The sequence below is a fragment of the Chlamydotis macqueenii genome, chromosome 1 (genome assembly GCF_036417535.1).
Source record: "Chlamydotis macqueenii isolate bChlMac1 chromosome 1, bChlMac1.mat, whole genome shotgun sequence".
NCBI classification, from domain to species: domain Eukaryota; kingdom Metazoa; phylum Chordata; class Aves; order Otidiformes; family Otididae; genus Chlamydotis; species Chlamydotis macqueenii.
Genome location: NC_141556.1, coordinates 47,634,523 through 47,922,880, shown reverse-complemented (window position 1 = coordinate 47,922,880; position 288,358 = coordinate 47,634,523). Strand labels below are relative to the sequence as shown.

Genomic DNA, 288,358 nt, shown 5'->3' with positions numbered 1-288,358 from the left:
GATTAAATTTCCCAGACATAAATGGAGTGAGGCAGCTGTGGACTATACGTGGTTTCCCGAACCGCAGAGGCAACTCCAGAAGTCCTGGAGTAATGCATTCATTGTAAATGCAGTACTGGTCAGTGTGATTTAAGTTGTTTTCTAGTCCCCTTAGAGAAATCAGCCTGTATATAAAGGTTGACATTACAAATTTGATTTCCTATTTCCAGGAATTATTTCATCATACAGTGCTTTCCATTAAACTTTTTGAAGGGAAGAAACAGTGAAAAAAAAGGAAAAAACTACACACTCCGTCACTGTCTTGGCCTTACGACAGTTGCAGCTGTGAATCTTTCCCTTCGCATTAATTTAGAAAATAGAAAAATCAGGAAAGAATATCTTGACATTTTTTAATCTTAAAATATACTTTCATTTCACTTCCAAAAGTTATGAAGTATTTCCATGTGCAGCATATGCTTTTTAAAAGTGAGGCCGGAGTCTGAAAGTCGAAAGAATATTACTATGTGGGAAGCCTTAGAGCCAATTTGTTTAGCAGATCTCCATATCCAAAATGCTACTGAAGTCTCATTTTTGCTTCTAGAAAAGGAACACATTATAAATATAACACTTTAGAACTTGATACCATCCATGGTATATGTCAAAAGGAAGTTCAAGACATAAGTTAATTAAGCAGATTACTTTCTCTCCTGGTAATTAATATATAATTCTTTTTCCATTTTACTTACATAGCATAGGATCATATTAAATATTTTATAAAATACGGTACATTCTTAAAGAAGGACATAACTCCTTTCATTGCACATCATTGAAAATATATTCAAAGTTCTGTTGTGAATAGGCACTGAAAAAGCTCAAGCTCATGGTTGATTTAAGAGCGTTGCTTTCATTATGATGACTTACTTACTTTCAGGTCACCTGTTTTCTGAAAAGCCTGGAGAAATATTCTATGTCTGATGTTTGGAAAACTATGTTTCTGGGTAAATTGCCTCAGAAAACTCCAAGGGTCTTTAATATAGTCCAATGTTTCTTTCTCTGTGCAATGATTATTCTTTCTCTCTTCCCCCACGAAGAGAAAGAAAGCTTTTTAAATTAGATTTCTGAAAACTGAAGTAATTCTTCTAGGCCACTTTATGGAGAGTATGCTCTCAGTTATATTAATGTTTGTTTTTTGTCTCGTAGGACAGAGATCTCAGATTTGGAAGCACAGATGACATATATGAGGGGAACCTGCCACTTTTCTCACACAGTAGTAACACAACAGGCATAAAAAGGAATTCTTTTTGTTAAATGCTTATAGCAGTGTCTAATTTGTGAAGATATTATTTTCCATGTTTAACTGTTCTCCAGCAAGATAAGGTACAAACCTTGGGGATTTTTATTCCTTTGTTTTACTGATCAGAATGCTGCTGCTTTGCACGGAACAGGAACTATTCTGAATTATTAGCATTATACTAGCTAATTCAGATACAAATGACAGAGGAAATATTAGGCTCAATGAGAGGTTAAAAGCTGAAAAAGCAACGTAAATAGCTAAGAAGTTAGTTTGTGGCTGAGCCCCATACTGCTGCCATCCGAATAATCGCAGGCGGTATAAGCTTTAAATTAACTTGGCTATATCTGTGGTATATTCACATTATAGCATAAAAAAACATAAGTAACTGTTGTTTAGAATTACATTCTGGGTCAAGGAAAAGTAAATCCATTCTTTTAATAGGGGATACAATGTCACCATATGTTCAGGGCTAAGATAATGCAGACCACTACAAAGTTTTTATCCCTTGTCAAGGCGAGAATGGGAAATTGTAATGGATTTTTTTTCAGAGCTGATTTTATAACCTATCCCATTAAATGGCATTACATTCACATGACCTGACTTTACATAACAGAGTTATCATAGCACAACTGACTGAACACAAAACCTGCATTTTGTGGTAGCAGATGATGTTTAGAATAATTCATTATTAACTATTTTGTGCAGGTTTTGACTTTTACTGTTTCAGTGAAATTAAATGTATTCTTCTTTCCTTTTAAATCACATTAAAAGGAACCGATTGCTTTGATTGTATGTGCTATGCACCAAAGTGACCCCTTAATTAAGATCATGCTGAAACTGTCACCTAGAACATTGTTATAATCCTTCTATTTTTAACTGGATTTTCCAGTAAACAAGGTCTTTGAATTCATCTGTCAATATCACCTAACAACTATCTAATTAGTTAGCCAGTTATAACAAGATATGACAAAAAGTACAGTTCTCAAAGATATCATGTTCCTGTATATTTCATAAAGACTGGTGGCTTGAAAGGAGAGAGAGATTAAGATCGGTACCAGCGAGGCTTAGAGACGGACATGCCAGTCAGCTTTCCATCAGCCAGTTCAGGGGTAGGTCTAAACCTGCCATGGCAAGTGCTGCTCTGGTCTAATGTGACAGGTAGAGGACACGACAAGGAATTGTTATGTTTAGGATATTATTTCTCAGTTAGTCTTATTTCAAGGATTGTTTAGCCATTTCAAAAAATACCTTCCTTTTGTGCAGGACAGCCAAAGAGCATTTTTTTACTTCTTATCATTTATCACCAAGCTAATACTAGTGTCAGCTCTGAATTTTAAATAACAGCTTCGGTTTCCTCAATTTTGTGTGACCATTTTCTTGCACATGTAAGAGTCCCTGGGTATTTTTTAGGGAATTTTATTGACAGCCATCTGGATTTTTGTGAACTACTAGTGGCCCAAGGATCATCAGTTGCAAAACACTGGTTCAGGAGCCATGGGACATGGAAGAAGGGGACGTATCAGAAAAGAGGCCTGCAGATATGGAGAAAGACCTAAGGAAATTGCAGCACATAGAATATAGAAGACAGGGATAAAGAAGTGGCTGAGTAGGAGATGAACATCAGAGAACACAGATCCATCGGAAGCCAGACTTCTTCCACCCTGCCAGACTAACAGAATAGTTATAGTCTTTTAACATAGTTTCTCCTATTAAGGTTCAGTTTAGCGAGGAATAGATTTTACTACTTTTGTCAAACAAGCTTCTAATCTTTTTTTTTTTTTTTTTTGCACATAAATTTCTCATTAGATTTTGAAGTGGCCAGAGCTCCACGAACTCTGCTCCAACTGGTACCAGTCACACAATGTCTCTTGATGTCCATAGGAGCTGCACTAGATCAGCCCCATATCCTTTCCACATGCTTACTGTTTTTCAGGTTTCCCTGGCCAAAAACACTGCATCACTCTGCACATCTTTATTCTGTTACTATGGCAAGTAAATACCTATGACTATTAAAATTAAAGGTAAGTATAAAAGATTTTTCCTATCTTACTTTTTCTAGGAAATGCCAAGGCTAAGTTTTCGTTATGAATGTCTAAACAGTTGTGTGCATGATCCATACAGTAGATTGGACAGTACATGACATTAAGTTCTTATCAGTGAACCATAACATTATTAATATGTGTTGAATATGACATCTGACAGAGAACCCTGGCCACAGCCAGAGAGTATGGGAGTCCTTTCAAAGAGAAAACATTTTAGCAAATGCACTTACTGAATATGAAAGTAGGCTGAAGTGAAATAGGGTTTGTGCTGTGGAGACAGTGGGAAAGGGATATTTTGGTGCAAAATAAGACCAGGTCTACAGTTTTCCTCACATTCTATGCCTAAACATGTATCAGTTTGACATTTTGCTTATTCTGAATGTTAACAATAGTTGCCAATAGCCGCACGGATCAGGTAAAATGCTTTTGCTTCTCATAGTTGGTCTTGGATTAACATCCACTGCCAATAATAACCACACCTAAAGCCTTGGAAAGAGCAGATCAGAAAAAGAATTGCATTCATGTACATCAGAAGTACTTCTCCCTACGGCTTAAAAAAACCCTACTGGGCAACAAATTATAAATAAATAAATAAATAAATAAATAAAAATAAAGAAGGGCCTCGTAAGATATGGTCAGGTCATTTGATGCTGCGTGCTACGGTTTCTTTCTTTTCTGACCATGCATGAATAATCTTCTGAATTTGGAGTTTAGGTAGCACAAGTTGTTTAACAAAAGTACAGTTACTCATGAATAACTTGGATTTCAATGTGTATGTGAAGAAAATGGCTCAACACAAGGCTTTTTGTGTTAAAGCCATCTGTGACTCACAGTATCATCATGCATGATATGGGGTCATTGTGTGAAAGCAGTAGTCCGTGAAGGGCCATGGAAATCGCATATGAAAAGCCACTTCAGGATGCCATACACAGTTCCTGGAAATGGTAATGATACGGAGTTTGAGGAACAGTGATGTGCTTACAAATCGCACTGGTGCTGAAATCAGCTGTCTTTTCCCTACTTAATATAGTTGTACATGAGGTTTTGGTGCATTGTAATGATGTTATTAGCACGAGTTTTTTACTTGGGTATGAGAAAAATGTGAGTCATGCAGCTTCTCCAAAAGAAAGCAGATGAAATGTTGATAGCACTCTAACGTGTATTCTGTATGTGCGATAAATATCCCACAAAAAAAAATGTTGCTTTGAGGCATGGTAGAGTGCCCTTAAGAATTATGTTATACAGTTTTTTGCTAATCTGTGTCTGCCCCTCAGGTTTTTCTGGGTGAATTCTGGAGTCCATTAAAATCACATATAAAACTCACTGATTTCAGCACCTCCAATTTTTTTTTTGTGTAAGTTCCCAAGGATTGCAAAGAGGAAATATAAACACATTGGGAGCCTGAAATAGATTTTCTGCACAAAAAGAATAATTTACATATAAATAAATATTGTCTTCTACTCCCCTAGCCTTTTACATATGAATTTGAAGAACTCTGCAAGTCTGCATAAAGATATTCATGAAAGTTTGACTGTAGATTATATAAAGATTCCTCCATTTTGACATAAATCAAATTAATCCTCTTTCAATCTTCACTGAAACGATGATGCTAGGCTAAATAAATCTCTTTGAATTCTCATTAACTGTTAGTACAGCTGATTCTTTGACTGGTTCATTAGTATGCTTGGTGGCATATGCTCAAAAAGAGGAGAAAAAAAAAAAGAACCCTACAATTTAATGCAAAATAGAACAAAGCCATAGATTTCAGCCTTTGTCTTGTACACACTGTAAGGTACATGGAGCAATGATCTAACTTAAGCATTGCATGAGATTCTTCTGAATTGCCATTAAAATTGTTTCCAAATTTTGACAAAGGATAAATTAATTACTCATCTGCATGTGGATTTTCACCTGTAAAACTGAGTTAAAATTATGGAGGAAAAAATGTTAAAATATCCACAGTATAATATTAACAAATAGATATCAACAACTCAATTTGCTACTTTGCAATAGCAAAACATGTTAATTCAGCTTTACTGATTCTTAAAAAGAAAAGAAGTCATGTCTTTATCTCACGAACATCTCGGTGAGATAATTTTACATTACGACATTCCAGAATGGGAAATTCTGATCCAATTCCCTGTCAGTTGTACAGATATGCTAGCGCTATTATCTACTAAAAAAAAAATATATCATCTGGATAAAACACTACTATATTTAATAATCAGTTATCCACTGAGAAGCAACGTAATTTGGACGAAGTGCCACTCTATTTAGCAGAACTCAGAAGAAAGAAATGTACAAGATCTCAAAGGAAATGGAGCAATCAGCAGCCATTTTCCGTGCTATGTCTCAGCAACAGCAAAGCTGCACAAAGCTTTTTGCATTCCATTTCCATGATGTAGCATTGCTCCACGGAACGAGTTCAGCTTCTTGGCTTGTGTGGGTGGGGTTTCCAAGAGGTCTCCATTTCCATAAAGGCCCTGCACAGCCGAGCTGAGTATTTGTGATTGAATGTGATGGGGTGCACCACATCAGGCATAGCCACAGGCATCAAACTGCCTGGCTAGTCTTTGAGGAGAACAGGATACTGTATTATTTAATCTATCATTAATACGTTCAAAGTTAAGCATAATGCCTGCTGTCATGTTTCTTGACTTTCACAAGCTAACCCAAGTTGCTGCTTCTTATTACATAACTGCACTGCAGTGCAATCCTACAGGCCGCTCCAGGATGTCTCTTACAGCTTCCCATTATTTATGCAATGTCCCAAAAAAACACTCTGAAGACACACCTAGAGATAGGGAAGACTTATCAGCTTCTCCCAGCCCAAATAAAGGAAAAATGCTTGTAGTAGGTATATTTCCACTATAAAGGTAAATCCCTAAAATTCACACAGCAAATAAACTTGTGTTATTCGTGTTAATAGTATCTCAGAAAACAGCTACTGCTTTATGTTATTTTCCTTTTGTAACAATCAAAAGACTCCTTGTCCTCCCAGTTTACGGAGCAATGCCTGGAGCCATCTCTGACAGGGATGGAGTCCAGCTGCCTTTCCTTCTGGGTGCCCACATTCTTGCCCGGCTCCCTCTGTCTGCTCAGATCAGTGCTCATACTTCAAATACTTTCATGCTTGCTACATTACTAGCAGAAACAGAAAGCCTAGGATAATTGGACAAAAACTTTATTTCACGGACTTTTCCAATCACAACATATTCTGAAAGTTATCCGTAGGGGAGTTGACTTTCTTCTTCTCTTTCCTTTTTATCCCTGCCTCAGGGAGAAGTGAGGAACAGCAGCCTCATCTAAGGGAAGTGAGAGCAGTGTACCGAGGCCTGTGGAAACAGAAAGGAAGCAGTAGATCATTTCAGCGAGAGCAGTATGTCTTGGCGTCGTTCCTTGACACCACCCCCGCTATCCCTGCCTCCTCTGCCCCTCCCACACTCACACATCTAAAAAGCAGATGGAAAATATTCTGCTAGAAGACATTGAAATACAGTGTTAGAAAGTTATTCTCTTAAGGCTGGAGAAAGTGATGGAGAAGTCTGGCAGGCGGATTAAACTATTCATAGTCAGTGGCATTTTGGAAGGAAAAGCGGGAAGGGAATAGGAGATTGAAAGAAGTTATAGGGATAGTACAAGAACCATCTGGGATATTGGAAACAGATGCACTTCAGCTTACTACACTTCAGAGAGAGATCTGTGTGGCTAATACTGGGTTAATACTGGTCCTCACAGTTAGTTTCCAGAGTTGAGTATACTCTGATACTGCCATGACATTATGCTTATAACAGAGCCAACGCTGCCAAATCTGGCTCTCTCTAATGGGTTCTGCTCTCTTTAACAGCACTAAGCAATGATGCGTGGATCCTGAAGTCACTAATTCACTCATCTGCTGTGTCACTTTGTACACTTAGTAGTCCCATTTGGATTTTAAAGGTATGACACGGAGAAGAGACAACGATTGATGTCATTCTCAATGCTTCAGTAATGAAACTTTTCTTAAGAAAAGTTCTTCTTTTTTCCCAGTTTCATGTTTCCTTATATGTCTCTGAAAGACTACAGGGCCTGTTCTCACAAGAACTAAGCTATTCTATATTCAAAATAAAAGGTGGCTTTTCTTGATATGATTCACTAAGAAAACTGCATTGCACGTTATAAAGCAATGACATTTAGAAATGAATCCAATTCCACCCCCTAACTCTTGCATGGGGAGAGAAGGAAGGAGAACTACATGAAAAAAAACCCACATGTGAGAGACAGCAGACACCACAATCAGTGGTATTGAGATACGATGGTGATGAGCACAGGAGGTCAACCTGGAAAGGTTATTTTCCTCTCTGTTATTTCTTCAGAGTTTTAGGCATATGTTGTTGGCAAATGTCTAATGCATTTTCCATTAGATCCATTAGATCTATCTCACCATATATGCTTTTGTACCAAAGAGAATAGAAACCAGATGGAATTTGTCCTCCTGAATATATAGATGTGCACAGTACATAGATGTATACATACAGACAGATACTAAAAAAGATAAATTTGGTGAAAGCATGTCTTCTTTCCCTCTCACCATCAGCATCTCCAATAACAACAATCTTGTCAACTTCCAAAATTACATCAAGATAGCATTGTATTTAGATTTGAAGACATATACAATCAACTGCATAGCAAACCCTTCAGCAGTGTTTGCAAGCACTTTCTCCTCTCTTTTCCCTAAAACAGTACAGTATAGTCTGCTACGGGTTCTTCACATTCTTGTCCAACCTGTGGAATTGAAGAAGCTGACATATGCTGCAGAAATATTCCAGGCATTGTAATTTTCCCGTCCTCACAATCTCATGTTGCAGGAAACCAGCTTTTTTGTCAGAATTTGCAGATAAAAGAGCATCTGCCACAGCAATATAATGACCTGAAGGAACGGTTACACAATTAATCCTTTTGAATTTTATTGTAGAAACCAGTGAAGTGCTTCGGTATCCTGTGGCATATTAATCTAATGCTGTTTTCAGCATGCAAATTGTTTAGGCCAGAGATCATGCTTTTGGTTCTAAATCTCTTAGCAAATTTGGGATACAAATGGAAAAATTATAATTAAAACAACAATAATCAACATGAAGCACAGAAAGGAATCAGTAGAGAACAGATAAATGGTTGTCAGTAGGAAAGTTAAACACACGTGCCTGTGTGTAGCTAACAAGCAGATTGCTTGTTTAAATTTTTTTTTTTTAATTTTTTGTCTGAGAGACATTGAATTTCTCTCAAGATTGATTTAAATTGATCTATTTGGCATAACTGTGTTTGCTACTTAGGGTAGCTCTTCCACAGAAAAGCCATTCAAATTATCATTCCACAATGGTGTTCCATTAAAACAAATATTGAACAGTATTTTCATTGTGAGTTTGCGCAAATGTTTGCCAAAAGAACTCTGAGCAGAATCTCTAAAAATGAAAACTTAGTTATTGCACAAGAATAGTTTTTTTAAAATATAATTTTCCTTTTCTTAATCCTAAAAAAAATAGGTTTTTGAGGTGAAAAAAAACCCAAAAATATTTAACACTCAATAAAAACATGAAGGACCACAATGATTTCAAGTCTGAATAAATTTGTTATGTGAATACAGTTAGAAACTAACATGAACTTAAGTTTTCTAATAATCTTTTTGGATGAGTACTTGGGAAATCAAAATTAGACTTTCGTTAATTTATTATCAAAATATGAAATGCTTGACTGTCCATTCTACAAAACCAGGTTTAGTACTCACACATATAAACAGACATATGTGGCATTCAAATCCTGTTTACAATTGAATTAACGTTAATATTGTTTGACTAGCAGAATATATTTCTAAACCCTATTAATTCTTAATCCATGTGCACATCTAGTGTCCTTACCAGCAATCCACGCTTGGGACCTGCAAAGCAGTCTGCCCATCGTACCTTTATCCCAGGGCACAACTGCCACTCACTAGTTCAGAGGATATTGCAGAGCCAGTCTTTCAACATGCTAATTTTATTCTCTTGCCCTCAAAATGTAGTTTTCAGCTAAATAACAGAAATTGCTTACTATGTTTGCAGTAGCATTATCTTGCATAGGGGTAAACAGAAACTCTGGGGTAGATTGCCTAGCTGGATTTCTTCCATAGAAGTTAAAAACATCATTTAAAAGGGCAAAGCTGGGCTTCTGCTCTCCACTTGCCAAATCTAGCTCTTTGCTAAATCTTCTCCAGGTAGAATAAGCAGAGGAAATTCTGCCAAGGTATAACAGGGGAACAGGCCTCTGAGGTAAAGATCCTGGAAACTGGTGGTCAAAACAAACCAAGACAGAAAATTCTGGAGAGGGTTAAAGGAAAAATCTTGCTTGGGGAAAAAAGACAGGATAAGCAGATGGTCTGCATGCTAAGGATGCCCACAGCAGGTACTTGTACAGCGAGCGTCTCTGTGGGAGCATGTTTTCTCATCTCACTCCAAGTGGTCTCATATCCACAAGACATGGGAGCAACCTTGCAGGGCAGAGGAGCTTTGTGTCCTGCATGTAGTGTAGATCCATCTGAGCAGCGCTATGGGAGAGCCCAGTGTCTCTGATGGATTATACGGCCAAGAGAAGAATTCTGGAGCTGCCCTGGGAACCTTCATTTTGATGATAGCAGATGTGCTAGAGTGGTGCTCAAAAGAAGGGCATAAGAGTGAGCAGATCAGGCTTGTCTGATGCTAGTGTGCCTTGTAGGAGTGGGGTGTGGGAGATAAGATTTTCAAAGTTTTAATCAGGAGGATTAACTCTTCTCTAGTCCAAATGTGCCCTCCACTGAAAGAGCTGGCAGGTAAGAAAGAGCTGAGACCGCAGTGGGGTCTGATACTGGTTGCAGAATCGTGTTGCTACTGCTTCTTTTGGTAAAGGTTTTCCTTCGACATTTGGATGACATTGTGACTTAGTGCCTGCAGCAGGATTTGAGCTTTTCCAGATTGGGCACACAAGGTGAAGCCGGTAGGGATTTTTGTCATTAAAGTGAGTGGGGCTCAGCAGTTTTCTGATGAATATAAATCTTCTGTTGCTAGGGTCAGAGGAAAGTAATCATATGGAGACAATGCTGAAAGAGAAGGCAAGGACCCTGAGTCCCAGAACACCATTGCAAGAATGGATCTCAAACTACTACTGTCATGTGTAGTTCTGAGATTCATAGAGGCACAAAACTCAAAGAATGATCTCTTAGCTTTTCCAGGTTAATGTGTATAAATGTATAGAGTTTGAAGTAGTTTATTTACCAAAAAATACATAGATAAATCTTTAGATATTTCCTCCTAAGTATAATGAAAAAAAATATGAATTCTCATCTTGGGTTTGGTTAGGCACTCCTGCCTAAGCCCAGCAGTGCTTAAAGCCCTCTATGGATAAAACTCAGAATCACAAAACAATTCAGGCTGGAGGAATCTCTGGCGATCTCTAGTCTGACATCCTGCTCAGAGCAGGGTCATCTCTGAGACGTCACCAGGTTGCTCAGGTCTTCATGCAGCTGGGCCTTGAAACCTCCTGTGTGAGTGCAGAGCCCCTCTGGGCCGCTGTCTCACTGTTTGTCTGTCTCCCTGGGGACACAGCGTCTCCTTATATCCAGCTTCAAACTCTTCTGTTTCAATTTATACCGCCTCTCCTCCTGCCTTACAACACTGTGAAGCACCTAGCTCCATCTTCTTGACGACCTCCTCGTAGGCATTGAGGTAATATTCTTCTACAAGCTAACCAAGCCCAGATCCCTCAGCCTCTCCTCTGTTGTTTACTTGTTTTGTTGTTTTGGTTTGGTTTTTGTTTTTTTTTTATTAAGCTAGTGTTTCTGAGTTTTCTGTGCCCTGGCAAATGGGGTTGGAGTTGACCAATGTGCTCAGAAGTCATTGAAGGGAACTGACAAACAACCCTTCAGATGAACAGACTGGGACTGATCCCTTTAGAAACCTAGCTTGTAGGCTAAAAAAGGGAATAAAAAGGATCTTCTCTGGCTAACATTGCAGGGCTATTCAAAATGGATGAATCAGATCAGATCCGAAGCTTCTGAAAATTCTGGGCAATGCTTAAGCATCACTGTGCAGAGAGAAAAAAAAAAGCAAAACAGCACGTCAAAACTCAGCTATTGGAATATAATCTGCTCAACCCTGAAGCAGTCATTTTGATAAAAGTCCAACTAAAAGACTTTTCATGGAAGCTAACTTTAGCCTAGCGAGGATAATCACCTCTGCAGTCACCGGAGAGAAACAGGATCCTGTAATGGTCCTGCATGCTTCACCACCCCTGCCCTGGCTGTAGAGGCAGTCTGGAGACAGGATGGAGTGGGCTAGGCCAGCCAGCGTGAATGCCCCACAAAAGCCTGTCTACACAGTAATGATGTTAGGTAAGCTGCATCCACTAATGGCAGATTTTCCTGGTGGTCTAGTGGGCTGAAAACCACTGGCAGCAGAAGATTTGGCTCTAGCAGAGCTGCTTCCTTTCACAAATGTTGAGTCCGGATGCCTGTGACTGTCCCATTTCTTTTTCCCATCTCAAAGATATGTGAGGTGGATTGCGGCTAGGAGAAGCTGTACTGCAGGTATCTCCTCCCACATGCAGCTATTTGGAGAATTCAGTGGAGAAAGCACAGGCACCATTTTGAGATGGGGAAGAAAGAGAGCAAAAAGCAGATTGCCCAAACCTGTTATATCACATCCCAGGGAAATGAGGCAATGTCCAGGTATCATCTGAGAAATCCCTGGCTCCCTGTCAGATATGCTCTTTTTTAATGGTACTACAACTTCATGTACAAGCTCTGACAGTGCAGGCAAAGCAACTTGACGTCAAATAAAAACTAAATGGACTTGCAGCAGCACCAGCAGCAGCTCTTTCATCAGTGTCAGTGTACAAATCTTGCTTTAATGAGTTCAGACATGCCTTGGCTTTGCTATAGCAATATTGACTGAGCCTCTCTTTTAATTAAATAGATGCGATATACAGAGAGAATTAGCTTCATATTAACCCTTGAACAAACACCAAAAAATTCCTCCTGCCCTAGCCCCTGTAATCACTTTGATAAACTAGTTGTTCCTTTCTTATAAAATAGAGAGTGTGTGCAAACAGTACAGAGTAATTCTTTATTTAGTGGCAAAAGATTTCACATGTCACCCTTGCCTCAACAGCAATAATGCAGTACAGTCAATCTTACTCACAGGCTTCGATATTTAGGTACCTTCTCCTACTTGTGTTTGTAAGACCTGAGTGTACTCATATGTAAGTAAGCAGGTACATACAGGTAAGCAGACAGATACCAACAGCAAAAGAGGTTAGGCAAAAGATTTTAATTTTTTACAGTGGAAAGGAATATTAGCCATCACAAATGCAAATACACATGTATACATCTGGGCATGAGTTGAGCATAGTAGATTTGTTTCAGATGTCATCCTATTCTTTAAAAGTTTCCTTTCCAATGGATCACTGTCATGGTTTTGTTTAGTGAGGGGGGGCCTAAGGTGGTAGCTTCTGTAGGAAACTGCTAGAAGTTGCTCCCCTTTGTTCAGTGGACTCGGCCGGGCCTAGGGCGGACCCGCTGCTGGCCAAGGCCGAGCCAATTGGTAGCAGAATGTCCCATGATAACGCCTCTGCGATAACGTATTTAAGTAGGGGAAAACAGAAAAAAAGAGGGAAGAGAAGATGTGAAGAAGCTGAGTGGGGGCAGAGGCGCAGAGGGGGAGACGCAGGCCTCATGGGCCTTGTTGGCCTCACCCTCTGGCCTCTTGCCAGGCAGCCGACTGGGCCCGACTCGGTCCACCCGGGCTGCAAGAAGTGGAAAGGAGATGAGAAGTGAATAAGATGTAAAATAAGATGTAAAAAAAGATCCTGAGAGACATCTACCAGCCTGTTGTGAGGAACGCCTGCAGACGCCAAGGTCAGTGAAGAAGGAGGGGGAGGAGTAATGCGGCTCCTGGTCAAGATTCCCCTGCAGCCTGTGGTGACGACCATGGTGGAGCAGGTGGTCCCCCTGCAGCCCATGGAGGTCCACAGAGGAGCAGAGATCCACTTGGAGCCCGTGAAGGACCCCGTACCGGGGGAGGTGGATGCCTGAAGGCAGCTGTGGCCTGTGGAGGGCCCCTGGGACAGCTGTTCTAGAGGGACTGCACCCGTGGAAGAGATGACCCACACCGGAGCAGTTCCACGAAGGACTGTGGCCCGTGGGAGGGATCCCACGATGGAGCAGGGGAGGAATGTGAGGAGTTCTTCCCCCGACCATGAAGCAGCGGCGTAAAACAACGTATGATGAACTGACTGCAACCCCCATTCCCTCTTCCCCCCTGTGCCGCTCAGGAGGGGAAGGTAGTAGAGATAATGTTAAGCTTGGGAAGAGGGAGGGGTGGAGGGAGGTTATCTTGTTCTCTGTCTCATTATCCTGCTGTTTGTAGTAATAAATGAATAGTTTTCCCCAAGTCGAGTCTGTTTTGCCCGTGACGGTAACTTTAAGGATTTCTCCCCGTCCTTATCTCAAACCTCAAGCCGTTTTTCTTATATTTTCTCTCCCTGTTCTCTCGGAGGGTGGGGGGAGTGAGAGAGAGACTGCATAGTCTGGTCCTGATTGGGGCTGAACTACGACAATCACTTACAGTTGTTTAGATGCCTAAAACACTCTTTTGCAATTTGCTTATTTTCTGATCAAGTGTAGCTTGGAACACATTTGGATATTTGCACGGCAGCATTGGTATGCATTCAGCATCCATCAGCTGAATCAGTCCGTACCCGTGGAGGTCTTTGCTGGTTCGCTTATATGCACTGCTCTTCATGAGTTGCTTAGTTGTGTGATGTCAGCTCCCTGGAGGCTAACAATGTCATTATCATTACCAGACAAAGACAGTTAGGTAATTTTGTCTGATGGGAGTGCAGATATTGACCTGAACTAATGTATTCTTATTTCCCAGAGAGATGCTGATTGTAGCAATGTGACATAGTAGGGTTTGCTAACATTAATCTAAAGACTGTGTTCTCTTTTAGCAGAGAAAAGCTTTTACATTCACATTCAATTTCATCACTTGACATGTCTCTAGTCTACTTGCTAGACTTGAGATTCTTTGGCTGTTTAAAGACAAGTACAAGGTCTTAGCCTATGTGTGCATGTGAAATTTTGGTGACCTCTAATTTGCACATCTGCTGACCCTTCAGAGAAATTACCAAGCCTATTCAAAAGACTTTCTTTCTTAAGGGCAGCCTAAGAAGAAATACCTTTAGGGAAAGGAGACTTGTAGCACTGATTACATCTGATATGTCTTGCGACAACACACTGTATGTATCTTGCTCTGTTTTTTCAGTGCTGACTGCTGGCAATGCACTTGGAATAAAAAGTTCTTGCCTTAAAGAGATTACAATTCACACATTTTATTGCAATTTCCTTGAAAAGTAGATATATGCTGTGCATATAATAAGCATTACATAAACAAATAGTGGAAACCTGCAAGTTTAATAGTCCTTCTGGAACATTCTGTGATTATTATTAAAAATACATATGCCAGAAGTGCAACTCCTCCTTATGAATGTATGATAAAATTGCTGTCAGTAGAAAATCAGTTAATAAATACTATGTGGAAATATTTAATGATGTAGACTGGGATTTTGTGCAATATCCTAAACTCTAAACTTTGGTACATAAATACAAATTACTACATGCACATTGCAATAAATCTGATTTATGCTGAAGTCAGAATCATATAACACTCCTTCCAGATGTTAAGAAAGCAAAACTAGCCAGCCCTGAAAAGGCAATCAGGCTTCACTGAGTCATGTAGCTTAGACAGTGCTATCATCCTCTGCTAGCTATGGTGGAAAAATAACCACAGAGACCGCTCAACTGAGAAATCTAGACAAGCAGCCATTGCCATCAATGGAAAACACTAGTTTCCAAACACCGACAAACTTGTTATGATTCCATGACAGCCTTCCATAGCAAAACCTTTTACTTGTAATGTCATGTTCTCCGTTTGCAGCGTGAAGCCTTAAAAAAGCCAACAGTTTAAGAAAAAGCTCAGACTATTTTATTTCTGTTTCAGCCACTACCAATCTGTTTAAGTGTATAGAGGATGTAGTCTGACAGCAAGCATTACAGGCAGAAGATAATAAAAAATAAACTATCATCTGTAAATAGCATATTGCCTCAAGTCATCGAGCTCTATTTCTTTTATTGAAATGCTGTGTAATGAAAGGTACATGCAAAGTACATTTACAAAAGAAAGGATACTGAGCTTACTTTTCTTTGTGCAGAAAACTGCAGAAGTAAAGCTGTAGATCAATGGGTGACCTAATATTTACAAGGAACTTGGTACACCCCCCAGAGGCTAGACCACAAATCTCTTTTCACCTCAAGCATAGCAATAAAAATCACAAAGCCATGGTCACTGGTGGCTTTGTCTGAACCTCTCTGCCTGCGCAAAAGCAAGCCTTATCCTAGTAAAAAGGCAACTGGGCAGCTACTACCTTGCTGAATAACATCAGTTTCCCACTCCTGTGCTACCTTTACTTCAGAGCCCCAATCTCATTTTGCATGCAAGAGTTCTTAATAAGATGGCATAATCTCTTCTTCACTATTCTCAAGGGATCTAAGGATTTTTCTTTTCAAACTGCTTTCTTCAACTTAACAAAAAGGATGTTTTATTTAGCAAAGGGGACTCCCTTGGTTTTCTGGCAGATAAATTAATGCCTGTTGCAGTTGCTTACATACAGGTTATAATAGGTTCACATCTACAAATTGATGTATCAATTGGACCAGCGATGATCAAGTGGACTGTTATGTTCAATATCAAACCTGGAATCAGAGCATTACTCCAATTTTGGAAGTTGGGGTTTTTTTAATTATTATTTTTTACAGTCATGATGTTTTCATATTATCTGCATAGTATGCACTTGCACTTTCCTGAACAACTATATCTTTGAACACTGCTGTAAAGTTTAATACAGTATTTCATGCTACTATATTCCACAATCTTTTGCCTTACATTTTCCCACCAGTAACAACACTGTACTTACTGTAACCAACAATGATGACTGTATGGGGGTAATCATGCCAACAGCAATGAATCTTCAGTACATTTATCAGCCTCCTGCAGGCTTAACTTGACATTTGAAACTAAGAAAGGTTTTACAATTTTTTTTCTTTGTAGTTAATACAGAAACCATAATTAATGATTATGTAGCTGAGCCTCTGTAGCATCTTACAATTGATCCACTATTACACTGGCAAAATAAGAGGATAATGTCGCCAGCATTTACAGACTTGGCAGTAAATTACTTGGCACTTCATCCCACTTGGGTTTCATTTGACAAAATTTGCTAAAATGGCCTTGTTTAGGGCATAAGCCGGTAGAGTGGTTTGGTTTAATTAAAACAAATTCACACTCTTTTCCTTACCTTTTAATATAGACAGTTAATTGCTCCTTTTCTGTTGCTCTTAGATTTCAGGAAACTCCACAACCTAATATTTTTACATACCTAAAGAACAATGCAGCAAAGTAATACATGCTGCAGCTAGGCTTCCTGTCCTAGTAAATGACAGGACAAAATTGTCGTTGAGAAAAAGGAAACTCTTTTCACTGCTGTTAAAATTATAGACTATTTTATTCAGTTTTTATCAGGGTAGAATAAGAAATGGAGATGTTAGGATGTCATAATTTCTTTGGGGGCAGCTTTTCAATAATTTTTAACCTAAGATTAACAAATCTATGCATACATATATGTGTATACTCACTCAATAAACCCTGCTAGTCTTTGACCAAAAATGCTATTCCCAGAGAATTGGAATATCCCAAAATATAATGTGTGAATCAGATTAAACCTCTGTAAACTATGCAGTAAAAAGTGAAGCTAGTTTTGCATTTTTTAAAGCAATTCATACTAATGCCTCCCTGAAGATGGAAATTATCACTGAAATCTGTAGTTTGGGAGATGTAAAACCTCTAACAGTGCTCTGCTGGAGTGGCAGACCCTTTCTTGGGGAGTTGGTTCAGGCAACCTCTGTTTGTTAACTCTTAACATTTTTGGGTCTGTGGACCCCAGATGAAAACTGCAGTTTGAGGTGCATGCATTTGGATAAATGCAGCTGTATGACAGAAGCATTTACAGAAGCAATTTTGAAGGGCTATGACTATGATAAGAGGAAATGGGGGTAGTACAGATCCAGGACCTTTTGCAGGCTGAACCTTTACTACCCTTGTGCTGGCTAGCTGGGTACCAGCTGTTTTCCAAAAGCCACACATCCACAGTTGCTGTTGGAGTGGCTGGAGCCAAGGAGGCCAGCACCTCTGTGGTCGGTAAGAAGGCAGAGAATGAGCAGCTTGTGGCAAGTTAAATTATGACCTGTGAGTGGGTTGAGAAAAGTGGTCCTTGACTTGCTGTTATTGTGGAGCAGCTGAGTGACCAGTGTGCAGGGAAATTTCTGTTCACAGAAATACAGGTTGTGCCTCAGCAAGCTAAATGCTTTGACCCTATTTTGCTGTGGACGTGCACTTTGCTTCCTACTATAGCAAGTGCTTGTATGTATTTTATGGCTGCCACGGCTCACGGTATGGAGAGAAAAGCTATGGCTATGTTAACATGCGGACTGTAACACTACTTAGTGCCTCGAGGCTTTGATGTGCACTTTCTGGAAGGGTATGAGCATCCCTCTGCAGCAGCAAGTCAGGGCCAAGGCAGCCTTGGGGCACCTAATTTCCTCTTATTTCTAAACAAAGCATTTTTAACACATACCGGTTATGCATGTTCACTGCTTCTGGTTCCCTGCTAGTCTCTGCCACAGCTGTGCAACGCCCTGGCTGCTTATTAGCCAAGCTTTCCTTACTGACCACCTCTGCCCAGCTCCCAGCTGCTTTTCCTAAGCTCCCTTCCCCACCAGAGGAATAGGTACCAACGTGGCACCTACATGTGAAAGGGTAGGGGCAGAGGAAGCAAGACCATAACAGCGATGAGGTGGAGTCAGAAGAAACCTTTCTTGAGGGCAAAAGGAATAAGGGGAGCAAGCATGGGGAAACATGGAAAAAAAAAAATATCTGTGATATAGGATTAGGTCACCTCTCTGTTAGCTTCCTGCTCATCTAAGAGTTTCTGAGTGATCTTGAACAAATTGTTCAGCCTCTTGGGGCATCATAATTATTCTCTATTTTACAAGAGTTTTGAAAAGATAATTGTATTAAAGACCGTGAGGTGCTCAAATAAATAGTACACTGATAGGACTTCTCTAAGACATTACTGTGGGTACTTCAGAAGGATGAACATCTAAGAGAAATGTCCCCACATCCTTCTCTGCACAGGTCTGATCTCCTTCCCTCTGCCCTATATCCCCTTGTACTGTTGAAAACACACTCTTTGCTGTTGTCCAAGTCCTGTTGTTTTGTTTTTTTTTTTTCCAGCTGCTAAGATTTCCCTGTCAGTCCTCCAAGACCAGTACATCTGCCTTCTGACCTGGTGTCCCAACATATACATACAGTTGTCCATTGCTTGGATCCTTCTCTCCCAATTACATAGTCACACATTTTGCCCTTCACCTTGCCATTGCTCATGCTCTGCTCTAACTGTCTTCCAAATTTGGAAAAGTATCATGCCCAGCAATCAAACCTGTAGAGTTGCTTCTAAATCAGGAAACATTTTTATTTTTTTTTTAACAGCAAAAACTACATAAGCTCTTAGCATAGGCAAACAGGAGCAAGAAGACTCTGGATCCTTCAGATGTCTTGCACAGGTTGAGTTTCAAAGTGTCTGAGGCAACACAACAGTCTCAAGGATACACCCCCTGCATCTACCAAATTACCGTAATGAAGGTTTCCATTACTCTTCTCTCACATGGCAAACCTTGCACCATTCAGGCTTTTTGCAAGGATGTGTTTCCCTCAATGACTTTTTTGACATTGGTTCCATGGCAGAGATAATTGGTGCCAGGACTTTGGTGGATGAGCTAACCCAAACCTTTAAAAGCCATATGGAGGATGTACCCTGACCTCAGTCCAGGCACTTCAGATCCAGTGTTGCAGGCTGTACATTACTGCAGTTGAAGGCCAGGCCAGAGACAGTTTACATCTCCCCAGAACTAGAGGAAAAATAAATAAATAAATAAGTAGAGGAGAGCATCTGAGGAAAGTGAGGTCTTTAACTACCATAGAAAGATTTGTCAGTTGAAAAGCAAAGTCCTAAAAATCAGTGATCCTGAGACTTTTGAACTGGTCAAGAGCTTTCTTCCAAAATTCTTGGCCTCCTTGCTTTTTGTTATTAATTTACATTACAAAATTTTTTTGCTGTTCCCATCTTCCAAAAACACATATTTCAATTTACATTCATGTTTTTATTCTTGAATTATTTCCTTGTAGAATCATAGAATAGTTTGGGCTGGAAGGGACCTTTAAAGGTCATGTAGTCCAACCACCTTGCAAGGAGCAGGGACATCTCCAACCAAATCAGGTTGCTCAGAGCCTTGTCCAACCTGGCTTTGAATGTTTCCAGGGATGGGGCATCTACCACCTCTCTGAGCAACCTGTTCAGTGTTCCACGCCTCTCACTGTAAAAAATTCTTCCTTATATCTAGTCTAAATCTACATATCTCCCTAGATGTTCTACTTTGTTTATTTCTATGCAGTGTGATTGCATGGAGATGAATTCATTTTTATTTGCTTTCCTTCTCTATTTTTTGTTTTCTCCATTTTGCTGCTTCACTGCATTTTTCATCTTTGAGTCTTCTAATTTCCTTCACCTCCCATTTATTTTTGTTTTCTGTATTTCTCCTCTCACTTTCACTGTTATTACTTTTTTTTTATTGTTATTCCTCTTTTTCTCTTTATGCATTTATTTGTTTTCCATTTTCTTGCCTTTCTGTCTTTTTTTTTTTTCATGCTGGCAACAGCAATTGTTTATTCGTAGCATACTTCCATTAAAATACTGTACAAACTTACCTGCAGTATTTTGTCTGATCCAAGTGTCAAAACACTAGAAAGAATCACTCTGGATTGTATTAGGTGCTTAAATAAGATCTACCCCTTTCATATCTGAAGGTTGATTTTTAAAGACAACATTCCTTTCCTAACTTATAGTATCAACAACGTGGGGAAGAGGGACTTGGAAAAGCTTGTTTGGTTTCATTTTACCTGTTTCGGGACAACAGTCTCTCCTTGGTTCATTTTGAAATTTTTGTTTGTTGCAAGAAGCTGATTCAGGAGACAGGCTGGAGTTTTCCACGAGTGTGAGAACCTGATGAATGAAGGGGATTTAGCACATTTTTGGGAACCAGGAACACTGAATCTGGAATTTCAGCTCTGTCTTAAAATACTGCTACAGAGTCGCAGAGGAATCCAAAGATGAGAGGTCAGGTAACCTCTCTATTTGGAACAAACTTTTCCATTTGATGCTGAAATGACATATTATTTGTGCTGGAGCTTAGCATGCAAGTCGAATTGCTATTTCTCTAGGATATAAACTTATTCTTGTGTATACAGAAAGTCAATATTCACTCTGAGTAAATAAACCACTATTTACAACAGTGTATCACTTTGACCAGCTTTAATTTAGACACATGAGGTTTTTCAGTTACTGAATCTGATTCTTATATTATTGTGTTGGCTTTAGTACATTGTGATGCTGTCAACTGAAGTTATAAATGAGTTGTAGAAGAGTTTCTGCTTCCTGGGAAACTCATATTTTCAATATTGGATGATAACCTACCAGGAAAAAAAAACAGACAATTTCCAATTGTTTCGAAAGCATCATTTATTCTTTTTACTCAGTTTGTAATTAATCACAATATTTTGTCTCACATTTGATTTTTTCCTACAGTTTTTACATGATGTGGTCTGAGAATAATGTTGAGCCTGTTATGAGGAGTAGACTGAATTAAGTTCCTCCAACCTGAATTTTTCTGTTATTCTTTGATTCTATGTATTTTTAAAATTCAAAAGCCATTTCATAATGAAAATTCAAAATATTACAATCGTAAAAAGATAATATTTTGAATGTATGATTTTTTTTTTAATATAAAAGCCCTCCCGTTATCCCCTCCTCTAAGTTTCAGTGGAATCAGTAAATTTATCTACTCATTTTTGCTTTAATTAAAATTGTATTTTCCAATAGGAAGATATTGCTAGAAGCAAACAAACACATATACTATTAACTATAGCACTTCAGATTTATCCTAGTATAAGTAATCTAAGAAGCTGGACCCATTACTTCTTCTTACAATTCAGGAATTGTGATTCTTCCTAAAATATATACCGTCTTTTCCTATTCATCGCTCTTAGCAGTTTTGCCTGTCCCTAGCACATCTGCCGGGTAAGAGTATGTATGTGCAGCAGCTAATACTCCTGAATAAATACTAATTTCAGGACTTACTCTGCATCTCAGACTTCACTAGAAGCAAAATCAGATGCTTCCGTTAGCATTTCATATAAAATGTCAGCTGCATATTATGTATGCATAGTTTGATCTAAATGCAGCTCCCATGGGGTTTACCTCACTAGAACAGGGGCTAGCTAAGAAGTAGCAATATGATAAACCATGGTGTGAAAAAGAGTAGCAAAATCAATGAACCAGATTTATAGAGATTTATTTTTATTCACATTGTTAAAAAGTCAGAACCAATAAAACCAATGAAGGGGAAACTTCAAAAATTAAGAGCCTATTCTAATCCAAAGATCGGTTGAGTGTGTCATATAAATGATTTTGTAAATATCTCATTCTGGTTTTCTTGTGAAACTGCCACACTTCTGCAAAACAGAGATTTAGTATTTTAAGACTGTTTTCTTAACATTGAGATTCATTTAGTTCCTGTTAGACTGGAAGTTCAGCTCAGTGTTTATCTTATTCAAAATGCCTCACTCATATCCTGGTAAACAAATTAAAATGATTGTGCATGAAACAAATCTCTGCTGCAAGGAAAAAGTAATAAAAAAGAGAGATGCTGCTCAGCATTTGCAGAATCTCTAGGCTTATAATTTATCTGAGTGACATAGAGGGTGAGCTGAAGATTAGCAAAATCATGGCAGATTTAAAAGAAAGCTGAAGGTATTTCAGAGTGCAGTTGATGTGTACATTGTTGATGAGACCTCAGGTCAAAATGATCTACGACATATACTTGTTCCACTGACAAATCTCAAATGGAAAACCGGGAAAGAAATTATATTATCTCTGAGGAGATTCAACTAAAGTGTCCTATGCAATAAGAATTAAAAAAAAAAAAGGAAAAACTAATATTGAAGATTAAGTGATAAACCCACATTGCCTTTCAATTTCTACTCCATATAAGCTTTGCAATCGGTTTAATGGAGGGATATTCTGGAGGGCATGGAATTATGCCAGAACAGGGTCTGTGAATTTATGTGAAATTTCCCTGCAACATTTTTCCTAAATTTCATTTTTTATAAGAACTAAACCAAACTGAAATTACCCTGCACCTAAATAAGCAGTGTTCTGATGCACTGTCATGCTGATATTCAGGTTTACAGACCGTTCAGGCTGGACTGCCAGGTCAGAAGTGAAGCTTTGGGGCTCCACAGAGAACAAACTGAACCATCCAGAGTGCTGCTAGTGAAGGTAAAAGTAAACAAAAATCTTCTATCTGTTTATTTAGGGTTCAGAAGACAGAACAACTCCAAAGTTATATTTGCAAGGCTTCCAAGAATCAAGTGCCTCTCCAGTAAGGCTTTAGAAACTACAGGAATTGAAATTTCCAAATTAGGAGACAGCATACTCATCGCTCCTCCTGTCACGTAGACTCTGAGGCATCTAAACTTCATCGGATATTTCTCAGTTAGGAGTTTTTTTAGGGACCTGTGCCTTCTGCATATGCCCATTATATATGCGCTACATGGCTAGTGCACATCCCACTCCTGCTGCAGATCCCACTCCAGCAGAGGTATTCAAACCCTTCCAAAGTAATGAAGGGATTCATTTCTGTACAGTTGAGGCGGTAGAAGTAGATGTTTTTCGGTGGCAGAACAGTTGGGAAACATACCCCTAAATTCTGCTGACTCTGCAGCTTGAGTAGAGTCCAACCCACACATCCAGGAGACTAGCATAACTCTAATGGGATAAATAGCCTGGAGACATGCTGTCTTCCCTGCTCTGCATAGCAAAAAAACTTGAGCAACATTGTTTGGAGAAAAAAAGAATATCCAGTAGGGACTATGAGGCGTGGTGCTTTTTGGGAATCCTGGGCAGTAATTCTCAATTTCTCACACTCTTATTACCCAATGGACTAAAAACTCTAGAAAAGTCTTCACAGAAGGAGCTGGACCAGAAATGTGTTTTTCAAGTTGAACACCTTATTTTCAGCACTCAAAACCATTTCCTCATATACTCTTTCCCTCTAGTTTGTGTTATTTGGTATTTATTCATACAGAATGGATCAGCTTCACTGTAGCTTAAAGTTTCGCCTTGCCTGAGCAAGTCCTATTTAGATTCACTAAGGAAGATTCACTTGTGTTTCATATTTTTATTGTGTTGAAAACACAAAGTATCTCTTCATCCAGTAAATTGCATGAGAACCTCCATGCAAATAAACATAGCATCTGGTAACACTGACTTTCTGCCGTGCTTTTATACTACCCCGCAGCTAGCATTGGCCTGGAAAAGGAGGGGTCCTGGGACTTCCTTTCCAGAAATCCCTACTTGGCTTTTGCATCTGCCCACTAGCAGTTACATTAATTTAGAGAAGCCTTCAAGGTTTTGAGATGACCCTATCTTCCCATTGAACACAACAGCTTCCTGAGAGAAGACCTGAGGCACCACAAGAGGGGCAAATGACAAAATCATTCCAGCAGCTCGTAGTATGTGGGCAATAGGGTATTCTCTCAGGGTGCCTATGGTCTTAATTGATGGCTGCTTCATGCCATAAAGTGGCATAAAGAGGAAGAGAGATGTGTCCCCTAGGAGCTGTAAACACTTATGCATGAGTCTAAAGTGTCCAGTCTGTGAATGCTTGTGTCAATAAAGGAGATCTCTGAAAAATCTACAGAAAGTGAACTTCAAGGCCATCTAGGCAGGACCAGATAAACACTTAAATGAAGGTAACCAAGAATATCTGATGCCTCTGTTGTCATCTCTTTACATCAAAAATTTCTGCAACTGAAAGGGGAGATTTATCCCAGCTCAGTGAAAATACAGAGCTGCATGTCTTTGACCTTGTTTTATCTGTGCTAGTTCTTAAATTCTGTGTGTTTCACCCAGCACGGCTATAACACACTTTTGACTCTGGCTGCTTGCATGTTTTTGTTTGGTGTTTTTTGAGGAAGGGATGGGAGAAGGTTGTGTGTTGTGGGTTGTTTGGGTTTTTTTTTTTTGCTTTAATGACAAATTTTACCTCTTAATGTCTGCAGGTTTGCTCTTTCAGTAGTTTCTCTCCTTTGTCATCTTGCAGGTTTGCCAGTGCAGGATTGATGTCATAAAATTTAAGGGCACTGGTTCACTTGCTCAGCTGGAGCACGGATTTTAGAGGAAGAGCAAAGCTAGTACAGATATCTAAGAGCTGCATAATAAAATGTCCCTTCATCTGTGTACTTAATTAGCTGCTTTGCTCATGATTACAAAGACCAGTACCCAGGAAGAGAGGAGCTTTTAGGTCTCAGCAGGTTAACTCCACACCAGAGGATTAGACAGGACCCAAACTGTGATGCTTAGTGTTCTCATTTCCAGGACAGTGCTGGCATCCAGTACTCGTCTATTCTGCTCTGCAGTGAGGTGAAACAGTCGTGGGACTGAAAGCTCTGAGTTAATAAAAAAATAAAAAAGAATCATTTTGGATAGATTTTGGCAGGTTGCCAAGTTAAAAAAGGCAAATATGAATATGTAATAAATGATAAATTCTTTCCTCCTCCTGTGTTATCAGTGGTGACTATATTGCTTTGTCATACAACTGCTGCAAAGGCTAATCCTCCACACTTGCAAAATCTTCTTATTCTAACTGCCACGGCCCTGCTGAAGCCAGGGCTTATGTCCCTAAAAATAGGAGCAGGATTACTTAGGTTGCAGTCCACTGAAGTAGTTTAAAGGTTTTCAGATGTGGAGTGAGGAAAGAAAAAAATTGTTATTCTAAACTCTCAGAGCTCAAAATTACCATTTTAATCATCTTTAATTAAAGACTTCATACATTCCCAGTACAAAGGCTTCCAGCATGAATGAATGCCTACCCCCTTATGAAAATGAACCACCAATAAGGCACTTATTTTAACTCCTTACACTTTTCACATCTGTCTTAACCTTCTGGTTTTAGTTTATTGATTCCATCCTTACTGCCGCTGAGTAGGGGCTTTAAGGAGGACTCGGGCACTGGCAGCCATAATTGCAACCCTGACAATCCCTACTCACGTATGGCCTAACCCAGGGCCTTTTGAGGAAAATTGAGCCAGGGTAAGCAAAAGTGCAGCCAAAGCTGAAGGCTCACCTTTCAACTGAGTAGGCAGTCAGGAACCTGGTTCTCAGCTGAATTCAAGGGGCAAATAATGAAGAACAAACCAGAGGCAGAAGTGAGACCAAAGGTGCAATAGAAGGTATTTTGAAATTAAAACAGAGCAGAGAAGCCCAGAGAGTGGTTCCCAGCATTTGGTAATGTTTAAGAGGTTGAAAGATGATACTGGGCATAACTCTACTTTAAGAAGTGAAGAAGGAAGAGAACAAAATTTGTGCGGGTCTAAAACACCCTCGGGCTTGGCAGGTCTCTGCAGCTGATGTCCAAGTCCTGTTTAGGATCAGAAACCAGACCTTCCTCTACTTAGCATGCTTCCTCTACTTCACATTCACTATTTAACATGAGGTCTATTCTGGAAAGCTCAGTTGGAGTGTTCCTAAGACAATCTAATGGAAAACAAATCCTTCCAAGAAATAGTGGGAGTGTCTTTCTTGCATAAAACACAGGAGAGCAAGTATCCCTTTGTTTAATAGCCTCATACTAGGAGGTTTTCACTCAGGCAGAAGGACCTGTGGTTCAATTCAGTCTTTAGATCTAGGCAAGCTCTATCTGAGAATAATGCCTCAACCGCGGGAGCACAGCGCTACAAAGAGAAAATTATAGTCTTTGGCTCTGATCCTTCTCTCCATCTTCTCTCTCCCGTTTCTCTCCATCCAAGCTGTGCCACTGTGTAGAAGGGGTTTGCTGAGTCAGAAGGAGAAGAAAACAATAGGAGAAAGAAAATTTTCTAGTGTAACATTAAGACAGTTGCTTAGGATGAGGAAATCTAGAGTTTTGGTGTCTCTGATGCTGAGACAGTTTTTCTTTGATATAAACCACAGAAATTGTTATTTGGCACAGAGGATGTAGCCCAGGACATCACCTTTCTAAACTGAGACCTGAACCTGGGTACTCAAATCATGCTCTATGTGACCGTCTTTGTCTCCTCTTTTTCCCCCAGTAAACCCTGATTTTGGTTTCACTCACCAGTATGTTTCAGCTCAGGATGCGAAGGGTGTCTCTTCCCCTTCACAACTCAGTGTTCAGGAAAATTACCTCTGAGACAGGAAATATGATTTTGAATCAAAGAAGATGCAATGAAAACTCTCTCCTCAGTGAGTCCCCTGAATGAAGTTCTTATATGAAAGATGGGTTCTGCCTAATCTTGTTTTTGGATGTGGATGAGGACAAGGGTAGCTCGCAACTTCTAGTCCCTTGGGGCAGAGTTAGGAAACCAACACATGCAACCTCACACTCCCTCCACAGTTTAGTGCAGTTAGGACCTGAAAACAGGAGAGAGACATGCTTTCTTCCCCCTGAATATCCCAGATGCCCTGAGAGAACGCGCTGGCATGGCCAGTGCACTCTGCTCAGCTGACGAGCTTACCCATTACTCTACTTACTTTCTCTTTTTTTTTCTATCTGCTCTCAGATATTTGTCCTTCCATAATTGCACATCAGTGACACAAAATGCCATTCCCTGTTTCTAGCCTTGTGGTACAGGTACTCTTCCTGCAGCAAAAAAAATATTGCTTTGCAGTTTGCTCATGTTGAGTGGGGCTAGGTGAGGGGCCACACCTTTCCATGCCACGACGTTATTACAGAGCAATAGCTGCTCCCCTGCCATTGTCACTGCTCAGAGCAGACAGCACTCCCTTCTCTGGAAGATGATTCTCAGTTTCCCTCCCTCCAAGGAGGCTACAGGCCCTGGGCATTAAGGTGACAGAGCACTCCTTGCTTCTCTGCTGCATATGGGAACCAGCCACATCTCAGATTCAGTTGACAGTTTGCTGTTTCTCTGCTGCATAGCCTGGGGTGTCCCTCAGTTGCAATGAAGGGTTTCATGCCAAAGCTCACAACCTCTGGCACATACTGTACATGGAGGTGAGGTGCCAAACCCTATGCCTCTGTCTTCTTTCAGGAGATGAGTGCCTAAAGGCTAGGCACTCTAATTACTAAATTGCAGATGTGGGGGCATTGCTTCATTTTGTTTTGCTTTTATTCTGTCAGATTTCCTCTCTTTAATTCTCAGCATAGATAACAGTACCTGAAAAATATTCTAATGCGTAATAATTTGACTTTTTTTTTTTAATGTTTGGCAGTTGGTTCAGGGTTCTTCAGGGCCTCAAGAGGGAGACTGAGAGGCAGGAATGAGTAAGACTTCTGAGTCTCCTGTTTTGTTTGTCTTGATCAAACAACAGCATAGACTTTATCCAAGAGGAGCCTTTGGAGGCAAGCAGTAGTGAATGGGGATACATCTGCTGAGTGAAGAGTTTCAAGTAGGTTGGTTCGGGGGATTTTTTCAAACTGGCCAAGAATAGTGAAGGCACTGTGCTCTAACCATAACACGGAGTTTTATTGCTCTTCACAAATGCACCTTGTCAACCCAAGTTTTTGCTAAACCTGAATACCCTTTGATGAGTCCCTCCAGCTGGACAGACCTTGTCCCTTCCACAGCCAACTTTTTCACCTTCCTCTCCACTGTGCTCAGTCTTTCTGCCGTGTTTGCGTAATTTGATTCCCACCATAACTGACAGAGCAATTGGAAAGGTCTCAGTCACAGTGGAGATTGACTGGAAAATGTAACCCATGGATTGGCAGCCAGGCAGGAATTCTCAACTGGGAGCCCAGTAGGCATCAACATATAAATAGTGCCCTGCTCCAGTCCAGGTCAGATCTGCTTCAGGAACCCTATACTTGAACAATGAACAAGCACATAACTTTGCTTTCCACAACTTTCTGTGCCTGGCAACTGCCAGGAGCACTGCCTATAGAGCAAACTCAAATATAATTTATTATTTATTATTTATTTACATGTCTGCGGAAGTTATATAAGGCACTAGTTGTAAATAAAAGGTATTAAATATAATAGGAAATAAGCTCTCTCCCATAATTTTAACCAATTCCAGTAACTTTTTTTTCATTCAGGTAGAGATTTCTGAAAATTGTGTTCTTTGTGCTAATTTCCTTAGATAAATAATACTAAAGAACTGAAGCCTATTTCTAATAAATGAGTGGCCTAACAATAAAGTAATGATCAACCAAGTTCTTAAGAATAAACCTTTATATTTGGAGTTTATATGCACTCATTTATCAGCAAACAAAACATTTTACAAGGTAGACAATGGATAGCAAAACATTTCCATTATAATTTGAGGAAACATACCATGAGCATAAATAAAAACTCCATCAGATGAATGAAAGTAGATTTTTTTAAAAAATTTCTTCATCTTGTCCATAAACTTAGTGTATATTGTAGATATTATTGTCTAACTTTTCTAATATGGAACAGAAGTGAAAAAAAAATCTAATTTGTATTTCTTTAATTCACAAAATATAAGTGACATGCTTCATCTTTTTCCTATTCCAACTACTTGGCTCGTATGGCTCTCTTCCTGTCTTCACGAAGCAGATTAGGTTGGTTTGACTACATGCAAAAATCCTTGGCTAGTATTTTGAGACATGTTGTGTGCCTACAGGAATAACCTTAGGTCTTTTTGTTTTTCCCTTTTCTCCATGTTGGCTTTCTTTTATTTTTATCATTTTATATTTTTCTTAGTTGTGTCATCCAAGCTAAGTCTTTTGAGATCTGTTGATGTCATGGTGATTTATGATCTTGTAGAATGACGAACTGTGGATTCACATGGGATAGCCAAGTGTCCACAGTTTAATCTTACCACGTTTTTCACTTCAAAGATTACCTTCTAAAATGCAATACCAGATCTTCATTTTCTTCTTGACAAACCTCCCAAGCTGAGAATGCAGTTCCTTCAATATTCTGCACTGTCTAGAGACTGTACTTAAGACATTTGATACAAAAATCTCCTTCTGTAACTACTAAGCCATCAGCAGAAATGTTTTTCTCTCTCTAGTAGGCTTCTACTTAAATTACTGTTTTTATTTTTTCTCATCAACAAACTACGTTGTTGATACTATTCTGACAACTTTACTAAATAACCATACATTGCATAAGCAGTAACTCAGTTTCACATGCATACAAGAGGATACACAAACAAACATACAAACGTACAATCACCCTTGATGATTCATAAATGCTTTATAAGCAGAGGTCATGGGGCCTGCCACAGGATCCTTTCAAGTGATCTCTTGCAACTTGTAGATGCGATTGTAGAATTACTATCTGCTGACAATGAAAATTATTATATGCCTACAGAAGTACCTTTGTCAGTGATGGACTCAGTGCTGATATGTACCATAGGTTTCTTGTGTGATTTTTAAGCAAGACATGTACTCTTTCTCTGCATTAGTTTCTGTAAATTAAAAAAAAAAAAGTCCAAACAAAAGAAAACAACAACAACAACAAAAAAATCCCCCCTCACAAACTAGGAATGTCTTTCCTGGCTTTTCTGATTAGAATTTTTACCTCTGTAAAAAGTGCTTCTGAGCATTGCGGGTACACATTTACCTTTAAAAGGCCAAAACTCCAATAAAGTCTCCAGGTGCTGCTGTAGCATAGATGATGGTTTCTAATGCATGTGAAGGATTTTGAAATTCTGAAATGTTATATAATTCTCAGTGTTCACAGGTTTACAGAAAAGGGGTGAAAAACCAATGTTCTAACAAATTTTCCAACCTTTTCTGATTATTGTTATATTTCACTTCTAAGACCTTAACACTATGGTAAATACCATGTGGCTTTTTTTCCTCTTCAAAGCAATGACAAGAATGGCAAAAAAGTATATTTCTATATACTTAAAATTTCTTTCATCCTGCTCCAAATGAGCAGCTAAAATTTGTTCTTTCACTATTTTTCAATCTCTGTGAAGCATCTCAGGCTACATGCTGGGATAAAGGGTTCTTTTTTGGATTCTCAGATGATGCAACGTCTTATGTTCTCCAGCTATTCATTATATTCCCCATAAGGTTTTATTCCGCATCCACCTATAAATACCTTTACCTTTTTTTTTTTTTTCCTTCCACATCCTCTGCCATTCTGCTAAGAAGTGACCATCTGGTCAATAGGGTCAATCTACAGCCTGATTCAGAATCTCCATGTCCCAGAAATCATATTATATACTCTTTTTCAGGAAACGTGATCTAATAAAGGGATTTGAACTGGTGCTAGGGGCTATCTAATTCATCACTCTGTCCAGAAGTAGGATTAATTTGTTTTACGATGCTTGAAATAGATGTTTGTCTAGCAAGTTCTAAGACATCTCCAATAATAGAGCTACTATAATCTTGACAAAAAAAATCTATCTTGCTGTCTTAATGGATACAAATGAAAAATGTAAAGCAAAGCTCTAACCTGATGATTTCCAAGAGCACAGTTATGTTGTCAGATGGTTGTATACAAATTCCACTCTTCTCTGAAAGCATGAAAATGTGATTGTGTTTCACAGCAGGTGTGCAGATCAATAGCATGATAAAACAGAAGATATTGAGGCCATACTTGTGCATTTGAGATAAATCTAGAAGAAATATTCACAATAAAAAGTTTTCTCGAAAGAATTCTTTAGTTCTATTTCACTAGTTAAAATATTAAACACTCATAAAAATGATATGATTTAGATAATCCTTTGGACCTACAATAGTTGTGCAAAGAAAAAAAAGTAGACATTTATCCTTTTGTATTTTTTCACAATACTAAATTTTCTATTTATCTATTTGAGCTAAAGACCACGTGTAGCAGTATAATGACTCTTTTATATGAAATGAATGTATGAAAATACATGGCTGGATGTCATACAGCTTTCATGCTGTTCGAGGAGGACAGATCAGGTTATGAAAATGAAACAACAGTGAAAAACAATGTTTATCACTATATGAATTTTGAATAAACCTCAAGAAATCAACAACATAATAAAAATAATATTCATCTTACATGTACAGGACATGCCAACTCTGTTATTTTGCTTTGCCTGAAGCAGCTTTAAACCTGAAAGAAAAAGAAATAAAACAAAGCAAAAAATCATACAGAGGTAGCGGTCATATGGTGTCCTTACTATTCTGGCAGTGGTTTAACAATAATGAAGCATTTGCTGGTCAGTTCCATGAACATATTTTTTTTTCAGAACAGAAGGACAGATGGGGAAAATTCTCATAATCACACACATTAAAAGAGACCAGGGAATATAAATTCTTCTCTGAGGATCAATCAACTCTTTGTCTACATCTCCTACCCTCAGTATAACCATGTATTATGATATGTATTGATATAAGCATCTCAACATGTCCTCACAGTCACAATACTGTGCAACAGGAGCTTGACATGCTTTGGAGAGCAATGCAATTTAGCATTTCAAGTTTTGTGGCTTGCATACTGATCTCAAGCCTAATAAGCATATGTCAGTAAGGATGCAAAAATAAATGTGAATGACTTATGAATATAAACAATTCAAGAATAAATGTTTATACAGAAAAGCTTTTTCTAGTCAAATACAAATTTAACATGTACAGTAAGCTACTCCTTTTATTTCTTATTCTTTTACTTTGTTCAGAAGTTTTTAATAGCTTTCCTTCTTTAATTATCTGCATTTCATTTGAAATATAGTAAGATGTCTTCAAATCCAAAGTCATGAAACCAAAGACAGTATTTGCCCACCTAGGCACTTTTTTATAGTTAGAGCTATCTGCATTTTCACATCTTCAGGCAAGACTGACTTTATGCAGTGCTCTGAAAAGTGTACAGATGTTCTAAAAATATTGATTCTTTGTAAAACTCATCTAGAAGACTGGTTTTGAATTTGAAAAACATGTTTAGAATACTTTTGTGGACAGAAGGAGTTCAGTAGAAAGCAATAAAAATACCACATTTATTTAAGAAATATACTTAGAAAGCTGAAGAATAAAACTGACAAAGAAAGAGTGGAGTAGATCCACTTTTAAAAAGAAAAGTATAGTATTTTTTTATTATAAAAATGTAAATTAGTTAAGACTTATGAGAGCAGCAAGTGCTAATAATAAGGCAGTTAGAGATAGCAGCTGCTTGCAATAACCACTATTTTTTATGCAGTATCCCAAGTGCAAGGAACAATAAACTCACTGAAGAAAAAACTTGTCATTTATTTCTGGTGCATTTAATAGATTAGTTCTTTTCCTCTTGCTTTAAGTTATGGTTCAGTGGCAGTAATTTAGTTTTCATCAGTGCTTTAAACTTTCCCTGAGTAAAAATCTTGCTGCTATAGCAAATTCTAAAACTCATTTTGTAAATCCTGAACATTTTCAAATTATTCTGGTAGTCTGATTAAAAACTTGAATGATTTGGACATTACAGAAAGAAAAAGAGTGGAAATTTGGCACTTCTGGTTAATTTTTATAGATTTGTGTCTATCTTCTTTCTTCCTCCACCCCCCTCTTCCCCCCCCGCCCCCGCGAAGATGCTAAAAGTACCTGATTGCTGTTCTTAAACCACATTGCTTCTCCTCTTATACAATAGTAGAGCTTGGCTACTTTGATCCATATACATTTTTAGAAAACATTGCCCAGGCCGAAATTTGTGCCTATTCCTCTCATTTCTCCTGAAAACTTTTAGAATTAATTTTCTTTATCCTTTACTGAACTCATGAATCTCAACAAAGAAAGGCTGGAGAAAATCAGAACGTTTTAAGTTAACTTAGAGAAGATCTTGTCCATGGCTTCCCAGTTAGTGCAGACCACCTCCAGATAACATTTAACTCTTCATAATCTTATCTAGTGCCTGAACAGTGTCTTATGGAGTGACTAAAAGATTATAGATATCCTTATCTTTTTAAACTGTTCTCTTCCTTATACCCAGTCCCTCACCTCGAGCCAGGGGTAGAAACCAGGGCTCATCGCTGCTCGAACAGCTGATAAGTATGCAGTTGTGTAACACACTGCAGCAGTTAGAGTCAAATCCTTCTCCAGAGGCTGAACTGTGCGGGGATGGGCTGCAGCTAGTTTGGCAGGGTTCTGTAGACTTGCTGTTAAAAACATCTCCAATGCATAACCATACCATTCATACTCAATTTGGTGTGTGGGTAGTTCTTCCTCCTACTATTCCTCTCACCCTTTCAAGTTCAAAGCAAGAGGTCTTTCTCTGTCCCCACGCTCCAAACCTCAAACCTAATCTGAATGTTCAGGAACAACACACTGCTAGAGCTGTGAATGGGCTAAAGATCACACCTGTAAGCAAAGGCTTCTACCACTGCATTTAAGGCTCTAAGCCTCTAGGATCCAAAAGTCAAGAAAGAAGAAATTTGAAAGTTGAAACAGTTCCCTTGGAAAAAGCTACATATTCAGGTTTTGTTTGCAGGAATATGCAGTTCCGTCAAAGCTTTTGACCAAAACAAAGCAGCCTAAGAAAAGATCTGCCCCACTCGCCCACCTCCCTACCTCTCCCAGCCTGCTTCCCCAGTGCCCCAGCTGGATGCCAGGGACTTCTAGGCTCTGGATGCCCTGCCATTTTTTTCCCCTAAATTGCCAGTTTAACTTCTTCCTGCAACAGTGGCACTTTCAAGGCTTCCAGCTCCACACTCCCCCTCAGAATTGCTCCGAAAGGAGACTGAGCCCCAGGTTCCTCTAGTTAGCTGCTCCTCACACAGTCAGTCCCTCACCACCCTAGCACAGGCTGGATCAACACCAAGAACTACTTGGACAAATGAGTTATCTATGCTGGAAAACAAGCCTGAAAGTCTGCATTTAGGGATGCCTGAATTCAGTTTTTGAAGACTTGATTCCCTTGAAAATATTATCTTAAACAGAACATATTCCCTAATTCAAAATGAGTGGAGAAGTTAAGTTATATTCTTTTTCCTGACCAGTTGTAGTTTAGTCTCTGCTGCTAATCTAGAGGGAGGACTGGTTTGGTGATTCATACCAGAAGAATAACTCTTTAAAGTACATTTTGTACTGAAAGGATTAGGATAACCTTTAATTTATACTATGAATCACCAAAAGACATATTTCACTGTTAATGCATCATACTTCCACTGTGTGATCCACCACACAAGGTGTGCCTTGTGCCTGCCTCTGTCAATAGCTCTGCATCTACAATGGCACGCTGTGATTGCTGTGCTCACACTGGGATTGACCCTCTGCTCTTGTCTGAGGGTCACCAAGCCGTAGTCGCATTGTGGAGGAGGCTGTCCACCTTGCTCCAGGTCACCGAGAGGAGAAGCTGCATTGGACACCTCCCATCTTGAGGCTCTTCCAGTATGAGTGGCACAGTGAAACATCTGCTTGGGCAAGGACCAAAGCAGCAGACATCCCCCTGCCACTTGCAGCCTTCACCAGGGAGAAGGAAGTACTGGTTCAGTCCTTGTGTTTGTGGGACAAGTCAGCCTCTTCTACCTATCCAAGTTTGACGTTCAAATGGGCTTTAAACACCTTCAAAGATAGGTGACAGATGAAAAAAAAAAAAGCATGCAAGAATCACAGATTCACAAGCTGGTCCCTAAAAGTCAGAGCTAATGGAGGTTTCACTCCCTTGTGGATCTAACCCCGAGGGATCGCTGAACACCACACCTGTTACAACAGCTGCTCTTGGCTATATCCAGTTTCCAGAAGTCCTTGAAAGCTTCTAGAGTGTTTTGAGACATGAGCGATGACACGGGTTCCTTCGGGGAAGTCCCCTCCAGCTGACACATTATGTCATCACCAGGCCTGCCTTTGCATGGTGTGACTTGTGCAGTCACACCAGCCCTGGACTTAAAGGACCCCTACAAGAGACATTTCATTTTACCAGACAGTCTAGGAATGAAGCATCTTTTTTCCTATATTTGGTTAGCACATTTTTCATTACACAAATGTATATGAATGATTGGGGTTTTTCAATTGTGTCTTTCCCCTGGGATCCTTCTCCAACAAGCAGAAGGTATCCCTGCTGTGCCTTGCTCCTCTTTCCATTTAGGGTTACAGTGCACCTACTGTACCAGCAACTCTCTTTATTCTTGCCTAGCTTTATCTGTGGTAACACTGTTGAATTTTTATACAAATGACATCACCGAACAGCTCATTTTTGTTAATTTTAAATTCTTGTAAAAGGAGATAAAATATAATTGATAGATAGAGGGAAAGAACTTGATTAAAAAATATTCTAGCTTCGTTAGGTAATCTGTTCGTTGCTATGCATCATATCCTCCCCTACAGCACAAAGCAAAAGCTGAGTAGACATTCTGATTTATAAGGGCATGAAATACTGCAGCTTGCCTGATTTTCTTGTTTGATGCATTCACTCTTGTACTCACTAATCCTGTAGCTTTAGACTACTCACCTGGCAGCTGCATCATGTTCTTCAGTGTTACATGACACTTGTGGAAAAACACAAGCTTGAATCATGAGTTTTCCCTGCTTTGAGGCTGCAAGAATTTAATTCATTGCAGGACACAGAGAGAAGATGGGAGGATTTTGCAGTGTCACTGATATATTGATTCAGTTTCAACTTAAATGTTGCCACAGTTTTGAGGCAGTTTTAAATACATTTCTGTTTTATTTATTTGCTCTCAAAGAGACTGAGAAACCAACTTTCAACATTTCCAAACTTCTACCTTCCCCAAAAAGCACAGTGGCAGCACAGCCACAGCGTCTCCTGCCATAAAGCAAGACAAACACTACAGTTATCAAAACCACAGCAAACCATTTGGCAGTTTATGTGTTCCTGTTCCCTCTTCACAGTAGCCAGAATAGCATACTGCAGAAATAATAATTCTTTGAACACCTTTGGGAAGTAATTCTTCAGGTATATTAAGTTAGAAATGGCTGAAAATGTAAATGAAATTGGCCTTTTATTGCCAGCACTGCAAACTAAACGAAGTTTAACACCACTGAAGACTACTTGCTGTTATCCGCAATTTCAGCCCTAAGACTAGCAGTACTGGAACAGAGAAATGATTGACCTAAATCTTCCATGAGTCCTATGTTCTCCCACAGCACAAGCCTTTTAGCTGGCCCTCTAGGGTTCCGGATAAAACCTTCTGGTCCTGTGGACAGTGTATAACACTCCTAGCAGAACAGCTGCATACTCACTTCAAAACTGGTTTGGTGACGTTTGTTTGCAGCAGTCAAGCTGCAGTAGAAGTGAGTGTATTCAAGAAGCCTGGAAGAGTTGAAAATAAAAGAAAATACTGCATGAATAAACAACTAGAATATGATCAATATCTAAGTTTGACATAACTTTAGGAGTGCTAAATTCAGATGGTATTTATAAGAGGTCTACATAAAAGAATCTATATAGAAAAATTTTGATTGCCAAATTCTGCCCTTTAAACAAATTTATAAAGGATCTTATGCTATGGTACTATCTCAGTCTCAGAAACTGAGATTTCTTGGTCAGATATCAAAGGCTTATTTCTGAACAAGTCTAGGAAAGAGAGGAAACTAAGTAGCTGCCTTCCAAACCGATAGTCCCACCACAAACTTGAATAACCTTAAGGTAGTATTCACTTGTGTCAACTTGACAGCAGTTCCCTTGAATCCATTGCAGCAGCAGGAATTATTAAGTATTTGCAGCCCTCCTTCAGCCATGCCAGGATGGCTTAGAAATGTTGAGCTGGAACAGTAGAGCCAGACGTAACGTTCAGTGCAAGTGGGTAACCTTGCTGATTGATTCTGAGTAACACAAATTACACTTAGCACCCTGAGAACACATATTACATCCCCCAAAAATGCACTGTGGGAACAATTCTCACACCCTTACAAAGGTGTCTAGTACCATGTGAAGCACTCTTGGGTATCCTGCCTGGCTCTAGCAGTGCACAAATCTGCAGGTCCTACATTGTATCTGTCAACCCCCGGTGGATAGTCCAGGGCAATGTGAATCGTAGTAAGTGTCAAAGCATGGGCAGCAGAACTAAGCCTGAAAGGTCATCAAGCTTGTATAGAAATTATACCAGAACTGAGAAGTTACACTATAAAGGCTGTCTGATCAACTTTAATTCTGTTCTTCATGTATATATACAGAGATATAGTCTTAAATTATATTCCCTATTTCTGGTCCCATTCCTCCTTCTCCATGCTCCCAACTCATTTCTAACTGCCGAGTCCCGCAGTTCCCTCTCCCTCACCCTCTTTCTTCTTCCTTATGCCCAGCATCCCACTGAGCCATGGTAGGCAGCTGCAATATCTGCATTTACACAGGGAGCATAATTTTCTGGCAGTTCAGTGGCTTTCTAGCATGTTGCTGCAGATGGCATGGGGGAGGAATGGGGCTTGTTCATTAAAGTCTCAGTGGTATCTACTGAACAAACAGAAATTTTTCTGAAACCTTCCAGCTTGGCAAAGATCATAGACAACTGAAAGTAGATTCTTGATACAAAGGTTGCCTGCTACCCCGTAGCTAGTCAATGCCTCAGATATAAGAAGCCTAATCCTGCTGAGAAAGAATCTTTCTGGTATGGGCTGAAGAACCCGATTTCCCATAGACATACTCTCTTTTGCAAACATCTGAATAGAAAACAAAACAGCCCATGCCAGTGTTGAACACAAAAAATGCCAATCCCTGAGACTACTCTTAGGTGAGCACCAAAAATTGGACCTTTCTGGAAGTGTCATGCAAACTTCAGTTATACTTGTCCTACCAGACAAGTGAACATTTTACAGTAAGACTCACACAGTAAATTTATCTAATATATTAATATGTTCCATTTGAATAAATCCCACATCATATGATCTGAATATTAAAATTCCTTTCTATAAAAGTCTGGCACAGGTAGACAGAAGTTTATGGGGAACTAAGCATCCAAGTACTGTACTATCTGTATTATAGCAATGAAGATGTATATCTTGGAGGGCTGATCTTGAAGGAAATTATAATGTAGGTGACTAATATCTTGTATTTGATTCTCTGAGAGCTGGAGAGAACAAGGTAAAGACTGATAGAAGATAAAAAGGAAGATTCTAGATCTGGCTACAGCAAGGGCTTGTTTTGGATCTGGGCTAATACAATAGAAGCACACAAACACATACTCAAAAGTAAAATTTGATCCTTCCTATGTAACACATAATGACTTTTTTCTTGCTAGCTAGTGAAATACTTTAAGTAATGAAGAGGATTGAATGTAACATTTGCTGCCAAAGGTCAGTCAGTATTGCTATTCTCTCCCCAAACCCTGACTCCCATCTTTTTTCACTCCCACATTTTTCAGCTCAGATTTATCTTTGTCTGAGCAAAAAGGTTGAATATTTGCCATTGGATCACTTGTCAGATATGACCTTTTTTTCTCCAATTAAACACCTACAACTTTCATCCATACCCTCATCTTCTCATGTCTTAATTCCTACCAAGAGCTTCTTTCTTACTAGTCTTTTTCCACAAGTGTAGTTTTGAGTCTGTTGTTTTAACCATGTCAGCTCTGTTTTCTGCATCACTTCCTTTTGCTCAGCTATAGCAAACATTACTTACCATTATTCACTGCTAGTGTTCCAGGCAGTTTATTCTGCCTTACCTATAGTCATTCACTCATTATCAGGACATCAGCTTTTGCCTTCAGCCAGCCCGACTTCCAGCTTCTTAGGTGACAGCAACAGTGAAAACAGTGAGATCTCATATAACACCAGAGTGTGCCAGGGAACAGGGCAAAGGAAAAATAAAAGACATAATCAAGACAAAGAAAACAGGAAGAGAAGCTCTTACAGCTCCTTATCAACAACAGAATCCCTGTTCTCCACTACAGATTTTTAATGAATATAGTTGCTTTTTATCTACCTGTTTTCTAGCACTGAAAATACAAGTGTCAGTCAGAGCTTTGATAAGTACATCTGTCCTTCTGATGGATTTCCAGCAATTGTCCTATGGACTGGAGCAATGTACGGGATCCCTTGTTATAGTATGAGAAAAAGGTGCACCTTAAAAATACGCTGATATTTGCTATCTTGCAGTAATTAGCAAATGTAACCAACAAGCGTAAAAGATTTCTAAAGGAATCGATGCTTTCAACACATTTAAAATTGTATTTATTTAAAGATTTCTGTCAATCTTTAAAACACGCTGTCTTGCTTGAATAGCCCTGACAGTTGTTTTTAAGGATTCATTTCAAGCTCCTTCAGAACTTGGCTAAACCTTCTGTTTGGAGACTTGTATGAATCATGTCCCTCACTTTCATTTTTGCTGTCTTCCTTCTCTGGGGTGTGCTTACTGAAATGCTGAGCTAGGTTCTCAACAGATGTAACTGTACATTGCTTTACTCAAGGTGCCAAGCTAATTTATGCAAGATGAGGATATGGGGCACAGTTTTAAATTTTATCCCATCACAGGAAAAACATAGATCAACATTTTTCTGCCTGGTACTTCATAGGCCACAATAATGAGAACTTCTGCTTTTTAAACTCATTCAATTACCACAAGATATTCTTAGCATGTAAATGTTAATTATCTGTGCAAACAGGAAGATACCTGTTTACACTGAGTACATTGAACTATCACTGAGACGTTTCCTAGGCCTGGATTTTTCCCACTGAACCAGATGCAATTCCTTTTCAGTGATTTAATTGCTTCCTTTCCATTTAATTACTTTGAGGATTAACTGCAGGCAAGAGAATTCCAATAATAGGCTCATCTACAAAGAACAGGAAGCTTTCCCTGTGGTCCAGGGAATTCACCACTTCCGACTGCAGCTCAGCTCTGTAGCTATCAGGTTTCCCTTTGCCCCTGGGCTTTATGTGTCACCTTGTCTGTTCGAGCATAAGGAAATGTCATGGGATGAACTGCTTGTTCTTGAATTCACATATAGACCTCCTGGCAGGAAATGACATAATCCTTCTTCTCACCAGGGCAAAAGATGCAAATATTTCGACTCAAGTATTAGATTATTAATTATATATAATTAATATTAATCATATCTACAGTAGTTTCCATCAACAAATTTCTAGGAGGAAAAAAAAAAAAGTTAAAACTGGGCAGCCTTTTGTTTGTTTATAACATTATCTGGGCAAAGATTCTTTTTGGTCTTAACATGCATATTGAAAAGCAGTTAATCCAATCTGCATTTCATTGGAGCTATTTTGCTTGAAAACTGAGATTGTGATTGTGGTTTCCTGTACACAAAAAAAAAATGGCATATCATGGGAGTTTCTTTTCACCTTCTTAGGTGTAGACTGATGATATGTTGACACAATTTGTTCTTCAGGGATTAAATGATTTACAATAAATTCTTTTGACTTCAGATTACACCAAAGTCCATCAGAGTCTCTTGTACATCCATTGGTTAAAAGAAGCTCATGGGATCCAAGTGAGGAGAAAGACCAGGAAACACAAATAGGATGGCAGAAATTTGTGGATAAAATAAGAGGCGCTCTAGCCCCTTTCCTTTTTCATAGCATAATGATCCTCATCTTATATGCCAAGAAAGATAAACTGAAAGAATTCGATAGTTAATGCTAAAGGAAATCATACTGCCTTGGGTTAGTTTATTTTTCAGACAATGCTTAGGGTATATTTTTAGTCAAGAGTGCTTTTCTTCCAAAAGTAGTTGTGCGCAAAATATTTTTCTGTCTCTCAAGTTCTAAGAACATTTCTGTTTATAAATGAAAGGCTTATGACTTACTAAATAACAGACATCAGATGAACAATATAGAGAACATATTTTTTGGTTTGGTTTGTTTTTTTTTAACTGAAACTCCACCAAAGTAATTCGGTCTCCAATTTGTTCTCATTGGTAGAAAAATATCCATCTTAAATTTAGTGAAATTGCTAAGCAGCCTTTAGATGCTTCCATTTAATCAAAATCGATCGTTTTTGCTGTCTCCTTTAGCCTCAGATTTTGTTTCTACATTTCCTTTTCCATTGTTTGTGGTAGGTGAAGGAGACCGCTCCTTGTCTTACCCAGCAGAGGTACTGCCTGTTTATGAACAGCAGTATGGAAATGGCAAATACAGATATGTATGGGGAATAGGAAGGGTTGCTGCTAGGTTCTTTGTCTGCTCTAAAGCCAGTAGATTAAACAGTTTTATGTAAGAATCTCAGGAGATGGTGCGGGGAAAACTTGGCCTGTTTTCCCTCATGAAAGATTTCTTTTGCAATCAGTCTGCAGAAGCAAGATGCCTATCTGCCAGTCCCATCCAAAAACTTCTCAAGCCCTGACCATGTCTTCCAGCTTGGCAACGGAAGGTTTACCCACAGATGTGGCTATGATGAAACAATGCACTTAGCTCCTGAGCCGGCTCCTGGGGCTAAATCTGTGTTACAGATCCTAAGTGAAAAGCCACCAGGCATTCACCTGGGCAGGGAAAGCACCAGCCTGACCATTTCACAAGCACATAGGTCTGTGCTAGCCAGAGCAGCTATCATCTCCTGGCCAGCCTCCAGGCTAAACAAATGTAGGTAGGGAATACAGGAAGGAACAAGGAGTGTTATGATGGGGAACAGAGGAAAAGAGAGAGAACTGAGGTTAATTATATAGTAACAGAAGTGAAGTATTGAGTGTGTTTTGACACAGTGGTATAGACAGTTTGGGGGAAACTAAGGCTATTGTAGTGCTGGGAAGTTTGCAGTTCAATAATAATACAGGGAAGTCCTTCATACATTCTGATATATACTTGACTTGTACACCCTGTCCTGGGAGTTTCAAGACAGAAAAAAACAAAAGGCCTGACTGAGTGAGGAGTTTAGGTAATAACCCACTGAGGGAAAGGCTGCAGCATGGGGTTGCTCTGTGTTAGACACAAGAGGACCCAAATGCAGGAAAACTTCCTGGATGCCTCAACTTTGGGAAACTCTCAGTCAGGCAGCGTGCCCTCTGGGGCTCTTGAGAACCTGCTTTTTGAGTCGGGGTCCTCACCCAAGTGAAAGACAGAGCATGAGCTTCCACTGCAACCTTATTATTAATTTCGTGAAAAAGGTGACCAACTAGAAAATGCAAGCCCATGGTTTCATCAGTCCTGGACCCCTTGAAACAAGGTTGTCATAGGGAGAGAGACTCTACAGTTACAGAACAGAGTGGTTTTATAATGCCTCTAAACATCTCTAAAGACATCCAAGTCACTTATGCACGTTTCAGTCTAATGGAGACAAAATTGTTACCAATTTTTAGCTGGTATCTTTGCAGTTACATATGGTTATAAACACAGGCATTCATGCATTTTTTTAATTACTCCTGTTCTTTGGCCACCATATTTGGATGCTGCACAAAAAAAAAAAATTGAATAAATAAAAAAAACCAGCAGACCGCACATAGCAGTATGCAACAGTACTAACAGCTATACTTACGGAAAAACACTTCTAAGACAAGTCAAGAACTAACTGTGATGAGCAGCTGCTGCTACTGAGGTAAGTTATAATGTCCAACTTCAGTTCTACCTCTATTAAGCAAAAGTAGAATTTCTGAAAGCAAATACACTAAAATATAAGTTTCCAGCCTTATTGAAATTATGTCCTAATATCCAATACTGTTTTGCTAGATAAGTAAAATTCAGATTTACAGTAATACACATGAAAAAAAAATAGTCTTTATTTCACCTACTGTGTTGTGGTCTCCCAGCAGACTTAAAAGCACAAACCAATTTGATTCATCCCAATGCTCTAAAGAGGATTAGCAATATTGATGTCATTTCTGAAAGATGTTTAACTAAACTTTCATTAAAGACTTCCAGCTATAGACTATCCAGTTTTCCCAATCTATGTGATCCCATGCTTAATTAGCTTTATTATTAAAGAACATTTCTAGTTACTTTAATCTTTCTTGTGTCAATTTAACTGCCTTACTTCTTGTCCCATTCATTGTGGATATGGAGAATGGTATTGTTTCCCTTTTGCAACAGGAATGGTTTAAGATCGTTAAATTTTTTGCCACCAACATCCTTGTGTGTCTTTTTTATTTTAGGCCTGATAGCAACCATTCTTACAATCTTACATCCTCATGGCTTCTACAACCTCTGACCATAGTGTGTGTCTTGTGGGCTGTATTTCTGTTTGTACACCACGAGCAGAATATTTTTCTTTTCAAAAGGATCTAAGATTGTTGATCCAAACCCAATTTGTGTTCCACTATAATCTTAAGATCTTTTTGAAGAACTTGCTTCCTAATGTTTACTGTTGTGAACTTGTGTCATAGATTTTTTTCTGCAGTATCTTGCCCTTGTCTCTTAATCTTGCTCTCATCCCTTGTCTAGGATGAGTTACATCCTATATTTACAGTCCACTTCTCCAGATTTTTATTTTTACTGTTATCCTCCAACACATTTGGGGTCCTTCCTAATGCTGTGTCATGTGCAAAACTAATGAGCATTCTGACTATTCCACCATCTGTTTTGCTAATGAAAACCTTGAACAGAGATCTAAGGCAGACCCCCCACAGAATCCTGAGCATAATTAGCCTTTATTAACTTCTCTATGGTGTGGTTATCTAATCAGTTTTGTGCCAACAGAATAAAGGCCATGTTTTTCCTAGCTTGGATATGAGAATATCAGCTGAGACTGTCAAAAACTTTGCTTGAGAAAAGGTACATGAGTTCTTCTGCTTCTCATCTATCCATCTATCTGTTACCTGGTCATTGAAAGAGTTTGCTCTGATTTGTTCTTGGTAAATCTATGTTGGCTTCTGCTCCTACCCCTGTTGTTTTCTAGGCACTGCAGACTGTTCCAGATTTATTCTGTGAATTGAAGTTAAACTGATTGATCTAATTCCCTCATCCTTTCCTTTTTTTCACTGTTATGAATAGGCACTAACTTTCCCCTTTTTATTGGAAGTTGCAATAGATACATTTTAATGTCTTCGCAGGCAAAGAAATACACACTTAGCAGTAAAACTAGCTTTCTATCACACTAGTATTTAAATTATTATAATCTGAAAGCATTTTATTTCCTTTAGTTAAGGAGGATTTACAGTTTTATCGTTTCATCTCAGTTACACCTTGAAAATGCTGATAGAAATAAAATCTTTAAAGATATATGGAAAGCTTTGGAGGTCAATGTTTATGGCCCTTCTGAGAGCAGAGACTTTGATTGTGGTCTTGGTCTTCAAGATGCCTTAATCAGGGAGATTTTAAAAAAATATTTTATGGGTATTAAGGGTCCAAGATTTTGGTGATGTTCAATTAAAGCTTTAAACTGCAGATTTCCAGTTTTGTCTTCACAATAGTAACAGAGGATGAGACCCACACAGCCTAAGTTTGGCAACGTAAGAGTTAGTTGCCTGGGCTACAGTAACTATGCAGGCTCTCTTTCTGGGAAATGAAGATAAACTGACACCTCCTTCCTAAAAGTGGTAGAAAACAGATGAGATGTCCCTTCCACGCTCTCTCACTCATACTAACATGAGTAGTGCAGATGGGTTTTGCTAACTACTTTAGAGAGGAATGCAGGTGATAGCTCACACAGAAAAAGTTGCTGGCTTTTCACTGGAATTGCCACTGTTATCTCAAGTGTATGAATCTTCAAACTGCACCGACGTCCCTGCTCAATGAGCCTAAGTTTGAGTAAACAGGCCAGTAAAATGAAAAAAATTTCTTACTCCTTATGATAGCCTCACATATCTGAGTTCAGACACACTGACAAATACATTTCTGTTGCTATATGATATGTTAATTTTGTCTATAAGTAAAGAATTTGCATTGTGAAGACTGTTTATTGCGATGAGTGAAATATTTCTGGTTTATTCCCTCAGTAGTGAAGAAGATGGTATACTCCAGAAAAGGGGAAATTTAAAAAGGTATTTACAAGCATTGATCATACACATAGAATCATAAAACTGTTCAGGTTGGAAGAGATCTCAGGAGGTCTCTAGTCCAATCTCCTGCTCAAAGCAGGAGTCTACAAGTAGCTAAAAAACCTGAAGGTTTAAAAGAGAAAGATAAAAACCAAGGGACAATTTTAATATTTCAGGAGATAAACCAATATCTGGAAAATGTGAGCTATGAAAAAGCTCTTTCGTGGTTAGATAATACCTGCCCTTTTGGGACTATTCATAAAGACGGGTAAAAACAAATTTTGAAAATCCACATATTTTGCACACAGAAAATTATTTGGAATGATTTGCAGATTTGATATGCAATTGGATGCATGTTTATTAGAAGAGAACATTGTTCTGAACTTTTAACGCAACTAATTGTTTCAGAAATTTCTTTATTTCAGGCATTTGCCAAAGAACAATTTCATCATTTTTGTTGGAAATTTTATTTTTTTCAATTACATCTATTTTTTATATGAAAAAGCTAAATAACCAGAAAACAATGTGCAGCATTTAATTTGGAATTCCTTAAAATACTTCAGGTGAATGCAAAATAAAAATTAATTATACTTGTTTAACCTTATTTATTTCTTCTTTGTTCCACTGAGAATATTGCTTTGACTTTATCTGGCCTGAATTTTTAACCTCTTTATTTTTTGTGGCTCAAGTATGAACCAAAACTCTGATTAGTCAATTCCAGCTAGTGGCACCAGCCACAACTGGAGAAAGTATCTTGGAGGAAATCAGCAATGAGTGCATAAATTTCAGTCCCAATCAAAAGAGTGTCAGCTCATTGTCATATTTCAGACTCCCATGAACACTTGTTGACTACTGACTTTCCATCAGCAGATCCAGGAATTTTAGGAGATAAGTCACTTAATCAGAATTAATGATAAAGTAACTTTCTCCAGCAGAACCTCCTTCTTCTTGACAGGAGGTATTGCCTGTTCACAATGAGCAGCAATATTAAATCAAGTAAGAATCAGTGATTTTTTTTTTTTCCAGTAATCAGCTGGGCGCATGCCAAACCCTTACAATCACATTTGGACACTGAGAATCACCCATGCATTAAATAAGTTCATTAAAACAAGTCCAGCGATGTCTGCATCATCAGTTCACTTTTCAGCTCTGTGTTGTGCAAGGCTTCTAAATAATTCTGTTTCTAAATTATAGATATAAATGTATATGTATAAACATACATATACACACATACACACTTGACATTTAAGCTGCATATCTTTAAATTAAATCAGGCCTTCTTAATGCCAACAGCTTTAGCATGGCACTGCTTAACTGATTCATGCCCAGTAAAAGTGGCACCTGTTAGTGGCACAAAGCATCCTCTACCTTAAAAGGTTAAATAGCTGCTAAGAGGAAAAGAGCATTTACACGAGAAGCACATTGGATGAATTCTGTTTTCACTTATGTGCATGTAAATTTAACATCACCAAATGAGAGTTATTCTAGCTGTACATCGGTTTGTTACTATTAATGCGACAGCAGATCTCGTCGTGATAGCACTGTGCATAGCCTCTTCAGAAAAACAAAGCTACTAATACAATAGTCATAATGAGTAATAGAAAGCACAAAATCTTTCCCTCTGTCATCTTGTCTACAGAAAATTAGATGGGAGAAAGTCATAACTTTTTTTTTGCTTACAAAACAACATAGGAACATAAGTCATGATCACTCTGAGTAAACAGAAGTCACACACTAGATTAATCCCATCACTTTCTGAGGATATTTATTCTTGGTTTGTATAACTTGGATGATATGCTAGACAGATTTTGACCACAAAAGAAAAGTAGAATTGCTTTTCTTCTAATCCTTCGGACCTGCAAAATGTATATATTGGTGTCCCAAGTTTCTAATTGTAATTTTGTCATTTTTAGTAACTGAGGGGAACAGAGATATAAAATTTTGCTAGGGAAAAAATATATCTTATTTTTTAAATGTTTTTATTGTCTTCTTACATTTGGTTCAGAATGCATGGAAAGGGACTTCTCATTCTCAGAGTAAGAGATGTGCATCTTCCAGATACAAAAGGGAAACACCATGTCCTATGTATTTTAAGTGCTGATAGGACTGTTCCAACATTGCTTCATCCACTGGACTTCATCCAGGATGATGCTGCAGGTGACTAATTTTATAAATAGCAACAAACTGAGTGACTATAATTTACATCAGTTGGGCCTTCTTGGCTTGAAATGAAACAGATTGTACTGTGCTCCATACAGATTAATGAGGGCCTATTATGCCATCCGAGTAATTGATTTCCAGAGCAGCATAAAAAAAAAAGTTCCATAGAAATCAAATCAGTACGAAAATGTCTCAGCTGAAGTATATTCTATCTGCAATCAGAAAAAGAGGGCAGAAGTCTTCTAAGGTAAGTGTGATTAATTTAAAAATCTGCAAGGTCTACAGCATTTTCTCATTAGTCATTCAATAATTAATAAAATTCATAGGTCTTTGCCAGCATCCAATCTGAGACATTAGCTATTGAGCAGTCAGAAACTTGATAATAAAGCAGTTCTATCAAAGGCTAGAAGCAAAAGTCCGCCTTGAGGTGGGAAATCCATTAATTTCAAATCCTAATTACTTCCAATTGTTGTGAAGAGTTACTGTGTGTTGTTGACAGAGCAGAGAAAATTACTTGAAAATGAACATTTCCCATAGCTCCAGGGATGACCCAGCATCATTTCAGATGACTATATGTTTCAATCATGGAAAAGAAGGGGTCAGTCTCACCTGACAGATGTTCTGAGTCAGGGCAGTACATCAGAGTCCCATCGCAGACTTCCCATTCTACTGACTCTATGTGAACGGGAGGCCTAGGAATTTTTTAAGGGGACCTTTTAAAAGAAAGATTTGTGGTGGGTTAATTTTCAGAAAGACAAATAATTAAGAAAAACTTTACGGGATAGAAGTCAAAACCAATAACAACAACAACCAAAAACAGGCAGGCTGAGAGTATAGTTGTTTTTTCTTTTTATTATTTCTTAGCTCTTTTTCCTCCTCTTGTTATCACAAATCAGCATAGAGGCTATCTTTATTGTGATAGCACGAACAGGCAGAATAGTATCAATACAAAGGCTAAAATAATGTTAAAAAGAGACATCTTGAAGCTGCCTGCCACATTCCAATTATATCTCTTACTGGTGTAAATCTTCTAACTGCTTTATTTTATTAACGTTGTATTTTAACATAGTTATGTATACAGAAACTTTAATTTATCCTTAAATGTGTATCTAGCAAATACCTTTTTTAAGGACTCTATTGTCTAACATTAAGTCTTTCATGTTTTGGAGGGTCTGAAACATTAATGTTTTAATCAAGCCAAATTCAGCTGAACCCTGGAAGAGAACGAAAAATAAAAAGGAGAAGAATCTCACAGAACTGGTTAAGACAAGCTGTGCATATTCTGAGATAATGCCTCTTGCCTTCTTCTTGTCACAGAAATGACATCCTTGTTCATCTGTAGTAAAGAAGACCACAGTTCATTATTTCAGACCTTCACTGGAGAAATAGTCATATCTATTGTTTCACATTGAGTGAATGGGGAAGGAGATGACCATTGTGGTTTAACCTCAGCTGGCAACTAAGCACCTCACAGCCGCTCTCTCACTCCCCTCACAGTGGAATGCAGGAGAGAACTGGAAGAGTAAAAGTGAGAAAACTCGTGGGTTGAGATAAAGACACTTTAACAGGCAAAGCAAAAACTATACATGCAAGTAAAGCAAAGAAAGGAATTCATTTACTACTTCCCATTGTCAGGCAGGTGTTCAGCCATCTCCAGGAATGCAGGGCTCCATCATGAGTAACTGTTACTTGGGAAGACAAATATCGCCATTCCGAATGTCCCCTCTTCCTTCTTCTTCCTCCAGCTTTGTATTCTGTGGATGATGTCATATGGTATGGAATATTCCTTTGATCAGCTGAGGTCAGCTGTCCTAGCAGCGTCCCCTCCCAACTTCTTGTGCACCTCCAACCTACTTACCGATGGGGTGGTATGAGTAGAAAAGGCCTTGACTCTGTGTAAGCACTGCTCAGCAATAACGAAAACATCTCTGTGTTATCAACACTGTTTTCAGCACAAATCCAAAACATAGTCCCATACCAGCTACTATGGAGAAAATTAACTCTATCCCAGCCATAATCAGCATAACGACTCTAAAATTTCCCAAGAAATTCCCTTGCACAATGTTAAAGGAGAAGGGGGAAGTAGTGAATAACCAGATATGTGCTCTAGAGGTAACAGCACATTTGCTTTGCCAGCACAGCATTTGGAGGGATCACCATGTCCTAATACAAAACATAGGCTGCACTTTAGGAAAATTTTAAAAGTATTTAGTGGAAAATTACAAAAAAGAAAAAGAGTCCTTATGTACTGGAGAGGAAAAAGTTCATAGATTCACATTCGCTCTGCAAATCTGCTGAGCCCAGAAATTGGCTCTAAAGGTTTGCAACACTTTGATTGGGCGGAGCTCCAATTCAACAAGTCTATATGCTTTTACAAGTAGATTGTAGCTCTGATAAAACTGCTAATCCTGTATGGTCTTCACATAACCTCAGAAACACGCCAGTTGCTGCAGCATGTATTTCCTCTGACAGACACATACTTGTCCACTCTTTCAGCATGTTCTTACTAGAGGTGGGATGGTTCAAAGTGCTGTCAATTGTACAGAGATAATTTTTTCTCTGGAACAGGAGTGTGAATCTACTCTAAGTCAAGAGTGATTATAAATTGTTTTAATTGCTGGTTTGATATTGACCATGATTTTTTGGGGGGATAGGTAAACCTTGGAAGATCAAGAAAAAAAAATTCATATAACTATTATAAAATGTGAAGGGTAGTGTGTATTTGACATTTAAACTACTTTATCTTCAAGATTTAGACTGAGATTATATCAGTCATTTCAGGAAATATGTCCTTCCTTGTGATTCATTTCCTTTGTGGACTGGTTGTCATCTTCAGAAAACAAGAACACTTTGGAAACACTGTGGACAAGAACTACTGCAGCACTGAACACTTTTTAAATTTACCATCATTATAATTTAGCAGGTTGCAATATTTATTACCAATTTCTTTGTTATAAGAATTTACTGGATTTTCCCACACTAGATAAATGAAATTTTTCAGAATAAAAAGCCAAATATCATTCTACATTTCAGTTAACAGAAATCTGTTTACATCATTACTGAACACTTATCCTCTTAACCTTCCATGAAGAGTAACTGCTTTAGTTTATTATTACAATGTCGCAAATATGGATTCAAAAATATGTGCTGCTCAATTTAATATTTTTTACTATTCTTCTTAGGAAGTTTTCTTTCATGAAAATATGATTTTTTTTTTTTAAGTGAGCACTAGAAACTCAAGGTATATAATGACATGGTTGTGTCAACAAGCACAGTTAGTCACACTGTATTTGTCAGATCTAAATATATCTGTGTTACTTTATTTCACTGTTGATTTTTCCTAAAAGTTTCAGATTCTTGTGTCAATTCTGCGGACATGCTAAAGTATGAGACTAGCTGACACTTACATTTCTGAAATATTGATAAATACAGATGAAGTAGAGAAGGATTAAAGCCAAATCCAAGCAGATGTGTTAGCAATGAGCGTTGATTGCTGAGGAATGGCATGCTAGACAGAGTTTTATTGAGTCTGCAAAGGCACTCTGATGTACTTGACACACACAGAACAGGAGAAACAGCCCCAAAACTAGATGGTCTTTTCTCTTGTCATTTAGTCCATGAAAACATGTCAGTGGGCAAACAAACTAAAACTGTGTCACAGTGTCTTCCTTTCTAATGTAGATGTGGTAAAGCTCCCTAAGGGCCAAAAAATAATTTTACTTCTGTAACAGCTTGCAGGTCTGACACAACATCAAATGATATGTCATTCTAGTGATGGCTCCAGTCGATGATTTCCAAAAATGTCAGAAAGACATTGTTTTACCGAAATGTCTCAATGTGATAAAGGAGAACAATATTTAATTTTGAATGAGTTTTGATATATTCCCTTAGTTCTGATCATTATGATCTTTTTAGCAAAAGCAAAACAAAAAAAAATGCACTACAGTGCAGGACTGGTGGATTCATGAGCCTGAAGAAAGGCAAGGGATATAACAGGATGGTAAACCAGGGGTATAGTTGTACTTTCAAAGAGGTGGAGAGGGTGACATGGGTGTGCAGTTGTGTTTCTCTTGTTACAGTCTCCAGGCAGGTCACTCCAACATGAACTTGTCTATTCCCAGCACAGTGTGGCAATGTTATCATGGGAAGGTACAACACTCAGAGTGGCAATAAGGAGGAATAAAGGACAAGCTTCACAGTCACTTAAATGGTTATCACAGATTACCTCAATGAATAAAATTACTTGCATGCCCCAGCTGGGCTGGCTAGCCCTGGTTTGTGCAGTGCTCCAGGGCCAGCAGCATTCTCCAGAGTCAGTATGGGAGTTCGGCACCTTCAGACTCCTGAGGGTGTAAAACGTCTAAGACAATTTGCTCTAATCAAGCAAGGCAAACTGTGGATATCTGTAAATGATGATCAAAATGAGACTTCAGATGTACCTCATTGCAAATCAACATGCCCGATATAGTGAAAAAAAAATCCTGGTCTTTTGCAATCATAACCCACAGTGGGATAAATATATTTTGGTAAGTATACACAATATATATTGCATATAAATTCAATTCCTACGTATGCAATGAAAAGCTCATTTTATCTAGATATTCACATATAAGGTTCCTTTTCAAAGGTAACTAGAAGATTAAACCTCATAGGCATGGAGCTTCAATAGGGCAACAGGCCCCTTATCAACCCAGGAAAAAGATACAAAACTCATGAAGTTCAACCAGGCCAAGTGCAAGGTCCTGTATCTGGGTCGTGGCAATCCCAGGGACAAATATAGGCTGGGCGGAGAATGGATCGAGACCAGCCCTGAGGACAGGGACTTGGCCATGATGGTAAATGAGAAGTTTAACATGAGCAGGCAATTCACCCTTGTGGCCCAGAAGGCCAACCACATCCTGGGCTACATCAAGAGGAGCATGGCCAGCAGGTCGAGGGAGGTGATTCTGCCCTTCTACTCTGCTCTGGTGAGACCCCACCTGGAGTACTGTGTCCAGTTCTGGAGCCCCCAACATAAGAAGGACATGGACCAGTCACAAAGATGATCAGAGGGCTGGAGAACCTCTCCTATGAGGACAGGCTGAGAGAGTTGGGGCTGTTCAGCCTGGAGAAGGGGAGGCTCCAGGGAGACCTTATAGTGGTTTTCCAGTATCTAAAGGGGGCTGGGGAGACACAGTTCAGTAGGGCCTGTTGTGGCAGGACTAGGGGTAACGGTTTTAAAATAGAGGGAGGTAGATTCAGATTAGATATTAGGAAAAAAATTTTTACATTGAGGGTAAAAATTATCATGATTCTAGGATAATTTCTGTTTAGGAGAGGAGGAGCACAAGAATCATGGAATAGTTTGGGTTGGAAGGGACATTTAAAGACCATCTAGTCCAACCCCCTTGCAAGAAGCAGGGACATCTGCAACCAGATCAGGTTGCTTAGAGCCCCATCCAACCTGGCCTTGAATGTATTCAGGGATGGGGCGTCATCCACCTCCCTGGGCAACCTGTTCCAGTGTTCTACCACCCTCATTGTAAAAAATTTATTCCTTGTTAGTCCTGTATAGAAATGATGTGGCACATTTCCCTTCCTACAGGCAGCCAAGAAAGACTGGTGCTGAGGCCTCGTTCTGCTGCTCTCCATTCTCCTCTGCCCCTTTTGAGGTAATAGATGGAGAACAATTCCTGTTCCAAATTTAGCATAGAGCCTGCAATTCTGCCTGTCCTTCACAGAGACTTGGCAAAATGATAAAAGCATATAGGACCCCATGTTCTTGTCTAGTTGTTAGAAAGACTCAATCCACAAAGCAATTTCTTTTTGCCTATCTACAGCGCTTACATTGAAAAGCTTCTAAAATGCATATCAGAATACAGTTCTATGGTGAATTTATGTTAGAACAGGCGAGATCAAGAGAAGACATTTACATTTGCAGAAGCAAATGGTTTGGATACTTCTTAATTCTCAGGAAAAAAAAAAAACATTCTAGGATCACTGGAGGTTTTTGGGTCACAGCACAGCAAGAAACTGAATGCGGGCTTTCTGCATCAGACGAGGAATATTATCAGTGGCCCTCCTCCCTCCATTGCCTGCTTTTAGAAGAACACAACTAGCTTTCCAAATCTGCCCTTGGTATGATTAAAAATCAGCACCTGGGCATAGAGGCAATTTGAGCTCCATCTAGCATTTCCTGCTTCTGCTGACAATTTTTTCTCTTTCTTTTTATAAATGGACAGAACATGAATATGAGTTAGTTCTCTAGGTTTTCAAATATAGAGCAAGTGGCTTTGGTTACCCTCAAGGTGTCAGCACAGATATGGAACAAAGTCCTTCAGCAGTCCATCAATTAGCTGTGGAAATTAATTTTTTTTTTCTCTTCTTAATGTGAAGGTTTGGCAGCAAAGCACCAACAGTGTCATCCCTAAAGAAGAACTTAGCAAAAAGAGGAAGATTTATTGAGCTTTGCTCAGGACATCTCTAATTATGTAAGCTAATATCTCATGCATGCAAAGCTTCCAGCAAAGAAACAGGGGGAAAATTGTCTTCTACACAATGACACCAAAGTGTTCGTTTGAGATATAACACGGGTATAGTTGAACATCCAGTTGTTATTTACTACAATAAATGAGGCTCTGGAAAGTAAAAGTTTGAAGGGCAATTATGTTAATTTTTTTTTTAAATGAATAGATATTAATGGTCTTTCGCCATAAATGACAGTGTGCACATTTACATTAACTGAGGATCCAACTCACATGAAACTTGGAATCACAGCAAGGTTTGTTGTGTTTTATACAGTTTTTATGTGGACATCTACTACCTGTTACAGACAAATCATACACCTGTAAGAGGATTTCAGTTGTAAAAATCCTTTCTGCCTAAAGCAAGTTTAGGCCACAAACAAATCTACTGAGATTCTCTCTTTGGCTACTACTGAGTGTGTACCCATATTACAAATCTGTTGCAGTCTTCTACAAAAGCTGCAGTCTTCCTCAGGAGGGAAAAATCATCAAGTCTCACAGACAACAGAAAACAAGAAAATCAAGAGATGAGGTTCGTATTTTGAGCAGCACAGATCTCTCTAAAAGTTTACAGATCTCACCAACTTTCCTAAGAGAACTGCAGCCTCACATTTACTGAGTTTCAAATCTGTCTCTAAAGTACAAAAAGATTAGAAAGGTCAGATGACCTAATTAAGTGCAATTCAGTTAATTTTATATTCTCAAGGCAAATATCTCATCACAATTATTTAGATGCCTCTGCCGTCCAAAACTTGTTTTAAAAAATTTTCTAAACTACCCACTTTTAAAGTATTTTTTCTAATAAAATAATAGGAAAACACAGTAATAAATGTCCAGAAACTTACACTGGAAGAAGTGATGAGTCTGGGGCTCTTTTCAATCCAGATTACTCAATTCAGATCACTTATATTAAAATTCACCCTGTTTATCTTCCAAAGTGAATTAAGAGAAGCTACCAAGGGCCCTACAATCTACAATATAACATGGGAAAAGTTTCACACAAACAACAGTTGTGACAATATTTACGCTGTGTTTGAAAATAGGTTCTTGGCACAGCATTAGACAGACAAAAGGTGTCAGAGAGATGTTCTAGTCAAAAAGATTGGTGCTGTCATGCCATTTGCTTTTTTGTTGGTCTGAACAGACTGTAACAGTCTACATACGAGAAAGCTGCCATTCTTTCTGGGATTCCTTTTGCAATACACATTACACCTTTTCTTGGAACTACTGAACACTCATTATCTGTGTTGACTCAAGCTTCTACACAGGCAATGACTCTTAAAAACAAATTCTGCATTATTCGTAAGAAAAAAAAATGCACTTTCTAGTTCATCAGTCATAATGTCATAGCTCCTATCTTTATTTTAGCCTGTTCCTGGAAATTTGCAGGGTTCAAGCCACAGAAGTGGAGGTCAAGGAAGTGGTACTGAGGAAAGTGAAAGAGCTGAGAGAGGAAAGGAAGGTGACTTTCCTGGAGAAGAGATGCTTTTGCAGTTAGCAGAGGTAACATTCCTTTCTCTTCTGGAAAGTTTATTGCTGTTCCTTGTTAGGGGGCTTAAAATCTGGAAAGCATCTTCATTTTTTGCCATTAGCAGCTCCCAAAGTATACGTTTGGTTTTTTTTTTTTTTAATTCATGTGAAATGCACTAGGAGAGAGCGCTAATTTTCTGTCCTGGTAAGGACTTTACAATAGTTTTCCATGGTTTAACAGAAATTGTCTTTCAGAGGGAGAAGGAGGGGAGTTGCTTGCCTTCAGCTTGAAATACAGTATTGTACTTTACAGGACAGAGGTCTGGAAATATTTTTCAGGAAGTGCAAAATACAATACCTGCTCCCTAAGAAACCTCCTCCAGTGAACCTTTAACAGCTGAGATCCCTACGTTGTGCTGGTCAGATACAGAGCTCGTTGCCTGCTGATTTAGCCAACGAGGCCAACCACATTTTGGCATCTGCCTCCCTCGAAATTTGTCTCTCCCAGCAAACCATACTGGCAACTGAGATAAGCTGAGAAACCTGCTTTCTGCTTTTATCAGACAGAGTCACTGTATCTTGAACTGCAGGATCAAGGTGCATGCCTCATCCGGTTCCTCTGGCTGCAGAGAAGAACACTCGCAGTGTTCATGCTTTTTTCCCAGAGGGATGGGCTAGGTGCTATTTTCAGATCTGGCCTTTGTCAAACTATTCTTTTATATCTTGAAATCATTGATGGTCAAAAATCATATGGCGTGGATACTAAAAATAAATTTTAAAAAAGAAAAAAGGTAGTTGATTAAAAATGGAGGGAGTAAGTAGTAACTTTTGAACACTTGGTGCTGGTCAAGTGAACTGAAGAACAAAACATTAAATAAAAAGCATTCTGGACTATTTCTTTGTGTCCTGTCTTCAATGGTAATGTCTGCTTTGGTAATTCATGGAAAGTATTCAAACCGTTTTTTTTTAAGGGACACTGTGTGCTATGTAGGTCAGCCTCTCCAATGATTCTTTTTCTGTGACTTTCTCAGGAGATGGTTGAGAGTTTTTATTCTTTCACTTTAAACCTAAGAGCATGATGTTCTACAGATTCATATTCTGAAAGATGCAGTGATTCACAAACAAATGAACAAAAATGAGAGTAAAAATTTGCTCTGTAAGATTCAACTATAAAGGCAAGAGAAAAAGCTGTCTTGTCTTTGTTTTAGCAGCACACTGACTACTATAATATAAAGAAAAGGAATAATACTGTCAGGAGGATAAAGAGACTTTTATGGGACTTCAGGAAAATTAATTGTATCAATTTAGCAATGTTGAATACCTAATAATGGTGAGTAGCTGAGAGTGACTCAGCATTGCATCAAGTATGCCCATTCTCTCAGGAAGTGTTTCAATTGAACATGAGAACCAGACTGTAACTTTTTTTTGTGATTGACAATGACTAAGATACATGTAAGATGCTAGGGGATTGAGTCATTCTTCTTGTTTTTCTCAAAGTGATACCAGAAGAAATAATTCAATGAAATAACCTAGCCAGATTCTCAAACAGAAGCCAATTATTTTTAAGACTTCAGGTGGTTTTCTAAGATCCTATGCCCCTTTTACTGCCCCTTTTTATTTCCAGAAGGCAATTAGTTGTCATTGGCATCCATCTCCAGAGCTCATTCCACAGACCTACAAGCTGTTACTGACTCCAGTGCCATCAGAAAAGCTTTGCCTGGTTCCGTGTTTCTGTGTACAAGGTGCCACAATTCCTTGAACATTGTTGATTCCCCAGAGTTTGTGTTTGTCCTGACAGTCAATGTCACTTTTACAAAAAAGGGGGTTGATTTTTTGCCTGTGTTAAAGCCTCTGCTGTAGCCAGCTGCTGCACCCTCCTGTTTACCAATAATTGCTCTTGTCTATCAGTGGAAGTTCCAACAGAAGGAATTAAAAAGCGGCAATATCCTGGCTAGAAAAAAATGGGCAGAAACAAGATGCTATGAGAAGGAAACAACTTCTGCTTACTCTGTGAGTCTAGCCTGCCCACTGAGACATCATCCTCCTGTCCTGGGGGACATTTCCACTCTAAGAAACTCAGCAATACATTTTTTTAAAAATCACAATTAATTGAGGAAACATTCAAATGTGCATGGCTGTGTTTCTGCAACCATTTCCAAATGTCATTTGATTCATATTTCTGCAAAGATCACAACGAGAGGTGGGACACACCATTCACCACTATTTAGTCATCTGAGTCAATGGAGCTCTTGTTTGTAAAGTCTATCTTAATATCAAACATGCTGATAAGTGTTCTGAAAGCTTTATCCTCATATAAAAATTGGGAGACAACATCTGAATATACAGCATCATTTATTATATTTTCCCAAAAGAACATCAAGTAGTCATAAAAGTAAACTTAAGTGAAGAAATATATACCCACGTATATACACAAACAATTACTAGATCCAGTGCAGTCTTGTAGCCATGTGAAGTACAGCACTGTATCATGGAGGAAAACCAAGCAGTTCACCTCATGTAAGGATAGTCTAATACTCATAAACATGAACAATTTCATTTAAAGTGACAACACAAGTACCAACACCAGCACATTCAGGCAGATTACAACTTAGATTACAGTAAATTAGCATAAAACTACCCAGAATTTAGAACTATTAGCACTTACTTGCACTGCCTGCATTGAACATTGCAACTCCTTCCAATCCAGACAGCTTTAATAAGCCTTTATCACTTCTTTAACCCCTAGAAATCCACGTTTGTCTGCTTATTCCTAGGTAGTCTACATGCTCATGTCTTAACTTTAGCCTTGAAGTCTCTGTTCAAATGTGCATCTACATTATCAGTGGTCACAGGTCTCCTGTCCGCGGAGTCAGGCGTGTCCTCTGGGCAGACACAGACTGCAGTGAGTTGAGGTTTAGGTGGCAAAGCAGCAATTCTTTCTTTGCTGCAAATTGCTCCATTACAAAGAAAACTTATTAGAATAAGTAGAACTTACCAAACTATTTCCAGATTTTCTTTCATGTCTCTCCAAACATTGAGTTTTCTTTTTACTGGCCTTTCTCACTTCTAGGTAATTTGCAGGCTAGTTTTCAATGTCCTACAAAGAGCAGGCTCTGTTTTTCTGAATCCAATCTTTTGGATTCATAACAACTATGCCAGATATGTAAAAGAACGGTAAAAGAAGTATTCTAGGAATTTTTTTCTCCTCTACTTTTCTCTGGCTGCTTGGCCACATCTGTTCTGTGTCCTGGATGTTCATAACATACAGTCTTTCTGTCAGAGGCTCCCTGACTGCACTTCCTCTGCTCTCCCGTCTTCTGAATTCCTAGGACTGCCAAACCACCTAGTTACTAAGATCTAGTTAGAGGGAAACATAGGTTCCTGTCATCCGAAAATAATCCAGTAGGGAAAAAAAAGGCTGACTGAAGGCCAAGAAGGACTATGTAATGTATCTCTAACTGTCAGAGGCTTTTTATGCTTGTGTGGCTGCTCTGTCTCACACTTGGAGAAGTTGTCACATGCTTTCAGCACCGGCTGATCTCCAGTTGGTGTTTGCAAGAGCAGGCCTTTTAAGTCACTCCAGACGAACTCAGAGGCGGAGACATTTTCCCTAATGGAGTTGCATTCTTCTTTGTCATTTTTTCCTCTCAGAGGAGGTAAAACAAGTAAAATCTGATATCCCATACTTCACACCTGCAGCCATGCTAAACTGAAAAGATCCCTTGAAACACAAGGAGGTGTAACAATGAAGATACTCCACTACTGTTGCCCATAAACTCACTGGCTGACGATTCTGATCCTCTCCTATGACAAACTGTTAGTCAGATCACCAATAATCATCCCTGAGCTGCGCTGAACCGTATGAGTCATATCTCTGTCAGCACAGCTACTCCTGTAACTGAGATGCCCATTCCTGATGCTGCTACAAGCCACACGCCACCATTGATTTTCACATCTTTCACTCTCATACCTCGCTTTTCATGCTAAGCATGCCCATTTTGGTGTTCCACAGGTGCAGCTCCAAGCTAATGAGTGTAGAAGGGCACTGTTGTTTACATACACCTGTTCATAGCAAGTAAAGACAGGCAGTAGGTTCTGTAGCCAGATCTCCAATTCTTTTATCAAATGCCTGGTTTCATCCAAATTGGCCATCTCCAAAAGCCTTGATCTTTACCAACCAATCCTTTCTTTTTTTTTCAGAGTGCTGCAAGCAGATGGGATGAATTCATCCCAGGAGTTACTCCAGAGCCTTAGTGTGCACAGACCCCAAGTTCAGTGCAAGCTCAATTTCCCATGTCATTTATGGTGATTGGAGATTATTGAATGACAATTTTTTGCACTATTTGCCTCAGCACTGTTTTTTTTGCTGTAAGTTAAATTTATCCCAGGTCCTGAATTGAACTGCATTGTGATTTTCCAGCCTTCAGCGTCTTCAGATTTTGAAAAAGGGTCTCTCTGAAGCTCTTCACGTGATTCCAACAGATGTTGAAGGTGTCTCCATTACATCAAAAACTTCCCATTTCCCTACCTTTGGGTCTGCAAATGGTCTGATGATTGTAGGGACCATGTCCTTACTTTTGATCATGAACTGTGTAACAGTAGCATGAAGCTATTAGCCACTTCATTCATAACGCTGTCTTGAAGTGTTGCACGTCACATAAATGAGTCACTACCAGACAGGACAGGAACACCTGGTATCTCTGAAGGAACAGCAATTTTCTATTTATTTCATCTTTTTAACCCTACATAAAAGCTGATCGGATCTAGTCTGATGCTTTCCTTCACCTGTAGGTTTTGAATCTCCCACATTGAACTACTTACCAATTCACTTCTGTTTTCCTACAGCAGTCACCTCTCCTCCTGAATCTCTAGATTCAGCACAGCAGAGTCTGTTGAAACTGAGACATATTTTGGGCCTTTCAATAAACATTCTTATCAAAAGTTGTCCTGGTGCATATAGAGATCTATACAGCAATTCTGCTTTGTACTAATGTTTTGTAACAAGATGTACTGGCCCATTATGATCCCAGTAAGAAAGGCACTCAGACTCTGGAAGTATCATTTAAAAGGCTACGTATTAGAGCTAACACTCCAGAGAGAGAATAGCATAGACAATCTTACATCATTTTAGATGGTGAGCACCCCAGGTGGCACAGCATTGAACAGGCTCCAATCCATGTGTAGCAATGCTGGCAGACCCCATCCATAGAAGAGATTCAACCGTTTCAGTCATTTGAGCTATTACAGGCTTTTCTTACAAGAAAACAGCTCTATGCATGATTTCTACAGTCAAACAGAAATGATGCTCTCACAAGAACTTCTTACTGCACTGTTAGATAAAGATGAGGCCACACAGAAGGCATAATCACTGGTACTGAGGGGGAGCTGCCTGCAGGCTCCTCCCTTGCAGCGAGCTGGTGAAGCCTGTCCTGCAGCCAAAGGGTTTGTGCACAACACAGGCAGCTTAGTGCAGCACAGGTCTGTGCCTACTCATGATAACTGTTACGTGGATCACTCACTCCTCGATGTACATTGGTCTCCCCATCAGGATCACTACATCTACCTCTTGTTTCATTTTTCATCTGGGGATTTCAAAAGGGCAAGTACCTTTTCACAGTAAGCCATATGTGTGGTTGTATAACTACGCACCAGAGACAAATGATATTCTGGAAACACACTGATAAAAAAAAAACATCTAGAAAGACAGTTAAGTGATGTGGCTTCCTTCTTCCCATTTACAAATATTTGGAGTATCCATAGGTCCCAGTTTCCACTGCTTGATCACTAAATTGCTTTTCAGGAAAAAAAAAAAAAAGTGATTTCACATTCCTCAAACTGTGAAATATTGGCTAACAAAAAAAAAAAAAGTCAAATAACTTTTTAAGACAGAAAGAACTTAACTTTCTTCTCCCTGCATCAAAGACAATAATGTAATGTAGGTCTTAACAATTAGACAAGTATACAGTCTGTAATATCATATTTCACAAAGGTGTCACATCTTCATAGACTCCAAATTAATCACAATGCCTAAGTATTTTGCTAGGGAACTGGAGAAGATATCTGCTAGTGGTGGTTCCAAGCACAGGAAAAGCCATTCTTATGGTGCTGACTCCAAATACGAGGCTGCAAAGGTCAGTTGAAGGATTTATATAACATTTGGACTAGAGTGAATTGTTAGAGGTGTTGAAATTATCCAGATAAGTAAGCACAGAACGTACATGGTTGGTGTTGGTCACACACGGTTGATAGGAAAAAAAGAAACACATTTTGGAAACAAATTGTACCACTCGAGCAATGACACGATACTCTTACACAGCGGGAAACCCATGCATACAAGTGAGAAGATGTTCAGAAAGGGTTTAATCTGAGCCATTAAAACCATAAGCAAACTTGAGTCAGCAGCAGAAGGAATAACCTGGGTAGTGCAGGAGTTAAATAATTCACATTGCCAAACAGCACTTGTAACATTTTGTTAAGAACAAAGATATCAACAGGAAATGGCACACACAGAGTACTTGCAGAAAAGTACAAAAATGGTTCACACAGCCTTGTCCATACTTACTGAAGACTGTGCAGCATCATGGACTGTTACCTGTCCCCTTTGTGGTAAAAAAAAAAGGAAAAAAAAAAGCATTTACATTTCAAGTAACACTGCAGGAGAGAGACAGCAGTTAAACAAAAGCCCATTCTCTGTTTCCTGATGGATGAGTCAATGCAGGTGATGCTGGCAACCTAGAGAAAATATGTGACTACGTGACACTCCTGTGGCCCTTGGAGAAGCACTGCAAGGAACTCAGTCAAGGAGTGCAAGGAGCATTCACCACAAGTTGACAGAAAGACATTCACAGGAACAAATAAGAAACGATGCCAAGGGCCTTCCCAGAGGCAATGCAACTGCCGAAAAATGGTGAGAAGAATGAGAAACAACTAAAAAATTGTAATGTCTTTTTGATCAGAGATATGAGTAATTCACCCTTCCGTCCTCCCTCCCCATCTTCTTCGGAGAATGTCCTCAGCTACAGCACATCATACTTTCCTTCTTCACTCACATCCCCTGTTTTTTCTCATACTGACCTCACTTCTTTCATTTTCTCTGTCAGAGAAATTTTTTGTCCTGCACTCAGCTCATGTACACAAATGAAGCCCTGATATACACAGGTTGGAGGCTGTTACAATGTAGGACATGCTGATGCCTCTCCCTAGGTATGCCTCCACAGAAAGCAGGTGGGTTTAGTATGACTCAAATCCTATTTTCATCAGCCCTTGTCCAAAGCACAGAACTGAATAATTTTTGGACTTAAAAGCAGCTTTATTTTTCCATCCTCCTCAAACTCAAAGTAAATAAAAAAAAAAAAAACCAAGAACCGTTCTTGTTCAAACTTTCCAAATAAAACTATATTTGGATGGAAATAACATCTGGAACAGAGAAAAGTTTCTGAACGCTATTAGCCATTAAAAGCAGGATATTAGAATATAAACACGATGTAACCTCAGCACTGTGACTATAATAAGCTATTCTGGCACCCAGAACAAGATGGCATCAACCCTTCAAATCTTTAACTGCATGTGCAGATAAATATATGAATTTCTGTCTCTCATCCCACTCTGTCCAGAGTCTTGATTGCTCAGCAAGAATCTATCAGTAACTGTGTATATAATATACACATAGGCAAGTATCATGGAAATTTGTCCATCAGACACACAGAGTGTGACATATCCCATGGAATTGCCCATATTAGTCTGTGACCAACACTCTCCCCCGAGATGGGTGGAGCACATTGAGATGGTCGTCTTGGGGAAGGTTGGAGGAGCAACTGGCAGAACCCCTCTGCCTCCACATCCTGGCAACAGCCTCTTCTTCCTTACTTCATCCCCCCTCCTTCCTAGGAGTAAGGAATATCTTCCTGCGGCATGAGGACAGCTGGCAAGGCAAAGCCAACTGCAGGGAAGACGAGAGAGACTGGCAGTGCATATCCATGTGTGTGCATCTGCACTCTGCTTGAAGTCACTGCTGGCAGGCAGCAGACCACAGAGATCAGAGGGCACTGCAAGATTTATCTTGCCTTTCTCCCATTTTGTGCTACCCTTTCCCCTTTTGTACTTGCAAGCCATAAATTCTTCACCCAAAACCGAATTGCAGCCTCCTCTGTGGTGAAACATGGATGCTGGAAAACAGTGCACAGCAACTATTGAAAAAAATTGAAAAGGGGTGCGGAGAAGAACACAACAATGATCTCTACAACAGAGTTGGTTCTGGTAAGCTGAGTACTTTCTCATGCCTGTATGTTTTTCATTAACAATGATATCATTAGATTTGTATTCATTTTTTGGACTTATGAGGGGAGAGGTGTCAAAGACATTTTTCTAATTCATATTCTGTCTTCTCAAAAAAAAAAAAAAAAAGAAACTTTCACATGGTTGCCATTTTCTTTTTCTTCCCATACAGAATGAATCAGTAATAGCATTAAATTCAGTAAAAACACCTTTAAGAGGCCTGCTGAAGAGCACATTCGGGACTTGTGTGTTTTGGCTCCCAGGATAGTTTTGCCCTGACTCACTCATGTTCTGAGAACAAACCAGGGAGTTAAATTTACTATCCAATTCCTTTCTTCTTATACGAGTAATTCTTAAAGACTTTAATAACAAGCAGTTATGGATCATTTCCCCCTGAATAACTTGACTTGTTTTCTTTATCCTTGATAAACCTTTTTTTTTTTTTTTCACTGCACCAGCTGATTGTGCCTCCTGTTACAGTGAGTCACAGCAAAGCCTTGTCAGCCCAGCCACAGCCTGGTGCACTGTGTGGTGTCGCCCAGGAGAGCTGGAGAAGCACAGTTAATGTGCTGCGGTCCAATATGTCTGCATGGAAAATGTATTAACCTGTTGTTTCCAGTGCCTTGAGGGAGATGGCTTACGTAGAGTTAGGAGGGGAGAGTAGATAGGGAAAGCCAAAAAAAAATCCTTCTGAAATTTAAGACCTAGATTTATTTCCAGTATTCTTATACTTAAAGATAATTTTAAATGTCCCTATTACCAAAATATAACTAAAATACAACAGAAATTTCAGACTTTCACTATCAAAGATAGGAATAGCAGCCAGTCTTCTAAAGGGTACTTGCCATTCAATTTTTCTGAATATAAAGCTTCCTTTCTTGTGATATGTGAAGTAGAAATTTAAATCAAGGAACTTCTACTAAAGAAAGACCCCATTTGTTCAAAAGATCTAGTTACCCTAATGCCAATTGGTTTTCTTGCCATCTAATGCCCTAAATTTCAATCTATTCAGTATATGTCTTGTAGAGATTACAAAGTTCTGTCACAAAGTCTTCTTTGTCTTCTGCAAATAACAATCATTAAGGAAAAGAGTGGTTTATTTGCAAAATAAGTGCAATTCTGAAGAAAACAGACATAATGGAGCCATGTATTTCCCCTGTGTCATCACTGATCAGGCTTAGGATGCCCATCCTCCCAGTGTATTTTTTCAGTGATTTTTTTTTTTTTGTTTTTTTTTGGAATTTTACTGTTGATGTCATATGTTGTTAGGGAACACATTTTAAAATAATTTTCTGCTACTTTTGTGAAGAAGGTGGCTGGTGTCTACATGCAGTTCTGAGTACAGGAGAAGGTAGTGTCAGGAATTTCTGGATGCACTTTATTTGACCGACTTCCACAGATAAGGAGACTCTTAATTCTTAGTAGGCCCGGATGGAGCTTAGAGTGCTGCAGATAAAGCGAGGATTGCAGGTGGTTGAAATAAGGAGTCAAGGTGAAACCAAATCCCTTTCTCTTTGCCATCCCAGGCATTTGTGATCCTGCTGACTGCAGCTCTTAGTATGAAATGCTAGAAAGCACCTTGTCTGCATTTTTTCCCCCTCTCCCTGACTCTTTAATATAAGTCTTGCTGAAAGCTGTACGAGACAAAGAGACGCTCCGTTTCAGGGATGGAGGTGGAATCTCCAGGAGGGTTTTTTGCATGAGAGCATGACAGATGGAAAATATTTCCGAGGGAAGTCTGCACAAATGGCGGCCAAGAACTCCATGTATAAATGCACTTGGCAAGCACAAGAGAAAAAAACACCTCGACCTCCTGCTTGAGAACTGCTTTATTCCATACCTCTCCGAGCACATGACATGTCTCTTTAGTTTGACAACGTCTCATGGCAAGCCTAGGTCTCGCAATTCGATCGGCACAAGGGTACACCTGAGCCCCAGAGGCAGCTCATTGCAGTCCACACCTGACTGCCAGATCTGATTCCACACTTCCACTAGCCCAAGAGACACACTGAAACATAATAAAGTCATATTTCCTTATTTCACTGTTCAGTAGTTACAACATGGTAGCAGGATCAGGACCTGGGTATACATACTCTGTTATTTTCCAAACAGCCTGAAATATTAGTTCCAGTGCCTCAGGTTTCTTTCTTAACCAAAACCTAACCAAAGACATCACTATATTGATTATTTCTTTATAAACTCAAAATTGCATTCACCACTGATCAGTCAAACATCAGCCAGGATAAATAACCCTGCTGTTTTGTTTAAAGTGTCACAAAGCAAATGCACCATGGTATCATAGTCTCCCATGAGATCCTGATGTTTGAATTGCTAAAACATGAAGTTATTCTTTCTCCAGGATACCAATCACAGAGTAATTAGTGGTTTTCTTGTCATCTCCTAGTTGCCATTCCAATGAGCAAGCCATCTTCTTCACTCTTTATTTGCTCTCTTCTTCTCTCTGCTGAAGAGATGATGAAAGGGACCCTCTCATCTTCTTTCATGTCCCGGTTGTGAAGATATAAAATGCCAGGTAGATTTAATCTCCAGCTTCCCATTTTTTGTACCTGGCTTCAAAGTTGGAGATTTCATGTCTTCTATCCCTTTTTCCTCTAATTTTATCAGAAGAAAAAAAAAAATTCATGTCAAATTCACACTTCGACAGGCAGCACAGGCGTAATCAATGGGCAGTAAAGCCGAAAGCTGTCTTTAGTGTTTATGGTCACTAAATAATCACAGGGAAAGTTTTAGAATCCCAAATGCCTGGTTTGTCACTGTATGCTAAGGCAATTCTTTCATAAGACACTGAGCAGCAGGTCAGAAATTCAGTTTTAGATAGACAGACTTACTGTTCTTCCCAAAAGTATCCTCTGTTATCTCTGAGACAGATGCACAAAAGTGGTTTTAGCTATGCCTCATCTACATTTGTTCTCTCGTGACTCCTCCACTCAAAATAATTGTATTGGCACCTAGCAAATTCAAGAGAGGATACGCTGAAGAAGTTGGATGGAGCATGAGAAATTATTATCCTACATCCAATTTCCCATATTAGCTCCAAGGCAGGCCAAGGAATAATGTCCAAAAAACTACTGTAACTTACAGAAAGTGCAAGACATCTTGATACAAGATGCCCATTTTGGTGATAAAATAGATCAGAAATATTTTTATAGAAAAAAAATATTTCCCATGTAACATTTCTTCAAGAGAAAATAATCTAAGTAAACTTTCAATATTTTTTTAAAAACTGGTTTATTTCCTTGCATTAGTAAGAAATCCTAACGGTGGGACATTTATTTTTCAGCAGTTATGTTACGTTACATAGAAATGTAAGCATGGCCATTCTGGATAAATGAAGGGCTCAGATCTTGTTCTGACAGTGGTGAACAGCAGATATTGAGGGAAGAGTTTAAGAACAGAACAAACATTCAGGACTATATCTTAAGAATATTCTCCCAATTTTTACCTGTTTGTAACTCAAGGATTTCCTGAATCAGAAGTTGTGTCTTTATATTTAACACTCCTTCAAGTATTTTTATCCCTCGAATGCATTCAGGGGATTCAGCAGTTGATTTTTGAACCCAAAATTATATCAAAATTGACCCAGAGGGAGTATCAAAACCCTGTTCATATACATACAACTACAAACATTACCAAAGAAAGTAAAACGTATGAGCTTCTTCTACAAAATATGTGCATAAACTGAAATTAAAATGCAAAAATGAGTATCAGAGATGCTGGAAGAGAAAATTATACAGGACAGTCAATTCTAATTATCAGTATAATAGTTCCTTATCCAACCTTGGATACTACTAGCAGACCATATTATCCAAAAGAGAGACTCTTTTGTAATGTGCAATCATACAAGAGATGTGTTTTTAATTACCAGGAGACAAAAGGACCTCAGTTTTACATCTTGCATGAAAAACAGCACATAATTATGCTGAGATAATTATTCATTATGGACTCAGCAATCTGACACCTACTGATTCACCCACATCATTTTATTGTAGTGCCCACATTTTCCTTTGAGATGCCAATCTCAATGCTTGATTTGAGCTTCATTAAGGCAATGGGAATGTTTAAGATAACTTTAAAGGGAAATATAGCAGGACTTGCATTTTAATCAAGCTCATGGTTTAGTCAGAAACATCCCAAAATAAGTAAGGGTGGGAATTATGCATTACCTCACTGGAAATATCCACATCTATGTCCTTGTTCCATGGTTCATGGTAAAAACAAGGTTCCAAGGTGCAAGAAGACCCACAGGGTATTGGTGGTTATTCTGAAGCTTTACTTAGTTTTGTGTGACGATTTGCTTGTCCGCATCCTCCGTCCTGTTTATTTTGATAGATGTGTCAAGACCAAAGCCCTGGGGGACATGTCTGCAGATCTGGCAGTGATCCCTGGAATAACCACTGGTGCACCAGGGAAGGAAAACAGTGACCAACCAGGAAATTAGAGTTGTTTTTATTAGCACTTTATTCACCCCAATCCATGAAGCAGTTCTTCTCATATGGATTTAATTACAAACTCAAAAGCAATTGGAGGAAAGTGTTAGACTTCATTTCTTTAACCCATATCTGAGAAACAACTAGACACTTCAGGAAAATTATTTATTCTTAATATTAACTGTTAGCAGAGTTTTGCTCACATCACAAAACCCTAGATGATTTAAGTGAACAGTCTATAAGCACATTAGTACACAAGGTTACAATTCCTCCTCTCCACAGTCATATTTGGAATTTACATTCAGCAAATGAAATGTCCATCGAAAACTTATCCTGAAATTTAGTGAGCAAACTGACTTCTAGTCCCATTTTAAATTGGAATTAGTACTACTGAGTTTTGTTTGTTTGTACAATTCAGCCAGAAGTTCTCCAGGCTCCTTCTCAGCAGAATGAACAGGGAGCAGCAAAACATGGTGGAGTTTTATTCATGCCAGGGTGGAAATGTACACTAAAACACTTTAGGCCTGGGCAGCTATATATGTGTTGTCTCCACTAGTGATCAATGAATTGAAGTAATCTTCCTGTAAGTGCCTGTATTGAATATTGCTTTCTATTCATATGCACTGCCATGCATCTAAAAAAATGTTGCTATTATTAACTCAGATTGTGTTTCAAATAACTTTGATGCAAAACAACTATTCTAGTTCACATAGATTTCTTTAGGCTTTTTTTTTTTGCAAAGCCAGTAGTAGACAATACATATTTTTAAAGGCCGGGAATGCTTTTCCTTTCCAGATTGCTGAAAGAAAACAACATTTTGCTGACCTTGGAGAACATAACATTCAAGGAAATCTTCATGTCTCTCTTGAAGAGGAAGAAAAAAAACAAGATAACCCTGGAATTTAACCATATTATTACACAAAGGATGCAATGACTCACAGACTAATGCTAGGAAAGCACAAACATCTCTGTATAGATATGGGTGAGTGCTAAACTTAATTTATTGTATCTTAGCTACTTCATTCCCAAAATACATTTCCTTTTCTCAGAGATAAGAACTTTGCTTTCCTCTCTTATTCTCTAATGATAATGTTTGTCAATACACTGTGCCCTTGTGATTATTCATTATAAGAAGACAAAAAAATTGGCATGTGCTGGAACCAGAAAATACAGCTTAGTGCAACATTTTAGAGATTAATTTAGTACAGAGTACAGATAGTCAGCAAAGCAAGCACCCATTTGTTTCTGTCATTATTTTTGCAAATTAATTTTTATAATACAACTTAATTAGCAATTACTCACCCACAACCTATTTAGTCACAAGCTAAGGTTCAGGTTGCAGTAGCCCCCAGGTGTCACTGTCAGATCTGACAAGTGTACCATCCCACATCCCGTGGCATGGCTGTGGTCATGCAGCTGCTCAGCCGTCTTCAGGCAGCAGTCCGTCCACATGCTTCAATTTGCACAAAAGTGAAAAAGTGTCATATAAAATAGATTTCATGTCTGGTAGGTGAATTTTGACAACTGAAACCAGTAACTCCGGTAGATTGTTAGAATAAGATGGAGCTGAAGATGAGGATGGCCTAGCTAAACATCTATTTCTAATTAGGTTTGTTCTTCTAAATTGGTCTATGAAAGACTTAAATAACACTGTAAGCCTGCACAGAACAAAGTAAGATGTAAATTTAAAACTCATTAATACTAATTATCAAGTAAGTTTTCTACCAAAGTCACATTCTTAGCAATTCTATACTTGAAAACATTTCTTGCCTTGATAGAAACATGAAAAAGGACACTTAGGAGGGATTTCTTGGCTTTTGGTCTCTCTACATATTTTTTCTGTATTCCCTAGCCATTTAATTTACAAATGATTATGAAAACAATATCCATTGGTTAAAACTTCAGTAACATATTTTGAATCTGAACTGTTTTACTGACACATCAGAGTAACAGTGTTATTAAATACTAACTTTGCAAAAAGTAGACTTCACTTTAGCAATGTGTGCTTCATTTAGAGGGTCTATTTGGTTGGGAGATTTGAAATTAAAACTTCCCTATCATCTAGTATGAGCATCTAGTTAAACACTTTAAGTAACAAATCAATAATTTTTAAGGTAGTTGCCTTTATTATTCCCCAAACCAGAATCAGGCATAGGATTCATTTTGCTGACTTTACATATCCATCATGTAGATATGCATGTCTGAACAAGTGTCCCTGGGCTCCCCTCAATAGATAAAGGCACTTCTAGAGTGATTCAGGCCATATTGTCTAAAATAAATCTTAAGAATTGTGTTCTAGAAATGCCTATTTCTCCTGATGAAAACACAGAAAGCTGAGATGAACCATCTCACATGTAGACATTGCTCCATAGAGCTCTAAGTGAAATGACCCCAACATGAATCGCTTCATACAACCAGCACTGAACCACAGCAAGTTGTGTACGTGTCCTTTATTTTAATTGTGACCTTATGTCTCTGAGACAATGGTGATGCCACTGTTCAGCACGTTTCCATCCTCTCAAGAGGGAAGCACATCACTCTAGGTCCCCACTCAGATGGAAAGAGAAGCATCAAAAAAATTCAAACCATGTTGGAAATTATTTACTCTGACTTTAGATTCAGCCTTTGCAAAACATCCAGTCTTCACATAATTGGAGAGAAAGATATAAGATTTAATTATATTGAAAAACCACCCAAAGCTATTAATTCATCCCTTTTTTAGAAATACCCCAGATGGACACAGAAAACCAAATCTTCCCAGAAATTCAGGAAGAGGAAAAAAAAAACACCGAACAAGCCCATAAGCAAACAAGTCAATACATACAGCCTACTTTCCTTGCACAGTGTGCTGTACTTTGTAATGACAGAGAGATATGTTTAGTACCCAGTAGGCATGTCAAACAGTTATCATAGCCAGTTCATAAGTGTCTGGCTCTGGACAACTTATTTCAGACCAGATTAGTCCAACTTAATTTTTTGTTCATGTTATGTACATTTCTTTGAGGTGGAAGGCTATTAACTCGGGGCAGGCAAACAAGACTCTGAGCTTCAGTCCTCTTGAAGAGCACATGTAAGTTATGTCCTTTCCCCCTCATGTGTCATTCCTACACCTAGCATATAAATATCACACTGAGCGACATTAGTGAATGTGTAAATGTGCAGTAAGTTCAGGGATATTAAAGCAGCCCCAACCTACCATCCTAGGGAAATCTGTGCGTCTGTGACTAAATGGGTGTTTATCATTTCCTGAGCTCCGTGCTGGCAGCCAGCCAGCAGAGTGTGTACATTGAAATTAGAATAGATTGGGAGGCAGGACTTTGTTCCAAATTGATCTGGATGACGATAGCAATTCTGAAAGCAGCTCCACTTTTTTAAAGGTTCATTGTGGGTTTCAAAAAAAAAGCGGAGGGTGGGGGGGAGAAACATTTAGGAAAATAGCAGGAAGGAAATCTAAGACCAGGATATATACTTTTATTATTATTATTATTATTTGATTCTCTTACAACATTGTTTTGTTATCATCAACATAAGAGCCAGAGCTTACTAACGTCACATGCAGAAAGGAGCAGGAACTAAGAAAATGCTATTTCTAGACACCTATTTATTATTTAGTAATTTTTCCTACTGCAAATGCTTGTACTGTCAAGACTAAAAGGTTTTATCACTTGTGTCAATTCCAGCAAGGAAAAAAAATACAAATTACTGTTAATAGGAATGATCCAGTTTTGTCCTGTGGTTGATAGGTCTTTTACTCTGAGCTTGCAAATAGTAGGTGAACATACAACCTAAGCTTCACTTATTTTTTCCTGTAACATTCAATATCTACTGTGTATAGCAGGATATTTTAGTAAATGTATGTGCTATTTTTTGTTGTTTCCACTCTTCCGTAAAATGATTTGTGAAGTGGCAAGTCAAAAACAATAAAGATGTCAAGCATCAGCATTAATTTCATTAGTTTACCAGAAGCACAGATAATTTCTTATGCTTTGAATACTTGCCAGAAAGATAGACCAGGCACACAGTTCACCAGGCATCAGAGTATTCAGGGTGCAACTGCTTAAAAACAAGATCTGATACAATGGAAAAAATGTAAGACCTGAGATGACATACTTTTAAATAATTACAGCAGAAACTGACCTTGTGACACTATTTTTTCATTCCTTATGACTCAGTATAGAAGATGAGATAAAACTAACTGGAGTAATTCTGTCTTCACCAAGTGTGAGAACTCTGTGTATATGGTCCTCAATGTTATTCCCAAACTGCTATCTTCACATTGCCTGGAAAATCACTGACTCAGCTCCACGTTGTGAGACATGATGGTAAGAGGATGGCTGCTACTCTGAATGTTGAATATGTACATTTACACCTCAGATTTGACCACTAATAAGAATACAGCTCATGGTATATCTGAGCCATTCCCCAAGGACATCTCAAGAACTAGATTGCCAGCTACGACTAGCTGATTTGAACATACACTTGCCAAAAGCAACATATTCTGTTCACTTACTGACATCTTTGGCCTTCCTTTGATACGACTCACGTTGAGTTACATCTTTCTTCAAACGTAAGTAACTCCTGTAAGCCTGAGTTCTTGTTTTAAAGTACATGTGAAGTATTTTTAATGTATAGCCTTCAGCCATGTAATTTCCACGCTATCAGAGAAAAAGAAAAATTGGGGAAAGATCTGTTCTCTTCTCATCAATAACATTCCTGTTTGGTGCCAGAGTAAGCAGCCATTTTCAAGGCCCTGTTCTATCATCAGTGAGCACTGAAAAATTTCTTAGTCAAAAGAATTGAGTGCCTCACTTCCTTCTCCTTCAAAGCATCACAGAGCAAGGCTTTCATGTCGAAAGCCATGCAAAGCATCCTCTAAACCTTTGGAACAATAACGTCAAGACCTAAGCAATTCAAAAGAAATAGCTTCCTCAAAACTGGAATCCTCTTTATCATGGGCAGCTGCTTCTCAGTGGAGTGTGGCTTCCCATCCTCCTTGCAGCACACAAATGTTCATTGCTTCTGATCTGGCTCCCCTTGCAGCTGCTCAGCAGCAGATCTAGGAGCTCCATAAGGATGTGATACAGCTCTGAGCTGTTTTAGTGCCTGGCCTGACTTGTCCCAGTTTCCAGAAATGATCTGGCTAGTCTGAAAGCAACAGTGCAGCAGAGCACAATATCCCCTTTCTCTGTCCTTCGTGTGTCCATGCTAAGCCAAAAATCTCAACAGAGCTCTGACTCAGTTGAGATCCTCAGAAGGGGAATTTTTTACGCTCCAGAGAGAAACACAAAATGGTGTTGAGAAAACATCACAGCCTCTTCTGTGAGCAGGTAGGGTTGTATACAAAAAAAATCTCTCAAGAGACCAGCGTACTAAACAGATGCTTCACACAGATTCCCATGGAGTCGAGGAAGGCAGAATCAAACTGCTGGCGTCTGATGTGATTTAAAGCTTCACAGTGTTATAGTTAGGATATTTTAAAATAGAAATTTGCAGGTAGGGAACTAACTACACATTACTGAGTGACAGCTGGGCTGTTACAACACTCACTTCTCACAGATACACAGTTTGCTGCATACTGCAAGTGGAGTCCCTTTTCTTCTCCTGCTTTGTGACCTCTAGCCATATTGGCTTTGTTGTGTAACACCATGGAAAGAGAATGCGAGAGGAAAATAGGCTTTGGATAACAAAATCTTCTCTCATGAGCCATTGAGCTCTCTTTACAGCTTATATGTCTGAATGACATATACACGTTTTCAGTAATCCATCCCACCTTTTTTTAAGAAGTTCTTTGTAGGACCCTGATCAACACGAATGGTGCCAAAACATTCATTGCACTCCAGAAGGACTTGGTGGGCACCACATCACATTCCCAATGGGGAATAATGAGTTACTGATAATAACAGATGTGTACCTCTCTCCCTTGTTTGTTAACAAGGCAACAGCATTAAGTTTAGTCTCTATAAGTTAAAATTTTCCATTTAATGCTGAAAAAGGGAATATATTGAAAATACTGCACAACAGATAGGCAGTATACTACTGTTAATGTTGGTGGGAAGTAAATCCCACATGATGTGCAAGCACAATAAAAACACTGGAAAACATAACTTTGATAATATATGAATATTTATGGACATTTTTACAGTAACTATGTCACATGATGTCTAAATAACTTCTTAAAGCTGTGCTTCATCTATAAAGTTTAAATATAGGGAAATATAATTTATTCAATCCTTTGCTCATTTTATTCAACCCTAGATCCTCTTGATAGCTCTCTTTTTCTCACTCCCTCCATAGCTTGTGCTGCTGTCCTTGTCAATGGCTTCCCTCAAGTAATAACCCAGGTATCCTTTGATGCAAGGTTACACAATGGCAGAAGACACAAAATCTGAAGTGTTACGTGAAGATGTATATTAGTTTTTCATTATAACGTTTCCTCCCTTTGAAGTACTAAGGAAACTACAATTTCCTTTCTCCTGCTGTAAGATACGTATTCACCCACAGTTAAATACATCTCCCATAACAATTCATTTCCCAGGCTTCATCAATATTTAGGTGCAGTTCAAACAGCACCTTTGATCTGCACAGTTCCTCAAAAAATCTTCACCTTTCTATTCAGGTGATGAGGAATCCTACCAAGAAATGGCTTCTTGCATCTAACTAATGAGACCACATGACAATTTAAGCAATACCATATTAATATGCATATGAAAAGTCCACATCGGTAATTTATTTGCACAATGTAGAACGTTGTGCTTCATTAGGCCAGTAGGGAAGGCAGTTTTAAGATCATGAATTCACTTACAATACTGTGCATCAAATAAACCCTTGTTTGCCATTCTGTATCAGATTGTACTCCACAACAGTAGTGACTGCTCTTGGGAGCTAGCCATTTATCCTGTTAAAAGCAAGGACTTTCGAGGCCAATGGGCTGCAGTAGCTCTATATAAAAAGCAGTTGTATTTTTATGCCTTTGCTAAGTTTTGTGGCTAAGTGGCTCACCTCATAAGCAGTATGCTATGTAAGCCGTACACAGAATGAGTATTTATGCAAAGCATCCCACTGACTTCAGTGAGGCTATTCGTGTACGCTCTCAAAAATGCAAGTGTGGTTCATACAGTGTAGCCCTTGGCATGTGTCTGAGACTGCACAGAGCTCGAAAAGTGATGGCCCTGCAATCTGCTGGCTGGAGCTTGCGGGGGAGACAAGCAGAGAGCAGTAAATTAGAACTGCAACTCCGAGCTGTGCCATCATCACTTACAAGTACTTATAAATTGTTTATCCTCCCCCCTCATGCTGTAGCTATAGGCTTTCATGTTCCTACATCTGCTAAATATGACTGCTCCACTTACTTACCTATCTCCTAGAAAGGCAGCAAGGCTCACTTACAGCTTACATCACACGCTGAGGGATAAAGCACCAGCTTTGTGCTGAGCATTGTCATCTGTCTTAATTTTGATTGATTTCCTTTTGCCTGTATTTGATCAGATTACAGGCAAACCTGGGTTAGGAGTAACAGCTAACATGACAAGGCTGCATTTTTCCTACTCTATGGATGTGAGTCTAACAAAAAAGACTCACAGGAGAGGCATAAACCAGTATTAAATGGCTTGATTTTCATTCTCATATCCACTTTGGCTCTTCATCACAGCACCCTCCTTTGGCTTGTCACAAGCAATCCCTTTCCAGAAGCAGCTATGCAGAGCAAGGGCAAGCGAGAGCAAGGCCTTATCATTCACCAATAAACCAGTCAGCTGAAAGGACATGTTCAGTTTTGCACTCAAATGTAAAGCTGATCTGGTTTCAAACAATATTACACAGTCACTATCACTGCAGTAACTGGCATTAACTGCTATCCAGGGCCATTGCAGTGTCCTCACCTCCATGTGGAGGTATGAGCTCAGATCAGCTATGGATTGGCATAATCCTACTGCCTGGCTAAGAAGAATAAATGGGAACAAAAGCAAGGAAAACCTTGTACTTACAGACTCTTTTTCGTCTAATGAGCACCCCATCCTCTGCTGTGCATGTTATTCTTAGTGTCCCCATGGCAATCTGATCATCAGGAGGGATTGGCTTGGTCAGTCCAGCTAAAGGTTTTGCAGCAGAACTGAGATCTACGTATCTTCACTCCTAGCCCTCTGCTTTGACTGCTAGATGATGTTGATGACTCGATTCTTCGAGGTTATATGGAAGTTTGCTCAGACACATGCGTTTCCAAGCAATATCACAGAGATATCTCCTTTCTTTAAAACTGACTGTGATTGAAATACTACAGTGAACTCCATTTAATATATTGCCAAGTTGACATATAGCTTCAAATTCAGTCTGTGAAGCCTCGTCTTTTTAAGAGCAGAAACCCTTCAGCCACCGAGAAAGACCTGAAGAGCTCCCACAGTCTCATAGGGAGTATTAATCTCTGACGGGGATCTGTCTTAATACACCAGAGAACAAGGGTCAACATAGTCCGAGAAGAAGCATGGAGGAATAACAGAAGGAAAAAACCTTCTAATAGCCTAGTGTATAAACATGATTATAAGGGAAATTTATAATTTTGCCTAGCAAATTTGAGGGAAACAAGCCAAGCTGCATTAGGATTTTAATGACATTTTCTTTTACTACCAAGGATACTGTGCCAGAAGCCCTCTGGCCTGCCTGCAGTCATATTACTGTACTTGCAAAGCATACTGACCCCAAAGACGGTGCAATCTATTTCTGTCACAGATTAAGTGACCTCTGCGCTTTTTGCGTCTAGCTGTGGAGAAAGCTGAAGGTGGAGGAATGTTCATCCCTCAGTTAAGCTAAACCTTTGTTTGCTGTGTTTGCATGAATAACTTATAGGGCCTTGGCATCATGAACAGCAGCGCTGACACAGTTGACATGACAGCACTGTAGACTGAATCCCGATCTGCCCTCCGAGGAGAAGATGGGATGTTTGCTCGTTTCACATTTCACCAAGTCGGGCTGTTCAACTATTTATAAGATGAATAGAAATTTCCACTACTTCAGCTGACACACCTGCCTTTACCTAGCAACTGCTCAGAGGGAGCCAGCTGAGACAGAGGAGGCTTTGAGAGACACAGCCCGGCAGGGAGGCTGCTGCCACTGGCCCTGCCAGCCCTCTCCATGCTGGCTCTGTCCTCTTGGCAAGACGGTGGCCCCTTCCACTCCCCTTAGCAAGAGCTATTTATACCCGGTGTGGCCCAGAAGAGGAAGGGCCTCCCCGAGTCGCCTTCCCTGGGCAGCTAGTGGCACGAGGGCATCGTGGAGCAGACATCTCGACTCACATGGGGCATGGCACAGTGTGGGGACACTTCCCTGCCTGGCATGAGGTGACCACCACAGTGGCAGGAAGGAACCTTCCCAGTACTGCCCATCCTGCTGAGGCACAGCCCCACATGCTCCCCATGCCATGACGCCCCTTCAGAGTGCCTAGTGGTCCCTAAGAGTGCAGGGAGACCACCAGGCACAGGCCATTTTCACCGAGCTCCAAGCTGATGGGAATGCACCCACCACCGTCTTTTGCTGGTCTTGACACAAACAAGGAAGGGTGAGGAGCACCACCCAACCCAAGGCACTTGAGCAGAACTTGGTTTACCGCCAAATTGTGACCTGGCACACACAGATTGCCTGCAGTCCCTGAGATTTCACTTTTGTCTCACATATCTGTAGAGTCTCTCAGGCAGCCTGTTGCCACCAGGCTCCTGACAGCAGAAAGGGTAGGGTCCCATGGCATAACCACACTTCTGTGCAGCACATCTGGGGCCTGCAGCCACCACAGGCTGATCTTCCGAAGAAGCCTCCTGGGGCGGAAAAGCCACTTTAAGAGTGTTTAAAATATAAATGAGCTAGTACGATCAGGGAAGAATGCATGAAAAATGACATTTTCTTACTTTCATGCTGTAACTGCGGAGAGGGCCTGACAAAATTCTGCAGTAACGGGTCCAGAGTCAGAGGAGCTAGAAAACCTGCTTTTACAGTAATACTGAATCCAGTCCTATTCAGGAATAAAGTCCCATAGTCCTGGTGGCTTCAGATGCACAAAAACTGAGGAAGAGAGAGTACCTCCATGGGATGTTGCAGCTCAAGTTAAGGCAGGAATTGACAAGGGCTTTGAACAGACAAAGAGGGGGTGGCAGTAAAAGGAACGTGTGCTAGCACAGATTCATCATTTGTGCTGTTGCCAGGCTAAGCAAAAAAAAAAAACAAAAAAAACCCCCACAAATCAAATCTGTTTGCATTTACTAGGTGTACCTTCTGTGCCCATTCTCTGCAGGAGGGACATGAAGATACAACCCTCAGCAGTGCCCCGAGCCAGCCAGGAGTACAGGCTGGGGCATTTGGGGAATCAGGGCTCCCTCTCAGCAGGGAAGGGAGCTCTCGAAGGGAGTTGTTTTCTTTATTCTGATACCTTAAATGTTTACCCACCAGTATCTGGTGTTTTTGGAGAGGGAGAACTAACTAAATGTGAGATATTCTTGTTGTTCACAATATCATACCCATGTGGGAGCTTTACAAAAAGGATGTTTGACTACACTTTTTCGATGCTGAGAGTGAAAGGACCATAGTTGCTGCAGGACTGTGAATTGTTTGTGAAGGAAAGGGTTTACCAAACAGCAGCCAGGAAAGAAGATAAAGCAGGGTAGGTTTTATGGTTAAAATTGGATCAACCTGAGTTCAGATTATAAAAGTCAGGAAAAAAGTAAATGTAGTGTGGAAAGAGAAGGGAAAAGATGTTTCCAGTAGACATGCTTTAGTTTCAAAATATCTCATACTTTTCACAAAGAGTCTGTGCCCAAAATATTCAGCAGCTTTTCTCCCTTGTGCTTGACATATGGTCTTAAACGTAGAGCTAAGATCAGATGTGAGGGAGGGCAGGAGAGAAGCTTCCCAGCAGCAGATGAAGCTGAACCAACAGTCATTCTTTTGTATTTCAGTAAAATTGGCCAGGGACTGATGGTAATCTGCAAGCTATTTCTTCCATCTCTCTCCTCTCCCTTCCTTCCCTTCCTCATTCCTCCTCCCCAGCCCTGCACTGCTGTTCAGCTTGGTAGTGAGCTGTTCAAGCTGTTTAAGCTGTACACTGGATCTCTGGGTGCTCACTTTAAAACTGAAAACCATCCTGCCATCATCCACCTTGCTTTAACACCCACCCACTTAGGAAATGTGAAAGCTGTGTATCTCCTCAGAGGCTGCTAATGCTATTAATTCTCCTACCTTAACAGTCTACCTAAAATGTGAAAGCAGGTTTTCTGCAGATTCCTGGGCTGCAGCACATTCTGCTGCATTTCCCGTACACATTTCAGTGTCTGTTTCTCATGGTTAAAAATAAAAAAAAAAAAAGCCTGATTCAACACTCTCTTATTTCATTTTTACATGATTGAAACACCATTGTTTTTTTACCTGCATAGCACGAACCTGCAGCCCCTAAACCTTATTGTGATTTTCTCCATTTCTTGGCAGGCTAAATTACCCTCTCTAACCACAACCAGACCATTTCCCAGACTCAGGCTAGCTGATTTAAAGATATCCTGGATCTCTCTAGCTTGCAATGTAGACATACCTGTGCAAGGGGCACAGCCACCTACAAATGTGCTATACAGTTGCCATGGGTCTCACACAACTGCCTACTTAAGCACTGTTAATGTTTTACCTATCAAATGAAGGCAATTGCTGAATGAACAGATGCTTTAATTGCACACTAGATTTTAATTCCTTACTACGAGGAAAATAGTTCTAAGGGGCCAAATTTAACCCCTCCCAATATCATCAGCTGGAAATGGAGCAATACCTACCTTGCTCTTAGAAGGTTTTTTCTCACAGCTTGATATTCCCTTTCACAAGGCCCTGTCATCCCAAGGCGCTACAGAAAAACATATACTGAAGCTGATTTGCAGTCACACAAGGGTCTTGCTGTTGAACCTTCACTTCAGAAGGGGCCTTTTAAGAGAGTGAAAAAAAGGAGACATCCAATTTCCATGAAAGCAGTTTCAGCCAAGTTTAGTCCCCTGCAAAGAGGAATCTGAAAGGTCCTAGGGGGAGTCAGTAAGAGGATGCAGGCAAGGAGCAGGAAGAGTCTGCTCTGTTGGTGACACTATGCTCCTCAGGTGTGATGTGAAAAGTGAAAGCAGACTGTGCTTCAGCACAGGAAACCTCAGAGTGCTAGAGGTGTAAACAAGGCAAGCAGGCCTTGGCACTGCTTCAAAAAGGGCTCAAAATGGCCTTGCAAACCCAGCTTAGCCTACACCTCTTCCCTGCCTGTTCTTGACTCAAAGCAAAGAATCTTGCCTGAGAACCAGAGCATGGGACCAATGCTTTAATGCAGATATAATATAGTATGCAGTCAAGGGCTCCACCACATTTACTGTATAGAAAGATAGGAAAATATTGCAAGGGTTTGATAGAGACAGCTTTAGGAGCCCTTACATTATAAATATCCTCAATCCTAGAAAAACAAAAAAGAATACCTTTGAGAATAAGGCATCAGGAGCCACATGTGTGCTGCTCGTGACATGGCCAATGACTCTACTGAGGTGAGACAGCTGAGAAGAATTTGATTAGGTGAACTGCCATCATGACTGTTCTGATCAAGGGAGAGACCTGATAATATTCGTCAAAGTTAGCAAAACATAAAATGCTAACTAAAACAATAAAATGACCAGATGAAACACAATAGCATGAGAATGGCTTAATCTTTCCAAAAGGTTTAGTTAATTCAAAAGGTAACTAAGACTCAAGCATCCCTTGGGAGCCAATACTGTAATGCTCCATTTCATTCCACTCACTATGACTGAGACAAGATCTAAGGAGGTCATGAGCAGCATAATAGGAAAGATCTTATTTTAAACCTCAGCCACTGATGGAAATAAAACTCATTCTTCTTTGGAGGAATATTAAAAAGTAGGTTAAAGGTTTGTTTGCAATGAGAGCTTCTTGTTTGTTTTACCTGATTTCCAGTAATACTGCCTCGCTCTGTGTTGTAATAGCACAGACCATTCTTTCCTTCTGTGGTGACTTCATTTAAGCAGAACTGTGTTCGGAGTAGCTTTAGGAATAGGTTAGATGTGGTAGATCTTCTTCTTCCATACATTAAAACAGAGGAAGGTACTGTGTATACAGGCATGGGAATTGTACCAGGATGGGGAGGACCAGCATTGTGAAGGGGCAGGGAGCCAGAAGGAACATGGTTGGCTAACAAAGCAACAAGAACCATTTCATTGTTTCTGTCATGCCTAATATGCTGCAGCACAGCACTAACCAAATTCACAGCAGACTCATCACTATAAAGGGGTCTTAGGAGTGGATATAAATGGTCATAGGCTTGCCAAGCTGGTGAAGAGGGCTTTAAACTAACTGAGGGATGGACACCTCAACCCATCCCACTCGTACCAGTTTGAAGCCAGTGTCAGCAAGAGATGCCCAGAGCCTGGAGAAGGTTCACAGGTCGACAGGAGAGCACCTCAAGAGTAGCACAAAGGAATTCCAGCCACTCCAGTCAGTAAGTCAGCTTCATTGGGGACCCAGCTTAAATGCCTCTATGCAAACGCACTTAGCATGGGGAGTAAACAAGATGAGTTAGAGATGTGCACATATAGGATGAGAGGAAATGGCCTCAAGCAACAGAGGGGGAGGTTTAGATTGGATATTAGGAAAAATTTCTTTCCTGAAAGAGTGATCAGGCACTGGATCAGGCTGCGAAAGGAAGTGGCGGAATCACCATCCCTGGAAGTATTCAAAAAATGTGTAGATGTGGCACTTCAGGACATGGTTTAGTGGACATGGTGGTGTTAAGTTGACAGTTGGACTTGATGGTCTTGGAGGTCTTTTCCAGTCTTAAAGATTCTATGATTCTATGCCTGCAGGGTTGTGATCCTATTCACATCATGGAGATGTGGTGGTATGGCTTCAATGACTGGCGTGTTGGAATGGAAGGATACAGGCTTTTTAGGAAGGACAGACTGGGGAGATCAGGATGTCGCCATCTATGTCAAGGACCAGTTGAAATGCATGGAGCTCCACCTAGGGATAGAAGAGGAGCTGACAAAGAGCTTATGAGTCAAGATTAAAGGGAGGACAGGTATAGGTGACGTTATGGTGAAGGGTTTTCTACAGGCCACCTGAGCAGGAAGACCAAGCGGATGAGGCCCTTTATAGACAAACAGAAACAACCTCACAGGTACAAGCCCTGGTCCTCATAGGAGACTTCAGCCACCCCAATATTTGTTGAAGAGACAACACAGCAGGGCATAAGCAATTTAGGAGGTTCGTGGAATGTGTTGGTGGTAACTTCCCTCTCCGACTGATAGAGCAGCCAACAAGGAGAGGTGCTGTGCTAGACCTTGTTCTCACCCACAAGGAGGAGCTTGTGGGGAATGCAAAGCTCAAGGTCAGCCTTGATTGCAGTGACCGTGAAACAGTTGAGATCAAGATCCTTAGGGCAGCGAGGAAGGTACACAGCAAGCTCACTATCCTGGATCTCAGGAGAGCAGACTTTGGCCACTTCAGGGACTTGATTAGCAGAGTACCATCAGATAAAGCTCTGAAGGGAAGAGGGCCCAAGAAAGCTGATTAATGTTCAAGGATCAACCACCTCATCCTTAATGGTTCAAGGATGCACCATTGATGCATCCCAATGAAGAGGAAGCCACACAAAAATACCAGGAGGCTTACATGGATGGACAAGGAGATCTTGGACAAATTCAAACACAGAAAGGATGCCTACAGAGGGTGGAAGTAAGGATAGGTAGCATGAGAGGAATACAGAGAAATTTTCTGAGCAGCGAGGGATCAGGTTAGGAAAGCTTGATAGAATTATGTGTGGCCAAGCACATCAAGGGCAACAAGAAAAACTTCTATACATACATCAGGGATAAAAGGAAGACTGGGGAAAATGTTGGCCCTTTGTGGAAGGAAATGAGAGACCTGGTTACCTGGGAGATGGAGAAGGCTGGAGTACTCAAAAATTTTTTTTACTCATTCTTTGCTGGCAAGGGCTCTAGCCATGCCACCCAAGTTACAGAAGGAAAAGGCAGGGACTGGGAGAATGCAGATCTACCCACTGTAGGAGAAGAGCGGGTTCAATATCATCTAAGGATCCTGAACGTGCACAAGTTCATGGGACCTGATGAGATGCATCCGCAGGTCCTGAGGGAACTGGCCAATTAAGTTCCTAAGCCGCTATCCACCATGTTTGAGAAGTTGTGGCAGTCCGGTGAAGTTCCTACTGACTGGAAAAGGGGAAACATAACCCCCATTTTTAAAAAAGGAAACAAGGAAGACCCAGCATACTACAGATCAGTCAGTCTCACCTCTGTGTCTGGCAAGATCATGGAGAAGAGACTTCTGCAAACTATGCTAAGGCACATGGAAAATAAGGAGGTGACTGGTGACAGCCAACATGGCTTCATTAAGGGCAAATTCTGCTTGACCAATTTGATGGCCTTCTATGATGGGGTTACAGCATTGGTGGATAAGGGAAGAGCATCTAACATCATCTACCTAGACTTGTGCAAAACATTTGACACTGTCCCATACAACAGTGTCTCTAAACAGGAAAATGGATTTGATGAATGGACCACTTGGTGGATAAGGAATTGGCTGAATGTCTGCACTGAAAGAGTTGTGGTTAATGGCTTAATGTTCAAGTGGAGACTGGTGATGAGTGACATTCCTCAGGGCTCGGTATTGGTACCAGTGATATTTAACATCTTTGTTGACAACATGGACAGTGGGATAGAGTGCAAGTTTGCTGACAACACCAAGCTCTGTGGTGTGGTTGACACACTGCAGGGAAGGGATGTAGGTTTAGATTAGACATGAGAAAGAAATTCTTTACTATGAGTGGGATGAGGCACTAGAACAGGTTACCTGGAGCAGTTGTGGATGCCCCATCCCTGGGAGTGTTCAAGGCCTGGCTGGATGGGGCTTTGAGCCAGCTGGTCTAGTGGAAGGTGTCCCTGCCCATGGCAGGAGAGATGGAACTAGATGGTCTTTAAGGTTCCTTCCAATCCAAACCATTCTATGATATTGTGATTCTATGTAAACGACAGCTAAGGCTTATATTTTCAGGCAGTCAGATTAGAATCTTTTTTCCCTTTGTACAGCTAACTGTGAGGAGCTATTTTAAAGTTAATGATGTAAATGACAAAAAAAATAGTGTCAAAAACCCCTTTTTATATCTATGAATTTCAATACCTTCCAGAAAATCACTGTGAGCTGATCTGCAGCATTTGGAACATCAGCTCAAGAGACACATGACTGAGGAAAGTGGATTTGGTACCTTTCTTTGTAGTCTGTGTAACATAAGTGCTAGATTTGAAAAGCTAACGGCATGTGTACACTAGCGGTAGGGTGACAGCCAAGCTGGACCTGTGACAGCCACGGTGGTACCCAGCCCTGACCCCATGGGGACTCCACATCCACAAAAAATGTGGCAGCAATGTATCTTATAATAGAGCATGAGAGAAACATTACCTGGAGGGGGATACTCACTCCTCTTACTTCCCACCTTCACTCACCATCTGTGCTTGCATTAGCTGGAAGCAAGATGGTCTTCAGAGGATATTATCTGCCTTCAGCCCCAAGCTAGTTGCTGCTGACTGCACCATACTATATGTGGACTAGCCACATCTGCCTTAGCTAAGGGATCTCCTTGCTTCACTACAAGGTGAAGATATACCCTAATTATCCCTTAGCTTGCATCATCCATTTAATGCCAATGGAGCTACACTCACAAACTCACTAAGGGCCATGTGGAAAGAACTAAGGAACACTGTGGCCATGAAAGAATAAATAATTTCAAATCTGCAGTTAGGTCTAAACATGCTTCAATAATTTCCCTGTCCAAAATGAAGTCTCTGCTTTGTTTTCAGGATAGCACACTCACCGCTGAGTGCTGAAGAACGACGTCAGGGCTGACAGGAAATACCTTTCAAATGTCGTTATAAGTATCCTGAAATGCTGACAAATCAGAAATCCACACCATTATAATTTAAATATTTGATCACTGGCAGAAGAAAACATGTATTCTGGCAAACATCAGTCTGTTATAAAAACAATCCTTTCAGGTAAGCCTCCTTCATGCCCAAAGTCCTTACTTACTTTAATAGAGTGTTTTGGAGTGCCACAGGCTCTCCCTTCACCTAGCTGGAGCCAGGCTGCTGAGCCATAATGTTCAATGTACCCATTTTTCTAAATTAAAAGGCCTCTAATCATCATCATCATTGTTATCATTGTACTTAGTCTCTGCCTATTCTGCCTCCACAAGGAGATCATTCCTCTTTCCCTGTGGGATACAGATTAGTTTTCTTTTTTTTTTTTCTTTCTCCAGAGATTGAACAAACAAATCCACTCAAATGATAGGTACTATTATTTCCCCAGAAGAACTCTATCACAACCTTATTTTCTCTTTTCTGGAGAGCACTCAGTGGTCCTCCAGGTTATTCTCTCCTCCCTCTACCCTCTTTTACTAATATTCCACTCTTTTTTTTTTGCCTCCATGCATTTACCTGTAAGGCTCTCCAAGGACAAAAGGATGGCAACTACCTGAGCATAAAGGTAGTTTAACCCTTCATGCAAGGGCAAAAAATGGAGATGGAAATGAGATTAGCAAAAGCACTGCGGTTCTGTTTCCCTAATGAAGCAGAACTTTCACATCGAGCTGGGTTTACACACTGTAATCAAGTGCCATCCTCACAATGCTGGAGTTATGGAGAGCCCTGCACAGAGCAAGGTAATTATCAGCTGTCACAGCTCAGAAGGGCTCCATTGCCCGCCTCATTTTGCTCAGGTGCTAGCTTATAGTCAGAAAGAAAACAAAAAAAAATGCCTTTTTGGAAGTGTCTCTAGCACGAGAAAGACATGCTCAATAAATATGTATCCTCTCTCCACCCCATTCCCTCCCACCCCACTCCCCCCAAAAAAATCACAAGTGATGAAGAGAAGGGGATCAGAAGATGCAGTATTGCATTTGGTCACCTTTGTGAAACATGTTTTTGCAAGGATGAGCTAAGTCTAGCTCTCAGTCCCATTTCCGAAGGACTGCATTGTGAAAACGACTTAATAAATGATCAACAGCACTGAGTAACTTCAAGTGTTTTGAGAATGATTTTCCCAGTACTGAAAGGCAGGAGCTGGTGGACAGCCTAAAGGAGAATGAAACTGATGGAGAGGTAAAGCAAAGCACAGGATGATAAAACCGTGGACCCCTAGAAGGCTTTGGAAATTTTGCTGTTCACCGAGATTTTATCTTGCTTTTTAGGAAATTGTCTTTTCACTGATTTCCTTCCTTCCTTCCTTCCCTCCTTCTTTCCCTCCTTCCTTCCAACTGCTGCCCTGCTCCCTCCTTCAGAGGAGGAGCTGACATTGACAACAACCCACATAAAAGCTCCGACTTCCTCGTAGGAAATGAACATTAGTTCATTTATATATATTATAATTATATAATTATTTTATATATATAATAATATATACTATTAATTATATTATAATATATAATATTATTAATTATTAATTATATAATAATATATAATATTACATATTATTATATAAGTAATATAATAAATTCTAGTTATATAATGAATTATAATTATATGGTTATTATATATCATAATCTTATATAATATATAATGTATATTATACAAATATTATTATATATTATATATATTAATACAGAGGTTTGGTTCTGATGGCACTGAGGTAGTGATGGTAATACAGAGTTATTTTCTTCTATTCAAATGTGCAGAAAGTGCTCTGTGAAGAGTTTATTTGGAAACTTCTGTGGGACTGCAGGACCTGAGACTAAGTAATGCTTTGATACTTGTGTGTATACAGCTTTCCAGGCACTACATGCCATAAAACCTAGCCAGGCAACACATACATGCAAAAGGAAATGTCAGTGACAAGCAAGTCAGAAAATTGCACTGAGCAAATTGTTCTAGAATAATGAGACACATTTGGTCTGAAAAAGCATCAGAAAGCTTGATTAAAAAAAAAATAACTTTTATTTAAAAGCACAAGCAGACGTGAAAGAAAGAAAATCACTTGGCAAACCGTTCTCAAGATATGACCTGTGGTAAAAAAAAAAGGCTTGTTCCAAATTACGCCAATATATGAAGTACACTCAAAAGCTCTTGAGCTGAACTGTCCTGAAAAAGCAGACCACGGAGGCATGTAAAATGAGGAAAAAAAAAAAAGGCTCTTATAGGAGTATGAGAGAGAATTTCAGAACCACAGGATGGTTGAGTTTGGCAGGGATGTCTTCAGATCATCTACTTCAACCCCTCTGCTGAAAGCAAGGTCAGCTGCAGCAGGTTGCTCAGGGCTGTGTCCAGTTAGGTTTTTAAAACCTTCAAGGATGGGGACTCCACAATCTGTCTGGGCAAACTGGTACAATGTTCAATCACCCCTAGAGTAAAAAAGTGCTTCCTTATGTTTAAAAGATTTGTGCCCGCTGCCCCTTCCATTGAACACCACTGAGAAGAGTCTCACTCTATCTTATCACCTCCCTCCATCAGATATTTATCCACATTGATAAGATCCCCCTGAGCTTTGTCTTCTCCAGGCAGAACAGTCCCAGCTCTCTCAGTCTTTCCTCATATGAAAGATGCTCCAATCCCCTAAACATCTTTGCAGACCTTCCTGGACTCAGTCTTGTATGTCCATGTGTCTCTTGTACTGAAAAACCCATAAATGGATCTAGCACTCCAGCTGTGTCTCACTAGGGCTGAGTGGCGCAAGGGGGAGTCAGCATATTGACTCAAAGGGAAGAAATCACTGTCAAAACATACAATAATTTTTTATTGGGGATAAACTAAAAATTGTCTCACAGCAGAGTCCTGCAAAAGCCAAATTTCCCTGAAGACATTGAATCTGGGTGGTGCCTAAAGGACTCCAATGGTGTATCAATGAGCCCAAGAGAACTCAAGATCTTTCTGCTTGTACTTTAGGAACTCAACAAAAAAAAAAAAGAAATGGACACATTCTGAACTTTGTCAATGTGGTTGGCTAAAAAAAAAAAAACTGGTACAGGAGCACAAAGTCAAGATTTTTCTACTTCTAATCAGGTAAAAATTGTCATTGAGCAACTATTTTAGGGCAAGTTGCAAGCCCAAATGTACATGTGTACATGCACACATAGGAAAATATGTGAAACCACACACAAAAATGAAGCTCCTGCAGTGACACTGGAAAGAATGTTCTTGAGAAACATTTTGCCTGATGAAAGCAATGCTGTCAATGCTTACTTCATCTTTGGCAAGGCAGGGTGGGCAAGTGAGATTTTCATTCGACTGAACCATGATACACATAATGGTCAGGGAACTACTCTCACAAACACACCAGTGCATCTCTCCAAATCCCTTCCCATCAAAGGATACACGTAATTTGTGACCTGAGAGTACTGTAAGATGTTAACAAAATATGTAATTGGCTCCATGTGGAAATTTAATTACCTCCATCAAAAAAAAAAAAAAGCATTTGTTACTCATGGTCCAAATGCTAAGACATAAATTTTAATATCTGAAAACTGAGCAAAATTGGAGGGACTAGAGGAGAACTGAGGTCATTTACCTCAGAACTCCTCCTTTAAGAGGCTAGCTGGAGTTCTGCAATTACATTGGAGCTCTGTATTACACTCATTACCCTATAATACATGTATTCACAGTCCCAGCCTTTGCCATATGTTCTTAGGACATCTGCATGCTCCTGACCTCCCAAGTACTTTCACAGTAACATAATTCTACAGCTATTTCTTAGAAACTTCCTTTCCCTGGCAATTAATGTAGCTCATCTTTTGCTTTGGAAAAAAAAAAAATGTTTCAATGCTTTTTTTTTTTTTTTTTTTAAAAAAAAAACTGCCTGGAGAATATAAACCACTTGCCAGGAATGAGAATTTGGTGATGAGTGAAGGAAATGAGCAGAGGTCTGTGCACACAGGATGCTGGAGGCTGAAGGAAGGAATCCTGCAGGGAACAGTTTCACCCCACTTTGGTTTGCAAGTCAAATACAGCTCCAGATCTGAATCATAATTAGACTTCTGCTGAAAGTTTAACTCTTGGTTTCTGAATTGGGTAGTGACCACTAAATATGAATAATAATGCCTCAACACTTCCCTCATCAAAAGCAGCACCAGATAGCCAGCAATATTGAGGACTCAAAAATTTAAGTGGGCTAAAATAAATATCCTCAGAACTTAATTATCCTCAGAAAATAAATATCCCACCTGGGCAGGTAGCAGCAAGGATATGTCACCCTATATTTTCTTTGAAGAATTTGTTTTCCAGATGTATATATTCCTCAGGAAAATTATTGGTATTCTATTTTTATAGAAAATTATTTATGGCAGAAGTCCAACAATATGAATTTAAATCTGAGTATCTGCCAAAGAGTGGTTTGGTAAACATTCCATCTTTGTTTCAAGTTTCCAAGAAGCTGTTATCTATAATTCAACAGTTCCCACTAATGAGACATGGTAATAAGAAAAAATAGACTTAGCACTGAGTGAGGAGAAGCCCAAACTAAGAAACTTTGCTTGAGGATCTGAGTTGGTGCAAGTGGGCTGAGAAGGAGCTAGCAGCATCCCAGGAGAACAGCAGAAGAGAGTAAAAAGGTGGGAGGCAAGGAGGCAGAGGCACATTGCTTGGGGGCAGCAGGATATCCAAGAACTGGAAGGAAAACCAGAGAAAAGCAGAAACCATAGCAAGGGGGAAGAGTAGGGAAGCAGTAAGGAGACCAAAAATTGAAGGATGAGGGGTATACAAAGGGAGAGGAAAAAGCACTGACAGTGACATCTAGCTATAGAAGGACAGGGAATCACTCATATAAGTGAAATTGAGAAGAATGTAGTATTGATTATAAGCTTTAGAGACTAGAAAACAGTCATAATTCTAGCTAAAGTATAACTCTCCTAAACCTCTCCTAAATTTCTAAATTGAGTGAAACTCAAAAGGCAAGCACATTGTTAAATGAATTAAGAATTGCAAAGCAATAGTATTGAAGGTGAATCCCAGTTCTGCAGAATGCAACAAGTGGTCATTAAGAGCAGCTGGAGAAGGTTCTGAAATGACAGGTAAATGCACTTAACATCTCTTCCTGATGAACCATGAATTTTATCCAATCAGGATTTCACATAACTTCTTTCTTTTTACTATTGTATTTTCTCATAAGAACCAGAGGGATGCATTATTTCCATCAATGTGTAGGTTATGATGTTGAAGCATATAGAATCACAGCTTTGTGGGTTAGGAGAAGTGGTATTTTGCTATGATAATAACACCATTTCTACATAACTAGCCACTGACCTTTGTTCTTCTTGTCAGCAAATAGACCATCTTTGCAACATAAGTAAAGCTGAGGGATTTGAAAATGTCAAAATAGCAGAGCAACAAAGAGCCCTTGGCCCATATAAATATTTACATTTGAAATAGCCATTTGCTGGACTGAATATTTCAGCTGTTGAGGGCAGCCTGAATCTCGTTACATCAGCTCCACAGGCCTGTTGGTGCTCTTGCTTTGAACACAGACAAAAGCAGCACTTTTATTGTGTGATACACACATTCCAAGCACCCAGCACACTTACAAAGTGAGTTGTATTCCAGCAATGCCATGTCTCTACTATTCAATTTTTATTATAGCATCCAGACTCTGCAGCTGTGTAGCTTTCTAATATTGAATACAGATCCGTCACAAGACAGCTGTCTTGCTTTTTTTTTTTATTAACAAGAAGGGAAAAAAAAAAAGCCCTTCTAAAACCAGCCTCAGTAACATGTTGCCTAGTGGAAAATCCATTTTAATTGATTATTCTGATCTGGAGCTGCAGTGAGTAAAATACTGTCCAATCCTTTCACTTCAGGAAGATTAGTACATACAGCCTTTCATCTAGATCCAGTCAGCTCAGCCTCCTTTGAGCCAGTCTTCCTCATGATCAACACATAAAGAAGAGCCTCTGTGTACAGACTTGGTCCTCTATCCTGCCAGAGATCCTTCTGTCCATGTGCCCTTGTGAGGCACCAGGTCTTTTGGATAAAACTAGAGGAGAAGAGGGAAGAAGGAATGTGAAGGTATGTCTTCTCCATTTTGACCTTGCCTTGCAAGGAAATCCATGCAAAAGGCATCCCAGCTCTTTTCTGCAAATGTCAATATGGTGGACTGCAGGGACATCTGCCAGATCAATAGTCCTTGCAACCACGGCTCCGTTTAATGTTTGCCTCCCAGGATAAAGTCTAGGGGCAATAGGCCACAGGTGTAATGCTGGAGCAAAGAGTCTCCAGTGGAGTCATCCTGCCCTGCCCCGCAAGCATTATCACCCTTGCCTCTTCCACTGGAGGCAGCCTGCCCTAGGAAATAAAACAGGAGAAGCCCAGGAGAGGAATGAGATACATTTTTCTCCTGTATGAGTATCTACTAGATAGAGAGAGATCCAAACTGGCATTTTTCATGTAATGTAGTGTGTTTGCTCTATTGTTCTTCCAGCTTCAGTGTGTATTTTGCATTAAATACTCCCAACTATATGTATATTTACTGTTCTGGCTCATTTGGAAGTGTTTTGTGTATGCTGCTGTGTTACTTCTGTAGATCTCAATATGCCACATAAATAGCTGAGATGCTGCTGTGGGCCCCTTCTTAGTATCTGCCTGTCTGTTTCCATACACATGTTAAATACCTTCACTGTTCTGCCTTCACTTCAGGAAAGGCGTAAATCAGGCATTACTGGCTTGAGTAACTTGATTCCTTAAAAGTCCTGCACTGTCACTTATTTCTAACGGATTTTACTCAGTTATTCTTGAATATCCTGGTAAAAGCTGGAGCTAGAGAAGCTTCCCAGTCTTCGGATTTATATTCCAGCTTGTTTTTATTTCATCTTACTTTCTGGCATTTCTATGACAAATAAATTCTACTGCTCCTATTAATATTCTATAAACCAACAAAGAGCTGTAAAACGAATCAAACCCAAGTTTAGTGAGTCTATAAATGGTAAATTGGTGATATATGTAAAAGTTGGCCTAACAGTGGTATTTCCATATTTTTCTAGAGTTCTTTATAACCAACATTATCACTGAATACATCTTAAGGGAACACTGTGATAACATAATGATCCCCAGAGACTTGTGGCTGCGCTGATGTGCCAGAACATGGAGTACGTTTACAATGAAAGCATCATTCTGGCTCAGCACATGTAACTATTAATGCTTTGCAAGTATGCTTTGCCTAGGATGTAATGGACTACAAATAATTGCCTGTAGTGTGCTTTATCTTTGTCCAGCTTCAGTGAAAACACTCTCTTCCTTTAACTGAGATGACTTTTTCTCATTATCGTAGATCTTTTTCTCACCACTACCTGACTGACTGAAAGGAAACATACATTCTCAGATGGAAAAACACAATGACTGTGATTAGGACTTAAAAGCAATCTACAACTCACTCTAGTCACCAATAGATGACATTCATCTCATAAGGTTTACCACTGTTTCCAAGTACTTTTCTATTACTCCGTGACTTTATTACCTATGTTTAAAAGTATATAGTTATATAATGGAAAATCCTTCAAAATCAACGTTCAAGCATACAAAGTTGTCTTTGTTGGGGCAATTAAATAAGTTTTATTACTCATACCCAAATGTGTGGTTTGTGAGAGCTAAAGAAGAGCTGGTGATAATAAAAATGTACAGGGGACTGTTGGTAAGTGTTATAAACAGTTTTTACCCAAATAAAGGAGCAAGGACCTAAACACACATATACACACATACACCAGCACACATGGGGCTACTTATGTACACTTTAATACAAAGGACAATTTTGCAATTCAAAGGATGACGTTTATGCGTCTATGAGCAATTATTTGAAAGCTGTGTGTCATGTCTGTAAAACTTAATAGCTGCTTGTGGTTCACACCTTTGCGAAGCCAGAGTGCAGAGGTGTGCACACCTGTTTACGTGCAGTTTTACAGCCCCACTTGTGGAGGCCCAGCACAGACCAAAGTGGAGTCACAGGTTCTAATGTGCATCATAGTCACAACAACAGTTTCATGATGCAGAAGTCACAGCTTTTACAGCTCTTTGCCATTAATAGCCTGGGTTATGTTGTTCTTGACCTTTTTCTGCAAGGGAGTGCTCAAGACACAGTGAACTTTTTGTCTTACCCCCTCAGATACTTTCTCTGGGCATACTGGGGACTTTCTCACGTTGGTGGATCAGCAGTTGTGCCAGCTCCCAGCTTCCAGGTGGGGAATGACAATGAGAGTTGTCTTCCAGCCTTCCTACCGGCTCACAGAAAGAAACGACAGCAGCATCACAAAGCATGTGTTTCTGTACAAAGGAGATAGTCATGGAGGAAATGGGCCTTTTGAGACACCACCTGAGGGGAGGTAGATTCAAGACATCACTTACTCTGCTCCTTGCCTCCTGTCAAGGCACTGAAAGATATGTTCAAGCCAGCTACATGTATTGTCTGGAACCTTCCCCTCACAAGAACTGACCCAACCTCACTCTGATTAGCCTGAGAGATCTGGTGTCACATGTGTACATGAAAAGCATCTAGGCACTTATTAAATATGCATTCCCCTTCCTACTAACATCGTTCCATCAATATTTTAATGCCGTGTTGCCTTTTAGATTGTGTTCCTAACTGTAACATGAGGTCTCTGCTGGGGCAGACAGACACCACAGAAATGGATGTGTTTATGGATGACATTTGTTTCAGTATGAAGAGTTGTCATCAGTGGTGATTTTCTGCTACAAATGCTTATGGTTATTTCATCAGGAAATATCGTGTCTATTCCTTTCTACTGATAAAGTCAATGGGGCAGCATGGAGGTGTACAAAGCAGGGCTGAACGTATTCAGGAGGCTAAAGATAATTATTTACTGCCAACAAGAGCTAACTTGTGATCAAACTCACTAGATTAAACTTAACCCAGTGCAAATGTGTTGACTTTACTGGCAGATATGAGGAGTAAATTTTATCATAGACTATTTCTGGAGTGAAATTCACATCTATATTAAGTTTTTCTGTGGGTTTTATTTCCTGTTTTTTTACAATCCCTTTCTCATTTTGTTTTGTGTTTTTCCTTTCCCCTGGTTATAGACTAATTATTGCCACGTCTCAGTCATTTGCTTGAAAAACAATAGCTGGCAGTCATTGTGCTAAACAGCCCATTTTGTTGTCCTTGCCACAATCCATGGTGTTCTCAGTTATTGCACTTGATAGGCATCATTAAGGTTTCCATGTTGTTAGTCACTTTCCTGATCTTTCATGTTTCTTCTGCTCAGGAAGCTGATTTTCCTGGAAACATTCAAAGAGAATAAAACATTATTACAGTCAGCACCTTGGGGTAGTGACATATAAGATCCAATTCCCACACTTTTTTTGTTGTTTTTTAAGTTAACTCCAGTTATAAATGTGAAAAAAAATGGATTATGCCACTTTTGTTCACACTAAGTCATTCAACAGAAGTCTACAGAACTAGTTATGAGAGAAACTTTGTTCAGCATGAGTAATTTTTAGGTAGCAGCCTAAGAGTTTGTAGCTCACTGTATTATCATGAGCTGGGATATATTAATTAGACTGGCATAGACCTACTCATCTCAGATACTGTGAGATTACTCTGTGCCATCTGCAAAAAAAAAAAATAATCCGTGAGAGTGCTGTGGCTCTCTGAAGGCTCTCAGACAGAGAGAAGCTCTGTTTGAGGGATGGATGTGTAGCCACCACACAGGGAAGGAGACCTTCCCATTTGCAGGGTGAAAGCTCTCCCTTTTCCATTGCTATCAAGGTCTCTGGTATCTCTTGTGCAAAGCAAGAGACAGCAGTAAGAGAGGGTGCAGGAGGCTGATGCAGGTGCAATGGCACCCGTGTTCATGCAGAGTCAACCAGGGTCCAAGCTGTGCTGAGATCGACATGCCCATTGCTTTGTCCTGATGTCTAGATTCCAACCTTGAAACTGGAGATTTGCTAAATCAGCTCAAATTTGAACTGCTTAGAGTACACTAACCAGGCTACCCTCCCTTTGGTGGGAAAGCACTAAGTAAAAGGAATGTCAATTTGCCCAGGAAAAATGTTAGGGGTCACAGGAAAGAAGATTCAGGTTCATATCACTTCAGCAAACACCCTCTCTTCAAAAAGTGCTACAGGTTTTTAATATCAAAACAGGAAAGGCAGATCTTGGATTAGTTTTCGCTGTTTCATCTCAAAGCTTTGCACACAATAGACTGGACCTAGCACAGCAGATGCTAAGGGTTCAAACTAAAGTTAATTTGCAATCCTAACATGAGCAATCTGTTCCCCAGCAGAAAAGGAACAAGACTTCAGCTAGGGTCTTTTTCATGACGCAGGCAGAATATTGCAATTTGGAAAGAGAAATTCCAGACAGCTGAAGTTAATTCTTACCTCATACACTTTTAACATGAATTTACAGGTCTCAAGAGTGTCTTACAGAAATGGCAAGTATATGGACAAAACTTTCATCTTTGCTACAAAGCTGAGAAAACAGGCCACTTTCAGTTAGTAATGCAATAATGAGATGTAAGTATTTTCATTTCTAGCACAATTTATATCCCAAACAACAGTGGGATGCCAAGCACTGCATTAGTATGCACCATAAAACAAGTATACATTTCCTATCCTCCTCTACTGCTGATGCTCAACAAAATTTTCATGTTGCTGTAATTGTTTTGTGCCCAGTTTTCTTAGGGGGTGACATTTGAGGAAGAATGGGGGATAATCCATGCCATAATTTTTGAATCAGGCAAGACTGTTAAAGAAAAACATCAAGAAAATTCTCCAGGGTAAGAGAGTAACACCATATCTTTCTCCTTTGTGGCATAGATTCTTCCAGAAATGACGTAGCTGTGAAACTAAAAGCTCAGCACAGAAACGGTTCCTGGACACCTCCTGCGTATGTATATATATAGCACACACGCAGTCAGGGACACACTTATGGGTAGTGAGACATAAGCAGCAGAGTCACCGTCAGCTGAACCAGTAATTTCAGAGAAGGTGCAATACTTCTCCAGAAGGATAATATTTTAAAGGGAATGTGCAGGCTTTCTCTTGGCCTTTTCACCGAAAGAAGCCCATCTGGGGAGAATGACAGAACAGGGATATGTTTTTTATTTCACCAGAAAGAGAAGGGTGAGTGGTGTGGCTGTGGAAAAATCATAATCCTACGGGCTGGGAAATATTCCCTTAGCTCCTCACTGGTTAAGCCTCTTTTTGATACAAGTGTAAATTATCATCTTTTTGTTGGGAGGGTGGAAGAAGGGAGAAGTTGCACTCAGATTTCTCCTTGAAAATCTGCCAGTGCATTTGCTGTTAGGAAATGACTAAAATAAGCCTCTGCACATATGTCCTTAAAAACACTTTGACTGCATTCCCCTGTAATTATTAAGCTTCTTCAGAGTCTGTAAGCCAGTGAGAAAGGGATTAGAGGGGTTACTTTGTGCCTCTGTGCCCATAAAAATCCCTTGGCTCCTGCAGCACACTGCTAAGTGTCCTGAAAGCTTTCACATAATCCCTGCCTCCCAGCCACTGCCACCACTGCATTCCCTTTATTTAGACACATTCAAATTTCATGCTGTAATCCAAAAGCACTCCAACATGGAAACAAGATCCGTATTATAAATCACATTTAAAAACTAACCTACCAGTTAGAGTGGAGCAGCAAGGCAACTGCATGATAAAGCTATCCTCAGTTTTATGCTGGAAGGAAAAGCAGGAGATACAAATTGGCAGCTGGCATCTGCTGGCACTTCCTTTTCTCCTGGTAGTTCAGGACAGGGATAATTTTCCATACCTGTCCTTGTAGGAGAGGTCACAATAGGACACTGATTCTGGACTGGAGTTACATGTGAGTATAAATACAGGACAGCAATAGTAAAAGAGAGAACCCCCTGTCACTGTTCAGGGGATTTTCACGTCAGAAGAGAACTTGCAATGCTCCATGCTGTTGCATTAAAAACAAGTCTTTGTATCATAGGCAGCAGCAACGCAGGACTGCAGGCTATCTTCTGGGTCACAGAGTCTGTTTCTAGTGCCACCACAATATTATATAACCCCTCTCACTAATTCATCTTTAAGAACCCTAATTTTTCTTAAAGACAACATTTCCCCGCAATAAATTCAAGGAGAAATTCTGGGCTGTGGAAAGGTTTAAATGAAGTACTTCTGTTAAACCCTACAACAGCTGTAAACATCCAAAGTGAACAGCTTCCAGATCATGATGTTAAAGTAGAGAGAAACAACTGTCAAATGTGCATTAAAACAACATCTGCAAGACAGAATCAAAAAATCTCTTTTGTGGAGCAAACCAGTAAGAAATACTTCCTGAGTAAACAGGAACCTGGCACCGCTTGTCAGAAATCCACCGCGAGGGCGAAAGTGGGGCTGGAGCAGCTCGAGAGGAAGCTGCTCATTGTGCCCTCCCATCTGCTAGCGGAGGGAAACCCGGCGGCTGTTAGGTTTTGCGGCGGGCACAATGAGGAAGAGTGGTCACGGCCAGGGCAGCCTGGTAACCTAGCTTCAGCGCTTGGCTCGCTCCCTCCCTGCCCCCGCCGACATTTGCGTGTATTCCTTGGCACATCATATCCGCGTATCTTGGTCACCATCTGTGAAGTGGAGATAATAACACCTCTTGACTGCATGTCTATTTAGGTCGTAAATGCCTTCCAACAAAGACCGTCTCTTACTTTGTTTACTAACAGTATGCAGTACATGGGCTCGGCCTTCTATACAGATCCTGGTCACTAATAACCATTATTTTAATAGTGATGATAAACATAGTAATTATCCAATATGAATCTAACAAAACCAGTCAAGCTGCTTCGGTTTTGTTTTTACCAGAATTGTTATCCTAAGTACGCGAGGCCACAGGAGTCAGAAACACAGAGCAGTTTTTCCCTGTTGTGGAGGGGGTGTTGGTGATCTCTGTCTGCACACAGGATGCACCTGAAAACGCAACACAGATACATAAGCGTGCAACGAAAACATGAATGTTCAGACACTGACCACATCTGACTATTTAAAACTATCATCTTCTATCCATTCTCTCTTTGCAGAGTGACCTTCATGTGAAATTCTGCAAAATAGGAACTCTGAAATATTATTTTATGACAATCTCACAGGACAAATAAGCAAAGAACATGCATTACAAACAGAATAGACTGTATTTTTACTAATTTATTCACTCACCTCATTCACTTTAACAATAGTAAATCAACAGGAATATCAATTCTTCCTCATCCCAAATAAAGGATTTGATAGATCCATGGTGCAGAGCAGAAGTTACAACAGTAGTTAAGAACTGCAGCCTTATACTAAAGCCCTCTGGGGTTTGAATAAACTCTGCTGACACTGCTTAGCTAATTTTAAAAATTGCTACAATTAATTTTTTAAATAAATGAGCTCCCAGAGTGACATATTTCAAACATAAAATCTTAATATTCCTTTCTAGTGAAGCGTGCGCCATTGTTCACGGGGAAAGAGAAGGAAGCTCTGAGCTAATTTTTAAACCCAGGGGAATATCAACAGCCAGCCAGCTGCTAAGGCTTTTTGCTTGATCCCTTGCAAATTCTCTTCAGCTATTCATGGCCAAAACGTGTCATGCGCCAATCTGAAATCGTGTTGGAGGAACTGGTGGAAAGGGTCTCCTTTTCATACTCCCGGGAGGCTTATGTCAGAAGGCTGCAAGGGATAACCATTGCTATTTATAGGTAATCCCCCTTTTGAAAGGTCACTTTTTATTGTGTGTTCGTTTTGACCCATGTCTATCCAAAAAAAATCATTCTCCTGCAGCACATCCCTAACGAATATTTTTTAAGCAGATAAAAATGAAATAAATCATGCAATTAAGCAGAAGATAGCATCTGTTTTACAGCTGACAGCCCAAGGAATGCATAGTGCTCACATTATCTCCTGTGGTTTTAATTACAACACAGGCAGGTTTATTTTGTTTGGTTGTTTTTTTTTTTTTTAACAACTTCACTATCTTCATCCAGGAGCAGGCACTTACTTTACATGTTGTACATTCTTGATAATAGGACGTTTAGGCACTGAATCACTTCCCTTATCATGAACCACTCATGTGCAAGCACGAAACCACTTATCAGCCCGACAAACTGTAGCTCACAGCAAGCCAGAGAGCAGAACAGCACCTGCTCTGTATTTCTCAGCACTTCTGATTCTGAGAAAACTAACAAAAGAGCTCTTGTATTATGAAACCAAGCTTTTGCTCTTTCCATATATTTGAGTGGTCATCCTGAGCTGAAAGCTGACTCCCTTTCCCAATTTCTGCTGGGCTGCAAGTTGGAGGAAGCAAGTAAAGCGATGACAGCACTGAGCGCTAAAATAACAGAAGTGTTGAACAGGAGAAAGAGAAAAGTGTATTTTTATGGAAAGTGGTGCACAGCAGTACACCAGCACAGTGATACTTCCTTTAGTTTGACAGTATCAAAGTTCAATTAATGGAATCGAGAGGATTATCACTGTGGCAAGAGGTCGATGCAGAGAAGACAAAATATGGAAGGGGTTGGGAGATAAACCAGGGTAAGGCTTTGTGAAAGAAGGAGGCCAACATCACCTGAAAAGAAACAGGCAGGCAATTTAAAAAGATATGACTTAAAAGCACAGAGATAATATATAATGTTTCTTTAAAAAAAAACTCTCTCATGCTGCTATTCTTCTAAAAAGAAAGAGGTAAAGGTAATGAGTGAAACCTTCTCGTCACACTTCTAAGGGTGGGTAGACAGGGATGTGGGTTGGCTTTCCTCAGGAACGACAGTGCTGCCTTTTGCTGAGCTTTATCATCATGTCAAGCAAAATGGAGCATGCTACTGCAGAGACGGCAAAATAGCTTCAGGTTATGCAGGTCTACACCAGAAGTTTTTTTCTCAATGCCATTATTGCGTCTTTTCTCCTGATTAAATTTTGAGTATAGATGGCAGAGTTTATTCCATGGAAAATAATGGCTAGACTGAAGAGGTGGACAAAGGAATTGGTGATCTCACCAGGGCCACCACAACTGAGTTAATTCTGTAACATATACTGCAGCTTCTTTGTTCTTGCTGTTCATTAAATAGGGTCTGTTCTAGAAGCAGTCTTTACATTTTCAAACTGTTTACACAATTAAATCATTAATCAAAGCAACAACTGTGTTAAGGAAAACAGAAAGTGCTGAAGTTGCTCCTCAAAAGAAATTGAAAGGATTACAGAGATTATATTTGAACAGGAAAAACAACTACAGCTCTTGGGCTATTCATATAAATTACTCATCTACAGCGGGAAAAAAAAAAAAAAAGAAAAACCAAACCAACCTGTAAATGTCTGATTACTGGATGATGATTTTTGACAGCTTCCACTAGGTAAATTGGTGTTTCCAAAAATTATTTATGGATCTCCACACCCAAATCCCATTTTATTTCAGTAGGCATGCGGGTCACATTTGTAGTTTAAAGTGCTTTTCTATATATGTGTGGTTGAAATAGAAGTTTAGATAGGGTTCACCTCACCTAACTGCAGCCATGTAAAATTCAAGCATCCAGATTGAGATTGTCATCTAGTTTACTTGAACAGACATTGCAGAGAAAATTGTTCCTCTAGAGGGTTCATCCCATCTATTCTACACACTTTATTTTTTATTATATGAATCATCCTTTGGAAATGCCTGTACCTCTTGACTAACTACAGAGGGTACTGTACAGGGTGCTTTGAGAAGACACTCATCTCTTAGAGGGCTGAAATCTGATGTCCTGTAGTCACTATTAAACCAATACGCTCTGCATCAGGGTTGCCTACATTTTGGATCCAAGAAAAGTGGGGAGAAAGATGCTATATATTCAGCATCTCCCATACCTGAACCGACAAGTAGGAATGAGAAGGGAGGTGGCAAATGCTTCCCTGTGCAAATTGCCTACAGGAGTCAGAGGTCAGCAAGAAGGAGATGGGCTCTGCTGTACTTGCACCTTATCTTACCTCCCTGCAGGTGGGAGGACGGAGGGAACAAGACAGAAAAGACTGAACAAAACATCTATCTAGTTTTTATTTTGTCTAAATTAGTCTTGTTTTTAGATAGCTCATTATTGTGACAACCATTCCTCAATGTTAAGGGAAGAGTATAGTTGGAGAGTGTGTCATAAAATGTGTTATCACCCAATATGAGCCCAGGTAACTCACAACAGGGCCTTGCCCTTCCACTTGCCAGTGTAAATCTTGTGGAGGATTTTGCAAAATAATTTAAACAGACAAATAAAGTCATTAAGTGGCATCCAATCAAGTTAAAGTAGACATAGTGAAACTTCTTCTCTCATTAAGATGACCATCTGTCTCTCATTCTGGAAGGTTTGTTTTTTTTCTCAAAGTGGGTGACAGGCATGACTTCAAGAATTATGTCTTCATCTTTTCTTTCCCTATCACGAGCTCCTTGCAGACAAAGGAACCTCGCTGTGAATAACCCTTGGCTAGTCTCTCAGGATAAGATTGTGTGACTAACCAGAAAGCTACTGTACATGGGTTTGCTTATGTTTAATGAGTCAGTAGATGTCTTCTTCCATTGCAGTAGTGGAATAACTTTATACAGGTAACATCTCATACTCCCAGGTAGTTCATACTATATACTCCACTATTTTTGTATCTTCCACTCAACATTTAATAACAGTGGTGCAGAAGACCCTTTCTTTTAATATTGTTTCAAATTTATTAGCAGCAACCTCACTTAGAATGAGGTTGGATGATTGTAGCATTTTTGTTTGTCTTCATGTGATGGAAGAAAACTGCTTGAGAGACCTGCAGATGGTGGTTGACTTTGAGCTTTTAAGTGCCCAACAGGGAGCCCTTCTCATCAAGAATACAGTTTTGATTTCCTGGTGTGGTACAGTAAAGCCTGCTTTCACTTCAAAATGGAGCTCGTTTTCTCCCTTACCCTAGCAAATGGAGAGGAGTATTTAACTGAAAACAGCAGAGTTTCTGAGTAATATGTAAATATTTCAAATGGTCCAGAGATTTCTATGCAATTTTACTTCTTAGTAGGCGACAAAGCATCTGTCACTCTTCCATTACTGTCAGTTTAAGCTGGAATAACCAATGCATTGTAGACTTTGGTGTAAGTAACATCCAGAAACACTGATGGTCACCTAGCTGAGAAGGTACCTGTTAAAACTTCCTGTTGGTTTGGTTAGTATTTTGCAGAAGGTTGTTTGGACTTTTTTATTCTATAAGTATTTTAGGCCCTTAAATTCATCTGTTTTGAGATTTTGAGAACCCTCTCCCCTTTCCCATGTGCAGTGAATCTGACAGTCTCAGACATTAAGTGCAGTTTCTTAATATATTCTTCAGAGCTAAGCTGTGATTTGGTCTTTCCTGTTGAGTAAAATATCAGCACTTCCCCAAGTCTTTGGCCTTTTCAGCCCCTGGCCATGTGTGAGCACCTCACATTCCTGTTATCATCGCATGGGAGAACACAAAAACCACAATTTTAAACTTACTAAATTTACCATATGTGCTATACTTAGGCCATGATACAAGGTTGGCTTTGCCTATCACTGTTACCGATGGGCAGATAACTGTTATTGGAAGACTGCTCTGAGAGAAATCGCAAATCATTCTCATTCAAACATGAGAAAGATTTCTATTTAAGGAAAGGATTAAACTACTTTAAACGCCAGACAATTTTAATTTCATGCAACGAGCTTTAATCATTCACTCTGCTGTCCAGTGCTGAAAACCAGCAAACAAAAAAGCTGTGTCTCACCTCACTGTAATCCCAACTGTTTTCTTTTGATGTTTTAACAGGCAAGGTGGGGAGATGGAGGAGGTGTCATAGGTCTTTAACAAAAGCAAACAAACGAAAAAAATATTTTTTTTAAAAAAAGCAAGCTTTCTAAGGTCTACCTGATCTGTAGCTCATACATTCATACGTGGGGGAGATTTATTTCATTCCACTTAATCTTCATCAGTACTCCACAGCATCCCCTACGATGGAAATTTATACTTTTGGTTGTTTTCATATTATGTCTGAGAATGCCTTTAGAGTGCTGGAAATGTACTGGCAATTTTTCTAAGTCTCTACAGATCTTCATGGAGCACTTTCAGAAAATACACTGGAGCTTGGGGGATGGTTCAGAAATTTCTTAAGTGTTTTCTTTAATACATAGCCTCATGCTTGTACAAGGCTGAACACTGCCCATGATTCCTCCAATCTCTACAACTATAGGCAGCACAAAAAAAAAAAAAAAAAAATATATCCTGCCTCTCTATAATCTATACTTTCCACCTTTCTATAGACCACTATGAAATGCAGAAAGGAGGAGAGAGAAAGTTCTAACGTTTTGTGCTGGCAAGAGGTACAAGCACACATATATATGGGCCTTAGCATTTTGAGCAACAGCTATAATTAGAGCTTCCCAGCAGACTTGATTTTAACACCCTTTGTGATTCTTTTTTTCCCCTCCAAGTTCCCTGCATTACATTAAGCAGCTCTGTAATAAAGTTGCATCTCTGCAAAACAGTATCTGCACTCTGCCTCTGTACACTGTGGTTGCCAGCCACCAGCTAAATGTAAATCTGTTGTGTCATTCATAGCTCTGCGCATTTGGAAGAAACACTGAGTTCAAGTTTAAACTGACATTATTAAGAATGACAGGTCCCATTTATATCCCTCCATTCATTTGTGGATGCTATTTTTGTCCACTGCCCTATAGCACCAAGTTACCCTACAGTGACAAAGCACAGTACTGCTAAAATTCAACATTCCTCATAGTGTCATGGCCACAGCAAACCCAGAGAAATAATCAGGCTGGTCATAATCTCTGTGCAGATACATGCAGGTTACACCACCCTACCTCTCCACTTCTCTCCTTTGCTTCTGTGTGCAGGCAAGGTATTGAAGTATGCGAGGCTCTCCCTCCCTGGCACTCTCAGGGGCCACGACTTTCATAACGTTTACTTCAGTGTCTTTCTACTTACAAGAACCGCATGGATAGGCAGAACAGAGGGGTGGTGTGACAAGCACATGTATGTTCATAAACCAAAAAACTGAACAGATGGATCTAATTTTTAAGCTTACCAGCAATTTCTCTTTATCATAACAGGAACTAAAAGATGTTCAGTTCACTAGTAAATGAAATATTTACTGTACCAGGAATACAACCATTTTTAATGACTCTGGAAGAGGAGAAAGAAGCTGCTGTTTGAAGTCTGATCTTAGGAAGCACATAAAAGAAACTGGGAGACTGAATAAGTATCTAGCCCAGATCAGACACAGTCATCCTGACCCTCCATTGGCTTATAGTTACATTAGCAACTGTTATCTTCACTGGAAACATTTTAAAATCAATTACTAACAAAAAAAAAAAAATTGCTGTGGACAGTAAGCCTTAATGAACAGAAGTCATGACATCTAAAGTTACATATCCACACGTGAGCTGAGGAAAGTGGGCATTTATGTCCTCGCTTGTCAACAGAGAGTCACAGGCAAGTTCATTCATCAAGTCTATTTCAGATCTCTGCTTTGAAAGGAGGAAAAGTGAACTCTAAAATTGCTGATGTCTCTTCATTGACTATAATTAGCACTCAATATGTATCCTCCACCACTTGGGTAGCAGAGAAACTCTGACCTGTGCATCAAGGGGTAGGTCTCCAAAATGTAGTGGTTTTGGTAAAAAGGTGTAATGATCCACCAAGTAAAGTACTGCAGAGCTAGGTAATACAGAACATCAGAAAAGAAAATAAAGATACGTATGCAAGTAGCCTAGGCAGAAAAAAAATAATAATAATAATAAAAGAAACAGTAACCTAATTATACTCATGGGAAAAACATTTAACTCACATCACTGTATAATTGCTACTAACTTTGGACATATAGTATTGAGATGGTATAAAAGATGCTAACAATCTTGTCTTGAAGTCTTTGTCAGCTTTTTCCCATGAAAAGATGAAGGAATAGAAGCATCTATACTCTACGGGAATATAAATCCTTACCGGAAACAGAAATGTGTATCCCATTAATTTTTAATAATACTTGGTCATGGGAGTTCTTGACGTCTTTTCTATATCGTCAAGAGAACTCAGCTGAGAGATCCCTGATCCCATACAGGTTGCTCCTTCTTCACAGAGAAGCACATTGCTACATGAGGATACTGGATTAGGCCCCAAAACCCAGACTTGGGATGTCTCTGCACAAGATGCCACAGTATGGAGCATGCATTCCCCAACTCCCTTCAAAAATACTTTCATGATTCTCAAGTCACTGAGGCAGTTTTAAAAATTATTCCTCTTGTCTTCACACAGCAAATCACATGAAAACAGAAATGAAGTTTCACTCCTTGTCATGGATGCTTAAATAGATTCAAGATTTTTATTCTTTTTTCAAATTTACTACACAAATCATGTTGAATGAAAGACCTAGAAGCTCTCCCAAAATATATGATTTCTTCTTGCTGTCCAAATGGAAATAGACTCACTTATTTCCTAATACAAACAGTGATAAAATATGTTAAGTGGTTAACTGCTACTGTAGATAGATCTAATCACCACGAGAAAGCTGAGACTAAACTGCACATATTTGCCACCATTTAAACAATTCACATTTTGCGAGCAGTAAAGAATAAGTATTTGAGACACTGCCAGCAGAGCCTATTTTTTTGTTTAGGAAAGATGGTGTTACTTCGTATGCTACAGTTAACTTGTCTTGTCTTTAAAACAATAAACTGTATGTGTAAATACAGGTGTAATCATTCTGCAGCTTTACAGCCAACATTTAACTGGAAATGTTGGCTTGTTCTAAGAATTTGTCTTAAGTTAGTCCATGTTTCTGAACAATACAAAACGGTCTGCCTTATATTACAGAAATAGAGTCTCCAGTCTCTGGAGATCTGGCAGAAATTTCATGTGTAGTTTCAACCACAGAAATAACAAGAGACAAGCTAGAACAATATCCACTCAGCGCAGATAAAAAAAAAAACATCATATGGAAGAGAGATTCTGCAAAATAGAAGCAGGAGAGGTGGAAGACACGCTATCACCTAGTCTTCATCCCAACACTGCAACCCATGTAGCACTGAAGCAGCTGTGTCACAGTCGTCGCCGTGGTATGCCGGATCTGTTGCTTTTGCCTCCAACAGCATTTAGGATTGCACAACACCGGTTTGTAGCAAAGTGCTTCTGCTCGGGTATCCACACCATGTCCTGCCAGCTCTGTAACTACAGCATACACTAATCTACAGCAGAAAAAATAAAAAGAAAAAAAAATGCTTCTTTCTAACTTGTTACCTAATTTTACTAATGTGTTGGCTGTATATAAGCTTTGAACCAGACTTGTCACCAAAGAGAAATGTCACAGACTTGATCCCAGAACTGGAAATCTTTCCTGCATTATTTGTTTGTTATCACTTCAGTAGCTCACAGTAGTTAACATTGGACTGAACTTCCTATAGCAAAGAATCTGATTAAAGAAATATTGCAGCAAGGACTAAAATACTACACCTCGTTTTTCTTTATTGACAAATTGCTATAGTGATAAACACTGGCAGATATATCAGAAAGCATCAGAAGGAAGGAAAATGTATTTTTTGCACAAAACTTCATCATTTTGTTTAGTCTTACAAACCGAAGAAGGAAAATCAGAGGCAGTGGAAGTGAGTGCAGCTGTTGTATGTATTTAGTCCCATGGGCAGTGCCATGATGACAGACACTCTTGTAGTGCAGCTTTTGCACAGCAATTCATATTTCCCACAAAATCTATCACTTCCACATAGCCCTTCAGGCACTCTGTGATTTTCACAATCAGATCCTTACCCATTTTTACATTCTATGTTATAATAAAACCTCTATTATAATGTTTTGTTAACTCACTACTAAGTAAATTGAAGTGTGGTCTGCTTCGCCTGTGAACTACTCGATGCATTATGCATACAATGCACTGTGTCCATATGAATGTCCATCTTTAAGCAGGTGTATGAATTCACGAACCTTGAAGCTTACACAGAATTAATTTGAAGCCTTCTGCAGAAAATGGCAAGAAATATATTTATAGACTTAAAATCTTAAATGTGGGCTGGGAAAGTTCATAGGAGCTTTTCTTAAAATTTGTGTACTTGGGGTTACGTTTTCTATACAGTCATAATGACATCTGCAGTGGCACTGGCTTTAACCAAGTTTTCTCCTTGTCTCCCACCACAAGCTCTTGCTTTAAAAAATACTGGAAAAACAAAGTTGACCATTCTTGCCAACTGCTCACCGCCTGCTGCCAGTAGTCTCTCATGACTAATGTCTTTGCACTAAGTTAAAAATCTATTAAATCTGGCCCAGTAAAACAGAGATACAATGTTAGAAACAATACCTGGGACTTTGAAAAGTGTGTAAAACAGAGATTGCATTTATTAACGTTAAGAGTGATTGCACCTGTCAAAGAGCAGGAGGTCTTATCTTTTGTGGGACCCATCTGTACTCAGTAAAGAGAGGCACATCCGTAGTGGTTGTCTGCCAGGGTAACTTAAACACTCGGTTTAGAATAAGACAAATCACCAACTAGTCTTCCTTCCTGTCTTTTGACAGGGAGCCCAACTGCCCACTTTTTGGCTTTACTCTTAACTTTCTGTAGGGTGAAGTTAGTTGAGCTCATACTTGCCTTCTGTGAAAAAAAATGCCTGAATTCAGAAAATTCAAGAGGTGCACAGGTCTAGATGAGATCTAATTTTATCCCAGAAGGCTGATAAAAAAAAAAGTATGCATCTATATATTTTACAAGAGTTTTTGCTAGAGCTTTGGAAACAACTCAACAAAGAGCAAAGATCTTAATCATAGTTTAACTTGTCCATGCCATTCTAAAAATGTCGATATCTTGACACTCTCAAATACTGGACTATTCTGTTTGGTCTGAGTGATGGTTATGCATAACACACTGTTATGTTGCCCTGTACAAGAATTCTACTGTAAGAAACACAGTGCATGTAATTTACTGATGTAAAGCTTACTTTTCTGACAGTCACAGCATTGGTAGACTGATTTATCGGTCCTTTGGGAAAACTCTGGGATGGGATTTGAAAGGTCAGTGGTCTCAGTGGATGTCTGTGTCACATTCTGAAGCACAAAGAGCACAAGATTTTATGGTGGATCAGAAACAAGTTGCACAACAAAGATTTGGTGTTCATGTCTATGGTAGCGGTAGCAAAAATCTTTTACATAGACCCCTTACATGCTGTCTGCAGACTTATGATCTGCACAGAAAGAAATACAAGCAAGAGATAACAGGAGTTAAAACAACTCCTTAAAATTGTACATCTTCAGTGTGCACATCCTTTCTTATGCACCAGTATGGAGACTACTGGACTAGGGTCTGGAGTTGGATTCAAGACCCTGGGGCGTTTTCTTTGTGAAGTCTCAGGCAGCACAGCTGCTTTAGGAGCGTGCTGGGGAGCACAAGGGTGTTGCCAGTGCCTCAGGGCCTCCTCATGAGCGGCTGGCAGCTGGTGCCCTCCTGGGAGCCCATCTGGACCTGTGAGGTCTGCAGGCTCTGTGATACCATCCACCAGAGCCCGCAGCAGGTCCTTCCCTATCCTGAAACATTGATGAAGCAATTCATCAGGAAGAACCTCACCAAGAGGCTCCTCTCTTGTTTGTCTGTGCCTTTCCCTGCTAAATTTGCAGGTGGGACAGATAGTGGTGGCACAGGTGACAGACTCTGCTCTGCACTTCAGGTGGCACTGGTGCAAACTTGAACAAACCTCCCATGGAAAGAAACAAAAAAAGACACCTGTGCTATTCACACTGCTAGGGAACATGTCTCCAACTACCTGCTATTACTGTTTGTGTGAGAATGATAATTTGGCTGTAAACGGAAGTAAATAAAATAGAAATGTCTGCAGTGAAGATAGTGTGTTGATACCATCAGTCTGGTAACCATGAAATCTCAGGTTTGGGTCAACAGAAACTATTCGGTCAAAATTTGAAGGTGTGATCTCAGAACACTGAGCTCTATTTCTAGGAAACAAATAATAAATAACCTCATGTCAACTTATTTAGGAAGTAAGGCACAAGGTTGGACACAAAGAGTGCTGTGACTATGCGCTGAATATGTTTGTTCTGCCATTTTTGAGTAATTGTCTTACACTGAATATAAATGCATAGATAACTTGTCAATATTGTCCAAAAGACAATTGCTGGCTGAGTAGAAACCTAACAGAGACTGAGCTGAGAAGCAAGTAGAGTTGAATTTCACCACAGAACCTCTCTCAGTGGGCTCTGGACACTTGGCCCCATCTACACTGTGACATTGATTTTAGTTAGAAAACATGGGAGAAGACATAATAGAATTTGCCTTTTGTTTAATAGAGGGAATAACAAGGTTTATGTCACTGAGGAGGGAGATTCTTGGATTTTCCCATATTTTTGAATTTACAGGCCATTGGACGGCAGGAGTTCTGAGATTTTCTTGAATAAGAAATACAGCAAGTAAAATGTTCAATATGAATTGCAATTTTATCCAAGTCCTGATAAGTTACTAATTTTGAATGTTCTCAGGCTTGAATAGAAGTAGTTTACTTTTCCTCGTCTTGCCTTCCATCATGTTTTCTTCATATACTAGACGATTCTCCATACTTCCTCCCAAGATTTAACAGTCTCCTCTAAACTCCCATTAGATATATAAAAAAAATGTTTCTTCAACACGATTACCCTAATGTAGAACTAAGGTCAAAAGTTCTTGTCATCTCTGGTGAAGTGATAGAGCTGTTCAGCTCACCCCCATCAAACAATGTCATTGTTTCCCATTAGGCAACAATGGTCTGTGTAGGGAAAAGGGCAAAGAGTTATAAAGGAAGTCTGGAAAAGTATCCCTACAGGACAAATAATGGCCCCCCTCCCTAATGATACCAATGAGCAAAGCAGCTGCCAGAATAGTATTGTACCCGACAGGCTTGAACTGCGCAGGGAATCCCAGTACTTTTGTAGTGCAATCCACCAAGCAACCCTTCAAATCTCTGACCAGTGTCAGCCTCTTGAGCTTGAACCCTTGACAATGTGTGCCACAAGGTCATAAGCATCCAGCCTACATAGTAGAACTCTATAAATGTTACTCAACTGCCAGGTTGTTACTGTAAAAGTAAATGAGTTCTGCAGGTTTCTAAACAGCTTTCAACTTGCTTGCCCTCACATTAAATGCCAGATAATGTATCTGACTGCTTAAAGGTTTTATTGTCAAGACGTAAAACTTTTTCCAAATTATTGTATTTTATTTTCCAGGTTGTAAAGTGTTCAAATAAGCAAATCTGATTTGATTTTACCTTATTCTATTGCTCCATGACTAATTTACTTTTATTGCTTCATAAATGAACTCCATGGACATTTTACTCTTAGTTCCGAGTGCATTTTTTATGAAAGTACTCTATAAAGTTTTGTTTGTGGAGCGATATCGGCATAAGTTACAAAGCCCTAAATGGTCTGTGATCTGTTTTTTCCTTTCCTTTATCTTTTGAGCCATTGAGTTCACCTGGAGCATTTCTGTTGTCAGTTCCAGTTCCAGTAATGGACGAGAAATCATTTGCTGTGAAGAAAGCTCAGCTCTAGAACTTGTTTCCCAGCTCAACTGCTGGTCCTGCTCGCTTTTAGGGCACAGAGCAAAACTTATCTGTTTACCTGAGTCTTCCCAAGAAAATCCATGGGGTTTGTTATCTTAGCAGACTTAGTGGGGAAATTGGTTAGACCTGATGTTTCTATACGGCTTTTGTGCTCTCAGATACTAATTAGCTTCAGGATTCTCTTTTCTCTAGCAGTTGGTAATATGTTGTGAATTATTTATTAGGCTTTTTGTGAATGTAAATCCACCCAGATGCTTGGGCAGTGGGCACATGTTTTATAGATATGAATGTCGATCAATAAATAAATAGCTGTGAGTGCTTCTCTGTAGAGGAGAGCCAGAAAATTATCAGAAGAACAGAGCTAAAAAACAGAAAGATTATTTTGATATTGAGAGTATTTTTTGGCTGGTATCGTATCTTCTTTTTCCTCAATATCCTCTGACTTTTATTGTGGTATCTCCTAATAAAATCTGGCAGCACTGTAAGGGGCAGGTGCCATGGTGCCATTTGCAAAAGAACTTCAAATGGATCTGCATTTTGCAAAGTGATATGGACATATTGGTTACAAGGACACACCCAAAACAAGTCATCTCCATTCAAAATGTTTTATCTTCAAAGTCCAGGTAGAAAGCCTTGGGCTTTATAAAGAATATTTTAAACTACAGACATAGCCTTCTTTTCTCTGTGCAAATGATCCAAGAGCATATACGAGTACTTTTAGTCATCATTTACAGCTGTCCAACAAATATTCCCTGTGAATGTATTTCAGACTACAGGTGGTCCATGAACTATTCAACTATTTTTGACTATATGCTTCTCTCAGGGCTCTGACTTACATTCACTAAGCGCACAGCTGTGGCTGCTAAGACCTTACTGCCTCTTCTCCCCCATCCCAGCTGTTTGTTACTGACCCTTTGCCAGAAATTCTTGCTCCTGTTCCAGATACAGCAAAACCTGCTGTACCTCAGCTGCTCCAGTTCATAATCTGGCATCTTACTGCAAAACAACTTCTATTGCTAAGTTAAGCTCATGTACAGGACTGTAAAACGGAACAGCTGAGGTGCAATAAAATCTGCCAGCTCTGCAATTGGGGGCCATATCTCCTTGAAAGAAGTGTTGATTTAACTAGCAAGATCTACCAGAGCTTGTCTGTCAGTGTTCCCCTGACCATATATTGGCCATTGCACTGTCTAAAAACATTATAAACAAAGTTAAGAACTTTTAATGCATGTAGCAACGTCAAATACAGTGACACCACTACATATTTGACAACTGTTGTCACCTGCCTGGTTGTTACATGTATGAGTGTATTTGCTTAAAGAGTAGAAATTCTCTACTCTTCAAAGAAACAAACATCCAAAATTCATTGAGAAGCAAACATGTATGAACTTACAAAGATAAGATGAGGAAAGTGCATCAGAATGTGCAAAACTATTCTCAAATGGTTACCCACATCTACCTCTAACTGAGTTGAAATAAACTGTTTAAAACTGTCTGAGGGTAAACTAGCAAATTAAAAGAATACTCTGGAAACAGAAAGGATGCAAATCTTAGCTATACAAGAAAAGTAAAGTGAAACTATGCATTTCTTCATATCAAGTTTCTGCATATAGAATAATAAACCAGACAGGAAAAAAAAAATCTTGGTATTGTTATCCTTTCAGTGTTGGTGAAACGAGTAAAGGATATTTGTGCAAAAATAGCTGCTCTGACATAGTTGACTGTTAGATACAGTAAATATTTTCAGGAATGTTCCATTTAGGTTTGCCCTGTAACTACCTATGCACAAAGGAAGGTAATACACAACGCATATCACTCTGTTCCCATAACTGGATTGCACAAGGAGTACAGCAGCAAAGAATTTGCTCAGATTTGTATGTTTCCATGGGAAGAAAATATCTTCTACTCCAACTGAAGTCAATCTCTTATACTTCAAAAGGAAGAGAACGTCCAGACAGAGAATTCCCAGGATAGGAATCAGTTGTTCTTTGTAAACAAGACAGAAAACCGCAGCACTATATTGAATTAACACTCACCAGACAAACAGGATAGCCACTGAAACACAGCCCAATTCGCATTGTTTTACAAACATAATCTGCTGTGAAGTAGACTAAAGCAGCTGTTACTTAGAATCAAACTGAAGAGAAATTCAAATGATTTATACTGTTAGACCTTTCTCCATTAACAGCTGCTTCAGACCTTTTGCCCTGAGGGAAAATACAGATGGATTTTGCAATCCAAAACTCACAATACACTGGACTTCAATTATTGGAAATAACAAAGTTTTTAACAGGGAAAGATTAATACTGATGATGCAGCTTAATAAGATTTTCATGAAAACAAATTACTTTTTCTAACATGCTCACAGCTTAGGATATAGGCATGTTGGGTATATAATTACTGTTATTACAGGGAAAATTGAAGGAATTTGACTATAATTGGCCATTAGCTAGTTGTCCTGAACATGACAGTCACCATACCTATTTTTACAACAGCAGATTTCTGAAGGGCAGTATAATACTGGTGGCTCTCTGTTCTGCTATATGGTTATTGATTATGCTTCCAGCTTACAAGAATTAGTGTTTTCTGGATGTAGTCCCATCCTCCAGCACTCGCTTCTTCTGGTGTTGTGCCTTTTACTTTAACTAGGAGATACAGGAAGAAAGGAAAATGTGTACCCAAATTACTTATTTACCTTCTACAATTTTTCTATGTTATGTTATTGATATAATTCATATTTACAACTTTCCATGCAAACTGAACTATGACAAGTCTACAAAGCAAAAGCTTTTTATTTGTTCTTGGAGAAAGCTGAAGCCTTTAAAGCACACAGTTTTAGAAAAGGGTATATTTTACATTTTCTTGACTTTCCTCCGGACCCTGAAGTTACAGATTCACAGATTTACAAAATGGCTGAGATTCACAGGGACCTCTGGAGATCATCTAGTCCAACCCTACAGCTGAAGCAGTTTGCTTAGGACCGTGACCAGTTGAATTAGAGTATCTGTAAGACTGGAGGCTCCACAACTTGTCTGAACAACCTCTTCCAGTTTTTGTTTAACCATCTTCACAGTAAAAATATTTTTTCTTATGCATATAGCTACCCCCAGTAAATACAGTTTTGTGAAAACATGTAGTATCTTAACTATTTTTTAATACTGTAATCTTTTTATTGAGTTTCCTTTCTGCTTCTACATGTCTTATGGACTCAACCATAAGTCTTCCATTTTTACCCTCATCTATACCTCTCAGTGGATCCAGTTAACCCTTTTTAAGTTGAGACATTCTTGCCTTTTATTTAATGAGAGTGAAATTTTGTACCAGAGAAATAAACCCTAAAGTAAATATTCTGTTTTTACACTATCTGCAGATAGAATTTGTCCACTCTTATCTAACCTAAACTGTCAAATTCTTATCTTCAAAATATGATAAAATTCATGGAAAAATATGCAATAACTAGCAAATATACCTGGCTACACAGTACATTGGTGGTCCTCCTGAGATGAGTTGGGAAAAAAAAGAAGTACATAATTAATGTATTTCTGTAAGAAACCATCTGATTTCCTGGTTAAGTTTTCAAGTCTCTGAAATAATCCCATAAGGAAATTCTGGCCATTGCAACAACTTTGTTGACTGTGTAGCCCTTCATAGCATCAAGCAATCCAAACAGTAAAACAAAATCAGGCCAGCAGAAATGCCAAAATTCTCATCTCAGTTATACTAGACTTCCCTTGGGATAAAAGAATTTGGACTCTCAAACCCATTTTCCACCATGTAGCATGTATTCAAAACAGCAGGAGGACCACAAGTCAGGACAAGCGTGTTAAATCTTTCTATGAGCTCAGAAGATGTGCCGTCGCTGTTATTCTGTCTCTTGGAAAGAGGAGCTGGAGGTATGAATACTCTTGTATCTTCCCAGAGCCAAGATCTACCATTGCTAATTCCACGTTGCCTAGAAGGGACCTAAAATTTGCCATCAAAAAAGCTGGATCACCCTGATTAGAACAACAGATATTTATTTGTTTATTAAAAATCTAGAAGGAGATTTGGCTCCTGTCAAGGCTCATCAGGGTACCACCTCCATGGTCTTTTATGGAAGAAGTATAAGATCTCAAATAAACTCTTCATGCTATCTGTAAAAAAGCAGAGAATTCCTGAACTTCTTATTAAATAGCTATAGCTTGCTATTTCAGAATGTGTTGCGTTCCCAGTGACCAGAGGGACAAACAAACTGACCTAAGAGATCCACTTCATCTCTCACTTCTAGGATAGGGCTGTTGTCATACAGCAGCATGGATTAGAGTGCATCTGTACATAGAGTTGGTGCTGGATATGTTTAGAGTCAAGGGGCATTCAAAGGGTGAGAAGACAAGGTGGCACTTGATGTGTGCTGGGTTGCAGTCATCCAGAGACCCCAAAACTAATATTCTCCAAAAGAAAGGCAAACATACAAAGAGTGTATATATTTATACAGCAAGTGCGGCTAGGGAAGCCAACTGGCAGCTCTACCTGCATGTCTATTCTCTGGGAGAGGATAACCAGCTAGGCAGCTGCAGGAGCCTGGCAGGCTTCCCCACACACACCCTGTCAATTTCCACACAGGAAATGAGAGGAAAGGAAGGAAAATTGGATCTATCTCTCTCCATAGAGCTGTCCCCTGAGCAAAGGGATGATATCTCTCCATCTCTTCCCAACCTACTTCTTCTCCCTGGAGCATCTTTCCCAGGTCAGTAACAGACATCTGCCCTGGCTGGGAAAACCAAGGTGAAAACCCCAGGGGAGCAGACATAGCCTCATAGGAGGCAAAACTGCTACGTCAAAGCAAAAGTGCTTGGAGTGAGCTCTGGTTTGAGACATGAGCAGAAGAACCAGACACACCACCAAAAACATTAAGGTGGATATACACCCAAGGGGAAGAAGCCAAAATGCCTTTTTTGGTGTCACTGCACAGTAACACAGCTGGCCAGTTGCTACAGGCCAGCTTCACAGGCATTGATGCTTTTATATTTTACAAAGCCTGCAAAGTGTCTCCTCCGAGCACTTTCCTCCCAGTACCTGAAGACATTCAAGCCATTGCTGCTCAGAGGCTACGCATTTCTATGCTTACACTTGTGCTCTCTTCCTTTCACTTTCCACCTTCCCGCTCCATCTTAGGCTCTAAGAGCTATAATACAGATATTTATTTAGTGGTTGGGCTTAGCTGTTCTAAACAGACAAGAAAATACACCTGAGCTTTTAGTAGCATGACTCACTCAAAAGCTAGTTTTCGTGCCCAGCACAATAGCTGAAGTCAGGATCCATTTTTCGTGTGCTGTAAGAGGGTTCACAGCTACTCCATGGTAGGAGGATGATGGGGAAGCAGGTAATTACAGACCGCACGTACCGGTATCCTCATGCCCTGCCAGGCTTCTGCAGAAGCCTTTTCCTGGGATTTCTGGGTTCCTGCAGATAGGAATGACTGAGGATTTATAGCAGTCCTTGAGAGAGGTGGGGGCTTGAGGAGACATAAGGGCAAATTCTTCTCTTGAACCCATGTGGTGGATTGAAGAGGAGAAATTAGCCGAATTAAATAAAGCCAGGTACTGTGACTCTTTCTTGTAGGTAAATATTTCTTTAATCTTTTTTTTTCTAAGGGTTATTTTTTGGTATATCCAGCTGTGGCCTGTAGCAGAAAGGAATATCTCATAATGAGCTCTGTTATAAATGGCTCTGAAACACAGAGTGTTGGAATGCCACTAAAAATATTTTGTCTGTGGCTTTTGCTCAGGCTCAGCTCCTCAGGAAATACTTTCATTGTTTAATGCTGTCATTTTGTACATATCCAATATTTTCTTAATCTGTCACTGGGAAAAGTTTATTTATAACAAGCTTATTTTCCAATTGCATGTTGTAAATATGTCTTAACAGTCTTGCCAAAAACACTAACTATTCACTATAACTACCCAGTTATAGAGATTTAACGAGTTTATTAGCTTTTAAAAATACCAGAAATATGTGTCAAATCCTCCCTTACCCCCCTTTTTTTCCACTGAAATAATGGACATACAAGTTTGGGTCAGAAGTCACTTTGTTGATTAAACACAGTTATAAAAATGAAGGACTGATTGTGTCTCTAGATTTAGTCCTGAGTTTGTCATTCACATCTCTCCAGAAGTAATTCTAAGAGGTACTGGGACTTAAAGACATCTACTTCATATTCTTCCTTGCTCCTTAAAAATTTGCCACTAACCTATAATAAAAGCAACTTATGGCAATTATAACACAAGAAGCCCAGCTGCTCTTGCTGAGGAATTTTTGGGGAGACTCCAGTTCCTTCATTAGGGCCTCTGTTATTCTCCCCTTCAAGATGTGAAGGGAAAGAAAAAGGCCCTCTGTTTCTTATGTCTCAGGGTTGTTACATAGATTGCCTGCCGAATTTTACAGCTGGCAATCAGGTAAGGCTTATAAAATGTGTTTCATAAGCAGCACATCACATACCATGTATTCCGCAATGGGATCCTGTTTGTTTGGGAGAGCTAACTGATCAAAATTAGCTCTATTAAGAGTCTTGTACTTTTTAAATGTTATTAAGTCTGTATATGTATGTGTGTGCATGTGTGTTTGTCTATGTAGAGAATAAAACCAAAGCTATGTGGAGTACAGAGAACTTGTTGAAACATTCATACGTCTGCCAGCAAGTTTGCTGACAGTTTGTGGTTTTTTTAACATATTTACACAGCTGTAATATATACACTTTTATGGGGAACATTTTCCATCATTAGCTTTCCAACAGGTTAAGGAGGTTATTCATAGATATATCTACACACAATGAGACAAATTCTGGTCTCAGCTGTAGCAGTGTAAATCCAGAGTCACTTCATTAAAATCAATTGCTTTTTTTTTTTTCTCTCTTTCTTTTAACTTGTACCTGGTAACAGAGAGGAATTTGTCCTCTCTGTATGCCAAGATCCCAGCAAGACTGTTGACCTTCTGTACTCGAGCAGATAATCTGCCAATCATTTCTGTGTCACAGCTGTGGAAACGGCCTGCAGGCTCTTAGTGCCTTCTGCAGTCATATGCTTTGGCTGATAAGATGATAGGAATCGATCTTTCTGAAAGCAATGTCCAAAGGCTGTCTCTAGGACTGTTTTTAATTTACAAGTGCTACCTCCATCTCACCAGTGCCTAGAATTTCCCCTGTGGTTTAACCCCAGTCGACAACCAAGTACCACACAGCTGCTCGCTTATTCTCTCCCTCCTCAGGGTGATGGGGGAGAGAATTGGAAAGAAAGGAAAACTTGTGGGTTGAGATAAAAACAGTTTACTAGGACAAAAGATATAATAATATATATATACATACACTGCTTATAAGAATAATAGTAGTGGAATATAAAAAATTAATAGTGCACAATTTCTCACAACTCGACAACCTGATGACCAATACAGCGCATCCTGAGCCGCGATCATGGAATGGAAGTGAGAGTAATCTTGGAAAAATCTGGAGAGAGAGAAAAAGAGCAAGAGCTGCCCACTGGCCAGCTCCCACTTAGATATTGAGCATGATGTCTATGTTACGGAATACTTCATTTGGCCAGTTTGAGGCAACTATACTGGCTCTACTCCTCCCAGCTTTTTGCACCTGCAAATTAACAAAATCGAGGAAGATGGAAAAAGCCCTTGATCAACAAGGATCAAGTCCTTGAGCAACAACTGATAATATCACTGTAATTATCAACATTCTTCACATACCAAATCCCACACTAAATCCAAAACGCAGCAGCTACTGGGAAGAAAATTAGCTCCATCCTAGCCGAAACCAGGATGCCCAGGTATTTATTCCTTCCGATTAAAATCCATAGACACACTTTAACCACATCTGGGGAAAACTGTCATTAAAACATCATTAAAATGTGGCTTGTGGTGTGGGCCCAAAACTGATCTTGCCTCTGCAAGTGGAAATCTTTTGGAACTGCACTTTAGCCATTAGAAAGTAATTCCAGATTTCTGCTGCCTTCATAGAGACTGGAATTGTTCTTCTTTATCAAGTCGCTCTTTTTAAATAATATAGTTAGACAAGTTTTTAGAACAAACATTCTTTTTCAGCTGTGTCAGGAGATTTTTAAAAGCTACCTTGTCACTTGTCTTAACGCGGTAGCTTTACGGCTGTAGGGATGCTGTCTCTCAGCAGCTCCTCTGCTGCCGTTTCTTTCCACTGCAAGAAAGTTGATGGATAAAAAGACACTGGGAAGGACTAAGCCATCCTGGAGCTATAAGGCCTTCCATGGAGAATAAACTTCTCTATTTTCAGTGCTGCATTAAATTAATTATGCAGGAGGGAATAGTCTAAATCATCTGAGAAACTTGGGACACAGTCCTGTGGTATATGAGTAAATTATATGAGTAAATTAAGCAGGCTGTAAGGTCTGGATAAAACTTGGAGGTTGCCTAAACTGAATGATATATCTATCTAAGCAATTTTTTTTTTTTTTGCTAGTTACACAACAGTAAGTTCCCACACAATGAAGCATTCCATCTCATTGCAGGACAAGCTGCAAGACAAACACAGAAATCACTGAAGTGAATTGGACTGGAAACTATCTTCTACAGGGGCCAAATCTTCTCACATGTTTCTGTTCTACCAGACAGAGCTAAACCCTGATCCCTGACTTGAAGTCTCTCAACAAGGCTGGAGTAAGTCCTAAATAGGCTCCTAGATTTTCCATTTGATATGGGACTTCCTTTCAATACAGAAATGTGGGCTTTGGGGTTAAAATATGGGGATGTTACCTGTGTCTGCATTTTCTGTATGTTTCTAGTAGGAGGCACTGAATAGGACACTGAAGTACAGGCAGTCCTCTAGCCTCCTGCACTCCGCTCTGCCCAGTCCATCCCTTGCAATCTCCAGCCACTCCCACCTGACAGCAGCAGGGACAGCAAGGGGACACAAGAAAGGGGAGAGGCTCTGGGGATGAGAAAGCTGTTACTGGGTGCTCAGGGCACTACCCGGGTGGCAGCAGCTGAGTAACAAGTGGGAGAAAGGAGGGGGTCTGGGTGAGAGATGGGTCTGAGTGGTCTCATTGCAGCCCAGCGGGCTCTGTGTGCCAGGCTGCTCCCCAGGCTCGACTGCATCTACTGCCCAGAGTTCGGGCTACCTGCAAATCTCAGCTCTTTGAGTACTGTTAGAGCTTGCCTGAGCAGAACACCCCGCGCAGAGCTATCCCTGTGGCCAAGTTACACACCAATTTCTGTCACATAGAAAGGAAGGGGGAGGATTTTTCAAGGAAAGGTTATTAAAGTCTATGATAAGGTGCTAAGAAACCCAAACATAAACTCCCTCAAAAATAATAGCAACTGTGTGAGAAATTCTTCATTTCAAGTGTTTGTATAGTGTAGCCTTATATAACATTACAGACTGTGGTCCTGAATGTCGTAATCTTAACCATACACCAGCATGTGATTTTAAAATGTGATGCATTTTGATGTCCTGTTTGCATTGGACTCACTACTGTAGGTCTCCGCAGGACACTCTGTTTACAAAAGAGATTACCAAAAATAAAAATTACAAAACAAAATGGTGTAAGTTACAGAAATGAGAGTAGGAATGCCTCACTCCGGAAGTTTTTGCCACAAGTCCAGATATAAATAAGTCCAAAGGGACTCAGTATAAATCAAGTTATTTTCCTATTACCTCAGTGAGACAGAGGCTCAGCAGCTATGCTGGCCATATTTTACAGGCTATAACCTGGAACTAGTTTAAATCTACTTTCATTCAGTTCATAGTTCATGAAACAGCTGTATTGACACGGAAAATATTCGTATTGAGTTCTTCACCTTCTACATGTCAAAAAAAAACTCTATTACAAAAAAAAATAGCTCTTACTTATAAATCATTTGTCTCTGCTTTTCTACAAGCATAACAAGAAAAGGCATCTTTTGAAAATGTAGCCCTTTTCCATGCCATCAATGATGCACTGAGCTCTGGCTTGTGCTCTGACTTACAATTATACATATGTTATCAGTTGGGAGAACACTGAGTTTTTCTCATTCTCTCTCTCTCTTGCACTTTCGCTAGCTCTTTTCTCCCCTTCCCCCAAATTGCTAATTTATTGCATTACAAGTTCATACATGCTTTACCTTCTAGTTTCCCCCATTTGTTTAGTTACTTTCCCAAGCTTAAACCCTTCTGGGCCATGAAGGTGTCATATTTGGCATCCAGGGCAGTGCTGAACATTTGCTGCTGTTCACCTTATTCCTTATCCCTGCCATAATAACCACTTGATAATGTCCTTAGTTTATACTATAGTAGTGCCAGTCAACATCAAGATCTCTTCAGCCTAAATGCTGTTCAGCTAAATAAGCTGCAGCTATATGGCACAGCAGAGTGCAAGGAACTTGAAGGTAATACATCTTTGTCAACATGCTATTTGCCTGGATTAATTAGCTTCCGCAACAATTTTAATGGTCAAACATCGTGCTGGGGTTGCTAAGCTGATTCTGATCTTGGGGCACATACAGAAGCCTTCAGGACTTCGAACTAGTTCACCGTGGCAGTCTGCATATTGGTAGAAACAATCCCTGCCCCAGTGTCACTTACAGCCTGAATAGGCAAGACGGACGAAGGGTACATGGAGAACAAAGACACAGAAAGGAGAACATCTACGGACGCGACCACAAGCCAGTTCCCTGAGTCTGGGCCTCGGCTCGACTACCCAAGTAGCAGAGGCAGCCCTGAGCACAGAGTTGAGTTGTGAAGCATAACTCAGGCAAGCTCACACCCTTCCTAATTACTTTGTGCAAATAGTCTCGTGAGTGAAGTATTGTTCACATCAGTGCTTGAAGGAAACGAATGTAAGGCCTTCTTGTTTTAGTAGCTCCTGGCTATAGGCCGACTATGAGATAGCTTTGTGCAATAGCAGGTCTAGGTTGCCCATGGGGGGTCCCCTGCATCGCTGCATTGCTACAGAGCCTGACTAGAGGGAACAAATCTGCTAGAACAAGGATTTGCCACCCCAGGTAGCTGACACACTCTGGTTTATAGGTGTAAATATCTGCAGACAGGAGAATCATTTTGTCCCTCAGTCATAATACACACTGATATATGTCCTGGCTGGCATCTACTGTGCTCCTTGCTGACAGCTGTAAGGCAACGTGGTAAGTGAATCCTGTGCTGGTCGACAATATTGCAGTGCCAGATGAGTGCTATGACAATCACAAAATATTGCATAATCACCACTCTGTTACCTTGCCTCACTGCCCAAGAATTAACTCTCCTCTTCAGATGAAGGAGTAAAAAACTACACCCAAACTCTCTGGTTTTGTGCTGCTCCAGACAGGACTTTGGCCTGAACCTGGCCCTACAGATGGTTTGTTTTTTTTTTTTTGAAACGTACAGAGAATATAAACATGTGAAGATTGTTCTTCGTTTTGGAAAATTTGGCCATTGAATGTGGCAGTTCATCTTCAAGAAATGTGAACCACAGATGAACTGAGCTTAACAGTTCTCATTTATTATCCTATAACAATTAGTACTATGCAACATGACCAACCACATCACTGGGATTTTCCACTGTGACTGGAAGACCTTTTTCTAATGGCTCAATCAATAGTTACCCACAGAGACATATATAATTAAAAAAAAAAGAAAAAAAAAGATAATTTGAGAAAGCAAAAGACTAATTTTTTTTTTTGTGGAGAAAAGTGCTCAATTTGGGTTCTATGCAGCAGGAGATAAAACAAGGGCTGTTCAATGTAGGACAAGTCACAAAAGCTGCTGGTACTCAGCTGAGCATCTGATTTCTCTGTTTGGAAGAATGGTCCACTGGGTGCAGTTAAAATGCAAAGGAGAATATAAAATGTGCAATGCAATCCTCTGTGGGTGAATAAGCAGTTTCTTTGAAGCTCGCATCTGACACATATTTCAGAGCTCAACAGAAGCAAAAATCAATCCTCAGGTTGCTCTTCTTTCTAGTTTTGGATAAGCATGAAAGGAGAGCTGACATCAGCATGTACAGACAGGTCCACAACCATTTCTGGGCCCTTTGCATTTCCAGGCACAGGCAAAAACAATCAGCACAGAAAGATCCCAGCAAACAGAGCCAAAACGTTGCCTCAATTTTCTTATTCCTCTCACCTACCTTGAGGAACTAACCCCTGGGAGACCGTTAGTGCTTCCTAAAGCTCTCAACCGAGTAATTGTCCCCTGGGGAATGTTAACTACACATTCCAGTAGAACAGAGGCAAAGAGGCTGCACCTACCGTGCCAGCAGCTCCAAGATTAGAGAAGTACAAGATGTGCATTATTCCTCCCCTCTTCACCTCCCCTCCAGCCAACAAACGTTCCCTCTGCATTTGACAAGAGGGAGAATGAAGAGGTGGAGAAGGAGGTGCAAAAGGAAGAGCACTTCATTCCTTACCCAGAGAAACCCCCTAGTAGATTAAGGTCACTGGATCACCTATCAAGTAAAACCCAGGGCTGGTATCTAAAATTGTTAAACTGCATGGCCAGCTTTGCAGGTAGAGCCTGAAGTTCTGCTGATGCCCCGGGTATTTGCACCAGCTGAGAACCATCTCCAGCATGTTGGTCCACAAAGAGAAGTGGAACCCACTGGCGAGGGCACAGCATGATCTATGCTTGGCCATGTGATGCCAAGGACAGGCTCCTGTCCTTACCCATTCTATGGGTCATATGTCCAGGAATCACACCTATCCTTTGGACCCAGACCCTTACAGAAAATGTTCATGTGCCTGAAAGCCTTTGAAGATCATGGGGCAGCAATTTTCAATACGAAATACCATGCTCAGTGGTGGAAAAAAAGTTTTGTGGAAAGTCTGTTCACAATTATTCCTGCTTAACTGCAAGAGAAATGCATAGTGTTATGTAGAGATTTCCTAAGTGCTGCAGCTGCATTAAGAAAAGAGAGTTGCCCAGCAGCAGGGGCATCACAGGCTCTTCCCACTGCTCTACATTCTGCTTTGAGCAACATCCAAACTGAATTCAACACTTGTGATCCTCCTCCTAGTGTTGTTATGAGGTAACGGTTCTCTTAATCTAAATCTTATCTGCCCAGATGCAATTTTTATATTTTCCTCTGACTGCATTAGTCACATGAGATTGAAGGACATGAGAATTTAGTAAATCTTTTAGAGCTTAAGATTATAAAGGGTGGAATTTGTTTTATCAGTTGACTTATTAATGCTCTGCACTCTGAACTGACTTTGAAATTGGAGTAACACTCACTACCAACAGAAATAAAATGCACTGTGAGAAATATTTAGTTTATTAATGTCTATTAGTTTTCACTTATAATAACAGATAGATGAACTGTACAACAAACAGTGAAGAAAAAGAAAGTCTGTGTTTATTTCTCTCCTTCTCTATCCTTGCTCAAATAAGATACATTTAGGTATATATTATCATAAAAACTTTTTTTATTATCTTTATTCAAGTGAAGCTCCAATAAAGGCAGAGGAATTAAGTTTTTCTCAGTTGTTATAAATCGAATATCATTGCTTTATATATATCTATCACTTTTCAGGTGGGATTAGTTGCAGAGTTCATGAGGTTTTTCAGGCATGAACTCTATCTGTATAGCACAGGGAACAGTGAGGCCTGACATTGCTGTGTGTTATGTGAATGAACGTGTGTATGGATGTTTACAGACATGCAAGTGTTTCTCTGTAAAATACATCTTGCCAGAAACTTTTCTGAGGATTAGGCAGCTGCCCAACCTCTGCAAACCTGTCATCACTTACCCAACCTCTCTCATTGCCATCCAAAGAGAAATTTTCTTCCTAGGAAATAAAGCACTAATTGCTTGCCCAGAAAGGAAATTAATGACTCAACGATTGTGACCAACAGGCTGCATTTTGGAGATAGCCAATCCTGATAAATGTCATCTTTGTCAGGCTATAATTTCCATTCTGTACTTGAGGTTTTTTTGAGTTTGGGTGGATATTTTTTAATGGTGGAAACACATATAAAATGCCATGTGGCTATGAAGCTGTATCACTGGGAAGCTCACTACCCTCCTGGGTGATGTGGATGTGCTGGCACTGCTCATGCTGGGAGGGAGGTACGTGTTTGAGGGGCACCGCTCTGGCAAATGCAGTCTCAGCCCTGCCGCTGTCCCTTGTTGAATCCACGTCAGCACTAATTAGAAGCCAGAGCACAATTTCTATGCCATGGCATGCCAAAGCTCCACATTGGAAAATGTCCCTGCCAAGCAGAGCTGCAATCCTTTGATAATCAGTTATTACGCATAGTTTCAGGGTGACATCAAGCAAGGTGCCAGGTTTGGGTTTTGCTGTGTGTTACAACAGTGAGAACATGGAAAGGAGAAAGGCTTCATTTCTAGCAACCCCTCTGGAGCTGAAGAAGAAAGCCAAAATGTCAGTTCATCTCCATCCATGGCAGATGAATCATTGAACATGAAGACACGTTTATTGCAGTTTTACGTCATATTTAACAAGATCAAATGGCCCATTGTTAAGGCTTTAGACAGTCACGTCACAGTATTGTTCATCCACTTCTCATAAAAGTGAGACAAATTTATTCTATAGAGGCAATTTTCTATCAGAAATATTTTGATATTTGATCATTATGTATCTCCTTCTACTTACAATGTCAAATGAACCTGCAGCCTGGAGATGCAATGAAGAGAAGTGTGTTGTCTTTTGCATGCCCCTGTGAGTCAAGACCAATTCACAAGTGCTTCTCTGTTTTCCAGGATCACCAGCTGCCAAAAGCTGAAGGGAGATGAAGTATAATTCTCTGATTTTGCACAATCTGGAAGTAAGACAACATAAAATGTAGCTGTGATGGATTGGGTTAAATGTCTCCAAAGAAAGAAGTTGCAAGGTTTCTGTAGGGTAGTGAAAAGTAGCTTATAAGCATCTCTGTGTAATTATTTTGGTCGAAGCCAGAGTAGTGTCCCCACCAAAGGCTTTCATGACCACATTCAACTCACTTGTACATGGCAAAATTTCTCTAGCTCTGATTATTATTGTAAGTATTCTAGAAGAGCCAGCAAATAAACTCAGTAGAGAGACAAGAGAGAAGAGTGCAAGGAGGAATTAGAGCCAGAACAAGTACTGGTAGCTATTCTTCAGAAATGCCTTAAAAGACTTTTAAGGGACAAGTGGTCCCAGAGAAGAGCTTAAAAGTGTCACCAAATAAGTGGTTTCTAACAAATTTCTGCTGCGTGAAGGGAAAAAAGGACTTTGCATATCCCTTTTAAATAAACAGGATGGCAACAAAGATACTTGGTTCCATGGTGAGCTAAAATTTATTTTCCTATTGAAGCCTATTCAAAAGATATTTCATGCTATGATTTCATTTTCAGTGGATGTTGTCCTTAGGCCCATCCAAAGGTTTCCCATTGTACACCTCTTAATGCAATGCCTGCAGAGGAAGATGTAGCCTGGCTTTCATCTGCCCCACTGCGGGTCTGACTCATACCCAACAGCGGTGGCTCCCTGTCGTAGTTCAGCCCCGATCGGGACCAGACTACGCAGTCTCTCTCTCGCTCCCCCCACCCTCCGAGAGAATAGGGGGAGATGATATAAGAAAAACGGCTCAAGGTTTGAGATAAGGACGGGGAGAAATCCTTAAAGTTACCGTCACGGGCAAAACAGACTCGACTTGGGGAAAACTATTCATTTATTTCTAAAATTAGCAGGAGAATGAGACAGGGAACAAGATAACCTCCCCCGACCCCTCCCTCTTCCCGGGCTTAACATTATCTCTATCTACTACCTTCCCCTCCCGAGCGGCACGGGGGGGAAAAGGGAATGGGGGTTGCGGTCAGTTCATCACGCGTTGTTTTACGCCACTGTATCATCGTCGGGGGAAGAACTCCTCGCATTCCTCCTCTGCTCCAGCGTGGGGTCCCTCCCACGGGCCACAGTCCTTCGTGGAACTGCTCCGGCGTGGGTCATCTCTTCCACAGGGTGCAGTGCCTCTAGAACAGCTGTCCCAGCAGGCCCTCCATGGGCCACAGCCTCCTTCAGGCCTCCACCTGCTCCAGCGTGGGGTCCTCCACGGGCTGCAGGTGGATCTCTGCTCCTCCGTGGACCTCCATGGGCTGCAGGGGGACAACCTGCTCCACCATGGTCTTCACCACGAGTTGCAGAGGAATCTTGGCCAGAAGCCGTATTACTCCTCCCCCTCCTTCTTCACTGACCTTGGCGTCTGCAGCCGTTCCTCACAACAGGCTGGCAGACACCTCTCAGGATCCTTTTTACATCTTATTCACTTCTCATCTCCTCTCCACTTCTTGCAGCCAGGCCGGGCCGAGTTGGGCCCAGTCGGCTGCCTGGCAGGAGGCCAGAGGGTGAGGCCTGCAAGGCCCATGAGGCTCGCGCCTCCCCCTCTCTGCCCCCCGCTCAGCTGCTTCACATCTTCTCCCCCTTTTTTTCCTGTTTTCCCCTACTTAAATACATTATCACAGAAGCGTTATCACAGGACATTCTGCTACCAATTGGCTTGGCCTTGGCCAGCAGCGGGTCCGCCCTAGGCCCAGCCGAGTCCACTGAACAAAGGGGAGCGACTTCTAGCAGTTTCCTACAGAAGCTACCACCTTAGGCTCCCCCTCACTAACAAAACCAGAACACTCCCAAAGGTATAGCAGGGAAACAACATAATTCCTTGCCCAGCTTTTGCCCATAGAGATGAATCTAGTTCAAGAATGATTTTTCATACAGGCTCTAAAGTGTGCTAAGGCAGAGATTTTGAAATCAGTACATCTTTCTGTATCAGCAGCTATAATTTCTGATTTACAGCTCTACCCAGAGATGTCAGGGAGTGAAGTACTTACTTGTGTTTTTAAACTGAGTGGCAGTTCCACTGAATTAAGTACATATGCAAGTGCTTTACTGGCTGTCTTCTTTGGGTAGAGTACATACATAAATAATATACATAAAGTATATAAAGAAATAATGACAATATCCAAAATAATTTGCTTTCAGGCACAGAACTAAACAAACTTAGAAATGTATCATGAAAATAATTCCTGGGTTTGACTCACCTTTTACTGGGGATTAAAATCCTAGTAACACTCAGTCAGTGATGCAAAACAAGAAACACAGTGTCTGATTTAGAAAAGATACCAGATGTGAGGAAAACAATTGGAGGGAATGGTGTTCAGGAAGAAAAGGCAATACGACAGATGATTTTGAACCTTTTTGTGCCAAATTAACTTTTACATTTAAAGCTAAATCAAACAAGTAGCAGCGATTCCTTTTAGCTCTCTGCCCAGCAATGCGCTGAGCAGCTGCAGGGGCAGAGCAGCGCATGCCGAGCTCTGCATGCGTCAGGAGATGAGAGCCTGCAGCCTGTGCAGCAGACGCATCAACATCAGAGGCTGTCACAGCTCCAAAGGGGCAGCTCTATCCCATGCGCTGGTGAGCTATGACATATTCATATGGCAGGTCCTTGCAGCTCCAAAGGACAACCCATGTAAAACACCATCATTTAAATTCTCCCATACATATGTTTACTGAAGGGGCTGTAAGCCATACAAAGGAAAGGATGGGGAATTCCTTATTGTTTTGGAGGAGGTGGCTTTGTGTCCCATACAACTTTTTTCAAAATATGAAGGCAGACACATAAACCTCAAATAATAAGCTGGTCAACAACAGCTAGAAAATTCAAAGTCAAGGCTGCCACTATGTCCTTGCTTGACCCTTTGATGCCCTGGGATTGCAAGAGCTTCAGCTCGGTGTGTGATCTTGTGTATCATACATGTCACAGTACTTACTGACAGGGGTGCAAATTCTGCCTGCCTGCAACACTACTGCTTTATCCAGTGTGCATCCAGGATGAACCTGGCCCAAGGCACAAGTGAATGTCAGATTCGTGCCCTTCATGTTGCAGGTTTGCCCTTTCTTTACCCCTTGTCTTATTGGAAATGGTCTGCACGGACTTATTTAAACCTTCTTTTACCATGTGATAAGAAACACAGAAATGATCAAAGAAACCATAAAGCAAATGCTTACTAAGATGCCTGCTGCATCTGACCTACATTTCACCCATCTGTTACAGACCTGATTTATGGAAAAACTGAAATTATAACACTTCCTGGAAATATAAACACAAACACTTCTAACTTGGCCTTATTTTGTCCAGTCACCCCCTTTTGTGATACCTATCTGTCTTCTTACTAACCCAAGACACTTACATGTAAGACCTATAACGATAATGTTCCTAAGCCACAGCTGATTATCTTCTCTGATGTCAGACACAAGAGACATATAACAGCTTAGGAGTCAGGATAAGGGAATGGTGGCACAGCACCAAACAGGAGAAATTACAGGCTTTGCTGTGTGATTGCCAGCTGGGAGCCTTAGCAGGTTAGTAATCTGAATGGTTATTTATGCAGAGCAGATTTGCAAGGAGCCACACGTGTCTTCATGCTAATTTCAGTGTCAGAGCTATACAATTCCCTGTCACGTTAGGAAAAGGAGGGAAAAGAGCAAAAGTGCTACAGAAAAGGGTCTGGGAAATGCAGCTCTAATAAATTCTGCTGCAGTATGCCATCTATTCCAATGGGAAGTCTATGCTCTCATAAACCTGAGTGTTGTGGCTAGAAAGACTGAGAGCACGCAACCTAAATTTGTAGATACTGTCTTGTGAAAACTGCAGAATTGAGCTCAGACATTAATGTGACGAAGCTGGATTCCTTTCTGGTTGGGAATACTGCTTGAGAACGCTTTTCTCTCCTTTAATTAATTCATTACATAAGCTCTGTAGGTGACAAGGTGTGCTACAAACAGCTACCACAAATACTAACAAAAAAAAATTGACCTGCGTTCATTCACTGTGAGTAATTACTGAGTATAGTAACGTGCTTTCTACTCCTGGTGGACAGAGCTTTTACAAAGGGAGGGGCCTGAAGAAATTACCAGACCTTGGACTCTGCCTTGGGGAAAAGCCCAGAGGGAAGCTGACAGTAAACAAGAGTAAAGTATCTAGGGAAAATCTGAATCTTTCCTCTCTGTGTCTTTCAAGTCCTACCTGACTAAACAAAAGTTAAAATCAACAAGATGCAATATAACTAATTATTTTTTAATTAAATTTCCTACTGCCCACAAACCACATTAAAGAACAAGGACTTCTCAAAGGTAGCAAAAACAAACCAGAAACGAGTCTCTGTTCTATGGAATATCTAATATAATCTCTTTATTTCTATTTTGTATTATTCTCATGTGCACAAAGTACCTGCTAAATGTTGCTTAGAACAGGGATAATCACATCACAGGTAGGACAATTTGTGTGCTCTGTGACAGAGCTCTTTTGAAAAGGGTTTCTGTCTGTCTTCTGTGTCTACCAATGCCTTGTCCAATGTAACACAAACCAGTTCTAACACAAATACCAATGGACTGTCAGCTTAACATTTGCTTTTTGTCAGCACCATTGATGTACAGTTCAGTCACAGAAATGCTGTGGAAAATTCAGATATCCTTGCAGGATTTCAGAAAAAAAAAAAAAGTAACCTATTTTTGCAGAGCAGCCACTATTCGGAAAATGTAGTAGCCCACCTAGAACTGTAACAAGAGATAAGGTGTATAGAGCATGCAGCTACTTTTGTCAGTGTTAGATATCCAAGGTCTCTCAAGCTCCCTTTAAAAAAGATCTTCTTTTCCATATTGTAAGAGTTTTCACAGTTTGCAGATCCACAGTTTGAAAAATCTTTTATTCAGCCATGGAGAAATCTTTTTTGGAACTTTGTATGTATTCATACATGTTTGTTCTGTAAACAGAACAGATAAGCCTGTTAAAAATCAAGATACATCTCTAAGCCAGCAAGTCTTGAATAAAAAAAATATGCAGACCAATGGTAAGATCAGAGCTTGTTCATAGCTAGTGAGATAAAATAATAATGTATTGCATGCAACTTTTAAAGTACAGATAATTGTATGTCAGTGTGCATAAAAATCCACTAGTTCATTCATGTAGGACAATTTCAAAGTAAGGAATGTTGAATGGACTGGAGGTGTAAGTCAATTTCTTCACATACAGAGGTTAGCATGCTTTTTTCTAACATATCGCATTTCTTACAAAATCAAGATCCTTTTTAGATGATCCTTACGACTAACATGCAAGACAGCAGAGCATAGGGTTACTGATCAGAACAGTTGGCGCTCACATTCAGTGGTTCTATTGGATCAAATCCCTGGATGACTTTTCTACTCAGTGGCCATTACTTTTGCATTTATTTATCCCAGGAACCCACTATAACCAGATTTTACTTGCAAGGATGCTCCTGGGACAAAGATGTCCTCTCCATTAGGTGGTTCCGGGAACTGGCCACTTACAGAAATGTGGAAGTTGAAGACTGTATTTCCAGGTGCACTGGAGCTTACGTACACTGTGGAAATGTGATTTGCCCACGCCTCTGGAGGCTGAAAGCTCCTTGTCAGGGTGTAGTGATTAAAAAAAGAAAAAAAAAAGTCAGTGTTGACATCTACAAGAAGTAGATAAAGTACACATTGTTCAAACCAGATATGGGATAAACTTTTTCTCTTTACCCTCCTCAGAGCTTTTGCCATCAGGTAGAAGAATGGGGAGGACCCTGTGAGAGGTGGCAGAATGGAAGACAAGGAAGCTCCAGCAGCGCTCAGAGAAAGGAGGGTTGCTACAGAAGAAAAATGCTGTGGAAAACCTTTTGGGCTGCTCCACTGCAATAATAATCTGAATTTACGGTCTCCTTTGAAATGCATTTGGAAACTGAACAACCTGCAACAGCCCCATGAAGTAGTTAAGACATAGCAAGTTGGAAGTAGCCACTGATTTTCTGCTGGAATTGTGATCTAATGGTCTCACACTGAGCAGGAGGCTCTGGCAGGCACACAGTGAGCTATGACAGAGATGGTTCAAGCTTTTGCTTCATTCTGCAGGACTCATGACCTCAAAGACAAGGCCTGTCTGGCTGAAGCAAATGGAAGGAACAGATGCACATATCCAGATTCTCAGCACACATCAGTTGGTGTAAAGAACACAGTGGAATCACAATAATATGCAATACCTGACAACATTGACCCAGCTATTTCACCTAAAGAGCTGAGGAAAATTTAAGAGATGCATAAAAGTGTCTTCTAGAGACTTTATGATAGGTTTTCACTGTTAAAAGGTAGACTAGGAGTTAAGTAATTGCAGCCATACTGTCCTAAAATCTGAAATTGGAGAGGATGCTAGCCACTGAGGGGATTATGGTTTTATTTATCATTTGTATTCTGTAGGAGGGACAGCAACAACAAAAATAAAGAACTCTACCTTGTTTCTTCAAGAAATGTAGGCACCTGTTTCTGTGAGGTAGACTCTGGGCACTAGCTGGATGAATGGAGGATGTTACCTGCCACCCTGGCTCAGGCATGGAAGGTCTAAACTGCACTCAGGCATCTAAGTCTTTATGCTTAATAGGAAAGCTATGTTATATCTAATTTATAACAAGTCACTACATAGGAAGCCTAACTACCACCAGACACAAAGCTCTGCACTCTGTACGTCTGGGCCTTGCCTTGCAAGGGGACTGAGTTCCTTTGTTGTATCTAGACTTACCCAGTATCCCAGTGTACATGACTGGTATCACAAGGAATTTATTTCAGATGTCCTGACTCCTAAGCTAATAATACCTTAAAATCCTATTTCTCATAACAGAACTGCAGTGGCAACCACAGAGAAAAGGAAAAGACAGGCTATCTGTTGTTGGTAGGGTTTACACTGCGTTACCCACCCTCCTTGAACAGCAGGCTTAGATTCATATTTTGAGGTCATTATCTGTATTCTGGACACCACTTATCAGAAAATTATTTCATTCTGTCAAAAACTGGAGACTGCTTGTGATTTGCTGAAGTCGCAGCACAGTGAATGCCCATGGTATACCTAAGGAATAATTTTGAAATTGAAGTGAAGCAGTCTGGAAACACAAGCGAAGGCTAAGTGATTTCCACCAGGCAAGAAATGTACCATTGATTGGAAAAACTCTGCTGACTGTCTTATTACTATTATACAACCGAAATTTTGGAAAAGGGGATAAATATGAAGTTTGCTGGGAGTCATTGTGGCAGGCTAAGATCAGAAAAAAATCATGTATCAAGGTGTGTCTTTGGTCTACATAAAGAGTATCAAATATATGTTACTTCAAAGTGCTAATTTCTGCCTAAGTAATGAATTAGTAGCTGTACTGTATTCCTAAAAGAGTCCTTATTCCCAAAGAGCTGAGGAAAGCATCCCACTCCTGTGGGATGTTTTTGTATTCTTATACTGCTGCTGGACTGTTTTTCTCTTACTTCTATTGAATCCATAGTCAAAGGTGAAAGCCTGTGCATATTCCCCCTTAGCATCTTGTAGCAGAATTTTGTCTACAGCACCTACAGAGAAGGTCAAAGGGAGATTATTACATCTGACTCAGGAAGGAAAGACTGAATCAGCTATGCAAACAAAAAAAAAATCTGTATTATAGGGTAAAGAGATTGACCTTTAGACATAGCAACAATAGCAGAATGGAACAGTCATAAAGCTGTTAACTAACTGACTTGGTTTGACAATCTCGAATCAAATTAAAAGAAACTTACCTGATTTTCATTTTTTAAGTTCATTGTTGCTGAAATAAAATTGGCTGATGTGGACAAATTTTAGTTAGGTGTCTGCATAAAATGAAAAATCCCACATTTGTCACATAACAAGTGCTGGGCTGGTTTGGAGTTGGTCATCTCCTGGACTATATTTTCTTAATATAAATATTAACAGTAAGTCTCATAATTAAAGTTTTATAATCCTGGGCATTGTGATAAATTATCACAGGCTTGAAAATGTGAATTTTATGCTAAAATGAAAAATTCTTTATACACAGCAACAAAAACACCTCAATAGATGCAAAGCTGGCCCTTAAAAGTAAAATTTATAACTCTTTAGGTTTAAGAGAGTATCAGTGATATATTGACTGCAGTACATTTTCAGTGCAGACACACGTGAGTTTTTTCCACGGCACTAAACACATTGTGCAGATTCTCCCCTTGAACCTGCTCCATACAAGTCACTTAAGATCTGAAAACAGCATGAAAATGAACAAGGAGTAAGGTCTGAAAATTTTAAGCATTGCACAGACTCTTACTAGGAAACATGTCTTGCTGTAACGAGCAAATAAACAAGATAGGGAATGACAGGAGGAGATAGCATAGAGGAAGTGATTTGTCTAAAAGAACAATGGCTGACTGCAGTACAGCATCTGGCTCCCCTCACTCCATAAGATCAAGTCACAAGTGTTTTACCCATCTTCCAGGCACATTATTTGCCCAAACATAGTTCTGATACTTGTTTTAAAAGCAATATCAAATCATGATGTTGTTAGCATCCCGGTGGTTTACATCTCAAATCTTTTAATGTGCCCAGTGAGCAAACCACAGTTTACAGACTCTTGTGCTCCAGACATTATTGGACTGTCTTTATTCTCTCTACTAGTCACTGACCAAATGGTCAACATAGAGAGGCATGTATCATGTCACCTGGGAAACCTGTATTCTTAAAAGGCATGTGCCACTTGTTCATTTGGACACTGTTTTATTGCCAGAGGGGCATGGAAATGCTGGGGCTTCCCAATAAAAAAGGGGAGAGAGCGTGTCGCTCACTTACTGAGCTAAGACAGCTTGTGTCCTTTTTCTACCAAGGTACAGTACAGGATGCTTTCAGGAAAGGTGCCAGTCCTCTCATAATGGATAGTTATTTTAGACTATTCTGTTGTCTACCAGTGCTGAATCTCTTCTTAATGGCAGCTTGAGAGATCTGTGGTCAGCTAGATAATAGGGCATTATCTGAGATGTTCATTCCTCTTTCCCTATTGTCAACAGGCTTTGGGGAATAACAGATGCAGCCGACTGACAGGCAAACTTTTTATTTCCTTTCCCCTCTCTCCTCTCCCAAAAGAACTGCTGGGAAGATATCTATTATCTCAGTCAGCAAACAAACAAGCTCTTCTATACCCACACCAGGAATGACAAGATGGTCAACTGAGTGAGATGGAGAGGAAACGCAAGGGCAATCCAGGAATGTGAAGCATAAACTGTCCTTTCTCTGGCTGGCTGCTTGCCAGAGATGAGAAGCTGCCTGGGAGGGACACGAGTGGTATCTCAGCATCATGAACTCTATGATCATTCTGACCTTGCTAATGCATGTTTACAATGCTTGCTGGAAAGTTGCTGTCAGTGATTGAACCAGTAGGTCCAATGTAATGGGACTATTTCTGAATTACCGACTAAATCCAGGAGAGAAATATTTCATCCTGAACCTACTTTCAGCCTCCCGCCTCTGTTATGCCTTTAAGTTGCAAACTCCTTCTGAGGAACTTTTCCTAGAAGCAGCATGTACAGTGCCTAACACATTCAGACCTCAGGTTTCTAGCTCAACAGAGTACCAACACTATAAGTACCCAACACTGTAAGTATCATCCTAATTCAAAGAGAAGCATTAAATGTTGGTTGGTTTGCTTTTTCTAAGCATTTTACAGTCCTTAAGGAAAGATGCCAGAAGATATTATTGTTATATGAGTATTTTTCCTAATGCTTTAAGCTTCCAAGCTGGTTAGAGGTGCTAAAGAACATTGTGGGCATGTCTAGAGCAATGCCAGCAGCACCACAGAAAGAAGCACATAGTCCAAATCAGTAGACACCATTAACCAAACACCTGAGGCTCTTAATTGTGAGGAGTAAAGAGCTGGAGTCATGATATTGGAGGTGAGAAGGCTACTGAAGACATCCTTAGGGATGATCTTTTGTATTCTCCCAGGAAATAAAAGACTTCCAGTGAGAGGAAACAAAAGACCTGAACAGCAGGAATGTTTTGGGACTGGAGCCAGGGAAAAGAGTCAGTAACAAAGACTGGTAATTTTGCATGAATTGCTGTTTTGTGTTGTTGAGCACCAGGACACAGCTGGTGTACTGGCGAACCTGAGGATTTGTATTAACTGTATTGAAATGATAATGAAGTTTTTATTTTATGATTGCGGATGCTGGTGGATTATTGTTATTAAGCCTATTAGTGTAATAGTACAAATATGAGTTTCTCTTTGCTTACAGTCTTATTTGTTGTAGTTTTGTGAAATTAAATTTAGATAGCAATTAAATAACTTAAAATAACATAAAAGATCAATCAAGGAGATAAAAGCACTGAGACAAAGGTAAAGTAGCTTGACAGTTTCAAATTCTTGAGAGTTTGGAGTGAACTTACTGCCTTCCTCTGTTACGGTCTGGGCATGCCCTTAGTGGTTCTGTCTGGTGATCCCAGGCACAGCAGAAGCAAGAGGGAGATCTGGGGTTGTTTTATGAACCATTGGAAGAACAATGGTCTGGTTCACAAACTGGTTTCTCCCCTTGCCTCTTCTGGAAAAAAAAAACAAATTCATCAAATATCTAATAATTTGAGACATCTAGATTTCTGGCTACCTAACATGAAGGATCTCAATGCTGCCCGATTTTCCGACAGAAGGCTCTTCGTGTTCATGTTCTCAGTGAAATAGTCTTTGTCTGGGTATCTCAGCTGAATGCCCAGCATACTAACTATGGTTGTAAACATTAGCTTACTACATAAAAATATGTATTTTTCAGCTTATTCAGTAAAGTGACCAAGCTGTTTCTTTGTTTTTTAATATAAAACACGTAAAATGGGTGCACTAGGACATTTGACTTGTTATGTATGATTTAGGTATATATTAAATACGTTAAGACAGCTCATTACCCTTATAAACTTGTAATCTCTATGGCCATTAGACAATAGTTAGGGATTTCCCCAGCACAGTCGAGTGGTTGCCCCTCGCCAAGCAACGGGATTTTTTGAGACAATACTTACTGCCAAGTCACACTTACAAATGCGAAGCTCTAGTTTTTTAATATACCTCTCCAGGCTGTGGTAAGCAGCCTTTGGCAGCTAACCAACCAGCCAGTGACAGGTGGTGGGGTGCCAGAAGAAAGTCATGCCACAAATAGAGTGAGCTCTATGCTCCCACATGAAAATATAGCATGGGAGTCCTCAAAAGTATTGAGAGCAAGGAAAACCACAAAAGGATCATTCTGGCCCACTCGTTTGGCTGCAGGCATTTGGATATACTCTGTGGCTGATACAGTGCCTGTTGATGCTCCTGAAGCATTGGCGAGGGCACAATTTTTGGACAATGTGTAAGTGTTATGATGAGCCTCTGTCTTTGCTCGTTTGCATGATGATCAGCCAGCTCGGCTACAAAATCACAATAACTGATTTCTCCTAGAGATTACTAAGGTTTACACCCTTTCTCTGAGCCGTGAGTTAGGCCTCTGCTTTCAACAGGATGAATAAACTGCTGGGTTTGAAGACCTTGGGAAAGAACTTTAAACTCTTGTCTGTCTATGCACATACTTTGAGACATATAAACAAAACAGCCATTGAAAACCCAGTCCTTGGAAATCACAAAATAAATGTTTTCCATGTCCTTTTAAATATAGTAATTCCTCTAATGCTCTTTGCACACTGCCCTCTCATGCAGAAAATTTTATAATGATACAACTCTAGTAAAACATCTGATGAGACACAAGCTTTACAATTCTTAATATTCCTACTTTGCTTGTAGCCATTCTTTCTTATTTTTATTCACTTTGCAATGAAAAAATGTCACCTCCAAAAAAAAATGAAAAAGTTGGTTGAGGGGTAATAGCTGTAAGATGCAGAGAAAAGCTGGTGAAACTCTGGGCTTTTATGGGAATCTCTGTAGTAGCCCAGCGATTTACATCATGAAAGGCTGCGTATACGTGTTATGCACATGTGTGTGTGTCTATGTGTATTATAAATAACTGTGCATTTATTCAAAGACTCACGCACAAACTTCTAGCCATTCTTAAAGAGGCTGCAGCACAGTTTCCCACTTGCAGGCAGTTGGAATAAATAACCATTAATCTTCCAGCACAGCCTAGGCAGTGACAGGGTAAGCTCCCACATTATGCTGCCAACAAGCTTCCTGGGCTGAGAAGCCCGTTCCTTTCTTGTCCTCTTGGCTGAGCTTACCTACAGACATGCCAACAAGCATTAAGAGTTATAGTACTTTCTGTTATGACACCTGACTCATCAAGGTACTAAACCACCTGCTTGATTTTGAGCATGGGAAATATTTCATTATTCAGGCACATTTTGAACTCCCGTAACTGAACAAGCATTGGATTAGTCAGAAAATGTAACTGGCAACACTTACGATCTTATTTCACATAGACTACCAAATGGTGACAGAAAATAGTCACTGCTTTCCTGGCCTTTGTCTGAACTGATACTTTGAAGTCAGCAGGCAAAGAAACATTTTCTTTAACTGCGTTCTCAGATTTTTTTATACATTTGTTTAAATTTAGGGAAAATGTCTGCTTCGCCTGTGTTCAAGATGCAAGTGGAAATGGGAATGACCTTTTCCTTCAAAGTACAGAAAGCTACATTAAAATTATTAACTTCAAAAAACGTGGACAACCTGCATCTTACCCTAAAGTGTATGACTGTCAAGAGGCAAGTCTGGAAAAGATTGCATCAATTTACCTCTTTCACATGACTCAGCACCGAGAAGCAGTGCAATGCTCAAAATGGTATCACAACCTTATAGTCCCCAGACTCCACAGAAGGCAAAAGCAAAAAAAAATCTGTGAGATGAACTAGAAGTGTAAATGAAGTGCTTCTGTTCAGTACTTAAGGTGATCCTGTATTTGTATCAACAAAGTACTGTTGATTTAGCACAATTATGCTGATGCATAATTTAGTTGATGGTAGCTTGGAGCCATAAGTGCCTTATGATTTCAGTCCACATCAGAGTATTGAAGTAAGGCCAACAGAAGATTCAGATACCAAGCAGTTTTGAAAGATCAAGTTATATTTGTTCATTTCGGATGCCCAGATAGACATTCAGTGAAAATATGATTACTACTTTCCAAAGTTGACCTTATATGACTAGAAGCAGCATGTATCTGCCTTAATACCAAGCCCATGCAAAGGCTCTCTGTCATCATTTAAAATTACGCTGAAAAGCTTAAAAATTAAAAGCCTACAAACAAGTCAAAATAAAACATTGCCGTAAGTATAGAGCTATTTCTAAGTAGCTAGAAATGTGTACATTTCTTCTTATTACAATATATTAGAATATATTCACATAGTCCTGCAAGGAGCTAGGAGCTCAACCTGCCTGGATACAACCTGGATTTGGACATGTGTCCAGAAATAATTGAACAAGAAAAGGATCTGCACATTATGGTAATTTTTTTATATTGTTAAATTAGTATTTTCCAGTATAAAAGGATTCCACTTACGTTTCAGCAGTTCAGCAAGGTTTCTTCAAGACATTCCACCACACTGGCATAAAACCAGCCAAACAGGTGGCCACGACATCAACATGGCACCACATAGATGTTCTTCAGGCCAAACTTCAGCCAGCAGCTGAAGTCACTGTGATATCTAATCTTTCTTCTGAAAAAAAAAAAAAAAAAACACTTTTACTTGGGAAAGTAGAGAAGCTAATATTCTACTCAGTTCTCAACTGGGCAGTGACATTGCTCTTCAATTTTTAGTTCCCAAGTTTTTGGATAAGCATCTTCGTATGACCAATGCTTTGGGAAATTTTAATTCATTTACAGGTGTCCTATACATTTTCTTACTTTATTTGTATTTCTTCCAGAGGTGGTGCTACTGAATGTGTGTGAATTTGTCCTGTTTTCTTTGAGTAGTTTCTGGAGGTTGAGTTTATGTTGAGTTGTGTGAAAGATACAGAGAAGACAAAAGAAAATTTCCTTTCTTTTTAATTTACTGCAGGAAAATTGCTACTGACCTTAAGAAAACCATAAGAAAAATGAGTTCATGGGAAGTCATTTTTACTTACGCACTATGTGTACTTCCGCTTATGCTACTGCAGAAAACTGTGAGGATGTCAACATGCACCAACATTTAATAAACAATCTATGAACTATTAACATTTAATTTAGGATTATTCACTATAAATTCATTTTATATCAACAGTAACGAGTGCTTTTTTTTTTTTCAGATTGTGGCAGTATTTGTTCTTCACTGTACACTGACTGTAGGCTGATTGACAATTTCAAACTAAATACCAGCAGCCCAAAATAATGTACTCCCACTCTCAGCTTGTGCTTGAATATTCAAATCTGCAGATGTAGGAGTAAAATAGAAGATGGAGAAGTGGGGAAAAAAAAAAAATCTCACTGAAATTCCAGGTGTCAGATGTTTGACATCGGCTCACCTCAATGAACGCTCTTTCCTTAGATAATTGGACACTGCTATCATCTCCATCAAAAAGTTTGAAATTTAAGATTCTAGTCTTGCAAATCCTTGTTTAATAATAATTCCCATGGAGTGCAGCAATGAACTACTAAGCTTTTCTTACCCATTTCAGCACTGCTGGATTAAATCATGAACATACATTTCGAAAAGATTCTTATAAAAATAAAAGTTCTGATTCTTAATATCAGACAGCTCACTGAGGCTGGTTTCTTTAGTGTGAGCTTTTGGACCAGAACTTTGTCAGCAAGTTATTTTGTGCATATGCCTCCACATGTCCAAGCAGCTGCAACCACAACATTTAGGCCATTTTAGTATGTGAATATTAGGCATTGTATGTATGTTCAAAATTAGTTTCAGGGCCTATTATCTCACTTGCATAAACAAATAATTTGCTTGTGAAAGAATTTAACATCTGGCTTTACAGCAAGAATTAATTATTCATGTTCATTACTGCATTACTGCTATGGATAAAAAAGAAAACCCATTTCAAAATGAAGACAATTTGTAGTTACATCTTCACTGCCTTACGCTATTCTCTTAGCTCAGAAGAATCTGTGATACTTACCACTTCTGTTGTGTAAAATGGAGGTCTCTCAGAATGAGAAAACAAATGTTGCCCCACCCTCTATATCCAATCAAGGCTGATACCTGGAGAAAAGGAGCATCAGTCAAAAACTACAGCCTTCCCCACTGAAAATTAACTAACAAATCTTCTCATATTCAGGCTGCTAGGCTTTGCAGAAGGTAGTATCAAGTGGCTTTAGAGATTCTGCAGACTCCATGATCATACAGCAAGTATGGAATATTTAGGTTTTTCCAGTCCTTAGTTAATCTCCTCTCCAGCCAATAAATGCCACTCTGTAAAGAAAGAATAGGATTCAGGACGTATAGTGAGGTTGCCATGGTTTGCTTCTCTGAATACTTTTAGTCATGCTACAGAGACTGATAAGGCAATGTGAGCCCCATAAAAATAATTTCCATCAATATATTTTTTCACTACCATAAATTATTGCGCCTTTATGATTAATCCCTCCATCACAAAGAAAAAAAGATTAAAATGCTGACCTGAAACATACTCTTAAGATTTACTGGTTTCTTTAACATATCAGTATGTGAGTAGAATAAGAATTGTTTTGCACAGTAAGAAAAATGCCAGACTCTTTTTATTTCCTTCCCACCTTCATTCTAGGTGTAGGATGAGAGACTGTTCAGTATATAGAGAACAAGCAAATTCCAGGTCAGATTATCAATATATGTAGGCTGGTATAACCCGGTAGAATCGAGTTACTCCCCTTTTTCACTAAAAAAAAAATCTGTCCTACAAGTAGGACTATCTAAGCAATTGATATCTCTGGTTCAGTGTCAGAGCAGAAAATAAATAACACATGCAAAATGGATTAAGTGTTTTTCAGACATTTTCTGTTGTGTAAAAATTTATTGAATTAAAAAGAAAAATGTTTCAGGACAGGGATTTTTTTAAGCTATATTTGAGGACATCTTTAATGTAGAACTAAATGAAATTTGGAAACAAGGCTAGAATTACAACAAAATAAAATAGGAACTAAGAACAGGGAGGTGGCAGAATTGTTGATGTTGTAAGTCCTCCTCTGCAGCTATGATGAGAGCCTAAAAACCAATCAAGCAGAGAATGACTAGTGTTCAATGCCCTAGATAGCCCTATATAAACCTTATGTAAACCAAGGAGCTCTTATTTTTGTAGTAAACAGAACTATAGTGTTTCCTTGCTTCACAGGTATACCATTATTTGGGTGATAGAAGTATGAGCAATTTGGGTAGAAAAATGAGAAACCAGTCAGGTTAATTTTTCTCGAGAAGAAGTTGTGGGAAACAAGGAGATCTAATAAAAAGGTAATGGTGCTGCCATAGAAAATGCCAAACTGGTGGAAAGTTAAGCATGAGTCACAACCTGGAACAGAGTGTTTTATGTTTATAGTCAAAGGGATCCATTCCAACCCTTGCAGACACACCTAGTGTAATTTTAATCTTTATTTCAGGTTCTGATCTCAGTGGTAGAAGAGACAGCCACAAGCTCAAAAGAGGCTGCAAAATCTGCTCCAGAAGTAGAAAAATACAAGGGTAGCTAGCTTGAGCTGCCATGACTATGATGCTAGCAGCTCCCAAATTAGACAGCTTATAGCAAGGTCGGTTGTTTGACCACAAAGTAAATATATCTACAGCATCTGAAAAGGCCAACACAGGTGTAACTCAAAAGTCACCAGGTTACAAAAAAAAAAAAGCCCCTCTCTCATATAGGTACAGTTTTATGAGGTCTCCCCTGAGCCTCCTCTTCTTCAGACTAAACAATCCCAACTCTCTCTTATGAGGAGCGGCTGAGAGAGTTGGGATTGTTTAGTCTGAAGAAGAGGAGGCTCAGGGGAGACCTCATTGCACTCTATAGCTTCCTGAAGGCAGGTTGTGATGAACAGGGGTTTGGCCTCTTCTTCCAGGCAACAAGCAGGACCCGAGGAAATGGCCACAAGTTGTACCAGAGGAGGTTTAGATTGGACTTGAGGAAAAACTTTTTCTCTCAAAGAGTGGTAAGGCACTGGAACGGCCTGCCCAGGGAGGTGGTGGAGTCTCCGTCCCTGGCAGTGTTCAAGAGGCAGCTTGATGAGAAGCTACAGGATATGGTTTAGTAGCTGTGGCAGCAATGGTAGTGGGAAGACGGTTGGACTAGATGATCTTATAGGTCCCATCCAACCATGTGATTCTATGATTCTATGATTCTATATTTTACTCAACTGTAGGTTTTTCATAATTATATGTAGGAGGAAGCTTCCAAAATGGCAAAAAATAAAATGTCAGCTTGGGGAACTAACTGATTAGGAAGGGTTAAAGACCTTATACTGCAATTTTTTCCCAGGACATACAAGTTCAAGAGGTTTACATCTTTGGCTTTCTATGAATAACAGTTTCTAGGCACATCTCTGCCTTGTGCAGTCCTGTATATCATGTATCGGTGTCCCCAGAATAAATGGTAGAACAACAACAAGACAAAATGATCTGCAAGTTGTCTATGGGTTGTACCAGGCATGAGAATCCAAAGGAAAATGTGGATGCAACAGGATACTGGCATGCCAGAACTTCTGCATCTTCCAAGCCTCACACCAGGTCTGGTCTGGTATGATTTGCAAGGAAAACCAACTGGAGATCATGTACTCTCCTACACTGTTAAGTTTATTCTGAAAATCCTCAATTATTTTTTTCCAAAGATGACAAAATTTTTTAAAATTTCCAAAGTCATGAGCTACAGGAAGAGAGCATGCATGTGTGAGGAATGACCAGTTTATAAACAGGAAGAACAAAGAATCACAGAGGCTGACACATTTAACTTTAACATTCCTATTCAATCCTCAAAATTAATCTAAACTTGTCAGGATACTTTAATTCTTCATTTGGAGTGTGTATCTGCTGTTTTGGAACACACAACTTGACTTAGTGGGTTTGAAAATTAACATTAAAGTACTAAGCTAACTTTTTTTCCCTGTTCTTAAGATTTTTATTTTTTTTACATTGCCAGGAAATGAGAACAGATGTCTTAAAATAAACATAATTCATTATTATTTTGTTGATTAGTTTCTTAATTCATTTCCATGAGTCTGATGCTGAGAGAGGGTATCTCTTGTCTCTATTTTGTAGAACAGGGGTCATCATCCAATCACCAATACATCCCACACACAGTTAAATAAGACCACCACAGATCTTTCTTCTATAATTATAATGCAAGGTAACTATGGTAACGATAGTTGGCAAATCTTGTCTTTTAAATGGCTTCTGTTGCACAAGTTTTTATATCCTCTTCCCCCTCCCCCTTCCCACACACATTTTCTTCTTATTATAACAAGAAGATATGGGTAACTATTAAGAGATGTATGGTTTCCTGTCCTCAGCACTACTGAAGATCACCGCTTCATCGAGACTGGCAACTGCATTGAACCCAAAGTCAGCTTGAAATACGTTTGTATTTTATGTTCTCAAGACTCACACAATCAGAAACTCCTGCTCCCTCATACCTTTACTACATCAATTCATATTCCTCTTTTTCACCAAATTCTAACACTTTCTTGAAGCATTACTGAGCTGAATCAGCTTCAAATAAGGTTAAAATCATGTCATTTCATGCATGTTTTTCATCTCCATCTTAGAATAAAAATGCACAGAAATTTTCTTCTTTATACTTTATGTAGTTATTGGTACTCATACTCTGAGCTAAGAATAATCTAAAGTAAGGTTACTGAATTTCTGTAGAAAGCATTGTCATTTACTAGTGTTTTGACCTAAAAGGAAGACTGTAATAGAAAACTGCTTGACTCAAAAGTTTATGTTGCCTGTGAACTGACTGGCTGTGCCTCCCCTCTTGATGTCTTTTTTCCATTAACTCACCTTTGATTTTTGACAGATTCTGAACAACCTGTTCATTATAACACTGGTGATGTGATCATAGCATGCCTGGCACAAAACAACAGTACTTTGTTTCTCTGACTAGTTTAAGATGCATTGTGTTTCTTTCATCCATCAAATAACTTCATTTTAATCATGAACCAGATGTCAAACTATGTTTAAAAACTTGAGCTGCCTGTTACTTGGAGCCAAAAGTACAAAAATTCAAGGACAGAGTTAAAGGACTCTTTCTAAGAAAAGAAGCATTGATTTTCTAATTATAATATGTAATGTTATCTATCAGTTATCAGTACAACGTTATCAGCTCTTTGACTATTGGAATAGTACAGTTTAAAAACAGGTAAAAATAAAGCTAGAGTTGCAATAGGCAAAGAGACACAGAAAAAGGGTATGCAACTTGATCTGCTAAACTATCTCTATATTTGGGGTTTAAAAATGTCTTAAATCACAGTGATAAAATTCCAGTGGGTTAAAACCCTGAAATCTATGGGCTAAATTCAGCTCTGATACAAATCTAGAGTAATTCAACTGTAAGCGGTGGTGGTGTTCCAGATTTACACAAGTGTAACTGAGACCAGAATCAGCATCATTTATTAAACTGTAGAGGCCGTGTTCATCTCTCAGTATGTTTATTTAAGTCTCATTAGCTACTGAGAGGGAACTGTATACCTAATGGCCTGCAATGGATAGCAGGCATAGGAGCAGGGAAGGCAAAGGGATTTTCAGGGCTCAAGAAATGCAGTTTGTTCCCCAGGAGAGAGACTGTTGTCTCTCTCTTATTCAATTATCTTACTTACGGAGCCATAGAAAAATAGCAATGGCCACATACAGGGGCATTATGAAGTTACAATGGTTATATCTGAATATCCGCTCCATATATCATGTTAAAGCATAACTAAAAAGTTCTAGCTTACTTTGGTAGTGAATGGTGTAGCCTTTTGGGAAGAGAATGGTCTCTTTTCCTACCTAGACCTGTTTTATTCAGGCTTGTAGACACTTATGTTCAGGTATGTAAGAGCAAGGCTTCTTGGGAACGGGACAAGAAATGTAATTCAGCAGCTGCTGGACAGGCTCCATACTCTTGGGTTATGCCACTATAATAATGGCTTTTAATAAAACGGATAGAAACCATTTGATATCTGCACTAGATACAAATAGAGCTACAGTAGAAAGCAGCCTTACTTCTATTTGGAGAGAACCCAGGAAAATGTAAAATTAACAAGCCTATATGACTAAAGAAAGACTCAAATATATAATGAAAAATGCTACATAGCAAGTCCAGAACTTCTTATTTTATGTAGCAAGCACATCACAGGGACCTGAATTTCCATATTAGTGATGCAGGTCTCTGTACACTGAAAATCATTCTCTCTGGACTTTGTATATATGCACACATTTTATAAAACAACATTAGCACAAAATCATGGAGATACAGAAGACTTATACACCCATTTTCTTCTTGATCCTGAGATCATCTAGGTGTCAGTCTAAGATCAGTTAACCAAAAGATCCCCAGATGTTGTTACAGAAGATATTTCAGCCCTGTTCTTTCTATCACATCAACTGAAAGATCACCCTGTGCTGAAGATCTGGAAATCTCTGGGGACTAAATTTTTCTTTATCTGGAACTCCATGCTTCTCTGTAAGAAAAAAAAAAAAAAAACAAGTTAATAATTTATTTGTTTATCACAAGGAATAGATGTCTCTAGGGAATGCACTTTTCCTTCCTTCGCTTAGATTACTTTTTCCTTCCTGGTACTGATCATTCAAGAAGACTCATAATTTATTTTATTCCAAGTAGTAACTTTCACGACCACACAGAGGATTTAAGTATATATTACTTGTGAACATGTAATTCTTTACACATTAAAATTACATGTAGTCACAGAAGTCAAAACATCTCGCAGTTGTAAATTCTTTAAGGAGGGCATTTTACTTTGCTTACTATACAAGCAACTCTGAAACCAAAGAAATCTACATATACCTAAAGGTATTTTAAATCTTCTTTTCCCTCCCACTCCCTTTATAAATGATGTTTCTGAGTAGATAAAGCCTGTTGACAAGAAGTGGTGGAAAAGCTACATTTTGAATTGTCTTCAAGCAAGACCCAGTAGGCAGAGAAGTCTTGGAAAGACCATCTTAATTGGTCTGACTCAGGAGAGCCTTTAGTCCATTCTAGGTCCTGAGGTATCTGGAAAAAAAAATGATAACTTTTTCCTTCCAGTTGCAAATTCTTCAACAAGTACAACTCAGCTAATATAAGAGTCTGGTCAAACAAGAAAAACAAAGACTTTTTAAAACACAATTCCTCTGACAAATGGTTTGTCAGAGAAAAATCTTTTTGTAGAAGACTTTCCTAGATTTAAAGTCATCATCATGCTTAATCTAAGCTTCTTTTTAGCCTTTTAAAAGCTGAAATGATATATAATAATGAGAAAGACTATAGATCTCTATGCAACATGTAAAAATGTCAAAGCTGATATTTTAGTTTTGAAATAACAGCATGGTATCTTAGCATAAAGCTGGTGAGTCATCCCTATGCTAAACATTTGTGAAGTCCAGATGCTCTTGGGAAATTTGTTTTTAATAACAAGAAAGATTTGTTTTTCTTTAAATTCTTTTAGAAGTAGAGATGAGAATGAGTCCTTTTGCTCCAGGTTCCAAACCTGGTTCACCGAGTTGCTAAATATTTCCTGAGATATCCTAAGCACCTTCCACCATCACTTGAGCAGGAGCTGAAGTCATGCTGAAATCTACCTCTCAACCAGATTTTTTCACATTCGCTTTGGCAAGAATTAAGTCAGCATTCAGACTGAACTAAAAAAAAAAATAATTATTTTTCTGTCCTTCAGACAGTATCACTGCTTAATAATAAGGAGTCATAAAGACAACATAATTTCCAAGGAATGGATCTTCTGGTGTTACCTGCAACACTCTCACTTCAGTAATTGGATGGATGACTTACCACACACCTTTCACATTGCCAGGAATAGAATTGAAATATTGCAGGACTCATAGGTTTTAGGTTATACTTATCCAATTCTTGATTTGGTGGTTTACTCAACTAATGTCAGAGATGCACAGATAAGAATGGCAAGAAATAGGATAAACTTGTTAACCTCAGTACCTCTGCTGTGCTTCTGTTACATTCATCATTAATTATTTCAGTCTTCATTAATTAGTTACTTGAGAAACATAATGTACATAATGTATTTTGGGTGCGCAGACTCAAGACAACCAGGTAGGCACAGCCCCACAGGGCTGTACTCAAGGCTTTACACAACCAGTGCATGGCTTCCTGAAGTAACTCCTGTTCTGCTGCTGCTCTGCATGCCATTATATTATGTTACATGGCTGATGTGTGCCTGGTACCGCCAGGAAAAGAAAGAAATTTGGAACCAAAACTTTTTTTTGTTGCATTTATCATGCAAATTTTATCACGTTTATGGTAAATTATTTTTTAGATTACAAGCAAGTAGAAAGCAATCCAGGAGGAGATACATTTTCAATCAAATAGAAGCAGGACACAAGATATCCAGCTTAAGGACTTACATTGAGTAGTTATTCAGGCATATTTTTCTCTCTCATAGCTAAGCCTTGACTAACATTAACTATTAAAATGGATTCTTTGCAATCATTGAGAAATGCTTCAAACAGTATTTCAGGATTTACAAACATTTTATACTATTTGGAGGTCTAAAATACAGCACATGAAGAGTTTGTTCCAATCCATTTTGGAAAAATAATGCACAAGACTTTCAAGCAACCTTTAAACTTTCTCAGATTACTAACAACTATTTTGGTTAACACTCCAGAAGTTAACTCAGCCACCTATTTATGAAGAGGTCAAGCCAACATTTTTTAAACTAACAGTAGACAAACGAGCCGCTTCCAGAAGTTTACCACTACCTTTTGTTTTACCAAATTAGCATTTTGGAAATTAATGCAGAAGAACCATTTTTATACAGTGTCATTAGACTTAACATCTTTGAATGCCAAAGATGAAAATGAAACCTTATCTACCAGAATACGCTGTAAGTGATAGCAGTATCTCGCCAGTACCCTTAGGATACAGTTAGAGGGAATTGTCTTCCCTGTTAAGCATGAAACATAGTAAAGGTTAAATTGGTTAGTGGCTTGAGGTGACACATTTTTCAGACGTTCTGGATGAGATCACCCCTGAAATTCTATTCTAGAGGTCAAAGTCCTTCTTTTTTTTTTTTCCTTACGGTAAACAGGCAGTGACTAACTGAAGCACAAGGAGATCGTACAGGTTCATTAGGTGTTTCACAACTATTTGGAAAATATTTATGACTTGACTTTAATTAAGTTTGATTGTGGATGAAGCCAGTGATCAAGCAGAGGCTTTGGTAATGCAGAGAGTGTTGTGAATGAATGCACTGAAGGAAGAACGGCACTGGCTGGAGTATAAGCGATGGCTTGTGATTCTAGCAGACGAACTGCAGTCATCATTTAGTCAATGGTGTTTATTATTAACTGTGAAAAATGAGCTTTAGGCAGTAGAGTGGGAAATCACTGTGGGTACAGTGGAAGTAAATGAAGATTCTTGTACACTCAGGGTAGGTTCTTACCCTTTTGAGATAGATATTGATTTTTATCCTGAACAGAATAAATTATATTAAATCGACTCTAGTTTCCTACAAATAACATAGCTGTTGTGCAGTTGCATTCCTTTCCTCTGTCAGCTCTTTATTGCTCACAAACTACTATGCAAAATAGGATTGATACAGGAAGTATAGCAATTATGAAACAGTAAAAAAATAAACATTTTCCTGACAGTTACTGTTAGCATAAGAAAACATAAGATCATCTTTGCTTTGGTGACACTGTCAGCAATTTAAAACAATAGAAATAAGTTTTGGGAAGGTATTTTTGTTTTTTGTGTCTTTCCTCTGCCATATACTATTTATGTTCAGTTCACTCAAGTGCAATCCATAAGTCTTGGAGGACTCCCCAAACAACTCCAGAGAGTAAAAGCAAACCAACAAAGATGATGTTCCATACTTTCCTTGAGCCTCTGTCCTTAGGAAGCATGAAAGTCAACTTGTGCCTATGCCTTGTTCAGAATCATTTTTCTGTTATGGTCCATTGTGCTCTGAACAATTTCAGTTATAATATGATACATTTGCTCAAAGTCAAGGTGACATAAAACAGTAAGCTTGTTTCATAACAGATAAATCCTGTCCACTATAATGTCATATTAACATTTTGGTCATCTACATGATGTTCAGGGACCTATTTAAATCGAAATGAACCACCTAACAAGACATTAATCAGTGGAGAGTAGGTATCAGGATCTAATACCGTTCCAACGATTTTATGTTATAGCTGCTTTATTACAGGATGTATTTTAACTGCAAAGGTGATGCTTTTGGCTAAAGACCTCTATAAAAGTATTTCTGTTTATGTTTCAAACAAGAAGTATAATTTTATTTTACAATAAAGACAATGATAGCATTGCAACTTCACAATGACTGAGCTGCCATGGTGGCAGATACCCTAAAGCCATACAAAAGCCACAGAAATGCAAAAAAAAATTACAAGGGTCAGCCTTAATATTTCTCAATTATTCATCAGAAATTCAAAATGACCTGCCACTTTAGGTTTGTGCAAACAAACACTGCACTGACAGGAGGCACATGGTTTGCCACAGAATGCTATAAGTGTACCTTAAAGCAGATGGCTTCTCTTAAGTTGCACCCAAAATCATATGAGCTCTCACGCTGGCATGTGGCTCTCTCACAAAAGAACAAAGCTGGATATTTATACAAAACTTGGGAATTTCTTATGGTCTACAGTCTCAGGACTTACAAGCCTTAGCAAATCTCAATCTTTATACTAAACACATGATCAGAATAAAAATACATCAGATGTTTCTTAAGCACGTGGTTAACAGGCACCATATGGGAAGTGGGCTCACCCATGTTCTCATTAGCTTCAATGGGTGTTTTGTCCTTTGGTTTCAAGTGCAGCAGGAGGAAAGCCTGCCCTAACAAGCCTGAGGAGCACAGGCACAGCATATGTCCTCGGGATGCCTGCTGGTGCAGCCTGGTGCTAGGAAACAGTGATCTGAAAGGGATGTCAAAAGCAGGAGCCTGAGGTTTCTCAGTCACTGCAGCTGCTAATGAAGAACCGTGGAGCAGATCCTGGTGGTAAGCAACGTTAGCATTTGGCAGACCCATCATGTCTGCCAAAATTCGCAGCTGAATCCTGCCTAGCAACATGATCTGCTTTGCCCCATTTATGCAGCACAAAGCCAATGTGTCCACCCCACTTCAACACTCTGTGCTGCGGCTGATCAGCCTGATCTGTGGCTTGCTAATAAGCTGCTGGTGTCACAGTGCAGAAGGCCACAGCATTGTGCAATAGCCCAAGGATGTGTTAACCAGAAAGGGGCCCAAACACAGGGTGTGGACCCCAAAGTCACATCCCATGCCATGTAGCCTAAAGAGGCCAAGTACACTCCAAGTCACAAAACTCAGTCCTATGTTACCTCATGCCTCATCTCATAAGAAATTTGAAAAGTCCAATTCTCTCCTAAAACAGAAGAATGAAGGCTTGAGAAATTAATGTCCATCTGTCTTTTGCCCACAAGACATGTGGACTTCAGTGAGAGAAATGACAGAGGGTAAGGGGATCCTTTTTAACTGTAATGGAAACCACAGAAAGTCAAAGTCTAAATAAAGATGCCAGAGAGATGCCCACAAGTCTTTTGGGAGCTATCCTTTCATTTTTAGAATAACAGATTTGCTTCTCTAGCAAGTGTGGCCTCCCTCAGGCATAGACAGATCCCTTGCCCTGTAAAAGGGACATGCTGCCCAGGTTAGTATACATTTGGATGCCTGGACAGAGTGTCTGGCAGGTAGCTGTGTGGATGCCACCTTATCCGCAACCGCCCCTTAAATGCAGCTGAGGTTTTCGATATTATTGAGGCACAACCACTTTTCTTTTTCGCAGGATACACCAGTGTGCCAAGAACCCTGAATGCAAACACTTGAAATGTGCCTTGAAATGCCAGCTTTCATTCCATCCATCAAAACATTACATATAAACAATTTCATATTTGTTCAAGATGTATAGCTGCAGTAAGCAGAACTTGCTCCATTTGCCAGAAACAGCTCAAAGCAATGAGAGCAAATGTGACAAAATATGTTTAGCAGGAAGAGAGAAGTCAAAGACTAGAGACCTTAACAGACGTTCCCCTTTTTCTCATAGTGATGGTAGAACACTGCCTTGTTTTATAAATTCATTCAAGTATCAGAAATGTTCTTCCTTTCCAGGAATAATGCTGTTGAACATATAGCTGTTGAGTATGTTTTTGCCTTCAGTTTGGTTTCTGAGAATTGTTGCTCCAAATATGTGGGCTAGACTAGAAAGACTGTCATTTGTATAGGAAACCATTGCTTCCCTCCAGCTTTAAAGAACAGCCTGTTGAAAATATATTGGGCTTCCTTTTGCCTTGCACCTTGGGTACTTAATCATAGAGGAATCTCAGTTTTTATTGGTCAGCTTCATGTAAGAAATATGTTGGTATGACAGAGGCAGAAGGGACTAACGGAAAAGGGAGAGATTTTATAACATTTTAAGAGAACTGAGACAGCCACAGTGTTTCTCAGTTACTTCCACTGGCAGGTTCATTTCCAGCTTCATCAGCTCAGGCTGTTAAAAGCCCTGCTTCTGCAGCTGGACTCCCCTCAGTTTTCTGACCAACCCTTCTACTTTCCCCAGTTCTTAATATCATGCGATTGTGATACCTGGTGAGGGGACTTATGGTCTACAGGCTGTTGAAGTTCTGCTATATTTAACTGGAGTGAGCCACGGCACATGGGCCAGGCAGGAATCGCACCACCCTTCTACCTGTTCTGCATTTTGAACCACCATTTGGGAGTAGCCTACAGAGGGCAAGGCACAGCATACGCAGCTTTTGCACATCTGCAGTTCTCTGAATGTTGCATGGCTTCAAGCTTACAGCAGCAGAAAAGAAGCTTAAAGAAACACTTCTGGTTTTGGGTCCTTTCTTAAGGATGCTGATGTAGATGCCACTGCATTCCATGGGAGGCGACCTCTTTAGCACAGGGAGGTTCCTCAGCAGACTGACTGCAGCAAGTCTTGCCAGCAGGTCCATTTTTCATTCACTTATGCACTAGCATTGTATCACATACATGCATATCTTATATATCACTGGCTTAAATATTTTTTTTCTTTTTCAACATTCAGCACTAATGTAGAATGTGTACTCTCTGAAGTCTCCATAGGGCTGGAAGAAAATCTTTAGCCGGATGGCAAACTCTTGGTAGCAGACAAGCAGTTACAGTGGCAAAGGAGGAATTCTGCCAGCAAAATAATACTAAGGCTTCTTCCTGTGCATGAGCTTCGATTTGCTTCCCACAAGGCAGTACAAGCAGTGGCGGAGTGGGCTGGATTAAGAATGAGCAACAGTGAGTCACTAATCATTGTCAATTCACTGATAATCACCAGAGCACCACTCCACAATGACAACCTGGCACTGTCATTGGTGTCTTGCTGTTGATGAGGGGATCCTTCACAGGATTGCAGGCAGCTTTACTGCAAAAATCAGGTAGCTACATAGTAAGACTTAAAAAAAAAAAAAAAAAGCTGGCACTTTTTCTAGCCAAATAAAATCCAATTATAATGAGTTCACTTTGTGTGCCATTGCTAAAGGAAGGAACAGTGTGTAATGTGACACATGCTGCATCCACTACTTAACAGCTCAAGATTTCTGGTTAGACAATCTTCCCTTCCGATTTTTTTTTTGGGGGGGAGTTGTTTACTTTGGCTTTAAAGTAAATACATGATGAACATACCCCCATTAAGCACTTTTTAACTGCCCCACAGAAAAATTAACCTATCTTTTCAAACAGTTTCCTGGGATACTAGCCTTTATCTACTCTGAATTTAGCATAAACTCTAGTTTCTCTGATGTCATCTACTAAACAGTGTCAGGCTGGGTCAATGCTTTAGTGAGAAACTTCCAAGAAAAATCTAAGAGCTACAGTGACTCATTCTCTTCCCTCTGACTCAGTACTAAATTGCTCTCCCAAGATGCTCTACTGGAGGTGTTATCTTTCAGATGAGATACAAAACTCAGGTCCTGACTACATACAGGATTTTTTTAAACAAGAGGAGATATATGCTGCTGTTTGCTATGTACTCTCCAGACCCCAAACGGATATTCGCTCAGAAAGTGGCTGGAGCGGATAAGACACTATCACTCCCACCTCAGATGTTTGTTCCCACCCCACGGTCGGATGGTTAGCAGAGAGAGGGATACTGCAAATGGTTTTTAATCTGCTTCAGCCAGAGTCAGTTTTTAAAAGTAGGAGTAGATGGATGTTAGCTGTCCAATAGGAGTAGATGGATGTTAGCTGTCCGAGCTTTGGCAGAGTCAGATAGGGAGATTCCTATCAATTCCTCCCACAATTCCTCCCACCAAGGGAGCCAAGGGCAGGATGACTCCCAGTGCTCCTGAGCACTGATAACGGTGTAGAACAATGAAGTGAGAGAGATGTGAAGAGGAATATCACTCTGGAATCTCCTGGCTGCATCCCAGAGGAAAGTTTCTACTATCTTTATTTGGTTGTGGTAGTATGTCACACCGTTCATGTCATTTCTTTCCACAGGCAATCTGTGAGTGAGGAGTTGCTCAATGAGCTAAATCATAATAACTAAACAGATCTCATTTTTTCCTTCTCAGCCCATCCGTCTTTATTCCTTACCATTTCTAATTTGCTGTTCACCTTTTCATCTACTAAGCCCTCGTAAAGTGGTTTGTTACAAGCCTAAGGCTTCCAACCCAGACCTAATGAGCAGGACCACAGAACATCAATGAGCTGGAGTTTAGTGAAGCTTCCATTTCATGTTCCCAGATCATTTCCTTGAAGAAAAACAAGCAACCTTTGCTTCTCCACCATCCTCGAGAAACTCAATAAACCTCTGGCCCTCAGAGTTATGGAAAAAAAAAAAAAAACAAACCTCATAGTAATTTTAGAAGTCAACTGATACCTTTAATTGCTGCTAATAGGTTGAAAAAACCACCCTGAAAAAGGAATGAGCTACTCAAGCCATGACAATAGCTGGTGATGATAATGGTGACTTTTCAACATTTGTTAGTTAATCATTGTAGATCCTTCATGTGGGAAGAAAAAAAAAAAACAAAACAAAACAAACAACAAACACGTGTACACAATCTCTAGCACCTCCCAGAGCTTTTTCTGCTTGGACAAGCATTGCCGTTCCTTCATCTCCTTAAAATTTTACCCAGACTGGCAATGCAGGGGGAGAGTCTGGTTCATAGGGCCTGCAGCACTCTAGAGAAGAGAACAGTACTGGTGAGTCCCCTTCCTCATCAGTATCTCGGGGATCAGTCTCTGCCCCACTGAGAAGAAGCCAGAATATCTATTCACCCTGCTGTGTGAAGCAGAGTTTGGCAGGGTAATCTTGCCACTTGCACCTCACCCCGTTCAAGCTCTGTGCCCACAGACGCTGCATTTCTGCAGTGAGTAATGAAGACTGTGTACTGTACACCGTGATTCATTCCTTAAGTCTGCCCATGGCTTTGAAATCTTTCATTAACTATGTGATATGCATTCCACAGATTAGCTAAATGATCTATAGATTGTGTAATTAATCAGCAGAGTGCAGGATACCCCATCCGACATTTAGTTGGGAGCATTTAGGTGCTTGCACTTTATGGTCTTTTACAGGCAACCCAAAGCAAATATTCACTAAGTGAATAAAATATCTTGCCTAATTAAAACAGCTCTGATAAAACTCCTTATGTATCGCATTGTACCAGCTTGATGTCAAACACAAGGCTAATGTGATGTAATGGTATGCCACAGAACACCGTAGGTGCAAAATAATTAATTGTATCCCATGCAAAGTATTAGGAATACATTCAGATAAATACAGCTATACTGTGTGGGTAGGCAGAGCCCTTTTCCAGCTCCACATTAAAGCAAGCTACTAGCAGCTTCACTTGTCTCCAAGGAGCCTGGGGAAAACGTGTTTCTCTCATCTGTCTCCAGTTTTTCTAAGTACAATTTTATAAATAATGGCCTTTTAGGCTTGGTGAAAAAGATTGGTTCAGACTGGTTCTGACACCAAATATGTTGTTTTCATCTCTGTTTTGGGAATGTCTTTTCTTTGAAAAAAAAAAAAAGTATTTAAAATAAATGAATTGCAAAAGAAAAAATCTCTTCAGACCAGAAAGGTGGTATACATAATTATTTAAATATTGAAAGAAATATTTTTGGGCCTTTCCAGCTACTCTGAGACCATTCTGTGAATTTGACCCATCATTTAATTCACATAAAAATTGCCGTAGTGGTTTTTGTGTCATGGACACACATAAAATAATAATAATTCCTCTCCTGCATTGGATTTGTATGGCCTACTGCTACCTCAAAAAAATTATATAATACTTAATGTTCAACATTATATTAGGTTCAGGCATCTCTGAGAGAGAGAGAGAGAAAGACAACCATGAAGGATTTACTCTTCACAAGGAGCAAGTGGCAGTCAGGAATTAACTGCTCCCATAACCCCCAAGCCATGTCCCACCTCCTGAGACTAGTTATTTAAATAACAGGAAGGCCTGTAAATAGAATTAAGTTTCTGAAGGGAAGCAAATTCCTTCACAATATTTCATCCTCTTCATTACTAAGGGAGGCAGAGGCCTGCCTGTACTATCTTGTACCAATTACCACTTATCACAGTCTTTCAAATAAGTGGCACATAAATACTGCAGCTGGACAGATGAACGAGGAAAGAGGACTTATCCCTGAGAACACCTGGTCTGAAGGCATAGCTCTTTTTCTTCTCGGGTCAAAGCTAGCTCATGTCAGAAACACCAGAAGCAGCAATCAGCAGAGGTGGCAGAAAGGCCATGTGCTCAAAGCATCACTTCCCTGTGCCAGAGGGCTGGAAATCAGGCTGCTTACTGCAGCCAAGGGAGGTGTCAGAGGACATGGTGTCAGCAATGACAGCTGAGAGGAGTGAGACAGCAGGACCATTAAGCTCAGTCCTCTATATTTTCCATCCTTGCCCTGTTCCTCCTTGTGCTGCAGACCCTGTTCTGACTGTCCTGCCCATTCACAGTAATTGTCAATTTTGCCTCAAACTCAGACACCATGACCCGGCTCTGGTCCAAGCCTGGGATGCACAGAAGGAGCAATGGGTGCATGTTGAGTGAAGCCTTTCAGCAGATGTATTTTATTCACTCCTTACAGACCCAACACACACACACACAAAAAAAGGACTCAGTTGATCAAATGCAAATATCTATACTGTAAACAACCCCATCTGAGCTTGTAGACTAAATGGCCTTTAGAGTTAAGAGGGAGAAACAGGCACTTACAGGGTGTAATTTATTTCATCTGAAAGGAAGTGGCTAAAACAGGGCAGTTTTTTCCCTTGACTATAGAAGGAGTAGCATGACTTGCTCAAAGGAGATATCTACAGGGTGAGTGTTTACAGTTAGGTATGATGTCTCATATCTCCATCTAATAAAGGAAGATACCAGAGTTATGCTGATTTCAGTTGTAAAAATTATCCAAACTTACACTCCCTTTCCATGTAAAGGACTACACTAGCATTTCTAAACATTTTTTAAAATGATGTTGCCCAGGGTAAAGCTTTCCACAAATAATTTGCAATTGGGAGAACAGCAGTGCAACTGCTGACATAAACAAGAAACTTTGCAATTAAGCAATCAAAATCTTCTCTGACGTCTCACCACCTGTATAAAACCTCAAAAAAAGCTGATGTTACTCTCTGGAAGTAGTGTTCCATATAAAGATAGAAAAGTGGATGCTAACAAGAAACAAACAAAACAAAACAAACAAACAAAAAAAACCCCAGAAAAATGAAATGACTTGTCCCCAGAAAGTTACTTTGTAAGTTTGCAGGATTATGTTTTTTAAGTATTCCTTAATGTAATATGTTATTTCAAACATTAATCTAATTGCTTGATACAAGTTTCTTTTGTCATTTGTGTCATCAGTCCTGCAAGGGTCCAGCTTGCCACACTCAAATAACTCTTTTTGCTCAGTTGCATGATAATATTTTAGCTGTTGTTAAACTGGTACATTTTGTAAGGAACAGAAGTGGCTGGTAGACTGCAGAAGACAATGAAATAGCAAGATTATGCTGAAATATTATTCATAATGAGTATTCTGGTCTCTCTTTGCTTTGTTTGTATTGATAAGAGCTAGGAAAGACAATCTCATTAAGAACAGACAGTCTTTATGATACTGCACTGAATTGAAATGCCTTTTGTATTATGGTAATGCCTGAGGAACTGAGATTGGGTTCCCATTATTTGTATAGCGCTTAGCTAAAAACAGTGCTCAGAGTCTACAGTCCAAGTAGACAACACAAAGGAGAGGAAAAGCGTGCAGTATGTAAGCAGAGTTAGCAGCAGTAGCAAACATCAGGTGGGTTTTCCTCTTTTTTTCTTTTTTTTTTTTGGGTGGTAATGATAAACAGAAAATATATTCAAGAACACAAGGAAAGAGACCAATGAGATATGACAGATTAAGAAGGGAAAAGTGAGGTAAGGACTGGAAAGGTAATAGGAGGGGAAGCTTGGATCATATCATCATTCAGCGCAGGGCAAAGCAGGACAAGGTCTCAGCAAGTCTTTAGCATCCTTCTTCAATCACTCCTAGAGCATGTTGTTGGTATCTGTAGTCCTCTGCCTTCGTATTTCCATCAGAGACTTCAGTGGGAATGGGAGGTTGGGAAGGCACCCACTAGGACCCTAATGCCCCTGATGTTCAAATGAGAGATGGACTTGAACTGGGTGACACTGTAATCCTTCCACATCTAATGGAGTAGTTGCTGCTTTAATTGCTTCTGAACAACTCCAGCAGGTTAAACATATGTATTTAACCAGGTGCCTGTTGGCAGGTTTGAGTACTTTAGCAAGCGTAAATTAGCGTAGTCTTACTGACATTAACAAGATGGGACTGATTTACAGTCACTAAGGAGCCTCAGCTTTGTATCCAAGTAGCCAGTAACACTCCCAAACCTTTCCACAGAAAAAGAAAGCTTCTCTGCAGGAACTCCTTTGGACAGTATTTAACAGGAAAGAATTGCTTTGGAGGTTAACAGGTCTCGTTTGTGTTCAGAGCTGCAGGAAGGAGTGATTAAGCAAGTAGCATAGCATTTTTTCTGTCCTTGGTGTTCTATTGGCTCACTTTGTATGAAAGATGTAGGTGATGCAGTTACAATGTTCTCATTGTCATGCTGATTTTAATTAATGAGATTTCAACTTTCATCTGAGCATATGGCTCTTTTTTCCTAATTTTTGCAAACAGCCTAAAAACAATAGCAATTTCTCTCCCTACACTTACCCTCTCACTCTACTTTTAGCACAGAGAAAAGTTGCAGCATCTCTCCACCTGCATGTTTATTCCAACAGATGAGGTGTAATAAGAGGTCTTTTGCACAGCAAAATTACTGTTGCTAGAATAAATGCAATACTTTCAGAAATGTTGGGTGGCGAGCCTCAAAGAGCAGCTAGCCACCTGTAGGTACAACATGAGCAGGGTTTGTACAAGCATCCTCATGCTAAACTGCATCCACTGCCCAACATGGACCATGCAGCAATGCCTCTGGAAGGAGGTGAACACTATCAGGCAAGGATTTCCATCTTGGTTTTCTCACAGGTATGAAGGTCTCTTATCTCTGTATTAGGGTAAAAACAAAGGAAGAATAAGACTTTCTGGATTTAGAGATAAGACTATTAATTTATAGATTCCACTAACATTGGTCAAAAAAAAAGGTGCCAGTAAATAATGGTCTTTGTTCTTCCGCAGCAGAAAAAAAAAATATTCAGAGCAGTCCCATACAGACATTTTATTGCATAAACAAACATGGTAACTTATTAAAAAAAGACACTCAATCTGTTGCTGTTGGTACCACGCACAAAAAAAAGCAACATGTAGAGACATTAAAGATTAAAACCTCAAACACTCAAGGAGTCAGAAGGCAGAATAATGATCCCTGAGAACAGATAGCAGAGACAGAAGCTAGGGGAGCACGCAGCACGTCTTCTATACACCTTGAGAGTCTGTGTGCCACCCAGAAGTTTGCAAGTCCCAGAGATAAGGTAAGGCCTGGCAGCACTAGAATCTGTGTCATTGCTGTTTATTTGATGGTCACAACAGTTTCCTATCTCTCTGTAAACTAGCAGTTAGCATCTGAAAAACTTTTGACCACTGAGCCTGAGTGTCTGTATCATAGAATCATAGAATACTTTGGGTTAAAAGGGACCTTTAAAGGTCATCTAGTCCAACCTCAGATCGGGTTGCTCACAGCCCCATCCAGCCTGACCTAAAATGTTTCCAGGGATGGGGCATCCACCACCTCTCTGGGCAACCTGTTCCAGTGTTCCACCACCCTCACAGTAAAAAATGTCTTCCTTATGTCCAGTCTAAATCTACCTCCTTCTAGTTTAAAACCATTGCCCCTCATCCTTTCACAATGGGTCCTGCTAAAGAGTTTCTCCCCATCTTTCTTATAAGGCCCCTTATAAGGGGAAGGACGCTACAAGGTCTCCCCAGAGCCTTCTCTTCTCCAGGCTGAATGGTCCCAACTCTCCCAGCCTGTCCTTATAGGTGAGGTGCTCCAGCTCTCTGATCATCTTCGTGGCCCTCCTCTGGACTCTTTCCAACAGGTCCATGACCTTCTTCTGTTGGGTGCCCCAGAGCTGCACACAGTACTCCAGGTGGAGTCTCACGAGAGCAGAACAGAGGGGCAGAATCACCTCCCACAACCTGCTGGCAATGATTCTTTTTGTGCAGGCCAGGATACAGTTGGCTTTCTGGGCTGTGAGTGCACATTGCTGGCTTATGTCTAGCTTTTCATCCACCAGTACCTCCAAATCTTTCTTACCAGGTCTACACTCAATCCCTTCATCCCCCAGCCTGTATTGATATGGGAAGTTGCCCCAAGTCAGGTGCAGGACCTTGCACTTGATCTTATTGAACCTCATGAGGTTTGCATGGGCCTACTTCTCAAGCTTGTCCAGGTCCCTCTGGATGGCATCCCGTCCTTCAGGCATGTCAACAGCACCACTCAGCTTAGAGTCATCTGCAAACTTGCTGAGGGTGCACTAAATCCCACTGTCTATGGAACTGATGAAGATATTAAACAGCACTGGTCCCAGTTTGGACCCTTGAGGGACACCACTTGTCACTGACCTCCATCTGGACATTAAGCTGGTGACCACTACCCTCTGGATGCGACCATCCAACCAATTCCTCATCCACCAAACAGTTCACCCATCAAATCCATATCTCTACAATTTAAAGAGAAGGATGTTGTGGGGGACCATGTCAATGGCCTTACAGAAGTCCAGGTAGATGACAGCCATAGCTCTTCCCTTGTCCACTGATGTAGTGACTCCATCACAGAAGGCCACTAGGTTGATCAGGCAGGACTTGCCCTTGATGAAGCCATCTCCCTATCCTCCATGTGCCTCAGTATAGCTTCTAAGAGGATCTGTTCCATGATCTTACCAGGCACAGAGGTGCGTCTGACAGGCTAGTAGTTCCCCGGGTCCTCCTTTCTGCTCTTTTTAAAAATGAGTGCAATGTTTCCCTTTTTCCAGTCACTAGGGATTTCACTTGACTGTCATGACCTTTGAATCTGAAGAGACAGAAAGAGGATTGTCATTGACAGACTCTGGTTCCTTTGCATTTATTCATGGGAGTCACTAGGTTCTCACACGTACAGAAAAGAGAGGTTAGCATTAAGATTATGGTGACCACTGGGTACATCAGGGCCCACCTTGTGCCTCTGCACTGCCTGTTATCAGTCAAGCCCTTAGTCATTTGACACTTTTATCAGAGCAGACATGAGTTCCTCTCACTTTGGAGTCCATTCAGGTTATCTAAGGGTGCTCAGTGCTACGGATGCACATGTACCTCTCAGTCTCACATTGCTCCAGCTTTATCTCTAGTACTTGCAGACACATTCCATGTGTGAGCACAAAACGGGTCAGCGGAGCCCTGTGACTGAAGCACTGAATTCAGTGTTTCACACGTACCTCAAGCACATCACTGCTTAGAGGTCTTGGCAGTCAGCCTGCTCCCTCCATGTATGTCAGTCACGTCATGCAGCTGCCTACACTGCCAACACCTGCCATTCAGAAGTTGTCTTATCTCACTTGTGTGAGCTTGGCCAGACGCTGCAGAGTCAGCCAAGAGTACTGCTTGAGAGAAGGCATTTGTGTTAATAGGAAATTCATGCAGGAAGAAGTGAAATTCCTCTACAAGGCCTTCAACAGATTCTACACAAACACAACATTTCACAGACTGTAACAAAATAGATGCACAAGCATTTTGTTTTGTGGTCAGTAGCCTACAGCAACGTTAGAAAGCTCAATCAGTTCACTGGATGGCTTTGCAAAATGCTCCCCTATTGATTTACTCGCAAAAAAAAAAGAGAGAGTTTCCTTTCAACTCATGTCCCATTATCCTTGTCACTTTTTCAGTCATGCAGAGCATTTATTTTTATTACATATATATATATATAATTTCTTGCTTCTTACATTTAGAATAAATCATTCATGTATGCTTGCATTTCAGAAAGGATATTTTGCATATTTTAGGACACTTCTGCAACTAAGACTTCTGAACCATATAGAATTTATTGCCAGGGAGCTGCAATTGATCAGTCTGTACTCACTCATCTGCATCTAGTATGCAATGTGTTTGTGTTTTCTTGCTTCGGTCATTGTATTGTTTGAAATTTTTACAGCCCACATTAGTCAAACAAAACTGTGTACTCATAGATTTGAAATTAGAGGGGGACTTGTATTTAAGACTGCCATTACTTTTATCTGATTGGGATAAACAATGGAAACTTCTTATCTCTATATATCAACGTTCTCGAAGTACAGGAGACAGCAAACTAGCAAGTGGCAATAGAGGATGAGACTGACAGTTTATATCAGCCCACAACATTTTGCTTCATCAGAGGACCTGGATCTGATCACACAGTCCTGAGTGATATACATTGAAGAACTGTTTTGTCCATCTGCTCATCACCTTTTTTTGTTCATTAAGGAGAAAGTAGCTTTCAGTGACCCAAAACATTATAAGGAGAGTTCTCAGCTATCACTTAGCTAAGTGAGGAACCTAAAGGTGCACAAGTCCATGGGACCTGATGAGATCCATCCGCGGGTCCTGAGGGAACTGGCGGATGAAGTTGCCAAGCCACTGGCTATCATATTTGAGAAGTCGTGGTGGTCTGGTGAGGTCCCCGATGACTGGAAGAGAGGGAACATAACCCAAATTTTTAAAAAGGGGAATAAGGAAGACCCAGGTAACTACAGGCCGGTCAGCCTCACCTCTGTGCCTGGCAAGGTCATGGAGCAGATTCTCCTGGAAACCATGCTAAGGCACACGGAGAGTAAGGAAGTGGTTGGTGACAGCCAACATGGCTTCCCCAAGGGCAGATCGTGCCTGACCAATTTGGTGGCCTTCTGTGACGGGGTGACGGCATCGGTGGACAAGGGACGAGCAACTGACATCATCTACCTGGACTTGTGCAAAGCTTTTGACACTGTCCCACATGACATCCTTCTCTCTAAACTAGAGAGACATGGGTTTGATGGACGGACCACTCGGTGGATAAGGAGTTGGCTGGATGGCCGCACTCAAAGAGTGGTGGTCAACGGCTCAATGTCCATGTGGAGACCGGTCACAAGTGGCGTCCCTCAGGGGTCCATGCTGGGCCCGGCCCTGTTCAACATCTTTGTCGGCGACATGGACAGTGGAGTGCACCCTCAGCAAGTTCGCCGACGACACCAAGTTGTGTGGTGCCGTCGACACGCTGGAAGGGAGGGATGCCATCCAGAGGGACCTTGACAGGCTGGAGAGGTGGGCCCGTGCCAACCTCATGAAGTTCAACCAGGCCAAGTGCAAGGTCCTGCACCTGGGTCATGGCAATCCCAGGCACAAATACAGGCTGGGCGGGGAATGGATTGAGAGCAGCCCTGAGGAGAAGGACTTGGGAGTGCTGGTGGATGAGAAGCTTAACATGAGCAGGCAATGCGCCCTTGGGGCCCAGAAGGCCAACCGCATCCTGGGCTGCATCAAGAGAAGCGTGGCCAGCAGGTCGAGGGAGGTGATTCTCCCCCTCTACTCTGCCCTGGTGAGACCCCACCTGGAGTACTGTGTCCAGTTCTGGAGCCCCCAACACAAGAAGGACATGGACCAGTTGGAGAAGGTCCAGAGGAGGGCCACAAAGATGATAAAAGGGCTGGAGCACCTCTCTTATGAGGACAGGCTGAGAGAGTTGGGGCTGTTCAGCCTGCAGAAGAGGAGGCTCCGGGGAGACCTGATAGCGGTCTTCCAGTACCTCAAGGGGGCCTACAAGAAAGATGGGGAAAGGCTGTTTAGTAGGGCCTGTTGCAATAGGACGAGAGGTAATGGTTTTAAAATAGAGGGGGGTAGATTTAGATTAGAAATTAGGAAAAAATTTTTTACGATGCGAGTTATAGAACACTGGAACAGGTTGCCCAGAAAGGTGGTGGAGGCCCCATCCCTGGAAACGTTCAAGGCCAGGCTGGATGAGGTTCTGAGCAACCTGATCTAGTCAGGGATGTCCCTGCTCCTTGCATGGGGGTTGGACTAGATGACCTTTGAAGGTCCCTTCCAACCCTAACCATTCTATGATTCTATGATTCTATGAAAATACTATCTCCCAGGCTATCGAGGTGCAGTGTGATTACGGTTCAGACAATTCCATGACATTATCAACAATGATGCCTCTTAATCTCATAGGTCTAAGTCTTTCCCATGTGAAGTGATCTACCCCAGTGAAGTGTCAAACCATGATCTTCGCTACCCACAACATCCACCTTGCTTGGCAGAGTGGTAGGGTTCCCTGTGGCCGAGATGAGAACCTGGAAAGCGGTTTCCCATTACCTCCTGCACTACAGAAAAATTCTAGCACCACATGGTTAGACTTCAACCATTTGCTAGTACAAGTGTTGGATGCCTGTTCATGAAGTCCAGTATAGGGTACAGGCTAAAATTTCAGAAAGGTGCCTAGACTATAATAAAATATCTAAAACCTGCTTTACTACCAGCTTTCAGTGTCCCAGGGAGCACCATGTATGATTGTCATTTGATCCCAGTAAGAACTAGGAAACAGTTTCTTGCCAAAGCCACGTTTGATTTGTGCATCCATTTTACAGCAGTACCGATCTGTTTTTGGAACAACCTGCACAACGTTGCAAACCTAAAAAGCCAGCAAAGGTCACTCAGCTTATGCAGGAAGAAAAGCATGGTTTAAAAACGAATTTAGTCTGGATAAAGGCCAGATGAATTTGTAACCCTCCACATCCACCATCTTATCTTTTGACTTGATTACAGGTGGATCAATTATCTATAGCTTGTAGCTCCCAGACTGAATGACAGGGATTACAGTTTTGTTTTACAGACACTAAGGCAAAAGGTGTATTAATTATCTTGGCTTTCAAAGAGTGTGCTTTATCAAAACCATAGTTTGATTGACTGATTTCAATATTTTAATCACATGCAGCTCATGAAAATAAGGTTCCCGAGATTTCAGTTCATGTCCCTGGGTTTCTTCAACAGGCTGCTAGCAGCCCAAAATCCAAGCTTATTTTGCATAAATTGGAGTAGACTGAAGATACCTTTCATTCCATTAAAATGAAAGAAGACATGTTTCTGAATCCAGTAGATGTCCTTGAAAATTTCAGACCTCCACCCTTGACTATACGTCTCGTGAATGCTATGGGTATCAACAGGTACTAAGAGCATTGTTACAGCATTGGTCTTGTCTTGGAAGAAGAAGTGAAGAGGATGAGTCAGTTTGTAGACCTTAGACCATCCCTCATGAAACTATACCGACTAATGCTACTTTATCTTCAGATAGTACAAGAAAATTCTTCCAAACATTCAATGCAGGTTAAATTACTCCATCTTTTTAGATGTGTTTTACCTTTATTTATGGAACAAGAGCCTGAAAGGTAATGAATCCGTAGTCACTCTGGATCAGCACAGATGTTGAAGTCCTGGGATATAATCCAATAACCACAACATTAAAAATATTACATTCCAAATCTATAGAAAAGGATAATCACCAAACCTCTTTTGTAAAATGCTTTGAGGACAACTTTATATAAGCATCAGGTATTATGTTTTTAGGCATAGAAAACTTGTATAACAAGTAACTGTGTTAAACAAAAGAAAATAATTATTTCTTTTCTTTAAATCACCTTACTTTAAAACTTGACAAACTGCATTTTATTAATATGACTATGAGAAATTCATAATTGACTGCAAAAATAATTGCTTTAGTGATATCAGCCATCTCAAAAAGCATAGGGCTATTTAAATCATCTAATCATCTTGTCATACTTTTCTAACTGAAGCATTAGTAGCTTGATCAAGAGTTTGAATGCAGCTGAGACCTTCAGCCTTGATTTAATCTGACTCCCTGCTGACATTGAATGGAAACACGTAAATCTTATTAGGCTTACAGTGATTTCCTTCAATCATGAATTTAATAAAGCAGGTTGGTTTCTTCCAGTGTGCCAAAACCTGTAAAGTTCCAAAAGCTAAATAGCTTCTATTAAGTAAACAGAAAGTCAGTATGAAGGAGTATTAAAGTACATTATACAACACCAAGACTGGAACTTGAGGGATCATTTGTGAAAGCCTGAAACCATTACGAAGTTCACTTTTTTTTGCAGGGAGATACTTGTGCATTGAAAATAAAGTTCTGTTATAATGACTGGAAAGACATTGATTTTTTATTAACTGTGCAAAGTAAGTTTAAGATTAGATTGTAGTCCAACCTATACAATTGTGTGTCCTGTTAGGAGAACAGACATACAGATATTATCTGTGGTGCAGGAAATAGTAGAAGAGGTCACACCTTCAGTGATCCTGATTCACTCCAATATAGTAAGGGATGAGCTTTTGGACCCTACTATCCATGTCTACATAACTTAGGCCTTGGAGAAATGGAAGAGGATACTGGCTCTGCTGGAGCTGAAATTTTCATGGGAAAACCAAAGCAAACCTTCCTGCAAACACAACAGTAAGGAGACTAGGACATTACATTTAATACTGTTTTCTCCCTTAACCTCAGCATGTATCTGTGACCATTACACCAGGTGACAAAAGAGACTGATGCCTTTGTACTGCTTGATCTGCTACTGTTAAAGATTCTGCATTGGGACTTAACTGGAACTTAGAATTACAGGTGAGGTTACCTAACCCAGATTTCTGAACAAACATCAGATTATACAACAGTACATGTTAAAGTTAACCTAATAATACTTACAGTTAAATATTAGAGGGTTAATTTAATCCTCAGGTACATCTTCATAAGCTCCACTGAAATCAGACAAAGTTGTATGTGTGTGTCCCAAAGGAGAGCTGGATCCTTAGCTAAATACTGCTTTTATTTTCCAGAAGAGCAGACCTACTAACAGCCCCAAGGAACAAATCCTTCAAAGTTCATGACATCAGAAAAAATGCCCTAGCCTAACAGATTTACCATTAAAACTTCTGACCTATTTGAATGGATGCTTTAGCTGAAGTTTTATCAAATCTGACATAAGATGCCCTGTGCCGTTTTCTTCACTATGAGTTGCTGGAGCCACTGTGGATCTAAGTCGGTGACTCCTATGATGTCTAGTCATACTAAAAGATCTCTTCTGGACTTGAAATCCATGAATTGCTCATACTGCCGCACGCCATATCGTGTATCCTTTGGACATTCACATGTAAATCTCTAATAACGTACCGGTCTATTTTTTTTTTTTGCAAGAAGCGCTAAATTGGACAAATTGGACAAATATAGGAGATGGTGTATGGCTTGCAAAGACGGATCAGAACCTATGCCACATTAAAGCTGTTTCAGCAACAAATAAGTTCATATTCTCAGAGATAGAAACACAGAAAGTAGGAAATGAGGAACCAAGAGACAGGAATGTAGAGGTAGATTAAGCCTAAGCTTTTGAATTTTTCCTATCAAATATCTTAGAAGACATTTTCATTAGCAAACATAAGTGTAAATAGCCCTGTTATTAACAAAGCACTGGATAAAAATCCCTATAGTCTTAAGAGAGAAAACAGATTTGTGAATGATAAAATCTTGAATTCAATAAAGATTGCATTAGACAAATTTAAAATGACTGCATATATTATTACATTGGAATATGATTTATGAAACCTTATAGAGACTTAAGTGTATATAAAAGTATGACTCCATCGTTAAAATGGGGATACCTGCTTTTGATGACCAGTGAAGTTACTATTATTTTTAATGGTGTTTTCCGTGAGCAGAAGGGGCACACATGGCAGTAGTTATCTACAGGTGTGAGTAGGATCTAATGAAAAATATTAGCTGAAAAAAACCAAAGGAATATTTTAAATGTCAAACTTTTTTACAATTTTCGGTATGGAAAAGCTAAAATTTTTGCTTTTACTATTTCAAAATTAAAAAAAAAATTGTTCACAGTAGATTAAAAGGAAGGGTTAAAAGTCTTAAACAGCCCACAACTAAATGATATCTTTTTTTAGATTAAGCTTTTTTTTGACTGATGTGAAAATGAAGCAGCATGGGATTTCCTTTTTCATTTTGCAGAAATCCTCTCTTCTCATGGAAAATTTATTTTGATTTGAACTACCCTAATTTTTTCAATGTTAGGGGTTTAACAACTATGTTTATTCATAACAGTAAGTCACATCACAACACTGACATCACAAGACAACAATAGTTGAGTAGTAAATTCAATATCTTTGAGAGTTTAAAGATTTAAGGAATTATATATTCTACTATCTTTCTACTGAGTGTTTTTTGTAGACTACAGAGTTGGGGTTTTTTTTGCTGTTTTATAACATACATGGGAAATAAGTAGCTCAGACACTTCTTCAGACTCTTATCCTCTTTCAAATCTATGTGTATTAGTTTTCACAATGTGTTAAGCCCACCACAATTATCCAGAAATAGTAGAATGCTATTCCAAGATACTCACAATCTAACAGCCAGGAAGACAGAGGAAAGGAAGGGGAAAGGAAAGCTGCTTTAAAAGGAAATTTAGTGGATATATTAAAAGTAAAAGTATGTATAAGTTGCAGTGTATATACTCTTTTCCACTTTGAATGTCTCAACATCTAGTGTCAATGAACAGGTATCACTGAACACATAGACATCAAGATGGTACGTAGGCAAAACTGTCCTCAAGTTAAGGCAAAGAAAATAATAAAAAATCTCGTTTATTTTTCTGCTGTGAGGTTTATGTAAGATGTGCTGTTAGAGAGCCCCAGCCAGTCTCAGGCCCACAACTGCTCTGACACAGTACAGTTTGACAGACTGAGGAAAAAAAAGAGTAGCCAATGACTTAAATGAGAGATGTGATTGAGAATATGAGCAGATACAATGCCTCAGTGATTCACAGTTTGTACCATATGCACATACACACACATACCCCCCACCCCCCATGTAAGTCTGAGGCCAGATCCAACTGCAGCAGCCATGTGCATACCATCAGTCACCACACCATTTTATTCCCAAGGCATTTCACAAACTGTGCCCATCAGATCTGTGTGGGTAGTCCATGTGGAGGAGGTTCTTTTTCTTCCTAGTTATTGGTATGGCAACAGTGAGATACATCTTGGTTGCATTCAGAAAATGATAGAAATTCTTTGGCTGAATCACAAACAGGCAAAAATTGTGACAAACACTAAAAAGTGTTTTTATCAAACCATTTTTAATTGGATGGTAGCCTACTGCATTATGGCAGGGAACTACGTTTTTTTGCTTCCCAAATGAGTTTAACTGCTTGTTGAATAGTGTCACCCCTGCGATAGAAAAAGAAATGTCAACCATGTGCTGTCTCTAGAGCTCCCATTTGATAGATGAGGTTTACTTCATATAGATGGCTTCCTTCTAAGATTTACAGAAAAAGAAAATTAGATAACTTCTCTCCTTTGAACTTCAGTGCTTCTTGGAAACCATGGAAGAGAGTATCTAAGTAAAGTAAAACCTGAGCTTCAGTTTCCTCCCCTCTTCAAGTGGTGATAATGAAGTAGGGGAGATCCAAGAGTTCTAACGGTTTAAGAGGCTAAGCACTTTATGTAGGCCAGTAGTAACATAAAAATCCTTACAAAATCATAGCAGATACATAGTTTAGTAGTAAGGTCTCAGAAAGAAGTATGTTGTGTGTCTTTTTTCCTGCAGATCCCATGTTTCTTAAAGATCTCTGCTCAAGCAGTCTTTCAGCTATCCCTGCCTGAGAAAATTAATTGAAACACATGTCTGCGATTAGCTGTGAAGCGACTGAAGCAAAAGATCCACAAACTCTGTGGAGGGTTAGGTCCAGATATAAATGTTATCACTGAAAGACAGCTACACTGATAGCAATAATCAGTCATACACTGATATCCACGGTGCTGCAAACTGTGAAGCTTATGTGAGACCTCCTCCCCTTGTCCAAAAGGGAGCTGGTTTTATCTTCTTCCATCTTACAACACTTTGGAAAAGCTGACTGTTTTGCAGTGATTACATCCTGAATCCTGATACATATCCAAGATGCATAGGCATGTATGTTGTGTAAGAAGTTTAGTCCTAGTTCCACAAGCTGTTCTCAAAGTCCTTTGTTTAAGAGCATGTTCTATCTGCAAAGCACTGTCTTGCTCTCTGATTCATTCTATTAAACACGTTGACTAACCAAACTGTTGACTTTTATTATATGATTAAGGAAGCAGTTCCTTGTTATTTATGCATAGTAGCAGTCTTTTTAGATCATACTCTAAAGTCTAACCTCAGAATGAATCAGGAAATAATGAAGAAGATACTACACATCTTCTGCAATGAAAAAGCTTGTTCTGAAATAAACTGTTTATAGTGTTATACTTCTTTTAAACTATATGGCCTCCAGAAGCAAAGACAGATTTATTTTCTTCTTCAATAACATCCAGCACTCCACATCACTGGGTATATTCCAAGCTTACTGATACTGTTCCTAGCATCACTTTCACAGAGGAAGATGTATTTTTTAGATGTTCTCTCCTAGACATAATGGTGCTGATCTGCTACCACCACACTCAGAATCATAAACAACAACATAATTAGCAGAATTTTCAAGTTCTTCTGGCTAATCTTCCCAAAATATGTTAGATGGATATATTATTTTTAGAGCTACGTTCTTCAGTGCAACTAGATTCTCAAAACATCAGAGTCTAAAACTCAACTGAAAAATAATCCCATATTTCTGGGAGCCAGATAGTAAAACCTAGACAGGAGCAACCAAACTAAGTAAAAGCTATGTTTAGATAATCCTTTATTTCTTGCAGAACACTTGATCATCTCTACTTATAATAATAATTTAACTGGTCAACTGCAATGTTATTCAGACATGGTTTACATAGAATTTGTTGAGTAGCTCGTTTTTAATAGAAGATGGCAGAGAGGGTCATTGTGAAGGTCTTGTGGTGAACAAAAGAGACTATTTATTGAGCGGAGTGGAAATCAAAGAAAGGTGATTCCTCAGATATGATTTTTCAGATTGTTAAAGCTTTGACTACAGGTGCTAACACACATATGATTTCATGGGATAAGAAAGAAATCTTAGACAGAAGGGCACTGATCATGCAAGATGATGTCCTTATGGGAACATAAAGTATTGGTGAGGTCTTTACATCCTTCTCACCTGGAAAAACTGTCCCCAATTCTCATGGATTGTAGTGACAGATCTGAGGAAATTATTCAAAAAAAGATGTTTCTGAAGTACTTGTGTGTGTAACCTAGTCAAAGGAAAATCTAAAACAGTTTCACATGTGTTATGTTCCTTATCAAGGTACTCTGAGGAGCAGTACATCTGATAAAGGCATCATTTTCTCCTGAGCTGTTTGAAAACAGCTTAAAAGATCAGACAGATAATTGTAACTGATATGCATAAATTCATAAAGTACTACTTCCATTTTTCAATTGAAACTCTTTACTGATTAGTCTCTTCTAGATCTCATTAGGAAAGAAAATTTTCTTCCATGGGAAATTAGTTTCTACTGGAAAGCAGAATAAAAATGGAGTACCAAATAAGCAGGGCAAAAAAAAAAAAAAAAAAAAAAACTATGAGAAGTTTCAAAATAAAATTGTCAAAGTGAAAAATTACAAAACCTGTGATTTGAACAAAGGTTTCTGGGTAACTTGATCTGCTTTGTTTGTTTTGGGTTGGAGGGGACGAGGTGGGGTGGGGAGGGTTTGTTGTTTATTTGTTTTAACTCAAACAAATATTTGGAACTGAAAAGTATCTTTGTTTCAAACTGTCACCTTGAAATGTGGGGTACTTTGTTTTGATTACCCCAACTGTAAAATAAAAAAAATGCGTTAAATTGACATTTCCCCACAGAAGGTTCTTATTTCAGCAAAACCACATTTTCCAAGAGGAAGATTTTTCATGTAAAAATATTTCAACCTGCTTTACTTACTTGCCAGGAAATATGAAGCTCTCTATAACTAGCATCTTATTAAAATTTTTCCAACATTAAAGTTGTTATAATTTTGCAGTTGAAACTTTTAAAATGTTCTATTGATGAAGAGAATTTGGCCATGAAGCAGAACAGTGCTTATTATAGCACCAACGCACAGAAGGCAGTTAGCACATTTCATGGCTATCACACGTTCAATTACAGCAGCAAATTCGAAGCATGGGTCAAATGTAAATAAACCCAGGAGTTTAAATTTCTGCTTCTTTAAACATTCCAGATGTAGAAGTTTTCCATTTACTTCACCTCAGTCAATGGAGTTCGATGTGGTAGGATAATTAATTTCCTCAAGTGTTCTGCAAATATTTCAGTCTAGATATAGCTTTATCTCTTTGTGACTGTTGATATACTTTCTAATGAAGATATTAGAATAAAGTGATTTAAATCCAGTTGACAGACTAGAATCAATACAAAAATTTACCAAAAAAGTAAAACATAAAGACTGTAAAAAAGCAGAGTGTAAATAACACACTTCAGAACTGTTTGTTGTTACTGCAACATACAATGTTTCATGAACAAGATTGTTATACAGTCTTATTTGCAATCATTTTCTGGCACTTATTCTAATCAAGCAGATACTTTGGGATAGCTCAGTGTTCAATACATGCACCGAGAAGTTTTACAGATGTTAGTTTTCCATAAGTTAGTGAAGATCTCATATTAAGGGTCTGAAACTAGGCACCTCAAAGCTATAAACAGCATTGTTCTTTCATTTCTAAAGTCCTAGTTGCTTCTTTAGTACTTTTAGGTCCCTATAGTTGACTGAACAATAATGGCACAAAGGACTTCAGATTTTAAAAATGGGCTACTGTTGGAAATTTTAAATACAGAATTAAACATGTAATTAGTTAGGTACACTACTACACAGAAGTATATTAACATCTTCATCTGCACATACATATATTTACAAACAATTCTGCCAGAATTAACTACAAATCCAGCACTTGTGACACCAGTATAAGAAAGAAATACATATTTCAAAATCAAACTCTGATATTTCTGGATAGAATCTCAAGTGTCTTCTACATTAAAAAAAAAACCTCTCTTTATGCCATATTTCACGTTAATATATGAAGTTAAACTGGGGCATTTCTCATAGACCCTTAACACATTTCTTGCAGTCAGCACGTAATTGAGTAAGTCAGTCATATATTCCTGGGAACAATGTGTTATGAAGTGAGGTCCTGCCTTGGGAGACTTCGTAAAACAAGCATCCTGTGCAGGACAGGATATGAGGAATCCTTTTGGTCTCCAATATACTGAGACTTCTCACTCTAAATCAATTCTTCCCACACAGCTACCTACATTCTCTCTCTCCTGTGAAGCCATTAGATTAACCATCACAATGTGAATAAGGGAAGGGGTGGTCTTTATGACAGCAATAATAAGCACAGACCTTTAATTTCAATTATGTGGAGACAAGCATAGAAATGGAGGCACAAAGTAACATTAGGCTAGATGATATTAAATTTATTTGGTACCAAAAGCATTCAATTTATACTTTCGCAAAACTAAGAACCTCACCAGGAAAAGGCTGTAGAAGGAGTAGCAGTGGAGTAAGGCATACTGGAGGGATTCTCAACTGGCCTAGAAATACTTAGGGAATTAGAAGAGTCCAGACTGGACAGTCAACGGCAGTACAGTTGGGGAAAGTTATACATAAAGGTAAAGGAGAAAGTTGTCCATGGTAGTACAGCCAGGGACAGAAAATGGCTATTCATGTCCTAGAAAGCCAAGTCTGAAGCTGCTACTGAGAAGGAAGAGTCAGCGTATGCTGTTCAGCTGTGGCTGCAAGCATAAAAGGGTGGGAGAATCAGCGATTAGGAGCAGCAGGGTTAGTGGCATCTTTTCCAGGCAGAACCAGACATTGGCAGAACTGACACTTTTTAACAGTCCTTGCATTTAAAAAAGGTTCACTGACTCCTCCAAAGCTCTTCTCTGGCATCTTGCCTTCACATGGAAGAACCATCCAAGTTTGGATGTTCCTACAGGACACAACTCAGATTTTTGCACATTGCTGAAAAACTTTGAGTTATCTGTGATTGTGGTTTACACAGGAATGGACTCTTAAATCTCTTTTTTGGTCTTCCTCAGTCTGGGACCACCTTGACATTAACATCGCTAGAACAATTCAGGTTGCCCAAGGCTCCATAGGCCTTTGGCTACAGCAGATCAGTCCAGAATGAGATGAGTCCGTAAGGCTGTGGCTCCAATTAAAATAGTTCTCTTAGGCAAAATCATGGGAATGAGTGCTATAAAAGCTGTCTATTCCCTATTGAACATTGTGTGGCTGTGAGGGGAAGGGACTAGGAGTCCCTGATAACAGGGATTGGATTGTACTAAGAGCAGATTCCTCGTTGCTTTGCACTGCTTGAGAACCTTAGTGTGATTGGACATGAGGCCAGGGACCTGACCTTTGGGCAAGCTGGAATATCATGTAATTACTGCTCTATGTAAGTCCACTGCTTCTCTCTTCCCAGCTGTTTCAAAAGCTTGGCTGACTAAGGAGCTGCTTTGAGATTTAACATGTTTTAAAAATATTGTACTCTACCTTACACTGAAGTTGATTAACTCACTTTGACTAACTTATATTTATATTGTCAATTTACAGGTCCCAAGCTATCATCTATCTGCAAACCAGTCTTCTTTTTAGGGATCACATATCTGCAGCTGGAGTGTAAACTACTTTGTAATTACTAAATAATAATTATTTTAATAATAGAAATATTTATATAAATAATGGTACAAAATAAATCTTTAAATTGCTCAGACTTTGTTAGCTCTGAGTGAGTACACCAAGATAGAGCTTACCCATAATAGACAAGAACCTAAAAAAAGTCTGCTCCAAAAAGCAAGCATGCAAATAACTCCAAAACATTCAGAAAAACGTTCATAAATTAACAACTCAGAAAACTAAAATTAAATTAAATCTGTATCCCTTCTTAAGAAAATTTATTTAAAATGTCTTTTTAGGTTTTTAAATGTCTTCTTTAATACCGAAAGATAATAAAGAAAAAAAGAAACAACATCATCTGAGATTATTATTGAGTTACACAGCATCAAAATTCAGTGCATTGACAGCTCAATGAATTAAGATAAGGAATATTTTCTCTAACAACAATAGCACAGGACTGAATAAGGTACTTGTAGTTCAGGTTTCATTAGGTCTTGATCATTAATTAAGCACACATAGCCCCCTAGGTGCCTAACTCATCTAAGGAGCCCACATTCCTAACAACTGGCTTCTTGCTAAATGACTAAATATGCTTAGAAAACCATTGCCTTAGTTTATGAGTCCGGGTTGAAGCACAAGAAGCAAACAAGCAATGAAAAATTTCAGACCCAGTCAGTCTTAGTGAATGCTGTATGCAAGTTTTTTTTTGCAAGCCCTAGGCGAAATCAACAGTATTAAGAAGGCAAGGAGGTGGTGGAAGGAAGCAAGCAGTGCTCGTAGGAATCTATTGCTTCTGTTAGAATCCATCAGTTGCCTCCCGGTGTTATCAGCTACTGGTAGCCTCAGCGTGGTTTAGAACATCTTGCCTTTTTCTGTAGTTGGCAACCGAATGCCTTTCACAGGCGTTAAAAAGAAAACAGAACTCTTAAGAGATTTCAGGATTAAGCTCTAGTTCCTAGAGCCACAGCAACGTCCTTCTCATGTGATCTGAACTGAGTTTCATCTGCTCTTTTCCACATTCTCCAAAGGTGAAGCACAGAATGTAGTGCCTAAAGTACCCAGATCAGTGTATTACACAAGTGAGTCAGTGACAGTACTGCCAACTTCAAACATGTAAAATTTATGAATCACTTCTCTCTCCAAAAATCATGATGTTTTATTTTTTAATTATGTATTTGCATACCTTTATCTCTTTCTGAGCCTTCAGGGTGAAACTGTGCCTTGTTTTCAAGTTTCTCTTTCAAAAGGAGGTTAGGAAAATATTCCTTTTCTGTTAAAAGAAAAGTTGAAAATCTCAGTCATTGGTTTTCAAGAATTACACTTCTAAGAAAAAAACATCCGATGTCACTCAGACCCATGATGAAATATTTACACTTGCCATTGCTTTTATAGTAATAGTAATTAGTGTCTAACGTCTCTTCTCACTGATTCTTTAGTTTCGTCACCCCTGTGATCTGAGAAAGAGCTAGGAATAGGATTAACATCTCTCTCTGCCCCCATATTCCTCCTTAGTATAATTAGAAAGTATGCAGACTAGCAATAACACATCAGTCAGCTACTTCTAATGACTGATAGACTGACAATTCCAATCTCCACTAGGCTACAGGACTTTTCCCAAATTGCTCCTGTTTGAACTATAGTATGTTTCAAAAAAACCAACCCCCTCCCAAAAAAAAAAAATCCCAAACTAAACAACTCCCTAAACTTATGTCATATTTAAGCATTTCTGATGAAGAATCTACCTTGTTAAATGATTCTGATATTTAATGATCTTTTTTCTGAAAAAAAAAAAATCTAACCTATTCCTTAATTCAAGATTAAAGATTGCTCGCAGGTTTTGTTTCTACAATTGAGAGCTACATGGGTGCTTTTAGCTACACTGTCACATTGGGAGTTCATCTTCAGTGTATATAATTCCATGTAAACAAAGCCCCTCCCCTAGGATATCAAAGTAATCTCCAGGATCATTCTAATCATTTCTCCTACTTTCAGTGGTCTTTAAACACAATAAGGTTCTGTTATATGTTATCTTTAATTTGAATTTCAAGGGAAGCTTTCAGTAACAAAAACAAGACAACAATAGTTCTCCTATTGTGAAAAAGTGCATATATATGAAAAAGCCTCTAAATTGCAAGTTTTATTTTATCCAAACTGTTGTTTGCATGGGTGGTTAATCTAATCAGCTAGCTTGCACGTGAAATTGTAACTTCGAACTTATTTTCCACTGAAAGTACATCTAAAAGGACATGGTGAAATTCTTTTGCATAGCTTTCCATAATTACTTTACGCATTTCTAAGACTGAAGCCATGAAGTGTTGTAACGGATGTAACTGTATTACAGTCCTCTTCAGTTTGGGTAGCAGCCATTCTTCAAATTGAGAAAGAGAAGAAAGATCACATCTGCTCATGTGGATGTTGAATGACATGACATATATTAGCAGAGCACCTCTACTGCACTGTTAAAACATATGTTTAAGCCAGCATTAGCCTACTACCTAGCTCAGATGCCAGCAGTCACCTCAGTAGAGTGACCCCCAGTGAGGTCTTGGAAACTTATAAGGATGGAGACTGTACAACCTCTGAGCAACCACTACTTAACTGTCCTCATAGTGAAAAACTATTTAAAGCATCCGCTACTTGACTGTCTGCATTGAAAAAAAAATATTTATCAAACAGGAAACCTCTTGTTTCAATTTATACCCACTGTTTCTTCCCCATCCACCATGCACTACCAAGAACTTGGTTCTATCTCATTGATACCTTGTAGGTACTGGGCACTGTGGGGGTGGAGGGCAGCTATTACGTCTTCCTGAAATCTTCTCTTCTCCAGGCTGAACCAGCCTTGGTCTCTCAGTCGCTCCTCACACAACAAGTGTTCTAGCCCCAACCAGCTTGGTGGTCCTCTGCTCATCTTTCTCAATTCACTGATGTCTTTCCTTTATTGGGAGGCCTAAAACTGGATGCAATATCTAGATGAGGTCTCCTGAGTGGAGGATAATCACTTACATCGATCTACTGACTGTGCTCCTGCTAGCACAACTCAGGATGCTGTTGGCCTTCTTTGCAGCCAGGACATACTACTGGCTCATACTCAGCCCTTAATGGATTGATGTTTCTATATACCTTTTCATCTGTCAGCCTGATATGTCTTCTTATACATATATGCCAGAATGTATATGCAAATATGAAAACAAGTATGCATGCATAGGTCTAAAGGCACAGATTTCCATCTTTCTGGTACTTCCAATATTGCCTCTCTCATCAATGTTAGCAGTGCCAGTTGAGGTCCGTGGGATTACACAAAGAACAGGAAATGGTTTCTGCTAGCATGTCTTAACTAGCTGATATAAGAGAAGGTGGAGCTAGTAAGCGTAATCAGCTGTTCTTAGGGATGGAAAAGGAAGAGGGTGGTAACTGCAGCAACAAAACAATTTCACTATTCCGTTAGCAGCTTTCATCAGCCAAGCTAGAAGCAATTAAAACAAACATAATTTGGTAGAATCAGTGTCCATCTTCCCCCTGTGGTTACAGTTGCACATGGAGAATGGTTTTGTCAGCCTTCACTCTTGACCTCTTAACTTGACCTCTTAATCACTCACTATTTCTTTGTTCCTCTGGACTCATTCTTTAGGCATGAGCGGTCAGATTCCCTTTCAGCATAGTTCAAATGAAATCAGATACTAATTGGGCTTGAGGAATTTATGCTCCCATGTTTAAGGGTTGTAGACATTTCTGAATAGTTCAAGTTGCTGATCACTGCAAAAAAAAAAAAAAAAAAAAAGCCAGTATGACTTTATATGAAATTCTAGTGCTCATGCCTGCATAGTCCATAGACAATGCTGTTGATGTTAACTGAAGAAATAAACAAGGAAGTGAAGATGAGAATAGGAGGAAGAGAATGTTGGGTAAGAATGAGATGAGGATTGAACTACTGTGTTTATACACAGGCCATATGGTGCGGACATAAACAGTGTGAGCTTACTTTACCACCATTATGCAGTCTGTAACCTCCCTTTCAGAAAACTCCTATCTGCCAAATGTTTTTTCTCGTCTTTAATACTGTAGATTCTAAAGACATGAAGCCTGCATGCTTATATATACCAATACAAGGTTCAGTAAACGAGTTTTCCTAAACTATGTCCATTTTCTGCTAAGAGCATCAGTAATAACTGGATTGTCTATTAAAAATTAAAAAAAAATAAATGCTAAACCAAAAAAAAACCCACTTTTGTCACTTTAAAAAAAAAAAAAGAAATACACTTTTACTGAACTCTATGTGTAATGTCTATTAAAGGCATAAAATTTCCAGGCAAAAAAAAAATATTGCAATTACAATATAATCATTGGCAGACCTGATGCTTGCCACGGACTACAACTGCAGGGACACATTAAGATTTTTATCTGGTATTACTACACCTATGGGTTTGAAAATCCATGCCCAGCTATTTGGCAGCCTATCTTTGATCTCTAGGCTTTAGCTGTTAATTTGCTTTAATAGCTTCTGAGGACCCAAGGTCTGCAAGAGAATACTTTCAGGAGCAAATTACATGCCATCTCAGTCACAATGCTGATAAATGTATAGATGATGATGAAATATAAGGCGTTCTTAATGCAGCAAGCACCTTGTTTTAATTCCATCTTCTAATATATCATTTTGTCATTAGCCCATCTTCTACAACTCATTTTAGCACTATGTTTATTGATACTTTGTAAAATGAATGTAATAATCTTAAAATGTTGTGGGGTTTGGTAGTTTTTTTTCCCATCGGCCTGCTTGCATTTTTTTTTCCAAGACTTTTAGGAGCGGCACAGACTCGTGCAGGATTTTCCTTTTCAAATGACACCTCCTGTATAAATCAGCCTATTTCCATTTCAGCCAATGAGTGTTACGCCAGTTTGCACGATATAACATCCTGCTGCAAAAATGCCCTTTTTGGACAGTCTGAAAGATGTCTTACACTTCATTTACTGTGCTCGTCCCTAGCAAGAATGAGAGGATAGTTCTAGCAAAGTGCCATGTTACGGCTGTGTCTCTACAAACTGGTTGAACAGATGCCTCCGTCCCAGGTCTGGTAGCTGTGCAGTTTAAATATGTCATGACAACTGGGTAACAAGTCAGCATTTTCCCCGCTAGCAAGCAAATTTTGAGGATCTAGTGAGGCTTCGTGCAGCCCACATCCCCATAAATCAAAGCCAGTAGAGAAGTAAGGTTCTGCTAGATGGCCTCAGTACTTACACACCCAGGTCGCTTCTACTCAGCCTTCTGAGAGCAACCAGCAAGGTCACCAGTGACTGCGATGAGGGTAAGAGCAATCTGTGAATACTATCAGGATTTCTACAACAGTGTCTGTGATGTTTTGTCCTGTTGCCTCACTTCCATTCCAGCTCCTGCCAAATTTGTTTCTAAATCAACAGCACATGGTTTGAAGGATTACTATATCACCTGTTTCCAGAAACTTTCTGAATTTCACATTACTTTTTACTCCTGCAATGTACTGAGTAGGGAGCAGAAGCTGAGGAGCCCCTTCCCCCTCACAGGATACTGTCTTAACCACCAAACTGCCTGCAAAGGACTTTTGCCAGAAAACTTAGGTTCCTCAATAATTTGAGGACCTTGTTCAGGTCATTCAGGTCAATTTCTATTTTTTTTTCTTATTTTATTTTATTCTATTTTAAAGATTGCACGCTTTAGTATAGAGACCTAAGTCTACACTGCATTTCAGGAGTGAAATTTCTACTTCCGATATTGCTCCTTGTGGCCATTTTTTTTGAAGCTTCTTACTTTATTTTCAGGTTGTGAAATACTTGTAAGTGGAAGCAGCTGTATCATGCATATTACATGCTAAGCACATTCAAACCAGGTTAGCCTAAAGTGCAGGCATGCTCTAAAGACGTGGTAACTCTTCTCTGTAAACAAGCTCCAGGGTACTCACAATATTCAGGGACAGTTCTGCACAGTTTATGTTCTGCGATTGCTATTGTAAAACATCTTCCATCTTCTTTTCTCCCTCAAGAATACAGAGCCACATCTCATTAATCCCCCAATGAAATTACAGTGAGAGGTAAACGTTATTGTCATTTGGAGCATATAGAACTTTACATGCTATTATTTCAGAAGTTCCTTTTCCTTTTAGACCAAACTCAGCAGTTATTTATCAAAACACTGTTGTTGTTTAAGTCTCTGTTGATCTGTACAACACCTTCTGGGTCTGTACCTAGAAACAACCTCACAAAACATTTGGGGCGGACAATAAAATAAATCCATTTGCCCTAACATATAATATAAGCTTACAGCCTGTAACCATGCAACCAAATAAGTGTTGTCAGTTTCTAACCACAAGTCCTCATTTATATTTTTAGCTTTTTTTAGAAGACAGGAAAGGTGTGGTCAAAACTGATCAAACAGCATTTTGCAGAAAAGAGTTCACACATCTGCAAAATGAATTCTCAGTCAATGCATGTTTTCTCTATTCTCTCTAGCACCAGTGCTCACGAAACCATTAAAGCTCCTGGATTCTTAGTAACTTGATTTTGTTTGCTTATGAGCAAGCAGCGTGATCTTATTTTGATCTTGTTCCTCACATGCATATACTAAGCTCCCCCTCCCCTCCTCTGTTCTGTCCTGGAGAGGCCATAACCCGTGGACTATATTTCATGGTAGAGATCACAGATCTCACTGCAATCAAGAAATTATACTAGTTTGAATATGATTGATTGTATACTGTTGTAGACAAAGCCATACTGAACATTAAGAGGCCACTCAAATCCAAAATTCTGTATTAGATCAAGTCCCATTTCTTTCCTCATAGCTTTTATTATGACATGCAAACCATAAGAGGAGCGCTCCCCCCAAGTATATCTCAATTAGACAGAGTTTATGCCAGTCAAATGTAACTGCTATAAATATATTTTTCCTAATCTCTCGACTCTGACACTTCTTTCTGACCACGCTTTTCTTTCAAGTTTAAACAAAATTATATGATCTCTTCAGCAATGCACATAGTAATCAAAATTCCCATTGCTATCACTTTACATGGCTTAGGATGCATTTCTGAGAGCAGGGAAATATGCAAACAATTAATAAGATTATACAGGCAAACATATCCTGGTTACAATTTTTAAATTATTCTCTGATGTATTTGTTTTTACCAAATCTATCTTTATTTTATTTGGCAATATGAAGCACTGTAAATCCAGCTTAATCAACTAGTTCTGTATCCTTGAAGCGTAGTGATCGAGATGACTTTCTGCATTAATTTCCATACCTTGCTGCTGTCAGGGTGGCACAACTCACCCTTATATACAGAAAAAAAAAAAAATGTTTGATTCACTATAAAAACAGACCAAAAAAAAAAAAAAAGTCATTTTTTTTTCTGCTCAAATGACAAGAAACTATAACTGCTTCAATACTAAAACTCTCTTCAGGCTGATTCCTGCCCTGTCACTGCATAGATATGAATGCAGCTGCCTGATGTTTCAGGAAAGCATAGGAAGAAAAGCTGAGCTGCTGAGTCTGCATGTTACACGGAGTCAGAGTGGATTAGCTCACCATGAAATATTCATCTTAAGAAATAGATGCAAGATATCTCCCACAAGTGTTACACAATTTTTTTTTTTTAAAGACCTAATTAGTGAACCCAGAGCCAAAGGCTAACACACAAACAAGCCAAGTACAAATGAATGACAGAAAAACTAGATCTGACAGCTCAGTGCACGATACCCCAGCTCTTGCTCTGCCTTTCCCTCTCCCCCTCTCAGAAACACACCAACAAGTGAAAGGGATGGTGGTGGTCTTCAGGGCATTAGCTGTATCAGCTATTTAGTCCAGTGCAAGAACTGACTCAATAATTAATTCTCCCCTTGCTTGGATGCCCAGATTTCTGTGCCTCTTGTGAAGGTTAATTCATTTATTTCCCATTTTTCCTGGCACAGAAGACCTAGGCTTCGCTCAGCCCATCCCCTTCTTTTCACTTGCTTTTCTCAGATCTGCTGACCAACATTATCGGCATTCTAATGTCAGGCGCCTGTTAGCAGAGATTAGCAGATTTGGTGCTGGTGATGGGCCTTAAGGCACAATCTGGAGCTCGAGGCAGGAGGACACCCCTGACAGCAGGGCATCCCAGCACGGCAGCTGGCACAGCTCAGCCCCGCACAATGGCAGGTACACTGCTTTACCACCAATCTGAGCCTGCCAGCGGTGTGCAATTTCAGAAACCATTTTACAACTCCTCATTGCATCTTCAACTGCTATGTGTGGGCATAAAATACACAATGGAAAAACTTAGTGGTGGAAAATTATGAAATAATTGCCTCCCTCCATAGCCAGCCATTACTATGACAAACAAAATGAGCTGATGATAGTAACTCACCTTTACTCTTTGTTTAAGATATTAATATCCCATATGCCTTCTTTCCTTTCAAAACTATTTATGACTTGCTTGTGATTCACTGTGAACCTATGCCAGTTTACATTAGAATAGCTCTACTGACTTCAGGGATGTTTTTCCAGTTTGCCTCTATGCTTAGATCTCTTTACTTTAAATTATGTTGTTGCTTACCTATTTGCAGCAAGATGTAAGTAGATTATTGCATGGACTCTGCTTGCAAAACAAATATATTCACAGTGATAATCTAGGTCATCAATTTTAATCCAACTAATTTCTGCATGAAGCCCATAACTTCTGATTGAACTACAGTATCTCTATGAAAGAGAAAATCAATCTGCAAGGGTTGAACAGAGAATCCACTGTCTCCTTTGATAAATTATTATAATAGTCCATCAGGCTTAGAATTATAGAATCATAAAATAGTTTGGGTTGGAAGAGACCTTAAAAGGTCATCTAGTCCAACCCCCCTGCAAGGAGCAGGAACATCTTCAACTAGAAGTTGGCTTGCTAAATGTGTATCTGCAGCTCAGAGCTCTCTATCTTGAACACAGTTACAGTTTGGCCCTCTTGAATTACTTTGGTTTACGTGTGTTTTGAGGGTCATCGACACCAGCGTAAGATGAAGACAAGCTGATCTAGTCCAACAGAGTGCAGGAGGCAGATGATGGCCTCGGCAACTTGAATGCCATCTGAAAGGAGGATGGCAAGTAGGCTGTGGTTGTATAATTTGGATGTTTCTCAGTAACTCAAGACTGCATCAGTTTCAGCCCTGCTTCCTTTGAGCAAGCAGATGATATCTGCCTGGATCTTTCATATACAAGAGATGATTATATGTGATATGAGAATAATTTAGCATAAGTGTCTCTGGTGCTGCAGCTGACACTGGGGTAAACCAAAATTACTGTATGTAAGGAGTGGATGCAAGAAGAGCTCTGAGTGGGTGGCTACGGGAAGATGTAAGACAGAGTTACCATATGTCTTCTAACATGCTTTTCAGTGTCATCTTGTAGTAGGCATTCGTGGTACATCTCCATGCTCGCACCCATTTTGTGTGGCAGTCAGGACTATTGAAATCTAGGCTGATGTAGCAACATGCAAACTTTATCACCATGACACATCCACCGCCTCTTGAATCGCTGACTTTGCAGATATCCTGAACTTTCTATTCCCATGAACTCGCAGGGTACTGATATCACTGACAAGTGAAAAAGTGCTGATTTAATTCTCTCTCTTGTGATTTTATTAGAAAAGATATGGGGAAGTACGATGGAGGCAGTCCTTCCCCTTTCCACTGTACCCTGAGTGAAATCTGCTTCCAGTCATGTTACAAGTGACTTGTCAGTTGTGTGGTTGTGGGGTTGTGCAATCCCTCCACATCCATCCATAAGGCAGCAATAGACAACAATAGCCAGCTTATCTTGTTGTAATGACCTCATGGAAGATCTCAAAATTTTACTTCTAAACAGCTTTAAACTGTTTCTTCTCAGTCTTCCTTCTGCCTCTCCCTAAACCCTGAGACAAATACAAAATAAAATATGACAATTTCTTGAAAACAGGGAAACCAAACTAAAAGACTACACACAGAAGCATTTTTTTTTCATTTAAATCACCAGAATATGTTTCACTAGAAAGCAAATACAGTACAAACAACTGGAACAAGATGGCAGATTAGATGAATTTCAAATGTTGATGTCCTTAAAGTTTACTGGTGCACACCCTAGTGCATTGACCAAACACAACATGACATTTATGCAGATTATTTATTAGATCAAGACTGATTTCATTGAAAGCATTATTTAAGATGACTGGAGTCAGAAACTTGATATAAAAACTGTCACTTTTAAGCATCATTCACAATGCTTGACTATATGCATATTGTTCAATACACATTGGTAAACTCCTAACACACATCAGTAAGTAAAGTTGTTATGAACTCCTAACTTCAACACTATCTGCAAAAACCCCATCTTGTTTAAAACCTAGAGGAAGAAGCATGCAGTGAAAACAAAGATGAAGTCTAAGCATGAATATTTAATGAAAATGTAAAACCTGTCAAGCTAAGTCTCAGATCAATGTTGTGTTTTTTTCCAGCTAAAAAGGAGTTGCTACTCAGATGCTGAATACGAAGTCTCAGATCTCAATCTTTTTCATTTTCACTTCACAAACATGTGGGGGAAAAAAAAAGTGGTTTTAGGTTCTCTTCCACTATCAAAACAGACAAAAGAGGGAATCGAATTGGTACTGCCCAGTGACTTTAAACATAAATATTTTGAAACTAATGTTTAGTACGTAACTCATTGCAAAAGGAAAGAAAAGAAGAGAAAGTCACTAAAAAGTTAGATAACAGAAGACATGGAGATTCTGACGAGAGGAAGAAAATAAAAAATCTAATAGGACTGGAAAACTTCAAGTGACCCTTTGTGTCCCTACACTCAGCTTTGGCTTCTTTCTTCATTTCTTTTATCTTTCTACCTCTTTCAACTTTTAATGTTTCCTCCTATATTTGGAAGCCTCCCACTCATTGTCAGCTAAGCATCTTTCTTTGCTTTCAAACCCTATTTAAAACACATTGCCTCACGGCACCTTTACTAACATACCCAGTTTCTGTTAATGCATTCCTCTTCCTGAACCTTTTTCATGTTCCATGTTGTCTAAAGCTGACCTTTGGAAGATCTTCATGCTTGGACACATGTTTAATTTCTTTGTTTGGGTTTGTTTGTTTGGTTGGTTGGTTTTTGGGGTTTTTTTTTTGCAAAGCACAGAACAAACCAGGTATTCAACCTTCCGGGGTACTTGAGGGTTTCTTGTAGAAGTACTCTACTACTCACAGCATCTTCCTGAGATATGCTGCTGTGTCAGTAAGGGAGAAAGGGAAGTCAACTGGTGCACATTTTTGACAGGTACAATATTCTTTCAATCAGACCAGCTAGTGACCTTTTTTACTCTCTTCTTCACTATTGTTTTCCAACAAATCTATTTCAGGATGGGCAAATTAACAGCAGCTACCCTGTGGTCTTACCAAAGCCTTTACACAGACTATAAAAGAGATGTTCTTTGCTCCTTCCACACTCTTGTCTGTCTTCTACAACCATGTAAGGGAGAGCAAGATTTGCCTTTTTCTCCTCTTCCTTCCTCCTATTTTTACAACACAGCTGAGATAATACCTACAATATGTTGCCAGAAATAAAATACTGCTTTAGTATCCCACAAAGCATGCTTAGACCTTGTCTGTTTTCAATCATCCCACTAAATCTAGTCAGAACACAAAAATACATAGAATAAGTGAAACAATGATACCATATACGGTGGTGGGATCTTAGCAACAAACAAAACATGAAGAAAAAAAACAAGAAAAACCCCACAAATCTACAGTACTTTGAACTTGGCAGTGTAGCAATAGAAAAGGTCAGTGACAAATAATTTCTGTGTAGACTAAATTTCCATTTTTAGGAATGTTATCCTAAAACTTCAAAGAAAAATGCCAGTTGAAATTAACTGAGAGTCTCCCCAAGAATCTCACTTAACAAGCAAGAATGAAGTCCAACCATGTCTTTAAAGTTTACAGTGATAATTCTATGACAAAATACAGTTTGAAATACATACAAATAACTTAAAGAAAATTAAAGCTTAAAATAACATTGATAAATATAAGAACATTTATAAAATATGAAATATTCAGTAAAGGCAAAGCAAACATAGCAAAGCAGACAGTCAAGGTGTCACCAAAATAGCCAAGGGCCTCCATCAAGTTTTCTGTCCTTATCACTCTATGTTTAGATGTAATGTAAGGCACATTAAAAGACACTGTGGAGTTTTCCAGTTATGCTTTACATCAACCTTTTTTTCTGAACTCTGACTCTCAAAAATATATTTTCTACTTTGCAGTACAATGTATATTGAAAAGCGTATGTGATTTACAGTGCAAAGCACCATATGTGAGCATTCTCAAGATCAGAATATGATTTACATCACAGAAGCTAAGAATTTGACTCAATGAACACAAATAAAAAGTTTTAATAGAGTGACCTACAGGTTAATATTGTGAAAATGTATTCTGATCCAACTGAAGTCCAATGGACAATATTGATGTAGTCTAGTTCATTATCTAGTTTAAGGCTAGGAAGAAATGTTCACTGAGAAGTTAATGAAAAAAAAAAAAGAAAGTCATATATATTCAGGTGTTGTCCTGATAGAACAGAAGATTTGTGTTACATCATTGGTGACAACTGATGGCAATTCTTCTCAAAGAGCAGCCGCCTGCCTGGACCAAGATTACGAGCAGGTTTTCTCCAAAACCCACCACGTGACACCTCTTTCATTCCTGCAGAACATCCTGTACTTCTCACCATTGCCCCAGCTCTTAGGGAGTAGCTAAAATGTGTTACTATGCCTCCAGGCTGCAAAGGCAGCTTGCAGAGCACAGCCAGGCCAGTGGAAGCAGAGTGGACACTCTGCACTTCGGGAGCAGACTTCAGTAAAAAATGAATGATGAGTCTCTAAACCACCGTAATACCTAAAATCTTGACCGATTCGTCTCCCCCACTATCAGTAAAGTTGGGAGCCATAGCATGAACAGAGCACAGATGGCCTCTAACATTTTAAGCAGTGCCAGTTAGGCCTGCTTTAAGCAGATAACAATGTGGAAAATGCTGGCAGCTTTCTTTACCCCAAGGTTCTAAACACTGACAGCACCTGAGGAGCAAACCAACTGTTAGCAGCACTGGGACAGCATTTGCAGCATTTTTCCATGCTGATGAGAGTTAGATCTCTAGAAACATTTGACCTATCGCCCTCAAGCAACATCTGCTGCCAAGTTGGAGAAGAGTTAACAGAGCCTGCAGTTCTTTGCTTTAGATTAGACTGCGTCTTCTCTCAGATTTATTTTGGGTTTGAATGAAACACTGACAACATATGTATATAAAAAGCAAGAAAACAACAAACAAGTATTTTTTTTTAAAGGAATAAATTTATTCTTCTTATTATATGAACAAAAGAAAGACAGCTCTGCTTCTGGGAAACACAGGGTGAGGAAAGCCTCACATCCTTTGTCAGAAGAATGGAAGAGTTGAAGAACTGAAGCAGCCCAAGGAGAAGGAGCCCTCCTTATCAGCCTGAAAGGAGGGTCACAATGGACGTTTGAGTACCCACTGGAGCAGCTGGCACCATGGATGTGGCCTCACCTAGGTGAACACTGTGTTTCCACATAATGACTTTTCTTTCTCATCTTTCATCAGAAGAGGCTGCAAGCCTCCAACCCAGAATATCCTACCAGTGGGTCTTCAGACTGTCACCAGCAAGTGGCAGGTTGAAATCTTCTACAGAAGGAAACCAGACTCGCATGCCCCATCTAATCGGTGAGAGATTTAGCCATCAGGTTAGCAGTCAATGGGTGTTCTTCCAGCATCACAGTCAGGGTTTATGACAGGTTTTCTTCAGCTGACATTCTCTGAATACATCCAGTGGGTTGACTGAATATTCACACTTTGGAAGCCAATGCCTAATTTGTGCATTTCAGTGACTCTTTCCCCCTCGCGAGTTTGTCCGTGCCTCTGAGCACCCTCATGCTAGATCTATGCTCACTTGGGAGCTCTACTGGTAGAAACAGACTCATCTCAACACAGGTGTCAGGTGATGCCAAGTTTGAAGTTCCATATTTTGGAATTAATTACCTACATTTGCAGCCTATAAACAGCACTTCAGTATGCATTAACTTTCCAAACTCTACAGGAACAGGATCAGCCTCTGATCATCAGGAGGACGTTCAGATCTTCCAGGATGAAGCTAGACTCTGCTAGAGTAAAGCTTAGGCATATGCAGTGTAAATGGCAGCTAGGTCTTGGCTGGAGGTCAATATCAGGGTCAAATGAACTATCAGTGAAGACATGTATAGATATATGCCTTTCTTGATCTAGGATCAGGTAACACAAAGAAAGGGATACAATTAAAATAATTATTGCATAAGATGTTGATTACTACAAGCCCATTTCAAGTCTGTCACACTATAAACTGTTTAATATGTCATAAAAGGTAGTGTAACAGTTTCTTAAGTTGAAGGTTTTCAAGTTACAGTCTACATACGCTGCATAAGCTGTTACCAGTATCTTTAACAGGTAGCAAAGAAAACTGCTTATTGACAGTCAGCTTAAATCGACTGTATAAGATCTGCACTGCCAGTGGAGCCAAGAGCACAAACAAATAGAGGCTGAAAACCTTTAACATGGGTGACTGCTCTGGATCACAGGCAGGAGGGTATGTTCAATCTGACATTCCAAAATCCACTTAAAAGAAGTTCTGACTGCAAATGCTGAAGCTCAGGGTATTTATTAAATCCATAGTGCAGAGAAGACTGTCTACTCAAAGCAAGTATTTTTAAGCATGATCACTAATGAGATTGCCACCAAACTTCTAAGCACAAAGAAATTGAAGTCACTCAATCAATGCAGAGATGCCTAATTAGAACATGTTTACATAATAAAGCCTGCATATTAAGATGAGTTTTAAAAGCAATTTACTCTTCCAGAAAAGGTCACTAGTAAACTAAAGGCATTTTTAACGTCAAGATGGATGGGTCATGGCCTTATCCATTTTGTCAGCCACAAAACTCTGTGCAGAATGGTCAATAAGGCTTCATGCTGTCCTTACCTAACCTAGAAAATCCATTTAAGACATGTTTCATTTCCTTTGCACTTCCGTACTGGCCCTATTCAGTGATCTCAGCTATTATGTTCATTTTGCTTCAGAGTGGTAAATAAGGAGTATGTCCTCCTCCTCCAATCTGTTCTTTCAGTCAAACCTTCATTTGAGAGTTCTATCTCAACTTTCTTCTTCAGGATCCAATTTTTAGGCTTTTCCTTTCCACTGGTACATAAAGATGTCACAGAAATTCACCTATATGTTTCACTGATCTAAAAGTAAATAAATCCTACTACATAGATGGACAAAACATTGAAGAAAAATGCATTGATCATTATAATTCTTTTTTATCAATGTGACAAAGTTGCCATTATTTTATCATTGCATGTCCCATCTTACACCTCAAACTACTTTTTTTTTTCAGAATTTCATGTTCAAAAGAGCACTAGATATGCTTTACTGTCATATGAGTGGAGGAGGATACAAAGTTTTGGTGTATTGACCCCGACCCCCTGAAGACTATTCATGTTTAAATGTTTACATATTTGAATTGTGACAGTTTCCTTAACTTTCTGTAAGCTGTTTCTTAAGGCACTTAAGCTGCTGACATACTTCTTCTTGGAAGTTGTACACAATTGGACACAGAGGAGCAGGTCCTTGGCAGAGAAGATACCACAAGTACATAACCTGTATTGTTCACCACTGTAATGCCTAATGAAACACCCAGTTGTGGACACTCTGATGTAACTGAGGAGATTCTGTTACTGATTCCCATTTTGATGCCTCTATCATCTGGATGGAACCCAAGTGATACTTTTCAGTTTGAGAACCTAGACCAACTATCTAACATTTCTCCTAAGAGCCAAACCCACCATCTGCCTATATCTATGTAGGATCCAGTTCGAACTACCACCATAAGCTAGACATACATTTTCTCAGAAAAAAAAAAAAAAACATATTGTCATTACAAGCAATTGTACTTCTATATGACCTTTTCAAGCATACGGTTTCACTTACTCAAAGGAGAGAACAAAGATAGTCAGAGATTGCTTTATAAGTAGCAGGTCTAAATACGAGACTTCTAACCCCATTCATCTTGAAAGCCCTGAGGGCCCAGCCGTCAGCAAGAAGACAGGAATATTTCCTCTTCCTTCAAACTGCTCTTGTGGACAATATCTCCTTAAGTAGGTTGTCAAAAATGAAAAAGTACGCATATTTACTTTAGCTCCTTCCAGTCTGTCTGTTAGGCAAGACCCACCAGATTAGCACAAAACCTTGCTGGACAAATCTGTTGATAAAGTGATCTGTACAGTTCTACTTAATTTCATAGAAACTAACTGCTTTCTCTATGACTACAATGTTTCAGTTAGCTAAACAAACCAACCTATACAAATAATTCCACTGAAATGTTAGGTCACTAAAAAAGTGAAACATCATGGGAAAACAAAGTATGACCATGCAACCATTGCAAACACAACAGAGTTGCAGTCTGCAGCCAACTTGTAACATTATAGCATCAAACAGTATCAAAAACCTATATATAGCTGAACACAGAAATCGTCACAGATGCATGCTTATATACTTGTACTTGAAAATCAAATGCAGGAAAAAAAACCCAAGGACATACATGACTATTGCAGATACTAACATAAAACTGAGATCCCAAAGGGAATTTCATAAGCCCAACGACAGAAGCAGCAGCATACATGGTACAGTGACAGTTCTCACAAAGGAGGACTGCTTATCCAATTTAACTAATCTATTGTACCTTGTAGAGGAACTGCCAATCAAGCTTCTTCTCTCTAAAAATTGTAGGAAAGGTAAAAGAAGACATAGCTTTCTTGCAACACTGAAGAATGTGCAGATCCAAGCTGCATACTCTTTTCCTGGGGAATAGATCTTAGTATTGCTGTGAAATAGCAACAGTGTAGAAGAATTTGGGAAGCAGCAAGCAACCAAGCACACAATGTAGACCACTTTGCTTTGTAATCCCTGCATCTAGATGAATAAGAATACCTAATATCAGAATACGCTGAAAAAAAAAAAAAAAAGCAGGGTGGCAAAAGCAAAGTTATCCTATTCAAGAATCAGGGATGCAGAACTTGGAATAAGCCCTATTATCGTCCAGATGAAAAACACAATGGTTTTGCCTGCCATGCTATCAATAAAAAATTGTCCAATTTTATAAAGTTATTTGTGAAGTCATTTTTAGCACATTGTGGTGAGAAATATTTTTCATTGTCAATGAACTATTGTTTCCATGGAAATTCTCTCACCGAACTCCTGTTTTATTTGCCCTTACACAGAAGAACAATTCTTTTAATGTCTAGTTATATAGTTACAAACAATTCAGAAATCTCACTGAATTCCTTAGTGGTTCTATGAGCATGGAAGGAGAGATGGAAGAAAAGAAGAGAGAAAGGGAGGAAAAATGGGAGGGAAGGGAGAAATGCAGGAAAATAAGAAGAAAGGGAGACAGGGAGACCTTCTGCTTCTGAATACAACTAGTGAAGCTCCAACACCCTTCTCCAGTCTCCTCAAATGGAAAAATAAATTTTAAAAGCACACATGTGGCTATAACTAAGCAGTCTTCTCTGTCCTAAAGTTATACATGGAGAATAACCCAGTTGGAGTTTAAAAAGTGAGCAAATAGGCTGGAAGAAAACATTGAACTAAGTAAGCAATGAGATCCTGAGATTCAAAAAAATGCAGAAATTAAAAGTGAAGCCTTAAAGACAGGAAGATCACAGAACTAATTTAAGGCATATCAAGCAGAACTTACATAAAGACTTGAACCCTTTCCTCCTTAATGTGGTTTTGTTTACTGAGACAGACTATAAAATCCTGTAGGTTGACAACTTCCTAAGACTATGCGTGTAAAGTACTGCTACGCCTTGAAGTGCTGCAGAGCAAAGAATGGTAGCACTGGCATGGTTCAACAGCCTTAGCAGAGGCGTAGGATTCATTTGACATATTCCTTTCTGAAAGCCAGGAGAAGAAAACTCCTTATCACGGCCAGAACTGTGTGGTAAGCATCCTAAACATTAGTGGCCACCAGCCTAAGAGAGGGGATGAGTCTGTCTCTTGGTAGCTGTGTGGGCCTGTACGAAAACTTGTACAGTAAAGTCTGTTCCCTCCTACATCCTGATCAGTCAGACAGCATCTTGGGCAACCAAAATGCTGGTGCAAGGGTAGAGACTTTTGGCTGGGAACAATTTTAATGCCTTAAAAGACAGGAATGTTACATAGAGAAAACAACTGTACCAGGCCAGGGACACATAAGATGTTACAGGATATATTTCTACATTTTACTAGCTGCAAGTTCTTAACATTTCCTGTGTTAAAGTGCTTCACTAGTTCATGTGTGTTTCCATATTTCTTTTTTTCACCTGAGATCACACATCACACAAGACATCTGATTTAAAAAGTGAGCTAAAAGGGTTTCCAACAAGACCTATTAGAACTTTGACAATTCTGAGAAATGACCAAGAAAGTATGGATTTTTTTTTTTTAAATTATCAAGGAAATGAAACAAGACATTAAATGAACCAAACACAATATATCACAAAACAAGTAACTTGAGAATTGCAATTTAAATCAGTAGTATTTCACAGGTAAATAGTAACTGTCCTAAACTGCATAGTAATAAAAGTACTAAAGTCTCACGAATGCGACTTCTTTTTTTTTCTTCTCTGTTTTATATATATGATGAAAAGTGACAGGGCCATTTTTGTTTGTGTGGAAATTATGAAGTGTGCTGATTAGTTAAGTATGTAATCATGAGGTTATGAATACCCAACACGCTGACAGAAGCTTAGGTATCTGAAAAAACATTGTAGAGATGCAGCTATGAGTTTTCCCTTCAGCTTCTTTCATTTATTTTTTTCCTATGATAATTGAACATATGGAGATTAATTTAAGTGTGGGAGTCACAATGTGGATGTCTAATTAATCGCCCTAGAAAATAAAAAATGTTTCTGCCTTACTCATAGAGGCCATTTGGCTGAAGTGGCGCCTTATATTATCAAAATCTGGATATAATACACAGTAGTTGATCTAAAAATTGAACAAAAGGCAGAAAAAAAAACCTTAGTTAAGAACATTGCTTAGCCATTAGCCAGGACTTCAAGCTGCAGTTGGTAAGCTTTGCTGTCATGTATGTGTGTTGGTTGCTGCTTGTCAGCTACTGAAGAACTACAAATATGGCTAGGTACAAGTAAAAGAGTGATGAATCTATATATAAATTAAATGGTATGGTCAAATAGACATACAGGTGAGTTTTCCTTCTCGTCTTTAGCAGAGGACATTTTTAGAAGAGGTAAGGCTGAAGCAGAATGTCATTTGTTCCCCTCATATGTCTCAGATAGATAGGTACTAGATGTACATTTCTAAGATTTTGGGCTTTATGCTTTGTTAGTTCTAGACTTGTTTTTCCCTACCACTGGTTTCCCCACAGCATAAACGATCTGGCAGATAATTGTTGGTGAAGAATTTCCTGAAAACACTTCAGTGCCATGTTTCCTACACTATGGGGATTTTTTTTTCCTGAAGAGCTGATGGATGTTGTCATTATACTGTGTGCAAGTTCCCCTTTCTAAGAAGAATACACTCAAAGGATTTTCAAGCTGTTAGATGAGAGAAAGGTGTTTCATGGATAAAGCAGCACCAACAACAAACTGGCAAAGAATGTCTCTGAAAAACATATGCAAAATATATGGCGGACTCTGTCGAGTAGACTGTAAAAACTCAGTTGCACCACAGATAGCACTTCAGACCCTTGTACAAGTGGTGCCTGATTACAGGTTTGATGAGTAGACACTGCACTACAGACAAAACTCTTGGACGACATAACTTAGTAGTGAAACACCATATAACTTATAAATAAGCCAGGTACAACTAAAAGAAGACAACAATCCATCAAAAATAGAAACTTGAATTATTCTCCTTTGCAGTGTCTCATCATTATCGTGCAAAGACATAGCCCTCATAGGTTTATATGGGCTATGAAAGACAATTTATATCCCGTTCAAGACTTCAGAGGCAACGCTATTTTTTCTTCTGTGTTGTCCATTTCCAAAGGATATCACCCAACAAATCAAATGTTTTGAGCTTTACAAGCCTGGCATCAAACATTCAGAGTTGAGGAGAACACTTAAGTGTGCATTAAATAAAAGGATACAAGAGTGTGATGAAAAGGCAAATAGTTTCACCTAAGAATTGGCAGCAATTCAGTGGACAAAAAGAAAAGGATATATCATGGAAATATTTTTTCATAGGTAAAGTAAATTGTTTAATTGCAATTTAATACTATCATTAAATAGGGAGTAGCAATTATATCATGCTATATTCATAAAAATGTATCCCTGTTATTATCTTGTAAAATGAAATATAATGAGTGAACAATATATGAAACTTAAAGTATACCAACGAATAACAAATATCTCTTTGTAGATTAGATTTTATCTTTAAAAATAAGGATTATAAATTTTATAAAGGAAATTAGAATTTTAAAATTTAGAGAACAATCTGATCTTATACACTGTTGATACATATTTTTTTTCACTATATCATCCATTTCTCAAAGCACTATTAAAACTACTGTTAGGATAAATATTAACTATGTAGTAAAGCAAATACCAGGGAAGATGAGACTAAAATGTGGATACCTTTCCCCTAGCTGTTCTTCGACTGTTAGAAGCTTGACTCTGCCATACTCATTCAGGGTAAATACTGCTTTATTTATTTATGTACTAAACTGGTACTATCTGGCATTAGTGAATTAGTTTTTCTAAAAGCTGTTGCATTGATAGTCCCTTAGGAAGCTCTTCCACTTTTAACCACAATAAAAATTTAGCGTATTGTCTTATCAATGTACACAAGCATTATTTTAGCTCATGAACCTTTGATGTCTTCCACAGTTTACAAAAACATCACCTTTTACTCCTTTTTGTGTTTGATTTTGATAACATGAAACTTCTCCTTCTTCAGGGAAACCTGACTACACTTTAAATATATTTTTGGCTTTGTAATCACATAAATCGTAATTTATGCATAGAATGTATCGTAGTATAGGAACATCGTAGAAGAATAAAATAAAAGCATCAAATACGAAAAATTGTTTCTCCCAAGACATTTAATATATAGCAAAATGTGGTAGCTACTCTGTAATGGTTGTATGAATTAAACAGATCCTCTGGTCATCAGCTACAGGTACGTAACATTAAATGTGTCTAACATTTAGAGATAACAATGGAAGAGCAAGCCAAAAATAGAGAACAAATAGGCACTATCAGGAAGGAAGTACTATTGTATAAGAAGCATAGATAAACCTCATGAGTCACATTCAAAAAGAGAATAAAACAAAAAATAACTCAAGTGACTAAAGCCAAGCAGAAACAGACCATGCCATGGATGTTTATATAGATGATGGTATAAAAATGCAGTATCTATCTTAAACATTTAAAAAAAAAATCTTTGAAACATAATTTAGATAATTTTTGATTTATTACACCTCTTATTTCATTGATGGTTCAAAATACAGATTAAGGGAACTGCAATACAGGCAAATGCATTTCATATGATTAATTATTTGTATTTTTGTGCTCAGTTTTTAATTCCTATAAGCTAACAGAGTATCTCTAAAGACAGCCCTGAAAAATAGGAGATGGCTACACTGCACCAGTCGGTGAATGAATATCTAAGATAAAATGACTCAGAGGCTCATGCCTGAGGTCCATTACACCTCTGATTTCTCCTTGCTCTGAAAAACTAATAAATGTCTTTCTACTATAATAGGTCATCTTATACAGAATGATATCTGAGTAGGGGTGTGTGGAACGAGGACTTTGTTGATTAACTTCCTCTCTCCCTGCCTCCCTCCTACCACTTCATGAAAGAGGTGAACACTCAACAAACTCATTCATCCGTTCCACCCAGTGGGCCGCAGGTGAAAACTGGGAAAAGTTGAACAACAAAATAAGTTGGACCTGCCCAGTGATTTCTATTTTTAAAATACTTGCTGATCCTTGTAACCCTGCTGAAAATGACACAGACTACCAGGCTTCTGATCAGATAGATACTTCTTTGATGTATTTCAGGAGTGCAATAAAGTTGAAATATATTAAGAAAAAAAAACATTCTTTATTCTCATAACAATGGAAAATAAGTGCACATGTTTAAACTTTCAAAGGAACAGACTGGAGTTCTGGCAAATGCTTTTTAATATTGCACATGGAAAACAAAGACTATACTGAGAGAGGTACAGAAACTCCCTGATACAAAGCAAGCAATATATTTTCATGAGTTCCTTTAGGCAGTTTATGTCCTAAACCTGCAAAGGCATGCACAACTTTAACTTAATCTACATACATGTTTCTGTTTGGAGCTTCCAGCAGAACAGTAAAAAGCCCTCATCTAATGCAGCTATGAGATATATATTATAATCATTGCTTTCTCTCACATAGTTCTATTTACTTTTGTCAACCATAAAACCAAAAATAAAATAAGAATACATTCCAATGTGTGGAACGCATTGAAGGAGAAAATAGAACTTATAGTAACCTATTTAAAAACCCTACACCTCAACCTCAAAACAAAAAAATGTTGAAGGAAGGCAAAAAATTATCTGTGCTCTTACCTATCTCAGTATTATATCAACAATGAGAAACCCTGCACACCGAAAGTAGTGCAGTATGGGATTAAAATATTGTTGTAGCTTCATCTCTGAATTTCCTGGTATTATGGGATAGAGAGAGATACTTTAAATTAGCTACATATGTCTGCTATTTCAATGTTTCATGTAGTTTTTTATTTAATTTAGAAAAGAGGAAAAGATCAGGGGAAAAAACCTTACCTGTACAACACTACCTGGTGTCTGGCTTTAAAGACCTTAATTAACTCTTTCTGGTTTAATTTCTTATGGTTGACATCCATTGTTCACCACAAGAGTTTCGGTTCCTTTTTTAAAAAAGAACAAAATTTTGTATGGTGCCCATATGAAACTATCAGACCTCCTAAATTTTTCCTAAAATGGATATTTTCCTTGTCCTCTCAGCAAAATTAAAATGAATGGGGATATGCATGAGGAAAAGATCAGTAATAAGGAAAGGAACAATTCTGGTTTAGATTACAAGCTGGATTTTTTAATGCCAATAGAATATATGGACATTTTACTCTTGGTTTATAATTTTTAAATTTTTATTATTTTTGCTAAATATGATACTGGTTTAGAGTTTTAGTTGAATGTATTTTTAGGTTACAGTTTCCTTCTGAAGCAAGTTGTCTTTATGTATATCTGTATTTTTATACTTACTTGTACACACCAACATTGTATTTATGAGGGGGATTCTTGACACTTTCGAGTGCTAACATTCCTTTGTACTTTGGCAGAGCATCATGGACTTCCACAGAACCACATAAAGGAGAGAGGCAGACAAACAGTGATTAGAAAGATCAAAGCTTGCGTCTCAGTGTCGCTCAAGTCTCAGTGTCATTTTCAGACTAGGCTGTGACAGTGCTGGCAATTTGATGCTACATTTCAAATCTTTTTCTTAAGAAACTCCAGTATGGGACCCACATAATTTTCTTCCTGCAGCCAGCTGGTCTAACAACAAAGTATACAGTCTCCAAGGAGTTCAGTATATACGGAGTCTGTCAGGACCACGACCCACCAGCGCTGTGGAATTCAAGCCAGGAGCCGTGTCCTGCAAGCCTTCTGCATGCCAGTATCCCTTTCCTCACAGACAGTTCCACTGGATCCGGACATACTTCACTCACTTCGTTACTTCAGATTGTGTCTTTTGCTTCATAGAGATTATTCACCCCAATTCACATTTCTGTGCTTTAATTACTAAAAGCTGTTAGCAAAAGTTGCACTAATCAAATAAGTTGCGTTCTTCAAAAATCACTGGCAACATATAGTTTTAAAACCTGGTTCTCCTAGTGCATCTTTCTACTTTTGGCTTCTTGGCATACGTTCCCCAGTTCAGTGGCCTCTTAAAAGTAATTGCTGTTAGATTAAGGGGGCCCAGAAAACCATGGAGTCTGAAAGAGAATTTCATGTCACACACTCGCTGTCAAACTTCTACGAGTTAGACATCTACATTTAAACTACTTACCCTTTTTTTTTGCCACCAGAATTGCAGGAGATACAGAATCATAGAATCATAGGATTGTTAGGGTTGGAAGGGACCCTTAAAGGTCATCTAGTCCAATCCCTGTGCAAGGAGCAGGGACATCTCCAACCACATCAGGTTGCTCAGCACCTCATCCAACCTGGCCTTGAATGTTTCCTGGGATGAGACATCTACCATGTACAGCAGAGAAATATGAGCACTTGGGTTATCTTCATTATAAAATAAATGTCTCCCCTCTGGTATTTTTAGGCCAGAGCAGACAATGGGGAGAGGTGATTCCAGCTGATCTTGATTTAAACCTCCCACACTCCAGTGCCATTACGAGTCCTTCCGCAGCGACCTGTTGAGCAAGTATTCCTGTAGAGACTGATTCATTAACGGTAAGCAAACATGTGTTTTCAATGTATACAGCCAAAAACTGCACAAATGCACCAGAATAGTGGTTCTCAGATGCTTTGGAAAAGTGGGTTATCACAAGCCCTTAACATTTTTAAAAATCCTTGCATACACTGTCAAGGACAGTTCACACAGTCCCACAGACCAGTTGTGCTCCTCTCTGGTATCCTGGTGGACCATTCTCAGTGCACAGCTTGCAGCTCAAAAGACACTGCTTGGGCTTGAGCACTGAACATGAAAGGCATTGGAACTGGCTGGAACAGTGAAATGGACTTGGTTAGTTTTAATATCGATCTGAGTGAAACACAAAAGATAAATTTAAAATTTACTGTAAATCTGAAACTGAATAGATTTAAAAGCCTTTTATGGGGATTCATTTTAAAATGCCTTTCAGTAATCCAAGGTGTTTTTAGTAACATAGGCGTCAGATTTAGTAATTATTAAGAGTGTGCAGCTCTACCTGACTCCAGTCAGAACTGCAGGTAACAGAACTGCCAATGTTTCAACTGCTGTCAGGGACAAAATATTTTTATATCTTTAATCCACCTCTGTCCTAAACCAAAGTGCTTTTACTGCTGCATAACATGTTGTAGCCTGAAAATAACCTACAGCAGACCTATCACTAGATGTGCCAATAACATGATGTATTTAAACTCTGGTAGTTCAATACGAAGCTGCCATGTTATCCAATTGACAAAAGGGAACTTAGAGGAAAATCCTATTGATCTTTTCATACTAGTACATAATAGAAATATAGTTGGTGCCACAAGAATTCAGTTAATTTTCCTCATTTTTATGAGCTAACAAGCAACATCCTACATTATTTTTTAAAGTTTTTTCCTACTCTCCTGAATACTTATAATTGTATTATTGTCCAATAATAGAGACAATGCTATAGTCAAGACTTTCCTCTTTTGACTGCTCATAATCTAAGCTTAGGCACTCTAAACATATGTGATGTTATATATACACAGGTATAAACATTTTATTTAGTACTTTTACTATAATGTACACTATATGAAGAGTGATTATTTTAAGGCTTTGATACTAGGTATTTTATATCCACACCTTTTCTTAGATAGCCAAATTTTGATCTTGATAGTATTCAGATCTGTTATTTGTAATCTGAAAATGATTATTCCTGAACAAGGCTTGCAAGGCCGAGTTCAGAGTTTTAAACTATGTATGTGAGACAAGTCATTAATATTTTTAAAATGCAGTTTTAGGTAGGTGGGATATTTTTCTTAGTATCTTAAAAACAGCCGAGATGATTTAGAGCTGTATCAGATCACCAAAGAAAATATTATTTCTTCAAGTATGTTCTGGTCATTGTTTATCATTTGAATGATTAATTCTTGATTAAGGTAGTGGGAATAAGGTAGTGCACTTTTTCTGATACTCCTCCTCGAAGGAAATGCAGAATGAGAGCTATTAGCTCTAATGACTCTTAAATGTTTCAAAACCTCTTGAACAATGGCCAAGGGGCAGAAATGCTAATGTTTGCTGAAGGAACCTAAGACTTAACTGAATTATCTATTTTCTTATCCAAAGGACTTTGAAGTACCATTGCTGAGAGACAATTTATTGTTCTTCTCCAGACAATTACCCAGCACTGATGAAAGAGAGGAGGGGCTACATTTACTCTTCCTAAAACTAATTTTTGTGAGTCAGGAGTGTGACTCAGACCAGCCAGCGATGTTGATGTTCTCTTCAAACAGAGATAGCTTGGTTGCTTCTTATCTTGGGGAGAGGAGGAAAAATAAACAAAACCCTTGTCACTTGATCACAGAGGAGCGGATCACAACATCAGAATTTATGAACCAGATATTCAGTCAGCACGAATCAGAACAGGCTCACAAAAACAGTGAAATCAATGACGCTTCACAAACGAACATCAGCTGATGAGAGGCTCTCAAAGATAAGGCCACAACTTGACCAGACAAGTCCAGCAGAGAAGCCTTAAAAAGCAGCACATCTGAAAGTACACACCATAGCATAAATCAAAAGAACTAACACTTTTTATTTCGATACGGAATTTTACATACCATGAACCCCCCAAAAGCACATTTCTACCTTGGCAATTATAATGGATTCTCCCACATTTTGAGTGGTGGGATGACAGGCAAGCTGCCTTACCAATACATATCCATACTAAGGACTGGCATGGAAAGATGATGGCTGATAGCAGCTTCAGGGAGACAGGCAACAGCAGTGCTATTTTTAACAAACCGTCCTAGTGAACTGGGGCGAATTGCTTCCAGAACAGCCCTGCTTGAGACTTTCGCCATCCTTTAGGAATTCGGCAATGAAGCGGCAAGAGTCTAGCTGTGGGGGAGACAGTATCAGCTCCAAACTGGGGAAGTGCGGCGTAGGAAAAGCCACTGCAGTGGAGGTGCTCGCTGTACGTATTTTTGAGCTCTGGTAGTACACTATTGGCAGAGTAACAACACACATTCATTCACCAGTCATTTCTCCCTTTTTAAGAGGCAGCCATCATCATACTGTCTCATCACATCCATACATGGTTTTATTTTTTTATGTTTTGTCATTAAAAGCTTCCCGAACATGCTTTTTTTTCCCCTGCTTCTTATAGCAACGTACAGTACAGTTATCCTACCCCGCTCTCTTTTATTCTTCTCCCCTCTCATGTCTGATTAAGTCCTTTAATCGGTCAGATTTTCCATCAATTCCAGGATTTTATGCTTTGGTTTTGGTTTTTTTTTCTTCTCTTTGCATGTAGACATTGTGCCTTTGTTCATGAAATGTCTTTCTACTCTTTCATCTGGTCTGGGGCTGTAATGCTGCTGTGCTGTGGTGGCACCTGAAAAGAACATGTAAAGAAGAAACAGTTAACATATGAAGTCCAGTGTATTTTTTTCTGATATATTTCAAATGTAATATATATGAAAAAGTTATTTGTGCAATAACTATTGCTTCTCATATTCCTTTGTTTATTTTCTTTTTATCTTTTACCCTCTTGTACTGCAGTAAAAGAACATAAAATTAAAGAAAAAAAAATTAAACCAGAAATGTTGTGAGTAGAGAAAAAAAAATGCAAGTATTTTACATTATCATATGCATTCACAACAGGAAACAGATTATGCACAAATCCTGAGCTCCTGAACAGTCAAGAGAAAGAATTCTAAGCTGATAAAAATGCAAATGTTTACAGATAGGCCTCTTTCCTAAGGGAGGGGTGGACCATGTCAGGATGAAATGGGTGATATTGTTTTGTTTCACAAGGTCATTGCTAGGCTGCATAGCTGGATGATGGAGCACTTTGGTCATTGTGATACCTACAAGATGAGCGAGATGCCAATTGTCTGCTTATCTACATGGGTGTCCCGCCTTTTAGGCAACAGACTAGTTTGTTAGGCTGCAGGATACTGGAACCATCACAAGATGCAACCTCCACATCCAGCAGGAATCGGGGCAGGGCCTCAGCCAGAAGCATGGGGAAGAACAGGAATCTTCTCCAGGATGGGCTGCGGAGTGTGGTCGAACAGTAGCACTGGGCTGCAAAAGCCAAACGGGAGAAGTGTAGCTGGTATAGAAAATGTTTGGCACTGCAAGCCTGGTGGAAGCTGTGAACACTCATCTCTCCATGCTCACACACAAATATTCTCCCAGCTTCTCACGGTTACTCCATGCTCTCCAGTTTCATCAAATTTAATTCACTGGCTGAGCTTGAACAGGATCAGCACTAGCAGGATAGTCAAGAAATCAGTTTCAAAACGAAATAAAGTTCAGGTCTATGCACAAACTACAAAAAGTCTGTTTTCTACTTTCTCTTCTCAGGTCAAACCCATCATGTGATTTTGCCAAAAGGCCCCTAGTTCATACGGGATGGTTAGGTGGTCACTCAGACCTTGGTTGCCTTATTAATTTTTGACAAAATATTGTAATGATCCAAACACTCCAATTAATACTCTTTATGTTAAAAGCCTCACAGTAAGTAGAACAGATTCAGGCAACCCACTTCATTTCTCTGTGACACATTTTCTGCCTCTGTTGAAATGTATGATGTATTTCTGTCATTAGAGTGTTGGTCATGGAATGAGTTGAGCTATTGTCACTGATTTGTCAAGTCTGGCCTTTCCAAATTGTCTGCAAACCATGCTGAATTTTCCTGAAATGGTAATGTTTCCTCAAAAGTTAAATGAAAGATCTCCAGAAATATTCCTTTGTGCATGTTGGTTTTGCTTGCTTTATACGATTAGTGACCTACATTACATGGAATGTTTTCTGTTAGTCAATTATGTGTCCTAACCTTTAGAAATAGTAGGAGTGCCTGTTCTCTTGCAAAAAAAAATGATGAAGAGACTTGTAGCTCAAGGATTAATTTGGAAAACATTTTGAAATCCTCAGGGAGATGATTCCGTAAAGCTAGAAGAAATTTCTTCTGCTTTTGGTCAATGTGTTTCATATTTTTTGCGCTATCCTCCTATATCAGTGCAAAAGTTGCAAGAGGAACATTAAATGATAATTGGTTTGTGCCTTGAAAAATACATCCACGTAGAGAATTCTACCATAGCGGTATCTCAAAAAATTAGTGTTGATGTGTACCGCTCCCACCTTTGCTTCCTTCCCGCAAATAAAATAGGATCTCATTCCCATTTCATAGACAAAGAATTGGAGCACAACCTACCTACCTTCCCTCCAGACAAAAGGAAGCAGGTACAGACATGTACCCAAACTACAATGCATTAAATACATCATCTCCTTCCTAGCTGTACCAAAAGCTAATTTTGTCTGCCTGAGAGCAAGGAGATATGACAGAACTGTGCAGAACACATCTGCCAGTCTTCTAAAGCTGTATGGAGAAATGCAGTTTCCGAGTGCCTGGGGAAGCCTCGCTCAGTTACAGCGATCAATGCAGAGCAGGGTGCTGAACTGCAGGCAGAATGTAAAAGAATTTATTTCCTATGCGTTCAGATAGTTCTATATTTTCCTTCTGGGAAGAAATGCAAGAAATCTCCTCAACAGAACAGTCTGCAGGATCGCTTACTTCAGTATTTTGATTTTTCAATTGACCTCTAGATATGGAGAGGCAAGATAGTATTTTTAGCAACATCCAAAATGGGCAGGAGCCAATTACTGCTCACAGTCTCTTTTGATTGCCTCTCTTGAACAAGGAGAAAAACGTACAGGGATTCAGGTAAGAAAGAAAGAGGCAACGAAGCTCAGGCAAGCCATGATAATAACGTCGTTAGGATGATTTATTTATTTGCCGGTCCTTGTGGGCTGTTTTGTGCTGACTTCATCCTGTTGCTTTAACCCTTTAGGCTCTGCACCACCTCGGGTCTGCAACAGTGGTGACACACGACCTCCTCCGTTTCATTTCTTTGGCGGCACCGGTTCTGGCAGCAGCGGCGGGATTTGAACGGTAACAAAGGAGAAGCAGGGTATTTCTGGCAGGCTCGGAGAAGCCGGCAGCTTGTTGCACGGCTGGCGAGCCGTTCCAGCCAGATGCCCAACAGAGGGGCGGGTAGGATGTCAAAACAAGGCTCGAAAAACCACACAAAGGGGTTATAGAATTAAGCGTGGTTTATGGACGGGGGATTTTTCATTGCAGGCGGGGGGCAGGGAGGCGATCTACGGCATTGGAAGAGAACTGAAATCGGGGTCCTTTATTTCCATTCGCATTCCCAGCGCTGTTGCTGACATCCAGCCTATTCCCGGGCAACTCGCTGGGGCTCAGCCCGTCACGGCGCCGTTTATTTCCCTCTCACCGACCAAGCAGCCTTCGAGCTGCAGACAGGGAGGCGCTGAGCACCTGCGGCCCCCACACCTTCCCCGTCCCACGGCGGGAGCTGCCGGGGTGCCCCGGGAGGCAGGCACACACCTGGCGGGAGGCCGGGCCCGTCGCTGCCCGGTTCTTACCACCGGCGGCGAGTGGACCCCGGCGGTCCCTCGCAGCAGGGGACTCGGGACCTCCCGTCGCGGCGCCCAATTCATCCTCGCAGCCGCAGTAGAGCCTCGCCCAGGCTCCGCCGCGCTCCCCGCGACTCCCAGAGGCACCGACCTGGCGGTCAGCGCCGCCCGGCTGTCCCTGGGGGGGGTTGTAGGGGAGGCGGTGAGGTGACATCGCCCCGGCGGAGGCGGCACGGCGGCCCCGCGCCCGCTGGGGCAGGGGAAGACCGCGCCCCGCGTGCCCCGGCGGACCGTTAGGGCGGCCCCGCGCGGTCGCGCCTCCCCCTCACGGCGCCGCCGCCGCCGCCCGCAGGACGGCCTCGGCCTCGCGCGCGGCCCCCGCCCACCGGGGCAATCGGCTACCCGCCCGCCCCTCCTCCTCGGGGGGACTGCGGCCTCTCCCGCCTCCGGGGGATCCCCGCCCCGCGAGGCAGTCCCCGGCCCCGCGGGGCGGCGGCGGCCCGGCACCCAGAGGCGGGGGGGGGGGGGGCACAGACACGGACGGACGGACGGACACACACATCGCCCCGCCCCCGCCCCGCCCCGCGGGAGCCGCTCGTGGCAAAGTCACCGACCCCCGAAGCCCGCCGGGCTCCATCAAACATCGCGGCCCCGCCCACCGACGTCATGGAAACAAGCGCGTCAGCCTCCCGCCCGCCAGTGGCGGCGGCGGGGGGGCGGGGCGAAGCATGGGACCCCGCCCCCGCAGGCGCCGTGCCTATCGGAGCCCCTCCTCCTCCTCCCCCATTGAAGACGCCGCACGTCGGGACCCCCCCCCTTTCCCGGCCGCGCGCGGGGCCCCGTCACGTGACCGGCGCTCCACAGGCGGCGAGGGGGCGGCGGCGGCGGGGACCGGCGGCTGCGGCGCCGGGAGGGGAGGGGAGAGGAGAGGGCGGTGGGAGCGAACAAGTGAGTGACCGCGGCGGGCGGGCGGGAGGAGGAGGAAGAGGCGGGCGGATCGCTGCGCCCCGCCCCGCCCTGCCCGGTGGCGCCCGGCTCCTGTAGCGGTTGCTCTGCGGTGCTGGGGCTCGGCGCTGCCCGGTGCGTGCGGGGGGAAGGCGGCGGGCGGGCTCCGGGGAGCGGCGGCGGCGGCAGCAGCAGCACTCGCGAGGGAGGGCGAATCGCTGGTTCCTGCCGGTGAGGCGACGGGGGCGGGGCGGGCGGCCCGCGTCCCCCCTCCCTCCTTCCTCCTCCTCCTTCTTCTCCTCCTTCTCCTCCTCCCCCGGCTCTCCCCGCGCCGGTGCCCCCCTCCCTCCTTCCCTCCCCAATTCGGTCGCCGCTTCCCCTCCGCCCCCTCTCCCTCCCTCCTCCCCCCCGCGGCCGCAGGGCGGGGGCGGTGCGGCGGGGCCGGCCGGCCGTGGGCAGGGCGGGGAGCGCGGGGACCTTGTGCGCTCGGCGAGCGGGCGGCGGCGGCAGGTTCACGGGCGCCTCGTCCCGGCCCCCGCCTGGGCGACGGGGTCGGCCCCGCGGCGCCGAGGTAAGCACGGCGGCGGCGGTGCGGGGCGGATCGCCTCCGGGACGACCAGAGCGGGCAGCGTCTCGGTGGCAGGTGCAGCGTTGCTCCGCTCCGCTCCCGCCGCGGGGCTGCGGGCCGTGGCCGAGTTCGCCCGGGGAGGCGGCGCGGCGGGGTGGCCGCGGCGGCGGGGCCGGGTGCCGCGCTTCCCGGCTTTCACCGGTTTTCCCCGCAGGTAACCGGAGCGCGCACCTGGCCGCCGCTGTGCAGCCGGGGCGCGGCGTGACCTTGAGGGCAGTGGATGCGGGGCTGAGCCTCCGCGGGAGCGCAGCCGCCGGGCGCGGCACCGCCGCGGACACCCCCCCCCTTCCCCACCCCGGACCGGGCAGGGCCGGCACGCCGCGGCCCCGCAGCCCCGGGCGGGCGGGGGGGAGCGCACACGCCGCGGATTAAGGTGGTGCTCAGCCCCCGCCGGGTTAAGTAGCCGGGATTAGCCCGCTGCGGCTGCACGATATCGGCATCCCGGGCTCCTCTCCGCCGGGCTCCTGGTCCCCGCACCCGCGCAGCCTCCCCTTCGCCGCCTCCCTCCCTCGCCCGCCCGCCGCGCCCCCGGGGCGGGTGTTTTTCTGGCTGCGGCAGGGTCGAACGCCGCTCTATCCGTGGGAGCGGGCGGGCTGTTCTGATTGATCGATGCCTGGCCGGGCTGCCCATCGATCGGCGCGGGCGGGGAAGGGATGCGGCACCCCTTCGGTTGCGGGAAGCCGTCGAGGGAGTCGCGTCGCGGGTGAGCGTGGACCGGCGGTGGGAAGCGCCTCTGACGGCGGTGCCGTTCTCGTCCCGGCGGTGCGGGTAACCTTTGGATGCGGCACCACGTGAGTTTGGGAGCGGGCCTGAGCCCCCCCCGCCCCCCCGCCCCACCTCGGGGAATGGCTGCCCCGCCGCCTGCCCCAGGCCCCTCAGTCGGAAGGATTTAGGATTTTTTGGGGGAAAGCTGAGGGGTAGAGGTGGTCGCATGGTCTGCGGGAGCGTTTTCTTCAGGCGCGGCGTCCGGATGTGCGGGGGATAGTTGCAGAGGGGTGGGTGGTTGGGGGAGTGGGGGTGGGAGGCGCGTGGGTCAGCCTGAGCCGGGGAAGCGCTGGGTGATGGGGAGCTGTGGGCGAGCTTGTCCCAGGTTTTTTAACCTGAGAGGCGACCTATTTGCACAGCTGTAAGAGAAGTCTATGGAATGCTGTGCATGTTCCACACAACATAAATCCTTACTAATATTTAAATGTTTGTTTGGGTGTTTTTTCCGTTTCGTTTTTTAAAATGTATGACAAGGGAAGGGGGAAGAAAGACGCACAGTAACAAAATTTCAAGGGCTTTTCGCTTGCCATTTTAAGATCCCCAGTGTGGAAATCCTTAAATATCTATTACATACAGCATTCTTAAATTTGTATCTTCAGCTGCTGAGGTTTTTTTCTCAAGGTCTGTTTAAAAGGAAGTGATAATACCTTATTCCTTGTCTTAAACCGTCATTCCAAGCATGTGTTAGCGCTGGTATCTGGCGTGACAGTGGTTAAGGGGTGACTAGCTATAGGTGAATATTCAAGTCGTGTTCCTTAACATGTCCCTTCTTGGAAGTAAAGTCCCAAGCCAAAGGTACCTGTGAAACGGCTTGCATCATTAGCGATTGGCAATCTTGACTTGCTGGGGGGGAGAAGTAGAGCCTGCCTTTGGAAAACCACCGCCTGTCCAAAAGCTGATGCATCTTTAAAATGCTCGTGGGTCCTCATGAATTTAAGTTGAAATAGTGTTTTTAAGTGCTTGAAAAGATCTTGGCAAGATAACTTGCCGACTCCTTGGTTCATTATACATTGTGTTCAGAAGGTGGTAACTGTGGCTATAGCCAGTGCCTTTTTTTTTTTTTTTTTTTTTCCCTATTTGTTGGAGCTTTTCAAGGATTTGTTCCAAACACCACAAATCATGAATTCCAACAGAAGTAAACTTGTGTATCTTTAAAGTATTGGCTCTTTTGGCAGGAATAGCTTCCAATGTACTAGGACTTTAATACTTATGGCATAATGAATGGAAACTCTCTCGGTGTCAGTGGAAAAAGTGGTCACTGAATTCAGTGAGAAAAAAAAACCTCGTACACTTCAATGTGAAATTTTTGGTCTGGAACAGCATCGTTGGGTCGCTCGGTGTATTGCTCCTCTTTCTGTTCATTATGGTAACCTACCCACATTGGGTTATCTGAAGAAAAAGGGGATCCTGTGCTGTGTACAGACACTTGCAGGTTTTCCCAGTCAGTGTTGCTATCTCGGTGCTGAATTGCAACATTACTGCTTCAATTCATTCAAAGAAAAATGCTACTTATGATGTAGATAACTAAAATGGTACAAGTCAAAACTAATTTTAAAGGAAATTGTGGCTGTGCTGTGTGTATGCACACATACAGTGACTCACTATTGCATATTAAGCAGATGTGTTTGGGGAACTTAAAGCAGAAAACAGACTAGTGTCATATTAGCATTGGGTAAACTGTGTATTGGTTTCTTACAAAGTTGCATTATATACAGGTAATGATAGAAGCAAAGGATCCCTATTCATGTAATATACAATCAGCTAATAATTTGTGAGTGATCCTACCAATTCTCCTGTCTAATGTTGGAATCTCATTTAGAAAGTGACTCTTTCATGGACCACAATATAGAGAACTCCTGTCAGCTGTTAAAATTGAGAACCTCTAAACCATGTTGTGGAAGCTTAACAGGAAGCTGAGATGCTTGTAAATCTCCTGCAGCTCACAGTCATGAAGGTCTAGTAGCTACCTTTTTTTTTTTTTTTTTTTACTGTTTGAGTATATTCAGAAAAGAATAATATGATAAAATGTGATAAAATGGAGACAGTCGTAAGATGAAGATATTAAGAAGGAAGAAATGTAGGTTGGATCTTCTGAAGCCACCTCAAAAATGGATGCTTTGGAAGAATTAACCTTGTCAACATTTAAGATTTTGGAGCTGGGAACTCAATATTAACTGGCAAGTTCAAAATGGACTTGGAAAGCAATCAATAACATGCCATAGCATGCAAGTCTCCCTTGACATAAGGGTGGACAAGATAACCTAAAGTATCTTCTAACTCAAATTTCTTCCATTAAGGTAGACTAAATATTAATGGCACCGAGCATTCTTTACTGCTGAAATGTGACCTCAGTGATGTCTTTCAGTGTTTGAACTGTTTATTTTAATATATGTTCCCTTCTGTTTTTAAAGGGAGAATAACACTAGTGCAACAAGGATGCATATTTTGCTCGGAGTTGAAGTCAGCTTTCAGTTAGCAAAATTTAATCTAATGCAGAATAATGAACAGCCATGATTAGCCCAGCACATTTAAATGTAAATATCTTTTGAGAAATATGGAAGAATACTTGGTTCTATAGCAGATTTTGTTACAGAAATGCTTGCTTACTTTACTCCAAAAGGATCAATAAAATTGCAATAGTATTCTTAAATTTGTATTCTTTAGTGTTCTTGACTTGTCTTAAAATGAATAATAATAATAAAGCTTGTGAAAAGCTGCTGTTCAGGAGATAATGATCTTTCTCTGTAGCATATTTTAATTAAAAAATAGATAAAATCTAGGGATTGCAGTGTTGTGTCCAAAAAGCTAAGATTGGCTCTGCCTACTGGCTCGCTGTAGTGTGTGCAACAGTCTCAAGTAGATTTGTTTGGTTTTTATTCAAGCCTGTTGAATTTTCTCTTGAAGGCATCATTTTTATTTCTCCTTGAAGAACAAGGAGGGCAGCGGACATGAAGTGATACTGTTGCCTGTTTGAAAAAGAAAAGTGAACCTATGATGATTTATGTAGAGGATGAGTATTTCTCACAAGCATTAAGAATTACTGATCTAACTCAGAATAGCTTGTCTTCAGATTTGGATTTCTTCACTTTTAAATAACTGTCACCAATGTTAGTTTTCCCCTAGCTTTGACTTCAAGTAGTTAAAAAGACGGTGTTTGCTAATTGCACAGCAGAGTGATAAAAAATAAGGAAAGAGTTTTTTGTTCATGAAGCGCCCTAAATGTTTTGTATCCACATGTAAAAACTAAAAATGTGTTCAGCATCTCTGAAACAGGGCAGTTGCGTACAGAAGATGGAAGCAATGATAATAAGCAATATAGAAGGAGGATTTCCGGGAGGTGACATATACAATGAAATCAACAGGCAAAATATTGGAGTAACACATCTTGGAACATTTGCACCTTTTCACACCAAATACGACTTTGACACAAGTACATCGTATCGTCCAGTTTTATTTCTAAACTGTCAGACTTTCAGATACAGTTTATTAAAATGAATTTCTAGTTTTCATGACAGATATGACTTGATATGAACAGTAAATTTGAGCGATCTGCCTGTTCAGGCTATTCATATTCCAGTAAACATTATGAAAGTGATTTCTACTGCCACTTACAAATCTTATTCTAACTGACAGATGACAGCAGGAGGTGTTATTAGTTTAATTTTGGTGAATTGCAAAGCAGGCATGAGGCTTTCTCAGTTGGTATTTCAAAGGCCTGGTGGGAGAAGAAATGTAAAGAAAATGTAGGAGGCGTGCTTTTTTTTTTTTTAAAAAAAAAAAAAAAGGCCAGAAATAGCTCTGAAAATATATCCAAATTCTTTTTGTCCAGTAAGACATAGGCTGTAACATGCTGTTACAAGAAATCTGCCTTGCCTTTGGAGGGAAATGGACTCAGGAAGAGGGTATACCCTCCCCTTACTGCTGTCACAACTGTACTGTGCAGTTAAGGAGTGCATGGATGCACTTTGAGGATGACAGACTTGATGACCTTTGATGCTGGCCACTAAGGCTGGCTGATTTTGCCACTTAAAACATGACCAGTGTCTCGCACTATGGGTAGTGTTGGCTTATTGCTGGCTATTTTCTAATACTGCTCTGTAGAAGGAGAGAGCTGGGTGAGCTCCTGCATGGCCTCCCACTTGTGCAGACCACTGAAGTTCACCATCTCAGATTTTTTTTTAGTATTGCTTACGAGCTGGATACTGCCTTACTTCCCAGTGAGCACAGGAAACACCGTGTTCTTAAAACACACTTCTGCAGAGCCTATCACTTGTAATCTGCTACCCTTAGTTGTGCCCTTATATTCACAGAAAGATAAGGTGGCAGCAGGGAATACAACACTATTGGGTTCTGACCACTTGGTGTACAGTGTCTGGTCCACGAAGAGGAGACCTGGGATGTACCATACTCTGCACAGGTGGTAGTGACAAACCGCATCTCAAGGAAGAATGATGATTCAGCTGCTCTTGCTTTAAGCAACTAACCTCCTGGGGCTCAGCCCAAGCTTCACAGCGATGTGGTCTTTTTCTGCATGTCTTACGTCTTAATTGAAACTCAGACTTTGGTATTCATGTAAAGATTTTGAATCCAAGATGATCTTAATCACCTCTACAGTACATGCACCAGTGGAAGAAAAATCAAGTGCTCTTTTCCCCGGAGTGTTACAGATGTGCACTTACACAGAGATCACACGACCTTTTTTGCACTTGTTATTCGACAATTGACTGGCAGCTTGTTCATGTGGCTCTTTCAGGATTGCTTCTGTGTCTATATAAATACAAGGATGTGTTGTTGCTTGTGGTGTGTACTTTGGCTTCCTGAACTACTACATTTCTTATGAAATAAAGATGTTCTTGGGTCTTACATGATAACAGAGTCCTAAAAAAAAAAAAAACAACCAAAAAGCCAAACAACCAACGCAAAATCCCCCACCCCAACCCAATAAAACTTCATCTGCTAATTGGATCAGAATATATATCTAGGTTTAAAATAAATTAAAAACTGATATCTCTGTATGGGGAAAGGAGGAAGAAGAGACACTAGCTGTGTTTGATGCAGTTTTTCCACCGTAGAAAGAAATATCCATAGTGCTATGCTCTTAGTTGAGCTTAGCCACTAGCCGTAAAGAAGTCTTGTAGCTACTGCAAACTTTAAGGAATACTTGTAGAATATTATGAAGAGTTGAAAGGACAGCCATTGTGATGCTCCAAAAGCTTGGAAAACATTTGGTTTTGTATGGTAGATGTTTCAAGAGATGGGAGTCTTTTAAGTTCTGATCAAAAGACTTGCTAGTCACTTCTGCTGGTAAGAGATGTTTAATTGCTTTTTTTTTTTAATGTTCCAAAGTTATGTCACACTTTTATCATGGCCTTCTGAAGCTGCTGTGTTGATCAGCATAATCCAAGAGACTGCAAGGATGGTGACACAGCCTCATTTGTACTTGCCTATTTGGCTTGTCACCGTGACTGGAAAGCTTCATGGGATGGCTGAGGAGGCCTGAGAGCTACTTTCATTTCCATCCAGGCTGCTCAGTACTCCCCACTCCTTTGTGCAATCTTTGATCATTTGACTCGCTGCCCCAGTAGATGATTTGTGTTACACAATCCTCATGCACAAACTGGGCTCTCCAAGGCGAGAGGTGAGGCTCGCACAAGGAAAGCACCACCAGATCGGTGGTGTGGGAATGCTGCTCCTTGCCTGGTCGTCAAATGAAACCGTTCACTAGAGTGTATTATCCTTCTTATGTAGAATAACTTGAAGTTATTGTTCTGACAGTAGATTGGAGAGTAGTTTGAGTGCCAGCCTTCAGCTAATGGCTTTCCAGAAAAGATAATTTGGATCTATCCATAAAGATCTTTGCACTAAGTAAATTATTAAAGAATATTATAGCACGTTAACTGTATGCCTAGGTAGTTTCTGATACTGCAGTGGAGGAAATGAAAAACTCCTTATCCTATTGTGCATCCAGACTTGCTTTCTGAGGTTTTTACTTAGATTCGAGGTTGTGGACATAGTAACAAGAAGTGGGTAGAAAAGATAACAGGTATGGTTAGCCCTTAATTTATCTGAGAAAGGGTGGTGTTTTTGAACCTCTGCTGGCTATTTAGGTATAGTAGAGACTAAAGGAGGATCTTAACATGCATATTGAACAGGAGTGTTTTCATTTCCATCTAAGTGCTACTGCTTTCACTGTTGATATTGCACTTTAAATTGCTTCACATCGCCTGGGTCTGCCAGTTTTTATTTGCTCAGGAATGAACCTGGTGCAAAACTTCGTGAAGCCTATGGAATACAGTGCCAATCAATACTTAAATTAGAGCAGTGTCTAGCAGCCTCACTCCGGTGAGGAAACATGAAATGATTTAAACTGGCTGGCAGGATCTGTGCCAGATGGCTTTCAAATACACATAGTTGAGAAGCTGTAGACTGACAGCTGGGGAGGGTAGGGAAGGTCCTCTACCACTGCTAGCACAACTGCTTTCCTTCTGCTTTATTAACAACTCAAGTCATTTCAGCTTGTGTTCACTTACTTCAGCTCTGAAATCCATGTAGTTAACAGTGACAGCAATTTTCACGTTCTGCAATGAGCTTGCTTTGCATAGTGAAATGTCTTAACATCTTCACAAAGTCTGATTTCAGATGTGCGTTTTGGTAATAGGTAGATCTGTCTCTGGTGACTGCAGATCTAGGGATTTGTTTCTAAACTGGAGCTGTATTTCTAAAGGGAGTTGAAAGATTTGGTAATAAAGCACTAAATTATCTAGGATTTGAGAAAAGCATGGTCTCTTGTCTTTTGGATTTTGTTTTTGTTTTTTTTTTTCTGCCTTTTAGTTGGTTTCTGTTAGTGGAGGCACTTGTGCAGCTGTCCTTCAGATGGAGATGGCCGCTCATGGTCCATACCAGGTTACAGGAACCTTTTGGAAGAGCTTTAGTACAAACATGTCCTTCCAAAAATGAAATGCCAGCATAAAAAGCAATGAGTGGTACATACTAAGGATATCGTCTGCTTATGAGTGAACAATTGACATGTGGCTTTCTTTTTTCTTTGTTAATCCTAGTGTTGCTGGGGTCTGGACAGCAGCACCTCAAACCATATTACCAAAACTGGTCAGAAAAGTCTGACACCCTAAAGCTGCAGTGTGAACTTAAGCTACCTCAAAGCAGTGGAAATCAGTTAACCAGATGGAAAAATACAAGAGGCAGATGCTTGAGGGGGGTACTTTTTATTTTCTGGGAAGATACTGTAGTAACATTTTTGGTAAGTGGACTACTCACTCCAAAACTGAAACACTGAATTTGCATAGGCTTGAAGCTTTATGTTCTCATTCTATTGTCAAATCTAAAGCGAGATAAATTAATATGGAGAATAAAGCTATGTATATAACTACAGGCAGAATGCTTTGAACTAGACAAAGTAAATACATCTTTCTTTGAGGCAGTGATCGTAAAACAGGCCTTTTTCAAGCCTCCTGATGGAGGTTGCCAAAGGTCCCTCCTGAGCATTACTGAGCCAGCAAAGTGAAAACACTACTGAAGGGCTGTCCTGGTTTCAGCTGCGATAGAGCTAGTTTTCTTCCCAGTAGCTGCTATGTTTTGGATTTAGTATGAAATTTGGTAAGTGAAGACCGTTGATAATACACTGGTGTTATTAGTTGTTGCTGAGAGATCAAGGACTTTTTCCAGCTTCTCAGGTTTTGCTAATGTGCGGTTGCAAGAAGCTGTGAGGGGTATAGCCAGCACAGTTGACCCAAACTGGCCAAAGGAAGTATTCCATACCGTAGACATCATGCTTTCCCTCAGGGAAATTGTGCTTTTGCGATTGCTGCTGGGGAAATTGCTGTTCCAAGGTTGTTTCTCAGGGTCGTTCAGTGATCGCTGCTTGAGACTGGCTGTATCAGTCATCGGGCGGTGAGAAATTGTGCATTGTTCATTTTATGTATCTATTATATTTTTTATTCTAATTATTTATATATATTATTATATTTTCCTTTGCTGTCCTAGTAAACCGTCTTTATCTCAATCCACAAGTTTTCCTTGCTTTCCAATTCTCTCCTACATCCCACCTGGGAGGAGGGAAGGTGAGCTAGCAGCTGCGTGGTATTTAGTTGCTGGCTGGGGTTAAACTACGACAAGATCTTTCCTCTTTGGTATGACAGTTGGTAGTAGGTGAAAATGGCAATGTGTGTCCAGTTCTGGATTGTGGTGGTAGGGCTGTCGGGTGGTCTGGATCCCTGGGAGTGAGGGTGAAGAGGAAAGCTGAGGCTGCCTGGGCTGCTGGGCGCCTGTCCCGCTGCAGTGGGGCTGAAGGAGGAGGAGGTCTGTAGAAAGGTCTTGGCCACCCTGCTTGTTGAGGTAGGCTGAGTCAGCAGCAGGGCTCTCCTGTGCTGGTGAGGAGTAGCCCACGCTTGGGCTGCATTAGCAAGAGTGTGGCACAGGTTATTGCCCTCTGTCATGTGAGGCCACATCAACAATGGTGTCCTGTTTTGCACCTCTCCTGACATAGAGAGGCTGGCAGAGGGTCACTAAGCTGGTTAGGGGCTGTCCTGTGGTGTGTGGGGAGAGGTTGAGCGAAGTGACTTTGCTTGCCCTGGAAGGAAGAAGGCTAAGGAGGGACCCTGGTCATGGTCTTCAGTAGGGCCTGAGAGAGAAGGTGCAGCCAGGCTCTCCTTTTTCCCAGGATGAACATGGGGGTGAGGAGAAGAGCTTCCATGATTGACTGGAGCTGGTGAGGCCTGTGCTGCACTGGAAGGGGGCAGTCCCCGTCACCCATGTGACCTTCAGGAGGAACTGCCAGCATTGCTGCTGTCTGCGTTGTCACTGGTTCTCGTGGAGGGCTGTCTGTTCACCTTGAGGTCAGGTGAGCATCAGTGCTGGCGCAGGCCAGGGGACAAGACTGTACCTTCTGGCAGTAGCATAGGCTCGGATATTCCTAAACTAACTGTGAAACCACATCCTTCCTCTTTCATGTGCCTGCTCTGACATGGTGGTGCAGCTGCTTGATATGCGAGTTCAGCCCCGCCGACTGCGCTTAACTTCACCAGAACAATCCTGGCCACTTATGTAAGCGTCTTAAAAAAACTGAAACTAGTCACTCTGGGCCTCTTCTGTTGCTGAAGAGACGCAAGCACATCTAAGATGAGATTCACGTGACTATTTTAGGTCATATCCTAGGTGGCTACATTGAATCTTTTGGCAGAGAAGTTGTAATTTATCCATTGCCTTTTGGAAAAAAAAAAAAAAACAAACAAAAAAAACTCCACAAACCCTGAAGTGCCTACCGTAGGTGTAGTTGTTGCCACTCGGTCAGGTGAATCTCGCATGTGATGGGAGGAATGTAAACTTTTAACCCATGGAATGCAAATAGGTTTCAGAACTAGAGACTGGACCTCCAGGTGGTAGGAGAAGGGGATAGGGAAGAGCACAACTTCAGCATTGGCTTCTAAAGAGGCTCTTGCATTGCTGCGTGCTGTCTAATAATTGAAGTACTAAATCTTGAGGAGTGATTAATACTGGAATCAGTAATTGTTCAGTTGTGTACTAAATGTAAGGTCTTCAGCTTCTCAGATTAAAAACTGAGATAACAACAAGCCTCCATAGATCCTTAAAGGCAGCTGTACTAATTTTAAATTGTAAAATTCTGTGCAATTTGCTGTAGAAACTTACCCAAGAGGAAAAGTGCTCCAAACATACTCACGTTTAAAGGGGCTTTTCAGTTCTTCCCTCTGCTCTACCTACTCTGCATAAATGGATCACGTTTTAACTTGCTGATTAGAAGCCTAATATCAGCCTCTCAAATGTAAAGGGTATTATAAAAATAATTATTTAGAAGCTTAATGAGGCTCCAATTGCAGGATGAGTTAGAGCTGTGGTATCATACTCAACCAATAAATTGCTATGTGAATTTTTGACATTTACTTTACTTATACCACCTGTTTATGACTTCGTACTCATAAATTCAGACATGTCTTTTGAAAAATGCATCTTTCCTGCAAGTATAGTTTCACATTTGCTTGACTCAAGCAGGTTCAGTGTAGTTCTGTGCCATGTTTCAAGTTTGCACTGGTATTGGATTGTCTGTGTGGTGAGTCTGGTTGGATAACAAGTCTGCCCAAAAAGCAGCATTTTTCCCATCCAGATCAGCTTCTCATATATCTTGTGGGACTTTGCTGTTGTCACAAGAGACAGCGATTATTTGGGGAAGGGCAGAGTGATCAGAGTAGCTAGGATGCATCCTGATGCTTGGGCATCACCGTGTTTGTGATGGAAGAGGCAAGGCTTTTCTTGCCATGATAGCACTACATGAAGTGTACTAAGCAGGCTGACAGAGTTCTGGGAACCAACCAGGCACAGCATGCAATTAGGGAATGCTGCTGGAGCCCTGAATTTCAACAGCAAAACTGTGAGGTCTTCTCCCATGCTAGGGAAGAAACTTGAGTCAGCTATACAATATTTAACCATAATCTCTGTAAGATGGGAACCACTTCAGCCCGCTTTGACTTATGCATTTATTGAATCAACTATGTGAAAATGAAGCTGAGCGGTGGACGGCACTTCCCTATAGGAAGTGGGGAGCAGAAGCAGCTGTCTAACTTGGAGAAGGGTGGTTCTTCTATTTTTCAAAACTTGAAACAAATGAAGGTTAAATTCCATAGCTACAGGCACATTCTTCTTCTTGGGTAGGTAGTAATCAAAATCTAATGATTCAAGCTGCCAGAGCTTTTTAAAGTTCATGTGAAGTTTAAGATGATGGAAATTAATATTTTCTTTGTGAGGAAGAGAGTGTTTTGCTGCTCTTTCTAGAGGAAATTTTGAGACTAGGAAGCTCATGGCATTTGTGTGAGCTTTCCATGTACAAACTTTTAAATAGTGAAACTTAGAAATAGCCACCCAATAAAATAATTTGATAAATGCTTAAGATTGACAAGAATTTTGTATTAGCTTCGCCTCTTACCAACAAGTTGAGAAATACTGACTTTATTTAAAACAAAAATGGAAAAACAAAAAAAATATTCTCAATTTTGCAGTCTAAACAAGCAAGGACTGTCTGTGGAGTTTTTGCCAGCAAGGTACGTTGTCTTGTGTTGGCTTAGAACTTAGCGTTCACCTCCATGAGATGGCAAAAAGCTGTCAATCTGTCTGCTTAAAGCCTGTTCCTCTTTCAAACTGTTTCCACAGCCGCCACTGTGTCAACACCCTTCAGTCGTAATTGCCAACTCCAAAGCAGGCTGATCAATGGAAATGCTAAATAAAGCAGCAGAGCTCTTGCCTCAGAGGATATGTAAAACCATATTTGCCAGTAGGAGAGTGCCTCTGTGAACACCAGCGGACCTGTAGTTCTGTGTCTAGCTCTGGAGCCCCCAAGATAAGAAGGATGTGGACCTGCTGGAGCAAGTCCAGAGGAGGGCCATGAAGATGATCAGAGGGCTGGAGCACCTCTCCTGTGAGGACAGGGTGAGAGAGTTGGGGCTGTTCAGCCTGCAGAAGAGAGGGCTCCAGGGAGACCTTATGGGAGTCTTCCAGTACTTAAAGGGGGCTTATAAGAAAGATGGGGAGAAACTCTTTACCAGGGCCTGTTGTGATAGGACAAGGGGTAATGGTTTTGAAATAAAAGGAGGTAGATTTAGACTTGATATAAGAAAGAAATTTTTTACAATGAGGGTGGTGAAACACTGGAACAGGTTGCCCAGAGAGGTGGTAGATGCCCCATCCCTCGAAGCACTCAAGGCCAGGTTGGATGAAGCTCTGAGCAACCTGATCTGGTTGGAGATGTCCCTGCTTCTTGCAGGAGGGTTGGACTGGATGACCTTTAAAGGTCCCTTCCAACCGAAATTATTCTGTGATTCTGTGAGAAGTTAGCTGTTTGTTACCTTCCAGACCAACATAGTACCATACCTTCCTGGCTCCTCTGCTAGTGGGTTGTCTTGAACTCTGACTTTCTCAACTTCCAACGGAAGCTGCTTTTTGAGAAATGATCAACCAAAAGAGCTGAGCTTTTCTGAAACTGAGAAGCAGTAAAATCCATAGGAATAAAAACTGTTGACTAGCTTGAACTGTATCTATATATATATAATGGGGTTTTTGGAAATGTGAAGCATCAGGCTTATGGTACTTCTTAGTACTGTTAGAGTTGATCCTGCCATATTTGTCAGATGTGAGACTTTGAGATGTGACTGCTGGTTGGGGATTAGAAACAAAACACCAACTCTGCTGGCCAATGACATACATTTCTGTGAAAGCCTGAGGAAGTTCTTGGCATGCTTTAAAGTAATCGCATTAGGTTTGCAGGCACAGCTCTTTTAGTGCTTTCTTACAAGGTGAGTATCTTTTCCACAGCTGATAAGTAAAATGATGTCTGTACTCCCTCTGCTGGCTCTGCAAAAATAGCTTTCGCGAGCTTAAATTGTGAGTAGCACCTTTTACAAATCTGCCTGTGTGAAATTCTGAGTTAAGAACAGTTTAATGAGTGGCAGAGGGATTTTCCTGAAAAATGGGTCAACAAATAGTTACTGAAAGCTAATCAGGTGTCTCAGATGCTATCTCCTGCTATAATGGTAAACACTGGTGTTGTGTATACCTTTGTAATTGTAGTCTGGTCTGTTTTTGTGTATCAATGATTGCATAGGGCTATCCAAATTAAGATACCAAATACTTGTACATCTAGTCGTACATCTGAGACCTATTTTTGTAGGTATTGTGTGCTATAAGTACATAAAGAGGTATGATACCTGGAAGCCTCCCAAGAGGGAAGAGAACTTGTATCATTCCATAAATTACAGTGCTCTGTACGTTTATTTGCTTATTCTGAGACTACTGATTTCTTCCTGTGTGAGGAGATGTCAGAATGGAAGAAATTCAGGCTTTGAATGAGGTCTTGGTATAGATAGGTGTTATGTCCATAATCAAAGCAATTGCTCTTGCAAGTCAACAGACATCTTTACATGCCAGTGCAGTTCATTCTGTTTTCTTGTTTTGTGATACTATTACTACTATTCTAGTTGTTTTTGCTTTCTGGAGGTTAGGGATGGTTTAACAGTTTTGGAGAACTGAGAGAATAACCTGCCCAGCTCTACTGGTCTGTGACTGGTCTGAAGCTGGGTAAGTGGAATAACAAGCCAAACTGCCGTTTTTAGCATTTGCTATTTCAGGATATCTCTGAGAAAGAACCCCTGAGCCTTGTGACGTGAAGAGTCTGGCTTCTGGTTGCTAAGTCTGAGGATGTTTTCTGTTTGGTTTTTTTTTTGTGCCTGCAAGGTGCATTTCCTGGAAAGCGCAGTCTTTTGTCCAGACGTTTGCTTGTATAATTTATGACTGTCAAATATTTCAGAACGGGAAGAATATTATGCAAACTTAATTTAAGAATTTGATGCAGCCAAACACTGTGTGATTCCTCCTGTTAGATTTCTCTTTGGGTATACCTGTGGCTGTCTGCAGATGTCTTTAAACATTGCTGTGTAGCGAAGGGACTGCTTGGCTCTATAAAAACAGGCAGTCGCACAGGCGTTCGCACAAAGGTTAGAGCAAGTCTTCCTCCCACAGCAAGGGTGTTCCCCCTACCAAATATCCTGCTTTTCCAGTTTTTCCCTTTCGGCATGCTGTTATGGATTAAGGTCTTGAAGTTTAGTCCTATGACTTGGATATCCCCCACTTACGATCAGAATTTGGAGTTTTACTGCCATGCTTGGTAATTTTTGTTTTAATATCCAAAGCTATATTTTAATAAAATTCACCTTACTTGAGAAGTAAACCAGAAGTTGTGTACCTGTATAATATAGGTCATAAAATTTAGGATAGCAATGCCTGCCTTGAACTCTAATCTTGTCAAGCAAGAACAGCTGAGGATTCTCAGTGCACAGGGAAATGCTTCAGTTTTCTAGGGAAGCCTAGCATATTTTAGAAACCTCCAAGTTAAGGAGTCAGGGATTCCTAATCTTAAAATAGCTTATAATAATAAAGTATCTTAAAATAGCTTGGTTTAGCCTTTCTTTGAGTAATTTTGCTGTGAGACAATTGTTTAAATACTTGAAAATATTTCCTCAGTGAAAAATATTTTTTGACAGCTAATGGCTTATTTTAATAATAATTGCTCATCAACAAGGTAATGTTTTAGTAACTACCTACTTTTTGAGTTTTAGGGAAGAAAGCTGTCTCAGAAGCTGTTTAGTCTTAATTATGTGCATAAAGCATCCTGCCTCAGACTAGGTTGTGGTTTTGACAGACAGCTGTGTAACTGCCTAAAACTGTTTGTTCCTTCATACTTCGTTTGATTCTGGATTCTGACCATATACTGTCTGATCACATTGCCGAGTTCCTTGAATTAGATAACTGCTCTAAACTGTGTTCAAATACCAACAATGTAAGATACTCTACCACTTCCTCCCCCACCCAAAAAACCAAACCAAACAAACAAAAAAACCCAAAAAACCGAAAACACCCAACCCACAAAAACTAACCACCACCCAATTTCATGCTGTTCTGGTTAGAATGAAAGTTTTCCATAGGAACGGATGTGTGTGCAAAAATCTGACTCCTGTGGTGTAGCACACCAAGAATCAACTTGCTGTTAATAGTCTAGGGAAAGCAACTAGATTCTGGTATTGAATCTACAAGTGCAAAATACAAAACTGCACATAAATGTTCAGTAAAAAAAGCATATTTGTTCCGAAGGTGAACTGCAAGCACTGTTTGTAAGCTGCACTGCTGTACTCGTGAATGTTAAACATATGAAACATATTTAGCATTCTGTTAATATAAATTTGTGTCTATTTTAAAGCATCTCTTTCCTCTAGAAAAGGAGGAAACAGAAAACAGTGTCATAAAATACTGTTAACTAAACATAAGATTAGAGACCACAGTAAAACTTGGTTGTCAACCTGCTTGACACAGTGTACAGACTTGAATATGCATGTAACTGAAATGATCCAAATGAATAACATAACTTTGAAATGAGGTATATGGTTGTTTGTCAATGTGTAGGACTCCACAGCAGAAGTTTCACTTGTTCCTAACTGGTGTTTGGTAGCCTGCCTAGAGAGAATTTATGAAGGCTGAAAGTGTGAAAAAGCAAGTCTGCTACTTGTTACTGCCAGGCTTCATACTTGCACTAGATTTTTCTATCTACCTGCAGTAAGTTTTTTGGAAATGCTACTAAAGTAGTCCTTAATTATAAAGGTTTTCAGGTGGTTTCTTCCTGTACTTTCCTTGACAAACTAATTGAAATAAGTCATTCTTAATGGGACTGAAATAATAAGCAGGTTTTTGGAGAACAGTCCTAGCCCAGCTGCTTCCTGGCAGTCTATTTTCTTTTCTGCATTAGAAATGGTGACAGACTGCTATGTGTCCTTCAACCTAAAGAATCTATTGAAGGTGCTAAGAAACCAGGTGATGGTATCCTGGGAGGAAGGCAGGGTTCAAGGAGGCTGCTTGGGAAACTTAGTGGAGCACTAGGAGGCAGAGGGGGAAACTTCTATGCATCTTCCAAAATTATCTCTAGAATGATGGAGTCCTTAACTGTGGAAATTTTGGTAACTCATGTTATCTTTTGTTTCATAGTGCTGTATCACTGTTGTTTCATGATACTCTGATGCTCTTCTCAGTTACTTCCCTCCAACGGGGAAACAGTAGTTTCCCTGAGTCATGCTAACTTCAGGCTACAGGAAGTTCTCAACTTCTCTACCGTGCTTTATATGTTTGCTGCAGTAAGGGAAACTTGTGAGCTGCAGGGGTTAGATTAAAAATGTAATTATCTTATTACGGCTGATCTGTGAGCCCCTACTTGGCTGTATGTAGAAAGAAACTAATGCTGAGCTGAGGTGCGCTACAGTCAGATGTGTAATTGCAGTGGCCCTTTGAGGAAGTTCATTGGGAACCATGAGCTGGACATACAAATCTTGAGTCTTAAAAGAGTTTCTGCCTTCAGCAGTGGCAGGTTAGAATTAAGTCTAACGTGCACAAATTCAACAGTTTAGCAGGTTGCTTGAAGTTTGTCACTTGAGTGGAGGAGCTGATACTGCCCTTCCCAATTCCCTTTCTTCAGAAATACTGTATGCTATTGCTAAAAGCAGCCTGATTGCAGAACTTGCAGAATGTTACTATGTGCCACTGCAAAATAAACAAACATTTGCAGGAAGTAGCTTTATGTAGATGGAACAAAATAGATCTGACTTAGTTGAGTCAGAATGACGATCTGTAGTCTTCATGGATGGGTAGGCTCTGGGCTCTGAGGTTCAGTTGCAGCTGAACTAATGGCAGTAGGCTCCCAATTCAGATGCCATCTTCTGGAAGGAGAAGTATTACCCTTACTGGACTAGCCACTAGGAATTACTGCTGAGGATTCAGAGCTGCCTTAGGAGGAGACTGACACCTCACTATGTATGCCAATGGTAGTTTTGCTCTAGGCACTTGAGTGCCAGCTGTTTTACCATGTTATTTCTGATAGCTTTGTGCTTCCATTGGGCAGGGGAGTGAGAGAAACAAATACCCGATCTTCAGCACTGAATAGGTCCAGTCCAACTGGTTGCTCTGAAGTTTTTCAAGGCATGGCCTTTCCCTGTCTAGAGGAGTAGGCATTATACCAGAGCTAAATAGACACCTAGTTCACCTCCTAATTTGAATGCCTGCTGTTTAGACTGGAAGCACAACCATCTACAAATTACATTAGGATCCACTGATGCTAGTGAAGAGTTAAGACATTTGGTTTACAGGGAAACTGAGGCAGGGATTTCCTTTCCTAGATGGAACAGGACTTATAATTATTATCCTGGAGCATGGCTGCACTTGCATTCTTTTCCCTAGTCACATTTTTTTCTAATGAATTGATCATACAATTGATGTCTTTGTGCTCTCAGAAATCTAAAGTTATGCACAGTACAGATCTTCACACCTGAAAATGTTAGAAATGAAGCTGCAGTTGTTAATTGTGCATAGCCAGTTTGTACAGCAAATATTAAATAGCCTACCAAAACTGAGAAATGAATTAAGTTTACTAAATCTGCTTCAGCTGCCATTTGACGGTCTGGTGAATTTGCTATTCAGTTCAAACAGTGTCTGGCCTTGGCAGTGAAGTGATGTATCGTGTGATTTGTTTAGTGACATGTCACTGTATCTGAAATAACAGAGGGAAGATGAACCTTCCCTTGAATGGAGATTAATGTTTTCTTAAAAGTGGCAGCAACACAGTTCCATGATGAAGATGCTCCCAGAATTAGCTCGATGTGTGTCTCTTAAGTTGGCATATCCATGTTGCCTTTATGTCTTCTACAAATAAATCAGCTATTCTGGCATCTTGTGGAAAAACTTCTGGGGAATCCCTTGTGATTAATTGTTCAGCCAGTAGAAACCCTGATATTTAAATCTTTTGACTTTGTTTTGTGGCTGGGGGAAATGCCTTTTGGGTGACTGCTTTCTGCACCAGGCTGGTGCAAGTAGCCCACTCTTAGACTGTAGAGAAGTTAAATGTGTGGCTAGTATCACAGCTACTGAGAGGGTGGAGGCTTGGGAACATGCGTGGTGCTTTCTGTCTCCGTGGATCTGGAGGAGCAGATTGCACTGCTGTGAAAAAAAATTGTCTGTTCTTAAAGATCATGGAAGTGCAGGGAGAAGGCAAGAGCAGTGGAAAAAGGATTAGGAAAGGAAGGGGTGCTAAAACTGGTTGTAGTGCTGTGTGTCCCATGAGAGAGGGACTTAGAGCAGGACCTAAAACAAAGTGCTGTCTCTCAGTGTCTGAGGTGCTGTGAAAGAAGAGTAAACAGGTACAGAAGAAGTTACGATTCTGCGCCCCGGGTTGCCTGTGTGACTGTTGCAACAGCAGGCTTTCACATAGTCTATTACTTCATTAACGCAGTTGCCAATTAATGTGGGTGGCTTTTCCCAGCGCAGAAGGATAAGGGTGGCAGGTGTAAGTTGCAGTGTTGTTAGTGTCAAATAACGAGAGCTGCTTCAGAACCTCTGTGGGGGAAGTCTAATGCCTTGACGCTGTAGCACAGCCTTGCCTTTGGTCACCTGAGGATGCAACAGACTTGCTGCTTGCCTTGATAGACTTAATGAAGTGCTATGATGGGAATCTCAGCTTTGTCCATCCTGTCTGCTGACAATACTTATGTAATGTTAAAGAAATGCTTATCTATGTTAAAGAAAAATTGCCAAGAGAAGAGTTTATTACCTTATGCAATAGTGGACCAGAGGTTGTCATGTAACTCATACTGATCACATAGCATTTAATTCAACATCGTTCTATGGACAGGTAGCCATACCTATATTGCAGTAATGCTTAAATATGCATAAATGAGAATGGATTAGTGAGCTAAGCTCTCAAAATTTATAAAAAAGAACTAAAGGGATGATCAGTATAATAGTTATGAAGAAGTTTGCAAGAGATTCCACACCTGTGTTTCATGCAAAGCCATACAGTGGATTCTCAGAGGTTAAAATCCAAACAAACAAAAACCCAACAACAACAAAACAACAAAACAAAAAAAAAAACAAAACCAAAAGCCCCACCAAAAACAAACCAACCTGAACCTCCTCTTGCCACAACCAGCAAGAGCAGCAAACTTGTGCAATAGTTCTGAAAGAGCTACTCAAGTGTAGATTAGTTATGGTATTTGAATTAAAAAAAACCCCAAACTTTGGCTCGTTAGGAATAGAAGATGGCAAATGTAATTGCAGTTTTTGAAACGGATTTTCTTAAAACGACTCTTTAGCCAGTTTGCTTGGTGTATTTCTGGCAGCAGGGATTAATATGACATGCAGGGGAAGCTAGCATAGCTTTCAAATTTTAAGTTTTTCAAGAAGTAAGGCTTCTTAGGGGTTGGAGGGTAGAGATGAACTCTGTTCTTGTATTTCCAAAAGGCTTTTGAAAAATCTGAAGATGAAGGCTCTTAATCTGTCATGTTACAGGACAATAGGGAAGCTTCTTAAACTTTATACACAAGAGTATAAAATAGATATCCAATTTAGCATCATAGTGTGTGCTCATTGAGATGAGTGACCAGAGCTGTGGTTTTAATTTTATTTTTTTATGTTTCAAACAATTTCTTGGCAGAAATTATGATTTTCAGGATCATAAATGGATGATTTACCACATTAATATTAATATTTATGTACTATGAGTTTACAGTTCAGTGACCATATAGAATATTTTGTAGTACTGTTTCTACATAGCAGTAAGGTTGTCCAAGGTAGCAAAAAAACCTTAAAAACTTACCCTACTAAGTTAATTTTACTGCCATAATAGAAAGGAGTATGTCATATGCAGAGTGACTTTATGGAAGTAATTAGGCTTAATCTCGTTAGACATAAATATTTCCTAGTAGTTTTAAGACTAATTTAAAATTTCTCTTGAGGTTTCCTGAATACAAAAAGAATCAGGTAGGGGTGGACTTTTGCCCTTTGCCTGAAGGCTCATAGCTCTAAAGAGCTTTTGGCACCTCTTTGATATCAGGAAGCATGGTTACAGTCAAAAGCATACCACTCTGCTTAAATGGATATTAATATGGAGGAATACTTTCTGGAACAAAAAAAAAATGGGGAATGTTCAAATTGAGATGAGACAGTAGAAGTCCAGTTCTGGCTGAAGTGTTACATGCAATTCAGCTTGAAGATGTTTTCGTTTAAATGGATGCAATGTGTTCTGAAACAAGGTTTCTGGTATTAAGAACCCCTGAAGTTGACTTGGAGCTTCAGAACAAAAAAAAATTCCACTAATGCTGCTTACTGTCTAATGACATGGGAAGGGAAGAAAATCATTGCTGAAACTGACTAAAGCAATTTCAGTGGTATGCATGCATGGTATTTTGGGAATTGAAAGATGGAAGTAAAACCAGAGATAACATCTGAAATGTGTTTAGCTCAAAAGATATTGGAAGCAGAGTTAAGGAGAAGCAACAAAAATTAGAGGCTTTGTGAAAAAAGTTAAAATGATTTCTCAAGACAAGTGATATAACTGTAGGAATAACTGTTATGAGGAAGTCAGCTGCCGTTTTGCTCTGAGTCATAATTATTGTCAGAACTGACCAGCTGGATGCATTGCTCACAGGCATGCACTGTGCTTTACATGCAACAAGTGACTGAAATCCAGGAATCCAATTCCAACTTTGTCGGGTGGAATTTGGTACCATCTCACTTTCCCTTTACTTGAAACTTAACTGCATACAATAATATCATATGCCTCATTTAATACATGCCTGTCAGGCTTTGTGGCTGGAATGCATCTTGTAATCTGGAAATGCAAGTAAACTGTTGTAGTCTTATGATGGAATAATTTTAATAAGTAGGATGCCATGCTACCATCTTTTTTTAAAAAAAAAAAGTTTTCAGCTTTTTGTATTGTAATTTTTGTCAGCATGGTTTTGATAAATATTGATGAGAAAAGTGCAGTAAGTTGTTTCTGAACTTATTAAAGTGAATATTTGTCAATGGATCACTTTACTGCACAAAAAGATATATATCTACTTTTAGGGTTATATATTAAGTTATTAATATGACAGACCTGTTAATAAACTTACTTCACAGCATAGTTATCCCAAATAAATATTTTTAGCCTGAACTATGCAGGATTAAGAGACTTTAAATCCTCAGTCATCTTATTTAGGACTCAGTGGATCTGAAGTAAGGGAAAATATTGATGAACATTGGGCAAACATTTTTTTTCTTCCATCTTAAACACCAGTAGGTGGAGCTTTGTGATATCCCAAGTTTGCCTTCCGCTGCCTTAGTCCCACTTTCGACAGCTCCACAATGAGGGTGCTGGAACAGGTTGCCCAGAGAGGTGGTGGATGCCCCATCCCTGGAAATGTTCAAGGCCAGGTTGGACAGGGCCCTGAGCAACCTGATCTGGTTGGAAATGTCCCTGCTTCTTGCAGGGGGGTTGGACTAGATGAACTTTAAAGGTCCCTTCCAATCCTAAATATTCTATGATTCAAGTTAAAATACCTTAAATTCAGAAAGCTAATGATTCACTTAAGCTTTTGATAAAATAGTTTTTCTAATTAGACTGTTCTATACAGCACTTTCCGATCTTGTTTCTTAATCCAGCTGTCACTTCAGCTGGAGTTGACTTGCTTTATGAGTGTGGAAAGGCCATGGGTTGGAAAAGGCAGGGCAGTACAGGCCCGCACGGTTGGCTGATGGCGTAAGACAATGCTTGCTTGTCGGGCTCCTTGCAGAGGCTGTGGAGTTAGCTGCTTCGTAAGAGAAGGTCATGTTCTTTGTGCCATAATAACCTTCAAGACTGTTACAGTTTTCCCTTGCTGCTCCTGAAATAGGAGGGAAATTATGTGATCCTTTGCATGAAGATTGTTAATTTGTACTACCAAATTTACTTCGGTCTATTGGAGTCCTAATTTATTAGCCATCATTTCAAGAAGAAATAATTTGCGGTCTTAAAGCAAAGACAGTACCATTGGAAAAAAAAAAAGAACCCTGCTACTACAGAACTGTCAATCACAGTAGGCAGCAGCAATCCTTTAGATTAAGTGTGATAAATACCACTGTTTATATCCACTGCAGAGTCTGGGAACAGCAGCCAGTTTTTATTTCATTTACACGAGTACATCTGCCTCTCAAGAGATTAAGCTTCAGAATGAAGTCAGATTTCTCTTTGAAAACTCAGCAACACTTGTGACCTTTGATGAATTTACAGTTTATAACGCAGGAGTTGTAATAAGGGAAACTTGTCATTACAACACTGTTGGGCACATTAAAGGCTGAAGGTGATGTAATAAATTTTTTTTGTTGCAGAGCGTCTTCCAAGATTGTGCCCTCACCCTCTTAAGTATTCAGTCTACTTGTAATTGTCTCTTCATAAGCCGGGCTCTCTCAGATGCTTGCACCAAAACAACAGCATGCCACTGAAATGGTTTAACTCCTAGTTGTTCAGTTAGGCACACTTTAACATACAGGATAGTGACCTGTAAATGCATACAGTTCTGTATGAACTTTTTTTTTTGTTAGCATTCATTCATATTTCTTGTGAAACAGCTGGTGAGTTTCTGTAGCCTTCCAAGCAGGTATGAGAGTCCCTCCAGAGCAGAAGAGCTCAGACTTTTTAAAATGTGATTTACAGGTCACTTTCTCAGTTACAGTTACTTTCCATAATAATAATATTGCAGACAACTATTCTTATTTTTTTTTCCATCTAAGGAAAAATGTCATGTAATGGCTTTAAGCTGCGGAACATAGACAGTGCTATGGGTTTCAAACTAAAGTATGTTAAGGCAAATTATATTTTTCAGTATCCTAAAAGCTGTTTTGTGAAACAAATTAAAATGGCTTGACAACTGAAACATATGGGGACAGTTTTATCACTGCAGCCTCTTGGTATGTAGATCTGTCCGGTCTTCATTGAACTAATTAGATTAAACAAAGGCTTTCCTGAGATAATCACCTTGCAAGCCTTTTCCTATATTACAGCAGCCAGCTTTAGTGTGTTGTTGAAGGTCAAATGCTAGTACCAGCTAATGCTTAATGTCTGAATGCATAGTGTTCAAGCAGATGTGTAAATTAAATTGAATGACACGGGATATATAATTGCTGGAGCTTTGACTTTTGAGGTATAAGTGCTTAAGTGTTTTAAGCTTTAATTTTCTTAATGGGAAAATGCATTTCGTGTAGGTTGGTGAAGCAAGTATTAAATGCAAATTCAATAATAGGAAAGGCTTGGATAGGGGTCTAAGATATGCTAGGTCTTGTGCATCTAAGAAATAGTAATTATGCTACTCTTAAACTCTACTGTTCACATTTCATTGTCAGTGCATGGCCACTGCAAACCATCACTTCAGGTAGCCTTAATTTTAATAAATGTAGAACACAGATTATAGCTTTCTTCCAAGTAGAGGGAATTACTAAATACTAAATTACTAAATACTTTCATCTATGAAGGACTGTTTCTGGAGTCGTTTTTGAAGCATACTTAATGTTCAGGGCTGTCTCAATAGTAGCTGCTTTTTGAGGTGGGGTATTAACATGGGTTTATATTTAAAGTGTCGTTACAAGAACACTTCAAGAAACATATTACAGCTTCTTCTAGCTTGGGCAGCACAGGACAGTAAATGGAGTACAGTAAATGGAGTTGTAATCTATATTTCTTCATGCTTTGGTAAACATTCCTATGTGTAGACTTCTGTTTAGAGCTTGTCTTTCTTCCAGTCCAACTACAGAGGAGGTTGTTGAACACTAACACTGGTAAAATTATCTAACTTTTGTTTTGTGGTTATGATTTTCAATTATTGTCTTTGGTAACAAAGCACACTCACTTAGCAATAAACATTCATTTGATTTGGGTAAGAAATTTAAGATGCAGTGCTCCTCATAGCTTCACTGACACATCTTGTCACGGCAGCTGCCTATTACAATCGTAGCGCAGCAGGGTCTTTTCAGAGAGATTTGCACAAGTATCTGAATTCTGCCTATGAGAATATGTGCTGCTACTGTAAGGTACCTCTGCAGTACAGGACTTATAGTCACTTGAGTGTGAGAGACAATAGCTTTAAAATTTCACCTGGTTTCAGTGATATGAAACAAAGGATTATTCAAAAGTTGATGTACCTAATGAAAGATAGACTTCCCTTAATCATCTTGTGTGCAGCTTGTTTAAGTTGGACACTAACATAACTTCAACTAAATTAAACTTTAAATAAGCTGGAACTTCAGTAATGGTGTATAAGTGACTTTTAGTTATGATAACTGTTTCTTTAATTTAAAATTTGAGATATTAGCACATTGGAAGTTTGAGGTGAGTTGCTTTTAACTATAGTGCTTCAGAGCTCATGCTACTCAAATAACATCTCAAGTGGCTACTGCAAGGATTGAGTTGAGAACTGGAACAGTGATCAAAACAAATAAAATATTCCCCTAGTCAAAGACATAAATATTATTAGATTATCTATGTAGCTTAAAAATAGGCTTTCTTTTATGACGCATGAATTTCACTGTGTTTAGTTGTATTGTGCATTGCCACTGTTACAAAAGTGGACTGTTGAAACTTGCTGTTACAGGAAGTAATTGAACGTTGCAAGGTTTGACATCAACCTGCACTAAGGATATTTCTTAAAGAAATTTGTAGGGAGATTTTTCTATAGGAATCAGCAAAGAAACTATTAAGTCCATTCTGCACCCATGTACTGAAAGGCTTTTGTACTGTCCATTCAAATGCCTGGTGAAAATGAGCTACTGGAGCAGATTCTTTTGGTCTGATTTGGTGTAACAATTGATAATGTTTAACCAGTTAATTATGATTTGGAGCAAAACTGCTCTTGCTTACTGTTCAGAATTTGGGGAGTCTTCACACTGTTCCTCTCAATTTTCCAGAGCTATTTCTTAAGATGGATGTGCCAGCTAGTCTGTAACACTACTGGAGCTGATATGCAGAACCACACTGCTTTTGTAGTGTTGATGTAAGCTTATTGAACTTGGCTGTGAACACTAAGGGTCCACTGGTAGGTAAGGACACCATTGAGGTACTTCAGAACGTCTGAGAACGCCTTTCAGTATAAACTGTTAGTAGTAGCTAATCACTGGACTGTTATGTCTTAACAAAAATGAATCTAGATGCATAGAGATGACAGAACCGGAGTGTAAAGCATAGTGTGAGCTATGATTAAGCAATGTTATTGCTCTTAAGATTACTTGCACATGAAAGCAAGTCTTGCCCTGGCCCAGTATTCAGTCTCAAGGCTTTTCAGTGCCAAGGGAGCAGTGACTAGAGCTGTAGCTTGTCCTAACCTCATGTCTGTTCTTGTGTTTATTTGAGTGTATTTGGGCCTCAAGTGCAGGGCTCCTGCTAGGGGTTTGAACAGAGCTTTTCTTAATTAAAATTGAATTAAGTTTGATGTAATTAGTTGTGGGGCATTCTTCTTGGTCTATTTTTGACAAATTAGCAGCTGCAGTATCTTCTGCATAGCTATACAAATTAATTTGCCTGATCTACTGGTTGTTAGACTGTCATAGCTTGTGATCAGATGCCAACTGATAAATCCTCCTAGGCTACTAGCTGGCTAACAGCATCCAGCTTCTGGGCATTAGATAAAGATGTGGTGTGGCTTTAAGGAGCCCTCTTCCATACATGATTTGCATGAATTTCTTCACTTACAGGATACTCTAGCAGAACATGTTATAGTCAGCTGAACAATGTGTGTTAATCAACACTGCATCCCTAGCATGCAGGTTAAGATCATCATCATAGACTCTTCAACTGTTGTAATTTTTTTTTTTTGCAAATAACAGAGAAAACAATGAAGATTTAAAATGAATTTTTAAATGTAGGCACTTTGTTGATCTTATAGGATGTTGAAGTTTTTTGCATATGAATATTGATTGCTTTATGCTTTCTGTCACTCTCCAGAAAACAACCATATTCAATGCTTTTTGCAGAATCTGCTAGTGACAGGAAGAGAAGAGCAGTTGTAGTTCCACTGGAGATGGGACTGTCACTTGTGGTCAGGTGACATCACTTCAGGATCTTTCAGCATCAGTGGTTGTCTTCAGTGCAAATACAGTACTGTGGCACGATGTGTGAAATGGTAGATTGACTGTAGCTGAAGCTGATTGTTTCCAGAACAGAGAACTGAGACTTTCCTGGAACCAAGACCTTAAATTTCTGATAATTAGGTGCTCGTACCTGGACCTCAAGATAGACACAGTAGTTCAACTGAAGAGTCCTCTAACCTGGCAGGGCAATAGCCAGAAATCTTTTCTTTGCTGTTTGACTCTTTGCCTTCATAAAGCATTGCAGTCAGTGATAACTGTTGGCCTTTGCTAGGCATATGACACCTGAGGGTCTTGTTGACCTGGAAGTGTCCAACTTATTGCTCATCTGAGCCTGGCAGTCATAATCTTTCATGAAAGAATATATTGTTACTTGTACTCACGTTGTCTTGTTATGTTGATAAAGCTGACTTACATGATCAGACTTCTGTCTTGTGCACACATCAGATCTTTATATAGGCATGAAGTGTTTGTGCATTTGCTATACAGTTGAGTAGATACATGTGTACATGCAAGATGTGTAGGCCAAGCCGGAATTAAATATAGAGTGCCTGTACAGGTTAAGAATCCTGGGGGTAGATGTTAATTTTTCAGCTACGGTGCTCTGATAATCAGACAGAAGAGCTGCTCTTATTCTCTCTGTCTCTTCTGTAGAAAGGTGGTATTGTGCAATTTTACCCTCTATCCCAAGAATTAAATGCAGATACTGTGGGAGGCCTGAGTTGTGATGAAATGGGCTGGAGGAGGGCTAAAACTGTTTGTACATGAAAATGCATCAAGACTTGGCCTGCTTGAAGATGTACTCTGCTTACACTACAAAAGTTCTTAATGTGTGGGCCAGCTTCGTGTTGAAACTGTTTTCCTTGAGGTTTACACAAATGAATTCATGTGCACACGCAAAAGCTTGTTCATACTAAGCTCTGAGGTAAAAGCTTTGGTAAAAAGTCAGGATTTTTAACTTGAGCATGTGCTTACCCCCACGACATCAGTGGTGGATGCTCCAAACTCCATTTCCCTGGAAACAGATTTACTTTCAGGTGTTTTTAACAGTTTCCTCTTAATGATGAACCATATGAATATACTAAGCAAGATGCAAGACTTAAAGAAAACAGCTGTTCTAAGAAGTTAATGATTTAAGAAAGTACAATAATGCAAGGTTATTTTGGGATGGGAAACATCCATTTTATGCTTCATCACTCTTGCCAGCTGAGTGCTAACTAAAAATATTGTGGGAAATGTGGAGAAATTGTCCTTAAGCAGAAATTTGCTCTGTAACCTCAATATGAAGAGTAGGGTTGTCTTACAATGTATTTCAGTATAGCTGTTATGTAACTGAATGTATATTTATTCTTTCCCTAGACTGTATATGCCATTTGGCTTGCGGAACAGAATTGCGCCATGGCACAACCTGAAAGATATCTCTCCGGACGGGATCTTTTACTTGGGTGATCTATCTGCTCTCCTGACTGTCTTCATACCTGAAGGATTTATTTTCCTTTTGGAAATATTTTAAGTTGAGATCTTGTTCCGAACTGGAAACTGTCTACACTAAAGACTGCAGGCATCATGGGTGATATGGCAAACAACTCAGTTGCATATAGTGGTGTAAAAAATGCCGTGAAAGAAGCTAATCATGGAGATTTTGGAGTTACTCTTGCAGAGCTCCGTTCTCTTATGGAACTTCGAGCTACAGATGCTCTGCATAAAATACAGGAATGCTATGGAGATGTACATGGCATTTGTACAAAATTGAAAACTTCACCAAATGAAGGTAAGTAAATTTTAACACTATTATTGAGGAAACTCCATTTAGGAAAAACCTTAGTGAAGCAAACTATTATTTATTTTATATAATGAAATTTATTAAAGTATTTCAATTACCATAATAATATATTGCTTCTTACTCCTCCAAGGCAGAGGTATTCAATTATAATAAGCAAGCAAGAGTTTTTTTCAACTGGTCTAACTGCATGTGAGATGTTGGATTAGTGGTTGAGGTTTGGAATAAAATTCATTGATGTAGGCATCCACATATGCAATAGCAATGCTTAACTTACTACGAAAGTGTAAGGTTTGTGAATATCTCATGATCTATAGTTCACAATTCGGATTATGCTGTTGTAGAACACAAGATTTTAATAGTCTAATGTTTCTGTGTTGCTATCTAGTTCTTGTATTCCCTAATGCAACAATTTTTAAAACTGGTGACATCTGTTTTCTATTTGTACTACATTGAATTCTTAATAGCAGGATTTAGTTTTTAAATCTATAGTATTTCTGTAGATTTCATTTGATCTGTACAAAATAAAATAACTGTCAATACAGCTTTAAGCACTAAGAGGTACTGTCACTATTAGTAGAAGGTTTGCAAAGGTTTATTCTCTAGAAATAAGCATCTTTGAAGAAGTCTTTGCCATCTTGGATGTGATGGCATTCTGTGAAGTGTGGCTACCTGATGCTTTTGCTCTCTAGAGTTATTACTCTAAGACAGACTGTACAAATGTGAAGAAGGAAATAACTGTATCAAGTCTCCTTCCTGAGAGATTTACAGACATTTTCCTTAAGATCTAGCCCTCTCTTACTGCTCTCTTCCAATGTAAATGAAAGCTATAAGCTTTAATTTGTGAAAGAAAGATGCAAGTCATATTGGTTAAGATTCTTAAACTGTGATATCCTGTACAAATGTTTTTATATATTTTTATCTAGCATTAACTCAAATTTAATGTGTAGACCTGCTGTTGGTAGTGATTGAGATTTTGGCAAATAGTGGTGTCTCAGAACTTAAGCACTCGCATAGCTTTTAACCATTGAGGTGTCATGTTGGTGCAAGTGAAGTACCTGCTGTCTTAATCCTGGGGAGCTGTTGCTTTCTGTTCTTCAGAAATGCTGTGGGGAAAGGTTTGTTTCCGTGGATCAAGAACAGGTTACTAATGCCATAGGGTATCTCTGGGTACTTCCACATTTAGTATGTTTTGGCTTGATCTGCTTTTGAAGCCAGACTCCTGATTTTCAGACTCCTGAAATGATTTCAATACATGCTCTTACCAAGTTGAAAGTGGCCAGCTCTCATGCCTGACCTGCCAGTGAATGGGAGTAGATCGGTTTTAGGCTGAAGAAGAAATTTGTAAAACATGTAGCATCAACGGAGTTGTAAAGTTTAGTGCATGTGAGTGAAGTGCTGCTGTGTAGAAGCAGTGTAACAGCTCTTAGGAGCAGCATCTCTCGTTACCCCATTGACCTGTTGCATTGTATTGAAAGGCAGTTTCCTTTCTCAGTGAAAAGGGCTGTAGGTTTTTACAGTCAGGAACCGAACTGAGAGCTAAATCCTGTTTTACAGTAATCTGCAAGGTTTAAGGCCTGTTATTACTGCAAGCTAGGTGGGTGTGCGATGGTAGACGGCCATGATGCACCAAGTTCATGGTATCCTGCAGGATTCACTTTGTGTCTCTTAATGTAACAAGCAGGTTACACATGGGAATGGTGAGTGTCAGCATAGTAAAACTAGAAAGGGTGAGATGCCCTTTCCTGCAGGCTGATTCTACTGTACTGAGGACTGTGTGATCAAGGCCTTTAGCTTTCAAAAGGATTTGACATTTAGATGTGTTGTCCTGCAATCAGTTAAATACAGTCACTAACTTGATAAAAGGGCGCCATCTTTTTTTTTTTGAAATGTGAGAGCAGCTCATAAACACAGCAAGGCCTCAACAATCCAATGTGATAATTAGCTCAGAAAAGGTTAAGTAAGATGAGTTAGAGTTAGAGTTAGAGAGAGTCCTCTACAAAGGTGTTTTTTGGCTCTAAATCATTACATGAACCTTTAGGGAACCAGCCTCTCTGTTAGGTAAGCTGCTATAAATTTCTTAGAGATAGTACTGGAGAGGTTTTGCAAAAGTAGAACTAAGTCTTTTTTGTGAAATTCAAGTTGTAAATATAGAAATGGAGACATTTCTAATGGAGAAAATCTAGGCAAGATCAGTGCAGAAAAAAAATGTTATGTTACACTAGTTCTAGCTCTCTAAAATCTCGTATGTACACCTACAAGTGCCTATGACACTTTTTTCTGTTCAGAAGCTTTCTTTTTGATATGAAATGCTGAATTGTGTAATTACCAGTGGCTTCACAGGAAAAATACTGGTAATTCCAAAATGCTACACAATGGATGAGTTCAGCCTGTATAATTTGTTGCTTTGAAGTTGTTGACAATGTAAGGCAATGCCTGTTTTCAGGCGAAATGTGGATCAGACCTAACTGATATGAAGTGAGAAATGGGAACTGTCCTTTACCAGTATTACTAAAAGAAGACACTGAGCAGGCTTGACTGCTTAGTATTTAATGATTATTATGGCCTTTAAATGTATACAAATGTGAATAAATGAATGTATGACATATCTGTAGTAGCAAAAGTTCTTCCTATATTCTGGAGAGATGAACCATCGTTGATACTTCCACAGGTCTACAGAATTTTGATTGTTCAGTAACTTCTACATCTAGGTTTCTAATAAAATTTGTATATGAAGCTTTAACTAGTTCCTTGCCTAATAATTTTCAAATTAACAAATAACATAAATTGCTCCAGTTAAGATACATAACAAACAATATAATGGCATTAGTTTCAACCTCAGGACTGTGGATTGTGAACTATGAAATTGCCAGCAATGTGGTGAATGTAGTAAGTTCAGTAATGGTGCATGTTATTATAGCAAATACTAAAAGTACAAATGTTTTTTATCTTTGCTAGGCTGATTTACTGGTCTTCACTGTGTGATTCTGATAGTAGCTTGACTTCATGTAGCTTTGTTGGAAAACATTTTCCATTCTTCAGAGACCATTGCTGTATTACTTCTGATGTTCTTCATCCTGGTACCGTGTGAAGGGAGGACAAAAGTGGTGCTGCTGACATTGTTTATGTTAATAATCTTCCAAACTCTGCCATGCTGAAAGGAAGAGAAGTGGTATCTGTTGCAAAATAGCAATATGGTCTAGGCTCTTGGAATGGCCAAGCTCTCCTGAGTTTCTGTAGATCCTCTCGTATAGCTTGATTTTTCAGAATGGTCTTGCAGTGCTCTTTGAGTTGGGAGCGAAAGTAAGCACCTCAAATCTTGAACTTCAAGTAGTGTAATGTTATGGCTAACCAGTAAAATTGCTCCTTTGTATTAAACCTCTAAAGCCTTGAATTCAAGGTGAATCTGAGTATTAGAATAAGTCTAATATATTATATACACTAAGAGTATGTTTAATTCATTTCACTTTTGAAAAGATCTGCATATAATATTTTGCTTTTCAGTTACTTGAATACATAGCAGTTGTTAGCATTTAAAACTGAGCTTTGCAGTTCAATAGTCTTTGCAAAGTGTCTTGAAATATCATGTGATGGTTTTAGGAAATGTCTGTTAGAGATGTTAAATACCCAACTTACTGGGAAAGCCAGTTGCAGTGGTCACTGTTCTTCTTGATTACCTAGCACGTTTGCAATGCCTTCATCACTAAGCGTTTGGGTTAAATACTAAAAAAAACCTGCTACTAGGAAAATTGTTTTCCTTAAGCAGGTGCTGATCATAACCTTGGGGCAATATGGTTGAAGTATCCAGACCTTTGTCTGATCCTGGCTAGATAGTCAGCCATTTTGCTTTGAAAAAAATGAGCTAATGGCTTGAATTCTGAATGGCGGGTTAGGCAGCTGGAAACTGTTGAAGGACTAAACAGGAGATGTACTGATGAAAGATCTTGAGTGCATGACCTTGCACTGAATATACTTGATATTCCTTTATTTTTAAGGACTTGACTAACTCTTGAAGCATGCAGTGCCCTTTAGTGAAGGCCCCTCACTCTTGCCTGGTAGTGTCCCTTAAGGACGGTGCAAGAGTTGAGAGAGGGAAGAGGACTCTGAAAGAAATATGCATATAAGAAAGAAGATAGGGACAAAACTGAGATGACAAACCCTGCATGGTGCTAAATATGGGCGCTCTGTATGTGAGAGGGGAGAGAAAGAAAGTGAAACTTCAGAAGAGCAAACAACTGCTGTCCAGGTGGAAGCAGCATCATTAGGTGACTGCCTCTCTCCACATGATGCCTGGAGAGCTTCACTATCTTTTAATAGTATTTTATATCATAATTGAATAATACACATATATATTTATAGTATTTTGTATTATTATATTAAATATTTCATTATAAATGTTACATTAATTGTAGGATCCTAGGATGTTATCTCTGAATACAGAATCCCTACAGTGGGAACCAGAGCTGGCTTCACAGGCTGTGGTCTTGCTAAAGCTGCATGGTGCTACTCAGTCTCGATAGTAGTAACTCTACTAATGATCTTGTCTTGCAAACTTGTTTACTTTGTACGAAGGTATGTCTGTTACTATTACTCTGTTGCTATGTCATATTAAGTACAAGTAGGTAGGCCATCAGCTTCTTTTAGATTGGCAAAGTCTGAATTATAAAATATAGCTGGTTTTCTATAGTGACTCTAATTTAGGGTAATACTTACATAATTATATTTGAGATATGGCTTTTCAGTATTGTTACTGAAATAATGGAGTGGGACTTGACTCCGTAAACGGGAAACCTCAATCACTTTTAATGTGAGGGTGAAATGCAAATAAGTGTCACTAACTTTGTCTTATTATTAAATAGGTTTAAGTGGAAATCCAGCAGATATAGAAAGGAGAGAAGCAGTTTTTGGGAAGAACTTTATACCTCCTAAAAAGCCAAAAACATTTCTTCAGTTAGTATGGGAAGCACTACAGGATGTTACACTAATTATATTAGAAATTGCAGCTGTAGTATCCTTGGGCCTTTCTTTTTACCAGCCTCCAGGAGGAAATGAATCACGTAAGTAAACTTTTTTTTTTTTTTTAAAAAAAAGAAATTTAAAAGTAGGTATCTACCTGTATTATACTACTGACTTTCCTGGTCCAGCATGCCTGTACTGTAAATCTGGTGGGAGACAGTAAGTCAGTGGAAAAGCAGCTTATTGTTCCTTATTGAGAAGACATTACTAAAATCCTAGCTTGCTTTAAAAGGGCAACATGAGATTTCCCTGGTCATGATCTGCTATCATTCTGACCAAAATAATACCAAAGGTAAAATGCAAGCAGCAGGAACAAGGACTTGTCTTAGATCCAGTCATGTTTCTGTGCAAGTGTTTTTTTTAGCTTTGCCTCAAATATTTAGACAATTTATAATTTGCGGTCACGTGCTTTCTTTGGGAGTCAGCAAGTCTTGAAGTTTCTTTGATTTGCAATGTGACACTGGTAACTTTCTAATTTAAGAAATGAAGGTATATTTATACTTCTTAATGGAAGATGAAGGAATCTGGCCTTTGTTTAACTGAAGTTTTGCAATTATATCTGGCTTGTTAAGATAAAGATAAAGTGGTAAATGTTGAAAAGCAGGTGGTTAACTAATTGTCTAGTCTGGCATTCTTATCCCATCATTTAACAAGATAATAAGGACAGGTAACTTTCTATATCAACTTCTCTTATGTTCAGATAAGCAGGGATGTAAATTCTAGGTGGTTTAACTTCCTTGAGCTGGTCTAGCTTTTCAGGCTCTTCTTTGTGTGTTACTCTTATTGAAAATAAATGTAAAATTGCAAAGAAGGCTAGCATGAAAAATGTTTAGCAACTATTAGTAGTTTCTTTGGTTTGGCAAAACTTTTTTTGTTGTTGAAATAACTATCTGCGTGAACTTTCTTAAATCTAAAACCTGTTTTCTACAGTATGTGGATCAGTAAATGTTGGTGAAGAAGAGGAGGAATCTGAAGCAGGTTGGATTGAAGGAGCAGCAATCCTCCTATCTGTAGTTTGTGTGGTATTAGTAACAGCTTTCAATGATTGGAGTAAAGAGAAACAGTTTCGGGGATTGCAGAGCCGTATTGAACAAGAACAGAAATTCACAGTCATCAGAGGTGGCCAAGTCATCCAAATACCAGTAGCTGACATAATTGTTGGAGATATTGCACAAGTGAAATATGGTAAACATATTTTTAAAGTTGAACTTTCTTTTATTTTTAAAAAAGGAACTGCAGTCAACATACCCAGTGATCTCTCGTAGGTGATCTTTTACCGGCTGATGGTGTACTCATTCAAGGAAATGACCTCAAAATTGATGAAAGCTCACTAACTGGAGAATCTGATCATGTTAAGAAATCTCTGGACAGAGATCCTATGCTGCTGTCAGGTGTGTAACATTTCACAATTGTTGAAGAAAGTGGTTTGTTTCTGGGGGTAAACCGATTATTTAAAATTTTGAGGTTAAAATCTGGCAAACTGGACCTTATCTGGATTGACTACTAAAAGTATCCAAAAACAGTGCAAATAGTACAAAACTTCATCAAAGTGAGCAGGCACTTAAAACTGACAAACATCTTGTTTAGTTGCTTATGGTTTTATTTTCCAGATAGATTTGGCAATTCGAACTCTGGGGGAACATGGTGGATGTATAAACATCTTATGATTTTGTCAATGTAAAGTTTGAGAGCTCATTTCCTTTGTATTCTGCCGTATAACTGCTGAAGTCTCAGTAGAAAACCTGATTCAATCTTTCAGGTACACATGTGATGGAAGGCTCTGGAAGAATGGTAGTTACTGCTGTAGGTGTGAACTCTCAGACTGGAATCATCTTTACCTTACTTGGGGCTGGAGGAGATGAAGAGGAGAAGGAGAAGGAAAAAGAGAAAAAGGACAAGAAAAGTAGGCAATAGTATTCTTAAATCCCTGGGGAGGGAGGGTTGCACTCCTGACTGTTATTGGATAAAAAACATGTTCTAGTCATCTGGAGCCAGAAATCTTTTTTAAACCTCATACTTCGGGTAGATTTCACAGGGAAAAAACCTCAGGTCCAGTGACTTGAGAGTACACCACTACTACTAACTCTTATCATGTGGATTTTTAATTAAACTTGACATCTCATTGATCAATTAGAGGTTGGAAAGTTTTCAACTCCTAACCAACCACACCATGTATAAATTCTTAAACTGCCATCTTGTGTAACTTAAAAGTACATTCATGTCTAATAGCAAGTATTTGTTTGTGGCAAACAGGTTATTACTCAACCTAATAAGTATCTAGTCCTGCTTTTGACAGATAGAAAGTCCTATAGGGAGTTCTTCTGTGACACTTGAAGGGGAAAACCTTGTATCATTGATACTGCTGAGTTTGTGGATATCTTAAGCATATATAAGACTGGTTTTGATAAAGATGAGCAGGCAGCTGCTTCTGCCACTCTTTTTCCTCCAGACCTGAAACTTTGAATGCTCAGAGATATACATAAGGTAAATCTCTAGTGGCACTTTTCTATAAACTTTATTTTTGGGACGATGAGGGAGGTGTAACCCAGAGCATTTTGGAGCCCTTTTGTGAAATGGGCTGCCTTCCTTATTCTGAAGGTCTTGTGTAGTAGCTGGAATTATAAGGTCACTTATCTAAGCTGTAGCCTTCATCCTGAGAATCAAAGCTTGGAAATGTTAACCAGTAATGTTTTGATACTAGCTCTCACAAGGCATGTTCAGGACTGAGCTTTACTGTAGCAAAAATTTTTCTAGAAACTGTTGTGAGATCTACTGGATGGGACTGATTCTGAGGATTCTTCAAAGAAAAATATACTTTTTCATCAGAGGAATATGAAACAGTAATGGAAAGCCATAAATGGAAAGCCATATAGAAATGTGCTTAAGAATCTCAGTGGCCTTCAAACTAAAGAGGCAATTGTTGAAATGTTTGCTCTGTGCAGGATTAAGGATTGAACAGTGCTTTTTGTCTCATCCTAATCCACAAATACTTTGAAATTCTGACCCTTCTTGAAACTTAAAGTAGTTAGTTTCTTCAGAAGTAACTTACAAAAATTGTTACAAGAATAACTGAAAGTCCAAAATTAGTTTCAAGCTCAAGCATGGCAGTAAAGAGTAAAAGTTGAGCTGCAACACTTCTAGGGATTAGTGTGGAACAGCTTCCATACTTTGCTCTTTGCCTTTTAGAGGAAGAAGAAAGAAGCAAGCAACAGGACCAGCTGCTACAGGAGATATGGAGAAGATCATAGCTTTTATTAATATTCTACCAGTGTTTACTATTCTATAGGCAGAAGTCTTTTTAACCAATAGTATTTTGATGTGTCCTAGGGCCTGAACACTTGTGGGTTTTTTGTCTCCCAAGAAAGACAACTTCCTCTTAAGTTAGGTGCCTGATAAGATTCTCCTTGGTAAAACTCAGGTTAAACTAGCAAACTAATTAGCTTCTCTGTGAATGTTAAGCAGATTAAAGTGGCTATTTTTAGTTGGCTGTGTATGGCTTGTTTCAGAGTGAAAGCAAAGATACGTACAAGGAGTTAGAAGTAACTCAAGTGTAGAACTTTGCTTTTGTAAGAGGGAAAGAGGAGCTAGGAAAGAATTGAATTAGGAGACAATAATGAGTTCTTAAGAAGTCTGAAGTGGCATTTTCTGCAGAAGGTGAACATCTTTGATTTTTATTTTTTTTCTCCTCAGCTGTTCTGAGAATGCTTGGGGGAAAATCTTGTGTATAGAAATCAGACTGTGTCTACAGTAATAATGTAGTGGAGGTGTTAAATGTCATGTCAGACAGGCTGCTTGATAATTTGATTTTCCTGCACCTGGGTACTCTCACATTTCAGTCTACATAACCTAAGGCCGAAGACTTAATATATTACCAGTGATACTGAAAAATTCTGAGTTTTTTTCCAAGTTCCTTGATTTTGTGCTGTCATTTCAGATTATTGCAAATAGTTACTATAACCCTTGCTTGCTCTACTTAAGAGAAAAGTCTGTCACTTGCCAAGGTAGTATGTAAACCTTTTTACCTGAAAACCCAAACAAAAAAAAGTAGTGAGCTGCCCTCCCATCCCAATAAGCCACACACGATGTGTCAGATTTCTAGTTACCTTTAATGTTTCACATATTAATTTCTTTCATTATTTCACTGTCCTTTACAATCTCTTGTTGAGCTCCATTTCTGAACAGAGGTAGGAGTGCTGTTTTATTATGAACTTGAACTATTCTCTTAGTGGTGTAATACTGGTGTGTTGCCAACAGATTATGTTCATGCTTGCGTAAATAGGGTTAGCATAGATCCAGTAATCCAGTGCTGTACCTCCATTAAGCTTTAGTGTGGATTTATAAATATTTCATATGACAGTAGCTTCTGCTGTGTTGTACAAAAGCACTGATTCTGGGAGTGAGATCCTACAGGTCATTTATAATAGCAGGTAGATACAATTGCCAAGTGTTGGAAGAACAGAGAGCAAGACTGAGGCCACCAGAATCACTTTAATGTCACAAATTTGTTTCCTAGAAAAACGCTTAGGCAAGCCTTTTAAAAGCTTTCCTCACAAGTAATAAATGTCTGTATCAGGAGTTTTTGCAGGCTCAACTAAGGTAGCATAACACTGCAGCAGTCTTGTATAGGAAAAGTAAAGTTCTTCTCACTGATGTGAGCTGTTTCTGTGAGTTGACTTATATTTCTAAAGCCTCAGTTATGTCAGCGCTCTGTCTCCAGTTTGTTCTACACTTTTTAAAAAATGCAGTTGCTGGTTTCAGCATATGGTAATGTAGGCATTATATATAAACATAAACACCGAAATGAGTTCTGCACAGCCAATTTAAAACACAACTTGTTCCCCTCTCCAACAGGTAAAAAGCAAGATGGAGCTGTTGAAAACCGTAACAAAGGTAAATGCAGGTTCTCTGATCCTCTCTTGCAAATCCCTATTTTCTGAGAGTGTATGTAATGAATACATACTTTCCTATGAGAATGCATATTGAATACTTGGGTCCAAAGTGCTTATGCTAAAGATAACATAAGTGAATCTGCCCAAAATAAATGCTTCACAAGCAAACCAGACTCAGCTTGAGGAAGTTCACTCCTGACTCCTCTACCTCCTCTCTGAGGAGTTCAGGGAGATGAGGAACAAGGTTTTTTGGTCAGTTCATAACGCTTATCTCTGCTCCTTCGTCCTCACGCTCTTCCCCTGCTCCATTATGCAGTCCCTTGCAAAGAATACAGTTCTTCATGAACTTCTCCAACTTGGATCTTTTCCACAAGGTACTGCACAAGCGTTGGACTCCCATGGGCCACAGCTCCTGCCAGGAGCCTGCTCCTGTGTGGGGTCTCCACAGGCTGCAGCTTCCTTCAGGGCACATCCACCTGCTGCAGTGTGGGGTCCCCCATGGGCTGCAGTGTGGATATCTGCTCCTCTGTGTTCCTCTGTGGGCTGCAGGGGGACAACCTGCCCCACTATGGTCTTATCCACGGGCTGCAGCTCCCCTGCTGCCAGCACCTGGGCATCTACACCCACTATACTTGTTTAAACATTCACATGCAGTATGGCATCTCTGAATACTAGGTACTACGCAGTACTTGTGTTTAGTGGAGCCTGGTGTGGTTAAGCTTTTTAAGTATCATTGAGTTCGGAGATTCCCCAGTGGCTAAACTTTATTTGATCTTAACTTCTAGCTAAAGCTCAGGATGGTGCAGCCATGGAAATGCAACCACTGAAGAGTGAGGATGGTGGGGATGGAGATGAGAAAGACAAGAAGAGAGCAAATTTGCCAAAGAAAGAAAAGTCAGTTCTTCAAGGCAAACTTACAAAGCTTGCAGTTCAGATTGGCAAAGCAGGTATGATTTATCAACACCCTCCTTATGTTGATCATGTGTTTGCATAAAGTTGGAACATGCATAGTTTGTGGCAGGATAACTTAAATAGCTGGCCTTGACCAGTTTGATTATTTTAAGTGCAAAATTCCAACGCATGCAAATATGCCGTTGTGCCTAAGTGTGCTGATGTCTTCTCAGACTGTGTCATGCGAATGGGTTTTATTTTTCCTTGATTTAAATAGATTCATGCTTTGGAGTGTCAGCTTCTGGGAGATAAAATTCCAAGTTTATAACATTGGACAACTATTATGAAAGTAGTTTTTAGATAAGATATGGCATTTAGTGATGTACGTAGAGAACTAAAATTGAGTGAGGTCTGGAAAATGTGTTAGGTTGTCTCTGGTACTTCCAGAGGCTTAGGAATTTCCACTTAAAGTATGTCTTGCTGATATGTAACATTTTTTATTGATTTTTTGTTATCCTTTAGCTTCTGTTACTCTTCTGTCAGCTAGTATTCAACTGTCTTGTCAAAACATTTGGTGAACTGTTGCCTTTTGAAAGTAGACTAAAAAAACAATGAAGTTCAGTGTAAATTTTAAGCTGTATTATCTAGTATGTAGAGCTTTAATTCAAATATTTCAGGATTTCTTTTGGTTCATGCGGAATTGCTAAATGATTTAGGCGAGAAGGAAGTGCTAGAAGTCTTCTAGCCCAGCCCACAACTCAAAAAGGGCTGACTTCAGCATCTATGTCATAAGACAGTTATGATGTGAGGACAAAGCGATTGAACTTTTAGTGCTCCATAGTTGTGTATAGCAATGTTAATTTTTCAGAGAAATATGTGCTAACAAATGTTAAATAAGGCTTCCATGGTATGTTTAGTGTAAAATACTGTTCTTACCAAACAAATTTTTTTCACATCTTTCGTAAGTAAGAGCTTTTGTTTTCCTTTATGCACCTTTTGACCCATTGTAATTCCCCACACATCCTTAATTCTCATCTACTTCATGCATGTATTTTTTTGCCTGGCTGCTTTGGGCCAGTGCATGCATGGAAGCATCTTTCTATGGAGAGCTGACACTTCAGTGACCTGTGTTGCTTTATTCCAGCCAGGTCCAGTTTCATTCACTGTTTTCGTGTAGTGTCTTAAATGTGCCACTCAGCTTTCTAACAGCAGTTCTGATTTGTCTTCCCAGTTACTCCCAGTTCGTTGAACACTGTACTTAGCTGCCATATCTAATCCCATTTTCAGCAGGAAGCAGGGTACAGACTGTCAGCAGCTTTCTCTACTGTATAAGTCAGCAGTACAATCGTTGAAGGCCTGCTGAATTATTTCAGTTCTTATTCTGCTTTGTCAATTGACTTTACATATTTATCTCTCCTGTTCATAATTAGATGTGCACTTTTCAGTTAAATGAGAAGGAAAAAAAAGATTTTTGAAGTTTCTAGGTAAAATACATGAAGAAATACTTGTATTGGAAGTTGGAACATCTTTGAGAACAACCTTAATATTTCCTGACTTGCCTGTTTAAAATCGTAGTTATACAGTAACTTCTGTAAAGGCAGAAATATTTCCACATGACTTATTCACAGTCTGTATTTACAAACATTTGAGATAATATCTGAAAACTATTTATTCTCTTTTTAATCAGGTTTGTTGATGTCTGCAATCACAGTGATTATCCTTGTGTTATATTTTGTAATTGATACCTTCTGGGTTCAGAAGAGACCTTGGCTTGCTGAATGTACACCAATTTATATTCAGTATTTTGTGAAGTTCTTCATTATTGGAGTTACAGTCTTGGTGGTGGCAGTACCAGAAGGTCTTCCACTTGCAGTCACTATATCTCTGGCTTACTCCGTTAAGGTAAGTGGATAGACGGGGAACAGATTTTAAAGCTAGGTCAGTGTATTCATCTTCTGTGAAATCTCAGTTGAGATATGCTGCATCACGTATATGTAATAGACTGGGGAGAAGCTTTTCTTGTTTCCCTGAATTGCATAAGAAATCCACCACAGTACTTCTCTTACTCTCTGAATATGCACTAACATGAACAGTGAGCAGTGATAGCCTGTTGTCACCAACTAAAGATGAATGGGTTTCATTCATAGCATTGTATCATTTACTTACTATAAATAGATATGTCAGAGTTTGTAAATAACAACTCTTCTGTAAACCTGAGCTTCTACCTAGCTGATGTGTTAAGTAACTACTACAAAAGTTGTCAGATTGAGTTTCCTTGAGGGCTGAATATTGTACAACATAGAGCTTTCTATTTATTATACAGCATGTTTTTTAACTCATGCTCTTTGTTCTCTTAATTTTCTTATTGCTTTCAGCATACTGGGACTGGTTATTCATCTGAAGATCTAATTGTAAAGACAACGGCTGTTTAGGCTGTGTTCTAAAACTTAGTAACTCACAGCACTAACTAGTAGCCTTAGTATTGTATCATTTGAAGTTACTCTGTCTCTTCAAGGTTAAAATACTATCTAGACCTGTTAAGTAAAGAATTTAAAGTTGTGTTTGGCCTATGAAACTTGTGTAGTCCTCACTTCTTAGCTGAAACATTAGACTCTCAGTCTGTATTTGATTTTAAATCTGACTGTAGCATCTTTGAAATACATAACATCTAATGTTTGGGTAAGTCTGTAACATAGCTTACTTGATCTTTCTTGTAAGCAGAAAGACTTTTTTTTTTTAATATTTTATCTGATAAAGCTCAGTCTGTACCTCTATTTCTAAATATCATCATAAGCTATTTACTCGTACGAGTCTGAATATTATCAGTAGTCAGTGTGACGTGCAGATACAGGAGATCAGGACTGTATTTACGAACTTGTTCAAAATGAAGTTTACTATGACATGATAGACTTAAAGGAATCCTTACTGAATGTGGCAGCTACAAATTCTTCCTCTGTAAGACACCAGAAAACTTTAAAGGCTGAGTATCTTCTGAAACTGCACTATAAGCCTGAACACCCTAAATGAGAATTTCTGAAATGTGAAGTAATAGTCATGGATAGCTGCTTACTGCTTTTATTTCCTTAGAAAATGATGAAAGATAATAACTTGGTGAGACATCTGGATGCATGTGAAACAATGGGCAATGCAACAGCTATTTGCTCAGACAAAACAGGAACATTGACCATGAACAGAATGACAGTGGTCCAAGCCTACATCAATGAAAAACATTATAAAAAAATTCCAGAACCAGAAGCTATTCCAGAGAAAACTATGGCTTACCTTGTGACAGGAATTTCTGTTAATTGTGCTTATACTTCCAAAATACTGGTAAGTGGATTTCTTCATTCTAATCAAGGTAACCAAACAACTTCCTAAAAAAAAATGCAAATTGTCTGGTGGCCGCTTGGTAGGCCATGGTAAGCATAAGCGTGTGCCAAAATGCAGTGTAAGGTATTCTGTATCTGCTGTAAATTGCTCAACCATTCATTTGGGAGTAAACTTCAAAAATAGCTTATTTAAGATAGAACTGATAATTTAGGTTTTGAATTGATAATTCAAAGAGACAATCTCAGGTTGTGAGATTGCAGTTGTGTCTAAATTTGTTTTAATAAGTGGGGCTGTTTACCTTACTTAAAGAGCATCTTGGCTCAATTTGAGTGCTACTGCAAAGTAAACATGTAAGAGCAGCATAACGTTAGCTAGAATGTAATGACAAAGTGCAAATAAAGATGAGGATTTTGATGGATTTTTATTCCAGTTATTGTTGTATGAGTTTGTAGGCTTTAGAATTGTAGCATCTTTGCTCATACCTTGTTTGAGACTTCCAAAATATTTTGAAATAAAAAGAATAGTGGACTGTTATGCATTTTAAGTACAGAACTATTTATCACTTTTGTGTGCATTGTTTTCTCCAAACATAGCTTCCTTGATGTAGTTATTCCAATGTGTTGCATAATTTATATTCTTTAAGGCAGTAAAAATAATAATTAGAATTTAGCTTAAAAAGTAAATAAGTTAGCACTTCAAGATTTAGTAGGAGCCTCCCCTATGAATGCTTTGTACAAGAATAGCAGTAAAAGCCCAGTCCTAAAGGTACTTTTCAGCCAATAAAGATGGTACCTCTGCAAGAATTTTCTCAAAAGCAGTACTTGAGGCGGCACGTGGAGATCACCAGCACCAATTTCTCTGAAACAAGACTGAAATACTACTCGAGTTATAGTATGTGAGGAGTTTCACAGCCTACTTTCTAAAAATCTTTTTAGAGAAAGAAAAAAAAAGTAATTTAACTGCACATAAACTGACCAGGTCCCTTACTACTGCAATTTTAATCAAATTACATACAATGCAGTCAGAGTTAATCTGTTTTACAGAATCATAGAGGGCTCAAAGGGACCTCCTGAGATCCTCTGGTCCAACTCCCCTTCTCAAAGCAGGGTCATGCAGAGCACATTGCTCAGGGCTATCTTCAGTCAGGTTTTAAGAGTCTCGAAGGATGGAGACTCTGCAACCTCTAGGTAACCGTGGTCAAGTATTTGACCACCCTTAGAGTAAAAAGGTGTTTCTTATTGTTCAAACGGAATTTCAAGAGTTTCCATTTGTACCCATTGCCTGTGGTCCTCTGACTGGGCACCACTAAGAAGTCTGTCTTGGCAGTCCTTGCTATTGCTCCATCTACCTGCCATATTCCTGCATTATATATACTGATAGGTTTTTCCCCCGGAGCCTTCGCTTCTTCAGGCTGAACAGTCCTAGCTCTCTCAGCCTCTCCTTCTAGGTCAGGTGCTCCAGTCCCTTTATCAACTTTGTGGCCGCATGGCTGGGCTTGCTCCTGGCTGTCCATGTCTCTTGTACTGGCGACCCCAGAACTGGACATCTTAAACTGCACATTAAAGTGAACATTTTGAAAGTGTGAGTATTCAGTACAGCTAAATCCAAGATCTTGCAGCTCTGAATTACGAAAATGGGTCACTGACTTGTCATTTATATAGTTCAGCTCTAGCTGCTTGAGGCATGTCAGGCTGAGTAAGTGCTTCTGCCTTTTTTGCTACCAATTACACTGCAATGTTATAGCTATATAAGCTCAGAAATATGTTGAGAGAAATACTCCTTTACTTACAGCACTAGTACGTGCGTATTTCGCATTGCTGAGATAAGAAACTTGTTCTGATGTTACGGAGTTGGAAACTTGTTTCTGAACTCTTTAGTTAAATAGGCCATGGCCTGGAAAACCGAACTTGTAGGGAGACTTAAGAAGCTTAATGACTTAGTTTGTTCAGTAGAAGGCTAACAGGTGATGTGATGATAGTCTAAATCATTGAGGAAGAGTTATTACAGGAAAGGATACTTTAATTTAGCAGAAATAATGCCATTTAGCTTGCTTAAATCAGTTTACTTAAACTTATCCGTACTTTTAAAATGCAAAATAATTATTCAGGGACTACACTCAATTAATCAGATATTTCACACAATGGAAAATGCCTTTTAGAAAGGTCATATTGGGATTTGATGCAAACTTAATGGGTGATTTTTGAGTCTGAGAGAGGGACTGAACGGTGTTGAACAGGTACAGAAGTTGTTACTTACAAAAGCTAGCGGTATGACTTTGGCTCATGACTCATAGGAATATATAGAGTAATCGTTGCGAAAGTGAAACTTCACCATCCTAGAGCTAAGCTTGGCCTTAGCTTCCCTGTTTTCTAAATGCTGTACTTCAGTGATTCATAAGTTAGCCTCCTAATCAGTGAAGGTTCTTGTTCTTCTTGCAGCCTCCTGAAAAAGAAGGTGGCCTACCACGTCATGTTGGAAATAAAACTGAATGTGCCTTGCTGGGATTGCTCTTGGATTTAAAACGTGATTATCAGGATGTAAGAAACGAGATACCAGAAGAGGATTTATACAAAGTGTACACCTTCAACTCTGTTAGAAAATCTATGAGTACTGTGTTAAAAAACTCTGATGGCAGTTTCCGGATATTCAGTAAAGGTGCCTCTGAGATAGTTCTTAAAAAGTAAGAACAACTACTGTTGTAATTCAGCATTTAAATTTGGCTAAATGTTGTGATGAGTGAGGAGACTGAAGTGCTAAACAACATTGTGTCGTAGTCTGTGAACTGTTTCTGTCGTCCTGTTCACAAACAAGTGCAGCAGTCCTTTACCCTTGTGATTGCAGCCAGTTTCCCAGCTTGTCTCCCTCAGTTGTTTGACTTTCTACAGTAAGGTGGGCTAATTTAGCATTTCAGTGACTTTAATTCTCGCACCCCAGCCCTGCCCTTCCAAAAAAAGCACTGGTCAGTATTGATTTTAGAACTCTGCTCTGATACAGGAAAGCATCTATGAAAGGATCTATTCTCTAGTTAAACTGAAAGTTTTACGTGTGGTTGGTCAAAATGCTCACCCATCTTCCAGTAAAGTCCCAACAGCTGATATGCCTAAATTCCAGGAATGACTTGTGCCTTTGAAAAGTGGTTACTTTTAGCTTCACAAGACTGTGCAAGTTAGTGTCCAAGTTTATCATTTTATCAGGAGATTGAACTTGGCCAATGGAGAAACTTGAGGGTTTTTAATGTGACAAAGCAAACTGCTTCCTTATCCATCTGCCCATCTAGAGAGGATTTATTAGAATGAGATTAGCGAGAGATTAGTCACCACTGGAACAAACCTTTAGGTGTGAAGAAGGCTGTGGTAACTCCTAACTAGGTGAGGAGAGAAGTCAAGCATGTATGCATCGTGTTCTCTAGGAGCAGAAATTCTAGCCAGTCTGGTTTTGGTTCTAATGTCAGACTGTTTCTAGTCTGAGTAGTGCATAGATTATGTTCATCAATCAGTTTACCTTTTTGCTTGCTACTAGCCCCCCAAATAATTATCTAGGAAAGTACTAATACACTAAAGAGAAGAGATTAAATCTTCCTTCTCTTCAACTTAGTGCTGACAACAAAAGGTCAATCTTTAAAGGATTCTTGTTCCTTTTGATATGGAACTTAGATTTAGATGTGAATTGTTTCATAGCTGATTTTTAAGCCAGCTCTCGTCAGTGAATAAGTATGCCTCTATTTGCATTATTTCTACCTTCAGAAGTATTTTGTACGTTATTAACTTACTGAGCAATTGAACTGTAGAAGTTGCTAGAACTCATTCAGCCCAGACTCATATGATCCACTTGGCTTCAAAACAGATAAGAAAATAAATAATAAGGACATTTGGCAAACAACAAGAAAACCTGGGCTGATTTGGATACATTGGAATAGTTGTAATTCCAGAACTATTTCAGAGTTTTCCTACTGACTAGGAAAAAGTCTTCCCATCATAAGCCACTTTCTTAACCTGCACTTAACTGCACCTGTGCAGTGCCAGAAATTAATCTCAGAGTTTGTAACCTGGTTTGTCAGTTGTGCTGCTCATTCTTAATTATAACATATATGACTGTTTTTGAACGCTGAATGAATATGAATATTTGTAAGACACAAATGAGTCACTAATAAGTGTAGAAGAAATGCATAAACTTTTCAAGCAGAGCAGTTTTATTCTCTTCTTTCCTTACCATCAAGTCAAATATTTGAAGTGAGCTTCAATTAAATCTTTACTTAAAGCTTATTGCCTTCTATTTAATAATCTTGGAATGTTTTTAATTTATCACAAGCTCTATGATTGCAGGTAACACAAGGTATCCTTAGTGATTGCGGGCATTTGAACAGATAACCAAAATCAGGAAATTCCGATAGACTTCAAACTTCAGTTATTATGAATACTATGAAGCTTTAAGGGTCTGCTTAGTTTTCATTTCCTGGCTGAGGTGGAAACTTTTGTATATATTGCACTTAGGAATTCCCTAAAGCCTTGAGCTAAACATTTAAATGTAACAGTAGTCATCTTAGCAGATCTACCAGGTCTGAACTTGGTATTTTTTAAAAGTCATAAATTCTTATATTTTTTTCAGTGCCACATTACTACTAATTTGTAAAACAAATGCTTATGGCATTGCTTTATGGCAAAACATGCATTAGAACAAGACTAGATTTATTGTTCAAAATATTTGGTGGTTTTATGTTCATGGCACCCATATTGGTACAGCATGTGTGCTGTCTATGAAAGCAGTGGCATCTTTGGCGTGAAGAAACATAACTGAAAGAGCATGTTTTGAAATGTTAGAGTGCATAGTGTTTGAATCTAATCTCTTATGCAAACATTTAAATCAGATTTCAGTATTTGTTTTTAATTTAATACTTCACATTAAGAGCTCTATGCCAGATGCTCTCTGAATTCTCTGCACTTAGACTGGGAGGCAGCAGGGCAAACCTTACTGCTGTTAAGGGTAGCAGTACAGCTTTTAGTGCTGTACGTTTAGTGCTTACAGCTGCTTAAGCATCCCATGCATGTTCTGGAAGTGTACTATACTTCTGAGACTTGTATAACTGTTAACAAGATGGCATTATTTTGTTGAACTTGAAACTGGATTGACTGACTCAGCCAGTGCAGACACCAGGCTGTTTACATACAATGGAGAAATGGATACTTCTAGGAGGTAACTAATTTTTGTGTCCTAAAACCACTGGGCATTTTTTTCATCCTAGGATGACTGGCTCAGTTTACTTTCTACAGCTAGTATGTTTTGCAGTTTGGAAGAGATTAAATGCATATGGAGAAGATTACTTTACAGATGCTGCTACTGGCTTTTTGTGTGTGTATGTTTCTAGTGAAAAAGAAGCTTGTGGAAGCTTACTGGAGTTGACTAATAAGGCATTGAATGGGCTGAACTTCTGCTTAAAATTTGGTAATTCTTTGAACCTTTGTTTTCAGGTGCTTCAAAATACTGAGTGCTAATGGAGAACCAAAGGTATTTAGACCTCGGGACCGCGATGATATCGTGAAAACCGTCATTGAGCCAATGGCTTCTGAGGGGCTCAGAACCATCTGCCTGGCATTCAGAGACTTCCCAGCAGGGGAACCTGAGCCAGAATGGGACAATGAAAATGATATTGTTACTGGTCTGACATGCATTGCTGTTGTTGGGATTGAAGATCCTGTGAGACCTGAGGTAGGGTCGCTGACTAAACTGCAGTGATTGTGTTACAACGGATCTTGATTCATGTCATGCAGAGTACAAGAGACTGAATTACTATTGCATGCCTTAAGCATAGTTGATAAATTAAAATCTAATTTCTTGAGGGGAAAGTTAATGGAGCTATAAAAGCAGATTAAAACTTCTTAATGTCACTTATGCTGTGTTACTGAAGCTCTGTACAAACTAATGACTTAAGGCGCTTACTATGCAGGGTCTCAGCAGAGGGAACAACTTGTCATTTTTTTTTTAGTACTTGGACTATTAGGAGTATTGTTTAGGATATTATTAGCCATTGTGCCTGTTGCCAGCTTCTAATGAGGAATGATGGAGAGGAGGGTTTGTCACATGAGAACTGAGGTAAGGAGTCTGGCTTGTGGTTGAGGTCTAAGGAGGGCAGTGTTTTTCAATAGTGAAAGCTTTTATACCACGTGTAAGTGGAACTCCAGTCTGATTTGTGCTGTCATCACTTCACAGTAAAAGTCATGGGTGAAGTAGTGGAGTGTGAGCTGTAGTTTATTTCGCACAGTCATAAATGAAAAGCTAATTCTCAGTATCTTTGAATACTACAGCCTATTATGTCATGATTATTTTTGTGGTATTTTTTAATACTGCAGTATTTGAAAAGTTAAGCGAGGGGTGGAGTAGAGGGTTCAGGGGGGGACAGAGAGACACGACACATGACATAACAAAAAACCTCTTTGCCAGAGTTGCTATTTGTGTAGTTTTCAGGAAAAGAATTGTGGTAAGCTACTCTTCCCCCCCCCCCCGCCCCACAATGTTCCATAACAGTCTTGATTTTAAAATAAGAGTTATCCTGGATTGAGCCAAAAACATTTCTTTCACTCACATGTCTAGATTTATTCAGCTAATGTACAGACTCTGAGCTTGTGTGTTTGGTTTTGTTTTTGCTTACAGGTACCTGATGCAATAAAAAAGTGTCAACGTGCAGGCATAACTGTACGTATGGTCACTGGTGATAACATTAACACTGCTCGTGCTATTGCATTAAAATGTGGTATTCTGAATCCTGGTGAAGACTTCCTGTGTTTAGAAGGCAAAGACTTTAACAGGAGAATACGCAATGAAAAAGGGGAGGTAAGCATACTGGCTATTTAAAGTAGATCAGCAGGTATTCGAAGTCTTCAAACTGTAAAATATAACCAATGCTCTTTTTTGCAGATAGAACAAGAGCGAATAGATAAAATTTGGCCAAAGCTTCGTGTTCTCGCAAGATCTTCTCCCACTGACAAACACACTCTAGTAAAAGGTAAGTAAAAACTGGCTGGGCTTCTAAGTAAAGCTAGATTATTTTTTTTTTCTGCTTTTAGAGAAAAGTCTTGGACTGAGCAGTGGGAAATGCCTATAAGCGTGTCCTCATTTACCTTTTTTTTTTTTTTTTTTTTTTTCCTGCTTGACAAATGGAGCCAACTAGAACTATCTGTGATTTTTTTGTTGTTGTTTTTATGGTTGGGTTGGTTTTGTTTTTTTTTTTTATTACTGAGGAAGACAAAAACTGTGTTTCTATTTCAGGTTTAATCTGTGCTGTGTTGTCAATTTTGAACGGTAACACCGAATGTCATTTTATTTTAGGTATAATTGACAGCACTGTCTTTGAACAGAGACAAGTTGTAGCAGTAACTGGTGATGGTACCAATGATGGTCCAGCTCTGAAGAAGGCAGATGTTGGATTTGCTATGGTATGATTTTTTATTTTTTTTTTTTAATCTTCAGTATTATTTTGATAAAATAACTTATCAAGTCACTTAGAAGATTAAACAACCTTGCTTGTTTAATGAGCCTAATCTAGAACTAAGTTAATGGAGTCAACATCTCTCACACTGAATATTAATTAGTTCTTCCTCCTTCCTCAGTCTTCCAATTTAACTGTGTTTTTATTTGGTGGAAGATGTCCTCATGGCATTTGAATAAAACCTAAAAAACACAACTCCCCAGTCACTTACAAATCAAAACCTTTTTACACAAAGGCACATTGCAAAATGTAGGAACACAATTGCTGATACTGAAGATTTCTGAAATGAGATCTGTTCAACATAAGGCAAAATGACTTTAGGTGGTAAATATGTTGACCTTGAGTCAAGCTTATCTGCAACATGGAATGAGCTTATTCATCTGTTTTCTGTGAAATTATGCATAGAAACAGGGAGACTATAATGAGAGAGACTGCTAGTTATGTTTAAAATGGCTTTGGAGGCTATACTAAGAGACATCTCTAAGACAACTGAAGTAACAGCATTTTATGACAGTTCAAGATCTGTATTCGTCTGGATGGTTCCTTAGATTACTTGGCTTTCTTAATTTAAATTCTCAACTACGCTTTCAAATGGTCACCAAACTGAGTCTTGACTTTAAGTGCTAATGCGAGATCGACTCATGCCTTCAGTATGTAGGCTTCAGCTTTCTTCTCTCTCTTTCAAAACACTGTAAGATAGATTCCTCAAGCTTTCTCTTACCTCAAGATTCCTCCTCAGTCTTAAGCTGAAAAGGTACAGTTTGGTGTTACTAGGTCACTTTAGTCTTTAAAAACTCATTATTAAGCATTTGAAGAAAAAAAAAAATGAATACCATACTCCTACAACATATCCAGATGCACTGAGTCAGATTATAATCTTGAAGGGAAAAATGGGAAGAGAAAGAATTTTCTTGTCATTCTCAAGGAGCATTTTTCAAAAGCATAACTTAACAAGTTTCACAGCTACACATTAAATGTTCTCTAGACTGTAACAGTCTTGTTTTAACAAGTATTTGTTTTCTGCTATTGTATAGCTGCTGTAGTTGGCACTATTGGGGCAGATTTATTTTCGTCTTCCAGAGTTTAAATGTTTCCTGCAGTTGCTGTCTATGCTCATCTGTGTAAGAAACTAATTTCACTGCTTATCTAAATAACACTTAAAATCACCATCTACTATATGAAATTTAAAGGTACATTTAAGGTATACACGTAGCTGTGCAGGTGACTCATTTCCTTGGCAAAACAATGTATCAAGAATAAGGATTGTTAAATTTGCTATTGAGTTAGTGGTTTTGAAATGCCAAAAGCAGAATAAATACCATTGAAGTAGGTGTTACACAGGACTCAGCTTAACTGTTTGGATACTGTATGAGACTACAGGTGCTTAAAACTTAAGAATGTCATATTGCATTCCAATGTCATTGTATATGACTTTCCTGTTTAAAGCCAATAGTCTTGTGCAAAAGGTTTTTGATAAGATGTATCATTCCTCCGTGTTATGAACATGTGCATTGCCCTGCGGCTGGAATCCATATAGCAAACAAGTCAGGACATAGACCAAACTGTAGGACTGCACCATCTGGTGGCCTTTAACTTGAACAGGGTTCTGTAACATTTCTTTGGGAGAATTTACACAGTATCTTTATCATCAGCTTGAGGATTTTTATTGAGGTCTTTATTTTAAAGTCAACGTTACCTTTTTTGTTTTGTTCTTGAGTAGAACTTGCAAGCAGAACTTGTTTCAGTAGAACTTTAGGTGCTGTCGTAGTTCAGCCCCGATCGGGACCAGACCACGCAGTCTCTCCCTCGCTCCCCCCACCCTCCGAGAGAATAGAGGGAGATGACATAAGAAAAACGGCTCAAGGCTTGAGATAAGGACGGGGAGAAATCCCCAAACTTACCGTCACGGGCAAAACAGACTCGACCTGGGGAAAACTACTCATTCATTTCTAAAATTAGCAGGAGAATGAGACAGGGAACAAGACAACCTCCCCCCACCCCTCCCTCCTCCCGGGCTTAACATTATCTCTACTACCTTCCCCTCCCGAGCGGCACGGGGGGTGGGAAAAGGGAATGGGGGTCGCGGTCAGTTCATCACGCGCTGTTTTACGCCGCTGTATGACCGTCGGGGGAAGAACTCCTCGCATTCCTCCTCTGCTCCAGCGTGGGGTCCCTCCCACGGGCCACAGTCCTTCGTGAAACTGCTCCGGCGTGGGTCATCTCTTCCACAGGGTGCAGTCCCTCTAGAACAGCTGTCCCAGCGGGCCCTCCACTGGCCACAGCTGCCTTCAGGCATCCACCTGCTCTGGCGTGGGGTCCTCCACGGGCTGCAGGTGGATCTCTGCCCCTCCGTGGACCTCCATGGGCTGCAGGGGGACAACCCGCTCCACCATGGTCTTCACCACGAGTTGCAGAGGAATCTTGGCCAGGAGCCATATTACTCCTCCCCCTCCTTCTTCACTGACCTTGGCGTCTGCAGCCGTTCCTCACAACAGGCTGGCAGACGTCTCTCAGGATCCTTTTTACATCTTCTTCACTTCTCATCTCCTCTCCACTTCTTGCAGCCTGGCCGGGCCGAGTTGGGCCCAGTCGGCTGCCCGGCGGGAGGCCAGAGGGTGAGGCCTGCAAGGCCCATGAGGCTCGCGCCTCCCCCTCTCTGCCCCCCGCTCAGCTGCTTCACATCTTCTCCTCCTCTTTTTTCCTGTTTTCCCCTACTTAAATACGTTATCGCAGAGGCGTTATCACGGGACATTCTGCTACCAATTGGCTCGGCCTTGGCCAGCAGCAGGTCCGCCCTAGGCCCGGCTGAGTCCACTGAACAAAGGGGAGCGACTTCTAGCAGTTTCCTACAGAAGCTACCACCTTAGGCCCCCCCTCACTAACAAAACCAGAACAGGTGCTTACATTAAAATAGTCCTTCAGACATGGTCATCAATGTTAATGCAGAACAAAGGTATAATAATAGCTTCTGTTACATAAGCCAGTGCATCCTGTTATATTTCATAGTGTTTTTTCTTTTTCTACCAGGGTATTGCTGGAACCGATGTAGCTAAAGAAGCTTCTGATATTATCCTTACAGACGACAATTTCACAAGTATTGTTAAAGCAGTTATGTGGGGACGAAACGTGTATGACAGCATCTCCAAATTTCTTCAGTTCCAGCTTACTGTCAATGTAGTAGCAGTAATTGTTGCTTTTACAGGAGCATGCATAACACAAGTACGTACTGGTGATGGATTGTTTCAGCTGATAAAGGTTGAAAATGGCATGACTGATTAACTCTTGAATTCAAACTTTCAGTTAAATATTAGTCCAAAGAGCATAATGCTCTTCAGAACATGCCCATGTTGTATAATAAATGCCTTTAATAGCTGCAATTTGTTCACTTATATTGGAGGGTTTATGTATCTATCTTTATAGGATTCTCCACTTAAAGCTGTGCAGATGCTGTGGGTAAATCTCATAATGGACACATTAGCTTCTCTTGCCCTAGCAACAGAACCACCCACTGAAGCTCTTCTGTTGCGAAAGCCTTATGGTAGAAACAAACCTTTGATTTCTCGTACAATGATGAAGAACATTTTGGGTCATGCATTCTACCAACTCGTAGTGGTCTTCACACTCCTGTTTGCTGGTAAGAATACTGAGGCTTTACAAAGTTATTCTAAATGTTGTAGAGACATGTGATCTTAAAACTAGTTTTTTGTTGGTGTGTGTGTGTGTAAAGACACCAATTAAGCTACTGATAAATGCCTTTTATACACAGGTGAGAAAATTTTTGATATCGATAGTGGAAGAAATGCACCTCTGCATGCCCCTCCTTCAGAGCATTATACTATTGTATTTAATACATTTGTGATGATGCAGCTTTTTAATGAAATTAATGCCCGAAAAATTCATGGCGAAAGAAATGTTTTTGAAGGAATCTTTAACAACGCTATCTTCTGTTCTATTGTTCTGGGGACATTTGTTGTGCAGGTAAGTAAATTCTTGGAGGGTGGTGGGAAAATGCACTTCATACACTGATGTACTTGCTTACCTTGAAAATGCAAATCAACTAGTACCAGGCACTTCATTTATGCAATGTGAAAAACTTTCAGTGTCCAACACGCTATAAATCACTTGGAAGGGCTGCTTGACAGGATTTTCAGCTAAGAACTCTTTGAAATTGGTAAAATTGGAATGTAGAAGTACTTGTATTTACCTTTTGAATTTTCTAGTCCTTCAGTTTGATCTTAGTGTTATAGTCTCTTGACAAAACGTGAAGAAGTTGCATGTTACCCCTCCAAGTCAGAACTCTTGCTCATATTATCTGTCTGTGCATCTCAACGAGAACCCATTTAAACAATTATAGAAAAGTTACAACTTCTCATATCTTCTTAAGGAGATTAGGACATGAGTAAGCTTTAGAAACTTAAGTATCAGTTTTTATCTTCCTGATGCAGAAATCAATTGTCTGTACTGGTATATGTTTTACAGTTATCTGTAGAGATGCTGCTGATTTATGTGAAAAACACTAATGTCTAGGGACTTTCTGTTTGTACAGCTAGGCAGATTTGTAAAAGCTAGTTAGTTTACTCAGTATATGCTTACAAATGAAATGAGATTATTTGAAATTGATTGGGTTAACACACTGGTGTTGAGAAACACCAAGTTAAAATTGAATCTAAAGAAACTAATTTACAAGAAATAGTTTCACCTTCTAAATGGCCTTAGCTTTTAATTCATCAGAAGCAATAAGCAACAAATCAGTATACTACATTTTTTCAGAACTCTTTTTCATTTTGACTTAAGTTATTTCAGACTTAAAATAACCTACGCCTTCAGCTTCTCCTCAGACTTAGGATTCCATGAAGTTAACCAAATTCATAGTGGTTCAAGCAATGCAAGTGTATGCACCTCTGCTTCATGTAAAATTAGTTCACTTGTCCTCTCAGGTTTAAGAATTTTTTAGATGACACTTCTTCAGAAGCTACTCTTATTTTTTAGGGTTGCATATGCAGCAGACTGACTGTTGTTGTGTAACAAAACCAAATATGTAGAAATTACTCCTGAGTGCAACTGTATTCCTGTTATAAACTTGGCTGTCTGAATGCCTTCCCAAATAAGTAACTCCTGAGTTTCATCTCAGTGTTTTATTCTGTGTTAATAAAAGAAGATACTCTGGGGCTTTTCAGCTGTCAAGTGTCCTACTTAATGGTCAATACTGTCTCCTTTTCACACCTGCCCTGCTGCTTGAATTGTTGATTCTCCAGGGCAGACTTTCATGCATATAATTCCTATGCAGAGGGATACCTTGCTCGTTAGGGCCTGTACAGCTTGTTGTAATAGGTAAGTCAGCAGGAGCTCATTTAATTTAGCTCTTGAGATCTCTGCCCTCTTCCCCCAGGACTTACTACGTAGATGTCACACCATGATGATGTAAAGTCTGACATTTAACACTGATGGCATACATAGTAATATTCTGTCAAATTATTTCTGAAATGTTTCATATCTTGTGGTTCTGTGACCTGTATTAATACGAGTTTATTAATCAACTTTGTTCTGAGATGAGTGTTCCTATGATAAATATTCACTTTAAATTTGTAGTATTGAATACATGCTGTAATTGTGAAGTGAAGGGAAAGAACTGCTGGCAAAATGAAGTAGCAACAGGTTTTTGTGAGTGATATTGAAGAATAAATGGGTAGTTCTTGAAATACTGAATAGATGGCTTAGGTTTGAAAACTTGCTTAAACTGCCAAGACAGTGGAAAAGTATGCTTAATAAGACAGAAAATTCTATGTTCTGATGCAGAGTTGTCTGTAGTGATCTTGAAGCATTAAGGAATTTTCTAGTAATAGGTCACTGATACGTGTTGTTTAATGATGTTGCTCTTCACAGATAATTATTGTGCAGTTTGGTGGGAAGCCTTTCAGTTGCTCAGAACTCTCAATTGAACAGTGGCTGTGGTCCATTTTCCTGGGCATGGGAACACTACTCTGGGGCCAGGTAAACCAGCTTTTTCAAATGCCAAGCATCTACTTGGCATTAGAACATTTTACATGGAAAATATAAATACACTGTCTCTAGCATTCAGATCTTTCCAGTGGACTGTGTGAATATGTGAATAATATGGAGATCAACAGTAAACACTGATTAAAATAAACTAGTTCAATAGCTAGAAAGTCCTTACTTGGATATTCCTTATTCTGACTTGGTTAATTAGTTATATTTCATAACTAGATGCTACTGCTCTTTTATGTTTAGTAACTTTTAACTAGAAGCACCTTTTAAATATGAAATTATATCTTTAGCCAGATAAGTACTAGAAGTTCTGTAAGAATACCAATGCAATGAACATGTTAACGTTGAAATATACTTAACTTAGTGTTGAATGGTTTTCTTGAAAAAAAATCAGAATTGTTGAAGTTACTAGTATTTTCTTGATTTAAAAGCTTCCTGGAGTAGCAGGAAATGCAGCAAAACTCAGAACAACTTTCTCTTTAGTCTTCTTTTTTTGCATAATTATGAAATAATTTAAAAGTTCTCCCACCCATTAAGCTATTGCATTTTGATTTTTATTTCCCTCTCCTCCCCCTTAGGGTTTCATTACTATTGCATGCACAACAGTTCTTGTAAGGAGCAAGCTTATTTACATGAAACTTTAGAGCCAAGGAGTTTTCCATTATTTAATGACATAGTTGTCTAAACTTTTCATACCACATGAACAGTTTTCCATTACAGTTTCTTTCCTTCCATTTTGTAAAGGACACTTCAGGTTTCAATATAAAATTGGTAGGATGAATTTCAGTTGTAAATACATACATAGACACATATTCTGAAAGCAGATATAAGCTTTTTAATAAGGTTCTCTGGAAAATTAATTATTTAAAAAAATCAAACAGAGTCACTCTGAGGTTTAAAAGTAGCCTAGAAGAGAATTGAGATGGCTTGAAATACCTTTGACCCAAAGTGTCTTGCAAGGGCCAAGCTTCCCTGCTGCAGTTCATGCTGCTCTAGCATCTCATTAAAGTCAAAGAGCTTTCAACTTTCGGAGAACAGTAGAAACTGAAGTGTGATCTGGGAGCATTCCTAGTAGCAATTTCAGCATAAAAGGCTGTTTATCTTGCTTTTGGAGCAGTCTTTTTCCTCTGCAGCTGCTGAAATGGTCTTCTAGGTTTGTGGTGATCGAGGAAAGCAGTCTTGGAACTGATCTGGATCTGCTAGATGGGACGTGTCAAAAGATGACTTCCCTTAACTACATAGTTCACCAGAATAGCCCTGAAGGTGGGGATGAAAAGGAAAGCTGGAACAGCCCTATGTAGCTTTTGTTCAGTTTCAGATAGATGAACTAATGTACACCGAGCAGCAAAGTTCAGGATAAGGGTTTTATGAACATCACTCAACTTGAAAATGGATTGATACCTTCCAGGTCACAAAAGAATGCATGTCTGTTCTGTGTTTCTGAATTAACTGTGGCTACTTATAATTAATGATGTAGTTCTCACTCGAGGTAACACATCATGCTCGTCAAACTGATGGGGCTCTGAAAGCACAATCTACAGAATTAATGGTTCTTGTAGCTTCAGTACTGCTCCTTCCTGGCATAGTCAAGTAACGTCAAAGTGGAATTCTTTGTCCCTAGCAAGGATGTTTTGTTTTCTATGTTTGTAGTCCAAGTTTAATTTCACACCTCAGTTGAGGTGGTAAGGATATTCACAGCTTTGCATCTGTTCAGCTGGAGTGATCGCTCTACGTTGATACACTCATCCTATTTACATAATTTGTTTTTTCAACTTTGCTAATTGTATGCAGAGTATTATGTTAAGCCTTAAGTCTAGCATTACATTATTAAAAAAAAAATCCTCATTCATATTTTTCATTCACCGTTAGTTGATTTCAACAATTCCAACCAGCCGTCTGAAATTCCTTAAAGAAGCTGGTCATGGAACACAAAAGGAAGAGATTCCTGAAGAGGAACTAGCAGAAGATGTAGAGGAGATCGATCATGCTGAGAGAGAATTACGTCGTGGTCAGATCTTGTGGTTTAGGGGCCTAAACAGGATACAAACTCAGGTATGGTCTTGAAAAAGGTAGGACGCAGTGGGTCTTGTGAGGGAAATCTCTCCTCTCCATCTCCAGTCCTTTGACTAAGGTGGCAGTTCTAACTGGTGTGGCTGAGACTGTCAGAAGGGGGTATGGATCAATGTGTAATCCCTCAGGGTCCTCTGTCTTCTTCAGCTCTAAATGCAACTCTTGCCTGTGTATCTACTCTATTATATTAAAAAAAAAAAGTGCCTTTTTTCTTTACTTTTTGTGTGTTATAGATGGGATGGTCCTTTCTCTTGTTCTCTCTTTCTCTTGCTGAGCAAGCTATCACAATCTCTGATTCCTTGCAGATGGATGTAGTGAATGCTTTCCAGAGTGGAAGTACCATTCAGGGGGCTCTAAGGCGGCAACCCTCCATCGCCAGCCAGCACCATGATGTAACAAATATTTCTACCCCTACACATGTAGTGTTTTCCTCTACTACTGCTTCTACTACTGTGGGGTGTGAGTGTGTGTTCCTAAAGTGCATGAAATTAACATTTCCTAATTCACATACCTAACGTTTCTCATTTTCTCCTTAGTACTTAAAATCATCGTTCAGGCTTTAAAAGAGCTCTTCCACAAAGTGGAGTCCTCAAGACTTTTTTTTCTTAGAGGGCTGAGAACAGGTGGAACAGTTTCAACAAAAGACTTTAATGTGAAAGCTGTGAGCCTGCACATCCTGTGCCTTCATCCATTCATGTACAGAGGGATATTTAAGATAAAACGGGAAAACCGTTGTAAATTTTCGAGTATATGCCTCTTAGGGGGACTTTTACACTGTATAAGTGAATTAACTGTATGATCATGGACCCAGGTCAACAAAAATAGATGTCTTACACTGCAGCACAAATAATATGTACGGTAAACAAGCTGATGGGAAAGCAAATGGTGTTGTTAAAAATATGAATGTAGTTAGAATATGGAGCACTAAATGCGCTTTCTTTGTAGCCTGTAAGGAACTTCTGAATCTCTGCTTTTGTTGGACCTTTTTTACTGAATAACATAACTTTCTCAACATCAGGATTCAGGTGGCGAAACAAGGCTTCTAAAATGCGTACAAATCAGAAGAAATATTTAGTTAGCTAATATGAAAAGGAAAAAAAAAAGGTTTAAGCTTTGAATGGTGAAACTTTAATTTATATCTGAAGGGGTTTTTTCTTCTCTAGGTTCTTCTGGCAACAGTTCATAAGCCATCAGTGAAAGTAAAGTTTTTCTCACCTTAATTCTGCCCTTCTTTCATTGCATTCTAAGTGGCATTTCAGTTTCAGCTTTCCTCTTTGTAGAGCCTAGAGATTTAATGACTCATGTATGTAGGCTTAAACTCTGGACCCTGAAGATATGTAACAGTTGTAGTTGAATACTGGTAACTAATATCTATTGTTGAAAGAGTTTTCCATCTTAATTATATATTACTTGTTTAACTTCCTTCTCTAACTTCCTAGAGACTGGTTAAATAATTGCTTTTTAAAATAACTCTGAGAGGGCTTCTTCCCACCCCGCTTCTTAAACTTGCAGATTACCAGATGGATGAAGACCTTTAATTTCAGGAGCTGTGTTAAATGAAATGTTCTCTTCTGATTTTTTTTTAACTTTTTTTTTCTTATTATTATTTTTGGCTTGGCCAGAATTCCTGTGTAAGCTTGCACAAGTATTTAACTCTGTACTTGTTCTCCACTGGTGAGACAGGTATTTCCCTACCTTGCAGTAGTACTGAGAAGCTTGGCTCACAAATTCGCATGCCTCAAGGACACGGAATTAAAAGTAGATTTAACAGTGAGGATGCACAGGATTGCATCTCCTAGTTAAAATGCTAATTAGTAACCTGTATCCCTAACTACTCTCAAGAACATTAATTAGACATTCAGAATTCTCCAGAGAGCAACTTCATGCCATGCTGCCATTTGAGCAGAATGTAATGGGCACTGCAGCATCTCATTGCATCAAATGACCAGTGCAGATACGGAGCTACAATAGCAGAGAACTAATTTTTGATCCTCACTAAGTAGTACAGCCTTCTGTTACACCCTCCAGGAGAACAACTTTTGATAACTAATATCTGTTAATGTGAACCAGATGTATTATTTCATTGTCTCTCCCTTTTGGAGCTGTTTGTTGGAAATAGTTCAGCTGTTCCTATGAAGTGAGGTTACAACTCTTAAGCAGCCATCTGGCTAGGAGGATTTGTAGTGCTTACTGTATTGCTTGCTATTCTGGTACTAATATGAGGAAGGCCTGATGACAATATAAATTACACATAACAAATTGTCTTGTTTGCTCCTCACTTATGCAATTTATTTATAGTTACCTCTCTCATCTAATTATCTTGAATAGTTGAAAATAAAGCCTTCAAAACACTAGATTTTCCCTTTTTAAGTATAGCTTAAAATGTAATAGTCTGATTTCTGCCTTCATGGCTGGACTCTTGGAGGGTCCTGGGTTCATAGGGGTGTCTGGACCACTTGTTTAGTACACATTCTGCATGGGTAAGAAGTGTTTATTGTGGATCTGCTTATATTTCTATGATAATTACAACTGTCCTGTTAAGCCAAAAGTTGTTTTCTATTACTGTTTGTGTTCTAACTTACCATCTGTAAGCAATGAAAAACCAGTCCCACGAGGCAGTCACATTTCATTTTGCCACAGAAATCAGTGGCACAGTGGGATGCAATGTGCCAAATAAAGGCATTGCAAACTTTCTAGCATTGTCACTGCTGATTTTCTTGGGAAGTGCCAAGACAGTTTATGCAGCTTGCTGGACTTGTTTAAAGCTGATGTAACATGCCAGCTCCTTAACAGTGTGCTCCGTTTTTTTGTATGATGAACAGTATAAAGTACTGGCTGCTGTTAGTTACAGTTAGTTACTGTTTACTTCTCGGGCACAATCACACTATTCCCTATCCTGCCTTTATTGGTAGTTATGTCCTGCCCCTTGTGTGCGTGCCCTTCCCCACCCCCACTATGGTTTCCATAGTTAGAGGGGCTTCACTGTATACACATAATATAAAAATGTGGACTTCATAACTTTGGAGTAAAATTCTTTGTGCGAGTGCTTTGATGGGGTAGGAGTGGGGAAACGGTGCTATTTCTAGAGGTCAAAGAAGATGGTCAGGACCTAAGACTTTATCACATGCAGTGATTCTGTGGTAACTGTGCTTTGGGGAGCCCTTCTCTATGTTTACAGTGAGGTTGTTTGGTGTATTGTAGCTGTTTTGAAGTCAGTGCTCTTGATCTGCTTGACCTTCCACCTCCATTCCTTCACCTGGAAGTCACTTTATGTTTACTGTCCAGGAACTCTACGGAAGCACTAGCCATGACCTACTTCTCAGCTTAAAACAAGTCATCTTGGATATGCTAAAAAAAAAAATCTTTAGATTTGACTTAGTGTTTTGTAACAGTAAGTTCTTGTTTGCTACAGAGTTTACAGCAGGAGATTTGGGATTGAAACTGCTTTGCTGAAGGCTTACTCAGGTTACTTAAAGTAGAGATGTTGAGAATTGAACAGTCTAACAGAAACTGTATCTTGATGAAAGTGTTGGGCAAAGGGGTCACTGACTTCTGCCTTCTTACTTGTTTTATCAGTTCAGGAAAGAATACTGTATTCCTGTAGTTCTGTTAAGGAAACATGTGAGGTGTGGGAGGAGAAGGGGGATGCGGGCAGGTGGTTTCATCATTCAGATTACGATTTGAAAAGCTTAAATTCAAGTCAACTTGAACATGCACAGTTTGCAAAATGAAACTGTACTTTATCTAATTTCACTCTGAAATATTTATTTATGAACTCTGTACACTTAGCTTTCTGATTTGAAAAATGTTAGTTAAACAGTGAAAGGACTTGAAATAATACTCAGCCTGGAAATTTTGTCCATGAATTCAATGTAAATTGAAGACTTAAGCAAAGGCTGATCATCATCTTTTCTCATACTTCATGCTACTTGAATAGTTTCTTCAAAGTTACAATCTGTCGTGGGTGCTTAATTGTACAATACAATACTCTATTTACTAGTTCTGGTTTTCTTTTAAGTTTCCAAAGCACTATTCAGTAAGGAGCTTTTTCTAGTGTGGTAAATGGGTATATACTCGAATATTTACAGCTGTTACAGTGGTATCGGTTTTTTGCATGACTCTTCGTAAATGTTCGGTCATTGTGACATTGGCTTACACTTGCTTGGCTTTTTCATAGTCAGTTGACATCCTAATTCCTAGCATGAGAATTAGTAACCCTTTTATCCTCTAACTTATTTTCAGCCTCTCCCTTCCTTACCCCCACTCCCACTCCCTTCAAGTATTCAATAAAACACTCATTGAGATTTTTTTAATTTGTGAACAAGTAAATAACTGTTGGCTTCACTTCTGAAAAATGCTTAGCCCATGTTAAATAATTGAACAATTCTAGTGCCATGTCTGAATTTTTAGGCCCTTCAGCTTTTTGCAGTACTTTTACAATTTTTATTCCTACTGTGTAGACTGGCAGTGCTGTACTGAAATGCTCTTCATTTTTTACAGTTTATTGCAAGTTCCACTGCATCACATACAAATTCGATTCACTCATGTCTAGCTGTTTGTGGATTCAAACTCATAAGAACCATGCCATTAACAGTAAGCCTGCAGCATATTAACAATCTTTTTTCTTTGTTTACAGATCCGAGTGGTGAATGCATTTCGTAGCTCCTTGTACGAGGGGCTAGAGAAACCTGAGACACGAAGTTCAATTCACAATTTTATGACGCATCCTGAGTTTAGAATAGAAGACTCCGAGCCTCATATTCCCCTTATTGATGATACTGATGCTGAAGATGATGCTCCAACAAAACGCAACTCTACTCCCCCACCCTCTCCCAATAAAAATAACAATGCGGTTGACAGTGGAATTCACCTTACAACAGACATGAACAAGTCTGCTACCTCTTCATCCCCAGGGAGCCCGCTACATAGTTTGGAAACATCACTCTGATTGTAAGCTGAATGTTAACACACTAGCTGCATTGTAAAGAAATTGAAACTGGGTCTCTTCACACATTATGATGGACAAGATGATACTCTTGTCTTGGACTTCAACAGAAGACACACTTGTACGAATGTAGATTTATTTTTTTAAAAAAAAAAGCTTTCTGCCAGACTGGAGGGTGCTTTTCTGGGGGTGGGAGTAATAATGAACTCTGACAGATAAACAGTAACTCAGCATAAGTGACCTGTGGATCATCTGTTGTACGTAAGAATGGTCCTGAACAGTGTGTTAGCAGAGCTTTAGTTTATCGTGATCCTTTTCTGAGGGGAAGGCTGGGAAGGGCAAGGAGGCCCTGGATCGTTGAATTGATACTTTAATTTCTGCTGTTGGCTGTTAATAATTTGGATTATTTATGTTTATAAATGATACAGATCTGTTTACAAGGTTTGTAGATACTTTTTTTTTTGTTCCTGTTCATAGATGGGAAGCTTCCTTATAAATGATGCAGAGAAAAAAACAAAAAAACTAGTCCTTCAAATACTGCTGTATTTTCAGGAAAAGGGTGTTTCTATTGAAACTGTACTAAATTTTGCCTGCAATTTACCTTGTTAAATATTGTAGATAAATTGCTAATACTAATAGCCAAATAGATAACACTAATGCTTTGTAAAAACATGAGCAGTGGTGTTCTAATGAAGTTATGGCCTCTGTCCTAATTAGTTTCTTAAATACATTTACTACTTAATGGTTTTGAAACAACTGTTTAATTTTTAAAAATTTTGAGACACTTACTGAATAACTTTTGTTCAGAACTTAGTAGGATTGTTTAATGCAGGACATCAATATGTGATGGAACTTGCTTGAAATATTTCTGTTATCTCGGGCAAAATGGATTAAATCAAAATACATCAGAATCTTAGTCCTTTGTTTTTGTCTAAACATGTTAGTTTAGTGCTGTCTTGGTGAACTGTGAGTGGAACTGTGATTTTTTTTCTAATCTATAGAATCCTTCATGCAGCATGAGGGCTGTTGGCATTTTGAAAGGTTGTTAGTGGGTAGCATACATGTTCTCCTTTTTGTTTTTGAAACTTGTTTGTAAACATGAATAAATCTGCCCTTTTGTTAAAATAAAATTGCAGCAATGGTTTCTTACAGATTTTTTTTTCTCAGCTCCTTCACTGAAAACACTGAAAAGTATTCTTTTGTATTACTGGTTAACTTTAAACTGCAATTTCAAGATGGTAACAGCCCCACTAAAAATAGTACTTTGAGTAAATGGAATCATGGTGGCTGCCTCCAGAATGAATGTAAGCTAAGGTACTCAAAAGTCTTCACTGAGCCAAAAGGACTCCTTGGGAGTGAATAGGTCTGCCTGAAATTCCGATACTTACTGTAAGTACTGCGTAATAAATGTATCCCTGACCACTTATGCGAGGGGAAATTGAGAAATTATGTGTAGCATGGGTGAAAATAACATTTTTCGGTCGATTAATATCTTTTGCACCAAAACTGACCTGCTAGCGATTGGCTGAAGAAGTTATGATCTGACTCAACTGTATTGTTTATACAGCAAAGGAAGATGGAACAGTACTTGATCTGGTACTTCCCCATGTTTTCTAGGTCCAGTACTGCTTAGAAAAGCAACTGAAGAGATGAGTTGTAAACTCTTTTTTTTTTTTTCTCCCTCTCTTTTTCAAGCTCTGTGTTTTTTAAAATAGTGCGTGTTTTTTTTTTTTCCAAATAATCCAGAATTTTGGAGATTTTTTTTAAAGGTATCCCTTCAAGTGTAGGAGTGCAGGAATTAAGTTGTTAACGAGAGAGAAGATAATACTAGAGCAAACTGCAGAAATGAGCAGGTTAGGAAACTCAAGCGTATCTTTCCCTTGTGGGGAGAGATGCATGCATGCTTGGGCGTTACTGGCTAATGTTCAACCTGTAGCACTGTATCCCACTGTCAACCACTCCTGAATTCAGGCTTTTCTGTTGTACTTAAGTAAATACACTGAATTCCAGGCAAGGGGGTTTGCACTTGACACTTTGTATAGTAATTTATCGCACGTATCTAGCACTTACCTTATGTCATAGTTCTTACACAGAATGCTTGGTAGGGGGATCAATTTTTACATAAACTGTTTTCTCTCTACTATGAAAGTTAGATAAGCATTGGCTTAAAATGAGGAAAGTTTCTTTACCCATGAAGTACACTGCCATGTGAGAAAGTGTCTCCATGTACCTTCATTAATGCATCATAATTTTACTTCATTTGAAAACAACATTAATTTTTCCCTTCCTTCTAGCTGTGACCATGACTGCGTGTTATCTTTTTGGGAATAAAGTCTACGCTTAAGCCTTTTTGGGGGGATTGGGAGGGTGAATGTAGGCTTTGTACATTGGTTCTGTTAACATCAGCGTGCTGTCCTTACAGGAGATTTTCCTACAGAGAAAAAAGGAAAAGTTGTTTAAGAGGGGGGTATGCTTTCTTTGTGATATCAAGAAATCATGACATGTTGCCTAGATTATGAAATGGTTATCACTAAGCTCATGAGGCCTTCATTGCCTTTCTGGTTGTAAGGTTTACTTGTCTTTCTTCTTGTAACTGAAATAAATAAAAGTGCTGTTCATCTCAGTCTGTATGGGGACTGAAATTCTTGAATGTCAGTACAGTACTGATTTAAACCTGAAATGCATACCAATTCTATGAAATAGCTCTTGCTACGACGTTAAGCTCATTCCCTTTCAAGAGGTCGTAGTGTACATGGTATTATGAGCAGTAGTAACTTTTAACAGAAATGCAGTTCTAGGCTGACTACTGTTTGAAGTGCCTTAAAATTCAGTATCATGGGTCTTTCTATAAGACAAATGTTAGGACACCTAATCTTGGCTTTGAGGGAGGGGTGAAAATTGTTATATAAGAGGACTCATTTTTTTCTATATTGGTCTTAACAGGAAGAGGAAAATGCTGCATCACCGAGTAGTCTGGAGAGAATTATGGAAACAAATGCCTTACTGCCAAACCAATGGGTAAATGCAAGGGTCTGTAGCAAGTGTAAGCAGCCAAAAAAAATACGACCTCACAATCTCTGGGACTTTCTTAGAATAACAGGAAGTTTTCCAGTGTGCTTTGAATTAAGCAAGCAAATGTAATATTCGTGGAAAGATAAGTCACATATGGCTGACTGTATTGGGAAGTTATTCCAAAGCCCCGATAAGTTCAGCTTCTACTGCTGGTAGAGGCAGCCTCTGCAGAGCCCTAGAAGAATCCAGATCATGTGGAGTCTTGCAGAAATTAAAGTAGCCTGTCTTAATGTCTGTACTTCTTTTCTGATACTTGGTTCTAAAGAGGTCCTGCTTTTTTCCACCTCCACCCTTTCCCCAAGCATGCATGTCTTCTGATCTTACAGACTTCAAGCCCTCACCGAAATACCTTTACTTTGTGGGATAAGCCTGACCACCACGGAAGGTCCAGCTCTGTTTTAAACTTATCTCCAGACTGAACTAGCCTGCTTATTCAGGGGCATGTTACGAGAATTTCTGGGCCAGAATCAAGAGCCTGAGAGCTGCTCCTACTTATCTTCTCCTCTGGACTTTATACAGAACTCTCTAACCACTTTCTTCAACAGATTGCGGCATCCATCAAGGAGATGGCTTACATGGTGTCTAACTCAAAAGCCTCCTACAGGTACTACTTGTGTTTTTTGTTCACAATAAAGCTTAGGATGAGGATTTGCTTAGAAAACTGGAATGGGCTTAAACACGTGAAAGAAGACAGCATTGAATAGGTTGCTCACTAGACAGTGGCAGCACCATTCTAGTTGCAAAGCATAAAGCTAGAGTTGGTGCTTACACTGCAAATCTGGCAAAGCAGGGATATTCCTCAGTAGGGGAAACAAATTGAGCATGACTCTTATGTTTTCATAGTAACTCAGCAGTGTTAATAGGAGATTATACATAAAAGAAGAGGTTGACATAGTTTGTGTCCAAAACATGAACAGCTGCAAGGCCTACCCTGTTTGGAGCAGGCAGAGGACTTTGTTCTGTGTCCACATACAACTTTATGACCACTTCAGATCCTGTTAGTGTTCTGGGTGTATTCCTTTAAAAGACAGATACCTGCCTAGCATTGCAGAAGATGGGCAGTAGTGTGCTTCAGCCATATCTGATCTTCAACATTTAGTAAATTCCTCTGTAACTCTGTACTACTGTTATGTGCAGCTGACATGGATTTTTCTAAAAATCTATAGAATTGTTAGGCTGAAAAGGGTTCTTTGGCTTGCACCTACTGGAAGATACTGGAAATGTTCAAGGCCAGGTTGGATGAGGCTCTGAGCAACCTGATCTGGTTGGAGATGTCCCTGCTCCTTGCAGGGGAGTTGGACTAGATGACCTTTGAAGGTCCCTTCCAACCCTAACCATTCTATGATTCTATGATTCTATAGTGGGAATTTCAGCTTGGAAAAGCGACTAGCAAGGAGATTTCTGGGAATTAACAGCTTTTGGTTGATGGAAGTGTACATTCTGGAATACTAGAATATCACCTGGCATCTCAGATTCTGGTGTAGTGACAAACGTGAATCCAGCTGTGAAGCAGCAGTTGCTCGCTGAAATGCAAGTGTGCATTCTGCAACCCTTTGATTCATTGCAAAGCTAGCAGTATCTAACAGTATTCTGAACATCTCCATCTGTTTTCCTAGGCTGCTTCTCTTACAGGGCGTGAAGCTGAAGTATGCTGGAAGACTGCAAGTATGATCATAGAGAAGACTTTCTATGGCTTCCTCCTTAGCAAAGGCACAATCTGGTGTTGCTCTATGAGAATTGCTAAGGCAACAAAGCAAGTACTAGTTTTTCCTGTTTAAAGGTTTTCAGAGTCTTCTGTAGAGAATCAGACTGTATAGTTCAAATGCTTCTAAGCTTCGTGTGAATAGCCTCCCGAAACTTGTGATTAAGGTACTACAATAAAAAAAAAAACCAAACAACAAACCACCCTACAAATAAACTCCAGAAGACACATCTATTATCTTTGACAATTTCAGTTTTACAAGTAAAGGCTTTAACTTGGTAGTTTCCCTCTTCCACAAGTTGGTTGCTCTGATGGCTATAGATACAAAGCATCTTCAGTTATGACCTAAGCTAGCCTCAGGATCTGAAGGTAAGCTGCTATTTGGCTGATGTTTATGGTGCAATGGAGAGCTCATTTTGAATACTGTGCTGGCAGCTACTGCATTACTGTTTTGTGCTATGTACCTTAGCAGAGAAGCTGCAAAACTATAAATTTAGAACATAAAGATCCTTGTCATAGGACCTGTCAAAGAACACATGGGTCAGGCATAGATTTCTGAAAACAGGGAGCTCTTGGAATTGGTATTTTAGTAGGAAATTCTAGGACTTGCCTTCTGAACAACACTACTTTTAAAGATGGGAAGGTGTGTATTTACTCTCTTGCCATGTATTGGTCATTAATATTCTGTAACAGTCTACCCCATTGAGGGCCATCATCTGAAAAGCACTTCTGTTAAACCAGTGTTTTTAATTTAAAAAAAAATACTCTGGAACAGATACTTTATGTAGTATTTTAATTTCCAAAAAGATGAGTCATTCCTAGCTTTTTTCCTTTTACCAAATCAGCTAGGCTCTGTTCTAATAAATCCAGCAGTAGTATGGACATGACCTAAAACTTGGTATCTTCTCCCTTTCTCCACTTTCCCCTTCTGGTCTGTCAAGGACTACCATAAGGAATCGGTGAAGGACAGATGCAGTAAAAGGTGCAATGGTGGAGTTGTCATCTTCATCATCCTCCTGCCCTGCCTTGTCTTCTCCTCTTTTGCCTTCTACTTCAAGATCTCACCTGCTCTCAATAAACACACTGAAAAATAGCTGGGCAACGTGGCTGTTGCTGTTTCTAGCAAAGGATCCTTAATGTGCTCCTTCAACTTTTTAATTGATGTGAAGGCTTGAAGAATTAAATTTTAAACTAAGAATGAACAGTGAATGAACATAAGAATCAGCAGTAGAGAAGCAAAATTTAAGACAAAATATTTCTCCCAGGTAATTCATACCTTGATGTTCATTCATACCATATATGAAAGCACCCTGGTGTGTAGACAAAGTTCCAGCTCTACACATTTGTGGGACTTTGATCATGCTTGCAGACATGCAGGTGCTGAGGATTAGGATATTTTTAAATTTAAGCCTTGGGCAGGAAACTTCAAAAGCATGATGCTTTACAGCAGGCTTCTGTCAGGTATATCTTGAAGACCCACTTCTTGTAAAAAGTCCTAAGGTGCAGGGCTTTGAAAATATGCATAAAAGGCCTGTGAGGACTTCATAAGGAAAATACATGCAAAGACAATGTAAGGTAGCTGCATAATAAAATATCTACTTACTTGAAGAAGCATAGTGATCCTGACCTGCGGATTCCTGTACACGGAGGAGTGAATAACACACTGACATGAGCAGCTGCAGGCTGTGCTGTTCTTCACATGCAGTGTGGCCTTCAGGCCTACGCTGTGTAGATCCCTTGCCCACAGGTAGCAAACACCTGCTTAACAGCCCCTCTTCCCTCCCCTGCCAATCCCAAATATATGAAACATCCCAAAGCATTAACCTCTTCAGATGTATAGAGGTCTAATTTGCCACAGTTGTGCAGATGTGATGGGTGGAACCAAAGGAAGGGGCCAGACTCTTCTCAGGGGTACCCACTGACAGGACAAGAGGCAATGAGCCCAAGTTACATCTGAAATTCCACCTCAACACACAAAACAGTTTTTTTTTTTTTTTTTTTTTGCTGTGCTCGTGGTCAGATGCTGGACCAGGTTGCCTAGAAAGGTTGTGGAATCTCTATCCTTGGAGGTACTCAAAACCAAACTAGACAAAGCCCTGAGCAACCTGCTGTAGCTGACCCTGGTTTGAGGGTTGGACTAGGTGATCTGCAAAGGTCCCTGCCAACCTTGGCCTTTCTGTGATCCTGAAATTCTGGAGCAGGAGGTGCGATTCTACAGAGTTTCCCCATTAGCCTCATGGATACTATTTGTACACATAGATGGAATTCATCAAAGAAGTCAATTGCCGGAGTGATCAAACCTGAGCCAAAGCAAGGAAGGAATTTCCAGTTGTCTTATCTTAAACTGACCTGACCAATGGGCTTGCTGATATTTGCCTGCTGTAACGCTTTCTGTGATAGCAAAAGTGATCAGACTTCTGCTATAGTAAACCTTTTTGAACAACGACTGACTGGGAAAGTCAAAAACTAATGTCTTAATGTAAAAAAAAAAGAAAAAAAAGACATCAACTTTTATCTATGTTCTGTGAAGACACAGTGGGCCTTCTGGAATCCTGATGCAGTAAGTAAGCAGCTAAGCAATTGTGGTGGTAGATGTTTTGGGTTTCAAAACTTTGAAATAAAACACACACTGTTGTTTTTCTAGTGGGGAAAAAAGCTGTTCCTCTATTTTAAAAATATATATATTTCAAAGCTAGTTCTTTCCATAAATGTTGTTAAAAGAGCTCTCCTATATGTTGCTCTAGATGACAGCACTGAAAGATGCTACCATTTAAAAAGTACTCCCAAAATTATATGATTAAGCATAAGCAACTCTACCTTGCTTGTTTTTTATCTAAAATGCTACAACTTACGTTACTGCATGCAAGATATTCTGTGCTTGCTGGCCTGTTGGGTATCCTAGAGGACTTCTTATGAAAGAGGAACTCAGGTTGTCTAAAATGTCTCCAATGGCTTTGATCTTTTTTGGAAAGATGGGGACACTAGGTGCAGAAAAAAGGGGGAAGCATATGTGCATTGAAGAAAACTTGCAGTTCCTATTCCTCTGTAGAAGTGTCTTTTAGTAGAAGCATGCATTTTTCACTTCTTCTTTATAGCAGCTCTTTCTCATATCACCTTCTTATGAGTTGAAAATGGAATAAAAATAATTAAGTTTGTCCTATGGCTAATGTAGGTAACATGAAGCTTGGTGCAAATAATGTTACTTTAATGTTTTTACAGTTCTTAGAGTTGTTCACTAGTAAACTGAATTTAAGCTAACATTTAATCTTGAAGTCTTCAGTGGTGATACTTTTACATTTCAGAGGTGTTCAGGAATAAAGTTACTGCTCATGAATGAAAAGTTTCCTGATACCTTGGCTTTTTTTTTTTTTTCCACTCCCAGTGAATCTTAGTAAAGGTCAGTGAAGCTTAAACTGGACTTGAGCTTTTTTTTAAATTTTTTTTTTTTTTTTTTTTTTTATCTCCTGCTAGGAGAGAAACCTGCAGAAGAAATAACACAGAGCTTAGTTGTTACTGTTCAGTGCTGAACCATATCGATTTTGTGTTGCTTCTGATCCCTTCCCCTCCTTCCTGAGCTTATCTCATCCCAGTGCAGTGCAGCTCTGCAGCTCTGCAGACAGCTGTGTGGGAAGATATTTTGAGCTGTGAAGAGGGATACTGGGTTAAATCAGTATTCAAATGTTCAAAATAACAGCTTATTCAGTTATTCTTTGGGGAAATGGGGAGCAGAAACTCTTTAGTAAGGAAAATTTACAGCCTTTCTGTCTTTGCAGGCATTAAAGGAATGATGACGCTTCATGAAATAAGCTGAATGAAACTTCATGGAGTTCTACTGCTTTGAGCAGGAGTTTGTATTAGATGACTTCCCGAGACCCCTTTCAACCTGAATAATCCTGTGATCCTATTTTTACCTGTCTTCAATGGGTTTCTGTTAAACTTTGCTCATGCCTTCTAATGTTTGTGTTTTATACTACAAGCCAGGCATGCTTGGCCACTTCAAGGTAACAGTCTGTAACTCATAGGAAAGCCTGCAGATTTTAATGGGATCTTCAGAAAGCTCTGCTGCAGACCTGTGGAAAGCAGCTGCTCCTCCAGGAAGAAGAGGATTTCTCACTTTATTATTTGGCTCTTTCAAATCTTTCAAGTGTTTCAAGTGTGTAGAGAATAAGAATTGTAGCTACTTCTAAGGAAAATTAAAAGCTGACTTATTTGCAGATTTTTGTGGTTTCACTGCCCTACTCTCTACTTAGGACTCTTTTGCAAGAACCTGCTCTTTTTTATCAGATATTGTGGGTTCTTTCTGGTTTTATGTCTTTAAGATCAGTTTCTGAAAAAGAAAATTCTATATATTATTGTTCTAAGTGAGAGCACTGAAAATTATATTTTCAATCATAGAAGCCTGTAATTTAAATGGAATTGAGAAGCTGACTTTTCTCCTTACCTTAGTTCATAGAGTGGTGGTGTTACAAGCTTTTATCTAATTGAGTAAAATACCTGTGAAACTAAATTAAATGCAGTATCGGTTCTGCTGTTACATAGAAATGCTCCCTCTTTTGCCTTGAGTGACATAAATACTTCGTTACACTTGGTGAACTTAGATAATTGCATATAAAATTTTAAATGCTAATGTAGGAAGTGTGACATTACAAAACTGCCATTCTGGTCTTTAAAAGGACGTAATAGGAAAAAGCTTTTGTCAAATATTCCACATATAAGCTGTAGAGTAAAACTAGCTGGCTGGCTGACCAAATGTTAAAGAAAAGTAAGATGATTCAAATAGAAATTTGACATTCTAACTGTTGAAAAAATAGCTGGGTTTCTGCAAAACAGTTGTCATAGCCCTTTTTTATATATAAATAATGCATTGCTTCTGAAACTAAAACAGACTTAAAATAAGTAAGTTTAGATGTGTGGAAGTGCCTACAGCACTGAATCTTAATATACTGTATTCTGGCTCTCTGTGTTAGAGAAAGTGCAGAAATAACTTGAATTTTCTTCTGTAGGGCCAGTATCTTGCAGTGTGTTTCATTTCAAAGGCATTCATGTTTTAATAAAAGATGAACTAAATTCTACAGCAAAGTTAAAAATATTCTGAACCGCCATTTTTAAAGAGTTTGGGACAGCAGGGGTCCCCAGCCATTCTGCAGGCATGTCAATAGCTGAATACAATTATTGCAGCTTTAAATCTCACTGACTTCACCGTTTTTCAAAAGGGCTACAAACCGTAGAAGTTTGAATATCAGCTAAATGATCACGTATCAGCTTGATGATACCAATCAACACAATCAGTATTTTATATGTTTGAATGAAGAAGTGCTACAGGCTTTTTGATCACTGGATGGGGAGGGTGAGCTGATAAAGTACCACTTGAGAATTCTACTTGACATCAGTTTTCTTAATTACTGTCCCCAAAGGCAATCAGCACAACCAATAGACCCCTCAGTGTTTGTTTTCCAAAGTCATGCTTGATCTCTGACAATCATTGTCAAAAAGACTGAAATGCTTGAAACAGTCATAGAATCATAGAATAGTTAGGGTTGGAAGGGACCTTTAGAGGTCATCTAGTCCAACCTCCCTGCAAGGAGCAGGGATATCTCCAACTGGATCAGGTTGCTCAGAGCCCCATCCAACCTGGCCTTGAATGTTTCCAGGGATGGGGCATCTACCACCTCTCTGGGCAATCTGTTCCAGTCTTCCACCACCCTCAGTGTAAAAAATTTGTTCCTAATATCTAATCTAAATCTACCTCCCTCTATTTTAAAACCATTACCCCTCATCCTGTTGCAACAGGCCCTACTGAAGGGTTTCTCCCCGTCTTTTCTGTAGGCCCCCTTTAAGTACTGGAAAGCCTCTATAAGGTCTCCCCGGAGCCTTCTCTTCTCCAGGCTGAACGGTCCCAACTCTCTCAGCCTGTCCTCATAGGAGAGGTGCTCCAGCCCTCTGATCATCTTTGTGGCCCTCCTATGGACTCTCCAACTGGTCCACGTCCTTCTTTTGTTGGGGGCTCCAGAACTGGATGCAGTACTCCAGGTGGGGTTTCACGAGAGCGGAGCAGAGGGGCAGAATCACCTCCCTTAACCTGCAGTCCTGCATGCCATCATAAACCCAGTTTGAAACGTTGTGCTTCGAATCAATACAAGTTCAACAGTGAAGCTGTAACTAGTTATTTCCAAACTGACTATGTTTGGGATATTGCCAAATAGAAGGCAAGTGCTCCTGTGGCTTTCTTGCCTTGTTTCAGTCTTGCAAGGCTTGACGGTTGTACTGTAACTTAGAAATCAGGCCTTTGAAGAAATTTCATGGAGAAATAGATTTAATTGTTAACCACCCTAATAAAATTATACAGCTCAACAGGTTTGCTTTTGAGGGAGGAAGAGTAATGTTATGAAATAAAAGGGCTTAGCCATTTCAAGGAATGGAATTTGAAGGAGAAGTGTTATTTTTCTATTAATGCTTGTTGCTGCTGATACTGTACCATCTCCAAGCTTTTGAATAAGCTTTGTTGCTTGTCAAGGAGGATTTCCTAATGCTGGGGATCTCTTTTGCTATCCCAATGGAATGCATGGCCAAGCTGCAACCTGTAGTCAGCCTTGTCTGTTGCTCAGCAAAATTCTCTGAAAATTGTACCTGTTCTGAGCAAACTGCTCTGCCTGGCTGCAGAGGGGTGCGATCGGGTTGCAACGGAGCCTTTCACACAGCAGGACTGTAGTCCATGACGCTGTGTCGGGATATTTCCTCTTCTCCACTCTTCTTTTCCTGCAGTCTCCCCTCAGTTGTGCCACTTCAACAGCTCTGTGACAGCGCGGTGAACCGCACCGGATCCCCTTCTGGGTAAACTGCTGCTGCAAGCTGATGCTTGTTGGATGCTGTCGGAGTCACGAGCTCTTCTCTAGACAGCGAAAGGCAAGCAGAAAGGTGCTTCCCTCAGTGGCTCCTAGTGCCCCAGTAATGTGGTGGAGGAAGCCACAGCAAAAATACTGTGGGTGAAGGAAGTGAAGTGGGAGTTGAAAGGGGAGAGTGGAAGCGAGGAGGTTGCTGAAAGCTCCAAGGGAAGCAAAGCAGGGTAACAGGATAGGAGAGAGAGGAGCAAAAGGAATGAACACACACAAGTTGAAAAGCCTGTATCTTAAAGCAGGCTCCTCCAGCTCGAGGCACTAATGTCAGGAGTGCTACAAACTATGCCCTCTGTCAGTTCATGCTTTTGCTTAAGCATTTCAGTCATCTTGTTTTGGTTTGGAGGAGAACCTACTATGATCTATGCTGTGAATCTGAATACTGAGATTTGGCAACCGCTGTGGGTCATTGTATGATTTCACATAAGTGATGATAGGTCGGAGAGAGTGTGACAAGACTAGAATACCAACTGTTCGAAGTAAACTGATGTAAGAAACTTAATCTAATGCTTTTTATTTAAAATACCAAAATTAATTGTGGCTAACAGATGGTGTGTCACAGTAAAATGTGTCTATCTGCAAGTCTTCATATGCTTTTGGTGAAGACATAAGTTTCATAATCATATTCAATACTATGGCAAGAAAATTTCCTTGCAGCAGGAGTGATCTTGAAGGCAGCTCTTGTAGCAAGTATGTAGGACCCTTTTCTGGCAACAACTGGGAAATTCAAAGCACGCCCTGTCTGTTCTATGGGTGCAAGAGCAAGCTGTTTATACTAAGAGCAGACTGTGTTCTTCAAAACAAAAGTCTAGTTAACGATGAATTCTTTTAAACTAGAGTGAAAGTAGCCAGTGTGAAATTTCCAAGTAAGAATTAGTGCAAAAAAAATGCAAGCAGTGCACAAAGTAAGTTAAGTGCTATAGTCTCTAACAAGATGCCTTGTGATCATTTTAGCAGAAATTTAGTATTTTGTGTCCCTCAAAGAGATTGTGTAGTGTGAAAATACTGGTTAGGTTTCAGCCTCACAGCATACTGAAGGAAAACTGCCTGGGTTTGTTCAGGCAGAAGCCGTCAGAGCACACTTCCTGTGCCATTTCTGCTACTACATCCGCAAAAGCTGTGGTGCCCAGATATCCCTTCTAACTTTGAAAGGGAAGGCGCTTTGACTTGTGTTGTTTTTTTTTTTCTCTGCAGTGCTCAGGGATACTGATGTGCTGCAGACCTTGTCTACTGTGAAGCCCTATTGATCATCCCCACAGCTGGGACCATTCCCCATAGTACCTGTATGCTAATTGCCACTGTAAAACACCCTGCGGAATCCCAACTGGACTGTGATGGAGGTTCTGGGTATAGTGTGTCCATATGCAGCAGCCTTGCAAGTAGAAGTGTGAAAAATTATAAAAACAAGTAATGTTTTGTGATCCAACAGAATGCTACGGGGAGCCTGAGCAGTGTTCTTGCAAACTTGTCCTAACAAGAAAATTAGGGGCATTTTTTCCTAGCTCCATTTTGTGATATTAAGCAGATGCCACCTCCTGCTTCTCTCTGCTGTGCAGTTATGGTGGTTTGGCCCGAGTCACCACGGAGTTGCTCACTCTTCCTCCCCCTCCCCAGTAGGATGGGGGAGAGAATTGGGAAGAAAGGAAAACTTGTGGGTTGAGATTAAGACAGTTTACTAGAACAGCAAAGGAAAATAAGAAAATACAGGGGTACTAAAATATACAAAAACAATGATGCACAATTTCTCATCAGCTGACAACCCAATGACTGATACAGCCCATCCTGAGCAGCAATCATGGAAACGAAACTGAGCAGCAAGCAAAGGAGTGGGAGAGAGGTCCTTACCCTGGGCAACCCCCACTTACATACTGAGCATGACGTTTATGGCATAGAATACTCAGTTTGGGTCAACTGTTCTGACTATATCCCTCCCAGCTTCCTGCACCTGCGTGTTAGTGAGACCTGGAAAGCCAGACAGTGTCCTTGGTCTCTTTAGCAACAGCTCATAACATCAGTGCGTTTATCAATATTCTTCACATACCAAATCTCGTACTAAACACAAAACACGGTGGCTACTGAGAGGAAAAGTAGGTCCATCCCAGCCGAAACCAGAGCAACAGTACATGGGTTGTTCAGCCATTCAGAAGTTGTCCCTCTCTAAAACAAAATCAGTTATTATGCTGAGATCAGCATAAAATTTCATAATATTAGAGCTCCTGCAAGAAGTCTTAAAGCAAGCTGACAGACATCCAGCTAGGCATGTATACAGCCTTCCTGCAGGAGAGAAAAGGGAGTTTAAAAAAAGAAGGTGTGGAATGGAGAAGATATTTGCAATTTGGACTTTCTACCCTGAAAATAACCCACTATACTTGCATGCTTTGTCAGTGGAATAGGCCCCATTGGTTAGATTTTTATCACTTAATAAGCAGCATTGGACAAAGTACACCACTTACTTACTCTTTGGATCAGACCAGTGTCCAACTGTCTCATTTGTGGTGGCAGCTTTCACACCCAATGCAGACACGCAAACAGAACAGTGTATTTAATAATAAAACTTCTCCGAGTTTGAGACTTACTATTACCCCCTTCACCTTTCCATGTGTATCAGCCATACAAATAATACTCAAGATAAAATCTAAATGGTAGCAGCAGGAACCATCTGTGGTACTCTGTCATGTTGTGGGTTTGCCAACTGTAACGCTGAAAACCTCTTCCTGCCCAAGGAGTCAGTGCTGCAATAGCAGGAAAAAAAAAATATATAGAGAGATGCAGGCTTTCCTTCTCCAGATAAAGAAGTCCCTACCCTGCTCTGGTATAGCATTGATGAACGCAGATCAATCAGCATTTAGAGTTGCCTATGAAGTGGCAAAAATGTGATCTGTAAGGTTTCCTCTTTCTCATGTGACCCAGTCTTACCTGTAACAATCCTGAATCTGAAACAGCTGCCACTCCTGGTCAGAAACACCTTGCCTTACTCCTGTCCCTCTGGAAACTAACCTAAGGGAAGAGAGGAATCAAGTTCTCCTCATTTTTTCAAGTGTACTAACAAAAAATCTAGGTCAGCCCTGGTAAAATAAACTGGTGGTTCAGCCCGTAGATGATGCCACAAAGGGGCAGCAGAGGAGAGAGCAATGACATTTCTAATTCAGCACCCAAGTCACCTCTGGACCAGTCATGAGATACGGAGTCAAGGATCCTTTTGAAAGGATGCATGAGTGATGTGGATCTGGGAGACTAGCATTATGACACTGCTAAACAAATGCATATAGCACAGCCCCGTGCTAATCCCCTGACATCTCTGATGGGTCAGACCCTGGCCTTCAGCAAGCATTTAGCAGAAGAAACTAACGCCACAGATAAAACGTGGTATGGGCAGGTGAGCATCATCCCTGCTCCACTGACTGTGCTCTTCTGCTTCCTTCTGTAGCTCTCTGGATACCATGTTCCCCCTCCTTTGCCACTATAAACAGACTTGTTCAGCTATCATAGTGGAGGACCCAGAAGATAAATTGGCCTGCTGACCTTCCCGTGTGATTTTTCAACAGCTACATGCTCCCTTCCTCCACTTGTAGCTGCAGGTGTTCAGGCACCATTAGATTCCTTGTTTTCCAGTAATAGCGGCATAGTGTTTTTCCTCACTTGTTTCTGTAACAACATCTGTTATCTTTTCTCATATGCTGTACCTGGCAGTTCTGGTCATTGGTTTCAAGTACTTGGTTCAGTTTTTCTGTTGTACCTTCATGGTTCACTCACATTTGACATGTTTATGTGTGTTGCCCCTTGCCCTCCTTGGGGGCAGACAAGCAAGCTGATGAAAAACCGAAAGTAAGGTGATTTCCTTTTTCCCCTCCCATCAGGAGCAGAAAAAATAAATTAGAATAGTGTTTGTTTTAGCCCAAGTCACCACACAGTTTCTCACTCACCCTCCCCCTACCTAGCTGGACAGGGGAGAGAAATTGGGAAAAAAAGGAAAACTCGTGGGTTGAGATAAAAACAAGTTTACTAAAATACTAAAAACTACAAAGATAACAGACTATAAGGATATTAACATACACAAAATATACAAAATGAACAATGCACGATTTCTCACCACCCGATGTCCGAATGACCGATGCAGCCCGTCCTGAGCAACGATCACGGGAATGACACCAAGCAGCAAGCAAAGCGAGAGCAAGCTAGCAAGGTAGAGGGAACGATGCCAGCAAGCAAGAGAGAAGAATAGGATGCCAAGGGTGCCTGAATGGATACCTGAATGGATGCCCCCTCCCATGGGCAACCTCCACTTATATACTGAGCATGACGTTTATGGCATGGAATACTCTCTTTGGCCAGTTTGGGTCAATTATTCTGTCTGCCTTTCGCCCAGCTTCCTGCATCTGCACGTTAACGAGACTTTAACGACACTTGGAAAGCCAGACAGTGTCCTTGGTCTCATTAACAACAACTTCTATCATCAGAGTGTTTTTATCAACATTCTTCACACATGAAATCCAAAACACACTGGCTACAGAGAGAAGAATTAACTCCATCCCTGCTGAAACCAGGACACATAGGAATCATGATGGTTGTTGTTACTGGTTGAGCATGAGGTAGCAGCTGTATACTGATGAAACTAGGAAAATTAATTATCTAAGGATGTTTTTTGACAACTTCTCTAAGACAATGTATTGCCTAAATATTGCCAAACAGGGCAGCCCTGCACTCAGCAGCAAGCTCCAGCCACTTAATGTGTGCCCGGTACCACGGATCTGATCCTGAGAAGAACCAATTCAATGCACTAAACTGGCAGAACACTAAACCAACAATAAATAAGCAACGACCGCACTACTATTCATGTTGGTTTAGCTTTCTAAACCACTTCACTTCAAGGTCAGATGACCACTGACGGCAACATGAAAAAGAGCGATTATGTCCCTTTTGGCAGCAGTCAACCACTAAATTTATTTATATCTGGTTTGGTAATTCAACTAAGTATAAATCTGGTACAGAGATGCAAGAAAATTCAAAATTAACACAGTAACTTGATTTTAAAAGCACCTGAAATAAGATTCTATCTTAACATAACATAAAGTACAATAAGAAATGGGATCTGAACACAGCATGACACAAAACATCGGTCAAATCTGGAATAATATCAGGGTTATTGAACAGAAAATGTCATTAGCTCAGTGAGACTGTGTTATGCTAATTTATAGGTAATTTTAGCAAGTGGTCTTACTTAAAAAAAAACCCCAACTTTTACAACTCTGAATTTGATTTCTACATAATTTTGAGGGGCACACTAGTAATTTCTTGGAGCCTTGAAATCAGAATTGGGAGTCATTAATTCTGTTTCTGATTTTGCTATAATCCCCCCAAAAATTACTTTATTCGGAATGCACATTTTCAACAGCTGTCTTCCAACAGCCTTCACCACCATGCATCCTTCTACAGAAATGTGAAAGCAAGCAACTTCCTACCTGTAGACCAACTAATAGAACTAGAAAAATACTTCAGAATCTCTGAAAAAAAAGCACGATATTAATGTATCTAATTATTTTTTGCTATAATATGCTCATCTTGTAATTTTTCATTCAATCCCACTAGTTCCCCAAAGCCTCATAGTAACACCTTTGCATCCCTTTCTGCTTTGTTCCTTCAAGTACAGAAAAAAACCACATCCTTGTCTTTGGTCTTCACCGGTGTATCTTCCAAGTACCCAACCTCACTGACATACTCTGGATTATTACACAGCCTTCAGTTCATGTTTCTGTCTCATACCCTGTTTGTCTATCTATGTACAAAGGAAAAATTGTGTATTTTTCTGAGTCTTTTTAAAAGCTTTTTTTGGTTCCTGAAATATATTGACTGATTGTAATTGAAGGTGGTAAAACCAGGTGCTTCCCTACATTTTCTGTTTAAAGCTAATGCATATAGTAGTTTTTCTTTCAAAAAGCTGAGTCAAGCATGATGTATTAAGGTTTTATCATGCATTGTATTCTCTGTATCTTCAGTTTAATGGTTGAAAACCTCACCCATACAGTTTTAATGTAGTCTGGTTTAAAACAAACCACATGATCTTATAAAATGCCTACTAGTATGAATTCTGATACGTGCAAATACCAAGTTCCTCATTAACACTCAGCAAATAGATTTACTCCCATCTTTTATTCATAAATTGTAGCTAAGCCAGAATTTGGTTTCAGAGAGTTTGCACTTCAATAAAAGGTACTTTTTTTTTTTTCTAAAATTAAGTGGGCTCCGATATAAGGAGCTCATTTTTCTAGTTCAGTTTCTTGGGTTAGTTTCTCTTGGTCCTGTTTATTCCATTCCTTAGTTCATTCTCCTTACCAGCTTCTTTAGCTGAAGTGTTGCCTTGTGACACATACAGATACTTCCCTAAGCTAGGTATCTCCATAAAACAGTACACTGTTCATCAGTTTTCATTGACTCAGTCTTGCAGTTAATATCCACATTGTACTAGATGATGCCGTTGCTAAGCAGTACCAAATGAAAGCTAGGCTATAAACACCATTTTATACGGCATCTGCATTAATCTGAAGAACAAATAAATTTGTTCTAACCTTTGCGACATTCTACTAAATTCTTCCAAACTTTTTCTGACCCCCAAGAACCCAGTAAAACACATGAATAGATGAATAGGGTTTTTTTTTTTTTTATTTTAAACACATATTACCAAACAGTTTGCTAAAGTAACTTGATTCCAACACATTGAATTTTGCAACCTGACAGTTTCTCAGGTATGGTATGCAATGACAAAGAGCCATCATACCACATATCTATTTAGAAAACAACTGCTTTACTTATTTTTAGAAAAGCTAGATGCAAGTGCATTGAAATAAAAATATATTTACCAACATATCTACCTTACTAGCAACACAGCAAACACTACAGGTGTTGATCATCCATTAAAAAAACCCAACCAAACAAACAAAAAACAACAAAGAAAAAAAAAAGAAGAAAGAGATAGAGGTTCTTTAAACTTGGAATTGCATGTGGGTATCCAGACAAGTAGTGGTGCCCTTGCTATAAAATACCGTAATAGGATTATCCCAGAAAATTCCATAGTCAAACCAGTCCCGTTGTCAGAAAACATTCTCAGATTCAAATCATACACATACATTCTAGAGAGCACGAGTTATGATCTGACATTGTAGGTAACACTATAAGAGGTTTACATGCAGCTCAGGGTGTGCTTCAGCTGCATATTACTATGTCAGTATTTTTACTGCATTGTTTGGGTACTTAAGGAGAAACATTAAGGAATTTAACCCCTGTAGTAATCAGAAAGATATGTATCTTCTACACAAAAGAATCTAATTAAAAGGAACAAAGGGAATAAACCCTTTGGATAATACATCCCCTTTTATACAAATTCTAATAACTTTAAGACAAGTTATTTGTCAGAGTAATTGTCACTCT

The 288,358-nt window shown here is 39.7% G+C and overlaps 1 protein-coding gene and 2 long non-coding RNA genes across 6 annotated transcripts; 2 read left to right on the top strand and 1 right to left on the bottom strand.

Moving 5' to 3' along the window:
* Positions 1-29,873: 29,873 nt before the first annotated feature.
* LOC147602017 (uncharacterized) lies at positions 29,874-33,173 on the bottom strand. The gene is made up of 4 exons (XR_015257672.1): positions 33,068-33,173; positions 31,560-31,613; positions 30,984-31,146; positions 29,874-29,985 (listed from the first exon to the last, which is right to left on the bottom strand). It is a non-coding gene; the product is annotated as an uncharacterized LOC147602017 (long non-coding RNA).
* A 110,673-nt stretch (positions 33,174-143,846) lies between these two features.
* LOC147602016 (uncharacterized) lies at positions 143,847-205,288 on the top strand. The gene is made up of 4 exons (XR_015257565.1): positions 143,847-143,916; positions 199,025-199,155; positions 204,457-204,557; positions 204,747-205,288. It is a non-coding gene; the product is annotated as an uncharacterized LOC147602016 (long non-coding RNA).
* Positions 205,289-206,463: 1,175 nt separating this feature from the next.
* Positions 206,464-271,892, top strand: ATP2B1 (ATPase plasma membrane Ca2+ transporting 1). Of its 4 annotated transcripts, none has more exons than XM_086750150.1 (22): positions 206,464-206,561; positions 234,222-234,633; positions 239,502-239,699; positions 240,589-240,843; positions 240,924-241,049; positions 241,418-241,561; positions 244,510-244,548; positions 245,333-245,494; positions 247,126-247,340; positions 248,526-248,768; positions 251,207-251,448; positions 254,234-254,471; positions 255,414-255,593; positions 255,678-255,765; positions 256,089-256,195; positions 259,276-259,467; positions 259,669-259,882; positions 260,015-260,226; positions 262,132-262,239; positions 264,124-264,306; positions 264,630-264,716; positions 268,961-271,892. In XM_086750150.1, the coding sequence occupies exons 2-22, from the start codon at positions 234,429-234,431 to the stop codon at positions 269,270-269,272; spliced, it is 3,750 nt and encodes a 1,249-aa protein (XP_086606276.1). In that variant the 5' UTR covers positions 206,464-206,561; positions 234,222-234,428; the 3' UTR covers positions 269,273-271,892. The 4 variants fall into 4 exon arrangements, with proteins under 4 accessions (XP_086606276.1, XP_086606304.1, XP_086606295.1 ...); XM_086750178.1 differs by having other exon boundaries at positions 264,630-264,783; positions 268,961-269,129; XM_086750161.1 differs by lacking the exon at positions 206,464-206,561 and adding an exon at positions 206,946-207,409.
* The last annotated feature ends 16,466 nt before the right edge of the window (positions 271,893-288,358 follow it).

Excerpts from the sequence above, each read along its gene's own strand:
- ATP2B1 (XM_086750150.1), top strand. The coding sequence starts at position 234,429 with ATGGGTGATATGGCAAACAACTCAGTTGCATATAGTGGTGTAAAAAAT. Across the intron at positions 247,341-248,525 it reads CTCTGGCTTACTCCGTTAAG|AAAATGATGAAAGATAATAA; the intron begins GTAAGTGGATAG and ends TTATTTCCTTAG. Across the intron at positions 259,883-260,014 it reads CTTCACACTCCTGTTTGCTG|GTGAGAAAATTTTTGATATC; the intron begins GTAAGAATACTG and ends TTTTATACACAG.